A 243793-nucleotide genomic window follows, 5' to 3' on the forward strand; every position below is an offset into this window, starting at 1 on the left:
TTTACATGTATGAACAGAATTTTAAGATTGGAGCTCGCTTCCTGCTGTTTTTTCTGAGATTTTTGAGAACTGAACATTGTGAATTTGACACGCTTTTAAATGTGTTTTATACTATCCTACTCTGAGGTTTTAGCTATATTGTTGCAAAATCCTACAATGAAACTTTTCCATGTTTTCTGTAATTTACTTTACATGCTGATCTATTACCAAAAACCTGTTGAATGTGAACCTCATTATCAGACATTTTCTTTAAGAGCTGGACAGTCATGTACAAAAATGTGCCTTAAAGCAAACTATCAACATTTTGTGATATTAATAGTTAGCCTCCTGATCACAAAATATTTACTATTGATTCATGTTTTTCATTGGGATTTACTGCTTCAGTCTGCTTGATTACTCTAGAAGATACTGGTATACTTTTTACATGTATGTACAATTTAAATAATGGGTACTTGACATTTCATAGACCAAAACCATTGTTTTTTAAGGCTTAAACATTTATGAACATGTTTTATTAAACTGATCAATACTGGTAGCAGATAACTAAAATTTATCTGCAGTTTCTGTAATTCAATTCTAATTTCTGTACCAGTTTGGTATAAGAATTTGTAAACAAATCAAACATACAAACAATTGATTATTGAGTAATTCAAACAATTATCAAATAATTGGAATATAAATTGCATTGTTTAAAAGTTAAAAGATTTATTGAAATATTCATTTCTGAACCTTTAAACTCTCCACAGACTACATGGACAGGTCTCTAGTCTCGTGACTCAGTGTATTAAATGGAATAGTTTATGGATGACTTGTTTTATCTAGATAGCCTGAAATCCATTTAGTAAAATCAAAAAAAAAACAAACAATCAAATCAAATTCTCAATCAAATCTTCAATTTCTGATGCATTTGTTAACTGGAAAAGAGTGTAATTTAATGAAATAGACTCTGTTTCATATCATTTTGTTGAATACAATTTTTGTCTCAGTACAAATGAAAGCTTGGAACACGACTCAATTAAAAATGAAATTTATCTTCAAGTTGGTATTCTAAATGTAAAGTTGTCTTGGTAAGTTTTCTTTGGATTATGAAGACAAAAAATCGTCTTGTGATCATGTGGACAAACTGTAACGTGAGTTATCGTAACGTGAGTTACCGCTTCACATGACGATACCTGGAGAATGTAAGACAATTTGAATTTTTACCATAATCGGTGATGTATGTTGTTAGTCCATGACTTTGACACAATAGACTTTAAAGTCTCTCTGTTTCTTGTTTGAGGAAACTTTTGAATATAAGACATGCCAAATTTTTGCATGTCTAAATTATGTAACGTGAGTTACCAACATTTGTAGTGTTTTTTCTCATAGTTCTCATAAGAGTCTGTGGATGTAATGTTGCTGTGAGGTAGGATGGAGGTGCATGATACTCATTCACATATAGTAACTCATATCACTAATTAGGTTTTAAGGATATTGATCTCAACGACCTACTTTTGAGTTCAAAATGTAACGTGAGTTACCGTGGAAATGCCCTTATGTTTATTGTGCACATTTAAGTCTACAAAAGCTAACCCTAACCCTAAGTGACGTTATTACAGTGTAGGTTGTTATCGACACAGCTATTATGGCACTATTGTTAGTTCAACATTTGTTTTACCATAGCGCTCCATTGCTGGCATTAACATTGAACCTGCTTTTTTTGTTTTTGTCTCACCCATGGAGCAGAGGTGAGTCATACACCGTAGGCATCATTTTTTCAAAGTCGTCGGCGTTGTGATCATTGGCCAATGAAGTTTCACCATAGATATTGGTTACCATTCAGATATCATTTACAAAATAATACTGTATTAAGTGCAGGCAGAATCATAGCCTCATTGTGGTGTGATTTAACACAAATTTTGTTGGCTTGATGTGATAAGCAGTCAGAGAGATTTTACACTACCTTAACTTTTACAGCTTGATGTCTTTGTAGGTTCTGCATTTGTACCTCATGACCCCTCCTCACCAAATGTGAATTGTGCTAAGTCTTAAGTTTGGTTAATTTGTTTTTTTATTAAATGTGGATTCATTTTCATCTTTTTAGCTTTCATTTTTTACTTTTTGAATTTTCATTTCACACTTGTACACCATAGTGAAGGGGGAAAAAGTGTAATTATATGACATCGTTAGTTGGTGCCAATTCAGCTGGGGGGGGGGGGGGCGACCTGTAGAAATACTGAGTAGTGCTGGTTGTGTAGGTGGGAAGCACTGCCATAGAGATGGCCCCGAGGAGCTAGTGGTCCTCTTGATCCAAAACTACTGTCTTTTTGCCTTTAGAATCTTTTCAAACCCACGTTTACATTGAACAAGGACTTCTGAGCATTTGAATTTGTGACTGACGGTGCGCTAGCAGAGTAAGTGTTTCTGTGTATGAGATGTCCACACACTGACCTGTACAATTGTATTTGGGATTTATCTTTCTTGTGCTGTTTCCTCTATGCAAAGCTAGGTGAGGTCGCTTCCCTCGATGGCTGCAAAGCATGCATCCAGCGTGCAGTGTGAACGTGACAGCCCACCCCGTATCCTTCTCCTGGAACCTTTCTATGGAGGGTCTCACAGGCAGCTCATTGATCTCCTACAGGAGAACGTTCCCTGCACCACCTTGTTCACACTCCCAGCCTCCAAGTGGCACTGGAGAGCACGGACATCAGCCCTGTATTTCGCTTCTGAGATTCCTACCAACCACAGCTTTAAGTGAGCAGAAAATTCTGAATTCTAATTATTATTGATTCAGAGAAGAATTTCTTGGAATCAAGGGTGTGAAGTCAAAGATCACATACATGTACAATGTAGTTTTAAAAAAAATGTCCATTTATGCGTGCTTATCAACATATACATTTTTTTTCTCCCTTGTATTTTGTGTCCCCCTTTTTAGGTGATACGCTATCAGCGTATCACCTATTGTGATTGTCAAAATCTCTCTTTATTTCTTTTTATTCTTCTTTCTTTCTGGACAATTTTGTGTCATCAATATCTCAAGAGTGACATTACAGAATGACATGACATTTTCAGGGAACATGTCTCATGACAATATCTAGCCACAATAAGGTTTTCATGACAGTAACATGTCTATGACGTCATCTAGGCGCCATTTTGTGATTTTCGGACCATGTTACATGATCGATCATAACTTCATAAATAAAGGTAATTTCTGTATCATTTTCGGTGGACATTAAGTTCAGGTCACGCTCTATCTTACATTTTAATGCTAATTACCTAGGACATTATTACGCGCGCGTACGCGCGCGTCAAACTTTTAAAAGGCTCAAAACAACTTACCAATGGGAAATCTCGAAGTTTCAGACAATTCTAAGCGTTTCGCGCGTTCGCGTCCGTCCGCACATTTTCGCGCGTAGTGCGCGTAAGCAACATGAAAATGCACATTTTTTGACAGATTTGGATTCCTGATACATTAAGTAACAATATCCATTGATTTCCGATCAATTTTGACCTATAACAAAGGAATGCGTTGGCGGCAAAGTTGAAATTTCGTGTGCGCGTCTATGTGCAAATATAGTGAAAAACATGTCTTTGTTTATTTCGCCATCTAGCTCTTTAAAACGTCTGGTTACCCTATGTTTTTATTGCATATTACAAAAACATATGAATTGGAAATAACGTTTCAAGCATCAATATCTCCATGAATACATTATGACGTCATCATATCATCATCTGAAATAAAAAAAGTGGAATTAAATTTTTTAAGGTACTGTTTCTGACCTTCATTTGCTCGTATCTCTGTTGTTTAAGCTCAATATTATCCCAAATTCAGATATGTTGTACTTTGAACATTTGCCTTTCAAGTCCATGTCATAGTTTTGAAATTTGATGACGTCATCATGCTTTAAATTGTGTTTAAAGGTAAAGACGCAAAATCGGACAAGTTTACGTGTTATGTCTATGGGAGGTGATTTTTTTAGAAACCATGCATTGACTTGACAACGTTTAAGCACCTTTATCTCAGCTGATTTTGCTTCATTTCCTCTGAAACTTAAGTATGTTGTAGCTGTGACAATAATCTGCAGTAATCATGCATTTTATTCTTTGAAATATCCTCATGAGGTTGACAATTTTGCAATTTAAAACTGAAAATGAGAATGGAATGCGGACGAAACGATTCCTGATTCATCTTTCACGTACATAAGTTTACGTTCCTCTAATTTTCTCGTCGAGACGAATGGCCAAGCGGTTAGAGGCGTCGTCTCAGAAACCATGAGGTTGCACACGTACGGGTTCGATCCTCACAAGAGCACGAAAGAAAATAATTATTTTTTTTAACTTTTTTTTTTCTTCAATGGAGTACTACACCTTCGTCCATGTAGAAAACACGTTTGCATGTAAACACACCTATACGCACACACTCACACAGTATACCTTTGTTTTGCGTTGGAGACTGCATTACTTCGACTGCTGCAAAATTTTGCAGGCTGGGCTTTTTAAACTGATATAGTATATTGTAACAAAATGAAATTTGTTCATATCAATTCAGTAACACAATGTAGTCGTGGTTACTTTGTGCTGATTTACACATGTAACAAGCTATACATTGTAAAAAAGGTATTTGCATTGTTCCTTTAAGTCAGTCTTCTGTATTGATGATTATTTGTCAATTAGTGGTTTTTGTGGAGTTTCAGATGGTGATAAAAAGTATGAATGATAAGTGCAGCGATAATTCCTACAGTAAGTTCAAAGTTGTGTTACAGATGTTTGATACATACATTTAGCATTGTGTGTGTGTGTGTATACGTGTGTATACAGGTTGGCCATATGACACATTCTAGACAATTAATCCTAATTAATTAGCAAACGTGATCAGCTATGGAACTGAATATGGTACTAATGTATGATGTTAATGATTCTAATTAAACTGTGACGAGTTTAAAGGGATAGCATAACTGTGTGTAAAAATAAGGCAATTATAAGGAAATTTTAGGGGAATTTGATAACCATGCCTATAATAATTTCATACAGGTTATAATACCTGCCTCATATTCATGTGATAGATCGTCATGTCAATAGCAAACTGACAACGTACGAGGAATGTGTTATATATTGAACAACTGTCTTTCAAGTCCATAATGTTCCCCATATTTTCTTGTCGAGACGTATGGCCGAGTGGTTAAAGCCGAGTTTCAGAGACGTGAGGTTGCTGGTTCGAACCCCACAAGATCACGAAACAAAATACTTAGCTATTTACTGTTTTTTTCCTCAACTTTGTATTACATATTCGTCCATGTAGAAATCACGTTCGTATATAAACGCACCTATACACACACACAGACACACACACACGCCATATCCCTCTTCTTTGTGTGTTGGAGACCACATTGCTTCGACTGCAGCAAACTTTTGCAGGTTGACTTTGTCAAACCGATCATAGTATGTAATGACGACGACTGAGGTGTTGTACTTTGAACAATTGTCTTTCAAGACGATGTCATTGTTTATTAATTTGATGACGTCATTACACTGAAAATTATGATTAAAGGCAAGGTATCAAAACCAGCCGATTATAGGTTTTATGTCTGCGGGACGTATTTTTTCCAAGTTGCCAGAAATGGCATAGCGACCTCAGTCGTTACAAGGCCGCTTTTCCGTCTAGCAATGCAATAGATGTTCACACGGCCACGTTAGTTGAGTGGGCATTGACTTTCCCCCTGTTATATCTATACATTGGTTTTTTTTTTTTTTTTTTGTCTTACCATTTCCGTGGATGACTCGTGGCCGAGTGGTTACAAAAACGGTTTCGCAAGCACGCTCAATATAACTTTAAGGTGCCTATATCACATTCTTTTCTTTGTCGATCACAGATGACTGTCATCTGATGACCACAAGCGTATCACCTAACTCGTCCTCAATGTGACGAGTTTTCATGTCTCGTTTCATATTAAATGTGCTTTGATTATCATTATCTTAATTTCTTTTGTCAATATCATTATTGTGGATTGCTATCATTATTATCATTATTGTGTACATAACCTTTGATATTGTATGGAAGATGTTCATCATCGTGGTAGAAACTGAAGGAAATAAAGCTGATCTTTTGTCCCACGAAGCGAGGTAAACACGAAAGAATGAATATGACATTTCGGCCGCGAGATCTGCTGGCCTTCGTCTGGCAAAGTAGACCTAGCGCTGCAGTGCATGCCTATTAATATACTGTTAGTGGAAGGGAGCATTGTGCTCAAGGGCACGCCATTGTTCTGCTTCCCTGGAACGTAAGCTGCGCTATCATTTAAAGTGCAGCTTATCATCGCAGCGCAACAAACATATACTTTGATATGTTTGTTTACATGCATTTGTTGGTTGACTCTCACTTTCATTTTGTCATTTTGTTGCCTCCTCTTGGTACACCTTTTTAGGGCTCACTTTTTGCTCAGCCCCCCCTTCCCCTTGCTGTTGCTATTTCACTCTTTTCCTTTCTTTATCCCTCTGTTTCTTATCTTGTTTGATGTTTCCTCCCTATTCATCCTTTTCCTGCAATTGTTGCCCCCATGGTCCTCAGGATCATCACTGACCCTCCTCTGCCTTTTGTTTGTCCACCCTCCTGCTCTAATCCCCCTCCCTTTACCTGTTGGGCTCCTTGCCCATGACCTCCCACCCTCGCCTTTCGTTTTCTTTGTTCTGTGTCCCTATAGCCCATCCCTGACTGTTCTTGTTGTGCGTAGTCCTTATATGTCGTATATGTGATTGCTTTCCTTGCCTGTTTGTCATTTTTTCTCTGACGAATATTCTGCAAGGATTGAAAGCTCAGGCCCCTTTTGACTCCATTTTACTCCATTGGCTTGCCACTATTGGATAAGCAGTTTTCAGCAGCTTTTTTGCTTAAAAAAAAAAAAAAATATGGTAGAGTTTTGATAATCACGATCAAGGAGAAATTATAAGAGTCTTTGAGTTAAGATGATAAAAAATATGTTGAATGATATGTACATACATGTATTTGCCAAATTAAGCTTGGCGAGAATGTAAGCTATGAAAAATGAGGTTAGTGTGTAATATTTCTTGTGCTCACAAGATTAGGGGCCACAGTTTGTTTGTTTGTTTGTTTGTTTTTTTAAGAATCTATAATTTTACCTCTTTGGCAGAGACTCCAACCCCAATCACCTTCTGATCTGGAGATTCTCCCGCCCGAAACCCCTAGAAAACGGGAGACTCCAAGTTGATGTGTGCGAAGCGCAAAGTTCCTAGGGTTCTAGATGTTCTCTGGTGCTATCTAAGGCTTATTTTTTTTCATCATATACGATAGCAATAAGTAAGAAATCCTTTCCACCGGGAGACACAGAGCCAGGGCGGGATAAATCAAATCTCAAGCGGGAGAACGGGAGATTTTGAAAAAAATGGGTTTTCGGCGGGAGATCTCCCGTCGAAAATGGGAGAGTTGGAGTCTCTGCTTTGGTAATAAAATACAGTGAAGCTTTCTGTGTCAGGGACTTTGAACATTGTGTGCAATGCCATGGGTTTTCAAGTGGCACTGAAAGTGTGCAGAGTTTAGAGCAGCTCAGAACACACACGCCTGCGTTCTTCCTCTCAACAGGCTCTTGTTTGCCAGCTCCGTCCTCAATCTTGCCGAGCTCGTGGCCCTGCGACCAGATCTTGCCTGCCTGAGAAAAGTGCTCTACTTCCACGAAAATCAGCTGGTCTACCCGGTGCGAAAGCAGCAGGATCGCGACTTCCAGTATGGCTACAACCAGATCATATCTTGGTGAGTATGATGACAGACAGTGGAAGAGCTGGGAAGAGTTCTAATAGTGGGTGACACTGCTATCGTGTAAATATTTCCGATATTCGTAGAGCAGATTTTGATCTTTAGCATGATATTATAAAATGCTTTTTATGATAGTTAGCATGTCAAAGTGTAGAATTCTAATGGCTTAATTCACTTTTTTTTGTTTAAAGTTTTTATTTCAAATTAGAATTAAAGTTCAAGTTATTGAATTCTTGTGTCGAGTTGTCCTTTATTGGAACTGATTGGCCCTCATGGACATAATTGAGCACAGATTATTCAGTGTTTTAGTAGTAGGCATGATAAAAAAAAAAAAAAAAATCATGGGCATACATACTCCGGGTGAATTCAAACTAACGCCCTCCAGATCACCAGACAGGCTTAGTATCTGCTAGACCACAGAGCTTCTGCCTTACACCCAGTACTGGTTCTAATTCTTACAGCATGCAGTGGGTTACAATGAATTAAAAATGTCCATAACTTGAGCTCCCCACTCCATGGAAAATATGAAAAAATCTTGGAAGTACAGAAAATTTACTAAGATATCATGTTAAGTTCTAAAAAAAAATATGCAAATGAAACATTGAGTATAAGTATGGTTATAATGATTTTCGTTTTGTTTTTCTGTGCTTGTTTCCATAAAAATGTGATGGTGTTCATATTTCCCCAAGTACAACACTTCCCAATTTACATGACATTGCTGACAGTGATGACTTTCTGGTCGGTAGAAAGTGTAAGTGATTCAGGCCAATTGTAGTTCCAGGATGGCTAGACATAGGCTGTACACTCCTACCCTGTGACATTTCTGGTTAGATTTGTTTTTGAAAAGTGACCAAAGAATACCTTTTATCTGATGTGAATTTTGACTTGCGCAATAAAATCAAAACATGGGTATAAGATCCGTCCGGGCAAGAATTTTCCTTCAACTTGTGTGAGGTCAACTTTAGGTGAGGTTGAATGTATGGTTTTATATCAATTCATGGAACTTTAGTTCTGCTTACAGTCTTGTTGCAGATACTGTCGTCTTCAACTCGTCATACAACCAGGAGTCTTTCCTCGCCTCCATCGCCTCGTTCATGAAGCTCATGCCAGACCGCCCTCGTGGTCTCGCAGACAAGATCCGCCCAAAGTGCAAGGTCGTCTCCTTTCCCATCAACTTCCCCGACGGGGAATCCGTAGAGCGAGCAGCGCCCTCGGCCCCAACATCGACTTCGCTGCCACCGCAGGATGACAAACGTGAATATGTGTCGGTGGCGGCTAGACTTGGCAAATCAGAAATAGCTGTTGAACAGAAGAAAGGAGGTAAAGTGACCTCAGACCCAATCTCTATTTGGTTAGAAGCAAAAACAGCCAGTCCTCGTGGTGACCACGATGGTCAAACTGGCCAAAACGAGGAAAGCGAGGATAACCCTCCAGCAAACACTGATCGCTGCAGTGGTAGAGGCACTCAAAATGGGAACATGGATGTGAGCAATAAAAAAAGTGAAGTACAGGAGAAAGAAAGCAAAAGCAGTTGTGTCTGTGATGTCCATGGACATGAACAAGATAGTATGCAGAGAAGTCAGATAACTGTGCGTAGCATAGGGGACTCCGTTGGGCTGCGATGCAGTGGTGGCAATGATGAGGACACGGGAGGAGGTGCTGGAGGCAGTTGCCATAGTGATGCGCTGAAGGAAGGACAGTGTTGTGGCAGCCGCTTCTCCTATTGTACTCAGGATGAGGAAAAAGTTGTCCATTCGTCGGATGCAAGACCTCTGCACATTGTCTGGCCACACCGCTGGTAGGTTGTTGTTGTTGCAGTTGCTGTTGATGCTACCTCTGCTTCTTCTCCCCCTCCTTCTGTGTGTTTTCTCTCCCTCCACTCCTGAAGATTTATTGTAGTTGATTTGTGAGTGCTTTTGTGTGTATTTGTATGGCTTGTGTGCTAAGGTATTTGCAGTGTGACTGCAAGTGCCCATATATGACCCTGCATCACAACACCAACAAAAAGTCACCAGACATGAATTTTTAGTGAAGGGCAGATTCTGAAGAGCAGACACTAAGCTTCAAAATGATGTATAACCCTATTCAAATGGACATTCTAAATAAACATCTAAATAATGAAAAGAAAGCACACTCTGGAGAAGTGTGAACTGAGAAAAGAAGTATAGAGTCTATTCAAGCGTTTAATCTTACCAAGCCGTGCTAGCTGTACATTGAATGGGGCAAAATACAGGATGTAAGCCACCGCAGTGACAACAATGAAGGGATTATCAGATGTGCAATTGAGCATGCTCTATAAATGAGCATGTTCTGTCCATGATTAATGCCAACTTTCAAAGCATTAGCTTTATCTTTTTAAAAGTTATTACCTCCGCCAAGGGAGGATGTTATGTTTAACGTTTTAACATTGGTTTGTTTGTTTGTCCTTGTGCAAAATAACTCAAAAAGTAGTTAACCGATTTGGATGAAACTTACAGAAAAGGTTGAGAATGACACAAGTAACAAATGATTAAATTTTGGTAGTGATCTGAGAATTTTTTGGGAATTTATGAAGGATTTTTGATATTTTGACAGGTAGGTCAAGAACTTGGGAGTTCAAGCTGCACATTTTTGAGGTTTTCAATCGCGCACTGAAGTGCATGCTCTAGTTTCTGCTAGGGCGAGGCGCGCACTACCGCAGTGCAGCTGAGGGTTTATGATGTAACAAAGGCTTCTATATTGGAAAATCAGGCGATTTTTCAACATGTATACTTATGGGTGTAAATCACTGATCTCTATGGAAAAGCCCAAAGAACTTTTCCCCAGTGGTGGAGAGGAGAAAAATCTCTTTGGGAAGAGCAAGATCATAATGGAAAGTAGCTGCGTGACGGAGGTTTGCTCTCTCAGAGTGCTTTTCTAGTTCGAGTTGAAACAAAGGAAATGCATGTAAAGGATTTTTAAGAAATGGAAAGGAGACTCATAAGTATATGTGTACCTAATCATGCTACTCTGTGAAGGAAAGTGTTATAAACAATTGCTAAGAACACGCTTTCCCATTTGACATATGATCCCAAAAGTAAGAATAATGTAGAAAAGGAATAGTTATTTCTCAAATTGTGAAAAACTCAAGATAGACTAGGTTGATCCGTTTCACTTTTTTTGGACTCCTCACATAAAATAAAGTGGTGCAACTTTTTGTTGCTTTTGAGATGCATGGTCACATATATGTAGGACTGTTGCAAGATACATGCTATGTGTTACGCACAAAGGCACCTGATAAAAGCTTATATTTTGCACCTTCTCTGAACCTACTTACTACTACTGCTTTTGTTTCTGTTTACCACACCCACTTCATGCAGTGCTTTAGCTACTCTAATTTACTGTTACTACTATGATCACTACTATAAATCCTGACACTACTGTTACTCCTGCTGCTACTTGTACTACTGTCACAGCTTTAGAGCAAACCAAAACCCAAATGTAAATGTGGATTGAGTGAAAGCAATCAATATTAGTTGAACTCATCAGTGAAAGTTTGAGGAAAATTGGACATTCCCGTTCAAAAGTTATGAACTTTATGAATTTTCGGTGCCGCCATCGCTGGACAAGGAGACTACTACAGTTCATGACATCATTATGGACAATAACAGAAAATTAGATTCATTTTCACTTTCCTAGCATTATGAAAGAGCACTTTGATTGCCTCTTTCAGAAAGCAGAGGGAATGTCAGTAGCATGTTGGATGGAATGCGTACTTTCCCTGAAAATTTTAATTTTGTGGAATCTTCTCTCGTCATTGTCCACAATGACGTGACGTCATGAACTGTAGTAGTCTCCGTATCTGGCAGTGACTGCACTGAAACTTTAAAATTTCATAACTTTTGAATCGACTGTCTGATATTCCTCAAACTTCAAATGATATCCTAATAATGCTACTTTCACTCAATCCAAATTTGTATTTGGATGTGGGTTTCCTTTAAATCGTCAACCTCTAGAATACTGCAAAAACTGATCAAAACGTTTGATGTTCTGGTCCTGTTCTCATTTCAGGGAACATGACAAGAACCCAGAAGAGCTCTTTGACATTCTCTTTCAACTCCATGATGCAGGATGTGAATTTCATGTGTCGGTCCTCGGCGAGACGTATCAAGAAATTCCACGTAAGTAAATGGGCCTTTCGCTCACAATCTATCGAAGTACTGAGCTGTCCCCTTGCATTTTTACAGAGTTTTCTTAAGAAGCTATGTTATAAACAAAACCATGTACACACACAAAACAAATACAAAGCAACACACAATAGTTAGGACACAGCAGTGCTGTGCTTTTTTATCAGTATACATTACGTGAATATGCTAAATAAAGAAAAAAAATGCTTTGATATTCTTTTAGAATGTTTTCCTTTGCTGCAGCTACAATGTGTGTATTTATTGTATGCTGTAATGGCATAGGTAGGCTTCCTCCACAAATATTCTTTACAAAATTACTTGTGTGTGATTTTTTTATAGAGACTCACTGGCCTCCATTTTAGAGTCATGTTAGTACCAGGCTAATTGCCTGATTTCAATGTTTCAGTATTGTTTCATGAGCAGTTAGAATTCAAAAGGTCTGAATACACTTTGTCAACTTTTGTCTTGTCTTTCCGATTCTCAGCTGTGTTTGCAGAAGCGAGGGAAAGGATTTCCAGTCACATTCTTCACTGGGGCTACCTGCCCAGCAAGCAGGACTACTACAATGTCCTGTCCGTGGCTGATGTCGTCATTTCTACTGCCCACCATGAGTTCTTTGGAGTAGCAATGTGAGGAAAAGTGATTTCTGGAACACAGTAAGGGAAAGATGTAGTCTAGAAGACTGCTCCCCCCCCCAAAAAAAAAAAAAAAAAAAGAAGAAGAAGAAGAAGAAAAAAAAAAGAAAAGAAAACACACACACACACACACACACACACACACAAACACAACCCCCCCCCCCAAAAAAAAACACCCCTAGTTAATTTCAATTGATAGTTTGTAGTTTTGTTGTACCATTGGGTGTGCATAATGTCTAGAGTTTTCCTCAGATGGGCAAGAGGGTTTAAATGTACCACACTGTGAAAGAGGAGTATACATGTAAGTCCTGTTTGAATATAAAAGTAACGAACCAGGATTTTTCTTTTTTTTCTTTTTTCTTTTTTTTTTTTAATTTTCTTAATATGCATAGAAATGCCCTCATCTGCAAAATGCCAGACAAGTGAAGTTCACTGATGTTGGCCCAGTGCACAAACAAACACATGCAGCGAAGCAAATCACAAGCAATTAATGTTTTTGCTTTTTGTAGTATTTGATTGCATCCTTACACTGGAAATATATGAGATGCATGTAGTAATAATATTGATTCGCTTCTGAGAAATGATCATGGTTGTTCTGAAGGTGTGCTGTTAATCAGTTTGAAGTATTGGCACACCATCCCTCCCACTCTAGCTACATCTCACATATGCCCTCGCTCCAGTCCATACCTGTCTTTGTGACTTTGATGTTACAACTCTTCTTCTTTCCTGGTGATAATCCTGGCTACTAGGTACTAGCTTCACTGCATACTACTCGTGTGCCACAAAGTAAATCTTTAATAATAATAATAATAATAGCTGGTTTTTATATAGCGCATTTCACACACTTCAGGGTTTCAATGCGCTTTACAGACTACTATTACCCCGGTCACTGGATACATTATCAACCAGCACTAACAGTGCTCATTCTCCACTCCCTGGGGAGCATTCCAGCCAGTCGCAGCCATTTTTACAGGCGCGCACATGCTTATCAACCAACATAAGCTTTCTCATCCTACCGGGTACCCATTTATACTCCTGGGTGGAGAGCAGCAATGTGGATAAAGTGCCTTGCTGAAGGGCAAACGTGTCGGGCTTGGCATGGGCTCGAACCCACGAACCATACCACGCTCATGTCGTTCACTGCCGAGCGCTCTTATCCACTCAGCCACGACACCTCTTTTATGCGTCCAGGCACCTACCAAGAGCAGCTTTGACTTGCCAAGCCTTTTCATTTGCATTAGTAATCACCCAAACTGACCTACATGTACAGGTACATTGTAGTTGTACATTAGCACAGCCACTGTAGGTGTAACAATGTGCTTCAGTCCAACAGGATGACCTTGGTGAGAGAGTAGGGATTAGAGGGATTCGGTAATCTCTATTAACTGGCAATTACAATAGTTACATTCAGACGACAAGCCCTAACCTCGAGGTTAGGAAACCTCAAGGTTAAGCTCTTGCCTCCTAACTTCGACGTGCGTCCACACGACAATAATTCTTAACCTCAAGGTTACGAAACCTCGAGGTTAAATTCCTGCCCCTTTGAGTGCATTGATTTTTGTGTCCACACGGTGCTTAACTACGAGTGGGGACCCCCCCCCCCCCCCCCCCCCCCGCGGCTCGTGGTTAGAGTGCTACCCATAAGATTTCTCGTGGCTCTTAATATCGAGCAAACCTGGAGGTTAGCTAACTCCGAGTGCGTCTTCACGGTCCTTAACTGCAAGCTTAACCTCGAGGTTAAGGCTTGTCGTCTGAATCTAACTAATGTAGTTTCCTGAAATCTTTGCCTGTCAGCAAAGAAAGCACTCCAGCACGAGTACCAAGTAGCAAACAAAGCACAGTAAGGGTTTTAACTTGTGAGGACGAGTCCCAAGTATACTCGGGCAGGCGTCTATGGAAAATGCATGTTGTAGCAAAATCAGTCCGTCCTCAATGGGTTGAAATACTGAGCCACCACTCCCCATGGAAGAACAGAGGTACTTGTTAACACTGCTTTGATACTCCGCCTCTTGCATCTTTATCCATTCATTCTGTGTAATCCCTTAATTCATTATCAATAAGAGACAGAATCTTATGTCCTAAAATGTTGTTGGCTATAGACGATGTGATGTAAAGCACTGTGAAACAAGTACAAGTAAGAGTGCTACACAAATGTTATGTTGTATTTTATTATAATGTAGGAATAATCGCATGACAATTCTTCCTACAATAGCATCTCCTTGTAGCAATGTCCAATCTGAAGCAGGGACGTTTGGCATTCCCATGGCACTTGCCATTGCAGCAAGAGATAGTACCCTACCACCCTTCTACAAAGTAAGGCCTTAGGAAATATAGATCCATAGCTACTGCATGTTTTGCCAATATCAAACAGTAAAAAATGTTTTGTACATCTTATACCTGTGTTTCTGCTGTGTGACATCAACCATGGTGACTTTCTCTGCAATACACATACATGTATATGAAGGTTCGTGTAAACATACAGGTGTAACTAACGATATAGAGAGAATTTTATCACCAATTGTTTAAAAAAACTTGTTACCTTCCTTCTCATCCTGTTTTGTATAGGCTTGAAGCTGTGTATTTGGGCTGTTACCCCATGTGTCCGAATCGCCTTGTTTATCCTGAGATATTCCCATGTAAGTATCTTGGTCACAAAGCAAAGACTGCGAGCCAGTGCAGTGAAAATGAATAATTTCTCTTAAAGTTTCATCCTGCCTCTATGCATACATACTTACAGTTAAATGTATATAATTGTATGACATTCTTCATCTAATCTTTTGTAAGGGCAAAAAGAAAGTTTTTTTCCCCCCCATCCTTTTTTTTTTATTACTTTTGATAATTTCTGGTCTAAAATATCAGAAAGAAGGTACGTTTTTTTTTAGGAGTGAAAACTTATTTGCTGAAGCTTGAGTTAATAGTTAATCTTCTTTCTGAATTTAAAGGGGCCCTGAAATCCAAATGCATGTTGATTTGTGTTGATTTATGATACCCTCAGCATCACTTTTGCGGTGAAACAACGCTGTTCACTCGCCATGTCTTTTGTTAGTCACATTAATATCACAGAAACACGCAAGTTATGCTGAGTCGAGAGGAAGGTGCATTCCAATGTCTTTTGTTAAACATTTCAGTACTTTAGCAATGATTGATAGATGATGTCATCTCAAGAATATTGGTTTGGAAGGATTTTTTTTTTTGTGGGCATTCCCAAGTAATCTGAAGAAATATAGAAGAAAAAAAATCTTAAAAAATATATGGAATGTTTCTAGATATTTGTTTTACCGCAAAAGTGATGTTAAGGGTATCATACATGTAAATCAACACAAATCAACATGCATTTGGATTTCAGGGCCTCTTTAAGGTGATTTCTCAAAAAAGTTGTGTGGTAACTCACACAATACTAGGGCTCCATTTGAAAAGATGAATTCATCTGTATGTTTATGCCCTGTAGTATTTGCTGATTGCTTTCTCTACAGCTCAGTACATCTACAGGACTCCAACACAGCTCTTGAAGAAGCTGAAAAGATTTTGCTCTCGACCTGATCTTGCTCGAAATCATCTCTGTGAGGTAAAGTAGGTCTCCAAAATTACAAAGCAGACATACAGTTTGTATGTGTTGTTAATTAACCCGTTGAGGACGAGTCCCGAGTATACTCGGGCAGGTGTCTATAGGAAATGCGTGTTGTAGCAAAATCAGTCCGTCCTCAACGGGTTAAAGTTTTTTATACTATTTTCTGTATTTTCTACTTTAATACCTATAGTAACTGTAAGGAAATCCATGTACATTGTAGATCAATGCTTCTGAGAAGAAATCAGCAAGACAGAGGTATAATGGTTAATCCTTCATTAAGATAAGGCCAAAAAAAAAAAATTGTTTGTTTGCCCTTAATTGTCAAAACCCAAGAGGGTCGGTAGGTCGGTTTTTTTTTTTTTTTTTTTTTTTTTTTTAAATACAGGGTACCCTTTTTTCCATGTCAATGCACTCAAAACTCCAAGAGATTCATTCAAATTTACGTCTTGCCAGGGCCCGGTACGCGAGGCAGAAACACTCACTGACAAACACTTATAACGTTCATCTTTGTTAAATTTTGCAAACAGCTCCAAAAAAGTACCTTCCAGTGAGATGCTGGCAACTGAACTCCAAACAGTTTTGGTGCCATGACAGCTGGTAACGGATTCTGCAAAAGTAGCCATCTTGTGAAGGGCTGCACACTAACCCATTTTTTCTGCCGGTCCGACCTGTCTCTGTCGGACCGGTAAATGCCCCGTTTTACCATTTTTTACAGGTCCGAACAGTAAATTTATCGGTCAACAACGACAACATAAAAGACATTAAATGACTTGCAAACTTATTTTCTTGTTTTTTATGGATGTACCCCCCCCCCTCATGTACATTTTACAGATTGATATTTTTTTAAAACTTGCATTATTTATTGCACAAGAAATTTAAAAATAAAGACAGGAAAAAATTAGAATGTTTGTTTGTGAATTAGTGTAAAATGATAATGAACAAAATCAGATTGTATCAAATGCGTTTGTGACTTTTTCTAAACATCAGCGCACGAACTTGCTGCGTAACCTGCTCTTGGTGGTCAGTTGGATTGCGATGATTTAATGAATTATTTTAGCTGTGATATTTTCTGATGCACGCGATACAAGGGGTTCTTTATTTTTCTCCCGATAATCTCTTCGCATTTGTGCATGCGTTCTTGAAAGGTACACGACATGCAGGGCCGAATTCGCAATCCTTTTTGCGCCCATTTCCACCTCAAATATTAGCGGGATTGTGACGATTTCATAAATTACTTCGGCTGTAATATTTTACGATGCACGCGCCAAAAAGGGGTTGAAAATGCGTCCTTTATTTTTTCCCGATAAACTCTTCGAATTTCGTAAGTGCGTTCTTAAAAGATGTACCACACGGCCGAATTCATGATACTTTTTTGCGCCTATTTCTACCTCAAATGTCAGCGGGATTGTGACGATTTCATAAATTACTTCGGATGTAATCTTTTGTGATGCACGCACCAGCTAGAATGGTTGAAAATGCGTTCTTTATTTTTCTCCCCATAATCTCTTCGCATTCCGTAAATGCGTTCTTAAAAGATATACGACACGGCCAAAAATCATGATTCTTTTTGCGCCTATTGTTTCCTCAAACTTCATTGCGATGATTTTATGAATTATTATTCGGCTGTAATCTTTTGCACGGGCCAAAAGGGGTTGAAAATGTGTCCTGTATTTTTCTCCCTATAATCTCTTCACATTTCGTACATGCGTATACGACACGGCCGAATTTACGATCCTTTTAGCGCCTATTTCTACATCAAATATCAGCGGGATTGCGATATTTCGTTAATTATTTCGGCTGCAATCTTTTGTGATACATGCACCTGAAGGGTTGAAAATGCGTTCTTTATTTTTCTCCCGATAATCTCTTCGCTTTTGTGCATGCGTTTTCAAAACTATACACTGCATGCAGGGCCGAATTCGAGATTCTTTTTGCGCCTACTATTGTTTACTCAAATTTCAACGGGATTGCGAAATTTTCATGAATTACTACTCGGCTGTAATCTATATGATGCAAGCGCCAAAAGGGGATGAAAATGTGTACTTTATTTTTCTGCCGCTAATCTCTTCCCATTTCGTGCATGCGTTCCTAAAAGGTATACGACACGGCCGAATTCACGTTCCTTTTAGCGCCTATTTCTACCTCAAATATCAGCTGGTTTGTGGCGATTTCATTAATTACTTCGGATGTAATCTTTTGTAATGCACGCACCAGAAGGGTAAAAATTTGTTTTTTATTTTTCTCCCGATAATCTCGTCGCATTTGTGCATGCGTTTTGATAACCAACACGGCATGCAGGACTGAATTCAAGATCCTTTTTGTGCCTATTATTTCCTCAAATTTCAACGGGATTGCGTTGATTTCATGAATTTTTATTCGGCTGTAATCTTTTATGATGCACGTACCAAATGTGTCCTTTATTTTTTTTTCTCCTCTATAATCTCTTCGCATTTCGTACATGAGCTTTTGAAAGGTGTACGACGCGGCCGGCCGAATTCATGATCCTTTTTGGGACGATTTCTACCTCAAATATGTAAGCGGGACTGCGATGATTTCATGATTTTTTTTTTCTCCCTAGTATTATCTCTTCACATTTTGTGCATGCGTTTTTTAAAAAGTACACGGAAGGGCCGATTTCGTGATCCTTTTTGCACCTATCTTCATTGTGAGATCATTCTGAACGAATGAAAATATTCATTTGTGAAATGACTGTGTAAAATGAAACTGAACGCAATCAGATCCATTTACTGTATCGCTGAATATCGAATATGTTTTTACTTTTCTAAAAATCGACACAAGTAGATTAGTTCTAACAAGTCATGTCAACTGCCACGCTGCTGCGAAGCCGGGATCGGATCGTGAGTAAAATGACCCAGAAATGCGTGCTCTTCTAATTCTATCAATGCTTCTTGTCTGGCATGACCGCCGATCGCAAGCAAACGAAAAGCAGTTGTATTGCATGGCATGGCAGTGCGTGAGCAGCGCCAATGCGCAAGCTAGCGCGAATAACTGGTCGGCAGTGTGCAGCCCTGTACTGAGTGCATGATACATGCATTGATTGGATTTCGTGCGCATGCACGCATGTGAGCCAAGAAGGTAGCTACATTGTAGCATGCAATGCATGCTATAAAACGTAGCCTGTGGACCCGCGCGGCCCAAACACAATTACGACGGGTCGATGAGATAAAAAACAAACATTTTCAGACTTTTTTTTATTCTTTCTCTAGCTTAAAATGGACAATTTTGGGTTTAAAACCATTCACAAATTTGTAGAAGATGAAATTTGTGGAAAATAATAAACTTGAAAGAGCAAAAAAAAAAAAAAAAAAAAAAAAAAAACGCGACCCGAAATTTCCGTGATTTTCGGTCGGTCGCGAAGGGCAAACAAACCATTTTTTTTTTTTGGCCTAACTTTGGTGCATATCTTTTGAGTGTTTACTATAAAGTGTATTTACATATAATATGTGTATGTTGATTGTGCCAAACTTTGAGGATTTGTAAACTCGGGAAATATTTCTCAGAGACTTTGAAGTAGGAGCCCTACGTTGCAAATTGCTATTTTGAGGCTCAAGCCTAGATAAGCTGTGTTTAGTTTTACATAATGACTGTTGTGGACAAGCGCATTTCGTTTAAGTCATGCTACTACATTTTTCATATAGTGATATGAAACTGTTTTATCACAGGTGACCAGATAATAACTTTCAAGCACTGAAACCCCCCACCCCCAGAAATTGTCATTAACCACTTTTCACATATGCCTTTAAACCAGGAAAAGAATGCTATCATTTTGACAGATGACGACTTAAATTTCGTTTTGACATGACATCAAAGTATTTTCTGTAGTGTGACATGGTAACGAGGGACCATATCGTGATAAGTAGTAAATCAGAGATGAGGGATGTGAAATCGTTTGTACTTACAGTCCAACAATTGAGAGTATCAATCCAGTAAACTGACACCTAGGCTTCATAGGCTTCGTTGGCTTCATGTGTATCATGGAAATTATTCCAGAATTTGGTACCAGTACTTTTATAGGTGACTTTAGATTATGGACACCTATGTTTATAAACCCAGATGTACAGTTTTAATTGACTATGTTCAAATTAAGCATTCCATGAATGGCTGTGTTTGCTGAATTACCTTTGTCATGAGGATTTAGAAATCACAATAGCCCTTTATGCACCCAAGCACTTACTGGTAATTACCCCAAGCTTAAATTGGCCAAGCCTTTTCATCAGCATTCAGGTAAATCCTTCCAAACTTGACTGAGTTGTAAAGTTGGCAAGCACACTCTGGTGTAGCAATTTGCCTCAGTCCAACAGAAGGGCTATGGTGACTCAATAGACATTAAGGGGATTAGGGTAGGTAACCTTTATACATGGACAATTAGTTCTCAGACACCAGTGTGCATGTATCAATGGGTCTAGAGAAAGCTGTCAAGCATCAGAAAACAATGCACAGATCAAGCTGTTCCATGAAGATAGCATTCATGCGAGACTGTATCATTGGTACACAAGAGTTTGCTGAACCCATATTTTACAGTCATATCTTCCTTCTTTTCCATTTCTTCCTTTTCTTCAGGGGGATGGCATGTGAGGGGAGTACATGTACCATGATAGACCAAGTGCCCCCCTCCCTCAAAAAGCCTTTTAACCCATTGAGGACGAGTCCAGAGTATACTTGGGCAGGTGTCAATGGGAAATACGTGTGGTAGCAAAATTAGTCTGTCCTCAATGGGTGAAGTATACTGATATGTGCATGAGCATGTATCGGGTTTAAACGTCTATGAAAAGACTTGATTTCCAATTGCATGGAAGTTGATTTAATTTTAGTAGCATTTATCATTATTTTCGTTGTTATATTGCAATGACTTTGCATTTGTACTGCTCTCATATCATATTGTAGGTGGAACTTTCCAAGTACAGCTGGAAACACCTGAAGCGAGACTACCTACAGCTGTTTGACAACGACCAAATGCCCAGCTCTGAATGCAACGCTGCCACATCTTAGCCAAGTGTATGCTTAACTGCTGGTCTTCTCAATGGAATCAGTGGGACTAATTCTTGTGCGGAGCCAGCCAGTGCACATCTGTCATGCAGAATTCGAAAAGGTTACCACGGTAATTGTTTACACCTACTGGTAATCCATGAATTGAGCAAATTTCAGTGTGCAAAAAATGCTAGTGACACATTGTGTATGCCAACAAGCAACATCCAGTTGTGAAGGCACAATGACACATGGATGTGCAAGGTACATGAAATGCCTGTTTTGTGCTTATTTTTGTCTGTTGGCTGGTAAATTTGAAGTGTGTTTTGCCATTGAAACTCTCTTTGTGACATTGGGCTGCTGTTTTCCACTGTGATCAGATATTTATCTATAATGACCTTAGTGGTATGTGCAGGGGAATCTTGCTATAACAATGTCCTGAAAAATCATGACAATTCTCGCATATAGCTCTCCAAATCTGAACCCATGTGGCGCTCAAATTGTTTTAACCATTAATTCTTGGGAAAGAACCTTCTGGTTATGAACGCACAATGTGTATTAAAATGTACACTTTTATGCACATGGAACGCCGAATTACAGTACTAGTATTCATAGATCTTATCAAATTCTGTCTTACAATTGTCATATCAGGTTTGTCACTACATCAGAGTAGAAAAAGAAAAGAAGAAATACAAAGAGTTTGGGCCTGCAATATCGCGACATTATAACAGGGTTTTGCAGAGATGCCAACTTTTGAAAATCAAAATCAGGGAGGATTTGCAACTGACACCAAATAATGTACGCCTTGCACACATCTTGAGTTGAGCTTTGAGCGCTCAACCCTTGTGGTGGGACCCAGGGCCCGCCTTAGGGCCCTGGAAGCTTAGGGGTTCTTTATGCTCTCTGCTGCAATCTGCCACTATTTTGCAACATTTTCATATATGAAAAATCCCCACTTTTATCACAGCACAATTAAATCCCCCCCTAAAAAAAAGAAGATAACAATTGATGAAAAAAAAAAATGTAGTGTCTAGACTTTAGAGTCTGTCTAGACCCCACAAACTTTACATAAAAAAAAAAAATGGGAAGACATAGATTATTAGATTTTTATGCCCTTGGTTATAAGCTATTTTGTTAGTCTATTTTAACACTATTTTGAAATGTTTTATAGCAATCAAAATTGTGAAAAATGCCCCTCTGAAAAAAAAAAATAAATGCTGGGGGAAAATGGAAGTCTACAAATGATAAGGAACATAGAATAAGTGAGGCTGATATGACATTTCTATCAATATAAAAAACAACAACAACCCATTTCATTCAAGATGTGGGTAAATGTGTGTTAGACTTGATATTTTAATCAATCCTTGATTGAGTTGATTGCAAAATCAAATGCATTCAGTTTATTCATAAGATGCACTAACTAAGATCCACTAACTGACATCTGAGATACTGCAGTCCAAAATACTGGCAAATAATTTTTTCGTACCACTGATCTCATGAAATAGACCAATCAAAATAACGTTGCCATGGAAACAAAACAAAGAAATACAAAGGAAATATAATAAAACGTACCAAATTTCACACTTTGGTAAAACAGATTGTATCTTAAAACACCCTGCATTCCAAAATGATATCAAATCCATGTTTTCTTACCATTACTTTTATAAAATACACTGTTGCTATGGTAACAAACCATTAAAAACAAAGAAAAACATAGAAAATAAAATGAAATAAAATTAAATATGAAAATTATAACATTTTTCAAGATGGAACTGACATTTGAGATACTGCAGTCCAAAATACTGGCAAATAATTTGTTCATACCACTGATCTCATGAAATGTGGTGTTGTCATGGTAACAAAGAAAAACAAAGAAAATTCACTAAAAGCAAATTTTTCATTATAGAACTTGAAATACACTGCCCATCAAAATAGGATGGATAATGATATATATTTTCTGTATGTCAATTTAGAGATTTTCAATCTGGTTTAAAATGTGTCACAGAATAAATGTTTTTTAACATGTGCTGTATATGGTATGGTAACACAAGATTAAAGTATATAAGAAAGAGACAACATTCCCATAGAAATACAGAACATCTGTGTTAGTCCGTGTTTTTCTGAAGCAGTCTAAACTGTTCATATTAGTAAGTCATGGTAAAGGTTTAAACACCAAATCAATGTTAAAAATTCAGGTCTAAGCGGGAAAACAGGATTTATAAACACCTTTGTGAAGTTTAAACAACATGGTGCCACAGCACAAAGGTGCTGTAATTCAAGAAGAAAAAAGTTCTATTCCTGCATTGTTTCATCAAGCAGGCGTAGTTCCCCATTCAGAAAATCCTCTGCCAAATTAATTTGAGCTTCATCGCCGTCTTCATAGTGGATTTCGTAGAGAACCTTTAGTGGATTCTTCACTCTCTGGTCACTCACTCTACGGAGTACTGTCCCGACGTACCAATCTTCTGCCCCTGTGGTTTCATCTTCATAAAGGTGCTCAACCTTTTTTCCAACTAAATCGGGAATAAATGGCACAGTGCGTTTTCGTTTGGTTGGGGAGCCAGTTTGTTTTTGCGAGTCCGTCTGCCTTTTCTTTGACAAGATTTTCAGTTTGTCCTTCTGCGCTTGTTGCTGGATCTTGCTCACGCTCTTGGCAAGAAGATTCTGTCTCTCTTCTTTTGGTCTGTAGCTGTTTGGAGTTGTTGGTTCGGAATTTGGGCTAGTGAGATTATGTGTTATGATAGACTTCAAATTGTTTGTGAGCAGTCTTTGGCTCACCCCCTTTTGACAAATACCACATTGAACTGTCAGGAGAGGTCTGGTGCAACACTTTGTGTCGAAACTTGAGCTGGACAGACAATGCTTCTTTCTGTTTATTAGCTGAGAGAGTGTTGAGTTGTTGGTCCACCTCTCCTTCTTGTGCCATAGCCCTCCAAACTCTTGTAGCTGTTTGGTAAGCACCTCTTTCTCCTTCTGCTGCCTTTGTTCTTTCTCTCTCTTCATCTTTTCTTTTTCTAGGCGGTGCAATGTAAGCTTCTCTTTCAAGTTATTTCGTTGTTCATCAAATGCTGTTTTGATTGCAGGAGCTTTCTGGCGAGCAATTGTGAGGTAGTGATGTTGTTGGTCTGAGGGTAGGAAATCTATCCATGAACTTGTGTGATTTGTGACATACATCACCAAAGCCTCAATAGCTATGGTGTTGGCATTGGGCTTTTCACGCTTGAGACGATCAAGTTGCCCAAAGTCGTGTTCCGAGGCGATATTGGTGGTAGGTACGGATTGTGTCTGACGGCGGACTTCCTCAGATGGTTTGTCCCACTTTCCCTCTGCCAAATGATCCGTAAGCATGCGCTCTGAAACTCCGGCCATTGCAGCACACATGATTTTTAGAGCCTCTGTAGTCATCACTGATAGTTCATCTGAGATCTTGTCAGAGTATAGTGATAGGCTGATCTCATCATTTACTGGAGGAGCAAGACTCTGACTGAGGTCATCAGTTTCAGCTGGTGGGCTTAACAGCTGTGTAGGGTCTCTACACCAACTGTTCAGTTTGTCTACAATCAACTGGTAACGATCATTCATATCAAAGATATGAACATTGGGCATCTCAAGAACTGTCCACAAGGGAGTTGTCAATCTGTGATTGATAATGCCCAAGGCCCGGGCCCCTGCAAGATACACATCTTCTTACAGATCAGCCATCACCGATGTGATAAGGCGATTAGGTGTTGGGCAGTTCTTGAGAATAAACTCGGTCATATGGTCATGATGGTAAAAGACTGCTCCACCATCCTCAAAGAGGATATTGAATCTATTTCCCCGAAAAGGCTTCAGCCGGCATTTGACCCCTTTCCCGGCAAGGAAGTTGTCAAATGGTCCCATCACTCCACTGGCCTCACACCTATGTTCCTCAAAGGCCTTAACTGTGGTACGAATAAGTCGCTGGGTTCCTGACTCACCCTTACTTGATCGGAATCCTTTGGCCATTGCACCTAGAGGTTTTGTGGCTACAATTCCCTCCCATACCTTGAGGGCTTGCTCAGCATTGTCGGCCAGTCCAACAAGATAATGTAGGCCACAATACAAATCGTTTACTTCGCAGATCTTTTCCTGTTGCTGAGCGGTGAGAGAGTTCCACTCTTCAGTGGTTTTAGGGATATGCACTTGTCGTGCTTCTTCCAGAATCTCCCCAAACTTTGAGTTTACCACACATCTGTCAGTCATCATGTTTTTCAAACTACCAACAATTTTGGATGTATTCAAATCAACGTCCTGGACAGTGACAGCTTTCGAAATGTCTGACACTATGTCCTCAAAAGTGTCAAAATAGTCAGTGGCACTTCCACCTTTCATGTCTCTGAGGCCCAGTACAAATGTACCTGACTTTGTGGATACATCAAATGTCCCATAGTGGTCACCCCTTTTTGTTGTGCCATCCAAGTGAAGGGTGTTGTCCTTACTTCCCAAAAGTTCTTCAAGAACTTGGATTTGGGACAGAGTTCTTGCACGGATTAGTACTTGGGTAATCCATGTGTACTTTGGTAGCCGCTCTGCCTCTATCCCAGCCAGTTCTGATAACACCTCACTTACTACACCGGAAACGTTCCTCGCACCGACATTGTATTTACTAAGCAAATTGATGTATAACTTCACCACCTTGTCACTGTAGTGACCTTTGTCATATGTTTTCACCACTTTTGTTTCGTTCAATTGCTCTTCTAACTTCTCTTCTAGTTCAGCAATGATTTCTTCATATTTTTCCTTCAGTTCTCTGCATTTCCCACAAGCCTTCTCTTCTTTTGCCTTTTGTCTTTCTTGTTTATAATATTGCACCAGCTTGCTTTTGTTCCATTTCTTACTGAGAAGGTCATTGACCTGTGATTCTAGCATTTCATTTTTCTCAGTTAATTCTTCTACCTGGGTAGAAAGCTTGTTTTTCGATTGTTGGAGCCTCTTTTCTCTTTTGGTAACATTTCTTGGGGTGTACTTTGCAATTTTTTCTTGAAGGGCATTGACTTTTGAGACACAATGTTTGTATTTAGCTGAAATATCATGATAAGCTTTGCTCATCTCTCTTCTTGCTGCCTTCTCGGCTTGCCATTTTTCTCTGGTTTCATCTGCGAGCACCCTTACATTCTCTAAATCCTCGACAGCTTGAATGTACTGATCTGTTATGATTTCTATCTCTTTTTTGAAGTCCTCACAGTGATTCTCCTTTTTGTTGATGTCATCACTGGTAGAGTCCATCCGGGATTCGTCCATCATTGTCAACAATCTTGACCACCTGGTCCACAAGCGATGTCACAACTTGCTGTACCACAGCTTGGTCTCGTGTGTCTTTCAGTTTGGAGGGTTTTGTAAGATTTGTAAGATTTTATTGACTCTATCGACCCCCTCTCGTGGTATGAGAGTACAAACATATTTACAATATATGAATACAAAATAAAGTGATAATGTGCATGTACATGTGAAAATAACAGATATAAATAAATATGTTTACAAAACGAGGCGTAAAGGACGTTTAACTACTCTACCACTACGTGTACAAACATTCATATCTACTTTCTACAAAAATACTGTCTTTCTTCTTTGGTATTGGAGAGAACTGAAACACAATAATTCTGACAAATTTGGCTAGTTTTTTCAAATGGCAAGCATTAGTTGAATTGAATAATTTGGCCATATGTAATGCACTTGGTCTACTGGTTGTCAAGCTTCTTGGTGAATACAATAATCTCTCTTTGTTGAAAAAGGGACAAACAAAAATGTGATGAAATTCGTCCCCTATATCGTCGGATGAACAAATAGTACAATGCAATTCATCTGTCAGGCTTGCATCAAACCTGCCCTTATTAACGGGTAATCCATTAGATCTACATCTGAATTTACTTAATGTAATATAATCTTTCTTACTCAAGACTTGTAAATACTTCTCTAACATCAAGTTATCCTTAAACATTCTGTAATTTGTACAGATTCTATTTGACCATGTTGCTGCTCTCCACTCTTGAATAAACATATTAAAAAGTCTAACTTTTGAGGTGTGTGAAATCCATGCAGCACTAAATCCACCCCCTTGTGCTAACCACACATTCCCTAACCCTGCATAATAAAAAAATATTTGAGATAGATAATAACCATTGTGATTTTGACGGGGAGTGTATGTCTCCTTGTAAATGCAGAAGAAATTTGAAAATTGTACATGAGTGTTTGGTTTCTTTTCCCTTGACTAATCTCAACCAGAATCCAATCATTCGACATTTAATATGGTTCAAAATTACTCCACGTCCAGTTTCACCATAAACAATACAATCAGGAGTACATTTGTTCACAAGCAAAATTTTTCTTTAAAATTTCCTATGGAAAATTTCAATTTGGTCTATGCACTCATAACCCCAGACTTCACAACCATAGAGTAAAACAGGTAAAACAAGATGATCAAATAAGTGGCACTGTGTGTCCACAGAGAGCTGTAACTTTTTAGCCTTGACCAACATGCTATAAAGTGCTTTTCTAGCTTGTGTGACTTGTTTAGAAATTGCCTTTTTAAAACTACCATTATAATTGAATTTAACTCCAAGGTACACCAAGTCATCTACAACCTCAAGTGGATCACCAGCATAAACGAATTCAGGAATTCTTCTAACCTTCCCACGGGAGAAAATAAAAATTTTAGTCTTTTTTGCCATGTCAAGCGCCATGTCTGACAATAACTATCTACAGCATCAAGAGCTTTTTGCAACTCCTCCGGAGTTTCTGCTAAAATTATTGTGTCATCTGCATAAAGTAAACAAGAAAGATTTAGAGCTTTTCTGACATTATCAGAATCCAGGTGGTAAGAAACCTCACTTTCCAAATATTTAAGTCCACCGTATGAATTTCTAATGTATTCTTGAAAATCATTCAGATAAATGGCAAATAAAAGCGGGGAAAGGCTTTCACCCTGTCGTACACCAATGTTACAAGTAAAAAACTCTGACATCTCCCCCCTAACCGCCACACATGATTTAGCACTTTCATAAATATTCTTAATGACAGTAAACAGTTTACCCCTAAGTCCCATCTTCAACATTTTGTACCATAAAGATGATCTATCAATGAGATCAAATGCTTTCTTGTAATCAATAAATGCACAGTATAAGCATTTTTTATTTTGCAGATAAACATAAATTATAGTCTTCAAAACAAAAATATTATCAATTGTAGAATAAATCAGTTGCAATGAAAACATCTCGACGGAAGAAAATCATGAATTTGAATAACAAAGCAGTACCCGCTGCATACTATAAGGATTAGAACCAACACTTGCTTTCGGGCGAAAGCTCGGTGGTCTAGTGGAGATGACGCCTGTCCGGTGATCAGGAGGTCGTGGGTTCAAATCCTGCTCGAGTATGTACGCCCATGATTTTTTATCATGGCTACTACTATAACACTGATCAATTCAGTGCTTATTTACGTCGATGTAGGGCAATTTGTCAATCAGTTGCAGCGAAAGCCAGCCTGTTCTTCACCTAACATATTAGCTGCTTCGAAAAACTCTGAGATTCGATGATTCAAAATGGAAGTAAAAAGTTTTCCTAGACAACTGAGAAGAGTTATTCCTCTATAATTATCAGGATTTGTGTCTATACCCTTATTCTTAAAAATAGGAATCTATCCCTATGCACCATTCAGTTGGAACAATACCACTGTTCAGTACCACATTAAAGAACTTTACCAACACATGAAGCATTTCTATGGGACAATTCTTAAGGAATTCATTTCGTATGAAATCTTTTCCACAAGCTTTTGAATTTTTAACCAGTTTCTTAATCATTAGTGCCACTTCTTCCAAATTGACTGGGGCATCCAAGGGGCCATCTGCCTCAACAATTTCTGAAGTACCGGTACTATCTTCCAGGCCTGTGGGCTGGTCATCTTGGCTATTACCTAAATGACTAAAATGATTAACAAAATCCCCTAATGAAACATTTCCTGTTTTCTTTACTTTGCGTTCATTATTACTGTTGAGTAATTGCCAATATTCTTTCGGATTTGATGTCTGTAATGAACGGAGAGATTCATTCAAATCTCTATGAAATGTCCGTCTTTTATGTCTTAATAAATTCTTATAAAGCTTTCCTATGGACTCATAATGATTCAATAGACAAGTAGCCCCTGACCTGCCCAGAAATTTAAGCTTCCTCTTTAATCGATTTTTAACATTCAAATACTCCTGACGGGCAGCTCTGCATTCTGCATCAAACCAAGGCTGATGGTTGTTTTTATCCTTATTGACAGTCTCATTTGTGTTTATATTATGTCGAGATTGTCTACACTTACAAATGCCAACATCTTGTGCAACACTGACAAATATATTGCATAATTGTGAGTAACAAAAATCAATACCATCTTGATTTGCATTCCCATCTAAACATTCCACATTTTCACACATTAGCTCAGCCGAGTCCTTGATTTTCTGTTTAAATATTGCAGCGCTGTCACTGTTCCACTGGAATAATAAATAACGTTGACTTTCATTAGGCTGTGAATCTAAAACGGCGTTGTCTTCTGCAGCGTTTTTAGAATTGTTAAAAACAGTGTCGACATTCACTGCAGATTTAGAATTTTGTGATTGCAAGGTCACAGTGACAGGACAATGAACATCTGACAAACATTTATCAAATACATCAATACTGAAATGTGTAATGCTAGAAAATAACTGGCGAGATACAATAACATAATCAATAGTACTACAACCACCATTTTTGTTGAAACGTGTATTTTCCGACAGACTGATCTTCCCCTATTCTTCCATTTACAATCCTGAGATCAAAACTTTGGCACACATCAATAACAGACTTTCCATTATTATTTACATGGACATCATTGTGCTCATTCACGATGTGATGAAGCAGGCCATTCAGGTTACCAGCGAGTTTGGCAGCATCATTCTCACATGTCTTGGCAGAGTACCAGAAGTAATTGGGTATCTTGGGAATCCATGGCTGGAGCTCTTCGCATCCCTTTTGCTGTGATGCATGACTAACTTTTTACTTGCAGCCATGACGGATTGGCTGATATTTCTTTGATTTCTTCAACATGGCTGCGGTCTGGGGATGAGCATCTGTTACAATGCTGGTCACATTTACAAATGTACCTTGCTCATCACCAAATCCAGTCCTCGCTCGAAGCCAATATGTTCCATGTTGGGGATTTCCCACCTGCCTCCTGTACGAGCACTGTTGTGGTGTGGAGGATCTGTTTCTGTTCTTCATCACAGAAGGAGTATGCCATCATGCTAGTGCTGTATCCTGGCGAGTCGGCACGACCATCTCCTGACAGAACATCAAGCCCACGGTATCTCTCAAATATTTCATCTTGTTTCCTGCCATAGTATTCATTGATTGCAGGTGCTACATAAACCTTCTGGATATTCGTGAAATGAGTCCTTGACAAAAAGTTCAAATCTGTCAACTTCGCCATGGTTGCGATTTTCTGGAAACTATTTCCAGATGCTATTATGGATGACACTACATGGAGGTTTCCAGAAAACATACCGTGATATCTTGGCTGTGAGCTCCAAGAACTCCCATGGTGGTTTTCACATTCCCACATAATCAGAAGTGCTGTCCCTTTTTGAACACTTCGGTAATGTACTTTTGACTTGCATTTTTTGCACTTTTCTCCATGAATGCTTTCCAACAACTCCATCAGTCGATCCACATATGCGATGCACTTTGATGTGCTCTCTAGCCTCTTTCTCATAGTCTTCAGGTGTCCTCTTCGCCGGTGAAATCCTCTTCAACATCCTCTTCAGCTCCCAGATCCAGATCAAAGACATACAGTATACGTCCAGTCCATCCAGAAAGTGATCCTCAAAACTGGGAATAAAACACATAAATATCGTACGCGTAGGTACCATAAGACAGTGGACAGAAAAGCAAATTGTCCACCCTGCGTTTGGCAGAAGTCTCTACACAATGTGACTCCTGGTTCTCATCATGTGAATTTATGCTTCCTTTCCTTCTTCCTCTGTCTTCTCCAATCCTCACACCTGGGTACTCTGAAAGCATGTTTGCTTGCTCTATATCTTGTACACTCTCACTATAATACACATGTGTGTACATGAAAGTCAATAGTACCATTGCATACAATAATGAAGACATGATATTAATTGTTCCTATAGTGTTATTGCAAGGAGTTAAACTACTTTTGTATGAACATTGACTGTCTTCTTATTATTCTTATTTCCAATACCTTCCTCTCCATTTCCCTCCTTTTCTTCCCTGCAGTACCTATTGTCCCCTCCATACACCCCTCCATAGACCATGTGACCCCGGCACATAGTCGTACCTAACTCATTTACTGATGTCTCACTAATTTTTCTTTTTTTCTATCTTCCATAATGCTGTTAATACTAGGTTGAGGAAACAATGAGATCTCATGTGATTATACTCTGTAATTTGTAAACTCTTTTATTTGTAAACTTTGTACTGTACCAGTGAAAAGCTGAGAATGTGCAGATTCTTTGGGCAGGAAGCAGTTTCTATGGAATGCTGTCAGGTGGAAGATGCAACACGATTTCAGTCACCAAAGTAGCCATTTTTAAATGAGAAACCCTTTTATGGGAATCCCTCCTTTGCCTTGGATCTTAAATGATTTCTAATAAAGTCTTTAACTTGTGTCCAAGTACGCTGGTGAAGAACTGGCTGCCTGTCAAGACATTGCTGAATTGCATCTTTGCCCGGAAGTCTGCTCTGGAAAATCTCACGGTGAAAGGTTTCGTGGACAGCAGCTTTTTCATCACTAGTCCAGGGTCGCTTTATCTGTTTTCTCTTGCTCAACTTCTCAACAACTGCCCTCACTTTCTTTGGACCAACTAAACCAGAAAAAAAAAAAGTAGGTAGATTCACTTTAAAGTCAACAAATGAATTCCATCACATCTTTCAAAAGCTAACTGTTAGTCAATTCTAATTACATCAGTGCCCTGCAACCTAAAACATTGATTGAATTTCTCCCTTACAAGGCACATTTGGAGCAGATTCAAATCACATTTACAAGTGTACATGTCTTTCTATTGTCCATTCTTTACTCAATAGAATTTTATATGTAAATATCATTCAATCACTTTGATCTTATAATAAACCTCTGTCATTCATATTCTAAAATAGCACATTGCCATTTCTTTCACCCTTAATCAATATCTTTTAATTTTACCTCTCTTCTGTAATTTGCTTCTTGTCTTCTGTAGGCCCGATGTATTCTGGATGATATCCTCTACCTCACTTGAGGTAGTTGTAGGGGAACAACCTAAAATACATAAAAAAATGAATAAAAAGCAAAAAAAAAACAAAAAAAAAAAACAGTACAAAATCTTGTCAACATCTGATAATACCAAAGTTATGCCATTTTGAAGTTCTGCATTAGTTTGTGATATGTATAGTTATGTACATTGACTCACAGTGATATGTAATGTATACATTGACCCATTCATTTCCACATGGCCTGTTTAATCACTGTTACATTAAACAATCAATGGTTCCAACAAGCTGCTACTGTTTATGGCTTCATTAAAAAACAAAAATTCAAAATTTATGCTTGTAGAGATTATGATACGTTGCACAATTTTTATGCTGTGTTGTACACGTCCTCACTTTTATGGTCAAACAGGTGAAATGTTCGAATATTGTGTTGCACGCATGACCTCACTTGTATAGTCAAACAGGTGAACTGTAGGATTGTTATGTTGCGTTGCACACATGTGCTCACTTGTATGGTCAGACAAGCAAACAATTCAATTACTATGCTGTGTTGCACACATGTCCTCACGTATATGGTCAAACAGTTGAACTGTTTGTGCTGTATCACACACATGTCCTCAGTTTTACCATCTGTTGCTGTACCACACGTCCTCACTTGTATGGTCAAACTGGTGAAATGTTCAATTGTTATATTGTGTTGCACACATGTCCTCACTTATATGGTCAAACAGTTGAACTGTTTGTGCTATATCACACACATGTCCTCACTTTTACCATCTGTTGCTGTACCACACACATTTTACCATCTGCTGCTGTACCAGACACATCCTCACTTGTATGGTCAAACAGGTGAACTGTTCAAATGTTATGAAGTGTTGCACACATGTATGGTGACCATGAAATTCACAAGGATGTAAAAAAATATCAAGGATCATTGTGTGAAAAAGATTTTTGAATTCACAAACTTTAAAGCCACAAGATAGTTTTGGTAAAAATTATGAAACTTTGTCTTGATCTTCAGAAAGTGAAGCACACGTCAGAAAACACTGATAAACCTACCTGAAATTGTTACGAACGTTTTTTTTATGTTATAATGTCAAATGGCAAAATATCACTATGTACATTACCTATGGAAAAGTGTTTGGGGGATCCCAAATATTTTCATATTTTGAGTTATTTCTTGAAAATAAAATGCATTTGGAGCGAACAAAGAACAAGGCATTCACAGTTCATATAGATCAATAAAATGAAGAATTGATAAAAGAAAATTATCTCATTTAATTTTTTCTCATATACCAAAACTATTTTGTGGCTTTAGTTATTTCTAATAAATCTACCGTACATGTAACCTTTTTCGGGAACACCTGGTATGTATTTTAGCCCTTTGAGGTGTATTTGAACAATTTCACACCCTTGACCAGCTTTTAACAAAACAAATCCTGCTCTTTAAAGTTTGTACCCATGTCTGTGAATTACTGGGACTCAGTAGCGAGTCATCTCGAATGGCCTTTACAGCCTTCTAGCTACAAGCATAAATTGTGAATTTGGGGTTTTTAATGAAGCCATAAATTAGTTCACCTGTTTGACCATACAAGTGAGGACATGTGTGAAGCACAGCATAACAATCAAACATTTCACCTGTTAATGACCATACAAGTGAAGATAAGTACAACACAGCATAACAGTTGAACAGTTTATATGTTTGACCATACAAGTGAGGATGTGTGTGATACAGCATGAACAGTTCAACTGATTTGATTATACAAGTGAGGACATGTGTGTGTAACACAGCATAACAATTGAACAGTTCAACTGTTTGACTGTACAAGTGAGGACATGTGTCTAGTGCATTTATAACAACTGAAAAGGGAACCTTGTTGTAGATACAAATGACGTGTGTATACAGAATAACTGAACAGTTTACTTGTTTGAGTGTAATACAGGATAAGGATTGATTCACTTGTTTGATCATTTTAACAGGATAAGTGTGTAATACAGCTCAACAACGGAATACGCCCCACTGCAGGATGGCGTGACTTTTTATTCACCCAGATGCTTTTGACACTTTGTTTTGTTTTGTTCATTCACAGGACCAATTAACTTGAAATTCACTTGCAGCTAGACATAAGATGAGCAAACATCATGTGATGAATTAATATCGTAGCTTTCAAGGTTTGATGTATGAATCCCTTTATACATGTAACTTTTTTTTTGACACCAGGTACAACTGTGAAAAATTTGTCCAAAAACAAAACAAAAGAAGCTAGTACCAGCTCTTGGGATGGAACTTTCCTTGCCCAAATTCAGTATCCCAATATTAAATTTGATATTTGAAACACTTTTCCTTTTCCTCAAATGGCAAACATGCATGGCATCTCATTGTTTTTTTTAAAGGCAAATTTAATGCATGCACTTACCATGATCACTGTCATCATCTTTGGAGAAACATCTAATATCACTCTTCACACTGTAGAATATAAGATGCCAAATAGATAAGATTAATATGCATTGGAACATAATTAGTGTAGCTAGTGCACATTAGCAAGCACGTCATTAACTTCTTGCTTGATTTTGTCACCCGACACAAAATTGAGAAAATATGCACATTGACTGTATTTAACAGCAAAGGAAGAGAAATTTGATAAAGGTCTGACATACTTGAATGGTGCTGCTGTGTACAGCGGTCCCATAAGACAGATAAAAATGTAAATGGTAGTCATGAGAATGGTAGATATGCCTGAATAATTGCTGCGTACTGTTGTTATCAAAAGCGTCCTTTTGTGAAGCATTTTTCGTTGCACTTCACATTCATATTATATATAGCTAGGGGTTTTCTTCAATAATTCATTATGTCTCACCTGTTGATATCCTTAGATGTCCTCTGATATTTTTTCACCTACTGATAGACGAGAGTATTTGACACAAGGGAGTTATTAACATCATAAACTTGATCATAATACAAATTTCCTTAGGGGTTCTGATAACCAATTTGGTTCATTGTGCTCCTTTACAACAAACTGTGGTTTTATATTGAATGTGAAAAAGGAAGAATAATTTGATCAACAGGATATCTTTGCAAAATTACATGATTCTAAGAGCTCCTAAACACCAACTCAATATGTTCCATTATCCTGTTTGTGCTTTTGTGTTGATTACTGTAACTTGAGCATCTAACTTAAAATGTGGCATAAGCCCTAGAAACGCCTATAATATTTCTAATTACTACCGGTATATTTATCACAGAAGATGTAAACTTTTAGCAAGCAAGTTTGATGGAGCACCAGTAATTTGCTACCTTTGGTGAATCAGAAACTACAGGACCGATTTATTCTCTGTCTCCCACTTCAGTATTATCAGGTAATGACCTGTGAGTCTAATTATGCACTGACAATATCTTTTGATCATACATTTTTGCCAAAATGGAAGAACATTTGTGTGTTACCAGGGGTCGCACTTAACTTCTTTTTTTTTTTTTAACTAGCCAGGCGGACTACTTAGAATCAATTTTGACACTGAAGCAATATTATGGCTAGCCAGACGGACTAGTAACTTCAGAATTTTATGATTTTTAGCTAGTCCGACGTGATTTTGGGTGGTCAATGGCCAGCGGACCATCGCCAATTTCGAACCCTGGTTACCTGTACATAGCAAGCCACTTTCTGAATCTAAATTTGACAGCAACAGGGAAACTATAAGAATAGCTTATCCATTTAGCATGTGTTTCAAAACAATGCAAAACAGTGATTTTTTTAATGAAATTGATGTGACCAATCATGTGCGTAATTGACAGAGAGATGTTGTGATCATGTGTATACTCATGACTATGGTAAAGTTCAAATAAACATACCCTTCTATCTGATGAATTTTCACTACGGTCTCTACGTTTTCCATGACGGTGCTTGTTTCTCCCTCTGGTGCTTGTTTGGCCCTCTAGATCTGTGTTGTATGTACTCTAATACAGATACATAAAACAGGAACACATGTTACAAAACTTATGCACAAATAATTCAACAGTATAAAACACATAACATACCTACAATGACATATGCAAAAGCCAGAAAAAATAGCAGTATATATAACATTTTACCTGTTTTTACCTAAATGCTATGAGGATATTTGATGGGATGCAAAAATTAAGCTGTGACAATATGCTTCAAAGTTATCATATAGTGCTTCAAAAAAGTGAAAACCTGAAATATCACCTCCATAGACTACTGTGCTAGAATTGTTATAGTGAGGAGAATGAATAAAATTTTCATAGATATCTTGATATTGAATGTATTTCTTTAATTATTTTTGCATTCTTGGTTGTTTTTTCATCCATCTGAACATAATTAGTAAGCCTGGGTCGGAACGGACGGGATACCAGATTCCGTCCGATGCGACTGGGTTTCGTTTCTGATTTCTCCATTCCGGTATTCTGATGAAATAATATAATACATACAAATTAGTTTATTTTAACTTTTTCTTCTTCTTAAAATCTTAATAATCTTAATCTTAATAAAGTTCAAATAAACATACCCTCCTATCTGATGAATTTTCACTACGGTCTTCACGTTTTCCATGACGGTGCTTGTTTCTCTGGTGCTTGTTTGGCCCTCTAGATCTGTGTTGTATGTACTCTAATACAGATACATAAAACAGGAACACATGCTACAAAACTTGTGCACAAATAATTCAACCGTATAAAACACATGACATAGGCCCTACCTACAATAACATATGCAAAAGCCAGAAAAAACAGCAATATATATAACATTTTACCTGTTGAAAAATACAAATGAAGACATGAAATTTCTACCCGCAGAAAAGTCCAGACACTAGCCATGCACAATACAAATGGGACCAGACTTTCCAAAAATAACACATTGTATTTGCCTTGATAACCTCACTGATCATCTTATATGTCCAAACCTCACACAATAGGTCATTATCTGCCCTTTAGTGAACACCAGAAATTAGGGTTATTTTCTGTGCCTCTGTAAATACCAGAGATGAGAAACAGATGATGTTGTGGTTGTGGCCATAGTGAAAACTTTTAGTTAAGAGTGTAATTACTGTGTAAAACCTCTATGCAAATTTGTATTTGGTACAGGAAGTGTCCCAAATTTTAAATGTGAGAGAATATACAGGGTGTCCTTTGAAAAAGTGGGTATGAAAAAATGTGCCAATAACTCAAAATGTGTATTAAACACATTTTTGTCACTACCAAATGTTACTCTCACATCTTCTAGAAAGTTGCAAAAATTCCAGATCAGAAAACTGAACACTTTTAAAAATATGATCTCAAATGCAAACCTTGCTGTAGTCAATTTATTGATCTAAATGAGTGCGTCTTTCTGACAATGCAATTGTTATGCCCAACTCGTCAAGCTTGCATACGCAATAGATACATCTTGCATTTGAAGTAAAATTTCCGACACTAAACCAGCAAATGAATTCTGTTTTTTGTGAAAGGTTTATTAATAAGACCATGAAAAATTTTATGTAGGACACAAAACATTTCATCTCTGGCTCTATTCCTGTGTTACGAACATTTCTTTTCCCCCATTTTTTCTGGGACACACTGTATGGTTACACCTTCAGCTTACCTGCTCTTCATCTTCATTACTGCTAACAGCAGGATAAGCGCCCTCTTGCGGATGCCTTTCATGACTCTCGTCTCCGTCTGACTGCGAGAGTGCATCAGCGACCATACATGTAGGTATCCTACCCTCTCTGGCAGTTGACTCCTGTTGCTTGGTAACCTCCTGTTGCCCGGTTACCCTGGCCTGTGCCTCCTGCAGATCTTTGTTTGTGGTTTCCTTAGTGTTGATGGGCTGGGCTTCGGCGCTTGTACTGGCCTCCTTGCTTCCACGCCTTATGGACATCACCTTTGGATAGTAATTTTTAGGATCAGATATGAATCACACTATTGTTCCACTTGAAGATCAACCACCCCAACACCACCATACCATCCCCTTGGTACAACAAAATTAGATACATTGTATATACTGCTCCTAGCTCTTAATAAAGGGAGTAAGTTTCATACATGTAATTACCAAAACTGGATCCAATAGCAAGTGTCACTCCCTCATGTGACACTTATAGGTTGATCTTAAAAGAAAGAGAGTACTTCTACTTCTAATCAGAGTCCTGTGGGATGGTCTGTTTTACACCCCGACCCCTTAAAACCCCAGCCCGATTTTTAGCTCACCTGAGCCGAAGGCTCAAGTGAGCTATTGCGATCGCCCTTCGTCCGTCGTGCGTCGTGCGTCGTGCATCGTCCGTCGTGCGTCGTGCGTAAACTTTTTACATTTTCATCTTCTTCTCAAAAACCACAGGACCGATTTTCACCAAACTTGGCAGGTAGCATCCCTAGGGGGTTAGGAACTGAGTTTATTAAAATGGGCACCATGCCCCACCCAGGGGCCCCCAGGGGGCCCCAAACCCCCCAAAATGAAGCAATTTTTAAAAATCTTCTTCTCTAGAAGCAGAAGTGATAGAGCTAAGTTAATACTATGAGCTAGTACATGGATGACTGTAGTTTCAAGTTTGTTCATGGGGGAATCAGGGGTGCCCCCCTTGGGACCCAGTGGAGGGGGTGGGGAGGGGTCCTAATGGGGCCTAAATTGTACATTTTCATCTTCTTCTTGAGAACCCTATGACCGATTTTCACCAAACTTGGCAGGTAGCATCCCTAGGGGGTTAGGAACTCAATTTGACAAAATGGGCACCATGCCCCACCCAGGGGGCCCCAGGGGCCCAAACCCCCCAAAATGAAGGAATCTTTAAAAATCTTCTTCTTTAGAACCAGAAGTGATAGAGCTAAGTTAATACTGTGAGTTAGTACATTGATGACTGTAGTTTCAAATTTGTTCATGGCGGAATCAGGGGTGCCCCCCTTGGGACCCAGGGGAGGGGTCCTAATGGGGCCTAAATTGTACATTTTCATCTTCTTCTTGAGAACCCTATGACCGATTTTCACCAAACTTGGCAGGTAGTATCCTTATGGGCATAGGATATCAATCTGTTCAAATGGGCACCGTATCCCACCTGGAGGGCCCCAAGGGGCCCAAACCTCCCAAAATGAAGGAATCTTTAAAAATCTTCTCTAGAATCAGGAGTGATGGAGCTAAGTTAATACTATTTATGACTGTAGTATCAAGTTTGTTCATAGCAGATCCAGGGGTGCTCCTCTTGGGGGCAGGGGGGGGGGGGAGTGATGGGGAAGTCCAAATGGGGGCCTAAATTGTACATTTTTATCTTCTTCCTGAAAACCTCATGATGGATTTTTATCAAACTTGACAGGTGGTATCCCAAGGGGGTTAGGATCTCAATTTATCAACATGGTCACCATGCCCCCACCCAGAGGGCCCCGGGGGGCCCCCAATCCCCTCAAAATTAAGGAATCTTTAAGAATTTGGGCCCTTATTGTACATTTTCATCTTCTATAAGAATGCCTGGTCAAATTTTGGTAGAGCTGTGAATAATTCAGATTAGTGACTGCGTGAAAGGTGAACTTGCGATACTCAGGTGAGCGCTAGACCCATGGGTCTCTTGTCTTTTCCCTGGACTGGACCAACCCGAACGGGAATACAGGCCCCGCTCCCGAAAACGTACCTGTTTTCTTCATGGTAGATCTGTGACACCATAGTCGTATCTAATTTCTGTTCCAGCTGCAGTATCCACAAGTGCAAAAAGGCAAAGGTGGACAGTATTGTCAACAAGTACTTTCTTCATTTTGGTATTTGGATTTTTCCATTCATCATTGATCCAACGGGCCATCCTGCAATCCATGTGCGAGGCATCTATCCTGTAAATTAAACATTGTTTGTAAAAATTAATCCATATTGCCATTCCACTGAATTATTAGTGCAGAACCAGTGAAAACACTCCCTTCCCTTCTAACTTGGCACAATGTTTTGCAGAGCAACCAAAGACCCCATACAAAATCTCATTGGTTCCTGCCTAAGCATGATGCCATCCCATCATGCAAATGTAATAAATGCTTGTGAACACACATACTAAAAGCATGAAAACCATCAACTTGAATTTAGAATAAAAATGATTCACCAAAATATAGATTAGCTTCCATTACAACAACTTAATCATGGGGCCAAGCACTCACATAATTATTGATGTATAATTATTCAGTGCTTCCATGATGTGATGTGAAGCCAAGAGCTTATTCAGCAAGTAGTGTAGGCAGTGTTTTACACATCTAAATGTACATTATAAAATACACACCAATTTTCTTGCCTATACATTGAACACAAATACTTGAATTTACACACCCAAACGTCCAAATCCCACCTATGTCCTTTGTGAAGCATATTCATTATTGACATTCACATCACATGGTGGAATGTAGATTGAGGTGACAGGCTGATAATTTGCAACAATAAAAGTATGGGCTCCTACTGGGCCCAATGTTTCATTAACAACTTGAAAAGAAATTAGTGCAACTCCTGTCAAATCTATACACGAATCCGCAGAGCGTTTACTGTATTTGGCCCTCTGTTGACGGCACTACAATACACCAGCACAGGACATTTGATTCTCGAAATCAATGGGTAAATAGTACATGAAAAACGCCTATTGTGTAAGACTGTTGATCCATTATGCAACTGAATGGATGGGAACCCCCGATCTCGGAACACAATGCAGTTTTACTTCAGAGACACCTCAGTAATGGCGTTTGCAGATTTTCTGATAAGTCTTTACAGAGATGTGTATGTAGTCCACCTTATTCTCTCTAATTGCAAGAGGTACATGTACGCGGTGACATTTTTACAAATTTTTTGCAACATAATCGGAACTATTGACAGAGTCTGATGGTGGAATAAACAGTGTGTCAAACCCAAATACATACCTGTGCGTCTTATGCATATGATAATAGTAAAATACATATGGCTCGTATGTACTCTGTTCATCACTACATGTATCATCCACACAACTCCTTTCCCCCCTGTACTCCAAAAAGGAAATCCTCTCTGTTGACAGATACAGTTGTGAACAATCCGTAACCTGCATAGGGGAAGAACAGGTAAATAGTGGTAATTCAGAGTGCACTCTGCCAAATGACTTTGTAATCCACTTGGCCACATCACCAGGGTGTCTGGACATCATAGACCCCTTTCTTTGCACTTGGACACAAAAAAGTTGTCCTCGGCCATCTCTTTGGGATCCAATGAAATACTTTTATTTCTATACTGAAATTTTCAATCTCAAATTTAATGAAAGTGATTATGTACTTCAGAGGTTTCTTTTTGCAAGATTTGTAAAAAGGCATCACTGTTCTCACTGACTATTGTTCTTGACTCAGTGTTAAACATATTTTCAATCCTTTCTTCCAGCTTGGACAGTTGCTTCTTTAGTCCCTTTTGTGTGTCTCTACTTCTGGAGAGTTTTTTTGATAGTCGCTCTCTGTTCATGTATCGATAGTTCGATTTCGGGGCACGTGAGGAATCAACTTGAATCCTGTGCAGAAGCTTTGCTAGGTCTGAACGATATATCCTACACTGTCCACAACGTCCAGGTTGGCTTGTCAGCAGGGTGCATGACAGATGTCGTACTGTTTCAGATGCTGACATGGTGTGAATGATAACAGGCCTACTTGCCAACATCTCTGAAGGGATGCGGAAATCAGGATTTCCCGGACATACGTGCAGTGATTTGAAGTCCCTCAACAAATCCCTAAAGCTGTCTATTGTAAGTCTGGCTGTCATGTTTGGGAAGACAGTAGTAGCATCTACTGACTTAGAATAGACCTTCACTTCCCACTCGCCTGTGTCGTTTACAGTCAAACATTTCTGTGAGTCTCCATTGGCATCAAGCATGACGATAAACAGCTTCTCATCTTTACCACTGGATACGATGGATGTGATGAATCCTGTGTACTTCGCCTCGCTCTCATATTCTTTCAGAAAGGATTCTCTGGAGCTTCCAGCCTGTATTGTGTGAGCTTCAGATGGCACAAACTGGTGGACACTGATGGGTAGAGTGGTGGCCTTGTTCTTGTTTTTCCTTGCTTGCCGTCCCAATTTTCGCTCGCATGGTAAGCATACTGATGGTGGATGGTACCTGCAATCATCCTGCTGAATGTCTATTTGCAAGGCTCTGAGAATTACACCCTTCAGCTCCTCCTTGTTCTTGCTTCTTCCCATAAACTGCTCACCACACAGTCTGCATATTTTCTGCCCTGCTGTGGAGGCTTCAGCATGTTCCGACGTGTTGTAGACTGACATAAAGGTAAAACTAAAGGTAAAAATGAGTGAAAAAATTGTAAAACAATTATGGATACAAAAACAAACAACAAAATTTATGCAAGTAAACTTGACTCAGTACAATGGAATAAGGATCTATTTGCTATAATGCATAAAAAAAGAAGGTATTTAATCTACTTGCACTTTTATTGAAAAGAACAAAACTGTTACCATTAATACAGGAAGAGACAGAGGATCCATGATGAGGAAATGAGTCGCTGAAGAATAACAGAGCAAAGAACTGGAACAGAAAATTGGCAGGAAACAGCTCGATCCGCGATGTTCGATAGAAAACGTATGATTAGGTATAGTTCAGAAGCAAAATAAGTGTCACGGTAAGTCCAAATCAGGCTTGTACACCGAAGCGGAGAAAACAAAAGGGTGACGGATTAATTAAGCACCGCCGAGGGTTGAATAGCCAAACCGCCTCGCAGGTTGTGGTGTCATCAAAGACCGTCATGGGGCATTAAGTCCTGCAGCCTAGTCTGTGTCGCAGCCTGCTTCTTGTCACGAAACGCAAAGGCAGTTTTCACCTTACTCGACAACTTCCGAGCCCAGTCGGGAATGTGTTCACTGGTGAAAGGTTTGAGACGGTCATGGTGAAGCACTTGGGGTTTCTTTCTTTGGGTAGCCGCGATCTCGAAGATTAAGTCACTGTACTTTCTCGTTATGACGCAGGGGCCTATCCAATTAGCAGCTTTCAACTTTGGCGACAGCCCCTTTCGTTTAGTTGAGTCTAGATAATAGACTAAGTCCCCAACTTCGTAGTTGTTCACAGACAGCTTAGAATCATGGTCCCGTTTCTGCCTGGAAGTCGCTGTCGCCAAATGTTTCCGAGCTAGTTGATGAGCGTCCGTCATCGTACTGACGAGTGTAGGGGCATAGTCGGCGGGATCACGTACAGCTGAATCTGGTCGGTCCACTCCAAGAGCCATCTCGAGTGGGGTGCGAACTTCGCGTCCTAGCATGAGGAAATTCGGCGAAAACCCCATACTTTCATGCTCTGAGCTGCGATAGGCTGCTGTTAACAAAGACAAATGTTCGTCCCACTTAAGCTGCTGTTTGTCCACGAACGAAGCTATCATGTTCACTAATGTCTGGTTAAATCGCTCAATCATTCCGTTAGACGCGGGGTGATATGGGGTAGTTCTAGTTTTCGTAATTTCGAGTAGATCGCAGACACTTCGAAACAAATTCGATTCAAAATTCTTCCCCTGATCAGAGTGAATTTCAAGGGGCGCTCCAAACCGGGCAATGAATTCGTGGACGACTACGTCAGCTACCGTTTTGGCAGACTGGTCAGGGATAGCGAAAGCCTCGATCCATTTTGAGAAGAGATCACCGATGACCAACACGTAGCGATTTCCTTTGTCACTTAGCGGAAACGGTCCCATTATATCCATGGCAACGCGATCCATCGGAGCGCCAACAGTGTACTCTCCCAGCGGTGCTTTTGGTCTCGAAGATGGCTTCTTACGAGCTCCACACGTCACACAATTGGCTATGAACAAGCGAACCGAGCTCTTCATATCATACCAGTAAAAGCTTCTTTGCAATCTGCTTAGCGTCTTTTTGACCCGAGATGTCCTGAAAGCTTTGTGGCATGATTCAAATGTAGAACGTAATCACGAAGCTTGAGGGGGACTACCAATTGAAGCGTGGTCGTTAGCTTATTGTCAGTGTCATATCGTTTGTACAAAAGTCTGTCAACCATTTGCAGTTGCGACCACGATAACCACAAGTTATGCGTAGCGGGACTTTTGTTGTGCACTAGTTCGCGATTAGGTCTCTGGCCTGAATCTGACATCCACCTAATGATGGGCCCGATGTCGGGGTCGTTGCGTTGCAGTTTGATGATTTCCTCTCACCTAAAGTTGCTAAATAAGACACCCTGCTGCCCGGAAGAATTTCCAGCGGAGGTACCTTTGTCTGAGGCACAGGACAGGTTGTCGTCTTCACCAACGTGAGCCGCGCGATCACGATGTCGTAATTTATTCCGCAATATCGACTTCACATGAAAAACTTGTAAGGGAAATGGCCACTTTTCCCAACGCAATGTTCTCACAACACAATACACACAGTAGACTCCGATAACTACACTCGCGAAAACTCCAATTACATCAAACATTGTGATCAATAAATCCAACTGCAACTGTCCGCAAACGATGACCATAACGAGTAGGGCAACGATCACCATTAATGTCACAAGACCAGATACAAGTCCATAATTGTTAGTGTCCGAATTATTCACACGTCCGCTGGCTTCAGTGGAGCAGCGTGGTTGTTCCTTCGAGTCACGTGGTGGTCGTACAGTTTTCACAGTCAAAGGAACGACGTCGTCTTCGTCAAGAAACGTCGACCACTCGCGATGTCGCTTACGACATGTCGAGCATCCACCACAAGGTAATTCGTCCAAGATAGTGTTCTTGTCATAGCAGGTACACGAGTCTGGATCACACGGCAGTCTTGACATAGCGTCTGCGTTGTTATGCCGAGCTCCTTTCTGATGCTCGATTCGGAAGTCGAACTGAGAAAGAATTTCAATCCAGGGAGCCATTTGATCGGCAGGCTCACGAAAAGCCATGATCCATCGTAGTGAAGAATGGTCAGTCCGTATCAGAATTTGCCGTCCCAGTAGAAAGTGACGGAATTGGCGTACAAATGCGACGACGGCAAGCAGCTCTCGTCTCGTGGTACAGTACCGACGTTGAGCACGGGTCAGGGATCGGCTTGCGAAGGCGATGGGGCACTCCACCTCCCGCTGTGCGATATCATCCCATTGGACCTGAGACAATACTGCACCAATGCCAGTCGAAGAAGCATCAGTGTCAAGAATAAACAGTCCGTGGTCGTTGGGGTACGCCATGACTTGGTCGCTAACGAGAGCGCGTTTCAGCTCCTCAAAGGCATGCTGACGTTGGTCGTTCCATGCAAAGCTCGTTGTCTTCTCTAACAGCTTGTTGAGAGGCACCGCATGTAGGTGACGCTATTTAACCAGTACCAAAAATCACTGCTGACACCCAAAGTGCTGTTACCCTGTCCAATCGAGCAAGGTTCAACCTTGGATTTAATGACAGAAATAAAACGATAATAAGCATCTGCATTTCATCAAATAAATAAGTTTGACAATGACAGACAACAACATAATGTGTCATGTGTGAAATAAACTCACATGTACAGTGTATGCTTACTTTGCCTTGTGTGTAAATTAGCAGCCTGACCAAAGGGACAACTAACTCTACTTATGTGGTCATGAAATATAAGATATTGCACTAAACTAATAAATGAGTAATTAAATTACACATGGCTGAATTGCACATAAACTAAAGACAAAACAATGTAATGTCATCCTTGCAAATCCAAGTGATCTTTGTTTACAGTGGAAACTCTTTCTAACCAGGTCCTTTGAACCACAATTATTGTTTGTCAATTCCAATGTCTTTCTGCATCAATGATGAATAAACAATATCTAAGAAAAGAAATTAACCTGGCCCTGACCAGAGAAAATAGTTTGCCATATCAGGCATTTTGTCCTATTTGTTCTATAGAGGTTCCACTGTACCGAGCTCACTCTAATCATGAAACCCTTTGTCATGCTATAGATATCATAGGCCAGCTAACTCAGTGACCCTTTGACCTATTTAATACTTTCACACCTTTGTCATTCATATATCTTTCATTTGTTACTAAATTTCTTTCTCAGTCAAGCCCGAAGGTGCTACGACTCTCGTACGTAATCATGTCAACAACTTCCATATTACTCCTCAAACTGCCCATAATCGCCCGTCCGTTTTTAGAGCGCTCTAGTATCCCTAATACGCATCCTACAGGGCTGCCATTGTGTTTGTTTGGTCAATGGGATTTCTACAGTGAACATCCAGAATAAAAAGTGTATGCTTCCTGTGGAACATCTTCATGAAATGAACTAGGCAGACGTACTCCACACTACGGTACAGTGTACGCAGCAGCAGTACCGAAATGAGTTAACATGGTGGGCTGTCAAACTTACGTATCCAGTTAGAGCATCAGCTCTAGCACCAGCAATTACTTGATTGGTCTATAGCCTCGCCTAAATTTATCTCGTTTCTAGTCCTCTACACAAATGCGCACTATCCTCAGCTCCAAATATCGTGAGTATACCTTGTAAATGACCCATAACTTGTTAGCACTAGTTTAGACTGAGAGAGATTCAGAGAAGGCAGAAGAAGGGGGATCTAACGTTAGAATATAGACCTAACGCAAAGTCTACGGTTAGAGTGCCTACATTATTGCCGTAACCGGGGGACACCCCCGAACCCCCAATTCATCACTTTCTCTAGTCCTTCCTCTGCTCCAAAAATCGTGAATACGCCTCGTAAATGCAAGCATTGGAAGGGATCTAGAACTACATTATTGCCATTATCAGGGGACACCCCCGAACCCCCATACCAAACGCATGGACAACCACACTCTCCTCACCGCACAAGTCAAGAAAACACACGTAAACAAATGCAATCGTCGACAAGGCGAATCACTTATGCGGATTGATATCTGAGGTGGTTGCTATCGGTAAGCGCATTTACGCTCTTTTCAGAGCGATTTGCGCTATCCGTGATTGGCTGCCAGTATTCTGTAATTTACCCAAGTTGAAATTTTTGCCAAAAGATAAAAAATAAAACCAACACAAAAATTGCACTCATTTAAACCAGAGCAATCAATATTGTCTCTATTTTTCCTTTAAAAATGCTGCAATTGAGGGTTGAGATCATGGCACCTGGACAATTATGCTTATTATCTTGGTGCTAAATAATCACGTTAATTGTATTCATATTTCCTCAATAAATGCTGCAATTGATGGTTGAGATCATGGCACCTGGACAATTATTTTTACGATAATTTCATATCCAACACTCCTTAGCTTTAGTTTAACCTTTTGGCAATCAAAGTTAGATATGAAATCATTAGATTGGATATTACTAAAGTCATGCACAAGCAGGTATATTGTTCAAGATATATGCCTCTTTCCCTTAATCTTCATTCATATTATTTCCAAACTTTGTGAGGTCCACGGTGCAAAAAATAATCGTAATGTTGATGATGTAAAAAAAAATATGATGGAATCATGATTTAATTTTAAGTAACTTTTTTATTTTCTTTTTATTAATGACCCTGCGCGATCAGGATGAAATGATGCCCGTTTCATCCCAAACAATGTCAATCAATGGCTAGCAGTCTACATCATTCTTGTACCTGTCCCAGAGACTGTTACAGTAGCATACCAATAGTAATAAAAATATAACTATAGTATTTATAAGGACGACACAGTTCGAGTTGCACTCTACAAAACAAACGCGATCACTGTACTAGTAATCGTTGGTTTGGCACCATAGTTTTTTCAAATTGTATCCTCCGGAATATGTAGCATGATATGATAATTATTGCATGACAGAAAACGATACATTATTACAATATTTATGGACTGGAAGTTTTGACAAGTACAATTGTACAACAGTCGACACCATCAGAACCCAAAAAGGCCCGGGTGGGGCTAACGAGTAACGAGTAACGAGTAACGAGTAACTAGTAACGTTTGAGCTTGTTACACTGTGTTAAAACCCGGTCAGACTCATAAAACAAAACTCAGAGGAACATCATTCTTTTCCCAGGCTAGGCTAGACGCTTTACGTATCTCTTTAAACCATGATTATACAATTTATAAAAAAGATTTTGGACTTACCAGTAAATTCTGAATGATGCTCGACCATCCAGATCCGGCCGATCCCTCGCGATAGCGCAGGCCAGGCGTGGCGCACGTGCACAGATTAGGCTCGTGCATGCAATTCGAGAAGGAAAATCGAGGACAAACATTCGGGGGCGCTCTTCAACTTTTTCCCACAGGGATTAGCAGTTCTCGTACCCGACCCCACATAATGAGCGGCAATGTGCCTGTAACTGAACACTGTGGGGAGAATTTGGCAGGGCTCTTTTTTCCGACTCTTACGTCATTTGAAATGTTTTTAAACAAACCTTTCAATTCGAGGAGCTCCTCGAAATACTGGTCACACGGCAAATTCTCCTATAACGGTGGGTGTGTGTAAGCACATATGTACTCGAACTGTATTATAAACAAGTGCACACGCACAAACACACACACACACACGCACAAACACACACAAACAAACAAGAAGTAAAATTGCATCTTTCTGGAAAGAGGTTGATACAACGTAGGTCAGTTACAAAGGAATGGATGAATAAATATTTTGAAGAAAAACATTGGAATCTTGTGAAATACACTTTTATCATACACCCTGCCCCAGGCCAAATACAACCTCGTATATGCCCTTATCAGGTTGTGTGATTATGTGGGGTGTATACGAAAGTGACCAGATAATCGTTAAGACGTGTTCATTGCTTGTGATTCTTTGATATATCAAGTCACTCTCGGAGTGTAATTTGTTTCATGTTTACTTGCCTTCGATAAAGTTTCTGTATTGTCCTGACATTCCTTCATTTCATTTTTTTTTTTTATCCTGTACATCGCCGAAAATACTTCGGATAAATTTTGCGACAAATTCACATTTTCGTCTTGACTTGAATGTACATTGTACTTTCTTTGTGACATATTTCTCAACAGTTAAAAAGTGATGACGCATTAGAAGATACTGCCCATGGTATGCATATTATTTTTCATTTGTTTTGAACTCAACTGAAAACCAACCATATATTGACACCCAGCTTTTGTAATTTTTCTTGTTTGTCAGCCAGCCAGCCAATACGCGATCTTGTCCCCACGCCTCGTCCTGTACAGGAAAGAGAAACTGTTATCGTGACGGGAGTCCTAGTACGGGTACTTTCACAGCTGATTGCTTCCGGGTACTCTCGGTCTTTCCTTCGTGTAGCGAAATCTCCCTTTCTATAGCTGATCAACGCTTTTCAGATCAGCAACAGCACTTAAAATCTTGCATCAAAACCTTTTGTTTCACAACAAAGGTTTGTTTGGGGAAAGACAATGGGTAATGATCGATTCACGGTGCCCATCGTGGAAGTGTCCATCTTCTCCGGACATAACAATGGGATCGGAGATCTCACTATGGACAGGTTGGGGTGTCTGAAATCTATTGTACCTGTACTACCTACTTTGTATGTGCCGAATTCTATAGGCGTTTGGTTGGTATTACATTCTATACCCCATGGCGCTCTTCCCGCGGCCCTTTGGTGGGTTTGGCTGCGGCCTTTTCAGTCATAATCTCGCAGCCATTTTGATCATTTTGCAGCAGCCCTTTGCACCCTTGGATCAAGCTTTCCCAATCGTTTGGCTCTAGCCTTCTCGATTTACTATCTTTTGGCTGCAGTCTCTGACTGCCCAAACTTCATACATGACTTCGATGAAAACAACTGCTAATGTATTATTCTTTCTTCCTGGATATAAAGAAAATACTGATTGAAATCATTTCCGCGACAATGCACCTGTAGCTTGGAAACTTGTGAGTTTATCACATCGAAGCATGACGGTGAATAAAAAGTTAGACAGTTTGGAGGATTTCGAGAGATACTGATTATAAAAAGTCATAGCATGATCATGGAGGGGGAGTATAATCGTGGAATCTTAGATCATACAAAACTATACACAGGGCTACAATGCATACCTAATGAGAGACAAACCGCCAGTTAACACACACACACACACGGTACATACATACATATATATATATACATACACATATATATATATATATATATATATATATGTATTTAACAAAAACAGGTTGATGTCATTGAAATAGCAGTATGCATATCAATATCAATATATATGGACATTCAACTAACTACTTTTTAATATTATAAATGACAAACAAGTCAACTCTTACACAAACACACACACACACAAAAAAAAAAAACAAACCACACACACATGCAACATATCCACAGACCTGTCCCTCAAGAAGAAAGATGTTTTGGAAAGTTTGTATTCTATTCCCATCATTCTTTCCACGACCATTTTGGTGTTTGTGTTCTTCACATGCAATGCATGCATGTTTGTTCTGTTTTTTATTTCTTTTTAATACATCAGCGACGTAATATCTTCTGGCCTTTCGTAGGCCTGTGATTATCAAATATACCTGTATTTATTGAGCTTACTTCTATATAGCGGTTGTGAACTAATTTGCATGTTGCTGGAAATGCAACACAGAGCTGACCAATCATGCAGTTTCAGCCTCCGTTGCTATCACAACAAAGGTTTGTTTTGGGAAAGACAATGGGTAATGATCGATTCACGGTGCCCATCGCGGAAGTGTCCATCTTCTCCGGACAAAACAATGGGATCGGAGATCTCACTATGGACAGGTCGGGGTGTCTGAAATCTATTCCCTGTACCACCAACTTTGTATACGCCGAATTCTATTGGCGTTTGGTTGGCATTACATTCTATTCCCCTTGGCGCTCTTCCTGCGGCCCTTTGGTGGGTTTGGCTGCGGCCTTTTCAGTCATAATCTCGCAGCCCTTTTGATCATTTTGCAGTAGCCCTTTGCACTCTTGGATCGAGCTTTACCAATCGTTTGGCTGCAGCCTTCTCTATCACTATCTTTTGGCTGTAGTCTCTGACTGCCCAATATATGTTCATACAGGACTTCGATGAAAACAGCTGCTAATATATTCTTTCTTCCTAGATAAACGTTTGAATGACTAACTAAATAAATATATTAATAAATAACTTTATAAATAAATCGATAAATGAATGAATAAATGAGTAAATATATAAGTGTATTGAATAAATGAATGAATAAACAAAGAGATTAATACATTATTTAATACTTGACATGTCCATTTTAACAGTCTTTAATAGTCACACAATATACATCAGTTCGCTAGCTGACTGAGAGAGTCAGATTCAAATTTTAGGAGATACCATGCATGCAGAAAAAAAAAAAAATATATATATATATTAGACCTGGTTTCCATGTGTAAATGTTTACAAGGTGAAATTAGTGCCTGCATCCATCACGTCCCATGCATGTATGTTTGTTGTTGTTGTTCATTTTCTACACCAGTAGTATATCTTTATACTTTTGTAATGATTTCGTACATAACTGTGCACAAAGTACAGCCGCTTTGCCATATAACAGTATAAAAGAGCGATAAAAAGAAAACGACAGGTAACCACGTTCTATGGTGTGTATCAATACATGCGTGCGTGATGTGGCTGTGGATGTTTAAACTGCCGTGTTGATATTCAAAGTTGAATGATAGTTCGACAGCTGGTATGGACTTGAAATTGCTTTCTGACATTGGGTGTTTTAAAACGCGTATGATTGACTTTGGTGTTGTTCAAATGAAATACTGATTGAAATGATTTCAGCGTCATGATACTGTAGTTTTGGAGTCTTGAGAATTAATGATGTAGAAGCATGACGGTGGGAAAAAAAGTTAGACAGATTAGAATGATTTCGAGAGATACTGATTATCAAAAAGTCATAGCGCAATCATGGAGGAAAAAAATAAATCGTGGAATCTAAGATCATACAAAACTATACACAGGGTTACACTGCATACCTAATGAGAGACAAACCGCCAGTAAATACGCAGACACGCACACACACACATACACACATGTATATATATACATGCATATATAGTAGTGTACTGTACGAGCTGAAATTTTCGCGTACAGATATTTTCGCGAATTGCTACTTGGAGGACATTTTCGCGTCTTGTTAATTTCGCGGTTGTGAGGGTCTAACTGAACTTAGTTATTCACGCGTTGTTATTTTTGCGTGTTATTTTCGCGGTTCAAAGGCGATTCGCGAAATTCGCGAAAATAAAACCACCGCGAAAATTTCAGCTCGTACAGTATAATGTATACATATATATATATATATATATATATATGTATGAATTATTGTAAATTACTTTCTACCATACCCCTATTCTCCACAAGTGTTGCTTTAAAGATTAAACCTCTAAAGGTTTATAAGACGTATCAACGCTCTCCTTGACAACGCAGCTCTACTGCAACGCACTGCATTATGCGCAGAGCATTGTTATGATTCATGCTTGCAAAAAAAAAACAACTTATCATCATTGTCCTAGTATACATCACACTGACGAAGGCCCGAGGCGGTCTGAAAATTTTGTGAATATAAACCTTTTTGTTCGATGTACAGATGGCATGTTTGAGATGAACATGTAATATATATATATATTCATGCATTGACTGTGTAGATCCTGAAGAAGGGCATTTCGCCCGAAAGCTTGATGATTTTAAAAGGGGTGCTACCCAACACCAGCCACGTCTATATGTGCAAGATTTGCTGTTAATAGATTAACTGTCTTTGCACGCCCCACCACTTTGTGGTTAAGTCCTTTGATGTCAGTATAGTACAAAAACAGCTGGATGTCATCAAGATAACAGTATGCATATCAATTTCAATATGTATAGACGTTCATGTAATTACTCTCTAATACTATAAATGACAAACAAACAAGTCACCTCTTACACACACACAACATATCCACAGACCTGTCCCTCAAGAAAGAGGTTGTGAAACGTTTTGTGTTCTATTCCCAACTATCATTCTTTCCGCGACCCTTTTTGATGTTTGTGTTCTTCACATGCAATGCATGCGTGTTTATTCTGTTTTTTTTTTTAATACATCAGCGATGTAATATCTTCCAGCTTTTCGTAGGCCTGTGACTATCAAATATACCTGCAACGCAAATGATCTTCGTGACTATCTACAATTTATACCTCTCATTCGGATGTTTAATTTCTAACGTTGTTTTTTTTTTTGTACACACACACAAAACAAAACAAAAACTTGCAACTCCATAGGTCAAGATGATGGGGAAGAATGTACAAACCTGTATATGACACAACACAGTAACTAAAAGTCGCGAAAATGTTGGATAGAATGCGTATGTTTTGTGTATATTTTACTTTTATAAAGTTGTTGAGTTTCCCGGTTGTCAGAGTGGACTGAAGTCGTAGAATTCATTGTGGACACCAGAGATTAACAGGTTTTCTGTTCCGAGGTGTTATTCATATCCTAACGTAGAGGGCGCTATATTGCTAAAATTCAACGTACGCACTCTGACGCCCAGATTTTGTGAATGGTCGGCTCCTTGAAAAAAGCGCCGCACGGGCCAAATGCTAAAAGCGCCGCGCAGCGGGCTTTTGAATGGGAGGATTTAAAAGAACGTGGCGAAACAATAGAAGACCGTTGAGCGGGAGCGCCGCGGTTTTGCTGGAGCATATAATCTGCCAAGGCGCCTTAGTGTGTGTATGTATGTCACTGTGTTGAATTTCTTACACATGGTTTTGTTTTTCTCAACAAAAATATGCTTTTCAATTATCAGTTTTGAATCTAAAATTTGTGTTTAAACAGCTATTCTATGAATTTTATACTCCTATTACTGACATATAATGTGTGATTGCCAGAAGTACATTTCAAAAAAGAGAAATTTTGAGCCAAATTTGGGATGTCATCATGCAAAAATTTCTCCATTACCAGTAGATAGAAAAGAGTGTAGGAGTGCTTTTTTAGTGCCTCATAATCATTTTTCAACCTTCTTACTTCAGACATTGTTATTGATAGAAACTCGTAATCAGTTCTAAAATCAACAAGAAAATACCTAAAATTAGCCTGCCTGAAAAAGCTTCGGATGCCCTGACTCGATGACCTCACTTTTACCATCTCCTTGTGCTTATCAGAAGAAATGTATCGGAACATGTCATTTCTTCCTCCAAACTTTATAGATACATCAACCGAGCAAATTGAGCAAAATTCATGATACTGTTGTAGTAACGGTAGTACTTACCGGCACTACTGGTGAGTTGCAACTGTAACTTGTCTTGTAGCTCAGTCAGTATGTCTTTCAATCAGGTTCCAGGTCACAACTGAGGGGTGCACGTACAGGCAATCCCTTTTATACCTCCCCTGTAGACAGGAGGGTTAGGATAAAACCGCTAGGGGTGCTACTACTACATTCCCCCCCCCCCCCCGTTTTAAAAAACATAGGGCATAATAAGAAAAAAAAAAACAACCTTGGCCAAAACAAAGACCTAACTATAACCCCCAAATCCTGCACAACCGGGGAGCGCACAGAGCCCCACCCATGGGAATGTGCAATCTGACCAGTCCTCGGGGGGTCTGCCAAGGACGGTTCAGCGGGCCACCGCCTAGGTCACTCATGCACTGAATGGAGGTGTGAAGGACCGGAGCTATTGGGAGGGAGATGAACCCAGCCCCCCGCGGATGGAGAAAAAAAAATTCACTAAAAATTCCTTTAACCTGAGGAGATCACCAAAAATTACTGTAGTCTGTGGAACCCTGAACCTACACAATCACGACCATAATCACACAAAATCACAGCTGGCGGCCACAATTTCTACTGGCCAATTCACATAACATACCACAGAGTAAAAACCTTAACACTGAATACAATTGCATAACCATGACAACAAGGTATCCATGGCTGCCATTCAAACATCAAATGGCAAGCCCTGGCAACTCTAAAAATATAACACTACTTGTATTTGGTGACAAAACTTTTGGTCAACTTAACCAAACTTTAATAATACTGTTAACAAACTTTGGCAACATTTTTTTTTTCTTTTTGGCAACACTTTGGCAGTAACAACAAAGATAAGGCAAATCCCTGGCCTTAATAACTCACACACATAAAAACTCTTTGGTCCTGAGTAAAATGAGGTAAGAACACAATAAATATACCTCACAAAATGGAATCTCCTCAGAGGTAAACATTATATACAAAATACTGTTACAAATGTGGGGGAAAAATCCTCCCACTGGCCATGATTGTGGGTGGATGTGGGGCTGTGTAAGCTCCCACTGAGGATCCTATCCCCTTTACGCCCCGTAGAGTGTGAGGGCATTCACCCTCGTTGCCTCCAGCAGGGGAGCAACAGCTTCCCCTCGCGCTCGAGCGAGGCTACCTCTCCAATATAAATTGGAGTGGTGACCTTAAGGTCCTTCGAGGGGGGTAAATGTGGAGAATCTGTCTCCACTAGAAGACGGTGAATTGACACTGTCTTCAGGGCTTCCAGCTGGTTGGGGCTGAAAAATCGCACCCTGGCTGTGAACCCAAAATACACATTGGGAAACATCTTCCTCCAAGCAACTAACTCAGAGGTCCCCAATGCGCAACAGTGGATGTGAATCCTCTGATAGCGATTGACGGATGCATGCACTGCCTCCCGGCAAATCCGGGAGGGTTCATCCGCATTTGGGGCGTCCTTGCGACCCCGGATATGCAGTACTAATACTTTCCCTGTTGCCCCAATTTTGAGGCATGCCTTCAGCAGGGAAAGTTGCTTGTCCCAGTACTGGGGAGGGGAGGTATAATCTAACCCTATTTCTCCGAAGGCCCGGATGTTAGGGTTACAGATGAGCTGACTCAGCTCATTTACCTCCTTCTCTCCCACTGAGTTGGCATGTTTTGGGTGGATTCCCACTGATACCGGCCAGCAGCTCTCCCTGGGGATGTCCACTGCGGAAAACTTTGTGGGATCACAATAATTGATAACCCCCCCCCAGTGAGCCGCACAGGGACCCGCGGAGGTCTTTCACCTTCCGCTGTGATTGCAGCGTGCCCCTTTTTCTGCAACTTGCTCTCCAACCTGTCAAGATGAAAATGACTGTCGAAGGCAGCAGGGATAGGTGGCCGGCGGGTTACACCTGCAAAGGTGAGGGTCGGTGTTGCTCCCGAGGGCGGGGCAGTGGACACCCTGGCCTCCGCAGGGCGGGGGGACGTATTACTCGCACCCCTCTGGGAAGCAGGCAAAGATATGCCATCCCTTGCCTGGGCATTCGCATCCTCCCGCTTAATGGGAGCACCCTTACCATGGGCCGTGGTGTTTGTGGGGTCTGTACTCCCACTAACCAGCACCGAGGAAGGGGGCGCAGCCTGAGTATGCACTGGGCCAGGGCGATTTTCTACCCTGCCCAGGAGGAGAAACCTCTCCCACTCCCGCTGTGACAGCTTGTCTGTCAGCCAAGCCAGTGCCCGCCAATGCAGCAGGGCTGCGGGAGTATTGCTGGGCCTGATTGTTAAAGTGGGTGGTCGATTCCACCCCATCCCAGCAATGAGTGCATCCATCTCTTTCCGTAGGTGATCAGGAATCTCCCACATGAAATGAGAAGGAGCCTCTGCATCCAGAAGTTGGAGGAGACCCTCCAAGTCTGCGGATCCCGTAAGGGTCTGCACTAGGAAACGTAGGCACCCTACCTGCTGGAGTATTACTCCCTGTGAGAAGGTGGCCTCCTTCTCCCGGAATTGGAAACAAGCTGGCATGTGGCCATATATATGCCACTTCAATTTGGAGGTGACCTTTACGGTACACCCCACCACCGGGCAACGTTTCCTAGCCTTTGTGGGAAGGTGTCCTCCCCCTGAGTCTGCGGGCCGCTTGGGTGGGCTAGATCGACCTCCCACCCTAGATGACTCCACAGTAGCCAGCCCGGTTGGCCGTTGAGAGCGTGCGAATGTGACCCGCACCCTCTGCTTGAATGGTTTAGCACCATTTCCGGCCTGTATATTACCTACTGGGGGTGGCACCATGCCCTCCCCCTCTACCTCACTATCCTGAGATAATGCAGGAACGTCCTCCGCCGGTTGGTGCTGTAATAAGGGTGTGTCTTGACTCCCCTCTTTGGCACCCTGACCTTGGATTGAGGATGGTCCGGGACCTCCCATGGCGGATTGACCTTGTTGAGAGGGTAGAACCTCCCTTTCCAGTGCTGGTTGCTGTGGTGAGGGCAGTGAAACACCTCCCTCGAGCTGTTGTTGCTGAGGTGAAAATGGTGGGACCTTTCCCTCGAGCACAGATTGTTGAGGGGGTAGCTTAGCACCCTCCTCAGGTGGTGGTTCCTGGTCAGATTCAATATCCATCAACTCCTCCAAACCAGGTGTTTCTGCCACCCTGGTGTCTGCGGCATCCCCTGGAGGAGCTGGCTCAGAGTCAACACGGCCTGCGTGGGGTGTCAAAACATCCCCAGGTCCGTCAGTCTCTGCAGGAGGATTCACTTCTCCCTGCCCTTGTGGCAAGACTCTTGAAGCTCGGCTCCGAAAAGAGGGGTGGAAAGCCAACCCCACTGGAAACCGCTGAGTTTCTGCCATGGATGCACTCCACCAGGGTGTGAGGGGATCAAAATAGATCTCCCTCGGGAATGAGCTCCCTGGGGAGGGAATATCCTCCCGTCCCTCAGGCATGGGAAAACGGAGGATTATCTCTTGGTATGGCATACAGTCCAGGAGATACTCCTGGAGGCATGCCACCCACTGAAAATCCTCCATTTCCAGAGCTCGCAGGTACTCTTGGTCGAGGAGTCTAATATCCTCCTCATTGGGGTGACAGATGGTGCAAACCGCACCAATATTCCCGGGAGCAGGAGACGGTCCTTCTCCCGTGCTGCCCTCAACAAAGCCTCTGGTGGTGCCTCGTCGAGGATGGGTTCCTCTCCAGGTGGGGGTGGATCTCCCTCCATAACTCTGCAGAGGGGATACAAAAAGAAAATGGGGAAGGCGTGGTTAATGCACAATACTTTGTACCTACTTGAGAAGCCACAAAAGCCTACTTACCTTGATTTGTCTGGCAAGGGGGACATTTGTACTTCTTCATGGCCTCCCCTTCGTGTGGTGTTACTCCTACACATACCCCATGATACCATTCATCACACCAGTCGCACTGGACCATGAACGTACCTTCATCGGGTCTCCGGCACACACAATAGAGCATGTCCTTTTCAAGTAGGCGTTGCCCTCGACACCAGGCTGGTATGTCCCTGTCTCGACAGGGCTTCAGCCGGTCCTGGTGTTGGGTTGAGATCGTGTTACGTAACTCCACTCTATACAAATCTGCAGAAAGCCGCTCCACAATGCGTGCAGGTCCCTTCCAGGGGGAGCTCAATTTCTTGCAAACCCCTTTGACCTTAGCACTGTCAAGGATGTACACTAAGTCACCCTCTGTGAATTGTCTACGATGTGAATGTACATCGTAATCACGTTTCATCCGCTTCTGTGTGGATTTCAACGTCTTGCGGGCGGCCTGATGGGCTTGGCTAATAGCATTTCTCAACCCTGTTGAATACTCACCCAATTCAGGAGGATGCTTACTGGGTATTGGATAAATTACATCAGATGGGAGGTTAACCTCCCTTCCCAGCATCAGCCTATTTGCTGTGAACCCCATCCTCCGGTTCACCGTGGCTCGAAGTGCCCCAGCAATCTGGGATAGAAAATCATCCCACTTATTCTGGGTTTTGCCTATGTAGCACCTCACAGCATCCATTAAGGTGCGGTTATACCTCTCCACTTGGCCATTTCCAGAAGGGCGGTAAGGCGTGGTTTTCGCCTTGTGGATGGTAAGCACCTTACACAATTCCCTGAAGAGGTGACTCTCAAAATTCCACCCTTGATCAGTGAAAATCTCAAGGGGGTAGCCAAACCTACTGAAGAACTCAACTGCCGCGCGAGCCGTTTGCTCCGCTGTCTGGGAGGGAAGGGGGGTACACTCCACCCACTTCGTAAACTGGTCCACCATCATGAGGATGTACTCATTCCCCCTCGATGATTTAGGTAATGGACCCAAAAATCGAGGTGTACCCTCTCCATTGGAGAGCCTGCATGATACATCCTCATGGGGCTATGTCCATACCTGCTAGATTTCTTGTTCAAATTACAGGCTTTACAGGAAGACACATGATCTGCCACGTCCTGTCCCAGGCCGTATCAAAAATAGCGCTCCTTTATTAGGGCCTTGGTGCGGTCCCTCCCAGCGTGTCCCACTGATGGGAGGTCATGATTAGATTCTAATACACCCTGCACTAAGGAGCGTGGCACTACGAGGAGATCCCTCCCATCTTTATGGAAGTACAATACTCCCTCAATCTTGTGGAAAACCTCCCTGTTAATCCACAAATACTTCTCCTCGGGGCTCCACAGCATAGTGGTAGCTTCATCGGGATCAATTCCACTTTCCATCCATCGCAATAGATGGGTTAAGTGGGGGTCGGCTTCCTGCTCTTTCCGTACCCGCTCATGTGGGAGTTCCTTTGCTTCATTCTCACCCCCGCTAGGGGGGGGGGGATTCCCCTTCATCACCACCCTGGGGGGTAGTGTGACTCCCACCAGCTACATCTATTGAGGCATGTACTACACATACCTTGTCATCGAGCGCTCTCCATGCCACCTGTATCCGTGGCCTCGCAGAGAGGGGGACCGCATAGTCAACCTCCTCTTCGAAGTGTGACCAATTATCATGTGCTTTGGCACAATAGCCACACCCCTTGCATGGTAGGTCTTCAAGGTTAACCCCTGGCCTATACCCCTCACAGTAGGGAGAGTCTGCAACTATCCGCGATAGTGCGTCTGCGTTACCGTGACGCCTACCTGGACGGTGCTCAATGTTCATATCGTATTGGCTCAGCTCTTCAAGCCAACGGGCCAACTGGCCTTGTGGGTAACGGAAATTGAGCAGCCATCTAAGGCTGCTGTGGTCCGTTCGGACCGTGAATTCCCTACCAAGTAGGTAATGGTGGTACTGTCGCGTGAATTTCACAACTGCTAGCAATTCTCACCTTGTCACACAGTACCGCCGCTGTTCTGGGGAGAGTGCGCTACTTCCATACGCAATCACCTTTTCCTCCCCATCTTGTAACTGTAGGAGCTCTGCTGCTACTGCATCATTTGATGCATCCGTGTCCAAAATGAACCGGTCATGTGCATTGGGCATGGATAATACAGGTGGTTCTGTCAGTCGCTGCTTCAGGAGCTCGAAAGCTTCCTGCTGTTCAGCCTTCCACTGAAATTCCCTCTTTCCAGTGATGCGGTACAATGGCACCGCAATTGCTGCCAAGTCCTTAATGAAGGAGCGGTGATAATTCACCAGTCCCAAGAACTGTTCCACCTGTTTAGTGTTACATGGTACTGGCCAAGCCCTAACTGCCTCGATATGTTCTTCACGAAGCGCGATTTGGTTTGCACTTACATCCCTACCCAGGAATTCCACTTTCTCCTGGAAAAGGATGCATTTCTTGGGTTTCAACTTCAACCCATAGCTTGCAAACCGGTTCAGGACCTGTTTCACATTCTGTAGGTGCTCCTCCACAGAACGTCCCAGGACTACAATATCATCCAAGAAGGCTAATACTGTCTCCCAGGTCAGACCGTGCTAGACCAAGTTCATGGCCCTGGAGAAGATAGCAGGTGCATTACACAACCCGAATCCCATTCTCACGAATTCATATAGGCCATACTTAGTTGGGAAGGCAGTTTTTTTCCTGTCACTCTCACACAGCTTCACCTGGTAATAAGCGGAATTCGCATCCAGCTTAGCGAACCACCTATTCCCTTCGAGGGTGTCGAGACACTCCTCAATATTGGGCAAAGGATAGACATCCTTCCGGGTGACTGCATTTAAAGCACGATAGTCTACGCACCATCGTACTCCACCATCCCTTTTCCTGATCAACACCGGAGGGGATGCCCACTCTGATTGTGACGGTTGGATGATGCCTGCTTCCATCATGCGGTCAAGATGCGCCTTCTCCTCCCCTGCAAAATTCAAGGGAGTACGCCGCATCTTTTGCTTAACTGGGTTTGCTGTACCCGTATCAATAGAATGCTCCAGGGCCTGAAAATTCCCTAGATCAAATTCATCCTTAGCAAAGACATGGGCATACTGTATTAACAGCTGTTTTAGCTGGGCTTGCTCCTCGCTTGATAGCAAGGATGAGGAGCGCTCATACAGGCTTTCCAAATGAGCAGGGAGATCTGCCTCCCCTGTTTGGAGTTGGCACACTTGTGGATCGCCACAAGATTCCTGTATGATGGTCCCAGCATCATTCAACTCCTGGGCTTCCGCCAGGACCACCATGCTTGTCAATCCCACTGATCTATCAGTGGGGTTAATGACATGCATCTTCACCCTTTGTCCAGCTGGGTGGATAGCATGTGGTATCATCACACACACGTCTGGGGCAGGTTCAAACAAAAAATCCCCTAACCGTTGATCTAATATTCCTGTTATCCTCTTAACCATGTTGGGAGGAACGATCGTACGTTTTGAAACATACACTCGCGATACTCTCCCATATGGTGAGGGCTCACTGTGTCCCATGGGGATGAATTCATCCCCTATCTGTAATCGGGCTTATTGAAGGTGTAGAGTCACCTTTTGCTGACGGAGAAGATCTAGCCCTAGCAACATTTCATCTTCAATGGCAGCCACATACAGTTGTACTAGGCATTCACAAGTCCCTAACTTGATTGGAATAGGACCTACAATCATCCCTGGCATTCGCATATCGCGACCCGCCGCATGTAAAAACACCTCCCTGATCTTTTCAGGGCGAGGGTCTAATTTCTCGTACACTTTATCCGAAATGATTGATACTTCTGCAGCAGTGTCCACTACTGCCTTTACCGATTCGCTGCCTATCTGTACCGGTACCATGAACATAGAGGTAGATCTCAATTTACACACAATAACTTCGTCATTTTCTTTAGGGGTGTCCTCCCCTAATGGACTGATATCAACGGCTATGTTGTCACCCCTTGGAATATTATCTCCCTTGAGGGGCACGGTGTCTCCCTTGGAAGGGGGCGCGTCTCCCTCTTGGGTCCGTTCCTCAATGTACTGGGACAACAGGGAGATTACCAAGTCAAATTCAGGATGGTTACTACCCTCCTTACTTCCATGACTATCAGAGCTTCCTACCAAAAATGGGCCCGCAGTTATGTGGGTCGGGGTAGGGCCTAATCCTCCGATCCCGAGGAGTTTGACTCCTCATCCGTTTTCAGGAAGGACACCCTCTTTTCAGTTCTTAGGAGGGGACAGTCTTTCTTGAAATGTCCTTCCTGTCTGCAATGAAAGCAAATAAGTTGCCTTCCTGGGGAGCTCGGTGCTCCCCCCGGATTACGGGGAGGTCTCCTCTCCCCCTGCCCTAGAGAGGGTGACACCCCACCCGCATTGCGGGGGTTCTGTCCCTCTGCTAACTCATCCACCTTTTTCCCAAGAGATGCCAGGGTGTCTAGCTTCTTCCCCATGGATTCCAATAGGTTCTCCATGGATGCTAAGCGATCAAGTTTCTTCCCTAGTTTTTCCACCACCCTTTCTAGGTCGGCTACACGATGCTCTATACTGGGCGAGGGCGTCCCTCTTGGGGTGCCCCCTCGGCCCGAATGGAAGGGGGTATTATCCACCCTACAGACTTGAGGTTCACCCTCATTATCTGAATCAAGCGTCATGGATTTGGCTTGACGTGCCTTGCCATACACTGCCTTACGGGAGTGTTGATACCTCCGTAAAGCTTCCACAGCATCGTCTACATTCAGGGGTTGTCGGTCAAGGGCATACCACCCTGCCTCCTTATCAGTACACCCCTGACATAGACGGAGTACCAGTTGTCGCTGCACCGCTCTCTCGGGGAGTTCTGGAAACGCGCGGCTTCCCAGTTCGTTCAAACGATCTGCCCATTCGCACAGAGATTCCTCCGCGCTTTGACGAGCAGTGCTGAACTCTAATTGCGCTGCCTCCGCTGGCTCCTGACGATCAAACCGTTTTGCAAAGCGGTACATGACTTCGCAATATTTCAACTCCGGTTCACGACTCATCAGAAGCTCAAAGAAATTGCTCGCCTTCCCCAATAGGCACCAGCATAATTGATCTAAACGCTGGTCCGGGCTCCAATTTCTTGCATTCGCGAAGGCCTCAAATTTGCGGTAAAACGCCCTCCAATTTCCTGTTCCATCATAGGAAACAGTCTTTGGGAGGGGTTGGTAGCTCCAGTGGTCAGACGAGTCCGTTCCCTGCCTACCCTCGGAGAAGTCAGAAAACTCACTCCTCCTGACAGGGCTAGGATGGCGCGCCTCTTGCCTACCCCACTGGGCCTCGCTATGATCCCACCTCGCTGTACGCGAGTGTGCACATTCCCTTGGTAGGGAGTGGGCATTCTCCCTGTCCATGGAATACTCTCTATCGTTCCCACTCCTCCCCTTAGGGGTACCGCGTCGCTGAAACCCTCGTCCCCCTCCGTCACCCTCGCATTCTTGGGAGTCGGAGGCTGAGGTGTCGTAGCTAACACCACCTCCGCGTGACTTCCCATAACGGATATCTTGTGGGACTCGACGCTGCACGGAATGGTGACTATTCACTGCTGCGCGTGCGTGACCGACCTGGGAAGAAGTGGTCTTCCCTGGCTGTCCCTCCCTGAGGGGAGGATATACATCATAAGGGTATGGGGAAGTCCCCCGAGACTGGACTCCTCCCCCGGATGTCGCAGCATGGTCAGCTGTAGGGGCGCCTGAAGGTAACGTTAACTCCTCGGGCTCTAACCATGGGCAAAACACAAATTTCGGGATGAGCTCCTCAACCCCTGGAATGTCGGAGGACTCCAACAAGTCCTAAGTGACATTTCCATGCTCATCCCGGAGCTTCATAATGCCATCGACTTGGGTTGACGACAATCCAAGACGTATTAAATCACTACGGGATATATAATTAATGGGCATCGCCATGACTAGCGCCCCAGCACGTAACCTATTCACTTCACAAATGTGCCTAAATGGCTGTCCTAAACCAACACGTAATAATTTAACAAAATCGTATGCATATACCCACTGCTACACGAATAAAATACAATACACTCTGGGATTATTTTTAGAAGCAACAATATACCCAGCAACTGTTGAGCACCACTGGAACACACACACACTGTAATAATACACCACTACATGTACCCCTTAATCACCCGAATTACGAGTCAATAAATCAAACTTAATAATTAATATGCTTGGTATCTGCTGTCACAAAGGAGTAACAATTGTTCACTACCCACTCCTCCCCTTATCACAAAAAGAAAGGGAGCAGCAGGGAAACCAAGGCACAATAAGGTAAAAAAAAACGGAATCAGAACTAAAAACAAAAACTTTACTGCACTTGCAAGAAAACCGGTGAGCAGTGAGCACTAGTGAAAACACCACACACACAAAAAATGCAGGCGGGATGCGACAGCCAAAGCCACGAACCCCAAACGAGAAATGTAGATACCCTACTACACAGAGATAATTAAATAAAAAAATAATGGAGTAACCACTCACACCCGGTTACCTACACAGGGACACCGGGAGCTGGTCCAAAAAGAATCACTGTACACCCCTACACTTACACACACACAAAAAAAAGCTCAGGCCAAGTGACCAATAGCCAGCACTAGTGCAAGCGACAAACAGAATACGCACACAGGGAGACCAGACTGACACTGACACTTGACAGTACAGCCAGGCAACCCCACTCACAAATAGTAGAATCCAATCACAGAGTACAAAATGATCGGGAACGGCACTCGACAAGGAGAAATGAAAATCTTCGGTGACCAAAAAGGAAAAAAAATAAAAATAAAAACTAGAAACCACTAGCCGAAACACTAATTCGAATAAAAGAAAGTATAGTTCTACTTACCCCAATGTCCGTCAGCAACACAACGATGCCAACGGAGCGAAAATGTGGAGCAACGCAATCCCCGGATGATCACAGCAAAATTAAAAACAATGCAGTACTGCTGGACAATACCGCCCAGCAAAAATAGTGCAAACAGAGAAGCTAACGCCTCCCAAAAATGAGCCACTAGCACACCTTCCTCCCGAAGAGAATGAAAAACTCCCCCTCCGAGAAGAAAGAAAAATGAGACATCCGCTGCCACTAAATAATCGCGGGGTGAAAGACTCCCGCGACCAGAAGAAAACACGAACGTTCCACAGATAACACAGTGAGAATAGAATACAGTGCGAACAGCTCGGAAAACACGTGTAGAAATGACAGCGAGAATAGAAGACCACGCAGTCCAAGAAGTAAAAGAACGACAGCGTGACAGGGAGAGAACGCAGAAAACCGCGATGCGGAGCACTACGTGCGAAGAGAAGAGAGAGCGCGAGAGAGAGAACACGAATAAAAAACACGAAGAGTCGCGCTATACGAAAACAGACAGATCAGAAAGCACGATACCAAGGTATCCAGCACAACAGGCGTGCAACTCACCGCAGGGAAATACCCTCCCTCCTTACACACGATGGACGTGGAGAACTGTGCACACCAGAGCCTGTATATACACTGGAAGCTTTGACAGAACGGCTAGCGAGTGCAGTGAATACACACCGCACACACGAGCTATCCGGCAAAGCTATCGCGCGAGATGCCCGGCAAGTCTCAACTCGCCCAAGCCGGGATACACAAATATACACACGTGAATACAACACGCAACGAATACAGTGATATCACACAACAAATGGGGCAAGGGAGGTCTACCTACCCAAGCCACCGAACACATGTGGAACGAAACACGTGAAACAAATTAAAACGAGAAACAGATCACGCAGACGATTACCACGCAATTGCCGTACAGGGCAGACCGAAATCTGGACCTGGACCACGGTGATTAAGAAAAAGGCACAACGCAAGCAATGACAATCGTACTCACAAACCGAAATCACACCAAGGTATAATTTCAGCAAACACCACAGGCACACAAACGAACAAAACAAAGCAAACTTGCAACTAGAACAACCAGAAAAGATGATATTTCAATGAATTTAGAGCTCCCTGAAGACAGGTGGGCCTGGTCTAGTGCAAGGTGCGAACAATTCACTCACTGTCACTCAAACAATTGGCTCACACTCCTCCTCAAACAAAATTACCAATGAAAACGATCACACCAAGACAATTAGACAAAACAAGCACAAAACGAGTTACACTATAGGAACAATCGACAAACATGGACACCGCCAAGCTCCCTCGTGCTGCCAAGAGCCCTCGCCTCGGCTCCGTCGCATGTGCTCCACCCTTCGCGTATCGGTGCGGTATAGGAGTGCAACGCCTGTTGGCGAAAATAATAGCGGCAGCGGAGTCAGCTTAAATTGCGGCTCTATGTCCACGAAAACAATGGCACAGGAAGTAGGACAATTGTCCGTGACGCCACTGTTGTAGTAACGGTAGTACTTACCGGCACTACTGGTGAGTTGCAACTGTAACTTGTCTTGTAGCTCAGTCAGTATGTCTTTCAATCAGGTTCCAGGTCACAACTGAGGGATGCACGTACAGGCAATCCCTTTTATACCTCCCCTGTAGACAGGGGGGTTAGGATAAAACCGCTAGAGGGCGCTACTACTACAATACTCTCCTTTCTTTGATCTTGTCACATAGTCCCATTCCGCATGAAAAGTATGTTTATTCTTTGAAAAGTATTTTGCCTTCTTGGTCTTGGATGACTCCATTGTCATTGACGATGCGATTGTACATGTAAGGTTAGTGCCTATGAAATCGCGAAACAGAAAATGTCTGAATCCGATCAACCCAAGTCTTTGTGAAAGTAGGCTAAAAAATGGTCTCCACTTTCCTTCTGTTCTTCAGGATACTAACAGTCACTAAAATTATTCCTGAATGTCGGGGTGTAATCCACTTATAAATCCCATCGTTGATCCACAATCTCAGCTTGAAGCGCACACAAGCATAAAAAAATGTCTCACGGTGCTTGATGTGGACTTTTCTTCTCAGACATAGCCTCCCGGCACGGCGCATCCGGAGACCAGGCAGCGCAGTTCCGGGGCGCATCGGGGGGCATGTGCCTGAACTGTCGCTGATCACAACGTATGTGTTTCCATCACACACACATTGCAGAACCGGAAAAAAACTGGTTTGTTAATGTTAGACTAATTCACCATTCGTTAAGTGAGATTATCTTCACTTACATTGATAATGAATGTACGATTATACAAAGGCAGTGGGTGAAGGGAGTTTAACATGCAAGACTCGTAAAAACATTCGTTTGTATGAATTTCACAATTTAACAGCTTTATCTGGGAGATTTTATCATGGGGTCGGGATAACGGAAGATTGGATCAAAATCCAGTAGTCTCCCGCAGGATCTGGGAGACTTGGCAGCTCTGCAAATTATGTTACAACGGGCAATGCTTTACGCAAAATACATGTGATAATTACCGTAAATTTTCGTTCCTCCCAAATCTGTGTGTTCATTTTCACGCAGCTGGCACATTAACGAGAAATTTGCGGATAAATCCGTCACTTCAATGCTCGTAAATCTCTGGAGGCATGTGGAACAAACTGGCAGCTCTGTCAGTGGTGCATGATTCCCCAGCACTTCTCTCCGTGCTACTATACATGTTATACCTGTGTGCATGTAATACCAACAGCGTGTTATGGCGTTTCCCATTGATGCTGTGTTGCCGTTTTAACGTACCCTTACTGATTGCAATGGCATTATGACGTGCTGCTAGCACTAATGAGATTGCAGAACAGGTACAGTATGGGGTTGTAATGAAGTTTAAAGTGCGAGATTGTACTGATTGATGACAAATGTTCCTTAAAAACAGCAAAATTAGTCCCCTGCATACCATATTACTTATTTGCGATCAAATAAGAAATATCAAACAAATTTGTCAGTGAATAAAGATACACAAGAAATCAAAACTTATCCATGTACTGGTATTAAAATGTGAATATGTGTTATGGGTCTGCATGGATTGTGTATGTGTATGTGTATATGAAAACAGAAAAAAGAAAATACACTCATTCCACCCTGTTAAGTTCAACATGTGTGTGTGTGTGTTGTGCCACTGAGTTTTCCGAGAACAAAAACAGAAAAATATGATCTTGTTTCACTCCTGATAACAATCTAAATAAACTATACAAAAGCCATTAATGAAACTCTCGTGCCACTAGAGAGCAGGGGTGGCTGCACATTTTTTATAATTCATAAAACTCACATTTTAACAATGAAATTACTGCTACATGCATGGAAATGTGTTCATTACAATGTGCACATGCATACACCACAGTCACACACACACACACACACACACACACTGATCCATGTCAACAAAAGATACAGCTTTCACATTGAGTGCGCACACACACATACAGACACACACACACTGTTTTTTCCTGGCCCACGCGTCAATGTGAAAGCCGTATCTTTTGGTGACATGGATCACTGAGCTTACACAATACTCATCGTACATGGATCGCGTCACACTCAAATTATTATCTCATAAGTCGCAAATATCCGGCGAAATTTGAAAATGACTGCATTTACAGAAATTGGCGTAGAATAATGGTGAATTTGGTGTCATTGTCTTCTGCGGAAGATGCTCTTTCTAATGATGTCAAAAAAATATCACTTTTAGAACACAAGGTACTGAAAATCCACCGTTCCGCTTTTTTTGGGACACCCGTTATATGAAATATGTCGGTAGATGATACATGCATATGTTTATCAAATTCATAAAGCTGATCAATTGCACTATTCAGAATTGAGATTAGAGACCCATAATAATAACAATTTTCTTTTTCTTCCATGGTTATTGTCCATTTCTGGTGATTTCAGACCTTACCCCATGGAGCTTCAAAGGGGCATTGACCCTTAAATTTAGCATGCTAAACTACTTCAAATTACCATACGCCCTAGGAGCTTCAGGGGGCGCTGTCCCCTGATCCCAGGGGCCCTAGGGTGGGCCCCTGGACCCCACCCGTAAAAAGCGAGCGCCTTTGGCACTCGCAAATCGGGGTTGCGCAATCAGAGTAAGATTTTTCATTTCAAAATGTTGGTAGGTATGCCTTGTATCACCAATTTCTGAGCCAGCTGCAGCACCAGCTCCTGAACCACCCGCATCCCCATGTTCAGAGCTCAGTGCATCACTAGGTTCAGGCCCAAGTGCATCACCACGTTCAGAGTGAAGGACATCACAAGCGTCTGAAACATGTGCATTGTCGGCTACAGAGCCCCTTGTATCACCAATTTCTGAGCCAGCTGCAGCACCAGCTCCTGAACCACCCGCATCCCCATGTTCAGAGCTCAGTGCATCACTAGGTTCAGGCCCAAGTGCATCACCATGTTCAGAGTCAAGGACATCGCCAGCGTCTGAACCATGTGCATCGTCGCCTACAGAGCCCCTTGTATCCCCAATTTCTGAGCCAGCTGCAGCACCAGCTCCTGAACCACCTGCATCCCAAGTTCAGAGCTCAGTGCATCACTGGGTTCAGGCCCAAGTGCATCACCATGTTCAGAGTCAAGGACATCGCCAGCGTCTGAACCATGTGCATCGTCGGCTACAGAGCCCCTTGTATCCCCAATTTCTGAGCCAGCTGCAGCACCAGCTCCTGAACCACCTGCATCCCCAAGTTCAGAGCTCAGTGCATCACTGGGTTCAGGCCCAAGTGCATCACCATCTTCAGAGTCAAGGACATCGCCAGCGTCTCAACCATGTGCATCGTCGGCTACAGAGCCCCTTGTATCACCAATTTCTGAGCCAGCTGCAGCACCAGCTCCTGAACCACCTGCATCCCCATGTTCAGAGCTCAGTGCATCACGAGGTTCAGGCCCAAGTGCATCACCGTGTTCAGAGTCAAGGACATCGCCAGCGTCTGAACCATGTGCATCGTCAGCTTCAGAGCCCCTTGTGTCACCAATTTCTGAGCCAGCTACAGCACCAGCTCCTGAACCACTTGCATCCCCATGTTCAGAGCTCAGTGCATCACCAGGTTCAGGTCCAAGTGCATCTCTATATTGGAGTCGCGTGCATCCCTAGTTTCTGAGCCACATGCATCGTCAGCTTCTGGGCGTGGTAAAGATTTAAACAAGAAGCAATTTGGGGCCAGTAAGCTGAGTAAAGAACAACTGGTGAGTCTTTAGTTTTTTTTTTTCACCCAACTTTAGACTAATATTTAAGTTATGTGGGTAATGATCATGTATTAGATCCTATTAGATTCTAAAAATCTGTAAAATATTATACCTCATTACCATGCTCCTTGGTGCATATTGTAATGTATACAATTTTCACTCTCCAAACAGGTGACACCATCACTTTTTCTGTGCTTGTGTTGCGAATGCGCCATCATCAACCACTTTTGTGGTTAGGAGCCGTTCACCATTTTCTTATGTACTTTATGTCTCATAAAAGGTTTCATGTAGTAAATGAATCGTATATCGGAACTGTGATAGGCACATTATTAATTTTGTAAGAGGATATCAATTCATCTTTTGCCTACCTACATGTGAAATTTCAAGTAATTTGTTCAGTGATATTGAAGCAGTGGACAAAAGAAAGATGGTGGGCAAACATGACTGATCAATAAAAAGTTGCACCATGCATGGCTGGCCTATTCAGCTAACCCACTTGTTCTCCATGGGCAATGCAACAACGCTAAAATATGATTCACATGTGCAATGCACTTTGCTCGAAAATTTGAAGAATATGTTTTTAGCTCACCAGAGCCAAAGGCTTGAGTGAGCTATTGCCGTCCGTTTTCGTCCATTGTCGTGCGTTGTCCGTAAAAACTTTTTTCCATTAATCACCCCCAGAGGACAAAGAATTACCCCCATAGAACAGTTCCATACCACACACAATCACCCCCACAGTACATAGAATTATGAAACGGTTCCATACCACACACAATCACCCCTACAGTACTTACAATTACCCACACAGAACAGTTCCATACCAACAAAAAATCATACACTCACAATGTGCTTTTATACCTATTATGGAACACCCACGACACACAGGAAAACCCCCACAATGTACACTTGTTGCACCCTCCTGTGAGTGCATGTGAGCTTACACAATTCACTGTATGGAATGCGTGTCGCACCCAAATTATAATCTCATAAGTCGCAAAAATCCGGTGAAATTTGAAAATGACTGCATTTACAGAAATTGGCGTAGAAAAAAAAGTACTAAACCAAATTTTATGATTTTGGTGTCATTGTCTTCTGTGGAAGATGCTCTTTCTAATGATGTCAAAAAATATATCACTTTTAGAACGCAAGATACTGAAAATCGACCGTTCCGCTTTTTAGGGACACCCGGTATATAAGAGCACAAAAGGTAGGTACTAGGGTTGGAACAAGTTCAGAGCTGGTGCTTGTCAGAGAATCTCACATGAAAAAGTATTTGTAGGACTATGTAGAATATAGACAGCAGAGCAAGTCAAGAGAGTCCATTGGAAGAAAATACTCACATGGTAAAAGATGTACATGTATCCTGGAGTACATATTCCCTAAAAAGTGCTCTAATCCATTATGGAATGCATGACAGATATTCCAGTTCACAAAAGACAAAAGAAACAATATTTGGATCACAATCATGAAGACAATAAAGCAGGGCCCTTCAATGTCAGCATCTGTGATGATGAAAATATACCAGTACATGTATAAACTTGCACAAACATTCAATTACCACAATATAGAAGAACTTGTCTACTGCCACAGTGCCACTATCAACAGGTTATTCTGAGCCATGTAGAGTCTTGTATGTTGCACTCTTGCATTGCTTGAGGACAGTTTTGCTATAAGATGTTGAATAGCATGATTCCTCCCTGCTCGACATAGCCATTCTATGAGAGACTAATGCATTCAGTGTATCTGTATTCATAGCAGCTCTCTCTTTCCTCTTGTCTTTGGTAACTATGCTGAAGACACGCTCACAATCAGCATTACTATGGAGGATGACCAACACAGCCTTCATGACCAATGTTAGTAGTGATTATTTCTTCCTCTTCATTGTGTCTTCCAGCATACTAATCTCATGCCACTGCCTGTCAATATGCACATTCTCCTTGTACTGAATGTTTTCATCAATCTGGTAAAGATTGAACTGAGACTGTAGCTGGTCCATATCCTCTTCTTTCACTAGGCTGAAACGCTTCACAAAGTAGAGAACAGATTCAAACTTTACATTCAATCTGTCCCTGATATCCACAACTCTTGCATTGATGAGTAGTTCATCATGGAATGGGTAATGTTCTACCATATATTCGACAGCTGAGATGTAAAAATCCTTCACACTCTTGTAAAATTTATCTACATCTAGTTCATCTTTGTTCTCCGGCATTCAAGTAGTTTCTGCATTCTTGTCCAATTTGAATGTCACTGTTTTCCTTGTGATTTGATGCATCATTGACATCTACTTTTGTGACATCATGATGTAAGGATATGCACCCTGGTTTGATGAACTTTGAAAGTAGAGTAGCTAACTGATTCAGCAGGATGTGATGGATATTGTGGACTTGGGGCTCATCACTCTGAAGTACCTGTGACATAAAAATTAGGAATTATTGACAATTGATTATACGCAATTGCCGATCTAAACTGGAAGGCCCATATTGATTTGCCTCCTCGCCATATCAACTTCGTAACAATCTTCTGAAATGGGATTTAGGTCCCGAAAGAACTACTTTTGACATGTTGCTGTGCTTTTTCCTTCATCGCACACATCAACGTTTCGATGTTTCTCCTTATTAGTAATGGTTTTACCATAAGACGAGTTGCCTATTAGCTTCATGGTGTCGGCTATAATGCTCTTAGAAGGATTAACATCTCCCTTACGTTGAGCAGTTGACACGCTTTCAGCAAAGTGCTTGAAGCAAGCAAAGGGCTCGTACTCCACAGATTGGTGTATCTTTGGTACCACCAACCCGTGGTGAAGATACCACTGGAGCAATGGTGTCTAGAGTAGGATTTTCTGACCAAACATGCTTCCAATGAGACTGCGCTGAGGAGTTTTCGTGATATCATAGTCTTCCGCGTAAGCTTTCATCACATCCCCGATGTCTTCTCTGGATATGTCCACATTCTTGAAAACAGGACACATTTCAGAAAAGTATTCTTTGAGATGCTGGGGGACGTGGATGTCGCACTCAACAAATCCAAACAAAGAACCATTGTGTATGGCGGAGAGAAGTCTCTCCTGTGTCAACCCATGACAATTTAGGAGGGGGAAACCTTTCTGTGAGAGAAGCACATAGTTTGCAATGTTCTGCGCATTTCTTTATACTCGCATTCCCAGATTGATATGTACTTGTAACCTAGACTTTTTATGTACCGCTGTTTTTCCTTGGTTTTTCCAACAATTCCTCCATAGTTTTTCCCAGTTTAGTATTCTGTGTCTGACCTTTGTTGAGATGACAGGGATGCCCATGGAAGTAGCATCCATGAAATTTAAACACTTGCTTGGTTTGGGCGCAAAAGCCATCCATGGGAATCTGGAGGGGACCAATTTTCTTCTCAGAATGGTTGCCAACATGTCGAATTGGAATCTGGCGACAAAAACTTTGGTGTGCTAACCATTCTTGCACTATTGGGTGTTTATTTTACAGTTTAAAATTATTTTCCACTCTTCACCTCACGTATTGTCCAGTGGCATTTGTTACATAATAGCATGAAGGTACAAAGCATTGGCATCAAAGCAAATAACCTTTTCACAAGGTTTACCTCCACGGATTCGTGTTTAACCACGTTCGTGATAACGATGAAAAATAATGGACGGACTGCCGACCAAGTTCGAAGTTGTCTCGAAAAGTATAATAAAGACCTTTGTCTTTATCCGAGATGACGCTAAAATGTCCATCGAGGCTGCATTTCAAGTATTTCATTGTGAATCCGGGAAATACCATCTTTAAACAAATCAATTTTTAGCTTTTTATAAAACTAACGCATTTTCTCAACTGCTTCGATGAAAGGAGTAACATCGAGATTGTTGTACCAAATCAAATAGTCTCCAAGACTATTCTTGTCCTTCCAAATGCATTGAAAGTATTCGTATTGCTCATTCAAAAAGGCTGTCTTGTTGAGATTATCACGAAATGCTTTGATCGGCGGGACTTTGGTCTCATCCAATTTATCGAGAGAATCTACCCAGCCGTGAGGAAAGTAGCCTTTACCTTGTTCGCATTCATACGCTTTCAGAAATGCAGTGTAAGAAAAGCCTGGAGCAAGAAAGTTAGAGATATCGAGAAATTTGACATGGTTTGTCTTTAAAGCCATATGATTATGGTTTCTATTTATGACAAAGTCTACCGAATCGTATTTCAAAAGCGAGGGATACAGATATTGCTTAATGGCATTAATATCGTATCTACCTGATTTGAATCCAACCACAGGGAGTTCTGAGATATGGCTGACAAACCGTTGCATTCAAAGGGTGTTCTTTGTTCTCCTTCTGCCAGGTTTCAAATTCTTGTCTTTTCAAGTCTCATTTTTCTGTAACATCCTTGTAGGAAGACACGAGCAAAGAATTGGAATGACGACTGATTTCTAGCATATACATTACAGTGTCATCGATTAGTTTTTGAGAGTCTCCATCGGACACTTGACAAAATGGTTCTGTATACCTGTGAACGTTCGAGTTAACACTGATGCTCATTGGAATATGTATGGAGCAGAACTGTAATTTGTCAGTGGGGGTATCATTCAGGTCGTTGCTGTTTTCTATTTTTTCTAGGTAGGACTCCATGTCAAACATAGCAAAATAAGGGATATACCTGCAAAACCAAAATTCCTTCATTGGCTAGCTCCTCCCATATTCAGGGATGCCAACCTTTGCCAACCAAAAAAAGTATTCCATGAGGCAAAAAACAGTATTTTGCCCCCCCCCCAAAAAAAGAAGTATTTTCGTAACAAACAAAAACAAACAGTTTTTTAAACCAATGTGATGTATCCTTTCTGTTCATGTGCTCACGACATGATGACGACCCAGCAACATCATCAGGTCTATTTACAACAGCAGAACCTTGTTATAACAAGTTTGGATATAGCAAGGTTACAGTTATAACAAGGTTATTTTGCTGGTCCCATTTCTTTCTATTTCTTTGTTTTTTTACCCTGATATAACAAGCTTGTGGATATGAGGTAATTTTCAAGACCCAAAGGAACTTGTTATACTGAGGTTATGCTGTATTAGTTTTCTTTTGGTGTTTTTGACATGACCTTAAATCATTGACTAAACAAAATAAAAGACTCACTCAGACTCTTTCTGCTATTGATTTCAATTCCTCTTTATACTCATACAGCTGTCTCATTCAAGACACAATGATAGTATACACACAATCATATACTTCAAGATACATGCACAATTGATACATTATGGCAAAATGTCTGGTAGTGGTAGGAAGATCTGAGGCCTCACTGAGGCCTTTTCCTGAAGAAGCAATTAATTATGATTACAACAGTTGGTTGTTGCCTATGAAAAAATGGCCCAATCTGTGAAACAGTATTATACATGTATGTAGCAGTTCACCCAATCATAATTACTATAATACCCAGTTGGTACCATGTCAGTATATATCATTAAAAGCAGTTGATAACTGGTAGCAAGAGGTAACTAAAGGTAATCAGGAGGACTGGCAGTGTGATTTCATTTTGATAGAAACTGCCCACAAACCATTCTTTTACAGCTTATCTCTCAGAATATTAAATTCTGGTACACAACAATGTTGCTCGGAATAGGAAAACAAGCTCAAAACAGAGAAATTTCAAAATACATCGCCATGTTGGCAAAGTACCTACAGAAATAAGCATATATGGGACTGTAATAATGGAATAATATTTTCCGAGTGGCGGACACAAAAATTATGATGTTTTTAACTTCAAATTCTGCAACTATTCAGCACATTCAAGGTGAAATATTTTCATGGAACTAATTATACTTTAAATGCTTTCAGGTGGGAAACAAACAGATGGGAACTGCCTCAATAGATTTTTCATCCATTACCAGTACTCCAGATTACCTTTAAAGGCATTGGTTAACATGGTGTTCAGTTAAATCTCAGCTATATGCTCCCAAATGCTGTCAGAATATCTGATGGGATGCAAAAATGAACCTGTTAAAAAAATTGTGCTTCAAAATTATCATTTAGTGCTTCGAAAGAGTGAAAACCTAAAATATCACCCCGGCGGCCCATAGACTATTGTGCTAAAATTGTTATGGGAACCATAATGAATACAATTTTCATAGATATGTTGATAGTGAATGTGTTACTATCATTATTTTTGCCTCCTTGGTTGTTTTTTATCCATCTGAACATGATTAGACAGGTCAGGCAGCTCAGTTTTAGAATTTTTAAAATCGATCAACCACAATGTTAACCAGTGGCTTAAAGGTTTCATCCAATTATAGGTGGCTATTTTCATAAATTTATGAGTTTTTGGTGCAACTGTTACACATGAAATCGACTATTGTTCTGAGTCAAGCTCCAAACAGGGGATTAATAATATGAAGAGAATCACATTACAAAATCATCCCACTTGCATCTTCACTGAGAGCAATAAAAACATGACTTTGTAAATGGGACACTAAAATTGGACCTCTTATTTATAAAAATATCCATTTGCTTCAGTTGATTGATGCCTATTACAGTGGAAACTCAATGTAAAGCGATCTGATATAATGAAATACCCGATATAACAAACTAATTTCTCTGGTCCCAATTTCCTTTGTTTTGTGTTTTCTTGTTGTTGTTTATTTAACTACTGATATTGTCTTGGTCCCAAAGATCTTGTTATACTGAGTTTCCACTGTACACCCTACTTGATACTTGATACTTGATACTGTAATCCCTCTTGCAGCTCCAAGAAGCTATACTGGGATGAAACTACACATGTGTGCCATTGGGAGGTGCCATGGTGATGATCTCTATACAATCAGTACATGTACAATAGCATATTAACAGGTAGAAAGATCTTAATTCAAAGATTTCATCTTATGAATATAAGTGGCTCTTATCATGTAGGGGTTCAATTTGTTTTTGATGCCCCTTTTACACATGAAATCCACTCTTTATAGTTCTGATTCAAGCTCCAAACAGGGGAGTTATAATGTAAGGTGATTCAAAGCATGACACATAGTGTCAGGGTTTGGCTTCCTTTAACCCTCTCAGTACCAAGCCTTGTAAACCTCATTGATTTATTACACATCCACATGCCCAAGGTAAGGAGAGGGTTAAATGTATTGGTGACAAGTGTGGCATTTGCAAAACCAAAAGGAGGATGAACTATGCATCAGAAAAATGTAATATTACTGAATTTAGTGAAATAATCTGAAAAAATACAAAGAAATGCATTTGTTTTGGTTGAGATATAAGCGAAAATATAAACAAAGGAATTGTGTTACAAAATCTCTTCATAGTAATAGTGCTGGGATTTTTTTAAACCTTTTTTTTTGCACTGGCTGGCTCTTTTTCAGGTTTGTGCTTATTATGTTTGTCACAATTTTACAAAGTTGAACTTTTTTGTATTTTGGATCTTGAAACTTGTCATTACTACCTTTAAAACTAAAATTTAGTTTTGGTAAGGGTTTTAGTCACCATCAGTTTTGCTAATTTATATACCAGAAGTTTGATTCAAACCTATCCATAGAAGAGACTTGTTGAAAATTTAAAGTCAAACTGTAACTTTGTCAGTTTACTATCTTGGGGAGGTAATACATAAATAAACAAGTATTTTGATGGTGTCTGAATTGCTGACCAGACCTAAATATTAGCTTAAGTTAAACACCAGCCTTCACGCAAACATGAATTATTTTCAGACTTTTTGGTGTCATATGAAAGGTGAGCTTATGGGCTATAAATATAAAGATTACCCCCAGAATTATTATTATTCTTTTAATTTGGCAGCCAAAGCAAAGTTTTTTTTTAGAGACACAAAGTATTATGTACACCTGACTTTCTCCAAAGAGCCCTGGCCATCTTTCTTTCACTGCGCTCACTAACGGTCGATCAACTGTTATTTCCTTTCTTCGCAGTGGAAAAGTTTTTGCCATTTTTTCAGCGACAATGTTGCCATTGTTCACCTTGTTCACTTCGTCTAGTAGGGCTATGCGTTCCTCTTCCATGGTATTTGGCATTTCGTCAGTTGGTAAATTGGGTAGGTAGTTGATCTCACTACGGCGTGGTTTTTTTATGCAACTTGCAGGCTTTTGATTTCCTTCTCTCTTGCTGGCCAAGCTGTTTACCTAACTGTCTGGACAAAACTTTCGCAGCTTGGAGCGATAATTGCCCATTTTGAATTTCAAGTTGTTCTTCCATCCAAAGCACGTTCCATTAGGTTCCTGTAGGCATAGATGTTTCTGCACCAGTCTTCTAGCCACATCTGATAAGTGTTCATCTGAGGGATATGCTTCATACATGAAAATTTGCTCAGCCAGCTTTTCCAATATATCATGCTTGTTGATGCCTTCTTTCAAAGGGGTGCCTGTTGCTCTGTACTGCTGGTTACCGTTGCTCAACTTTATTTCAGTGTCGTATGCAAACTTCGGAATGGGAAACTGAGCAGGCCATGTATTCTTCCAGGACGTGGAACCAATGGTGTGAGGTGATGAGCTTAAATCAAAAGATGAATCATCTGACAGGATCAGTGTATCACCAGAAGGAGCTGAAGAACTACTGCTACTGTGTTCACTCTCAGTATCTGGAACAGAGAGCACCACAACCTTCAAAGTATCCTTATCCTTGATCTCATTTACACATTCAAGATTAACAAAGTCACTGAAGTCTTTGTGTAAGTACTGCAGACGAAAATCACCCTTCAATGAAAATCTCTGTCTTATGATGTCAACGAGCGATGTGACCTCATCTGGTAGGCCGCTGGGTAGTGTCAACTTTCTGAATCATCATCCCCAACAACTATCCTCAGCTTGCACCCTGAGATTCTTCCATCATGATCTTGTACAGCACAATCTGAAAGTAGAACAAATGAGAGACAAAAATAAAACACAAAAGGGCTTTTCATATTACAGTACATACGTCATTTACCATTCAAGTAGTCTGTATTATATAATTGGGTGACTCCTTATTGCAATTTGTCCATAGAGCATGCAGCATTTTCCACTCTTGTGAAAATATGCAAACACAAGAAAAATATGATTGGGTGACTCCTTATTGCAATTTGTCCATAGAGCATGCAGCATTTTCCACTCTTGTGAAAATATGCAAACACAAGAAAAAGAAAAAGGGAATGAAGATATGTTTTGTGATCTTGCTGTAATACTATGGGAAGGTTATACTAAGCAATGGTCATCTCAAGAAATCTTAGTCTTTTTCTTTGATTTGAAACAAATGAAAATTAGGAAAATGTACTGAATGAAGAGATGCCCTATACATCATGCATCTTCTTTTTCTGACTGCATATCATTCATACCAAAATGGCAATTTACCAATTCATCCCAAAAGAGTAGTTGTTATTATTGCCATCTGGTACTATCAGATGCCAATAAATTTTTCCCATAGTTGTTAGGATGACAAATTAAAACTGTGAACATAAATTACCATGTGGAATCACCCAACAGAGCTTATGTCCTGAGAATCCTACATGTGATTTCACAGGCTAAGTTGAATGTTCATAAACACAAGCTTGTCTCAGTTAGGATACGACTGTCTTGATTTTCCCAAAGAAGTACTAATTAAAACATGATGCAGCTAATTTACAAGTTTTTAAACACAACCTTCATTGCATACAACTTTTTTCGTACAATGCACATGGTGTATTCAAATTGCGCCATAAAAATAAAGTGCTTTTTGGGGCAACACAGGAATTGGGGAGAAATCTGGAAGTCCCTACTAACATCAAAACTATTTAATTGCCTACATATGCTCTTTTTGAATAGTTCTAACAAGAGGTTAATATGCATACCAAAGAGAATGGATGTATGTCTTCAAGCTCACCATCCGTCTTCTAGCAACGCTATAAGCCACCAGTGGATAAAAATCATTTAGCTCATGAGGTTCAACAGCAATGAGAGCCATGGAATGGAAATCTGTCTGGAGCTCAAAGGAACGTAGATGTTCATCGTACCATGCATTTAGCTTCTTCACTATGAAACTTGGTTTGCTTCCTTGTTTGATGATGTGAACGATATCCACGAATCACGGCAGTCCACTTAAGGAGCCAAACGTTAGGATCATTCCAAGATTATAAATTGTTCCATGGTAGCAAACCTGTTTGGCCATGTGAACATAAGCTACCTTCCCATACCTGTCTTTGACTGCTTTAGCAACTGCTTCTTTCAGTACATCAAAAGACAATGTTGAAACTCCATTGACCTCTAATTTGACACTTGATCCTCTGCTCGAAGAGTGCAAATGATATGCCATCATCAACTGATGGTTTCTTGACAGTGTTAACAAAATGTTTTTGAAACATCCAGTGTAGCGTACAGTCTGCTTGAAATAATGATGTTTTCCCTCAAATCGCATGGTCCACAGGGCTGCAAGTGGTCCAAATTCACAAATCTTCTCCGGGTAATGCTCTAAAAAGTGATGTTTGGGCAAAAGTTTTTCATCAGGAAACAATGCCTGGAAAAGGAGCCTGTGCTCTGATATCTTGCAATCAAGATAACCAATAGACTCTTCTGAATGGGTAGGAGAAACTGCCAGTTCCACAATATCTTTCAAGATCATTAGTATCTGCCATGCTGGTTCATCATGTGGTATCTGTGGTCCAATGATAAAAGGTAGGAACCTTAAAAGGTGCCAATTTTCATGAGCATTCCCACCAATACTCCGAGTTGATGAAAGTGTTTTGGGAAGCGATTGTGGAGAATCTACCTTGTCATTGTACTTGAATGGAAAAGACTTGATTGTCTCATTCAAAGTGTTCAAATCACAGTATTTCTTTGAAATCAGAACAGTCAAACAAAGGGCCAATTCTCGAGGAACAATTCCTTCAAAGAGATCATGTAAAAGATCTGGGGGATAGCCAGATATAACATGAAAATATTGTAATTTCTCAGTGAGAACACATCCTTTTTTCACTCCAAAACAGTTTGTGACCCTGGGATCTTGTTCCACAGTATTGATATGATCTGCATGACTTGCTTTTGTCCTTGCTTCAAATTCACCCCATCGCACTTCCTTCTTCTGAAAATCTGAATGTAGACCAGTACAAAATCTACAAACGTAGTCTCCATTAAAACTTTCTACAAATCCTCCTATCCCATGAGCACCTAAATTGTCTGCTACTACACAGAGAACAGTACCTTTCACTTTTGTATCCAAGGCTGAAATAAATACTCCTTCTTGTTCCAATTTCACAAGATCTTGTAGAAGAGGTTTAAGAACCTTTGCATAGCCATATGTTTTAACATCTGCTGATTTGCATAAAATGGCCACATTGATGGAATTCAGCACCGACAATAACTTTAAGGTAAATTTGACAATGTCCAGTACACACCACAGACTTTGTGTTTCTTTCTTGATGTGCCTAGGGGATTGCAAATCTCAAAATCATCCACATAGAGTGTTAAACATATGCGAAATTCATTGCTACACAAAAGGTCATTAGATTTGAAGTATTTACCATCACGGTACGTTTTGTACTTCAATTTGTCACCAGACTGCCTCTTACAATGAACATTGTAACATTTACTGCTTTGTTATTCAAATTTATGAAGTTCTTCCGTCGAGATGTTTTCATTGCAACTGATTGACAAATTGCCCTACATCGACGTAAATAAGCACTGAATTGATCAGTGTTTTTGATAAAAAAACATTTTTTTCTATGTTTGCAAGCTTTTTCTATGAATGCAATGAATTTACCAATGTGGCTAAGCTGAGCTTCCAGTTCAAATCAGTGCTAGAACTGCAACAATGTGTGCACACAAAAGTGAGAATGAGAGTAGATACAAATTACAAGTCATATCAGAAGAGTCGTATAAGTTAAACATGCATTATACAGTCCAGCATTAAGCTTACTTATTTTGAAAAGTGAGCATTGGAGCCACTGCTCTTTTGAAAAGGATGATGTTCCATTCATGCCAGACTTTTTGTGCTTAATTCAGCTAAGGGATGATTAAGTTTAAGCTTAAAGGCATTGGTTAACATTGTATTCAGTTTAAAAAATCTGAGATGCATGGTCCTAAATATGCTATCAGAATATCTGAGAAGGTGTAAAAAATGAGCTGTGAAAATATTTTGCTTCAAGCTTATCATTTAGTCAAGACATTGTACTATAGACCTATTAGGAGAACCATGCATTATGGCGGAGGCATATCAGTCGCCGTAGCGATATATCTAGTTATCAACATATTATCATTTGTGTATTACACACATTACCTCCTTATGGCTGGGCAAAGTTTTCTGTTTTCTATGCAAATAATGCACTACTCCTGTGATTAGGGTTGGCGCGACTCCTGTGATTAGGGTTGGCGTGACTCCTGTGATTAGGGTACGCGGACTCCTGTGATTTGGGTTGGTGTGACTCCTGTGATTAGGGTACGCGGACTCCTGTGATTAGGGTTGGCGCGACTCGTGTGATTAGGGTAAGGGTATAGGGTTAGGGTTAGGGTTAGGGTATAGGGTTTAGACTTGCCTATTTTACAGGATTGTAGAGTTCAGCTGCATCTTTGAAGAAAACTTGAAATAGGTCCCCTTGAATATGTGCATGTCTCCACATGTACTCACAGAGATGACTTGTGAAGTTGCTGTGGCGGGTATGTGTCTCAGGTAGTTGTCTTTTCACCTGCCACCACAAATTCTCAATATTGTTTGTGTGGGCTCCAGTGGTAGGATCTACAAAATTGTAACTGTGGTTCACTGTTAAATGTTCAAATCCAAGTGTGCCCAAGTTATCGTAAGATTTCCAGCAATCGCTAATGATTGTAAACCCTGTTTTAATATGTTGAAGAATGACGGGTTCCAAGGTATCCCGGTCGCGCTTATTATCGGGAAGGACAACTAGGAATATCTCGCGAGTCTCCTGGGAAATACCGCCGAACACCCACTGGCCTTCTACAAAATGTCCATGTCGATACTTGGTTTTCCCGAACTTTGACTCGTCGATCTCAACAGTTAAGCCGTGTCCTCCTATTTGTTGATTGCTGTGCAATTTATTCTCTAATGACCACTGGCAAGTTTCTCAACAATGACTAAAATAGTCAGCAATGGTTTCTCGACTAGTTGTCAGCACATTGTCATTGTCAGAATCACTGTCAGCCGATTGAAATCAATGTAGATCATCACCATTGCGACAGAAAAAGTGACAACTGTTGTCACACATGCATCTGTTGTCTTCCAAGCAGAGAAGAGAAATTGTACAAGTTCCTCTTTGTTTGGTCCGTGGTTCAGAAATTTCTTCCACTGCTAGGTTACCTTCACATTATTTGCAAGGATTCGATCCTGCTGGACACACATGTTGCTCTCCTTGCACGCTCTGCACTGAGGTTTATCTTCTTCAATGGTGCAAAAAAAACCCCACATTATCATGTTGGAGATGCTCTACAAAAAAATTTTTACACAACATCTTCTCTTCTTTGCCTTAATGGAGACAATTCGTCTACTACTGGCTTTGGGGCAACTACTCCTGAAGTCAAATGAACAAGTTCTTCTGTGTCTTTGGCAAATATATTCACAGTAGCTTCTACCATGGATTCAAGTCTTTGGATATCATTCTCCTCCCTTTTGTTGCATGTGGAATCCAGATCCTTTTGTTCTCTGACAACATCACCTCTCCCTGCCATTTCTTTACAAGTTCTCACAATTTCTGCCCACATGTGGTAAGAAGAGATCCATTGATGTACAGCTCCCTAGTTTGTGGATATACCCGTGAGTCTGTCCTTCTTTGCATTGGGAAGTATACATGTACCATGTCCATGCAGTGAGTATTTTGAAGCCTGGATAATAATGGATCATGCAAATTCCCTCTATTTTCCTTGCAGTAACGCAACTGCAAGGAGTGAAGATTGAACTTCACAAGTTTTTCAGTGCGTATGCCGAGCAAGTCCAGGGAATGGTTTTCCTGTTATATCATGTCAGACTTATGCTGATCAGGTTCTATGAAACTTACTTGTAAAAATATACTTAGTAATACTACCAAGTACCATCACTTTCGCTTAACTACTCTCAGTCGTTGGTTTGTCTCATCATGTGGCATTAGTTATGCCAAACCTGGGACTCCGTCATGATTCATATCTAACCAGAAATTGCAGCACATTTAGTAACTCGTTAGATCCAGTACCGTAGTTATGGGTAAACTCGGCCTAGCGGATAAACTCGGCCCCCAGCGCGCGCATTACAACTAGTTGTAATGCGCTCGCTGGGGGCCGAGTTTACCCACTAAGCCGAGGTAATGCGCACGCTAGGGGCCGACTTTAACCGCTTGGCAGAGTTTGCCCAACTTCGGTAGATAAATTGCCTTTTTTTTTAACGTACTAGGACGACCTCAGTTAAACTCTACTACCAATTACTGTAAAACGAGGAATGTTCGCATGCATTTTAATTTCGCGAAGATTCGTGAAATTAAAATGCACATGAAAGTTCTTTTCTACACCATATGCATTGCATGCCAGTGGCAGTTTGCGAAAATTTCATGGCGCAAAAAAGGCCGTAGGCTCCAATTTGCGAAAAATTCATGCCGCGAACATATCGTGTTTTACAGTATATGGTTTACCAACAGGGTTAGACAGGAAAGTAGGGTCTAGTAATTTCAGATCTACTGTAGATTATACAGACAATTCCAAATGTTGCCAAAATCCCAAACCATCATTTTGATTCAGTGAAACTTCATTGGGTAAAGTAGATAGTAGGGATCTAACATTAGATGTCTAAAAACCAAAAAAAAAAAAGAATGTTAAGTGAGTAAAATATTAGAGTATCCTACATTTGTACCTCCTTCATGCAGACTGGGTCTTTCAGTAGAGGCAGAAGCTTGCTGGAAAGTTTGAGCCGGTAGATCGGTAGACCTCTATGTGTATGTGGTCCAAGCAATGCTGCTAGCAGCTTGTTGTCTGTGATCAACACAAACTTGTGACCGTACAAGAACATGTAGACTTTCTTTAGAGCAAAAACAATTGCCAATACCTTGCGCTCTATTTTCGTTCTGTCTTTGACAGCATTTGTGATGCAAATTGGATGTGCTTTCCTCTCCATTTGGAAGGATATGTGAAAGCACTGCACCCACTCTGACTTGCGTCGGATGCAACTGGCACTGAAAGTTTCGGGTTATAATGCATTGATTTCTTGATTCCCCAATCCCATGCTTAGAATGCACAAATGCATGTATGCTGTGGCGTACCCACCCCGGCCTGTGCGAACAGCCCCTCAAGCCTGCTGATAGATAACCATCTCAAAATGCAGACACAGGATACAAAATTTGAGCCCTAGAAGTATTTATCAGCTTGACTCAAATTAGTGAGGATATATGAATGACTTCCTGTGTTAATCTGGTAGGAGATTTGTTGAATGCATTGAAATGCAGAGTAGTATTCCATTAATTCCATTTTCATGTTAGTCAATCTTCGTAAGTTATGGTTGATGTCGTAATAGCATTGCGTAGCTGGAAAGAAAGATTGGTTTTAATTTATTGCAAAGGAAAATGTCTGCATACTTTGTAGAATACAATGAATGAGCACTTACAATTATACCCGTGGACATGAATGAAGAAAAAGAGAAACATGTGACATATCAATCTTTCTGTTTTCTGCATCTTACTGTTAAAATCTCTTTTCCAAAGACTTTATGAGGTCCATCATCAAGGTGTGTATCTGTTGATGCCGCTGTTGCATTTGTTGTTGCTGCTGAAGGAATTCTTGCTGTTGCTGTACGTACGTAGCATCTGTTGTTGCATTATCTCAAACCTGCATTCTCTGTTTGCTTCTCCAGCCTGCCTTTTCTCCTCATCTGCTCTCTGTCTCTCTTCCTCCTCTCGTTCCCTCTCCATCTCATCAGCTTGCCGTCTTTCCTCATCCTGTCGTCCTCCTCTCTCTTCATCTCCTGCTCCAACTCCCATCTTTCTGTCCAGGAATGCCAAAGTATCGCGCCCACCGCTCCTCTGCCTGCGCAGTGTCATGTTGGTGCTGCATTCACCTTGTTGTCTGAAACGACATATTGAAACAAAAAAGACAGACACATGTCAACAATGTGAAACATGTCAACAATGTGAGATATTCAAAGCCTGCTTTATTTGGTGCTTGTGCTGCATTCACCTTGGTGCCTGAAAATGGAATTACGGGGAAGAGGCAATGAAATTGCAGTGTTCAGTCTAAATGTCAGTGTTCGTGCTAAATGAACATGGAGAACAGGACATAATGTTGGCTTACATGCTACAAAACAATTTGGGTGTTTCCATGGTGTTGGGTGCAAAAGTGTGACATAGAAGTGCAAAATTTAATTCTAATCTTTTCTGTGATTAAAAATTTTTAACAGATATTGACCCATAAAATGTTAATGTAAACCTTGAAACATGTCCCATCCAAAGATAGGATGGAAAAACTTTTAACTCTCCATGTACTTTCTTCTATGATGTTGAATAATATTTGTAACTACCTAACGTGGAATAACTGTAATGATGCTGTCTCTTTCTCTTTGTTCCTCATTCCGGGATGAATAACTCACTCTTGAGTAGAGGCGATCTCGTTCACGAATCTCCTTATACATGCTTTGTAGGGTCATGCTTTTTCATCTGTTTCCTCCAGTTAGCAGAGTTGCAATGATCTTTATCATTTTCCAGCCGAGTTTTTGATCGCAACTGAATTCTGAGAGGGGGGTGTACTGGAGCCGTGCTACCACTTGAATCCTTTGATTTCTTCCCATTAGCAGAGTTACATTGCTTTTTCTCAGTTACCTTAGATCTTGGTCACGATTGGATACTCAGAGTGTGAGGTACAGGAGCCATTGTAGAAGTTGAGTTGATAAATCTGGAGAAAAATGGAGGCACACAATTTTTTTTATACCATCTCATATTTTAACAATTTAATTTACTAAAACAGGAAAGGGAAATGCAATAGAATATATTTACATTTCAAGACAAGCCACATACAGTATAAAAATTGATATTTATCAAGTAAGCTATTTAAAGACAACATAATGGATAGGGTGAAGCAGCTTTCCTATTTCTGTTTCTAAATCTGGACACAATTAACTCCTGTCACATTACTTTTACTTGTTAGAGATGTGGTCTATATGTACTTCATTAAAATAATATATATATATATATGTATATATATATATATATATATATGTATATATATATATATATATATATATATATATATATATATATATATATATAATATAATATAATATATATATATATATATATATATCAAAAGGGGGCCAGCAATATAATTGTAACATCTTGCTAAGTATAAAGTCCTAAGCTCACCCACCACTGAATGAGAGGGGAATACAACTCGAGTGTGACTAGTGTACAGTATTTGGTGAATTATTACCACATATGATCACAAACAATTCAAAATTCAGCAAAAAATTATGCTTTGATAATGTTGTTCAGGTTGATTAAAATATTCATGATAAAATCATAACTGAACACTGGAAATACAAGACCTTGTGCTCAATGCAGGCTGATTTTATGTTATTTTATTATGTACCAGACATGTTCATGTTGTGTGCCGTATTGTTTGCACGAAAATCCTGGTTCGGGGGCACCACAGTCATAGTTCAAACGAAAATCCTGGTTCGGGGCACCACAGTCATAGTTCACACGAGATTCCTGGTTCAGTCCTGAATGCCAGCGCCTGACCCTCCCACTAGTTCATTCAAGACATTGTCAGCAGCCTGCAGTCGACAGTTTCTTGCGTTGACTAAATCTGCCAGGTAGTTGGACTCCTGTCGTGAAATTCAACTGTTGGTTAGATGCATAAACCAGAGCGTTGGCATCAAGGTGAGATATTACTGTTGTTATTCCTTCCGCCTTACTCTGCAGGTCAACTATATCGGTACGAAGAGCCGCAAATTCCAGGTCCATTTTCTTCTCGATTGCTGCTAGTGTGTGGAGCACTGAGTGCACCAAAGAGGGTTCGGCCATGGTCGTGTGCAATACGGGCCGTCCCTGTGTCCGTGGAGTCATATCGATGTCATATCATATCGATGTCATATGATATATGAAGAGTTTGTTTGCAAAAACCGATGAGTCCATATTTGCCAAATGGAGATATTTGCGATTAAAGGTCAAGAAAAATAAAGAGAATAATTAGAAAATTTTTGCTTCTTTTGACCATAACTTCAAAAATGTACCTTTATATGTAGTGACCAATATATCATTTAAAAGGTATTATTTTGTACTTTATGACAGAGACCATACTTCAAAATCTTCAAAAATGGACTTATCGGTTTTTGCAAACAAACTCTTCGTATGCAACAGTCATAGTTCATACGAGAATCCTAGTTCTGGGGCACCACAGTCATAGTTCACACGAGAATCCTGGTTCGTCTGACCCACCCACTAGTTCATTCAAGACATTGGCAGCAGCCCTCATGCATTTGACAGTTTCTCACGTTGACTAAATCTGCCAGGTAATTGACTCTGTTTGTGAAATTCAACTGTTGGTTTGATGCGTAAACGAGGGTGTTGGTGGCGAGGTGAGACATTGCTGTTGTCGTCTCTTCCACCTTAACTCCGCAGGGTGGCTATATCGGTACGAAAACTGCAAATTCGAGGTCCATTTTCTTTTCGACAGTTTCTCGCATTGACTAAATCTGCCAGGTAGTTGACTCCGTTTGTGAAATTCAACTGTTGGTTTGATGCGTAAACGAGGGTGTTGGTGTCGAGATGAGATATTGCTGTTGTCATCCCTTCCACCTTAACTCCGCAGGTAGGCTATATATCAGTATGAAGAGCTGGAAATTCATGGCCCATTTTCTTCTCGTGTGTAGTGTGTAGAGCACTGAGTGGACCAAAGAGGGTCGGGCCATGTTCGTGTGCGATATGGGATGTGCTGGGGACAGGATTGGACGAAACAGCGTACTGGTGGTATCAGATCCCCTCAGTCCTGTGTCGACAGGAGCATCTTTGTCGTCAGATACAGGAACTGAATCATCATTCTCGTCTACAATTGGTGTGTTTGGGGACGGAAGAGACAGAGGAGCCACGATTGATTGGGAAGAGTTGCTGAAGGTTTGTAACTGAGCAGAGGAATAATACAAGAAAATATGCAGGAAGCAATAGCTCTGCGATGCTCCAGAAAACGTATGACCAGGCAGTTCGGCAGTACAATGAAGTGTCATGGTCAAGTTCAAATTAAGCTTTTTTACCAAATCAAAGACAAAGCAAAAGGGTGATGGATTAATTAGGCACCCCCGAGGGTTGAGTAGCCATGCAAATCGCCTCGCAGGTTATAGCATCCGCAAAGACTGGTGTGGGGGCATTAAGTGCTGAGGCCTAGTCTGCGTTGCAGCCTGCGCCTTGTCACAAAACGCGAAGTTAATTTTCACCTTACTGTACAGCTTCCGAGCCCAGTCTGGAATGCGTTCACTGGTAAAGGGTTTTAGGGGATCATGATGCAGCACCTGCGGTTTCCTCCTTTGAACAGCCGTGATTTCAAAGATCAAATCACTGTACTTCCTTGTTATTACAGAAGGGCCTATCCAATTTGCAGCTTTTAACTTTGGCGACAGCCCCTTTCGTTTAGTTGAGTCTAGATAGTAGACTAGGTCTCCAACTTCGTAATTGTTCACTGATATCTTAGAGTCATGGTCCCTTTTCTGCCTAGCATTTTGTCAAGGCCCTCTCGCTGTATGGTGAAGAGAGCCCAGCCGAGTGCATCTACAAATTTTGATAATGACTTACTGGTGATGGTACCGATGATGACGTTGTGAAGTACAGTTGTTTTCTTGATCCTTGATGAGCTTCCGTTATCGTGCTGGTGAGTTTAGTGGCATAGCCATTGGGATCGCTCACAGCGAAATCTGGTCGATCGATCAACGCCAAGCGCCATTTCGAGCGGGGTGAAAACTTCTTCTCCCAGCATGAGGAAATTTGGCAAAAACCCAGTACTCTCATGTTGTGAGCTGCTATAGGCTGCAGTTAACAAGGGCAAATGTTCATCCCACTTTAGCTGCCGTTTGTTCATGAACGAAGCAATCACATTCACTAACGTCTGGTTGAATCGCTCAATCACTCTGTTCGATGAGGGATGATATGGGGTATTCCTGGTTTTTGTAATTTCGAGTAAGTTGCTCACATGTCGAAACAAATTTGACTTGGAAATTCTTCTCTTGATCCAAGTGAATTTCTAGGGGTGCTCCGAACCGGACACTGAACTCATGGACGACTATGTCAGCTACTGTCTTGGCAGATTGGTCAGGGATGGCGAAGGCCTCAATCCATTTTGTGAATAGGTCACTGATAACCAACACGTAGCAGCTCCCTTTGTCATTTAGTGGAAACGGTCCCATATATCCATGGCAATCCGATCAATCGGAGCACTAACAGTGTACTCTTCCAGTGGTGCTTTTGGTCTCGAAGTTGGCCTCTTACGCGCTCCACACGTCACACAATTGACTGTGAACAAGCGAACCGACTGAGCTTTTCATGTCATGCCAGTAGAAGCTTCGTTGCATTCTGCTGGGCGTCTTTTTGATACCAGGGTGTCCTGAAACCTTGGCGGCATGATTCAAATGAAGAATGTAATCATAAAGCTTCAGGGGGGCTACCAATTGGAGCGTGGCCTTAAGCTTACTGTTAATGCCATGCCGCTTGTACAAAAGTCAATTCACCATTTTGTAATTGCGACCATGATAAACACAAGTTACGCGTTGCGGGACTTTTATCGTGTACTAGTTCGTGATTAGGTCTCTGGTCTGAGACTGACATCCACTTCCCGACGTCGGGGTCGTTATGTTGCAGTTTGATAATTTCCTCCCGGCTGAAGTTGCTAAATAGGACTCCCTGCTGCCCAGAAGAATGTCCAGCGGAGGTACAAAAGATGATTTTAAACTATGATGGACATTTTTGTATGTTTTGTAATAACATTAATTACTGAGACACCACATGAGGAAATGCTAGATTGTGTTTGACTTTATTCTAACGTCGCTGCTTCAAGTAAATTCTGACATGCTGGCTTTGTGTATCATGCATCATACAAATCACTTACCAGTACTTTCTTATGAGTAGACATATAATTTCATATAGATTGCTGGTAGACATACATAATTATTAAATCTCCTTTCAAACAAAACCCTTCAAAAAATCTGACATCATGTAAACATTTAAAGAAAAATCTTAGAACATTCAGAGCTCATTCCAAATTATGTATCAAAATTAATGTGTAATGATATTAGAAATACATGTCATGTGTTTTTTACACTATAGACACATCCTTTCAAAAATACAAAGTTCATCATTTTCCACTAGCTTGTCTCCTCTCTCAGCATTGTCTATATGTTTCTCATCTTGTTCCATCATTGTCAGTGTGATTGCCATCTGGTTCAGCTACTTCTGTTAAGCCTTAAAGGTTTCATTTTATTTCTAGCATAGCAAACGAGAGCAATTTTTAATACCTCTTTCAGAAAGCAGGGGGCATAATATTAGCCTAGGCATATGTCAGTAACAAGCCAAAAAATGTGTACTAGTATTTATCATAAATACTGAAATGCTGTGTAATTCTCTTCGTAATTTTATTTGTATTGCTTTTTCTGCAGTGATGTCACAAACTGAAGTCTTCTCATCCGGTGATGCCAGCACCAAAACTGTTAATATTTATACCTTTTGAATGGGTTGTCCAATTTTCCTCACAATTCACTTCTGTATGTATATGCTAATGTTTGCTGCATGATAGTCTCAATCCATTATAGGTATATTTAGGGAAACTTCCTTTTCAATGAAGTGCCAGTATCGAGTTCTGCTTGAATGGAGCCGAGACTTAGAAAGAGACTAGAAAACATATACTCTTACCGTATACTGAGTACTCTCTCGTCATATATTATACCCAACATTTCCAGCATTCTTATTCTATATCCTCATCTGTTATAGAATTACATTGTACCTTGTATTGCTTCTCGTGTATCAGCAAAGCTCTCTTTCAAAAAAAGGGGATAATAAAAGCAACATAAATAGTTGTATATTTTGAATTTAGCCCATCTATTTGTCCAGTGTATTAGTCTTGTTTTCATGTTGTTAAAAATGAGTATGTGTATGTGCCTCTGTGAGTGTGTGTGTGTGTGCATGTGTGTGTGTGTCTGGGGGAGAAGAGAAATTGGATATTGATATATGTCATAGACACAATTATACACACATGCATATAGTGCCAGCATGTATACATTGTTGTATGTGCACATGATTACATAAATTACACTCGCATTGTGTGTACATGTTCATGCTTATTCTTTATGCCAGAAGGCATGTGGAATCCAGCACAAAGTGTTTTGTTATTGGAAATTGAACAAGTTACAAGGGTGAATCGCACTGATATAAGGTAGAGTACTTACATCTGGTAAATGTTCCATTGAAAAACTTATTGACAATGTTAAAGAGGAAATCGAACCCAAAAATGAATAAACTTAAAAAAAGAGGAAAATATCCCTTACAGAACGATTCAAAAGACAAAATTGGACAAGAAATAAGGAAGATACAACATTTTGAAATTTCACATTTTTTCAAGAAGCATTTCTTGACTAGTCCTTACGAATATTCAAATCAGCAAGTTGACAATGTCATGCTCTCACAATTTCTTATTCATTTTATATACAGAATGACAAAAATCTTATATTTCAGCTGTATAAATATAAAACTTGCCTTAAAACCACCCAAAATAAAAAAGAATAAATGTTAAGTCTGATATATCTTGGTACGGGAGCATGCTTTTACAAGTGTACTTGTATTAGCTAAGAATAAAATTTTTTCCAAATGTCATATAAAACATGAAATCTTATGAGGGTATGACATTGTCAACTCGCTCATTTGAATATTCATAAGGACTGGTCAAGAAATGTCAGAAAAACATTGAATTTCAAAATGTCATATTCCATATTCCTTATCTGATTTTGTGATATTGGTATAATTTTTGAGGGAATATTTTTGTCATTGTTTTGAAGTTTGTTTGTTTGTTTGTTTGTTTGTTTGTTTGTTTTTTTTTTTTGGGGGGGGGGGTAGATTTCTTCTTTAAGTTGGTTTTCTTTTCTTAAAGGGAACCCAAACCCAAAGAGCAATGTGGATTGAGTGAAAGCAGTTACATTTAACACATCAGTGAGAGTTTGAGGAAAATTGGACAATCGATGCAAAAGTTATGAATTTTTAAAGTTTTAGTGTTGGAACCACTGGATGAGGAGACTACTAGAGGTTATGACGTATGAGTGGACAACAATATAAAGAAAATATGAAGAAAATTCCACAAAAAAAAAAAATCACTTTTCTAGCATAATGAAAGAGCACTTGACTAACCGCTTTTAGAAAGCAGCGGGAATAATTGCTACCCTTAACATATGTCGGTATCAAGTTGATGGAATGTGTAATTTTCACAAAAAATTAATTTTTGTGGAATTCCCTTTATATTTTCTTTATATTGTTGTCCACTCATTGTACGTCATAACCTCTAGTAGTCTCCTCATCCAGCGGTTCCAACACCAAAAGTGTAAAAATTCATAACTTTTGCATCGATTGTCCGATTTTCCTCAAACTTTCACTGATGTGTTCTAATGTTACTGCTGTCACTCAGTCCACATTGCTCTTTAGGTTTGGGTTTCCTTTAAGGAAGTGGTCTAGTGCATGGGTGGCACACGACTTGAGCATAAACATCTGTGTCTGAGGATATTGACATTCAGCTGTTAACATTAGAATCAGTCAAAGGTCTGCTTTAAATATGGTATAAGTCGCCAGATAATGAGACATCACAAATCTCCAACTTTCTTGGAAACGTGGAAACAGACACATACACACACACACACACATACACACACACACACACACACACACACACACACACACACACACACACACACACACACACACACACACACACACACACACACACACACAGAGACACAGACACAGACACATGCCTTCCCATTGAGAATGATACTGTCTATAAATAGATGACTCCATAAACACATAATTTCATATAATACTGCAACTTCCATCCTGAAAAAGCCTGGAATTATGGAATGTGTTGAGAAATAGACCGCTGGCACGAAATAATGAAGAACTCATAATCATAATGTTGTAATGTTAAAAAAAGTGTTGCTCAGGATTTGCAGTTTTCTGTTAATTGTGAAAATCACTGTTTAGGCAACAGGAAACACTCTTAGTGGACCGCTGCCCTTAAATAAAAAAATGATCAGTAACTGAACTAATTGATTTTATTGTACATTTGACACAATATGGATATAGGCCTGCTGTTGGTGTACATTTCAACTTACATTTTTTTTTTTAAAAAATTTATGTGCATTTGAGATGTATTTGATGCATACATACACTGTAGATGTAGTTGAGGATTTAATGGAAGTACTTTCACATTATGAGACGACTAATTTGTTTTAGGTGTAAAGGATGTGAGGAATACATGTCGAGGGATTTAAAATCACTCAAATTCTATTTGACGTTTATTATAGTGTGTGGCATTACAGGGATGGTATAATTTTTGTTGAGATGGGGGCTTCAGGTTTCCAACTTTTTGTGAGATAATTTGAAACATCTTGTGAAATATGAAAGTGCACACAATTTGAAGAGGAATTCAAAGTTTCTTTGATGAAAATTGGTTTAGAAATGGCAGAGATATCCACAAACAAAGGTCCTATTAAAAGGTGTTAAACACCTTTTTATTAGCACCTGATTGTTTTTTTTTTTTTGTGGTTGTTGTTGATATCTCAGCCATTTCAAAACTGATTTTCAATAAATTAACTCTGAATTCCTCTTAGAATTGTATACTCTTTCATACATACAGTTGAACCTCTATTATCCGGCCTCCCTTTATCCGGATCTCTCTATTATCCGGACGCAATCTCGCCGTGATTTTTTTAATCTTTTTTTAAGAATTACGGGAGGAAAGGGGGATTCCCAACTCCTTGAGAACTCCTACACAAACACACATGAATTACATATACTTGATACATTTCTTAATAATGATTTAGGTAAATCATCCCAAGAATTTATAAAAGAAAATGATTTCATTCTTGCAAACACGAACCTCTATTTTGGGGTCTGTTACTGAGTGTAACAATGAAAAGGTTGCGGTATACACATTACTACATGTGGTACTACAATGGTCTACATCAGTACATGTGTATGTATATGTACATGTATAAAGCATTGAGTCTCCCATATCCGGCCAAATCCCTTATCCGGATGAGCCCCGGTCCCGACTTGTCCGGATACGAGAGGTTCAACTGTATATTTCATTAGTGGTTTCTTATTACACCGTATCTTGCAAAAAGTGAAAATCTGAACCCCATATCTCAACCAAAACTATTTAAACTTTCTCTCTCCCTCTCACCTTTTCTCTCATGCAAACAAAGACTACAGATCTTTAATACAGTGCACTCCCGTTATAACGAACACGGTTATAACGAAATTCCGGTTACAACGAAATAAAATTTAGGGCCGCAACATTATCAACTCTATGTATTTTTATTGTTTATTCATTCGGTTATAACGAAATTTCGTTATAACGCAAGAAAACTGCCGGTCCTGAGGACTTCGTTATAACGGGAGTCCACTGTAGTGAACTTTTAGTGATAGAGAAGAAAATGATGAGTCCTAAAACTGCTTTTATTCAATTTCATAATGCAATTTATTCAGCTGCCAGCTAAGTATGTTGAGTTAACATAGTGGGAAATAAGTTTACAGTGAACATCAAACACAATATTCAAGTAAAATGTACAGTATATCATGATATTACACAGCAATTTAAAGTAAAAGAACCCGTTAAAGGTCAGTGGCAGCAGAATTAATATTAATTTAAACTTTTCTCAAGGTTACGTGCGATTCACGTGCATGAAGTTAGGCCTACAGCTGGTGATGCTGAATTGCACCGAGGCAGTGCCCTTGAATGTCCAACTCCAGTCTTGTGGCGGCGATGTTTTGTACACCCACCATTAAGATTCAGTACTGGCGCAAGCGAGTGTCATTATTGAAACGACCATCATTAACAATGGCAAAGTTAAGAATGTTTTTTTTCCTTCTTCTTCTTCTTCTTCTTTTTTTTTCTTTCCAGAATCTGAATATGGTAAGCATGTAGACATGCACAATGCTGCCAATTTGAAAGTTGTTAAGTATATGCCTGTCATATAGTACCTTTTCTAGAACCTTCCCTATGTGCAAATACATGTGAAATTTGCCCATTCTGTATCTTAACGTATATTTGCTTCAGAGGCGTGTCGGGTTGCAAAGTGTCTAACTTCCATTTAGCTGGCCACACATGTGCCCACAATTGTGTTTCTATTGTTACGCAGTGTATTTCACGAAAAGTTAAGCTTTGAAATGTGTACGTGTAAATTGAATGAAACAGTGCATCATATTTATCATGTAGCAGTTAATAAGATGGGTCAGTCTACACATACATGTACATCAGAATAAATGAATCATAATGTATATATTCTAGTTTTGTTCTTTTCTGTGCAATTGGAATGAACATTCATTAGAATGCCAATCTGAAGCCAATCTTATTGCTACTGTGCACTGATATGCTTTACTACACGTCATTCCCAGTTTCAGGTGTATACATGTCTTCATTGCTAACCTGTACATTAAGGGAGCTGCATGTACCATATTTAGAATTCATTATACCTCATATGATTATCACCAAGTTATTAGTGTTGAATTCACTTAATGTTCCCGCAAGACTGGTGCATGTCAAAAGTCTTATCACACTCATGGTGTAGATGATTAGATCTGTCAACAGGTGGACTTGTGTTGAGTGGATATAATATAGGACTTGTTCAATGTGCACCAAAATGGAATATAAGCTTTCAAAATTTGAATTTATTTGATGGTAATTTCTATTGATCATGCAAAACATTAATCTGGCGTGAGTCTTGTGAAGAAAATGGCCTTACAAAAGTCGCATCAGTGTTGGGACATTTTTGCAGTTGACTTGAACATTGTAAACATCTACCTTTCCAGTGCAGCAAAGTTTACAGGAGTGGAAATTGTTTACAGCTGTTACCATGGATACTAATAAGACTCCACACATCGTTGATATATGTCAACAATGACAATCATGCACATGATGTGGATCCATATAGTTGTAAAAATGAAGTGTTGTGATTGATTACAAGATTGATTGGTATGCAAGACATCTACCTTAACCACTCTCTATCTAAACCAGCAGCTGAATCTATCTATGGAGGAACAAAAAATATAGCAAGTATTCTTGTTGTCATTAAAATCTTTGTTGATCTCATCCCCTACGGCCTATCTGTGGCTGTCGCCGCGGCGACTGGCACCTACTGGCTGACTCTCGGGGGTCGAAGCCGCAAGATTCGCAGTCGCACTCCTCGATGATGAAGTACTCCGCTGGAAGTTTTGCGTCGCGTCTTCGCACTCGAACGTCAAGGTCGTGTTGTACCAGGCCGTGGGCTTGCAGCAGTGGCAGTTCATCTCGATGAAAGGCGGGCCCATGAGAGCGGTGGAGTTGGACTCGCACAGACCGGAGCAGTAGGAGAGGATGACGGGACCCTGGGATATGCAGCCATCAATCACCATCTGCTCCTGCCTCTCACGCTTGGCTTCGCAAGTCGGAAGTGGTTTCTCTGTGGAGTTGGAGGGAGAGAAGACATTAGCAGTGCACGGGTGACGGGAGTGTACATGTATATGACTTTATGAACCAGTTTGCTGGGAGTTTCCGTGAATGCTTTCTGCACTTCAAGCAAGATCATATACTTTCTAGAAGTTTCTACTTTCTACTTTCTCCAAGCCTGTGATTAACAAGAGCTTAGACAGTGTGCATTGCTTCTCCCTGATGTTTTCATGTTCCCATTAACGCTTATTGTGCCAGAGACTTTGGACAGTGTGTGCAATGCTCTGGGTTTCTGTGTGCCAATCAGCACTTAAAGCGCACAGAGAGTCAAATACCCACATACATGTAGCTTAACTCCTCCCTTGCAAGAACTGGGTGAAGCATGTCTCAAATCTGAAAGAATCACGATGTATCGGAAGGGGGTGGAATAAATTCACTGAAATTGTGTTATATCACAGCCTCATTGTACACACAATATGCATAATGTGTGTACATCTTAAAGCCAAAATCAACAGTTCTGTTTTACCTTTAGACAAAGGGAATTGTAACATAGTTGGAGTTGGAGTAAAGGTTCTTACCACATATGGACAGCATTCTCCCTCAACGTAGACAAGTTGCCCTGAAATACAAAATAGGAGCAGAGAACCGTGATACAATGAAGCTTGTCATTTTCGATATGGCAAACACAAAAATAATGATAAGACATTAAACATCAAACATCTATGTACCACAACTACAAAACATTCTAAATATTTTGCTGGCTTGTTGATTCATTTTTCAATGATTTAAAAAACAAACAAACAAACAAACAAACAAAACCCAAACAGGCAAAATAAGCAAACAAATACCACAGGGTCATAAAAAAAGAGAACAGGAATATAAGAAAAAAACAACAACAACAACAACTGCAAGCACAAAACATGTAAAGGTTGTGGGTTCAAGGTAACCCTAGTTTGCTGCATCAGATCTTGTTGCACTGCATGTCCACATTACTTGAACGAAGTATATGAAGGGAGGTTATATCACATAAAGTTACTTTGTGGTTATATTATGTTGTGTGACTTCAAGTTGATAGAGGTGGTCAGGAATTAACGTGAATCTTTAAGGAGACTCCTGTTGCTTCAAGAAGGTGAAGAATAGAACTCCAAATAGAGCTCTAAACATTTTTCATAATTGGACCAACAAAAAAAGAAAGATGTAATGGAAATATTTTCTGTCGTCCAAGTGCAATGCAGACTGCCTTGCCATGCTAGCTGACTTTATTACCTCCGCCAAGGAGGAGGTTATGTTTTCTTTGGCGTTGGTTTGTTTGTTTGTCCGTGTGTAAAATAACTCAAAAAGTTGTGAACGGATTTAGATGAAACTTACAGGAAAGTTTGAAAATGACACAAGTAACAGATGGTTAAATTTTGGTAGTGATCCAGGAATTTTTATGGATTTATGAAGGATTTTTGATATTTTGGCAGGTAGGTCAATGAACTTGGAAGTTCAACCTGCGCATTTTTGAGGTTTCATACACGCACTAAAGTGCGTGCTCTAGTTTTGCTAAGGCGAGGCGCGCCGTGCAGCTGGAATTTGATGAGGTAACAAAAGGCTTCTATATTGGGAAATCGGGCGACTTTCAGCATGGCATTGCATACGTATGAGTGGAAATCACTGATCTCTATGGAAGAACAAGATCAGTGGAGGAAATGAGCTGTTTGGCAGAGGTCTGCGTTCTCAGAGTGCTTCTCTAGTTTCGTGTCATGTCAATCGTCTTCAGCATGGGTTGGATTTTTCACACCAAGGTGCCCCCTTACCTCACACTCCAAGTCCTGACAGGATTCCTCGATGCTCATGATACCAACGCCTTCTTTGCAGATCATCTTGGTGCACGGGTGGTGGAGAACACCACTTCTTCCCACTGCATTTACAGAAGACGTGGTGAATTGAAGTGTTACTACAACTATCCTGTCCTCTTTATCATCACTGTCATCATCATCATCATCATCATCATCATCATCATCATCATCCTTATCATTACTATCATCTTCCTCTTCATTATTATCATCACCATCATCACCGTCATTATCTTCATCATCATCATCTTGATCATTGTTCAAATATCATTATACCACAGAGATGGGCACACTGTATCGTGCAGGAAAAAAGATTTTTGGAAGTAAGACTCTTCAAATTTCGCCCTCTGTGTACACTGTACATCCTTGCAAAAGACATTCTACTGACTTGTGTCCTGTCTTGATGTAGGATTGGTGTATTAATGAAAACTGGCAACATTGGGGGGGGGTGGGGGGGCGCCCAATAATAATGACCGAATCCTTTCAGAAGTGTAGTGCCTGAGTTTAGACGGCAACCCTGGGTAATTAAATCAGACCCTATTATCACTAGTGCATCGTTGGTCGAAAGATGGTACGAGGATATGTTTGAAAGTTAATTGGAGCAAAGAAGGAGCCCATAGAAAGGGAGAAAAAGATAGAGATAGAGAGAGAGAGAGAGAGAGAGAGAGAGAGAGGGAGGGAGAGAGGGAGAAGGGGGGGGGGGTTGGGGAGAGCAAGAGAATAAGGAGAGAGAGAGAGAAAGGCCACATTGGCCAAGCCTTTGATTTTCATTTCGTTTACCTAGTACATTCCATTCACACTTAACAGCTGCATCAAGTGTAATCACTAGAAAATAATACATGGATAGGTCTGGCCACTATCATAAACCCCCTCAATTCTCTCCCCCCCCCCCCCCCCCCCCCCCCCCCCCCCCCCCCCGGAAAATGTGAGAATAGGCAAATAAATGAACCAAAAAAAAAAAAGAAAGACACAAACAAACCAAAATTTCAACAAGATTAGAAGGGTTTTCTTTTTGTCATAATCATATATTTCTTTCTCACCTCATAGAGAATGCCATCTTTCCAGCACCCTGAAGGTGAAACAAGAAAAGTAAAATACAGAACATACCATTATTTTGAATTACATGCCAAAATTTGAGAGAGATTCCTCATAGAGAAGTCAATGGATTTAAGACAAGTCAAGTACATTTCAAGAAACCACTTTCATCCAGTTTTGGTACTCGGTATTGTACTGCTTTCTTGCTGGCCTGCTATCTGAAATAGCTGCAGCTGATGTAATGCTCGTGGTATCAATGTCATCAATCACTGCAGAGTGATTTTCACGTGTCACTTAACTTCATTTTCCCTTTCCACTTGTGACAATCGTTTCACCCATTCCATCACATCGCTTGTGTTGTGAATACTTGCTAACAGCATCTCATAGACTCTTCTCGTTCTCACAGCAACATGGCAGTGAACTTGGTTTGAATGACATTGTTGATCAGAAGTTGACTACGTAAAGGCCAAGGACCTATACAATGCAGATGCGTGTTCACCCAATACTAATGAGATTATACAAGACATTGGAATGCACCTTCCCTCGAACTGAGCGTAACTTGCATACTTCCAACAGTTAAGTGTCTTTTCTTAAAGTCATATTCAGTAGCATAGAAACATGCAAGTTATATGCTCAGTTTAGGGAAGGTGCATTCCAATGTACTCTTTCAATCAATTAGTGATGTAACGTGATTGACAGATGATGTCATTGACAGAATCTTGATTCCATTTTTTTTTTTTTTTTTGCAGATCCAAGTAATTTGAACAAAGAGGCAGAAAATTGTAATGGAATATATTAGGGCACGTATTCAGATATTCTTTTGGCCTAACTGATGATCTGGGTATCATAAATCAGTACAAGTCATCATGAATGTGGATTACATACGCGTGTAGGTCCTTTACTACACTTACCTGTTTTGGTTAGTCAGTTTGTAATTAGTTATTCACACAATGAGAGACCCATTTTCAGTGGATACCCAATGTTTATCTTTTCAATTCCTGAATACACCTCTTATTCTCTATCCCTGTTCCCCATTAAAACTAGAAATATCACTGAAGGTGATTAATACCCCCGCCCCGTGACGACAGTCTTACCCAAGGAATGATCTTTCCTTGATCTTCTGCCATTTAAATGCTGTTACCATGGCAACGCAGCTTCCGACACGTCCGAAAAATATGTCTTGCACATCTTCCCACCAAGACTATTGTGTGTGCCACATTTCATAAGCTTTTGTCAAAAACTGAGGAAGTAGTTCAATCCACAAGATCTTTCCTTGATCTTCCGCCATTAATATGCCGTTACCATGGCAACGCAGCTTCTGACACGTCCAAAAAATATGTCTTGCACATCTTCCCACCAAGACTATTGTGTGTGCCACATTTCATAAGCTTTTGTCAAAAACTGAGGAAGTAGTTCAATCCACAAGATCTTTCCTTGATCTTCCGCCATTAATATGCCGTTACCATTGCAACGCAGCTTCCGACACGTCCAAAAAATATGTCTTGCACATCTTCCCACCAAGACCAATGTGTGTGCCACATTTCATGAGCTTCAGTCGAACACAGAGGAAGTAGTTCAATCCGCAAGATCTTTCCGTGATCTTCTGCCATTTATATGCCGTTACCATGGCAACGCAGCTTCCGAAACGTCCGAAAGATATGTCTTCCACATCTTCCCACCAAGATCAAGGTGTGTGCCACATTTCATAAGCTTTGGTCAAAAAACTGAGGAAGTAGTTAAATCCGCAAGATCTTTCCTTGATCTTCTGCCATTAATATGCCATTACCATGGCAACGTACTTTCGGGTACTGTCAAAAAATGTGTCTTGCACATCTACAACCAAAGGCACACATCTGTACCAAGTTTCATGGAAATTGGGCAAAAACTGAGGAAGTAGTTTGCAACACAAAATTTTCCATCATTTTGGCTCATGATATGTGAGCTGTTACCATGGCAACATACTTTTTGTCACTGTTAAGAAATGTGTCATGCTGACCTATATCCTAAGACAAACATTCAATATGAATTCCATGAGAATTGGAAGAACACTGATGAAGCAGTTTTGCCATGAAGCATTTTGCCCTATATTTTACCAATAACATGCTGTTACCATGGCAACGCACTTTTTGCCACTGCGGAAATATGTGTCTTGCACATTAACATATTCAGACGAACATCTGTACCTAATTTCATAAAAATTGATCAAAAACTGTGGGAGGAGTTCGCGACGCAAGATTTGTACCCATTTTTGCCCATAATATGCCGTTACCATGGCAAAGTACTTTTGGGTACTGTCAAAAAATACGTCTTGCACATCTACAACCCAAGGCACACATCTGTGCCAAGTTTTATGGGAATCGGTTGAAAACTGAGGAAGTAGTTCGCGACGCAAGATTTGCAACGGACCGACCGCCCGCCCGACCGACCGTCCGCTGATTCCTATATACCCCCTTCAAACTTCGTTTGGAGGGGGTATAAAAAGGAGCAACTCTATACACTTATTTGCAATTTTCTATTGTACAGGGGAGGTGAAGGAAAGATAAAAAAAGGGGAGGGGGGACACTGCATGACACGAATCCGTACCAGTGGCATTGAAAGAGGGCGTTGTGGTGTATGCGATCGTTGTAGGAGTTGTAGGAGCAGTGGGGCGAGGTTTGGTGGTAGCTTTTGTTGTAGAAGTTGATCCCTCCATGGTCGTCACCTCTCTGGTGATCGATGTCGGAGTCGTTGTGATTCTCTCCGTGGTCGTGACGCCCTCCACAGTGGTGGAACTAATCTCGGATGTTTCTTCAGTACTACCCTGCGGTGTGGTTGTCACAGTAACGATGAGAGTGGTAGATACCTCACCTGAAAACCAAAATCACATGAAATATACAGAATGCTTAATGATTTTTGTAAGGGAAAAAGGTTGGAATAACAACACTGCCCCTTTCTCTATAAATCTCTTTTGCTTCAAAACCCCTCCTTCTCCCTCTTTTTCTATAATCGCTAGCTTGCCATCTTTCCAGCTTGAACCCCTCCTCCCTCTTTTTCTATGATCGCTATCTTGTCATCTTTCAGCTTGATCCATATTGCCCAAAAATGCTGCACGACCACATTTTCTAACCCTTGCTTTTGGCATCGAGTTCTTGTTTACACCAGCTCCTTCTGACAGAAATCAGGCTTTACACTTTTGCTGATTTCTCATTATATACACACATTTGCAACTTAATCTGCCAAAGAGTTACATATTCACACCAGCCAAGGAGGTTGTTTCACAAAGAATTGAAGTCAATCCTAAATTTTAAGATCAATTTATAATTATGGTATGCCATTGGTTTATACTCTTATCTAAAGTTTTCAAAAAAATCCACACTAATTGTGACCAAAATTTACAGAAAAGTTCCTTTGTTCCTAATTTTATTTTGTGTGTTCATGTCCACATGAAAAAGTCTCCAAAATTTTTATTTTCATTTGGAAGTTGAAATATCACTGAAAACACATACAGCATACCATAATTTTAAGTTTATCTAGAATTTATGATCGACTTAAATTCCTTCTGAAACACCCCCAGGAATCACGCAAAGACTGCAGATACACTTTGTTCGTCAATCAAGCAGTGCAAAGGGAATTATTATAAAATGGGTTCAAGAATGTAGCCAATAGGGAGCGCTGAAATGAGACACACCCCCTTCCTTTACTTCAGTACAACTGCACTGCCTGTAATCCTATGGTAGATTGCCGATCGTCTGTGCGCGCGGCGGCTCCTTTGATGAATTGCATGCATACGCGTACGCGCTGTCAATCCTCCGACCTGTAAACAATTTCTAGTTCGGGCTGCCGGCCGGCCGGCCTGTCTTCCCTTGTGCATAACATATGTGGCGTACGTACGTATACTGTACGTACACTTTGTACAGTACAGTAGACCAAGCGTTATGGGACCGGACGCGTACATGGAGTCACTTTGAAGAGCAAATCCAACGATTTAGCAGGTTAGTTCTCACGCCGTTTTCAGAGTATGTTGTCTAGTAGGCCTATATGAGGAGTCTATATCAAGTCTTTAAGGTAAAGGGTGCATATTCTATGTAAAATAAGTAAGTTTTCATGCGGGTGTCCGGAAACCCAACCCCCCCATTATACTTATACTGTATGTGCGGGACTTCCGCGAGTGCGACGTGCGTAAAAGTTTGGGACGAACATCTTCGGACGTCTTGACCCACAAAGGTACGTGAAAAACGCTGAAAAATGATGTTAGTTTTCGAATTTTCGACCCATTTTATAAAACAAATGATGCACAGGATTATTTCGTGGCGTTAGTGTAGGCGTAGCTCACTCTCGGGTATTTACAATGTAGTGCAACATGCACTCGGCTTCGCCTCGTGCATGTTTCACAATTGTAAATACCCTCGAGTGCACTACGCCTACACTAACGCACTCTATCCTGTGCATCATTAGTATACTAGTATTAAGGGGAGGATTCATGAGAGAGACAACGATTGCGATAACCATAGCAATAACCACTGTCTCACCCTTGGTCGTAGCGGGCGCCGGAGTTGTGACGGTCGTCGTTCGCCTCTTCGAAGTCGTTTCCCCTCGAGTGGTCGTCTCTACAGCGGACTCTGTCGTCGTCGAAGGTGTCGTGGTTGTCGTTCTGCTGCGAGTGAATGTAGTTCTCTCTTCTAGAAACATCAAGTTACAATTAGAAAAGCATCATAAGTAAAGGTAGTCTGTCGTGCACGGATGGAGATTCAAACTTAGGGTGGCAATACAATCATGTGACAGTCATTTCAGTTACTCGAAATACCGTGTAGACCAATTCTGTTTTATATATAACACTAGTAGCTTATGCCGGTCATAACTGGGGAGCGTCCAACATATTAAAGAAGAAAAGGCGATTCAATGGGTCATGCAATGAGTCGGGTGCATTGCTTGTCAGTGGATTGATGATTAACTATTGTTAGACATATTGAAGCCCCCCTCCAGTTATGGCTGCACAGATACATAAACACATACACACAAAAACAACAACAACAACAACAACAACAAAAACACCCCCAAATCGATGTCACAGCGGTCTTTACGGTAAGATAATATAAGCACAACAATAGTTTGTCATGCCATGATGGCAAATTTTTGGTCACCGGGTGGTGACAGAAAATTAGTTTTTGCTTCATCTTCCTAAATACTCAGAATACCTTGAAAGGTTGAATTACATTCTAATTCCTTTTTACTTTTGCTTGATTGACGAAGAAGATGAGGAAGAGTAGATTCTTTATTTTTTCATTTCCATTTTCTTTTTTCCCCCGTTTTTTGGAGGAGAGGGGGTGTTCAAGCCGAGTCAAAAAGATTTTCTCTGAGAGGCTTACCTGTTGCAGGTGTTGAGACGGTCGTAGTTTTCTCCTCAGTCGTCGAACCTTCGGGCGTTTTTGTGGTGATCACTTCGGATATCGTTTCAGTGGTTGTGGGCTCCTGTTGTCCCGTTGTCGTTGGTGTTGTTGTAGTGGTGGAGACTGTTGTCACGGTCGTGGTTTCAATTGCTGAGGGGATGTCATGGAAAGTGTGAAACAATACTTTTTTTGTTGATCGTTGGTATGAATGAAATCAATACCATTAACATCCTTTTTTTTTTGTGACGACGAGCGACGTAAATTTCTTACATAAATGAATTCAACATTTATTCAAAAATTAAGTCAATCATGGACACTTTCTCGGCCGTTTAACCATCTCACTTATTTATCTATTACTTTTTTCTGTCACTAGGTGCTCTTGGATTTCTGCCTACTGTGAAAAGTTCGTGAACTTATGAAATTCTGCCGTTGATGTAGGAAAATTTGTCAATCAGTGGCAAAAAGTGCGTGAACGTGTTCCACTTCTATTAAATCTCTCCCCCACAAGAAATCTAAATAGGGATTGCCGAGTTGTTCCTGAGGGAATAATAGATGAGAAATCTGTACGCTCTTCCGTCTTATATACTCTATAAACTGGGCAGACCTAGCAAGTTCTGGCAACATTTTCCTTTCACATTCAGTGGCGGATCCAGAGGGGGGCGCAACTGGCGCACGCCCCCTCTTTATTTTTCGTTTAAAACAAAAGAAATAAAAAGAAAAAAAAATATGCAATGAAACCCGGAAGTGGCATCAGAAATATTAGTCACGCCCCCCCTTTACAGAATTCCTGGATCCGCCCCTGACATTTACCATCACATTATTGCATTGATTTTTAAACGTTTTGTCTCATATTCTAATTTCATTGTCATCTTCTGTTACACCTTTGCTACCAAACTTTATCCATGATTGCCGTGCGCAAATGTAGACGAGGATATTGCTTCCATAAACTTGAGGTATCCGTTCATGTCAAGTATTCTGAGCTCATGCCACTGCATCTGAACTCTTTGCCCCTCACAACAGCAAGATCTGTTTGTGATCGGATCGTGCTGTTTATTTGTTGCAAACCAGTGCAGTCTGTGTGCTCATCAAAACAGCAAAACTCCATTATACCGAGGTCGCAAGGACCGCACTTTTTTGGGGGCAACTTCCTTATTGGTACGCCGTTTAACATACTAAAAACAGAGCACCCCAAATAAACAAAAACAAAAACAAACAAACAGAACAACAACAACTAAAACAACAATCAAACAAACAATCGGTAACTGCAATTGGATTTTTTTTTTTTACAGACTTGTTTACAGACTGAACACGTCACTTTCTAATTACAGATGTGAACAGATTGAAAATTAACATGTGCTCATAAAAGCAAGAAAAAAAAAAAAAGAGACCCGGGTGTCACGCGCTCACCTGAGTATCGCAAGTTCACCTTCCATGCATTCTTGCAGACTCTTACCTGAGAACATTGGAAACTTATGGTGGGGGTAGCTTTGAGAATGGGGGGCATGGTGTCCATTTACATATTCCATCACGCTGGTAAAAATACCTGCCAAGTACACTGTACTTTATAGAACGTTGGATTATGCAGCTTGGGAAAAAAGACTTATAGCCCTATCACTTTTGATTAGAACTAGAGAAAAACATTATTCAATATTCATAGATTTAGGAGGTTTGGACCCCCTGGGGCCCCCAAGGAAAGCATGGTGCCCATTCAAACATTTTGAGATCTTATCCCTATGGGAATGCTACTTGACAAGTTTGGTGAAAATCCATTTTGTTGTTTTCAGCAAGAAGATGAAAATTTAGGCCCGCATTTGGACCCCCCATCCCATCCTGCTTCCTTGGGTCCCAAGGGGGTGGGGGGGGGGGGAAGGCACCCCTTATTCTCCCATGAACAAACTTGAAACAACAGTCATCAATATACTGACTCATTGTATTAACTTAGCTCAATCACTTCCAGTTCTAGAGAAAATCTGTAAAGATTCCTTAGAGGAGGGGGGGGGGGGACGCCTGGGGCCCCCCAGGTGGGGCATGGTGCCCATTTGATGGAATTGAGATTCTATCCCCCAAGGGATGCTACCTGCCAAGTTTGGTGAAAATCGGTCAAGGGGTTCTCAAGAAGAAGATGAAAATGTAAGAGTTTACGCACGACGGACGACGCACGACTGACGAGGGACGCCGGACGAAGAGCGATCGCAATAGCTCACTTCAGCCTTCGGCTCAGGTGAGCTAAAAACCCAGAGAAGCCGATAACAGCAGAACGTCTAAACAATGCCTCTTAGACTTGTGGCATGTTAAACAGAAGGTTCTCTTACCACTGTACACGCATCCGCGTAATCTGAATTCGGTAGTCACGGGATACGCGGTGAAGCCATCTAGGAGTATAGTCAGACTCGAGATCGGAGTCGCACCGAGCTCGTTGCCGGGGACGGAGAAGATGCCTCCGGTCGGCGAGGAGAGCTGTGCCTCGACTTCACCGAGAGCGTCGCCGCCGTCGTACCTGACGGAGAGTTGCGAGATGGCCGGACCGCTGTCCTGCACGACTTCAATGGCCGTCAGCTTGATTCGTCGCGTCAATTGGAGAGTGAGGCTGTCGCTGGCTGCGGTCGCAGTCCATGCACTGTTCTGGACGGCCCCGCCACTGGATAGCAGCTGACTTACGAACTCGTCCATTGGATCTTTGCATATCCCTGCAAGAGTAATTTCAAGGATGTAGATATACAGGTCTTAGAAGAGCATTTTTTTACCTTTTTTTTTCTTTGTACAGTACGTAAACCAGTACGCCCATTCATATCAGTAATCAACTAGCTCCCATCTAGTCTAGTAATATTTCTTGATGGTTATCTAATCGACACTTACTGAAATACGGCAAAAATATAAACGCAATGTACAAGCTAAAGAGGGAGAGAGTTCTCCACGACTAACTCGATTCAGTTAGAAGATTACAACCAAAAGAACAGAAATTGTGGTTAAATTTGGATGAAGGTAATTAAACTGTCTGCAAACACCAAGTAGTACTCTCAAATGAAACAAATGTCGGTTGTCATGGAGACTGTAGTTTGCGGCGTGAATTGTCTACAGGACATGGTTGATATCAACATTTACTCAATTTGTCAAGTTGCAACGTTTTACTACTAAACTCTTCCAGCTAGTGGATGAAAAATAGCTAACTGAAATGCATCTGTTGGATTGTAAAAGATGTGGACGAGTATGATAAACTTTTCTGCCTGTTATCCAGTCCCTTACATGTATAACCAGCAAAGATTTAGTCTGTGGACACCTATGACATGAACATGCGAGCAGATGTTACCTGGCGTAGTAGATTCCGGCCTTCCTGAAGTGATCGATGTAACAGTTGTCCAAGTTGTAGTTGTTGCTTCAGGAGTGGCAGTAGTTTCCTCCACGACTGATGTTGTTTGCTCGGTTCCTGGAGCAGTAGTCGTTGTCGCTCGCGTTCGCGACCTTGTTGTGACTTCTGTTAAAAAAAGAAAACGACACGCATGTATCTGTCACTCAATGTTTATGACAGTTGAGAGAAACTTTTCCGAGACAATACCTATGGCGAAGAATAGCCGAAACCAGCTTGATCCCAAAATAATTATTGTTGAGTGATAACCGATTTTTTCTTTCTCACAACTGTTAATTCAAAAAGGTTAGAAATACAATGCAGACTTAGACCTACCTGACTGACCCAGAGTTGTCGTTTCTGTAAATGTTGAGAGAGAGAGAGAGAAAAAAAAAGAGAACATTCTAGTTATGGATCGATTACAGTCGCATCAGACAGAGCTGAAATACTATATTGAAATACAAATTAAGTACTTTCCATGACTTAGGTGATGATTTGTTGTTTTGTATATCTTAATGTTCAGAAATTCAAGACGTAATTTCAAAAACAGTGTCCTCGCTAATGAATGTAAGGTTTGGCATCAATACACTGCTAAAAAAAAAAACAATAACCAAAAAACAAAATTTAGCGTCTTGTCACTTGATCTAGTCAAGAGAGAGATTCCTGCTTCGAGTCATGTTTTACTTTACTGGACTGTGTTATTGAAATAAAATTTGGGCATTAATGCTTGGTAGCTTGTAAATCGTTGGAAATTCTTGAAGAGCCTGTACAGTGAAGTTGTGTCATATTAAGTCTGTTTTTGTTTGTTTGTTCTCTTCTTTTTGGTATTGAATCTAGAACGTATTCTACAAGATTAAATGTTGAAGATATCCCGTTTAAACAAAGAGTTATGGTTAGGTCATCTGGACTATATTGAAAGATATGAAGATTTTATTTGTTCGTCGGTTTGCGATTCATTTGATTTGTAGAAAATCTATCACTGTGAAGAAGGTGTGATATCCATTTTCTTTAATTGGCATTGAAGCTAAAATGATTTCACGAGATTATTATTATTTTTTTTTGTAGAAAGGCCATTAATCCAAATATAAAAGAACAACAACAAGGCTGTACCCATTGCTGTAGTCTGAGCAGGGGTAGTAGTAAAAAGAGTTGTGGTCTCCTCCGTCTTAGTAGTACCCATCGGAGTTGTTGTGGTAACAGCTGTGGTGGTAGCTTCAGTGACTGTAGTGGGTTTCGACGTGCTGCTAGGTACACTTGTAGTGACAACGGTTGTGACTTCTGTTGTTTCCATGCTCGTAGCTGATTAATGAAAAAAAAAACATCGGGAATCCAAGATATGAAAGGAACGTTACAGAATGTAAATTGTGAATTGGTTGTTAAAAAGTTGAGTGCACAGTTAAGTACCAGAAGTAACCAGCGGGCAGTATGTATAGACTATATTATGAACTTATCAATTCAATAACATACAACTAATCTTTTTTTTTTCTATCTCTGAATTGAGAGCACAGGAAATTTCAAATGTAATAGACCGTGGAATATCAGCAACAACGGGGACATTCAACTCGATATATTATAGATCGAATAAGAGAACAAGAGAGATGAGAAAGTAGGAATATGGGAACCCAGAATAAAAGGAAACGAAATTACCTGTCTCAATACATCCTCTGAATGTCACCGTCAACTGCGAATCTGCCACGTTGTAGTCATCAGGAAGGGTGATGTCAAAATAAACTTCATTCAAACCAGTCAAAGGTTCAAACTCGTACATTCCTGAAGGCTGATCTTCTCCGGGTTCAGCTGTAAATTGGCGTTCAACATCTCCATCGCTCGACGGCAGGACACCAATTGTGACAGTATTGGGAGGCGAGCCATTCGTTGTGGTTATGCTGACGGCTGATACCTTAATCGTCACTTCGGAGGTGTCATCTGTTGATTTGACAATGACTCTTACTTTCCTATTGGAAGTAGGTTCCGTCCAAAGGTTTGTTTCGACGTTGTCCAGTAAAACTCTTAATTTAGTATCAGGGTCCTCGCCATCCAGTGGTTTTCTGCAATAACCTGGAAAGTAAAAGAAAATAACTTGTAGCGTAAAACTGTTTGGGAAACAGAAAACCGTTGGCTGGTACACAGAGTTACCAACATTTGTATTTATTCTCTTGTCTAGTTTAGCAAACTGGCTCGTTTGATGTGGTGTAGCAGAAAGTACATGATGGAACAGGTTATGTTAACGCGGAAAACTTGTCTGACTGCCTTCTAATCAAATGAAATCCTTCAGGTTTAGAGTCTTGGGACACAAGTCCGACAAAAATGGAAGTGAAAAAGTACCTGGCGTAGTAGATTCCGGCCTTTCTGTAGTGATCGATGTAACAGTTGTCTGAGTTGTAGTTGTTGCTTCAGGAGTGGCAGTAGTTTCCTCAACGACTGCTGTTGTTTGCTCGGTTCCTGGAGCAGTAGTCGTTGTCGCTCGCGTTCGCGACCTTGTTGTGACTTCTGTTAAAAAAGAAAACGACACGCATGTAACTGTCACTTAATGTTTATGACAGTTGAGAAAAACATTTTGAAGACAATACCTATAGCGAAGAATAGCCGAAACCAGTTTGATCTTAAAGTAATTATTATTTAGTGATAACCGATTTTCTTTCTTACTACACGTTAATTCAAAAAGGTTACAAATACAATGCAGACTTAGACCTACCTGACTGACCCAGAGTTGTCGTTTCTGTAAATGTTGAGAGAGAAAAAAGAGAACATTCTAGTTATGGATCGATTACAGTCGCATCAGACAGAGCTGAAATATTATATTGAAATACAAATTAAGTACTTTCCATGACTTAGGTGATGATTTATTGTTTTGCATATCTTAATGTTCAGAAATTCAAGATGTAATTTCAAAAACTGTGTCCTCGCTAATGAATGTAAGGTTTGGCATCAATACACTGCTAAAAAAACAATAACCAAAAAACAAAGTTTAGCGTCTTGTCACTTGATCTGGTCAAGAGAGAGGTTCCTGCTTCGAGTCATGTTTTACTTTACTGGACTGCGTTATTGAAATAAAATTTGGGCATTAACCCTATTCTAACTGGGCTATTTGAGACCAAGTTTTTACTGGGGGGGGGGGGGGTCAATTTGACCCCCCCCTTCAGATCTCGGCCGCCGATCGCGCGATCGCCGCAAAATTTTGCCTGTACATAGAGCCGGATGTCAACTACAAGATTATATGGTCATACAATAGAAAAAAATTTGATTTTATATTTTTTAATAAATTAATTATGCAAATTAATGCATGAAATCATATTTTCACCTATAACTCCATTAAAAAGATTGAAGGATTGCTAAATTTTTGTGTCAGAGTTCCTCAAGACATATCAAACAATTTTCTTATAAAAAAATAGCGCAATCAAAGTCAGTTTCTTTTGTTTTGTATTGTTTTGTTAATTTCTTATGTATTTTATTGTTTTTTCGACCTTTTGTTTTCTATTGTTTTTTTGCCAAAATTTGTTGCAGGCACTTTTCCAAGCTGATCTACATTAGAATTGATTAATTTCAATGGTTAAAAGATGAAATAATCCAATTCATATCAATTAAACAAAAAAACACAATTTGCATTGGATTTGCACACAAAATCATGAATTTGAGCTGTTTTTGGGGTTGACATGCATATGCAAAACATTGCGTAACTTCAGAATGGTGTACCCGGACGTCGCAAATTTGGTCTCAAAATATGCGGGAGACTTCAATGAAAAAAGTCACAAAACGCCGCGGCAAAATCTTTGCGCGTTGCAGAATCGTGGCGCGAAATGTCGAGGGGGGGGGGGGTCAATTTGACCCCCCCCCCAGTTAGAATAGGGTTAATGCTTGGTAGCTTGTAAATCGTTGGAAATTCTTGAAGAGCCTGTACAGTGAAGTTGTGTCATATTAAGTCTGTTTTTGTTTGTTTGTTTGTTCTCTTCTTTTTGGTATTGAATCTAGAACGTATTCTACAAGATTAAATGTTGAAGGTATCCCGTTTAAACAAAGAGTTATGGTTAGGTCATCTGGACTATATTGAAAGATATGAAGATTTTATTTGTACGTCGGTTTGCGATTCATTTGATTTGTAGAAAATCTATCACTGTGAAGAAGGTGTAATATCCATTTTCTTTAATTGGCATTGAAGCTAAAATGATTTCACGAGATTATTATTATTATTATTTTTTTTTTGTAGAAAGGCCATTAATCCAAATATAAAAGAACAACAACAAGGCTGTACCCATTGCTGTAGTCTGAGCAGGGGTAGTAGTAGAAAGAGTTGTGGTCTCCTCCGTCTTAGTAGTACCCATCGGAGTTGTTGTGGTAACAGCTGTGGTGGTAGCTTCAGTGACTGTAGTGGGTTTCGACGTGCTGCTAGGTACACTTGTAGTGACAACGGTTGTGACTACTGTTGTTTCCATGCTCGTAGCTGATTAATGAAAGAAAAAGAACACCGGGAATCCAAGATATGAAAGGAACGTTACAGAATGTAACTTGTGAATTTGTTGCTAAAAAGTTGAGTGCACGGTTAAGTACCAGAAGTAACCAGCGGGCAGTATGTATAGACTATGAACTTATCAATTCAATAACATACAACTAATCTTTTTTTTTTTTCTGTCTCTGAATTGAGAGCACAGGAAATTTCAAATGTAATAGACCGTGGAATATAAGCAACAACGGGGACATTCAACTCGATATATTATAGATCGAATAAGAGAACAAGAGAGATGAGAAAGTAGGAATATGGGAACCCAGAATAAAAGGAAACGAAATTACCTGTCTCAATACATCCTCTGAATGTCACCGTCAACTGCGAATCTGCCGCGTTGTAGTCATCAGGAAGGGTGATGTCAAAATAAACTTCATTCAAACCAGTCAAAGGTTCAAACTCGTACATTCCTGAAGGCTGATCTTCTCCGGGTTCAACTGTAAATTGGCGTTCAACATCTCCATCGCTCGACGGCGGGACACCAATTGTGACAGTATTGGGAGGCGAGCCATTCGTTGTGGTTATGCTGACGGCTGATACCTTAATCGTCACTTCGGAGGTGTCATCCGTTGATTTGACAATGACTCTTACTTTCCTATTGGAAGTAGGTTCCGTCCAAAGGTTTGTTTCGACGTTGTCCAGTAAAACTCTTAATTTAGTATCAGGGTCCTCGCCATCCAGTGGTTTTCTGCAATAACCTGGAAAGTAAAAGAAAATAATTTGTAGCGTAAAACTGTTTGGGACACAGAAAACCGTTGGCTGGTACACAGAGTTACCAACATTTGTATTTATTCTCTTGTCTAGTTTAGCAAACTGGCTCGTTTGATGTGGTGTAGCAGAAAGTACATGATGGAACAGGTTATGTTAACGCGGAAAACTTGTCTGACTGCCTTCTAATCAAATGAAATCCTTCAGGTTTAGAGTCTTGGGACACAAGTCCGACAAAAATGGAAGTGAAAAAGTACCTGGCGTAGTAGATTCCGGCCTTTCTGTAGTGATCGATGTAACAGTTGTCTGAGTTGTAGTTGTTGCTTCAGGAGTGGCAGTAGTTTCCTCAACGACTGCTGTTGTTTGCTCGGTTCCTGGAGCAGTAGTCGTTGTCGCTCGCGTTCGCGACCTTGTTGTGACTTCTGTTAAAAAAGAAAACGACACGCATGTATCTGTCACTTAATGTTTATGACAGTTGAGAAAAACATTTTGAAGACAATACCTATAGCGAAGAATAGCCGAAACCAGTTTGATCTTAAAGTAATTATTATTTAGTGATAACCGATTTTCTTTCTTACTACACGTTAATTCAAAAAGGTTACAAATACAATGCAGACTTAGACCTACCTGACTGACCCAGAGTTGTCGTTTCTGTAAATGTTGAGAGAGAAAAAAGAGAACATTCTAGTTATGGATCGATTACAGTCGCATCAGACAGAGCTGAAATATTATATTGAAATACAAATTAAGTACTTTCCATGACTTAGGTGATGATTTATTGTTTTGCATATCTTAATGTTCAGAAATTCAAGATGTAATTTCAAAAACTGTGTCCTCGCTAATGAATGTAAGGTTTGGCATCAATACACTGCTAAAAAAGCAATAACCAAAAAACAAAGTTTAGCGTCTTGTCACTTGATCTGGTCAAGAGAGAGATTCCTGCTTCGAGTCATATTTTACTTTACTGGACTGTGTTATTGAAATAAAATTTGGGCATTAATGCTTGGTAGCTTGTAAATCGTTGGAAATTCTTGAAGAGCCTGTACAGTGAAGTTGTGTCATATTAAGTCTGTTTTTGTTTGTTTGTTTGTTCTCTTGTTTTTGGTATTGAATCTAGAACGTATTCTACAAGATTAAATGTTGAAGATATCCCGTTTAAACAAAGAGTTATGGTTAGGTCATCTGGACTATATTGAAAGATATGAAGATTTTATTTGTACGTCGGTTTGCGATTCATTTGATTTGTAGAAAATCTATCACTGTGAAGAAGGTGTAATATCCATTTTCTTTAATTGGCATTGAAGCTAAAATGATTTCACGAGATTATTATTATTATTTTTTTTTTTGTAGAAAGGCCATTAATCCAAATATAAAAGAACAACAAGGCTGTACCCATTGCTGTAGTCTGAGCAGGGGTAGTAGTAGAAAGAGTTGTGGTCTCCTCCGTCTTAGTAGTACCCATCGGAGTTGTTGTGGTAACAGCTGTGGTGGTAGCTTCAGTGACTGTAGTGGGTTTCGACGTGCTGCTAGGTACACTTGTAGTGACAACGGTTGTGACTACTGTTGTTTCCATGCTCGTAGCTGATTAATGAAAGAAAAAGAACACCGGGAATCCAAGATATGAAAGGAACGTTACAGAATGTAACTTGTGAATTTGTTGCTAAAAAGTTGAGTGCACGGTTAAGTACCAGAAGTAACCAGCGGGCAGTATGTATAGACTATGAACTTATCAATTCAATAACATACAACTAATCTTTTTTTTTTCTGTCTCTGAATTGAGAGCACAGGAAATTTCAAATGTAATAGACCGTGGTATATAAGCAACAACGGGGACATTCACCTCGATATATTATAGATCGAATAAGAGAACAAGAGAGATGAGAAAGTAGGAATATGGGAACCCAGAATAAAAGGAAACGAAATTACCTGTCTCAATACATCCTCTGAATGTCACCGTCAACTGCGAATCTGCCGCGTTGTAGTCATCAGGAAGGGTGATGTCAAAATAAACTTCATTCAAACCAGTCAAAGGTTCAAACTCGTACATTCCTGAAGGCTGATCTTCTCCGGGTTCAACTGTAAATTGGCGTTCAACATCTCCATCGCTCGACGGCGGGACACCAATTGTGACAGTATTGGGAGGCGAGCCATTCGTTGTGGTTATGCTGACGGCTGATACCTTAATCGTCACTTCGGAGGTGTCATCCGTTGATTTGACAATGACTCTTACTTTCCTATTGGAAGTAGGTTCCGTCCAAAGGTTTGTTTCGACGTTGTCCAGTAAAACTCTTAATTTAGTATCAGGGTCCTCGCCATCCAGTGGTTTTCTGCAATAACCTGGAAAGTAAAAGAAAATAACTTGTAGCGTAAAACTGTTTGGGAAACAGAAAACCGTTGGCTGGTACACAGAGTTACCAACATTTGTATTTATTCTCTTGTCTAGTTTAGCAAACTGGCTCGTTTGATGTGGTGTAGCAGAAAGTACATGATGGAACAGGTTATGTTAACGCGGAAAACTTGTCTGACTGCCTTCTAATCAAATGAAATCCTTCAGGTTTAGAGTCTTGGGACACAAGTCCGACAAAAATGGAATTGAAAAAGTACCTGGCGTAGTAGATTCCGGCCTTTCTGTAGTGATCGATGTAACAGTTGTCTGAGTTGTAGTTGTTGCTTCAGGAGTGGCAGTAGTTTCCTCAACGACTGCTGTTGTTTGCTCGGTTCCTGGAGCAGTAGTCGTTGTCGCTCGCGTTCGCGACCTTGTTGTGACTTCTGTTAAAAAAGAAAACGACACGCATGTAACTGTCACTTAATGTTTATGACAGTTGAGAAAAACATTTTGAAGACAATACCTATAGCGAAGAATAGCCGAAACCAGTTTGATCTTAAAGTAATTATTATTTAGTGATAACCGATTTTCTTTCTTACTACACGTTAATTCAAAAAGGTTACAAATACAATGCAGACTTAGACCTACCTGACTGACCCAGAGTTGTCGTTTCTGTAAATGTTGAGAGAGAAAAAAGAGAACATTCTAGTTATGGATCGATTACAGTCGCATCAGACAGAGCTGAAATATTATATTGAAATACAAATTAAGTACTTTCCATGACTTAGGTGATGATTTATTGTTTTGCATATCTTAATGTTCAGAAATTCAAGATGTAATTTCAAAAACTGTGTCCTCGCTAATGAATGTAAGGTTTGGCATCAATACACTGCTAAAAAAACAATAACCAAAAAACAAAGTTTAGCGTCTTGTCACTTGATCTGGTCAAGAGAGAGATTCCTGCTTCGAGTCATGTTTTACTTTACTGGACTGTGTTATTGAAATAAAATTTGGGCATTAATGCTTGGTAGCTTGTAAATCGTTGGAAATTCTTGAAGAGCCTGTACAGTGAAGTTGTGTCATATTAAGTCTGTTTTTGTTTGTTTGTTTGTTCTCTTGTTTTTGGTATTGAATCTAGAACGTATTCTACAAGATTAAATGTTGAAGATATCCCGTTTAAACAAAGAGTTATGGTTAGGTCATCTGGACTATATTGAAAGATATGAAGATTTCATTTGTACGTCGGTTATTATTATTTTTTTTTTGTAGAAAGGCCATTAATCCTAATATAAAAGAACAACAAGAAGGCTGTACCCATTGCTGTAGTCTGAGCAGGGGTAGTAGTAGAAAGAGTTGTGGTCTCCTCCGTCTTAGTAGTACCCATCGGAGTTGTTGTGGTAACAGCTGTGGTGGTAGCTTCAGTGAATGTAGTGGGTTTCGACGTGCTGGTAGGTACACTTGTAGTGACAACGGTTGTGACTACTGTTGTTTCCATGCTCGTAGCTGATTAATGAAAGAAAAAGAACACCGGGAATCCAAGATATGAAAGGAACGTTACAGAATGTAACTTGTGAATTTGTTGCTAAAAAGTTGAGTGCACGGTTAAGTACAAGAAGTAACCAGTGGGCAGTATGTATAGACTATGAACTTATCAATTCAATAACATACAACTAATCTTTTTTTTTTCTGTCTCTGAATTGAGAGCACAGGAAATTTCAAATGTAATAGACCGTGGAATATCAGCAACAACGGGGACATTCAACTCGATATATTATAGATCGAATAAGAGAACAAGAGAGATGAGAAAGTAGGAATATGGGAACCCAGAATAAAAGGAAACGAAATTACCTGTCTCAATACATCCTCTGAATGTCACCGTCAACTGCGAATCTGCCACGTTGTAGTCATCAGGAAGGGTGATGTCAAAATAAACTTCATTCAAACCAGTCAAAGGTTCAAACTCGTACATTCCTGAAGGCTGATCTTCTCCGGGTTCAGCTGTAAATTGGCGTTCAACATCTCCATCGCTCGACGGCGGGACACCAATTGTGACAGTATTGGGAGGCGAGCCATTCGTTGTGGTTATGCTGACGGCTGATACCTTAATCGTCACTTCGGAGGTGTCATCCGTTGATTTGACAATGACTCTTACTTTCCTATTGGAAGTAGGTTCCGTCCAAAGGTTTGTTTCGACGTTGTCCAGTAAAACTCTTAATTTAGTATCAGGGTCCTCGCCATCCAGCGGTTTTCTGCAATAACCTGGAAAGTAAAAGAAAATAATTTGTAGTGTAAAACTGTTTGGGAAACAGAAAAGCGTGGACTGGTACACAGAGTTACCAACATTTGTATTTATACGCTTGTCTAGTTTAGCAAACTGGCTCGTTTGATGTGGTGTAGCAGGAAAGTACATGATGGAACAGGTTATGTTAACGCGGAAAACTTGTCTGACTGCCTTCTAATCAAATGAAATCCTTCAGGTTTAGAGTCTTGGGACACAAGTCCGACAAAAATGGAAGTGAAAAAGTACCTGGCGTAGTAGATTCCGGCCTTTCTGTAGTGATCGATGTAACAGTTGTCTGAGTTGTAGTTGTTGCTTCAGGAGTGGCAGTAGTTTCCTCAACGACTGCTGTTGTTTGCTCTGTTCCTGGAGCAGTAGTCGTTGTCGCTCGCGTTCGCGACCTTGTTGTGACTTCTGTTAAAAAAAGAAAACGACACGCATGTATCTGTCACTCAATGTTTATGACAGCTGAGAAAAACATTTTGAAGACAATACCTATAGCGAAGAATAGCCGAAACCAGTTTGATCTTAAAGTAATTATTATTCAGTGATAACCGATTTTCTTTCTTACTACACGTTAATTCAAAAAGGTTACAAATAGAATGCAGACTTAGACCTACCTGACTGACCCAGAGTTGTCGTTTCTGTAAATGTTGAGAGAGAAAAAAAGAGAACATTCTAGTTATGGATCGATTACAGTCGCATCAGACAGAGCTGAAATATTATATTGAAATACAAATTAAGTACTTTCCATGACTTAGGTGATGATTTATTGTTTTGCATATCTTAATGTTCAGAAATTCAAGTTGTAATTTCAAAAACAGTGTCCTCGCTAATGAATGTAAGGTTTGGCATCCATACACTGCTAAAAAAACAATAACCAAAAAACAAAGTTTAGCGTCTTGTCCCTTGATCTGGTCAAGAGAGAGATTCCTGCTTCGAGTCATGTTTTACTTTACTGGACTGTGTTATTGAAATAAAATTTGGGCATTAATGTTTGGTAGCTTGTAAATCGTTGGAAAATCTTGAAGAGCCTGTACAGTGAAGTTGTGTCATATTAAGTCTGTTTTTGTTTGTGTGTTTGTTTGTTCTCTTCTTTTTGGTATTGAATCTAGAACGTATTCTACAAGATCAAATGTTGAAGATATCCCGTTTAAACAAAGAGTTATGGTTAGGTCATCTGGACTATATTGAAAGATATGAAGATTTTATTTGTTCGTCGGTTTGCGATTCATTTGATTTGTGAAGAAGATGTGATATCCATTTTCTTTTATTGGCATTGAAGCTAAATCACGAGATTATTATTATTATTATTATTTTTTCTTTTTTTTGTAGAAAGGCCATTAATCCTAATATAAAAGAACAACAACAAGGCTGTACCCATTGCTGTAGTCTGAGCAGGGGTAGTAGTAGAAAGAGTTGTGGTCTCCTCCGTCTTAGTAGTACCCATCGGAGTTGTTGTGGTAACAGCTGTGGTGGTAGCTTCAGTTACTGTAGTGGGTTTCGACGTGCTGGTAGGTACACTTGTAGTGACAACGGTTGTGACTACTGTTGTTTCCATGCTCGTAGCTGATTAATGAAAGAAAAAGAACACCGGGAATCCAAGATATGAAAGGAACGTTACAGAATGTAACTTGTGAATTTGTTGCTAAAAAGTTGAGTGCACGGTTAAGGACAAGAAGTAACCAGTGGGCAGTATGTATAGACTATGAACTTATCAATTCAATAACATACAACTAATCTTTTTTTTTTCTGTCTCTGAATTGAGAGCACGGGAAATTTCAAATGTAATAGACCGTGGAATATCAGCAACAACGGGGACATTCAACTCGATATATTATAGATCGAATAAGAGAACAAGAGAGATGATAAAGTAGGAATATGGGAACCCAGAATAAAAGGAAACGAAATTACCTGTCTCAATACATCCTCTGAATGTCACGGTCAACTGCGAATCTGCCACGTTGTAGTCATCAGGAAGGGTGATGTCAAAATAAACTTCATTCAAACCAGTCAAAGGTTCAAACTCGTACATTCCTGAAGGCTGATCTTCTCCGGGTTCAGCTGTAAATTGGCGTTCAACATCTCCATCGCTCGACGGCGGGACACCAATTGTGACAGTATTGGGAGGCGAGCCATTCGTTGTGGTTATGCTGACGGCTGATACCTTAATCGTCACTTCGGAGGTGTCATCCGTTGATTTGACAATGACTCTTACTTTCCTATTGGAAGTAGGTTCCGTCCAAAGGTTTGTTTCGACGTTGTCCAGTAAAACTCTTAATTTAGTATCAGGGTCCTCGGCATCCAGTGGTTTTCTGCAATAACCTGGAAAGTAAAAGAAAATAATTTGTAGCGTAAAACTGTTTGGGAAACAGAAAACCGTTGGCTGGTACACAGAGTTACCAACATTTGTATTTATTCTCTTGTCTAGTTTAGCAAACTGGCTCGTTTGATGTGGTGTAGCAGAAAGTACATGATGGAACAGGTTATGTTAACGCGGAAAACTTGTCTGACTGCCTTCTAATCAAATGAAATCCTTCATGTTTAGAGTCTTGGGACACAAGTCCGACAAAAATGGAAGTGAAAAAGTACCTGGCGTAGTAGATTCCGGCCTTTCTGTAGTGATCGATGTAACAGTTGTCTGAGTTGTAGTTGTTGCTTCAGGAGTGGCAGTAGTTTCCTCAACGACTGCTGTTGTTTGCTCTGTTCCTGGAGCAGTAGTCGTTGTCGCTCGCGTTCGCGACCTTGTTGTGACTTCTGTTAAAAAAAGAAAACGACACGCATGTATCTGTCACTCAATGTTTATGACAGCTGAGAAAAACATTTTGAAGACAATACCTATAGCGAAGAATAGCCGAAACCAGTTTGATCTTAAAGTAATTATTATTCAGTGATAACCGATTTTCTTTCTTACTACACGTTAATTCAAAAAGGTTACAAATAGAATGCAGACTTAGACCTACCTGACTGACCCAGAGTTGTCGTTTCTGTAAATGTTGAGAGAGAAAAAAAGAGAACATTCTAGTTATGGATCGATTACAGTCGCATCAGACAGAGCTGAAATATTATATTGAAATACAAATTAAGTACTTTCCATGACTTAGGTGATGATTTATTGTTTTGCATATCTTAATGTTCAGAAATTCAAGTTGTAATTTCAAAAACAGTGTCCTCGCTAATGAATGTAAGGTTTGGCATCCATACACTGCTAAAAAACAATAACCAAAAAACAAAGTTTAGCGTCTTGTCCCTTGATCTGGTCAAGAGAGAGATTCCTGCTTCGAGTCATGTTTTACTTTACTGGACTGTGTTATTGAAATAAAATTTGGGCATTAATGTTTGGTAGCTTGTAAATCGTTGGAAAATCTTGAAGAGCCTGTACAGTGAAGTTGTGTCATATTAAGTCTGTTTTTGTTTGTGTGTTTGTTTGTTCTCTTCTTTTTGGTATTGAATCTAGAACGTATTCTACAAGATCAAATGTTGAAGATATCCCGTTTAAACAAAGAGTTATGGTTAGGTCATCTGGACTATATTGAAAGATATGAAGATTTTATTTGTTCGTCGGTTTGCGATTCATTTGATTTGTGAAGAAGATGTGATATCCATTTTCTTTTATTGGCATTGAAGCTAAATCACGAGATTATTATTATTATTATTTTTTTTTTTTTGTAGAAAGGCCATTAATCCTAATATAAAAGAACAACAACAAGGCTGTACCCATTGCTGTAGTCTGAGCAGGGGTAGTAGTAGAAAGAGTTGTGGTCTCCTCCGTCTTAGTAGTACCCATCGGAGTTGTTGTGGTAACAGCTGTGGTGGTAGCTTCAGTTACTGTAGTGGGTTTCGACGTGCTGGTAGGTACACTTGTAGTGACAACGGTTGTGACTACTGTTGTTTGCATGCTCGTAGCTGATTAATGAAAGAAAAAGAACACCGGGAATCCAAGATATGAAAGGAACGTTACAGAATGTAACTTGTGAATTTGTTGCTAAAAAGTTGAGTGCACGGTTAAGTACAAGAAGTAACCAGTGGGCAGTATGTATAGACTATGAACTTATCAATTCAATAACATACAACTAATCTTTTTTTTTTCTGTCTCTGAATTGAGAGCACGGGAAATTTCAAATGTAATAGACCGTGGAATATCAGCAACAACGGGGACATTCAACTCGATATATTATAGATCGAATAAGAGAACAAGAGAGATGATAAAGTAGGAATATGGGAACCCAGAATAAAAGGAAACGAAATTACCTGTCTCAATACATCCTCTGAATGTCACGGTCAACTGCGAATCTGCCACGTTGTAGTCATCAGGAAGGGTGATGTCAAAATAAACTTCATTCAAACCAGTCAAAGGTTCAAACTCGTACATTCCTGAAGGCTGATCTTCTCCGGGTTCAGCTGTAAATTGGCGTTCAACATCTCCATCGCTCGACGGCGGGACACCAATTGTGACAGTATTGGGAGGCGAGCCATTCGTTGTGGTTATGCTGACGGCTGATACCTTAATCGTCACTTCGGAGGTGTCATCCGTTGATTTGACAATGACTCTTACTTTCCTATTGGAAGTAGGTTCCGTCCAAAGGTTTGTTTCGACGTTGTCCAGTAAAACTCTTAATTTAGTATCAGGGTCCTCGGCATCCAGTGGTTTTCTGCAATAACCTGGAAAGTAAAAGAAAATAATTTGTAGCGTAAAACTGTTTGGGAAACAGAAAACCGTTGGCTGGTACACAGAGTTACCAACATTTGTATTTATTCTCTTGTCTAGTTTAGCAAACTGGCTCGTTTGATGTGGTGTAGCAGAAAGTACATGATGGAACAGGTTATGTTAACGCGGAAAACTTGTCTGACTGCCTTCTAATCAAATGAAATCCTTCATGTTTAGAGTCTTGGGACACAAGTCCGACAAAAATGGAAGTGAAAAAGTACCTGGCGTAGTAGATTCCGGCCTTTCTGTAGTGATCGATGTAACAGTTGTCTGAGTTGTAGTTGTTGCTTCAGGAGTGGCAGTAGTTTCCTCAACGACTGCTGTTGTTTGCTCTGTTCCTGGAGCAGTAGTCGTTGTCGCTCGCGTTCGCGACCTTGTTGTGACTTCTGTTAAAAAAAGAAAACGACACGCATGTATCTGTCACTCAATGTTTATGACAGCTGAGAAAAACATTTTGAAGACAATACCTATAGCGAAGAATAGCCGAAACCAGTTTGATCTTAAAGTAATTATTATTCAGTGATAACCGATTTTCTTTCTTACTACACGTTAATTCAAAAAGGTTACAAATAGAATGCAGACTTAGACCTACCTGACTGACCCAGAGTTGTCGTTTCTGTAAATGTTGAGAGAGAAAAAAAGAGAACATTCTAGTTATGGATCGATTACAGTCGCATCAGACAGAGCTGAAATATTATATTGAAATACAAATTAAGTACTTTCCATGACTTAGGTGATGATTTATTGTTTTGCATATCTTAATGTTCAGAAATTCAAGTTGTAATTTCAAAAACAGTGTCCTCGCTAATGAATGTAAGGTTTGGCATCCATACACTGCTAAAAAAACAATAACCAAAAAACAAAGTTTAGCGTCTTGTCCCTTGATCTGGTCAAGAGAGAGATTCCTGCTTCGAGTCATGTTTTACTTTACTGGACTGTGTTATTGAAATAAAATTTGGGCATTAATGTTTGGTAGCTTGTAAATCGTTGGAAAATCTTGAAGAGCCTGTACAGTGAAGTTGTGTCATATTAAGTCTGTTTTTGTTTGTGTGTTTGTTTGTTCTCTTCTTTTTGGTATTGAATCTAGAACGTATTCTACAAGATCAAATGTTGAAGATATCCCGTTTAAACAAAGAGTTATGGTTAGGTCATCTGGACTATATTGAAAGATATGAAGATTTTATTTGTTCGTCGGTTTGCGATTCATTTGATTTGTGAAGAAGATGTGATATCCATTTTCTTTTATTGGCATTGAAGCTAAATCACGAGATTATTATTATTATTATTATTTTTTTTTTTTTGTAGAAAGGCCATTAATCCTAATATAAAAGAACAACAACAAGGCTGTACCCATTGCTGTAGTCTGAGCAGGGGTAGTAGTAGAAAGAGTTGTGGTCTCCTCCGTCTTAGTAGTACCCATCGGAGTTGTTGTGGTAACAGCTGTGGTGGTAGCTTCAGTTACTGTAGTGGGTTTCGACGTGCTGGTAGGTACACTTGTAGTGACAACGGTTGTGACTACTGTTGTTTCCATGCTCGTAGCTGATTAATGAAAGAAAAAGAACACCGGGAATCCAAGATATGAAAGGAACGTTACAGAATGTAACTTGTGAATTTGTTGCTAAAAAGTTGAGTGCACGGTTAAGTACAAGAAGTAACCAGTGGGCAGTATGTATAGACTATGAACTTATCAATTCAATAACATACAACTAATCTTTTTTTTTTTCTGTCTCTGAATTGAGAGCACAGGAAATTTCAAATGTAATAGACCGTGGAATATCAGCAACAACGGGGACATTCAACTCGATATATTATAGATCGAATAAGAGAACAAGAGAGATGAGAAAGTAGGAATATGGGAACCCAGAAAAAAAGGAAACGAAATTACCTGTCTCAATACATCCTCTGAATGTCACGGTCAACTGCGAATCTGCCACGTTGTAGTCATCAGGAAGGGTGATGTCAAAATAAACTTCATTCAAACCAGTCAAAGGTTCAAACTCGTACATTCCTGAAGGCTGATCTTCTCCGGGTTCAGCTGTAAATTGGCGTTCAACATCTCCATCGCTCGACGGCGGGACACCAATTGTGACAGTATTGGGAGGCGAGCCATTCGTTGTGGTTATGCTGACGGCTGATACCTTAATCGTCACTTCGGAGGTGTCATCCGTTGATTTGACAATGACTCTTACTTTCCTATTGGAAGTAGGTTCCGTCCAAAGGTTTGTTTCGACGTTGTCCAGTAAAACTCTTAATTTAGTATCAGGGTCCTCGGCATCCAGTGGTTTTCTGCAATAACCTGGAAAGTAAAAGAAAATAATTTGTAGCGTAAAACTGTTTGGGAAACAGAAAACCGTTGGCTGGTAGAGTTACCAACATTTGTATTTATTCTCTTGTCTAGTTTAGCAAACTGGCTCGTTTGATGTGGTGTAGCAGAAAGTACGTGATGGAACAGGTTATGTTAACGCGGAAAACTTGTCTGACTGCCTTCTAATCAAATGAAATCCTTCATGTTTAGAGTCTTGGGACACAAGTCCGACAAAAATGGAAGTGAAAAAGTACCTGGCGTAGTAGATTCCGGCCTTTCTGTAGTGATCGATGTAACAGTTGTCTGAGTTGTAGTTGTTGCTTCAGGAGTGGCAGTAGTTTCCTCAACGACTGCTGTTGTTTGCTCTGTTCCTGGAGCAGTAGTCGTTGTCGCTCGCGTTCGCGACCTTGTTGTGACTTCTGTTAAAAATAAGAAAACGACACGCACGTATCTGTCACTCAATGTTTATGACAGTTGAGAAAAACATTTTGAAGACAATACCTATAGCGAAGAATAGCCGAAACCAGTTTGATCTTAAAGTAATTATTATTCAGTGATAACCGATTTTCTTTCTTACTACACGTTAATTCAAAAAGGTTACAAATACAACGGAGACTTAGACCTACCTGACTGACCCAGAGTTGTCGTTTCTGTAAATGTTGAGAGAGAAAAAAAGAGAACATTCTAGTTATGGATCGATTACAGTCGCATCAGACAGAGCTGAAATATTATATTGAAATACAAATTAAGTACTTTCCATGACTTAGGTGATGATTTATTGTTTTGCATATCTTAATGTTCAGAAATTCAAGTTGTAATTTCAAAAACAGTGTCCTCGCTAATGAATGTAAGGTTTGGCATCCATACACTGCTAAAAAAACAATAACCAAAAAACAAAGTTTAGCGTCTTGTCCCTTGATCTGGTCAAGAGAGAGATTCCTGCTTCGAGTCATGTTTTATTTTACTGGACTGTGTTATTGAAATAAAATTTGGGCATTAATGCTTGGTAGCTTGGAAATCGTTGGAAATTCTTGAAGAGCCTGTACAGTAAAGTTGTGTCATATTAAGTCTGTTTTTGTTTGTGTGTTTGTTTGTTCTCTTCTTTTTGGTATTGAATCTAGAACGTATTCTACAAGATTAAATGTTGAAGATATCCCGTTTAAACAAGGAGTTATGTTTTGGTCATCTGGACTATATTGAAAGATGTGAAGGTTATATTTGTTTGTCGGTTTGCAATTCGTTTGATTTGTCGAAAATCCATCACTGTGAAGAAGGTGTTACATCCATTTTGTTCAATTGGCATTGAAGCTAAAATGATTTCACGATTTTTTTTTTCGTAGAAAGCCCATTAATTCAAATATAAAAGAACAACTACAAGGCTGTACCCATTGCTGTAGTCTGAGCAGGGGTAGTAGTAGAAAGAGTTGTGGTCTCCTCCTTCCTAGTAGTACCCATCGGAGTTGTTGTGGTAACAGCTGTGGTGGTAGCTTCAGTTACTGTAGTGGGTTTCGACGTGCTGGTAGGTACACTTGTAGTGACAACGGTTGTGACTACTGTTGTTTCCATGCTCGTAGCTGATTAATGAAAGAAAAAGAACACCGGGAATCCAAGATATGAAAGGAACGTTACAGAATGTAACTTGTGAATTTGTTGCTAAAAAGTTGAGTGCACGGTTAAGTACAAGAAGTAACCAGTGGGCAGTATGTATAGACTATGAACTTATCAATTCAATAACATACAACTAATCTTTTTTTTTCTGTCTCTGAATTGAGAGCACAGGAAATTTCAAATGTAATAGACCGTGGAATATCAGCAACAACGGGGACATTCAACTCGATATATTATAGATCGAATAAGAGAACAAGAGAGATGAGAAAGTAGGAATATGGGAACCCAGAATAAAAGGAAACGAAATTACCTGTCTCAATACATCCTCTGAATGTCACGGTCAACTGCGAATCTGCCACGTTGTAGTCATCAGGAAGGGTGATGTCAAAATAAACTTCATTCAAACCAGTCAAAGGTTCAAACTCGTACATTCCTGAAGGCTGATCTTCTCCGGGTTCAGCTGTAAATTGGCGTTCAACATCTCCATCGCTCGACGGCGGGACACCAATTGTGACAGTATTGGGAGGCGAGCCATTCGTTGTGGTTATGCTGACGGCTGATACCTTAATCGTCACTTCGGAGGTGTCATCCGTTGATTTGACAATGACTCTTACTTTCCTATTGGAAGTAGGTTCCGTCCAAAGGTTTGTTTCGACGTTGTCCAGTAAAACTCTTAATTTAGTATCAGGGTCCTCGCCATCCAGCGGTTTTCTGCAATAACCTGGAAAGTAAAAGAAAATAATTTGTAGCGTAAAACTGTTTGGGAAACAGAAAAGCGTGGACTGGTACACAGAGTTACCAACATTTGTATTTATACGCTTGTCTAGTTTAGCAAACTGGCTCGTTTGATGTGGTGTAGCAGGAAAGTACATGATGGAACAGGTTATGTTAACGCGGAAAACTTGTCTGACTGCCTTCTAATCAAATGAAATCCTTCATGTTTAGAGTCTTGGGACACAAGTCCGACAAAAATGGAAGTGAAAAAGTACCTGGGGTAGTAGATTCCGGCCTTTCTGTAGTGATCGATGTAACAGTTGTCTGAGTTGTAGTTGTTGCTTCAGGAGTGGCAGTAGTTTCCTCAACTACTGCTGTTGTTTGCTCTGTTCCTGGAGCAGTAGTCGTTGTCGCTCGCGTTCGCGACCTTGTTGTGACTTCTGTTAAAAAAAGAAAACGACACGCATGTATCTGTCACTCAATGTTTATGACAGTTGAGAAAAACATTTTGAAGACAATACCTATAGCGAAGAATAGCCGAAACCAGTTTGATCTTAAAGTAATTATTATTTAGTGATAACCGATTTTCTTTCTTACTACACGTTAATTCAAAAAGGTTACAAATACAACGCAGACTTAGACCTACCTGACTGACCCAGAGTTGTCGTTTCTGTAAATGTTGAGAGAGAAAAAAAGAGAACATTCTAGTTATGGATCGATTACAGTCGCATCAGACAGAGCTGAAATATTATATTAAAATACAAATTAAGTACTTTCCATGACTTAGGTGATGATTTATTGTTTTGCATATCTTAATGTTCAGAAATTCAAGTTGTAATTTCAAAAACAGTGTCCTCGCTAATGAATGTAAGGTTTGGCATCCATACACTGCTAAAAAACAATAACCAAAAAACAAAGTTTAGCGTCTTGTCACTTGATCTGGTCAAGAGAGAGATTCCTGCTTCGAGTCATGTTTTACTTTACTGGACTGTGTTATTGAAATAAAATTTGGGCATTAATGCTTGGTAGCTTGGAAATCGTTGGAAATTCTTGAAGAGCCTGTACAGTGAAGTTGTGTCATATTAAGTCTGTTTTTGTTTGTGTGTTTGTTTGTTCTCTTCTTTTTGGTATTGAATCTAGAACGTATTCTACAAGATTAAATGTTGAAGATATCCCGTTTAAACAAGGAGTTATGTTTTGGTCATCTGGACTATATTGAAAGACGTGAAGGTTATATTTGTTTGTCGGTTTGCAATTCGTTTGATTTGTCGAAAATCCATCACTGTGAAGAAGGTGTTACATCCATTTTGTTCAATTGGCATTGAAGCTAAAATGATTTCACGATTTTTTTTTTTCGTAGAAAGCCCATTAATTCAAATATAAAAGAACAACTACAAGGCTGTACCCATTGCTGTAGTCTGAGCAGGGGTAGTAGTAGAAAGAGTTGTGGTCTCCTCCTTCCTAGTAGTACCCATCGGAGTTGTTGTGGTAACAGCTGTGGTGGTAGCTTCAGTTACTGTAGTGGGTTTCGACGTGCTGGTAGGTACACTTGTAGTGACAACGGTTGTGACTACTGTTGTTTCCATGCTCGTAGCTGATTAATGAAAGAAAAAGAACACCCGGGAATCCAAGATATGAAAGGAACGTTACAGAATGTAACTTGTGAATTTGTTGCTAAAAAGTTGAGTGCACGGTTAAGTACAAGAAGTAACCAGTGGGCAGTATGTATAGACTATGAACTTATCAATTCAATAACATACAACTAATCTTTTTTTTTCTGTCTCTGAATTGAGAGCACAGGAAATTTCAAATGTAATAGACCGTGGAATATCAGCAACAACGGGGACATATTATAGACGAATAAGAGAACAAGAGAGATGAGAAAGTAGGAATATGGGAACCCAGAATAAAAGGAAACGAAATTACCTGTCTCAATACATCCTCTGAATGTCACGGTCAACTGCGAATCTGCCACGTTGTAGTCATCAGGAAGGGTGATGTCAAAATAAACTTCATTCAAACCAGTCAAAGGTTCAAACTCGTACATTCCTGAAGGCTGATCTTCTCCGGGTTCAGCTGTAAATTGGCGTTCAACATCTCCATCGCTCGACGGCGGGACACCAATTGTGACAGTATTGGGAGGCGAGCCATTCGTTGTGGTTATGCTGACGGCTGATACCTTAATCGTCACTTCGGAGGTGTCATCCGTTGATTTGACAATGACTCTTACTTTCCTATTGGAAGTAGGTTCCGTCCAAAGGTTTGTTTCGACGTTGTCCAGTAAAACTCTTAATTTAGTATCAGGGTCCTCGCCATCCAGCGGTTTTCTGCAATAACCTGGAAAGTAAAAGAAAATAATTTGTAGCGTAAAACTGTTTGGGAAACAGAAAAGCGTGGACTGGTACACAGAGTTACCAACATTTGTATTTATACGCTTGTCTAGTTTAGCAAACTGGCTCGTTTGATGTGGTGTAGCAGGAAAGTACATGATGGAACAGGTTATGTTAACGCGGAAAACTTGTCTGACTGCCTTCTAATCAAATGAAATCCTTCATGTTTAGAGTCTTGGGACACAAGTCCGACAAAAATGGAAGTGAAAAAGTACCTGGGGTAGTAGATTCCGGCCTTTCTGTAGTGATCGATGTAACAGTTGTCTGAGTTGTAGTTGTTGCTTCAGGAGTGGCAGTAGTTTCCTCAACTACTGCTGTTGTTTGCTCTGTTCCTGGAGCAGTAGTCGTTGTCGCTCGCGTTCGCGACCTTGTTGTGACTTCTGTTAAAAAAAGAAAACGACACGCATGTATCTGTCACTCAATGTTTATGACAGTTGAGAAAAACATTTTGAAGACAATACCTATAGCGAAGAATAGCCGAAACCAGTTTGATCTTAAAGTAATTATTATTTAGTGATAACCGATTTTCTTTCTTACTACACGTTAATTCAAAAAGGTTACAAATACAACGCAGACTTAGACCTACCTGACTGACCCAGAGTTGTCGTTTCTGTAAATGTTGAGAGAGAAAAAAAGAGAACATTCTAGTTATGGATCGATTACAGTCGCATCAGACAGAGCTGAAATATTATATTAAAATACAAATTAAGTACTTTCCATGACTTAGGTGATGATTTATTGTTTTGCATATCTTAATGTTCAGAAATTCAAGTTGTAATTTCAAAAACAGTGTCCTCGCTAATGAATGTAAGGTTTGGCATCCATACACTGCTAAAAAACAATAACCAAAAAACAAAGTTTAGCGTCTTGTCACTTGATCTGGTCAAGAGAGAGATTCCTGCTTCGAGTCATGTTTTACTTTACTGGACTGTGTTATTGAAATAAAATTTGGGCATTAATGCTTGGTAGCTTGGAAATCGTTGGAAATTCTTGAAGAGCCTGTACAGTGAAGTTGTGTCATATTAAGTCTGTTTTTGTTTGTGTGTTTGTTTGTTCTCTTCTTTTTGGTATTGAATCTAGAACGTATTCAACAAGATTAAATGTTGAAGATATCCCGTTTAAACAAGGAGTTATGTTTTGGTCATCTGGACTATATTGAAAGACGTGAAGGTTATATTTGTTTGTCGGTTTGCAATTCGTTTGATTTGTCGAAAATCCATCACTGTGAAGAAGGTGTTACATCCATTTTGTTCAATTGGCATTGAAGCTAAAATGATTTCACGATTTTTTTTTTCGTAGAAAGCCCATTAATTCAAATATAAAAGAACAACTACAAGGCTGTACCCATTGCTGTAGTCTGAGCAGGGGTAGTAGTAGAAAGAGTTGTGGTCTCCTCCTTCCTAGTAGTACCCATCGGAGTTGTTGTGGTAACAGCTGTGGTGGTAGCTTCAGTTACTGTAGTGGGTTTCGACGTGCTGGTAGGTACACTTGTAGTGACAACGGTTGTGACTACTGTTGTTTCCATGCTCGTAGCTGATTAATGAAAGAAAAAGAACACCCGGGAATCCAAGATATGAAAGGAACGTTACAGAATGTAACTTGTGAATTTGTTGCTAAAAAGTTGAGTGCACGGTTAAGTACAAGAAGTAACCAGTGGGCAGTATGTATAGACTATGAACTTATCAATTCAATAACATACAACTAATCTTTTTTTTTCTGTCTCTGAATTGAGAGCACAGGAAATTTCAAATGTAATAGACCGTGGAATATCAGCAACAACGGGGACATTGAACTCGATATATTATAGACGAATAAGAGAACAAGAGAGATGAGAAAGTAGGAATATGGGAACCCAGAATAAAAGGAAACGAAATTACCTGTCTCAATACATCCTCTGAATGTCACGGTCAACTGCGAATCTGCCACGTTGTAGTCATCAGGAAGGGTGATGTCAAAATAAACTTCATTCAAACCAGTCAAAGGTTCAAACTCGTACATTCCTGAAGGCTGATCTTCTCCGGGTTCAGCTGTAAATTGGCGTTCAACATCTCCATCGCTCGACGGCGGGACACCAATTGTGACAGTATTGGGAGGCGAGCCATTCGTTGTGGTTATGCTGACGGCTGATACCTTAATCGTCACTTCGGAGGTGTCATCCGTTGATTTGACAATGACTCTTACTTTCCTATTGGAAGTAGGTTCCGTCCAAAGGTTTGTTTCGACGTTGTCCAGTAAAACTCTTAATTTAGTATCAGGGTCCTCGCCATCCAGCGGTTTTCTGCAATAACCTGGAAAGTAAAAGAAAATAATTTGTAGCGTAAAACTGTTTGGGAAACAGAAAAGCGTGGACTGGTACACAGAGTTACCAACATTTGTATTTATACGCTTGTCTAGTTTAGCAAACTGGCTCGTTTGATGTGGTGTAGCAGGAAAGTACATGATGGAACAGGTTATGTTAACGCGGAAAACTGCCTTCTAATCAAATGAAATCCTTCATGTTTAGAGTCTTGGGACACAAGTCCGACAAAAATGGAAGTGAAAAAGTACCTGGCGTAGTAGATTCCGGCCTTTCTGTAGTGATCGATGTAACAGTTGTCTGAGTTGTAGTTGTTGCTTCAGGAGTGGCAGTAGTTTCCTCAACTACTGCTGTTGTTTGCTCTGTTCCTGGAGCAGTAGTCGTTGTCGCTCGCGTTCGCGACCTTGTTGTGACTTCTGTTAAAAAAAGAAAACGACACGCATGTATCTGTCACTCAATGTTTATGACAGTTGAGAAAAACATTTTGAAGACAATACCTATAGCGAAGAATAGCCGAAACCAGTTTGATCTTAAAGTAATTATTATTTAGTGATAACCGATTTTCTTTCTTACTACACGTTAATTCAAAAAGGTTACAAATACAACGCAGACTTAGACCTACCTGACTGACCCAGAGTTGTCGTTTCTGTAAATGTTGAGAGAGAAAAAAGAGAACATTCTAGTTATGGATCGATTACAGTCGCATCAGACAGAGCTGAAATATTATATTAAAATACAAATTAAGTACTTTCCATGACTTAGGTGATGATTTATTGTTTTGCATATCTTAATGTTCAGAAATTCAAGATGTAATTTCAAAAACAGTGTCCTCGCTAATGAATGTAAGGTTTGGCATCCATACACTGCTAAAAAACAATAACCAAAAAACAAAGTTTAGCGTCTTGTCACTTGATCTGGTCAAGAGAGAGATTCCTGCTTCGAGTCATGTTTTACTTTACTGGACTGTGTTATTGAAATAAAATTTGGGCATTAATGCTTGGTAGCTTGGAAATCGTTGGAAATTCTTGAAGAGCCTGTACAGTGAAGTTGTGTCATATTAAGTCTGTTTTTGTTTGTGTGTTTGTTTGTTCTCTTCTTTTTGGTATTGAATCTAGAACGTATTCTACAAGATTAAATGTTGAAGATATCCCGTTTAAACAAGGAGTTATGTTTTGGTCATCTGGACTATATTGAAAGATGTGAAGGTTATATTTGTTTGTCGGTTTGCAATTCGTTTGATTTGTCGAAAATCCATCACTGTGAAGAAGGTGTTACATCCATTTTGTTCAATTGGCATTGAAGCTAAAATGATTTCACGATTTTTTTTTTTTCGTAGAAAGCCCATTAATTCAAATATAAAAGAACAACTACAAGGCTGTACCCATTGCTGTAGTCTGAGCAGGGGTAGTAGTAGAAAGAGTTGTGGTCTCCTCCTTCCTAGTAGTACCCATCGGAGTTGTTGTGGTAACAGCTGTGGTGGTAGCTTCAGTTACTGTAGTGGGTTTCGACGTGCTGGTAGGTACACTTGTAGTGACAACGGTTGTGACTACTGTTGTTTCCATGCTCGTAGCTGATTAATGAAAGAAAAAGAACACCGGGAATCCAAGATATGAAAGGAACGTTACAGAATGTAACTTGTGAATTTGTTGCTAAAAAGCTGAGTGCACGGTTAAGTACCAGAAGTAACCAGCGGGCAGTATGTATAGACTATGAACTTATCAATTCAATAACATACAACTAATCTCTTTTTTTTCTGTCTCTGAATTGAGAGCACAGGAAATTTCAAATGTAATAGACCGTGGAATATCAGCAACAACGGGGACATTCAACTCGATATATTATAGATCGCATAAGAGAACAAGAGAGATGAGAAAGTAGGAATATAGGAACCCAGAATAAAAGGAAACGAAATTACCTGTCTCAATACATCCTCTGAATGTCACCGTCAACTGCGAATCTGCCACGTTGTAGTCATCAGGAAGGGTGATGTCAAAATAAACTTCATTCAAACCAGTCAAAGGTTCAAACTCGTACATTCCTGAAGGCTGATCTTCTCCGGGTTCAGCTGTAAATTGGCGTTCAACATCTCCATCGCTCGACGGCGGGACACCAATTGTGACAGTATTGGGAGGCGAGCCATTCGTTGTGGTTATGCTGACGGCTGATACCTTAATCGTCACTTCGGAGGTGTCATCCGTTGATTTGACAATGACTCTTACTTTCCTATTGGAAGTAGGTTCCGTCCAAAGGTTTGTTTCGACGTTGTCCAGTAAAACTCTTAATTTAGTATCAGGGTCCTCGCCATCCAGCGGTTTTCTGCAATAACCTGGAAAGTAAAAGAAAATAATTTGTAGCGTAAAACTGTTTGGGAAACAGAAAACCGTGGACTGGTACACAGAGTTACCAACATTTGTATTTATACGTTTGTCTAGTTTAGCAAACTGGCTCGTTTGATGTGGTGTAGCAGGAAAGTACATGATGGAACAGGTTATGTTAACGCGGAAAACTTGTCTGACTGCCTTCTAATCAAATGAAATCCTTCAGGTTTAGAGTCTTGGGACACAAGTCCGACAAAAATGGAAGTGAAAAAGTACCTGGCGTAGTAGATTCCGGCCTTTCTGTAGTGATCGATGTAACAGTTGTCTGAGTTGTAGTTGTTGCTTCAGGAGTGGCAGTAGTTTCCTCAACTACTGCTGTTGTTTGCTCTGTTCCTGGAGCAGTAGTCGTTGTCGCTCGCGTTCGCGACCTTGTTGTGACTTCTGTTAAAAAAAGAAAACGACACGCATGTATCTGTCACTCAATGTTTATGACAGTTGAGAAAAACATTTTGAAGACAATACCTATAGCGAAGAATAGCCGAAACCAGTTTGATCTTAAAGTAATTATTATTTAGTGATAACCGATTTTCTTTCTTACTACACGTTAATTCAAAAAGGTTACAAATACAACGCAGACTTAGACCTACCTGACTGACCCAGAGTTGTCGTTTCTGTAAATGTTGAGAGAGAAAAAAAGAGAACATTCTAGTTATGGATCGATTACAGTCGCATCAGACAGAGCTGAAATATTATATTGAAATACAAATTAAGTACTTTCCATGACTTAGGTGATGATTTATTGTTTTGCATATCTTAATGTTCAGAAATTCAAGATGTAATTTCAAAAACAGTGTCCTCGCTAATGAATGTAAGGTTTGGCATCCATACACTGCTAAAAAACAATAACCAAAAAACAAAGTTTAGCGTCTTGTCACTTGATCTGGTCAAGAGAGAGATTCCTGCTTCGAGTCATGTTTTACTTTACTGGACTGTGTTATTGAAATAAAATTTGGGCATTAATGCTTGGTAGCTTGGAAATCGTTGGAAATTCTTGAAGAGCCTGTACAGTGAAGTTGTGTCATATTAAGTCTGTTTTTGTTTGTGTGTTTGTTTGTTCTCTTCTTTTTGGTATTGAATCTAGAACGTATTCTACAAGATTAAATGTTGAAGATATCCCGTTTAAACAAGGAGTTATGTTTTGGTCATCTGGACTATATTGAAAGATGTGAAGGTTATATTTGTTTGTCGGTTTGCAATTCGTTTGATTTGTCGAAAATCCATCACTGTGAAGAAGGTGTTACATCCATTTTGTTCAATTGGCATTGAAGCTAAAATGATTTCACGATTTTTTTTTTTTCGTAGAAAGCCCATTAATTCAAATATAAAAGAACAACTACAAGGCTGTACCCATTGCTGTAGTCTGAGCAGGGGTAGTAGTAGAAAGAGTTGTGGTCTCCTCCTTCCTAGTAGTACCCATCGGAGTTGTTGTGGTAACAGCTGTGGTGGTAGCTTCAGTTACTGTAGTGGGTTTCGACGTGCTGGTAGGTACACTTGTAGTGACAACGGTTGTGACTACTGTTGTTTCCATGCTCGTAGCTAATTAATGAAAGAAAAAGAACACCGGGAATCCAAGATATGAAAGGAACGTTACAGAATGTGACTTGTGAATTTGTTGCTAAAAAGTTGAGTGCACGGTTAAGTACCAGAAGTAACCAGCGGGCAGTATGTATAGACTATGAACTTATCAATTCAATAACATACAACTAATCTCTTTTTTTCTGTCTCTGAATTGAGAGCACAGGAAATTTCAAATGTAATAGACCGTGGAATATCAGCAACAACGGGGACATTCAACTCGATATATTATAGATCGCATAAGAGAACAAGAGAGATGAGAAAGTAGGAATATAGGAACCCAGAATAAAAGGAAACGAAATTACCTGTCTCAATACATCCTCTTAATGTCACCGTCAACTGCGAATCTGCCACGTTGTAGTCATCAGGAAGGGTGATGTCAAAATAAACTTCATTCAAACCAGTCAAAGGTTCAAACTCGTACATTCCTGAAGGCTGATCTTCTCCGGGTTCAGCTGTAAATTGGCGTTCAACATCTCCATCGCTCGACGGCGGGACACCAATTGTGACAGTATTGGGAGGCGAGCCATTCGTTGTGGTTATGCTGACGGCTGATACCTTAATCGTCACTTCGGAGGTGTCATCCGTTGATTTGACAATGACTCTTACTTTCCTATTGGAAGTAGGTTCCGTCCAAAGGTTTGTTTCGACGTTGTCCAGTAAAACTCTTAATTTAGTATCAGGGTCCTCACCATCCAGCGGTTTTCTGCAATAACCTGGAAAGTAAAAGAAAATAATTTGTAGCGTAAAACTGTTTGGGAAACAGAAAACCGTGGACTGGTACACAGAGTTACCAACATTTGTATTTATACGTTTGTCTAGTTTAGCAAACTGGCTCGTTTGATGTGGTGTAGCAGGAAAGTACATGATGGAACAGGTTATGTTAACGCGGAAAACTTGTCTGACTGCCTTCTAATCAAATGAAATCCTTCAGGTTTAGAGTCTTGGGACACAAGTCCGACAAAAATGGAAGTGAAAAAGTACCTGGCGTAGTAGATTCCGGCCTTTCTGTAGTGATCGATGTAACAGTTGTCTGAGTTGTAGTTGTTGCTTCAGGAGTGGCAGTAGTTTCCTCAACTACTGCTGTTGTTTGCTCTGTTCCTGGAGCAGTAGTCGTTGTCGCTCGCGTTCGCGACCTTGTTGTGACTTCTGTTAAAAAAAGAAAACGACACGCATGTATCTGTCACTCAATGTTTATGACAGTTGAGAAAAACATTTTGAAGACAATACCTATAGCGAAGAATAGCCGAAACCAGTTTGATCTTAAAGTAATTATTATTTAGTGATAACCGATTTTCTTTCTTACTACACGTTAATTCAAAAAGGTTACAAATACAACGCAGACTTAGACCTACCTGACTGACCCAGAGTTGTCGTTTCTGTAAATGTTGAGAGAGAAAAAAAGAGAACATTCTAGTTATGGATTGATTACAGTCGCATCAGACAGAGCTGAAATATTATATTGAAATACAAATTAAGTACTTTCCATGACTTAGGTGATGATTTATTGTTTTGCATATCTTAATGTTCAGAAATTCAAGATGTAATTTCAAAAACAGTGTCCTCGCTAATGAATGTAAGGTTTGGCATCAATACACTGCTAAAAAAACAATAACCAAAAAACAAAGTTTAGCGTCTTGTCACTTGATCTGGTCAAGAGAGAGATTCCTGCTTCGAGTCATGTTTTACTTTACTGGACTGTGTTATTGAAATAAAATTTGGGCATTAATGCTTGGTAGCTTGGAAATCGTTGGAAATTCTTGAAGAGCCTGTACAGTGAAGTTGTGTCATATTAAGTCTGTTTTTGTTTGTGTGTTTGTTTGTTCTCTTCTTTTTGGTATTGAATCTAGAACGTATTCTACAAGATTAAATGTTGAAGATATCCCGTTTAAACAAGGAGTTATGTTTTGGTTATCTGGACTATATTGAAAGATGTGAAGGTTATATTTGTTTGTCGGTTTGCAATTCGTTTGATTTGTCGAAAATCCATCACTGTGAAGGTGTTACATCCATTTTGTTCAATTGGCATTGAAGCTAAAATGATTTCACGATTTTTTTTTTCGTAGAAAGCCCATTAATTCAAATATAAAAGAACAACTACAAGGCTGTACCCATTGCTGTAGTCTGAGCAGGGGTAGTAGTAGAAAGAGTTGTGGTCTCCTCCTTCCTAGTAGTACCCATCGGAGTTGTTGTGGTAACAGCTGTGGTGGTAGCTTCAGTTACTGTAGTGGGTTTCGACGTGCTGGTAGGTACACTTGTAGTGACAACGGTTGTGACTACTGTTGTTTCCATGCTTGTAGCTGATTAATGAAAGAAAAAGAACACCGGGAATCCAAGATATGAAAGGAACGTTACAGAATGTAACTTGTGAATTTGTTGCTAAAAAGTTGAGTGCACGGTTAAGTACCAGAAGTAACCAGCGGGCAGTATGTATAGACTATGAACTTATCAATTCAATAACATACAACTAATCTCTTTTTTTCTGTCTCTGAACTGAGAGCACAGGAAATTTCAAATGTAATAGACCGTGGAATATCAGCAACAACGGGGACATTCAACTCGATATATTATAGATCGCATAAGAGAACAAGAGAGATGAGAAAGTAGGAATATAGGAACCCAGAATAAAAGGAAACGAAATTACCTGTCTCAATACATCCTCTGAATGTCACCGTCAACTGCGAATCTGCCACGTTGTAGTCATCTGGAAGGGTGATGTCAAAATAAACTTCATTCAAACCAGTCAAAGGTTCAAACTCGTACATTCCTGAAGGCTGATCTTCTCCGGGTTCAGCTGTAAATTGGCGTTCAACATCTCCATCGCTCGACGGCGGGACACCAATTGTGACAGTATTGGGAGGCGAGCCATTCGTTGTGGTTATGCTGACGGCTGATACCTTAATCGTCACTTCGGAGGTGTCATCCGTTGATTTGACAATGACTCTTACTTTCCTATTGGAAGTAGGTTCCGTCCAAAGGTTTGTTTCGACGTTGTCCAGTAAAACTCTTAATTTAGTATCAGGGTCCTCGCCATCCAGCGGTTTTCTGCAATAACCTGGAAAGTAAAAGAAAATAATTTGTAGCGTAAAACTGTTTGGGAAACAGAAAACCGTGGACTGGTACACAGAGTTACCAACATTTGTATTTATACGTTTGTCTAGTTTAGCAAACTGGCTCGTTTGATGTGGTGTAGCAGGAAAGTACATGATGGAACAGGTTATGTTAACGCGGAAAACTTGTCTGACTGCCTTCTAATCAAATGAAATCCTTCAGGTTTAGAGTCTTGGGACACAAGTCCGACAAAAATGGAAGTGAAAAAGTACCTGGCGTAGTAGATTCCGGCCTTTCTGTAGTGATCGAAGTAACAGTTGTCTGAGTTGTAGTTGTTGCTTCAGGAGTGGCAGTAGTTTCCTCAACTACTGCTGTTGTTTGCTCTGTTCCTGGAGCAGTAGTCGTTGTCGCTCGCGTTCGCGACCTTGTTGTGACTTCTGTTAAAAAAAGAAAACGACACGCATGTATCTGTCACTCAAAGTTTATGACAGTTGAGAAAAACATTTTGAAGACAATACCTATAGCGAAGAATAGCCGAAACCAGTTTGATCTTAAAGTAATTATTATTTAGTGATAACCGATTTTCTTTCTTACTACACGTTAATTCAAAAAGGTTACAAATACAACGCAGACTTAGACCTACCTGACTGACCCAGAGTTGTCGTTTCTGTAAATGTTGAGAGAGAAAAAAAGAGAACATTCTAGTTATGGATCGATTACAGTCGCATCAGACAGAGCTGAAATATTATATTGAAATACAAATTAAGTACTTTCCATGACTTAGGTGATGATTTATTGTTTTGCATATCTTAATGTTCAGAAATTCAAGATGTAATTTCAAAAACAGTGTCCTCGCTAATGAATGTAAGGTTTGGCATCAATACACTGCTAAAAAAACAATAACCAAAAAACAAAGTTTAGCGTCTTGTCACTTGATCTGGTCAAGAGAGAGATTCCTGCTTCGAGTCATGTTTTACTTTACTGGACTGTGTTATTGAAATAAAATTTGGGCATTAATGCTTGGTAGCTTGGAAATCGTTGGAAATTCTTGAAGAGCCTGTACAGTGAAGTTGTGTCATATTAAGTCTGTTTTTGTTTGTGTGTTTGTTTGTTCTCTTCTTTTTGGTATTGAATCTAGAACGTATTCTACAAGATTAAATGTTGAAGATATCCCGTTTAAACAAGGAGTTATGTTTTGGTCATCTGGACTATATTGAAAGATGTGAAGGTTATATTTGTTTGTCGGTTTGCAATTCGTTTGATTTGTCGAAAATCCATCACTGTGAAGAAGGTGTTACATCCATTTTGTTCAATTGGCATTGAAGCTAAAATGATTTCACGATTTTTTTTTTTCGTAGAAAGCCCATTAATTCAAATATAAAAGAACAACTACAAGGCTGTACCCATTGCTGTAGTCTGAGCAGGGGTAGTAGTAGAAAGAGTTGTGGTCTCCTCCTTCCTAGTAGTACCCATCGGAGTTGTTGTGGTAACAGCTGTGGTGGTAGCTTCAGTTACTGTAGTGGGTTTCGACGTGCTGGTAGGTACACTTGTAGTGACAACGGTTGTGACTACTGTTGTTTCCATGCTCGTAGCTGATTAATGAAAGAAAAAGAACACCGAGAATCCAAGATATGAAAGGAACGTTACAGAATGTAACTTGTGAATTTGTTGCTAAAAAGTTGAGTGCACGGTTAAGTACCAGAAGTAACCAGCGGGCAGTATGTATAGACTATGAACTTATCAATTCAATAACATATAACTAATCTCTTTTTTTCTGTCTCTGAATTGAGAGCAGAGGAAATTTCAAATGTAATAGACCGTGGAATATCAGCAACAACGGGGACATTCAACTCGATATATTATAGATCGCATAAGAGAACAAGAGAGATGAGAAAGTAGGAATATAGGAACCCAGAATAAAAGGAAACGAAATTACCTGTCTCAATACATCCTCTGAATGTCACCGTTAACTGCGAATCTGCCACGTTGTAGTCATCTGGAAGGGTGATGTCAAAATAAACTTCATTCAAACCAGTCAAAGGTTCAAACTCGTACATTCCTGAAGGCTGATCTTCTCCGGGTTCAGCTGTAAATTGGCGTTCAACATCTCCATCGCTCGACGGCGGGACACCAATTGTGACAGTATTGGGAGGCGAGCCATTCGTTGTGGTTATGCTGACGGCTGATACCTTAATCGTCACTTCGGAGGTGTCATCCGTTGATTTGACAATGACTCTTACTTTCCTATTGGAAGTAGGTTCCGTCCAAAGGTTTGTTTCGACGTTGTCCAGTAAAACTCTTAATTTAGTATCAGGGTCCTCGCCATCCAGCGGTTTTCTGCAATAACCTGGAAAGTAAAAGAAAATAATTTGTAGCGTAAAACTGTTTGGGAAACAGAAAACCGTGGACTGGTACACAGAGTTACCAACATTTGTATTTATACGTTTGTCTAGTTTAGCAAACTGGCTCGTTTGATGTGGTGTAGCAGGAAAGTACATGATGGAACAGGTTATGTTAACGCGGAAAACTTGTCTGACTGCCTTCTAATCAAATGAAATCCTTCAGGTTTAGAGTCTTGGGACACAAGTCCGACAAAAATGGAAGTGAAAAAGTACCTGGCGTAGTAGATTCCGGCCTTTCTGTAGTGATCGAAGTAACAGTTGTCTGAGTTGTAGTTGTTGCTTCAGGAGTGGCAGTAGTTTCCTCAACTACTGCTGTTGTTTGCTCTGTTCCTGGAGCAGTAGTCGTTGTCGCTCGCGTTCGCGACCTTGTTGTGACTTCTGTTAAAAAAAGAAAACGACACGCATGTATCTGTCACTCAAAGTTTATGACAGTTGAGAAAAACATTTTGAAGACAATACCTATAGCGAAGAATAGCCGAAACCAGTTTGATCTTAAAGTAATTATTATTTAGTGATAACCGATTTTCTTTCTTACTACACGTTAATTCAAAAAGGTTACAAATACAACGCAGACTTAGACCTACCTGACTGACCCAGAGTTGTCGTTTCTGTAAATGTTGAGAGAGAAAAAAAGAGAACATTCTAGTTATGGATCGATTACAGTCGCATCAGACAGAGCTGAAATATTATATTGAAATACAAATTAAGTACTTTCCATGACTTAGGTGATGATTTATTGTTTTGCATATCTTAATGTTCAGAAATTCAAGATGTAATTTCAAAAACAGTGTCCTCGCTAATGAATGTAAGGTTTGGCATCAATACACTGCTAAAAAAACAATAACCAAAAAACAAAGTTTAGCGTCTTGTCACTTGATCTGGTCAAGAGAGAGATTCCTGCTTCGAGTCATGTTTTACTTTACTGGACTGTGTTATTGAAATAAAATTTGGGCATTAATGCTTGGTAGCTTGGAAATCGTTGGAAATTCTTGAAGAGCCTGTACAGTGAAGTTGTGTCATATTAAGTCTGTTTTTGTTTGTGTGTTTGTTTGTTCTCTTCTTTTTGGTATTGAATCTAGAACGTATTCTACAAGATTAAATGTTGAAGATATCCCGTTTAAACAAGGAGTTATGTTTTGGTCATCTGGACTATATTGAAAGATGTGAAGGTTATATTTGTTTGTCGGTTTGCAATTCGTTTGATTTGTCGAAAATCCATCACTGTGAAGAAGGTGTTACATCCATTTTGTTCAATTGGCATTGAAGCTAAAATGATTTCACGATTTTTTTTTTTCGTAGAAAGCCCATTAATTCAAATATAAAAGAACAACTACAAGGCTGTACCCATTGCTGTAGTCTGAGCAGGGGTAGTAGTAGAAAGAGTTGTGGTCTCCTCCTTCCTAGTAGTACCCATCGGAGTTGTTGTGGTAACAGCTGTGGTGGTAGCTTCAGTTACTGTAGTGGGTTTCGACGTGCTGGTAGGTACACTTGTAGTGACAACGGTTGTGACTACTGTTGTTTCCATGCTCGTAGCTGATTAATGAAAGAAAAAGAACACCGAGAATCCAAGATATGAAAGGAACGTTACAGAATGTAACTTGTGAATTTGTTGCTAAAAAGTTGAGTGCACGGTTAAGTACCAGAAGTAACCAGCGGGCAGTATGTATAGACTATGAACTTATCAATTCAATAACATATAACTAATCTCTTTTTTTCTGTCTCTGAATTGAGAGCAGAGGAAATTTCAAATGTAATAGACCGTGGAATATCAGCAACAACGGGGACATTCAACTCGATATATTATAGATCGCATAAGAGAACAAGAGAGATGAGAAAGTAGGAATATAGGAACCCAGAATAAAAGGAAACGAAATTACCTGTCTCAATACATCCTCTGAATGTCACCGTTAACTGCGAATCTGCCACGTTGTAGTCATCTGGAAGGGTGATGTCAAAATAAACTTCATTCAAACCAGTCAAAGGTTCAAACTCGTACATTCCTGAAGGCTGATCTTCTCCGGGTTCAGCTGTAAATTGGCGTTCAACATCTCCATCGCTCGACGGCGGGACACCAATTGTGACAGTATTGGGAGGCGAGCCATTCGTTGTGGTTATGCTGACGGCTGATACCTTAATCGTCACTTCGGAGGTGTCATCCGTTGATTTGACAATGACTCTTACTTTCCTATTGGAAGTAGGTTCCGTCCAAAGGTTTGTTTCGACGTTGTCCAGTAAAACTCTTAATTTAGTATCAGGGTCCTCGCCATCCAGCGGTTTTCTGCAATAACCTGGAAAGTAAAAGAAAATAATTTGTAGCGTAAAACTGTTTGGGAAACAGAAAACCGTGGACTGGTACACAGAGTTACCAACATTTGTATTTATACGTTTGTCTAGTTTAGCAAACTGGCTCGTTTGATGTGGTGTAGCAGGAAAGTACATGATGGAACAGGTTATGTTAACGCGGAAAACTTGTCTGACTGCCTTCTAATCAAATGAAATCCTTCAGGTTTAGAGTCTTGGGACACAAGTCCGACAAAAATGGAAGTGAAAAAGTACCTGGCGTAGTAGATTCCGGCCTTTCTGTAGTGATCGAAGTAACAGTTGTCTGAGTTGTAGTTGTTGCTTCAGGAGTGGCAGTAGTTTCCTCAACTACTGCTGTTGTTTGCTCTGTTCCTGGAGCAGTAGTCGTTGTCGCTCGCGTTCGCGACCTTGTTGTGACTTCTGTTAAAAAAAGAAAACGACACGCATGTATCTGTCACTCAAAGTTTATGACAGTTGAGAAAAACATTTTGAAGACAATACCTATAGCGAAGAATAGCCGAAACCAGTTTGATCTTAAAGTAATTATTATTTAGTGATAACCGATTTTCTTTCTTACTACACGTTAATTCAAAAAGGTTACAAATACAACGCAGACTTAGACCTACCTGACTGACCCAGAGTTGTCGTTTCTGTAAATGTTGAGAGAGAAAAAAAGAGAACATTCTAGTTATGGATCGATTACAGTCGCATCAGACAGAGCTGAAATATTATATTGAAATACAAATTAAGTACTTTCCATGACTTAGGTGATGATTTATTGTTTTGCATATCTTAATGTTCAGAAATTCAAGATGTAATTTCAAAAACAGTGTCCTCGCTAATGAATGTAAGGTTTGGCATCAATACACTGCTAAAAAAACAATAACCAAAAAACAAAGTTTAGCGTCTTGTCACTTGATCTGGTCAAGAGAGAGATTCCTGCTTCGAGTCATGTTTTACTTTACTGGACTGTGTTATTGAAATAAAATTTGGGCATTAATGCTTGGTAGCTTGGAAATCGTTGGAAATTCTTGAAGAGCCTGTACAGTGAAGTTGTGTCATATTAAGTCTGTTTTTGTTTGTGTGTTTGTTTGTTCTCTTCTTTTTGGTATTGAATCTAGAACGTATTCTACAAGATTAAATGTTGAAGATATCCCGTTTAAACAAGGAGTCATGTTTTGGTTATCTGGACTATATTGAAAGATGTGAAGGTTATATTTGTTTGTCGGTTTGCAATTCGTTTGATTTGTCGAAAATCCATCACTGTGAAGGTGTTACATCCATTTTGTTCAATTGGCATTGAAGCTAAAATGATTTCACGATTTTTTTTTTCGTAGAAAGCCCATTAATTCAAATATAAAAGAACAACTACAAGGCTGTACCCATTGCTGTAGTCTGAGCAGGGGTAGTAGTAGAAAGAGTTGTGGTCTCCTCCTTCCTAGTAGTACCCATCGGAGTTGTTGTGGTAACAGCTGTGGTGGTAGCTTCAGTTACTGTAGTGGGTTTCGACGTGCTGGTAGGTACACTTGTAGTGACAACGGTTGTGACTACTGTTGTTTCCATGCTTGTAGCTGATTAATGAAAGAAAAAGAACACCGGGAATCCAAGATATGAAAGGAACGTTACAGAATGTAACTTGTGAATTTGTTGCTAAAAAGTTGAGTGCACGGTTAAGTACCAGAAGTAACCAGCGGGCAGTATGTATAGACTATGAACTTATCAATTCAATAACATACAACTAATCTCTTTTTTTCTGTCTCTGAACTGAGAGCACAGGAAATTTCAAATGTAATAGACCGTGGAATATCAGCATCAACGGGGACATTCAACTCGATATATTATAGATCGCATAAGAGAACAAGAGAGATGAGAAAGTAGGAATATAGGAACCCAGAATAAAAGGAAACGAAATTACCTGTCTCAATACATCCTCTGAATGTCACCGTCAACTGCGAATCTGCCACGTTGTAGTCATCTGGAAGGGTGATGTCAAAATAAACTTCATTCAAACCAGTCAAAGGTTCAAACTCGTACATTCCTGAAGGCTGATCTTCTCCGGGTTCAGCTGTAAATTGGCGTTCAACATCTCCATCGCTCGACGGCGGGACACCAATTGTGACAGTATTGGGAGGCGAGCCATTCGTTGTGGTTATGCTGACGGCTGATACCTTAATCGTCACTTCGGAGGTGTCATCCGTTGATTTGACAATGACTCTTACTTTCCTATTGGAAGTAGGTTCCGTCCAAAGGTTTGTTTCGACGTTGTCCAGTAAAACTCTTAATTTAGTATCAGGGTCCTCGCCATCCAGCGGTTTTCTGCAATAACCTGGAAAGTAAAAGAAAATAATTTGTAGCGTAAAACTGTTTGGGAAACAGAAAACCGTGGACTGGTACACAGAGTTACCAACATTTGTATTTATACGTTTGTCTAGTTTAGCAAACTGGCTCGTTTGATGTGGTGTAGCAGGAAAGTACATGATGGAACAGGTTATGTTAACGCGGAAAACTTGTCTGACTGCCTTCTAATCAAATGAAATCCTTCAGGTTTAGAGTCTTGGGACACAAGTCCGACAAAAATGGAAGTGAAAAAGTACCTGGCGTAGTAGATTCCGGCCTTTCTGTAGTGATCGAAGTAACAGTTGTCTGAGTTGTAGTTGTTGCTTCAGGAGTGGCAGTAGTTTCCTCAACTACTGCTGTTGTTTGCTCTGTTCCTGGAGCAGTAGTCGTTGTCGCTCGCGTTCGCGACCTTGTTGTGACTTCTGTTAAAAAAAGAAAACGACACGCATGTATCTGTCACTCAAAGTTTATGACAGTTGAGAAAAACATTTTGAAGACAATACCTATAGCGAAGAATAGCCGAAACCAGTTTGATCTTAAAGTAATTATTATTTAGTGATAACCGATTTTCTTTCTTACTACACGTTAATTCAAAAAGGTTACAAATACAACGCAGACTTAGACCTACCTGACTGACCCAGAGTTGTCGTTTCTGTAAATGTTGAGAGAGAAAAAAAGAGAACATTCTAGTTATGGATCGATTACAGTCGCATCAGACAGAGCTGAAATATTATATTGAAATACAAATTAAGTACTTTCCATGACTTAGGTGATGATTTATTGTTTTGCATATCTTAATGTTCAGAAATTCAAGATGTAATTTCAAAAACAGTGTCCTCGCTAATGAATGTAAGGTTTGGCATCAATACACTGCTAAAAAAACAATAACCAAAAAACAAAGTTTAGCGTCTTGTCACTTGATCTGGTCAAGAGAGAGATTCCTGCTTCGAGTCATGTTTTACTTTACTGGACTGTGTTATTGAAATAAAATTTGGGCATTAATGCTTGGTAGCTTGGAAATCGTTGGAAATTCTTGAAGAGCCTGTACAGTGAAGTTGTGTCATATTAAGTCTGTTTTTGTTTGTGTGTTTGTTTGTTCTCTTCTTTTTGGTATTGAATCTAGAACGTATTCTACAAGATTAAATGTTGAAGATATCCCGTTTAAACAAGGAGTTATGTTTTGGTTATCTGGACTATATTGAAAGATGTGAAGGTTATATTTGTTTGTCGGTTTGCAATTCGTTTGATTTGTCGAAAATCCATCACTGTGAAGGTGTTACATCCATTTTGTTCAATTGGCATTGAAGCTAAAATGATTTCACGATTTTTTTTTTCGTAGAAAGCCCATTAATTCAAATATAAAAGAACAACTACAAGGCTGTACCCATTGCTGTAGTCTGAGCAGGGGTAGTAGTAGAAAGAGTTGTGGTCTCCTCCTTCCTAGTAGTACCCATCGGAGTTGTTGTGGTAACAGCTGTGGTGGTAGCTTCAGTTACTGTAGTGGGTTTCGACGTGCTGGTAGGTACACTTGTAGTGACAACGGTTGTGACTACTGTTGTTTCCATGCTTGTAGCTGATTAATGAAAGAAAAAGAACACCGGGAATCCAAGATATGAAAGGAACGTTACAGAATGTAACTTGTGAATTTGTTGCTAAAAAGTTGAGTGCACGGTTAAGTACCAGAAGTAACCAGCGGGCAGTATGTATAGACTATGAACTTATCAATTCAATAACATACAACTAATCTCTTTTTTTCTGTCTCTGAACTGAGAGCACAGGAAATTTCAAATGTAATAGACCGTGGAATATCAGCATCAACGGGGACATTCAACTCGATATATTATAGATCGCATAAGAGAACAAGAGAGATGAGAAAGTAGGAATATAGGAACCCAGAATAAAAGGAAACGAAATTACCTGTCTCAATACATCCTCTGAATGTCACCGTCAACTGCGAATCTGCCACGTTGTAGTCATCTGGAAGGGTGATGTCAAAATAAACTTCATTCAAACCAGTCAAAGGTTCAAACTCGTACATTCCTGAAGGCTGATCTTCTCCGGGTTCAGCTGTAAATTGGCGTTCAACATCTCCATCGCTCGACGGCGGGACACCAATTGTGACAGTATTGGGAGGCGAGCCATTCGTTGTGGTTATGCTGACGGCTGATACCTTAATCGTCACTTCGGAGGTGTCATCCGTTGATTTGACAATGACTCTTACTTTCCTATTGGAAGTAGGTTCCGTCCAAAGGTTTGTTTCGACGTTGTCCAGTAAAACTCTTAATTTAGTATCAGGGTCCTCGCCATCCAGCGGTTTTCTGCAATAACCTGGAAAGTAAAAGAAAATAATTTGTAGCGTAAAACTGTTTGGGAAACAGAAAACCGTGGACTGGTACACAGAGTTACCAACATTTGTATTTATACGTTTGTCTAGTTTAGCAAACTGGCTCGTTTGATGTGGTGTAGCAGGAAAGTACATGATGGAACAGGTTATGTTAACGCGGAAAACTTGTCTGACTGCCTTCTAATCAAATGAAATCCTTCAGGTTTAGAGTCTTGGGACACAAGTCCGACAAAAATGGAAGTGAAAAAGTACCTGGCGTAGTAGATTCCGGCCTTTCTGTAGTGATCGAAGTAACAGTTGTCTGAGTTGTAGTTGTTGCTTCAGGAGTGGCAGTAGTTTCCTCAACTACTGCTGTTGTTTGCTCTGTTCCTGGAGCAGTAGTCGTTGTCGCTCGCGTTCGCGACCTTGTTGTGACTTCTGTTAAAAAAAGAAAACGACACGCATGTATCTGTCACTCAAAGTTTATGACAGTTGAGAAAAACATTTTGAAGACAATACCTATAGCGAAGAATAGCCGAAACCAGTTTGATCTTAAAGTAATTATTATTTAGTGATAACCGATTTTCTTTCTTACTACACGTTAATTCAAAAAGGTTACAAATACAACGCAGACTTAGACCTACCTGACTGACCCAGAGTTGTCGTTTCTGTAAATGTTGAGAGAGAAAAAAAGAGAACATTCTAGTTATGGATCGATTACAGTCGCATCAGACAGAGCTGAAATATTATATTGAAATACAAATTAAGTACTTTCCATGACTTAGGTGATGATTTATTGTTTTGCATATCTTAATGTTCAGAAATTCAAGATGTAATTTCAAAAACAGTGTCCTCGCTAATGAATGTAAGGTTTGGCATCAATACACTGCTAAAAAAACAATAACCAAAAAACAAAGTTTAGCGTCTTGTCACTTGATCTGGTCAAGAGAGAGATTCCTGCTTCGAGTCATGTTTTACTTTACTGGACTGTGTTATTGAAATAAAATTTGGGCATTAATGCTTGGTAGCTTGGAAATCGTTGGAAATTCTTGAAGAGCCTGTACAGTGAAGTTGTGTCATATTAAGTCTGTTTTTGTTTGTGTGTTTGTTTGTTCTCTTCTTTTTGGTATTGAATCTAGAACGTATTCTACAAGATTAAATGTTGAAGATATCCCGTTTAAACAAGGAGTTATGTATTGGTCATCTGGACTATATTGAAAGATGTGAAGGTTATATTTGTTTGTCGGTTTGCAATTCGTTTGATTTGTCGAAAATCCATCACTGTGAAGAAGGTGTTACATCCATTTTGTTCAATTGGCATTGAAGCTAAAATGATTTCACGATTTTTTTTTTTTCGTAGAAAGCCCATTAATTCAAATATAAAAGAACAACTACAAGGCTGTACCCATTGCTGTAGTCTGAGCAGGGGTAGTAGTAGAAAGAGTTGTGGTCTCCTCCTTCCTAGTAGTACCCATCGGAGTTGTTGTGGTAACAGCTGTGGTGGTAGCTTCAGTTACTGTAGTGGGTTTCGACGTGCTGGTAGGTACACTTGTAGTGACAACGGTTGTGACTACTGTTGTTTCCATGCTCGTAGCTGATTAATGAAAGAAAAAGAACACCGAGAATCCAAGATATGAAAGGAACGTTACAGAATGTAACTTGTGAATTTGTTGCTAAAAAGTTGAGTGCACGGTTAAGTACCAGAAGTAACCAGCGGGCAGTATGTATAGACTATGAACTTATCAATTCAATAACATATAACTAATCTCTTTTTTTCTGTCTCTGAATTGAGAGCAGAGGAAATTTCAAATGTAATAGACCGTGGAATATCAGCAACAACGGGGACATTCAACTCGATATATTATAGATCGCATAAGAGAACAAGAGAGATGAGAAAGTAGGAATATAGGAACCCAGAATAAAAGGAAACGAAATTACCTGTCTCAATACATCCTCTGAATGTCACCGTCAACTGCGAATCTGCCACGTTGTAGTCATCTGGAAGGGTGATGTCAAAATAAACTTCATTCAAACCAGTCAAAGGTTCAAACTCGTACATTCCTGAAGGCTGATCTTCTCCGGGTTCAGCTGTAAATTGGCGTTCAACATCTCCATCGCTCGACGGCGGGACACCAATTGTGACAGTATTGGGAGGCGAGCCATTCGTTGTGGTTATGCTGACGGCTGATACCTTAATCGTCACTTCGGAGGTGTCATCCGTTGATTTGACAATGACTCTTACTTTCCTATTGGAAGTAGGTTCCGTCCAAAGGTTTGTTTCGACGTTGTCCAGTAAAACTCTTAATTTAGTATCAGGGTCCTCGCCATCCAGCGGTTTTCTGCAATAACCTGGAAAGTAAAAGAAAATAATTTGTAGCGTAAAACTGTTTGGGAAACAGAAAACCGTGGACTGGTACACAGAGTTACCAACATTTGTATTTATACGCTTGTCTAGTTTAGCAAACTGGCTCGTTTGATGTGGTGTAGCAGGAAAGTACATGATGGAACAGGTTATGTTAACGCGGAAAACTGCCTTCTAATCAAATGAAATCCTTCAGGTTTAGAGTCTTGGGACACAAGTCCGACAAAAATGGAAGTGAAAAAGTACCTGGCGTAGTAGATTCCTGCCTTTCCGTAGTGATCGATGTAACAGTTGTCTGAGTTGTAGTTGTTGCTTCAGGAGTGGCAGTAGTTTCCTCAACTACTGCTGTTGTTTGCTCTGTTCCTGGAGCAGTAGTCGTTGTCGCTCGCGTTCGCGACCTTGTTGTGACTTCTGTTAAAAAAAGAAAACGACACGCATGTATCTGTCACTCAATGTTTATGACAGTTGAGAAAAACATTTTGAAGACAATACCTATAGCGAAGAATAGCCGAAACCAGTTTGATCTTAAAGTAATTATTATTTAGTGATAACCGATTTTCTTTCTTACTACACGTTAATTCAAAAAGGTTACAAATACAACGCAGACTTAGACCTACCTGACTGACCCAGAGTTGTCGTTTCTGTAAATGTTGAGAGAGAAAAAAAGAGAACATTCTAGTTATGGATCGATTACAGTCGCATCAGACAGAGCTGAAATATTATATTGAAATACAAATTAAGTACTTTCCATGACTTAGGTGATGAGTTATTGTTTTGCATATCTTAATGTTCAGAAATTCAAGATGTAATTTCAAAAACAGTGTCCTCGCTAATGAATGTAAGGTTTGGCATCAATACACTGCTAAAAAAACAATAACCAAAAAACAAAGTTTAGCGTCTTGTCACTTGATCTGGTCAAGAGAGAGATTCCTGCTTCGAGTCATGTTTTACTTTACTGGACTGTGTTATTGAAATAAAATTTGGGCATTAATGCTTGGTAGCTTGGAAATCGTTGGAAATTCTTGAAGAGCCTGTACAGTGAAGTTGTGTCATATTAAGTCTGTTTTTGTTTGTGTGTTTGTTTGTTCTCTTCTTTTTGGTATTGAATCTAGAACGTATTCTACAAGATTAAATGTTGAAGATATCCCGTTTAAACAAGGAGTTATGTTTTGGTCATCTGGACTATATTGAAAGATGTGAAGGTTATATTTGTTTGTCGGTTTGCAATTCGTTTGATTTGTCGAAAATCCATCACTGTGAAGAAGGTGTTACATCCATTTTGTTCAATTGGCATTGAAGCTAAAATGATTTCACGATTTTTTTTTTTTCGTAGAAAGCCCATTAATTCAAATATAAAAGAACAACTACAAGGCTGTACCCATTGCTGTAGTCTGAGCAGGGGTAGTAGTAGAAAGAGTTGTGGTCTCCTCCTTCCTAGTAGTACCCATCGGAGTTGTTGTGGTAACAGCTGTGGTGGTAGCTTCAGTTACTGTAGTGGGTTTCGACGTGCTGGTAGGTACACTTGTAGTGACAACGGTTGTGACTACTGTTGTTTCCATGCTCGTAGCTGATTAATGAAAGAAAAAGAACACCGGGAATCCAAGATATGAAAGGAACGTTACAGAATGTAACTTGTGAATTTGTTGCTAAAAAGTTGAGTGCACGGTTAAGTACCAGAAGTAACCAGCGGGCAGTATGTATAGACTATGAACTTGTCAATTTAATAACATACAACTAATCTCTTTTTTTCTGTCTCTGAATTGAGAGCACAGGAAATTTCAAATGTAATAGACCGTGGAATATCAGCAACAACGGGGACATTCAACTCGATATATTATAGATCGCATAAGAGAACAAGAGAGATGAGAAAGTAGGAATATAGGAACCCAGAATAAAAGGAAACGAAATTACCTGTCTCAATACATCCTCTGAATGTCACCGTCAACTGCGAATCTGCCACGTTGTAGTCATCTGGAAGGGTGATGTCAAAATAAACTTCATTCAAACCAGTCAAAGGTTCAAACTCGTACATTCCTGAAGGCTGATCTTCTCCGGGTTCAGCTGTAAATTGGCGTTCAACATCTCCATCGCTCGACGGCGGGACACCAATTGTGACAGTATTGGGAGGCGAGCCATTCGTTGTGGTTATGCTGACGGCTGATACCTTAATCGTCACTTCGGAGGTGTCATCCGTTGATTTGACAATGACTCTTACTTTCCTATTGGAAGTAGGTTCCGTCCAAAGGTTTGTTTCGACGTTGTCCAGTAAAACTCTTAATTTAGTATCAGGGTCCTCGCCATCCAGCGGTTTTCTGCAATAACCTGGAAAGTAAAAGAAAATAATTTGTAGCGTAAAACTGTTTGGGAAACAGAAAACCGTGGACTGGTACACAGAGTTACCAACATTTGTATTTATACGCTTGTCTAGTTTAGCAAACTGGCTCGTTTGATGTGGTGTAGCAGGAAAGTACATGATGGAACAGGTTATGTTAACGCGGAAAACTGCCTTCTAATCAAATGAAATCCTTCAGGTTTAGAGTCTTGGGACACAAGTCCGACAAAAATGGAAGTGAAAAAGTACCTGGCGTAGTAGATTCCTGCCTTTCCGTAGTGATCGATGTAACAGTTGTCTGAGTTGTAGTTGTTGCTTCAGGAGTGGCAGTAGTTTCCTCAACTACTGCTGTTGTTTGCTCTGTTCCTGGAGCAGTAGTCGTTGTCGCTCGCGTTCGCGACCTTGTTGTGACTTCTGTTAAAAAAAGAAAACGACACGCATGTATCTGTCACTCAATGTTTATGACAGTTGAGAAAAACATTTTGAAGACAATACCTATAGCGAAGAATAGCCGAAACCAGTTTGATCTTAAAGTAATTATTATTTAGTGATAACCGATTTTCTTTCTTACTACACGTTAATTCAAAAAGGTTACAAATACAACGCAGACTTAGACCTACCTGACTGACCCAGAGTTGTCGTTTCTGTAAATGTTGAGAGAGAAAAAAAGAGAACATTCTAGTTATGGATCGATTACAGTCGCATCAGACAGAGCTGAAATATTATATTGAAATACAAATTAAGTACTTTCCATGACTTAGGTGATGAGTTATTGTTTTGCATATCTTAATGTTCAGAAATTCAAGATGTAATTTCAAAAACAGTGTCCTCGCTAATGAATGTAAGGTTTGGCATCAATACACTGCTAAAAAAACAATAACCAAAAAACAAAGTTTAGCGTCTTGTCACTTGATCTGGTCAAGAGAGAGATTCCTGCTTCGAGTCATGTTTTACTTTACTGGACTGTGTTATTGAAATAAAATTTGGGCATTAATGCTTGGTAGCTTGGAAATCGTTGGAAATTCTTGAAGAGCCTGTACAGTGAAGTTGTGTCATATTAAGTCTGTTTTTGTTTGTGTGTTTGTTTGTTCTCTTCTTTTTGGTATTGAATCTAGAACGTATTCTACAAGATTAAATGTTGAAGATATCCCGTTTAAACAAGGAGTTATGTTTTGGTCATCTGGACTATATTGAAAGATGTGAAGGTTATATTTGTTTGTCGGTTTGCAATTCGTTTGATTTGTCGAAAATCCATCACTGTGAAGAAGGTGTTACATCCATTTTGTTCAATTGGCATTGAAGCTAAAATGATTTCACGATTTTTTTTTTTCGTAGAAAGCCCATTAATTCAAATATAAAAGAACAACTACAAGGCTGTACCCATTGCTGTAGTCTGAGCAGGGGTAATAGTAGAAAGAGTTGTGGTCTCCTCCTTCCTAGTAGTACCCATCGGAGTTGTTGTGGTAACAGCTGTGGTGGTAGCTTCAGTTACTGTAGTGGGTTTCGACGTGCTGGTAGGTACACTTGTAGTGACAACGGTTGTGACTACTGTTGTTTCCATGCTCGTAGCTGATTAATGAAAGAAAAAGAACACCGGGAATCCAAGATATGAAAGGAACGTTACAGAATGTAACTTGTGAATTTGTTGCTAAAAAGTTGAGTGCACGGTTAAGTACCAGAAGTAACCAGCGGGCAGTATGTATAGACTATGAACTTATCAATTCAATAACATACAACTAATCTCTTTTTTTCTGTCTCTGAATTGAGAGCACAGGAAATTTCAAATGTAATAGACCGTGGAATATCAGCAACAACGGGGACATTCAACTCGATATATTATAGATCGCATAAGAGAACAAGAGAGATGAGAAAGTAGGAATATAGGAACCCAGAATAAAAGGAAACGAAATTACCTGTCTCAATACATCCTCTGAATGTCACCGTCAACTGCGAATCTGCCACGTTGTAGTCATCTGGAAGGGTGATGTCAAAATAAACTTCATTCAAACCAGTCAAAGGTTCAAACTCGTACATTCCTGAAGGCTGATCTTCTCCGGGTTCAGCTGTAAATTGGCGTTCAACATCTCCATCGCTCGACGGCGGGACACCAATTGTGACAGTATTGGGAGGCGAGCCATTCGTTGTGGTTATGCTGACGGCTGATACCTTAATCGTCACTTCGGAGGTGTCATCCGTTGATTTGACAATGACTCTTACTTTCCTATTGGAAGTAGGTTCCGTCCAAAGGTTTGTTTCGACGTTGTCCAGTAAAACTCTTAATTTAGTATCAGGGTCCTCGCCATCCAGCGGTTTTCTGCAATAACCTGGAAAGTAAAAGAAAATAATTTGTAGCGTAAAACTGTTTGGGAAACAGAAAACCGTGGACTGGTACACAGAGTTACCAACATTTGTATTTATACGCTTGTCTAGTTTAGCAAACTGGCTCGTTTGATGTGGTGTAGCAGGAAAGTACATGATGGAACAGGTTATGTTAACGCGGAAAACTGCCTTCTAATCAAATGAAATCCTTCAGGTTTAGAGTCTTGGGACACAAGTCCGACAAAAATGGAAGTGAAAAAGTACCTGGCGTAGTAGATTCCTGCCTTTCCGTAGTGATCGATGTAACAGTTGTCTGAGTTGTAGTTGTTGCTTCAGGAGTGGCAGTAGTTTCCTCAACTACTGCTGTTGTTTGCTCTGTTCCTGGAGCAGCAGTCGTTGTCGCTCGCGTTCGCGACCTTGTTGTGACTTCTGTTAAAAAAAGAAAACGACACGCATGTATCTGTCACTCAATGTTTATGACAGTTGAGAAAAACATTTTGACAATACCTATAGCGAAGAATAGCCGAAACCAGTTTGATCTTAAAGTAATTATTATTTAGTGATAACCGATTTTCTTTCTTACTACACGTTAATTCAAAAAGGTTACAAATACAACGCAGACTTAGACCTACCTGACTGACCCAGAGTTGTCGTTTCTGTAAATGTTGAGAGAGAAAAAAAGAGAACATTCTAGTTATGGATCGATTACAGTCGCATCAGACAGAGCTGAAATATTATATTGAAATACAAATTAAGTACTTTCCATGACTTAGGTGATGATTTATTGTTTTGCATATCTTAATGTTCAGAAATTCAAGATGTAATTTCAAAAACAGTGTCCTCGCTAATGAATGTAAGGTTTGGCATCAATACACTGCTAAAAAAACATAACCAAAAAAACAAAGTTTAGCGTCTTGTCACTTGATCTGGTCAAGAGAGAGATTCTTGCTTCGAGTCATGTTTTACTTTACTGGACTGTGTTATTGAAATAAAATTTGGGCATTAATGCTTGGTAGCTTGGAAATCGTTGGAAATTCTTGAAGAGCCTGTACAGTGAAGTTGTGTCATATTAAGTCTGTTTTTGTTTGTGTGTTTGTTTGTTCTCTTCTTTTTGGTATTGAATCTAGAACGTATTCTACAAGATTAAATGTAGAAGATATCCCGTTTAAACAAGGAGTTATGTTTTGGTCATCTGGACTATATTGAAAGATGTGAAGGTTATATTTGTTTGTCGGTTTGCAATTCGTTTGATTTGTCGAAAATCCATCACTGTGAAGAAGGTGTTACATCCATTTTGTTCAATTGGCATTGAAGCTAAAATGATTTCACGATTTTTTTTTTCGTAGAAAGCCCATTAATTCAAATATAAAAGAACAACTACAAGGCTGTACCCATTGCTGTAGTCTGAGCAGGGGTAGTAGTAGAAAGAGTTGTGGTCTCCTCCTTCCTAGTAGTACCCATCGGAGTTGTTGTGGTAACAGCTGTGGTGGTAGCTTCAGTTACTGTAGTGGGTTTCGACGTGCTGGTAGGTACACTTGTAGTGACAACGGTTGTGACTACTGTTGTTTCCATGCTCGTAGCTGATTAATGAAAGAAAAAGAACACCGGGAATCCAAGATATGAAAGGAACGTTACAGAATGTAACTTGTGAATTTGTTGCTAAAAAGTTGAGTGCACGGTTAAGTACAAGAAGTAACCAGTGGGCAGTATGTATAGACTATGAACTTATCAATTCAATAACATACAACTAATCTTTTTTTTTGTCTGTCTCTGAATTGAGAGCACAGGAAATTTCAAATGTAATAGACCGTGGAATATCAGCAACAACGGGGACATTCAACTCGATATATTATAGATCGCATAAGAGAACAAGAGAAATGAGAAAGTAATGATAATGATAATGAATAACATTTATATAGCGCTTAATACTGATGTTTCTAAGCGCATCAAATCGGGGAAAAATAATATATATAACGTAAAAACAAAATACAGCATTATGTACATATTATGATAACGACAGCAACAACAACAACAGCAAGATTAAGGTTGTGTAAACAGATGAGTTTTCAACAATGACTTAAACCTATCAACATTTTCAGCGTTACGAATATAAAAAGGGAGTTCATTCCAAAGAAGTGGGGAAATAACTGAAAAGGCCCTATCACCATAACGTGTACAGGTGCGGGGACCACGTGATAATTGGAGAGCGGAGGAAGAACGAAGAGAACGGGTTGAAGTGGAGGAGCGGAAGGAAATTAGATCTTTAAGATAAGATGGGGCAAGATTATTACATATCTTGTAAACAATAAGGAGGATTTTAAAAGTGATACGTTGATGGATGGGGAGCCAGTGGAGGGATTGGAGAACTGGAGTAATGTGGTCAGATCTTTTTGTAAGGGTCACAAGCCTAGCAGCTGTATTTTGAATTCTTTGAAGTGGTGCAGTACTTGAAGCAGGGAGACCAACAAGAAGGGAATTGCAGTAGTCAAGATGAGAGGAAACAAATGCGTGAATGAGACGTTCTGTGGAAGACTGATCCAATAATTTACGTATTTTACCAATTTTACAAATACCCCAAGCAGCAGAACGACATGAATTCTTAATATGTTGTTGAAAGTTCAGATGCTTATCTACAATAACTCCGAGATCTCTGACGGACTGAGAGATGGGGATAGTACTATCTTCAAAGGAAAATTCTGTTAGAGAGCTACCCCGCCTGAACTGAGAATGAACATACAAAAATTCCGATTTAACACAATTCAATTTCAAATAATTATCGTGAGACCATTGCTTGATATCATCAACGCATCTACTAAGTTTGCAGAGTGCTTCGACTTGGGTATTTGGTTGTATGATTATGTAGATTTGAGTATCGTCGGCATACATAACATGTAAAATATCGTTATGAGAGTTGATTACTGAAGACAGAGGGGCTGTGTATAGAAGAAATAGTAAAGGACCAACCACAGACCCCTGGGGGACACCATGTCTAAGAGGGAACGACTGAGAAAATGCACCGTTCACAGTAACCATCTGGTGGCGGTCGTGTAAGTAAGATGCAATCCATCTCAAGACTGTTCCCGTTAGACCAAAATTAGTCTCCAATCTGTTAAGGAGAATTTCATGACTGATAGTATCAAACGCAGCAGAATAATCTAAAAGCAGAAGAGCAACTTCATGGCCTTTGTCTACTGCTAAGAGGAGGTCATTGAGTACCTTCAATAAGGCGGTTTCGGTGGAGTGGAAGTGTCTGTAGGCAGACTGATTACTAGGAAACAAGTAGGAATATAGGAACCCAGAATAAAAGGAAACGAAATTACCTGTCTCAATACATCCTCTGAATGTCACCGTCAACTGCGAATCTGCCACGTTGTAGTCATCAGGAAGGGTGATGTCAAAATAAACTTCATTCAAACCAGTCAAAGGTTCAAACTCGTACATTCCTGAAGGCTGATCTTCTCCGGGTTCAGCTGTAAATTGGCGTTCAACATCTCCATCGCTCGACGGCGGGACACCAATTGTGACAGTATTGGGAGGCGAGCCATTCGTTGTGGTTATGCTGACGGCTGATACCTTAATCGTCACTTCGGAGGTGTCATCCGTTGATTTGACAATGACTCTTACTTTCCTATTGGAAGTAGGTTCCGTCCAAAGGTTTGTTTCGACGTTGTCCAGTAAAACTCTTAATTTAGTTTCAGGGTCCTCGCCATCCAGTGGTTTTCTACAATAACCTGGAAAGTAAAAGAAAAGAATTTGTAGCTTAAAACTGTTTGGGAAACAGAATACCATCGACTCGCACACAGAGGTATCAATATTTGTATTTCCATCGGAAGTACGTTCCGTCCAAAGATTTGTTTCATTGTCGTCAAATAAAACGTGTAATTTAGTATCAAGATTCTCACAATCCAGTGGTTCTCTGCAAGCGCCTGGTGATTAAAAGATATGTCATGGATGTTGACATTTATGGCCACTAATATTGAAGGAAAAGTGTTTGGTAGTTCTGCTATCTTGTCCGCCAATCCAGTGGTTCTCTGCAAGCGCCTGGTGATTAAAAGATATGTCATGGATGTTGACATTTATGGCCACTAATATTGAAGGAAAAGTATTTGGTAGTTCTGCTATCTAAGAGTTGTCCGCCAATTTAGTGGTTCTCTGCAAGCGCCTGGTGATTAAAAGATATGTCATGTCATGAGTTGTCCGCCAAAAAGATCCCCCTAGTAATACACGAGGTGTTGCTGTTTGAAAGAAAACTGTCCAAATAATTCACCCAAAGATTGCTGAATTTCAATTCTGAAAATACAAAATCTTTCTCGCGCGAGAGAGGGATACCCCCTCCCATACCCTCTCCCTTTCGGTCATTTCTACCTAGTACACTTTTCGATTGACAGATTTCCGAATATCTCATCAAAACTTTGCGCCAGATCTGTCACTTCCGTCCAAAAAATGCAAAAGTTCCGTCGGGTGGGTGGGAAGGGATATGTAGATACTTTCAGTTAACCCTATTTTCCACCGCTTGGTTTCCCTCCATAGATTTAGTGCACTTCTGGGACCGACAGTTTTCCGAATTCCATCAAAAAATGTGTTTACGAGATGTTTTCATTTGATTCTAAAAATGCAAAACTTTCCTCGTATGCAGAGGCGTCGATTCTGGAGGTCTAGGGGGCAAACATGTCATTTTGCTCCCCCAGTAATTTCACGTATATAGTTATTTAGATCCGTTTGACAGGACATTCCTGTGAAAACAACGGAGAGTTCTAGTTTCGTGACATGTACGAGTCACTTTGTTCAGCTCTATGCGAACTGTCCGGCTGGCATCCATCACGGATAGATGCTCGTCGGTGTCGGTCAGAGCTGAAGAAACAATCCAGACGAGACATGAAACAGTTACACTCAGTGGTGTTCACATAGGTACTCCTGTCAAGCAGATTTGATTACGGGTCGTTACCGCACTATATATGAATAAATATCTGCATCGATATATCTTGAGATAAACAAGTTGAGACATTGGATAAACGTATGGCAAACGTGTGTGAATCGTAGAGTTCAGTGCTGTTTTTGTTTCCCCTCGAATCAGTGATATCATTGGCATCCACATAAATGCGATAAGAGATGATAGCAAAAACTGAGAAGCCTGGACTGACCTATGTTAATATACAATGTGTATTATATATATTATATATACTTGTTCTTTTTTTCTTTTGATGTGAAATCAAAATGGTAGAGCTGCAATTTCGCGAGGAGTATTTGTTGTAGCATATTTACTGAAATGTGGCGAGTTCTTTCTTTCTTTCTTTCGTCCTTTGTTGGGGGAGGTTGGATGAGCTGGATGTTATTGGTGGAGAAGACAAATTCTGATATTCAAATAATCAGTTTTTAATATCTAAATCAGAGTCTACCAAAACACGATATGGAGTTTGACGGATACGCCTTTCAAACATAAGTATTCAGGTCTGAGTGTATGAAATTAGTATGGGCATTTTGTCTCGTTTTGACTTTAGATTGAAAGATATTACCTGGTGTTGTAGGGACCACGACCTCCCCTGTTGTAGGTGTAAACGTGGAATATTTTGTCGTTTCCTCCTCCTGTACTCGTGTGGTCTCCGTCATTGTTGGTGTGACGATAGTTGTGATCCTTTCCGTCGGCGTGGTAGTATGCCCTGTAGAATGTTTGAAGTACCGAATTTCATCAGAATATCATCACCCGTCGAGCAGTACACACTTATACATTGTACATATATTATACATATACATATACATATACATATACATATACATATACATATACTTACATAGACAAATACATGCACATACATACATGTGCACATACTACTATGTGTAAATAAGGTGACTTTCAACATTCCGGCATAGAAGACAGCGTAGGTAATAGAAAATATTGCCATTTACGTAAGTATGTCTTTGTTTATGGTGATCATAATACTTGCACGCTTTAGTCCGCCATGCGACACAGCGTGTTTTTACTCTCCGGGTCTTCACTGACCTATACAAGTACCTATACGTATAAAAGCATCCTTTTAGTCTTCCTTCGTCAATTTCTTCCAATATTTTTGAATTTCTGTGACCAATATTTGTTAGCATGTGACATTCGCCTTTTCCCCACGACTAGACCTACGCACAAATCGAGGATTTATGTCTCAGAGCGTTTGCGTGACCATAGTACTGCAATATTTAAAAATACAGAAACACTGTTGATCGTTCGAGAGTTTGTCAAAGATTGCAGTCATTCCTTGCTTTAGAGTTTTTTTCCCCGTGATTACACTGAATGCTATCGACTTCATTACCCAATATCATTACAGCCGATATGAATGACATGCTTTCAAGAAATTTCAAGTGCATGGTCTGACTTGTGTATATTTATACTATCATAATCACTATCATCATACTTTTCTATCAAAATTTATTACTTTATCATGAACCGAGATACATCCGTGACATCCAAATGTGACAACTTGGCAGTCAGAAGCTATTCTGCTTACCGACAATGCAGCCCTTGAAATCAAAGGTAAAGTAGACAGCGCTTGCTGTATTGTCCAGCGCGGTGACAGTAATCCAGAATTCCTCAATGTCTGTCACTTGCATCATGGTTTCAGGAAGCTCCACGTTCCAGGGACTACTGCTATCGCCACTCTTCTGTAGCTGGAAGTCCAGTGAACCCTGTCAATGACAAGAGCAACAACACCACCACCCACAATTCGTTAAGTCCATAACTGTAAAGAGTTTGGTCGGAAAACAGGCTAAAGGCCACCGCTACTATACGACTTTCGATCGCACGACTGACCGACTTCGGATCTGAAATTAACAAGCGTGTATATTCTAAGAATATTCTGATTTATTTCAGATCTTCACTGCAAAAAGTCCGGTGTTAAATATGAAACACCGAGCTGGTGTTAAATTTCCGGTGCTCATTCATGGTGTTAGATTAACACCTCCGGGTGTCATTTCAAAATTTAAAATTGTTTTTTGAATAGTTTCTTAGTTGCTGCACTTCTTTTTAATTTTGAACTTCAACAAGACGATAGAGAATTTTCCGATAAAGTACTTGATTTTTGAAAAAATCTGTAAATACATTTACACCACAGTAACACCAGTTGGTGTGGTCCCCTATTGAAGCTGGACGGGTGTTATACCATTGAAATTAACACCAGCCACATTGTCAAATTAACACCACGAATTGCCAGGCGAACACTTTTTAACACCGTCACAATATATTTTCTACACCTGTGGGTGTGGTCCTCTATTGAAGTTTGATCGGTGTTAGATTTAACACCCATGGTGTTAAATCTAACACCGATGTTTTTACAGTGTAATGTCGGTCAGTCATGCTACCGAAGGTCGTGTACTGTGCGGTTGAAGTGTCATTGTCAAACAAATTAAAGTAGGTCCACCATCATTTCAAGCAGAATAAACCTTTCCAGCGACACCTCACTTGTTGCATACCCAATTATTTTCTTGAAGTTGTGATTGGAAATACCCTATGTTTTCTTATATTTTTCTTTTATTGTTTTAGCAGCTTTGATCTCAGATTTTTCATATTAACATGAATCAACCTCTTCTTATGAGGGGTTGATTGTCGTCACGAGTTGCAGGGCTGATGAAATGCGTCAAAGCGCTCCGCAGTACTGGAATCTTTGTTTGCACCCGCCTGATCTGCGGAGTGATATGTGTTACACAATGATGGTATGTATTCATTGTTACCATGGAGAATACTGCTATCAGACAGAAGTCACACTGCACTTTATGGGATGTGCATATGTGACCGCGCGTCACAAAACCAGCAAAACGTCGCACGCCCTGATTGTACGTGAGGAGTGGAAAAGGTGAAACGGGTCAACCTAGTAAATCTTGACTTTTTCATATTATCTGAAAGAGCAATTATTCTATCATAAAACAAATGGGAAATTGTGTTTTAGCAGTTTTTGTAGAACACATTTTTTTTTTTTTTTTTTGTAGGATAGTGTGATCAGGTATGTCTTCGAGGCACCTTTTAATTTCTCAGAAACCCTTTACACACTCTTTACTCTCAAATCTTATAATTTTTGAAGGGATGGTGCTACTGCTTTGAAATTCATGGAATGAATCCATGGATAGAATGTGTTAATAGAGCATTCTCAATTTTCATGATAATCGGATAATTCCTTCACTGTTGTTTATATGGACTTTTACACCCTGTTTTTGCCCCATTCATTGCAAAGAGCACGGCTTGGTAAAATTAAGTGATTGGATAGACCCTATACTTAAGAGCCTCTTTTTTCATTACTCAGTTTTCCAGAGAGTGTGCTTTCTTCTCAAGATTTAGATAGATCAGGAAAGTCCATTTCAATCGAGTTATACATCAGTCAAAGCTTAAAGTGTGCTCTTTTAGAATCTGCCCCTAGCTAAATATCCATGACTGGCTACTCATTGTCTGTTTTGTGGTGCTGAGTCACATATACAAATGGTGTAGCAAAAAAAGAATGTACTAAAAGAAAAAGGTGGTACGTACTGGAGGAATTAATCAATTAAGTTAAGATGTACCGAGAGAATTTGAATGCCCCTACACGTGTGTATTCGTACAAAGTAGGCACTTTCCCAAATAAATAAGTCCAATTCTTTCTACAGGTTAACCCTAAAAGGGCCGGGCGGGGGGAGAGTTGAATCAACCCCCCTCGACATTTTTCGCGACTTCTCCGCCGTGCGAAATTTTTTGACTGCGCCGTTTGCTGACTTTTTACTTTCAAGTCACGCGCATCTGTTGACACCATTTTCGCGAAAATCGTGCATATCGTTACGACGCTGCATAACGTTTTATACATGCCTGTGAGACCAAAAATGGCTCAAAAAACGTGATTTTGTGTATAAAGTCTGTGCATATGGAGTTTTTTCTTCTTATTTATAAAGATATGATTATTTTCACTTCCATAGGCTGAAACTAATCAATTTTAGGATAATTATGCTGGAAATAGGTTCAGTCATCAATTTTACCGAAAAAAAAAATGATAAAACAAAAGGTCAAAAAAACCAAAAAAAAAAATACATAAGAAATTCATAAAACAATAGAATACATAAGAAATTGATTTCGATACCAATCTTTTTTTAAAGTACATTGTTAGGAATGCTAAGAATAATGTTTTCACCAAAAATTAGGATTCTAGGAGCTTGCTTTAATTTCTGATTTAGAGCAAAATGTATGATTTTATGCATATATTAGCATAATTAATCACTATGGTGAAAATTTCTATTTCTTTTTGTATAGTTTGGTAGATTACGCCACAGGTAATGCACGTGCCAAATTTCATGACGATTGCGCGATCAACGACAGAGATCTCGGGAGGGGGGGGGGGTTTGAATCAACTCCTCCCCGGCCACAGGACCCAAAAAAGCCCGGCCTGGTTAGGGTTAATCATTTCTATTGTTTATTGTTTCATAGGGTCTGTTTTGTAACTACATTTAAGCATACTGTTCCAGCAAAAGCCTGGGCCCTGCATTTGTTTCAAGTGGAGGGAAGTACATGTGGTAGAGTCAAAGGGAAGACAAGTTTTGAGAGCAGATGCAAAAAAGAATGATGCAGGGAAGAATATCTTACTGATGTGCTCATTAAGAAAAACTTAAATATTTGTATAACAACAAACGGTTCTAGGACAAGTACCCCTGGGCTATTACCCCAGACCCTTCTACCGACCCAAACTCTAATCCTAATCCTGAACCTAATCCTAAGCCTTACCAAATTTCTAAGGCAACAAGAACCATTTTTCTTTTGCATCCTTTTCTTGCACCAAGCGGCAGAGCGTATTGACATAAAGTCACATGTATCCTTGTACATTTAGGAAAGCATTATCACGTTCGTGGTTGTGAACATCGAGACAAATATATAGACACTCAAGAACACCGGCCAAACTCACGTCGGCACGCTGTACGGGGTTCAGTGATTGCTGTCCAGATCGTCGATACTGCAGTCGTATCGTGACGCCCGTGATCGAGTTTCTTTGATCGCCGACGACCACTGACGACACTGTGACAGGTGTGCTAAAGGTGACCATTAGACTCATCGGAAGCTGGCCAGTGGGGTTCAGTATGTTCCATACGTTGCCCGACATGACTAAACCAACTTCGTTAACGGGCGTCATGACGATGCTGACGTCACTGATGTCACTGAGAGGTTCGTCGCAGATGCCTGGCAGTCGCAAGAGAATAGAAAGAGAAAAAAAAAAGAAATGCTGATTGTGTAATCTTAACCCAAGCGACGCAACGTCATCCAAAACAATTCCAGCGTGAAAATCGTACTATCTCATTTACATTAATTGTTCTCTGAGTACTCTTATTCACTGATCAGGAACCCATTACCTATATAGACAAGTGACAAATTTGATTCACAGATTGCATTCTCATAATTTTTACGTCTTATGTTTATCTCTACTGTTGTATTTCAAAATATCGACGAGATAGAGATGACGAAGATGTGGTGTTTGTGAAGTAATACGAACAACGGTTGTAATCATCACAATAGACATAGTGAATACGATTATTACGACAATATGGATGATAAGAGTAAAAGCAATGAAAACAAAATTCAGACTCTCGTAATGTTCAGTCTAGCGACAGCAGCGGTAAACTTACCTGGTGTTGTCAGTCGTGTAGTGGTGGCGATGGTTGTGGCCGCAGTAGTCGGCATTGTTGTTGCAGATGTTGTAGTGGGCATAGGCGTGATAGTTACACGTCTGGTCATTGTTGTTGGAATGACCGTTGTTGTACCAACTGAAGGTAGTGTTGTCGGTACCACTGATGTTTTCACTGCAGGTGTTGTTGTTTCAAATACCCTTGTAGTTGCAGCGGTTGTTGGTATTCCTCTTGTTGTAATGATTTCTGGTGTCGTTTCAACTCTTGGGAACGTTGTTTCAATTGTCTTTGTAGTTTTAACCGTTGGCGATGTGGTTAGTACTGCCGTTGTAGTTTTCATTTCGGGCGTTGGCGTTGTAAAAGCCGTTGTAGTTACACCCACCGTTCCTTCCGTTGTTCCTAGTGTTGTGGTTGGAATATGCTTTGTCGCCTTTTTGGACTCGGTGGGGTTGGCCGGTCTTGGTCGGGTTGTGCTGGCTGGAGATGCAGTTGTAGATAAAACAGTAGATGGAACTAACGTGGAAGACTGGAACAGCTTAGTAGTCGGCGAGATAGTTGTTGTCTTGCCAACCGTTTCAGTGGATGGAACTGTCGTGATCTTTGTTAGTATGGGTGACGTCACCGAAGGGATTCTGGAAGTTTCTCGGGCGCGTGTGGTTGGTAGCGGTGATGTAACAGGTGCCAGGGTAGTCGTCATTTTTTCTTCAGTGACTTTCTCCGTTACTGTTGTCAAAACATTCGACGTTGGGGTTGCGGCCGTAGACACCGAGACCCGAGTTGTAACACTTGTCACCTTCGGGCCCTCAGTTGTCGTGACAGAGTGAGTAGAAGTGGTTGGTGCCAAAGTTGTAGCCAGTTTTGTCGTAACGGGTAATTTTGTTGTCTCGACTGTAGTGACAGTGGTAGTCATCGTGGTAGTTGGTCCCTCCGTTGAATGCTCTGTCGTAGCCTTGGTTGTAATGGTCTCTGTGGTGGTGGTAACCTCTTCTCTGCATTCGCAGCACTTGCCTTCCGTGTTGTCCAAAACTAGTCCATCCTAATTCAAAGACATAATCAAGTACATTGTAATATATATTCAAGAATGGATGGAACTGTACTTCTATTTGGAACGTCGACCGTCATTTGAATATTCTAAAATACGGAATTTTTCAAGCATACCATAAGTATTTCATTACGTCTACGAAGGTAACTTCAAATTCATTTTGTATCCAGTTCGGTATAACAGGAACAGACTTGGCAGAAGTTGAGCCAGACTATCGAATCAAATGTACTACGCATACATGTACATATGTATGCATCTCACATGCTCACGAAGTTGGGTGCAAAAAAAAAAAAAGGAACAGAAATCGCTTTTGCCAATTTCACAGACAATCGAAAAAATACGAACGGGGAAACTATGGTCTATGAGAGCTGTGTAGCATCCTTACCTGGCTACAGTCTTCTTCAGTCAGTAAACAAGTGGTGGTACAGAATACAGCACCGCCTAGTGACCCCATTTGATCGCACACGCAGTCCTTGCACGTTCCCATCGTGAAATTCTCCCCCGGCTGAGGGGTTCAGAAAACATGGAAAGGAGTTACTTCTGAGTAACATCAATCTCTTTTCGTTTATAATTATTGTGTGACATAGATAGCATGTAGCTATCCCCCTCTTTCTCTATCAAACAAGAAAGTAGACAAGGAAATACGGCACAGACGAATTAACTATTCTTGGTAAACATACCGATTCGCTAACGTACATGATTACAGTCTAATACTACAGTTTTCGATCAAAATAATCATAAGAAGGCAAGTGATGCAAGGCGTAAGCTGATCGTCTGCAGTCCCGATACAGACGCAGCTTTCCAAGCAGTGCCCGCTGCATGCCGTCTGCGCTGAGCATAGATGGCCGGGCTGTAGGAACCGTGTTTTGGTTCTTGTGTGTGAGCTGGTAGCCAACTCACCATGAGTATTTCACCATCACTGTCACTGTCCAAAATGACAAAACTCTCTGTGTCTATGTTCACAGTAAAATGTATATGACATAAACCATTTATTGAATAATTCCCTGCAGTGTTTTCGAAACCTTGTGCAGACTGAAATGGCAGTTTGTGGTGGCTATATTCGCTGGGCATCATCCAGGCCCCAAGCATGTCTGATCCGCAGTAATACCTGTCTTTTAATAGTGCCGATCTTTCCTTTGTTGTTGTTGTTGTTGTTGTTGTTTTAGGTCTGATAGGGTCTTGGATATAATTATATTTCATTCTTTTATTTACAAAATATTTCTTACATGGATTATGAAGGTTATCCGAGGACTATGTGCATCAAAGAATTTACTATTATACATATGCATTAAAAATACACATATTTTTCTTTTTCCCCAAAACGTGATTGTAGTACTTTTTTTTTGCATCACCAATGGTAGCGATTCGCTGATGACGTCACTTGTTGAATGTATATCCAGATACGGACCTGTATGACTTGGTTGTTGAAGAAACATTCAGGACATATTGGCATCCTCAGACAGAGAGATGTGCCCCAGATGTAGTCTCTGATGAGTGTGTCCGTGCACATGCAGTTTCGACAATCTTCGTTATCCGAACAGCTGAGCGACACAGATGCCCCTTGTCCTCTTTGATCACAGGTAACATTGCAGGAGCACTCCTCATCGCAAACTGTAAAGTTGGCCGAAAAAAAAAAATACTTAATGACTTTAAGCTTCGTCCGAGGTGACAAAACTACAATGTCGACTACACGATGTCACTGTACTGTGGACTATACTGTTCAATCCCGTCAATGATCTAGAGTATGCTCTGTCACCCACGAGACCAAACGCACCCCCGCGCGCAAACAGACAAACGTACACATGCACGCACTGAGGGACAGAAAGACAGACACACACACCATCACACTTATCATACTATCATACAGTCATACCAGCAAATTATACTCTTATTTACACATATACACTCCCATAACAGTGCCACTCAGTGGAAATTTCCTTAAATTCCTTTTTTACGACCTTTGTTATGTTACACAGAAAGAGACCCCGATTTTTTTTTTCTGCAAAAATGTAAATCACAACCAACAATAATTGAGAGGCAAGTTTCACTTTGGATTGGAAGACCATGTGCAATTCCTCAAAAAGATAGAAAGTGACATGATGAATTTCGAATTCTATTACCCTAGCGTTGTCAGGTAGGCCCTACCCATTTATAAACCTGGGCCATGGTGGGTTAGAAACACCTTGCCCAAGGACGTAAGGACTAGGCGGGAATCGAACTCTGATTGGGAGTTCGAAATCTTATCCACTATGCCACAGCGCCCCCACACTGCCATACCGCCCCCACAATAACCAGCAGCGGAGCCAGTTGAAATTACCGTTTGACACTGTCGTCGTCGTGCTGAGCTGACAGTTCTCGGGTTCGAACGGTTCACAATCAAGCACGTATGGACTCGTTTCTCTTGCGTCCGTCTCGGGATTCCGAATGCACTGACACTTTGTGCAGTCTCCCGGTATCGTGATATATGATCCATACTGTGTTACATCAGATCAATGCAAAAACAAATATGGAGAATCGTCAGAGAGAGGTAGATAGATAGAGAGAGAGAGTATATTCCCTTCTATTTGTTGTTTTCGACCATCATTTCTATGACAGATATCATAAAATAGATAACGATCCACCAAATATGACAGTGATAAAAAAGTAAAGAGTAATAATTTCCAATAATTACAAAATATGGTTTAGAGAAGACATTTTCGCCGAGTCAGGATATAAAACGTTTCTGTTTGTATGTACTTATGTATTTTTTCCCATTTTCCCCATTCATTTACTGAAAACAAGTTAGAATGTAAGTCATCAGTTTTACTTTTCTGGGTGGGAAGCATTCATTGCTCTTCAACAGAAGAATGAATTCATTTCACTCAGTCGATTTAAGGGCAAAAAGGTCAAATCATATAGTAAGGGTTACATATAACCGTAATGCAATCCTGAATTGAAGAGAGGATATAGTATGGCACCTACAAATCTCAGATTTGCGAGCCAGAACTCACCCGGACTTCCTCACCGTTGTACTGGCAGTACGTGCACTCCGTCTCACCCAATGGCTTCACGCACATTTTAGTATTGGACACGAGTCCAACATTTGCCAGGAATTCCTCCTGGTTTTCGATAGTGTCCTTGTAGTAGCCCGCCTTGCAGGCGCAATCCGGGTTGGCTGCGAGGTCGGTTATTTTCTTGCAGTCGCTATCGGTCGGAAACGGTATTGTCTCTATGGAGGAGTCGCACGTGACCTCGACGTGACAACGTTCTTGGCAAACTGGAACAGGAAGGCAACCACGAAATGTAAGAAATGTATTTAATGGGATTTTCTTCATCATAGATTCTTATGGTACGTTTGTTGGGAATGATTGCATAGAAATGTGCGCTTAGAAATGCCAGTATGAAGCGCCATATAAATGCAATTATTATTATCATTATTATTATTATTATTATTATTATTACTATTATTGCTGACTGTTCAGGACACGTATTATCATTATAAAAAATGATGAAGACGATGAATAACAGTACGTTCTGCAATAATAATAATAATAATGATGTTGATAAAGATAATGATGACAATAATGATATTGATGATAATAATAATAATTATTAGTATTATCGTATTGCCGAAAAAAGAGAGTTAGTAATCATGGCTAACCCGAGGAAAAAAAAAACAACGTAAAAATATGTATAACATATAAGATTATAGAATACATAAAAAAAAAAAATATGTTTGTTGTTTTCATATGGAGAAGAGATTGTACTGGCATAAGATCTTTGTACTACCGCACCTGTATCCTAAAAAGATAAAATTGAAGTAAAGTAATCACCTTCTTCGGTTGGCAGTGTAGAAGCAGTGGTGGTTCGGCCTTCCGCTGTAGTTGATTCTGTAACTGAAATATTATCATTGGAAATACAATTTCCATAATGTTATAATATATATGCAATTTGCATGTGGCATAATGATGAATGGATTGCAGTTACACTATTCTTGTTCCTTCCTAGAATACTCACGAAATAACAACAGAAAACACATTCCACATAATAAATCTCACTTAACTTTCTCCTTTTATTAAGAAACGTTTAAAAAATACATTAGCAAGTTATTACAATGTACGTAGAATCTTCAATTAAAGTTGCACTGCAGAACTCGAAACATTTTAATCGTTTAAATGTTGCATAAATTATTCTCTCTACCATCGTCTTTTCCATTTGGTCATCATGACGGATACTACTGCTGTCATGATTCATTTTAGGCAAGGACTTTACAATGATATTAAAAAGAATACATACAGAAACCACAAAAGCCGCGGTCACATTGGCAAAAGATCGCGAAGTCTAAGATCGCGATCTTTATGATCTCGATCTTTTGCCAGTGTGAGCGCGGCTTGTGTCGACATTTTGATACCATACGTATCAGCACATTATTTTTGTCTAGGTAGTGATATTTGCTGTCGGTTATGAAGTCTGGAAAATGTTGAAATAAAACTAGCGATTTGGAATGGACTCGATTGTCCGGTCTGGACTTTTTGACCACAATCAGACAATGTGGATTAGGGAGGATATAGTGCTCGAGCAGATGCGACTGACGTCATAGATATGATATGTTGGATACATTTGGTGCTTACAGCCACATCGATAATACCATGGACATACGACGTTGTTTAAGGTCCATGGTAGTAGTACACCCACCTGACAGTGTCGTAGTAGGCACCGCGGATGACGTAACCTGAGGCGTTGTCGTTTCTGGTACTGTACAATCACACACACATATACGTGAGATAGCATTGACGGAAATTCTATACAATAATCATGTTTTCTCGGGTTGTGGTCACCTTTTTCTTTTGGAAGAAGCGGTCCTCTTTTCGACTGACATTAGAAGAGGACCGAATAACTCTTTGTGAGCAAAACATTACGTGAGCGGATATCGGCAAAACTCATTGGAAATTGCGAAAGTACAGTAACCATAATTGTGTAATACCAAATTTGACGTCAGTGAAATTGCTGAAAAATGATGTAATTCTAAATGACACATAGATAGTACTTGAAATCAAATGAAAGAAAAAATCAAATCAACAGTAGGAATGGATGCTACAGATATACAGGACGCATCCATCTTATGCTTTGTCAAAGGTTTGCAGACGCATTCAAAATGATAAAGGAATAGGTCATGTTATAGAGATATCACGGAACTAGCTCCATTTGTATATCAACTGCTAAACTTTACTTTGGTTCTCCACTTACCTGGCGTGGTAGGCACTGTTGGCGACGTAAATTGAGGCGTTGTTGTTCCTGGCACTGCGCGTTCAAACACATACGTATATGGTAGAATTAGTGGTAACGTAAATTGATATAATAACACTTGCTTTCGCAGTTTATGTGCACCCTTTCGAGAAAAGGACTCTTTTTGATCATTTCTGACAAGCAGACCAAAGAACCACAGCAGACATGCATGGGGCGGGGGGCGGGGAGGGGAGGGTTTGACCAAACTTATTTCAAATCGCTAGAGAATGGAGTAGGAGGAACACGAATAAAAGGTGCAGTTTTACGAAAACTGAGGAATGAGAATAGGTGCTTCCAGTGCTTTTCTCTCAGTGTACATCAGTATCAAATGCTAACTACCTTCTAAGCTATCTGCCATGAATAGAAGAACATTAAGCACTTATGATGGTACGTATAGAATTTGTATCGAAAAGTCTGACATAACTTTAGCATAGAGGTAGGCATGTTACAATGTGGTATTTTGTTGTTTTCTGTATGCAAAATATCTTAGCTTTTCTGCCAGAAACAAAAAGAAATCATTAGACCAAAGCCAACATGGACATGGACCTGCACTTCACTTTGAAAAGAGTCGGGTAACAGAATGATTACGCTGACGCGATTATCATTAAATTGAAACGACCAACTGACAAAATGATCATATGCGACGGTGTACGGAACAAACATTTGAATATGCAAGATATTAGTCTTTAAAAAAAAAAAAAAAACAATGCCATGCTCACAAAAGCTTACCACACTCGGAGGATATTGTCTCTCGAATGATATACTGTGTTCCTATCTTGATGCACTCGGCAATCTTGCATTCCGATATCGCCCAGGCCTCGTTGAGCTGGACAGGGCGAGAAATTGGATGGTGGTTGTAAATTTATTTATACAACCAGTACGTCACTTCTCAAATCTCAGAGCAGAAAAAAAAAACAAGGTCATGTTCCTTGCTCAAGTTTAAACCTCCTTGGGCCATGAAAAAAAAGAAGAAGAAATGGCTGCCCCAGGGTATTACAATACACTTGAACTTGACTGTACATTGCGAAAAGCTACCAATCTGTCATAAATGCACACCGAAAGTAAAGATAAAGTTATCTTCCAAAATCAACCGGTGTAAGTGGTACGTTACAATCAGAGAAACAAAATGTTTAATTTTTTGTTTTTTATCCATGGTGATTAACCCTTTCTGTGCCGATGTCAAGTCGAATATGCACAAATTTCACATACAAAACTATGGACAGGTAATTAGAGTGGCACATAGAGGGTCAATTCATCTTTACATCATGTATATAGCCATTAAAATGTTTGAAGAGCCGTCAAAATGAATCTTAAGCTATCATATTATGATTGCTTTACAACTTACCTCTATGTAGCCATTGGGGACATCCGGATCAATGCAACGTTCTGAAGAAAAAAAAATACAATGCAATAGAATTTGCAGGATAACCTATTATAGCCAGACGCATGTATTGGTGAACCAACGTTTGTTGTAGTGTTCTCGTCTGAAAGCTGTCATAGTTATGTTGAATTTCAAGTTATGAATAGGCCTTGAATACTGTTGATGTATATTTCTGTACACCACATCTCGAGTGAAATGCGTAATTTCCTTTCTTATTTTGTCTTTTACGTTCTATTTCTCGTCGATGAGTTTTGAGAACAAACAAAAACGAAGTCAAGTTATCAACACCATGTACGACCCTTTATAGTATGTTTGTTAGTTAGGAGTTATTTGAATATTTGAAGAAAAAAAACATGAAAAATACAGATAAGTGTTTAAATTGTTTGTACCAAAGAAATGGCTTTGTGTTGAAGTAATAATTTTGTATTTCATCCATTCTCTGTATAATTATGTTGCTTCGAGAAATCAATAAATTCTATCATTGGAAAAAAAAACACCATCAAACTTACTTCAACAAGCTAATCATAGACCTATCAGCAATACTTTTCTTGCTTTGCACTTAGTCCACTTGTGGTTTCATAAAAAAAATACACTTTCACGCAATGTTTCTGTTTTTAACATACCTCAACATCACTGTCAGTCCATCCTTCTATTTCTTTTTTTCTGTTGTTTATAGAAATATGATCCGAATTTTACTCTTTCTGCATTCGTTTAAAGGGCTGCAAAACACTTTTGTTTCTAGATAGTACTGCTTTGCATGGAAGTTGCGGTATGAAAACTGTGTACTGGACGCACTGTGATCAGAATCTTAACGTCCCCGCTTTCTTTTATATGGCTGTATAGACCCTTTGCTTTGTAAATAATACTGTTTTGGGGTGATGAAAACACTTTTACACTAGTGTATTACAATTATCATACATTTTCACTACCTTATTTCCAATTACAAAGAGACAGGAACAAACAGAAAGCCTTATTAATAATACCTCTTGGCACACATCTGCAGCACTCGTTGGGAACGTCTTCAATCTCCTCCTAAAAACACCGGCATTAAAAAACAGAACAAAAATCAAATGACGATAGAAATCAACCATCATCTCAATTATTCTCTTGATACGAGTTCGAAAAAGTGCAACTATACTAAAAATTACTTGACTTTAATGAGGTGCTCTCTCCTTCACTGTTATAATAGTATAGGTCAGCAGGACTGATTCATTTAAGTATCAATTTTTAACTTATGACATGGCATAAGTGTTTCTCGTGTTATTTCCTATCATCATTAAACCTCCTAAAATTATACTAATATCTGAGATCATATCAATGACACGACATTCAAACAAAGGAGCTTAACAATACCAAAATGCATCACTACTTACATTCGTGTACGCAGCCCCAAATTCATACTTTATAAGCTGTAAAAACGGGGACATACTATTCACATATAAATGATAACGGAAAACAAACTCACGTCCGCCGCACATTCCAGTGTGCAATTCTTGTGACAAGATTTGATGCACGAGATCGGGTCTGAATATTCGCAATATGTGCAGTTTCCTTCCATCCAGGTTCCCTGGAAAGCAAAACCCACGCACAGTTTGAGAGACAGATATGAAAAACGAAGCGAAGTTGGACGGTAACCTTGACCAGGACATACTGCTAGGCTATAGCATCACTGAGGCAATGTTATGGGAATATCATCTTTTGACGTCTTCCCTTATGAAGGATGATTACGGGCGTGCCATTAATTTACCTAATTTATGTGTATTTATACACAAATACATTAGGTATACGCATTACTCATGACTGGCCATTTATTTTCGGAGAGGTAAAAGAAAATCGCCTCCAGAGACGCATAGTATACGTACGGCACAAATAAGGAAAGAACACTGATGATATTCAAAGTGTCAATTTACGAGATGAACGCAAATGATTAACGATTGTTGTTGTTGTTGTTGTTTATCTTATAGTTGGCGGGTTAGGGATAAGGCCCCTCTCCGACTCTGCATCTATTTCACGAGTGTAATGCTAGAAGCCTTACATCATGCTCGCATTGGCAGCTGTCAGCGCACGCCGTGCCGTTCCAGACCATGTTGTCCGAGCAGTAGCAGGGACTCTCCCGGCCTTCCACGTTGCACACCTCGGTGTCGGAGTCGCAGGTCCGCTCGCAACGTTCTTGAGGATCCTCGCGCCACTCCCTTCCGTCGGTGCACTCTGGATATGCACGTTCATGAAGAAACAAAGTATTTCCGGTAAGTGGGATACCACATTACAACATTAAATTGATGTCTTCATTAGCCTACCTGTTGCCTTTCTTTTTCTTTACACACTGGTTGGTGAAAGAACAAAATACTGCGTCTAGTTATTGAACTAGTCTATTATTATTATTATATTCTTTATTCGCTTCTTACAAAGCACATATAGTATATACAATGAAATATTCCTAAAAACATGCAGATACAATGTATATACGTGGATACAGAAATGAAGTATTAAAAAAAAATAAACAGACACACACATGAATCTAAAAATGCCCTCAGGGAGATGCAAGAGACATCCACATATTTTCTGTTATTAATACATTCGCCCATCAACCCTCCCTCACCCGTGCCCACTCTCGACTGTTCGGGGAAGAGAGTGGAGCACAGCACCCATCCATATCCCGGCTAAAAAACTACGCACCCAATCCAGCACAATGTACCTCACTCTCTGACTAACTCTCTATAATGAGGCAAATGTCTTTTGCTGTGGCATTGAAGTCATATCATGATGTCTTGACTCAAATATCACTTAATAAAAAGCCCTTGGTCAAAAACATTGTCTTGCGATTAGTACATGCTAAATATATAGAAGGAACATAAACGTTTGGAGATTTTAGTTCGCAATAAACGATGATTTTCGTCAGTATAAGGTCACACGACACGTGAATATACGCCCTGTATAAACGCGGGTCTCTCACACACAATATATTCTGACACTTAATGTCGAGCATGCAGCGTGTCAACATTTACCGGGCACACAGCGACAGCATGATCCGTCTTGCAGATCGTACAGCCTCATGCCTTCCGCGCAGGTATCAATGTTACACGACTTGACCTTGCTGTTCTCAAGACGGATCACCGTCGGGCCGCACGTTGCCGAGTAGCAGTCGTCCAGAATGACTTCTTCGCCGTACTGGTTCGGAAAGAGTGTGAAAGATGAAAGAGCGTGAATGCTGGGTATAGGCGTAATATGCAATCGTCGTCAGAAACCTATGACATTAATAGCAACGGCTCACGGCCCTACGGCCCTCTACTCAGGCGGGCAACCACACACATATGCTTCATCCAGATTCTTAGAAATGCAGTGTACCTCCGTTAGGGATGGAAATTGGTCAGGATTGTGACCCCCTATTACGGACTTATGGAAGGGAATCCACAAAATTACCTCTATCACAATTTTTTAGACATGTTGGAAGGGAAGATTGTAAAAATCTCCATAAATGAAGAAAGAATTCAGAGGTGAAGAGTGTCCACACTTTTAGCCCTTGCATTGACAGGGATTTGCATTTACAGGAGTTAAGTGTGGCGTTCCACAGGGAAGTCTTTTAGGGTCGCTGTTATTCATAATATATATCAATGATTTTTCCTCTGTTTCAGAGTTACTTTCTTTTATACACTTTGCTGATGATACCAGTGTTTTTCTTGCCCATAACGATATCGATGTTCTTGTTCAAAAAGTTAATACGGAATTGAAAAAAGTGATCAACTGGGTCAGAGCTAACAAGTTATCATTGAATGTTCAAAAAACAAAATATATGCTTTTCAGCAATACTGTTGATTCTTTGAATTCAGAAATACTTCTGAATGATTGTAATTTAGAAAGTGTGTCATATTTTAAATTTCTTGGTATTTTTGTAGATAATAAACTTTCTTGGAAAATATATATTGATCATATCTGCAAAATTATTTCTCGCAATATAGGTGTTATGAACAGACTGAAATTTTATATTCCTGAAAAGTCCTTACTAGTGTTATACTCCTCTTTGATACTCCCTTACCTTAATTATGGAATTTTAGCTTGGGGCAATACTCATCAGACGCTGCCGAATAGAGTGTTATTACTGCAAAAGAAAGCCCTCCGTATCATTTCCAATTCTCCCACACGTTCACATACAAATGCATTGTTTGACTGTTATAAGCTATCAAAAATCAACGAATTATTTTTTATTTAACTTAGGTCAATTTATGTATATGTATGATAACAGTTTACTATCTTTGGTTCTATGTTCCAAAACAAAAAACAAACAACAATCATACCATAATTACCCCACCCGACGCTCTAACGGGTTTCATTTACCGCTCCTTCGAACGATTCTAGCAAAGAATACACTTATTTACGCTGGACCAAATTATTGGAATTCCCTGAATCATGATTTAAAATCTGCTCCTTCTATAAACTCATTTAAAAGGAGATTAAAGTTTTTTCTTTTACAATCCTATAATGACGACTCCCAGAATCAGATTAGTTTATAGGCTTACTTTGTTACCCGTCCGCAATATCTGCATTGCCGTTCTTTTTATTATTGTTACTATTGCCTAAGCCTTGACTATAAGATCTTGTTTAACCTATACTTCGCAGTTGAAGGGTTTGTTCTACATTCCTTTTTTTTTCTTCTTCTTTTTCTTCTTCTCTTTCTTCCTCAAACCTCCGAGGATCGTTGTCTTTATCTTTGTTGCATATTCCTGTCTATTCTGTTACCTCTTTATCACGCTATAATCTTGTTTCCTCTTGTGGCGTCTAGTCAGTTTTTTTTTTTCCTACAAGTAGTCCTGTTGCTGTCTCAGTCCTGTTTTATGCTCATTACTCTGTTTGTTGTTGTTTTTTGTATAACTATTTGTCCGTCTGTCTCTTAGTGGGCTGCCAAACTTTTTTTGTGACAAACTTTTTGTGCCGATTTGTTGTTGTCTTCAATTCAACTTTTGCATCGGGCTTTTAATACAAGAAGGGCCCACACTCTACAAGCTTTGTCTTTTTAGTGGGTCCCTCCGTTTTTCACACAGTGCATATATTGACAACCATTTCACTTTCGTTACCTCAGCAACTATTGCAATGTATCGCTACTGTTAGTTTTTTTTCTATTATTGTTGTTTTCTCTTTACAATTGTATGCATTGTTTCTTTCACTCAAGAAAGTGAGATTTATGTTTGTATATTGTGGAAAAAACGAATAAATTTGAACTTGGATTGATTTGATTTGAATGTCTTCAGAGACTTTCTCATGCTGAATATACCAGAGAAGCTGTACTTCCCTGCGAAAAGAAGGCCAGCCCAATGTGCTTTGCGGCAAAACATTCCGAGTAAGCACATTCGGGAGAATCGGAGGAAACACCAAGAAGCCGTAATACCCCTATTTTGGGATTTTTCGGGGGTTTGAAACTAACTCTGTTCGGGACCTGTTTCAGGGTTGTTGATAAAGATTTGAAAACTACCCCTGATTAAAATTATTTCGGACAAAAATCCTATAAGATCTCGTATGTTAACTATTTTCGGGATTTTCCCCCGAATTGAGCCCATTAAAATATACTCCTTTTCCCCAAAATCGGAAACGCGCATGCGGTACAGAATGACCCCCTGAGTGTGTGTGTATGCGAGGGCGGGCAACGGCTTTGCAAATTGTCGATTTTTTTCTTGCCCATTTTGTTGCAGCAACATTGGTCGGGCAAATTCTTAACTTTTTTTTTTTACATGACGATATACTCAATACTGCAAACGAAAGTCGTGCCATCGTTAATGTTATAACCTTCATCGCCATCCAAAATATTACGATCATTAAATTACACCTGAGCTCTTGTTTCTCTTTCGCTATAGGTCTACGCCCATACATACAGACAAAAGACGCAGACACAAACACACACTGTACACTGGAAATAGAAGTATATACCATTTTGATATGGATGAAACATAAACGCGCATCTGAACATCTATGTATGCATTATTATGGCAGACGTGTGATACGAACCTGATAGAATTGTCCATTGTAGTAACATGGGCAACTCTCCTCATGTACGCATTCTCCATCGTCCAAGACGTATCCTTCTGCACAGTGGCAGGCGTACACACAGTTGTTGCATGATGGGTTGTTGGCCATATCCTCGCAGGTAGTACTGCAGCCGCATTTCCACTCTCGATTTTCTTTGCAGGCTTCAAATTTTAGCGAAAAAAAAATTGATGTGATATAATCAAAACTGCCATAATCACATCGATATTTGGCATGATAGGAAGTATTCATTGCAATACACAGATAAACGGCATCAATCATGTCTACTCAACATCACGAATTGACTAAAAAGGGATATCACAATCACTATGCACCTCCATGCTCAAAGGAACTGTATAGTTTTGGTCAAGATTTGTCTTCATTTTTTCTTTTGGTCTACTACTACTTGTGAAATATGAGAAAGCATACAATTCTAAAAGGAAATCAAAGATTATTTTTGATGAACAACGGTTTTGAAATGACTGAGATATAAAAAAAAAATAAGAATAAAAAAGGTAGGACCCATGCACCTCTTATCATTATCCCTTTGTTGTTGGATATCTCAATTATTTCAAAGCCAAATTTCATCATACATAATTTGAATCCTTCTTATATAGATTGGCATGGTTTTTTATTTTATATATATATATATATCATTATATCTCACAAGAAAGTTAAAAACCTGAAGCCCCATCTCAACCAAAAACTATACCATCCCTTTAAATTATGTTGGTAACTTGGACACAACCACTTCTGCCAGGGGTCTTGAACCCGGGACTTCCTGACTGAGAGTCCGTTTGATCATCTACTGAGTCACACTGGCTTCTAGAACGAGTACTCTAAAAAAAGTTCGTGTGTTCAATTCGGTATCTTTTCTGAAAATGGATTGTCCACTCATATACTCAATTAGTTACCGGGGGTTGTTGTCACTTTTGGCGTTGCTGTGGTTGCCTCCTGGGTTAATGTAGTTGGTAGCTCTGAAAAGAGAAGTTACAGCGGTCATAAAAGTAAATATCTATATATATCTGCAACATGTATATCTATATCTATATCTATATCTATATCTATATCCATATATATTTCTATCGTTCTCTCTCCCCTATATATGTGTGTGTGTGTGGGGATCAACCAACAACCTCGTTGCACAGGGGCTGTCTTCTTGTGACAATATTTGCATGTAACTCCCTACTATGAACAGAAACGTGAGTACACACGCACACATACACATACACACGCACACACACACACACACACATACACACAATACTACTCATGCGATTGGAAGCTCCTGAGCAATTCTCGTAATCACGCTTTGGATGCTATCGTAGCAAACTGTGTTCTCTGCTTATTGCAAACAACAACAACAAACAAACAGTGGCAACAAACATAACAAAACAACCCCTCCCCCCCCAAAAAAAAAACAAACAAACCAAAAACAAAAAACAAAAACCGAAACCCGAATAAAGCCTGCTTAATTATCCTGAACACAACCCCTTTCAGTTACATGGTGGTGTATGTACAACTCGCGTATGAATGATTTGAAAGTTTGTTTCATTGCTGGCGAAAACCGATGTTCCATACTTTGGAGTTTCAAGTACATTCAATGCATAGCCCACCATGATCAAGTTGACGAATATCAGAATAAAGATCGAGCTAAAAAGTGTCCTCCAAATGGGACAAGAATAGCGAAATGATAATGTATTCATCACACGAAATGTTTCTTATGTTGATGGTGTTGTAACCGCTCTTACCAGAAACAGAAGTCGTCCCGCCCGGAGTGGCTGTAGTCTTGACGGTGGTCGACTCTTCGGGTGCCGACGTTGAATGCTCTATGACGGTCGTCGTTTCTTCCATATTCGGGGTGGTTACCGTTGTCGTTCGAGCTGACGTCCAGAAGGTAGTTGATTTACCTATCAATATGATATCATCATTTAAGTTATAGTTATGATGATAATAATTCCTAGTCTTTATACAGCGCATTTCACATTTATTAAGTATCTCAATGCGCTTTTTGGACTATTATTACCCTGGCCACTGGAAACAAAGTTTCCAACCAGCACTGACAACAGTGCTCACCCTCCACTCCCTGGGGAGCATTCCAGCCTGTCGCAGTCATGGCACACACATGATGCTGATCAACCAACAAAAGCTTTCTCATCCTACCAGGTACCCATTCATACTCCTGGGTGGAAAGCAGCAATGTGGACATAGCGTCTTGATGAAGGACAAACGTGACGGGCTTCCCATGGGCTCGAGCATGATTCTTACATACCAGGCTCATGTTATTCAGAGACGAGCTCTCTTACCCACACAGCTCTCTTACCCACACATGAAAAAGGTCCAGTTTGCGCTGACTGAGTGCTGTTGCGTAACATTATACTTTTGGAGACGTAGACAGGAATGGCGAAAGATGACGTGGTGTATTTGTCAAATGGTATACCTTTGAGTTTTGCCTTCGTGGACATACTATAATATCAGTGCTAACTTCACCAGGTCAAGTATTTCTCTCCAGGCAATTTCATGGTCGAAAAACGTGATTCTTTTAAAACACAATAAAAAACAACAACAAAAGGAACAAGCACACAAACACATACGCGCGCACGCACATGCACACACACGCACACACAAAACGCGTGGTAAGTGGTATGAAAACTTCTTGGCTTCCTATAATTTGGTTGACGTTCTCATAGATACTCTTGACGCGATAGACGGGGCCAGAAGAACGGAAAAGTTTCTGCATCCGTGTCGGTATTTCGGCGAAAGACCAGACATCAGCGAGACACGGTTTTAAAAATAAGAAGCAAGTGTTCAAAGTCATAACTTATTCTAATCAGAGTCATCTCAACACGTTTGTACGCAAATGGGGTGCATTGTTGGTTACATGGCGGATAAAATAAAAACTTATCCGACTGTCCAGGAGTTGTCGCTTCTGAAAATGTGACAAGCGAGAGAGAGACAAAAAAAACAACAACAAATGCTTTTGTAATCAACTTCTAACCGTCGTTGTAGAGAGCTGAGATTACAAATGTATTGTAAAAGACAAATAAAGCACTTTCCGGGACTTAGATGACAATTTATTGTATATATTGATGATGGTAAAGTCAGATATGATTGGGAAACAGTATCCTTGTTGTATAACATGATGAAAAACGAGCAGTGGCGCGGCACAATTCGCGCAATAACAAATTTTCAGAACAGTTGTACTTTGAGCAATAGTCAGTTTCTTGATTTAGTTGGCATGTTTTGCTCTACGTGTACCAAAATGTTATTTCGTGGTTATCTTGTCACTTAATGGTTGTGCATTGGTTATTCCTGTTGCCAGTCACGTTTTGGCAAACAGGGCTTGGCTATATGATATATATATATATATATATATATATATATATATATATACAGCAGGAATGCTTTCTGGTGTACAGTCCGTTTGATTTTGATAGAGATCCAGTATGGTGAAGTAGTGTCATATCCATTGTGTCTAATTTGGTGTGAATCTAGAAATAATTTCCGAGATGTTAAGAGATACATTGTGAAGGAAGCCCGTTAAACACGAAAAGTATGCCTTGATCATCTCCCTTGCACTATTAGAAGAGATCAAGGACAATCCTGCTCGTTGGTTTGCGAGTCGTTCAATTTTTCAAAAAAAATCCAGCAAAGTGCAGTCGGTGCCATTTCCATCTTGTGCGCATGGTATTGAAGCACAGAATTACTATATGAGAATGATTTTTGAAGGAAACCCATGGAACACCCCCCCCCAAAAAAAAAACAAAAACACAAAAAACAAAAACTTTGTTTGTCTTTTACAATACATTTGTAATCTCAGCACTCTACAACGTGATTGCAGCGTATGGCGCTTCGCTGTGGACTTGAGCATTAAAAGAAATATTTTTTTTTTTTTTACTTATTTAATGTTTCATGGTATTTGACCAAACCGAGAAAACCTAATATTTTTATGAAAATACATTGTATTACCTGGAGGAGAGGTACCTCTCGTGGTTGGAGCCAGAGTGGGTCCTGCGGTAATATACAAACAAAGGGGAAAATAAATCCATAGCAACCTTTTTAATGAAATTGATCCGGCCATAGCTAACAACTTAAAATGCTCTAAGTTCACTTATTATACCGTTCATAGCGCACGGAGTGAATGCAATGTGTCTTATAATCTATACATGGATAAAGAATCAAATGATTAGAAATAAATCATAGTATATTCCTTTTCTGCGTAACTAGAACTTTTAAGGATCACGACAGACACGTTAGATAGAACTGCTTGAATTTTAATCCTGAACGAGAATTTTCCGTTTGAACTCACAAGAACTTGTCCAGATAAGAGTGTTGTTTTTGAATAAGTCACTTAAAGTGCACCTACCCTGACAGCCGTAGACCTCGATTTCATTTCCCAGATTAAGTACATCTCCAAAGGTTGCTCCGATAGCTCGCACAGGCCCCAATTCGGATGGAAGCCAGAGGTTCGTTGGAGCAGAGTCACTCAACGAAAACGTCACTTCGCCCTATGAAGAATACAAAGAAATTAATCAGTGCATTAGTACAACTTTCCAATTGATTCTGGACCAAAGAATGTTCAGAAAATGCGAATGCAAATCTAGAAAATCAAATATGTTTGAAATACGACTGCAATAAAGGGGTGACATAATAATGTTTTTCCAAGAAAGATAACAAGTTTTAGTACGATGAATCAGAGAAGACGATCAGTAGAGATTTGACAGCTAGGACTGGTACACTGAAAATAGAGGATATTGTTAAGCCTTTCTCTATCATTCATGGTCGTTGGATATCGTATACAGTGCTTTAGGGTTGTACGTGCAAATCAACACTCAAAGCACATAATGGGTTAATAGAAGATACAGGCGAAATACCGCCCATTTCCTTTTATAACGTATTAATACAAGAAGTGGTAAAGTATGTTCTGTGTAGAACAAGGGAATACTTGTTTATTTAGGATTTACCTGACTCTCTGACTCTCCCGATTCTGAACCGGAGAAGTCACCAGATCCTGATTCTGTGCTCTGTGCAGGAACAATAATCCATTCATCTCCTTCGGCGCGCTTGATCCTGAATACTACTGTAGTCATTGTAGGGAAGCTGCTGGCAGGTAGTTTGATTCCTCTGATAGTAATAGGATGACTGAAACTGGCTTCGTATGTCAAGGTAGTGACTTCTTGCAATGGCTCTTGTGGCTCGTAGCATTCTGAAAAGAATGGTCAATCGTTCGTCTCAGTTATTGGGTAACATATTTTGGCCATACCATAGCGTTCCACTACCGTTGATGTTTGTACTAATGGGACATGAATCATATTAGAATGGAATGGAAATAACCTAATGCTGTTGTTGGTTGTTCAGTTGCTCAAGTGGTATATGTGATGGTCGACTGAGTAGCAGTTGTCTGCACTACTACCACTTTTGTTGTTGGTGCAGATGTTGTTTTGGGGATATATAACAATGTATTGTATTGTAGCGATGACAATCTCCTGAGTCTTAAAATGCCACCAGTAGTCAAGTTAGAACATTATTCTCAACTAAATTCCATGCTTTAAATTGAGATAGAAGGGAAGTGTTAACTTACGAGATTAATTTATAAAGAAAGCTCATTTGCCAGAGAGAGGAAAAAAACAAACAGAACAAGGCTTTACCCATCGCTGTAGTCTGAGCAGGGATAGTAGTTGTAAGACTTGTGGTCTCCTCCGTCTTAGTAGTACCAACTGGAGTTGTTGTGGTAACAGCTGTGGTGGTAGCTTCAGTGACTGTTGTGGGTTTCGACGTGGTGGTAGGTATAGTTGTAGTTACAACGGTTGTAACTACTGTTGTTTCCATGCCCGTTGCTGATGTATAAAACAAAAGTACATCGGAAATCCAAGATGAAACGCTCACAGTTCTATTACAATTTAAATTCAATTCATTGATTTCATAAAAGCAATACAGCCAATATTGACAATAATTAACAATGCAGAATGTGTAGCGTGATTCTTTTTATTTATTTATTTTTATTTTTTTGCTGGAAGTTGAGAGCACTGTAAAGCGCAAGAGAAATGAGTGAAAAATGTATAGACATAACTTTACCAAATCAATAACCTGCCAAGTATCTTTTTGTGATCACACAAAATTCCAAAGTTGATATCCTGTTGCAATATATCAGCAGATAGTGGTTAAATTTAGTTGGAGAAATGAATAGATAACATACAAGAACAAAAGAGATGAATGAGGACTTCTTCAGCGAAGAAAGAAATGAAATTACCCGTTTCAATACACCCTCTGAATGTCACCGTCAATTCCGAATCTGCCACGTTGTAGTCGTCAGGAAGGGTGATATCGAAATAAACTTCATTCAAACCAGTCAAGGGTTCAAGCTCGTACATTCCTGAAGTCTGATCGTCTCTGGGTTCAGCTATAAAGTTGCGTTCAACCTCCCCATCGCTGGACGAGAGGACACCAATTGTAACGCTATCGGGAGGTGAACCATTGGTTGTGCTTATGCTGACAGCTGATATCTTAATCGTCAGGTCTGAGGTGTCATCGACTGATTTGACAGTGACCTTCACTGTCCTCTCTGAAGTAGGTTCGCTCCAAAGGTTGGTTTTATTGTTGTCAAGTAAAACTTCCAATTTAGTATCAAGATCCACGCCATCCAGTGGTTTTCTGCAAGCAGCTGGTAAATAAAAGAAATGTCTTGGGTGTAGACGGGCGTGACGACGAATTTGTAGGGTACAGTATTGTTAAGTGAACAGTAACACGTTAAAGTCATTGAGAGAGATATCAACATATGCATTTTAGTCATTCGTTCAGTTAAGCAAACTGGGTTGCTGGATACCATAAAGCAGAATGTAGATGAAGGAAGAGGTTATATATGCTAACATGAAAGAGTTGAGTGACCGCCTTCTAGTTTTACATGACATAATTCAGGTTTTACGTCTTCGGACACGAGTCTTGGCAAAATGGAAGTGAGAACTTACCTGGCGTTGTAGATTCCTGTCGTGTTGTTGTGGTCGATGTAACAGTTGTCTGAGTTGTAGTTGTTGCTTCAGGAGTGGCAGTAGTTTCCTCTACTACTGCTGTTGTTTGCTCGGTTCCTGGAGCAGTAGTCGTTGTCGCTCGCGTTCGCGTCCTTGTTGTAACTTCTGTGAAAAAGGAGAAAACGACACACATGTATCTTTCACTCAGTGTTTTTGACGTTGAGAGACTTTTGTTTTTAAAGAGAAGACTTATAGCGAAGAATAGTCGAAACCAGTTTGATCTTAAAGCAATTATCATTTAGTGATATCTGATTTTCTTTTTTTTACTACATGTTAATTCAAAAAAGTTAGAAATACAATGGAGACTTAGACCTACCTGACTGACCCAGAGTTGTCGTTTCTGTAAATGTTAAGAGAAAGAAAGAAATGAGAACATTCTACTTTTGGATTGAATACAGTCGTATTAGACAGAGTTGAAATATCAAATATGGTCATAAAAGACAAATTACGTATATAGTGCTTTCCATGACTTAGATAATGCTCCATTGTTTATAGTTTCTTGATGTTCGGAAATTCCAGATGTAAACTGAAAAACAGTGTCTTCGTTTTTGATGATGATAAAAAATAAGGTTTTCTCATTAATACAATGGGACTGGGATAGGGAGGATAGGATGACTTTACATGATGAATTTCTTAAGAAAACTCATTGAATCGTAGAGGAAAAATAAAAAAGAAGAAGGCTTTACCCATTGCTGTAGTCTGAGCAGGAGTAGTAGTAGTAAGACTTGTGGTCTCCTCCGTCTTAGTAGTACCCATTGGAGTTGTTGTGGTAACAGCTGTGGTGGTAGCTTTAGTAAATGTCGTGGGTTTCGACGTGGTGGTAGGTACAGTTGTAGTAGTAACGGTTGTAACTACTGTTGTTTCCATGCCCGTTGCTGATGTATAAAACAAAAGTACATCGGAAATCCAAGATGAAAACCTCACAGTTCTATTTCAATTTAAATTCAATTCATTGATTTCATAAAAGCAATACAGCCAATATTGACAATAATTAACAATGCAGAATGTGTAGCGTGATTTTTTTTATTTATTTATTTTTTTTTTGCTGGAAGTTGAGAGCACTGTAAAGTGCAAGAGAAATGAGTGAAAAATGTATAGACATAACTTTACCAAATCAATAACCTGCCAATTATCTTTTTGTGATCACACAAAATTCCAAAGTTGATATCCTGTTGCAATATATCAGCAGCTAGTGGTTAAATTTAGTTGGAGAAATGAATAGATAACATACAAGAACAAAAGAGATGAATGAGGACTTCTTCAGCGAAGAAAGAAATGAAATTACCCGTTTCAATACATCCTCTGAATGTCACCGTCAATTCCGAATCTGCCACGTTGTAGTCGTCAGGAAGGGTGATTTCGAAATAAACTTCATTCAAACCAGTCAAGGGTTCAAGCTCGTACATTCCTGAAGTCTGATCGTCTCTGGGTTCAGCTGTAAAGTTGCGTTCAACCTCCCCATCGCTGGACGAGAGGACACCAATTGTAACGCTATCGGGAGGTGAACCATTGGTTGTGCTTATGCTGACAGCTGATATCTTAATCGTCAGGTCTGAGGTGTCATCGACTGATTTGACAGTGACCTTCACTGTCCTCTCTGAAGTAGGTTCGCTCCAAAGGTTGGTTTTATTGTTGTCAAGTAAAACTTCCAATTTAGTATCAAGATCCACGCCATCCAGTGGTTTTCTGCAAGCAGCTGGTAAATAAAAGAAATGTCTTGGGTGTAGACGGGCGTGACGACGAATTTGTAGGGTACAGTATTGTTAAGTGAACAGTAACACGTTAAAGTCATTGAGAGAGATATTAACATATGCATTTTAGTCATTCTTTTAGTTAAGCAAACTGGGTTGCTGGATACCATAAAGCAGAATGTAGATGAAGGAAGAGGTTATGCTAACATGAAAGAGTTGAGTGACCGCCTTCTAGTTTTACATGACATAATTCAGGTTTTACGTCTTCGGACACGAGTCTTGGCAAAATGGAAGTGAGAATTTACCTGGCGTTGTAGATTCCTGTCGTGCTGTTGTGGTCGATGTAACAGTTGTCTGAGTTGTAGTTGTTGCTTCAGGAGTGGCAGTAGTTTCCTCTACTACTGCTGTTGTTTGCTCGGTTCCTGGAGCAGTAGTCGTTGTCGCTCGCGTTCGCGTCCTTGTTGTAACTTCTGTGAAAAAGGAGAAAACGACACACATGTATCTTTCACTCAGTGTTTTTGACAGTTGAGAGACTTTTGTTTTTAAAGAGAAGACTTATAGCGAAGAATAGTCGAAACCAGTTTGATCTTAAAGCAATTATCATTTAGTGATATCTGATTTTCTTTTTTTACTACATGTTAATTAAAAAAAGTTAGAAATGCAATGGAGACTTAGACCTACCTGACTGACCCAGAGTTGTCGTTTCTGTAAATGTTGAGAGAAAGAAAGAAATGAGAACATTCTACTTTTGGATCGAATACAGTCGTATTAGACAGAGTTAAAATATCAAATATGGTCATAAAAGACAAATTACGTATATAGTGCTTTCCATGACTTAGATAATGCTCCATTGTTTATAGTTTCTTGATGTTCATATTCCAGATGTAAACTGAAAAACAGTGTCTTCGTTTTTGATGATGATAAAAAATAAGGTTTTCTCATTAATACAATGGGATTGGGATAGGGAGGATAGGATGACTTTACATGATGAATTTCTTAAGAAAACTCATTGAATCGTAGAGGAAAAATAAAAAAGAAGAAGGCTTTACCCATTGCTGTAGTCTGAGCAGGAGTAGTAGTAGTAAGACTTGTGGTCTCCTCCATCTTAGTAGTACCCATTGGAGTTGTTGTGGTAACAGCTGTGGTGGTAGCTTCAGTAAATGTCGTGGGTTTCGACGTGGTGGTAGGTACAGTTGTAGTTGTAACGGTTGTAACTACTGTTGTTTCCATGCCCGTTGCTGATGTATAAAACAAAAGTACATCGGAAATCCAAGATGAAAAGCTCACAGTTCTATTACAATTTAAATTCAATTCATTGATTTCATAAAAGCAATACAGCCAATATTGACAATAATTAACAATGCAGAATGTGTAGCGTGATTCTTTTTATTTATTTATTTTTTTTTTTTTTTGCTGGAAGTTGAGAGCACTGTAAATCGCAAGAGAAATGAGTGAAAAATGTATAGACATAACTTTACCAAATCAATAACCTGCAAAGTATCTTTTTGTGATCACACAAAATTCCAAAGTTGATATCCTGTTGCAATATATCAGCAGCTAGTGGTTAAATTTAGTTGGAGAAATGAATAGATAACATACAAGAACAAAAGAGATGAATGAGGACTTCTTCAGCGAAGAAAGAAATGAAATTACCCGTTTCAATACACCCTCTGAATGTCACCGTCAATTCCGAATCTGCCACGTTGTAGTCGTCAGGAAGGGTGATTTCGAAATAAACTTCATTCAAACCAGTCAAGGGTTCAAGCTCGTACATTCCTGAAGTCTGATCGTCTCTGGGTTCAGCTGTAAAGTTGCGTTCAACCTCCCCATCGCTGGACGAGAGGACACCAATTGTAACGCTATCGGGAGGTGAACCATTGGTTGTGCTTATGCTGACAGCTGATATCTTAATCGTCAGGTCTGAGGTGTCATCGACTGATTTGACAGTGACCTTCACTGTCCTCTCTGAAGTAGGTTCACTCCAAAGGTTGGTTTTATTGTTGTCAATCAAAACTTCCAATTTAGTATCAAGATCCACGCCATCCAGTGGTTTTCTGCAAGCAGCTGGTAAATAAAAGAAATGTCTTGGGTGTAGACGGGCGTGACGACGAATTTGTAGGGTACAGTATTGTTAAGTGAACAGTAACATGTTAAAGTCATTGAGAGAGATATTAACATATGCATTTTAGTCATTCTTTTAGTTAAGCAAACTGGGTTGCTGGATACCATAAAGCAGAATGTAGATGAAGGAAGAGGTTATGCTAACATGAAAGAGTTGAGTGACCGCCTTCTAGTTTTACATGACATAATTCAGGTTTTACGTCTTCGGACACGAGTCTTGGCAAAATGGAAGTGAGAATTTACCTGGCGTTGTAGATTCCTGTCGTGCTGTTGTGGTCGATGTAACAGTTGTCTGAGTTGTAGTTGTTGCTTCAGGAGTGGCAGTAGTTTCCTCTACTACTGCTGTTGTTTGCTCGGTTCCTGGAGCAGTAGTCGTTGTCGCTCGCGTTCGCGTCCTTGTTGTTGTAACTTCTGTAAAAAAGGAGAAAACAGACACACATGTATCTTTCACTCAGTGTTTTTGACAGTTGAGAGACTTTTGTTTTTAAAGAGAAGACTTATAGCGAAGAATAGTCGAAACCAGTTTGATCTTAAAGCAATTATCATTTAGTGATATCTGATTTTCTTTTTTTACTACATGTTAATTAAAAAAAGTTAGAAATACAATGGAGACTTAGACCTACCTGACTGACCCAGAGTTGTCGTTTCTGTAAATGTTGAGAGAAAGAAAGAAATGAGAACATTCTACTTTTGGATCGAATACAGTCGTATTAGACAGAGTTAAAATATCAAATATGGTCATAAAAGACAAATTACATATATAGTGCTTTCCATGACTTAGATAATGCTCCATTGTTTATAGTTTCTTGATGTTCGGAAATTCCAGATGTAAACTGGAAAACAGTGTCTTCGTTTTTGATGATGATAAAAAATAAGGTTTTCTCATTAATACAATGGGATTGGGATAGGGAGGATAGGATGACTTTACATGATGAATTTCTTAAGAAAACTCATTGAATCGTAGAGGAAAAATAAAAAAGAAGAAGGCTTTACCCATTGCTGTAGTCTGAGCTGGAGTAGTAGTAGTAAGACTTGTGGTCTCCTCCATCTTAGTAGTACCCATTGGAGTTGTTGTGGTAACAGCTGTGGTGGTAGCTTCAGTAAATGTCGTGGGTTTCGACGTGGTGGTAGGTACAGTTGTAGTAGTAACGGTTGTAACTACTGTTGTTTCCATGCCCGTTGCTGATGTATAAAACAAAAGTACATCGGAAATCCAAGATGAAACGCTCACAGTTCTATTACAATTTAAATTCAATTCATTGATTTCATAAAAGCAATACAGCCAATATTGACAATAATTAACAATGCAGAATGTGTAGCGTGATTCTTTTTATTTATTTATTTTTTTTTTTTTGCTGGAAGTTGAGAGCACTGTAAAGCGCAAGAGAAATGAGTGAAAAATGTATAGACATAACTTTACCAAATCAATAACCTGCCAAGTATCTTTTTGTGATCACACAAAATTCCAAAGTTGATATCCTGTTGCAATATATCAGCAGATAGTGGTTAAATTTAGTTGGAGAAATGAATAGATAACATACAAGAACAAAAGAGATGAATGAGGACTTCTTCAGCGAAGAAAGAAATGAAATTACCCGTTTCAATACACCCTCTGAATGTCACCGTCAATTCCGAATCTGCCACGTTGTAGTCGTCAGGAAGGGTGATTTCGAAATAAACTTCATTCAAAGCAGTCAAGGGTTCAAGCTCGTACATTCCTGAAGTCTGATCGTCTCTGGGTTCAGCTATAAAGTTGCGTTCAACCTCCCCATCGCTGGACGAGAGGACACCAATTGTAACGCTATCGGGAGGTGAACCATTGGTTGTGCTTATGCTGACAGCTGATATCTTAATCGTCAGGTCTGAGGTGTCATCGACTGATTTGACAGTGACCTTCACTGTCCTCTCTGAAGTAGGTTCACTCCAAAGGTTGGTTTTATTGTTGTCAATCAAAACTTCCAATTTAGTATCAAGATCCACGCCATCCAGTGGTTTTCTGCAAGCAGCTGGTAAATAAAAGAAATGTCTTGGGTGTAGACGGGCGTGACGACGAATTTGTAGGGTACAGTATTGTTAAGTGAACAGTAACATGTTAAAGTCATTGAGAGAGATATTAACATATGCATTTTAGTCATTCGTTTAGTTAAGCAAACTGGGTTGCTGGATACCATAAAGCAGAATGTAGATGAAGGAAGAGGTTATGCTAACATGAAAGAGTTGAGTGACCGCCTTCTAGTTTTACACGACATAATTCAGGTTTTACGTCTTCGGACACGAGTCTTGGCAAAATGGAAGTGAGAATTTACCTGGCGTTGTAGATTCCTGTCGTGCTGTTGTGGTCGATGTAACAGTTGTCTGAGTTGTAGTTGTTGCTTCAGGAGTGGCAGTAGTTTCCTCTACTATTGCTGTTGTTTGCTCGGTTCCTGGAGCAGTAGTCGTTGTCGCTCGCGTTCGCGTCCTTGTTGTAACTTCTGTGAAAAAGGAGAAAACGACACACATGTATCTTTCACTCAGTGTTTTTGACGTTGAGAGACTTTTGTTTTTAAAGAGAAGACTTATAGCGAAGAATAGTCGAAACCAGTTTGATCTTAAAGCAATTATCATTTAGTGATATCTGATTTTCTTTTTTTACTACATATTAATTCAAAAAAGTTAGAAATACAATGGAGACTTAGACCTACCTGACTGACCCAGAGTTGTCGTTTCTGTAAATGTTGAGAGAAAGAAAGAAATGAGAACATTCTACTTTTGGATCGAATACAGTCGTATTAGACAGAGTTAAAATATCAAATATGGTCATAAAAGACAAATTACGTATATAGTGCTTTCCATGACTTAGATAATGCTCCATTGTTTATAGTTTCTTGATGTTCGGAAATTCCAGATGTAAACTGAAAAACAGTGTCTTCGTTTTTGATGATGATAAAAAATAAGGTTTTCTCATTAATACAATGGGATTGGGATAGGGAGGATAGGATGACTTTACATGATGAATTTCTTAAGAAAACTCATTGAATCGTAGAGGAAAAATAAAAAAGAAGAAGGCTTTACCCATTGCTGTAGTCTGAGCTGGAGTAGTAGTAGTAAGACTTGTGGTCTCCTCCATCTTAGTAGTACCCATTGGAGTTGTTGTGGTAACAGCTGTGGTGGTAGCTTCAGTAAATGTCGTGGGTTTCGACGTGGTGGTAGGTACAGTTGTAGTTGTAACGGTTGTAACTACTGTTGTTTCCATGCCCGTTGCTGATGTATAAAACAAAAGTACATCGGAAATCCAAGATGAAAAGCTCACAGTTCTATTACAATTTAAATTCAATTCATTGATTTCATAAAAGCAGTACAGCCAATATTGACAATAATTAACAATGCAGAATGTGTAGCGTGATTCTTTTTATTTATTTATTTATTTTTTTTTTTTGCTGGAAGTTGAGAGCACTGTAAATCGCAAGAGAAATGAGTGAAAAATGTATAGACATAACTTTACCAAATCAATAACCTGCAAAGTATCTTTTTGTGATCACACAAAATTCCAAAGTTGATATCCTGTTGCAATATATCAGCAGCTAGTGGTTAAATTTAGTTGGAGAAATGAATAGATAACATACAAGAACAAAAGAGATGAATGAGGACTTCTTCAGCGAAGAAAGAAATGAAATTACCCGTTTCAATACACCCTCTGAATGTCACCGTCAATTCCGAATCTGCCACGTTGTAGTCGTCAGGAAGGGTGATTTCGAAATAAACTTCATTCAAACCAGTCAAGGGTTCAAGCTCGTACATTCCTGAAGTCTGATCGTCTCTGGGTTCAGCTGTAAAGTTGCGTTCAACCTCCCCATCGCTGGACGAGAGGACACCAATTGTAACGCTATCGGGAGGTGAACCATTGGTTGTGCTTATGCTGACAGCTGATATCTTAATCGTCAGGTCTGAGGTGTCATCGACTGATTTGACAGTGACCTTCACTGTCCTCTCTGAAGTAGGTTCACTCCAAAGGTTGGTTTTATTGTTGTCAATCAAAACTTCCAATTTAGTATCAAGATCCACGCCATCCAGTGGTTTTCTGCAAGCAGCTGGTAAATAAAAGAAATGTCTTGGGTGTAGACGGGCGTGACGACGAATTTGTAGGGTACAGTATTGTTAAGTGAACAGTAACATGTTAAAGTCATTGAGAGAGATATTAACATATGCATTTTAGTCATTCGTTTAGTTAAGCAAACTGGGTTGCTGGATACCATAAAGCAGAATGTAGATGAAGGAAGAGGTTATGCTAACATGAAAGAGTTGAGTGACCGCCTTCTAGTTTTACATGACATAATTCAGGTTTTACGTCTTCGGACACGAGTCTTGGCAAAATGGAAGTGAGAATTTACCTGGCGTTGTAGATTCCTGTCGTGCTGTTGTGGTCGATGTAACAGTTGTCTGAGTTGTAGTTGTTGCTTCAGGAGTGGCAGTAGTTTCCTCTACTACTGCTGTTGTTTGCTCGGTTCCTGGAGCAGTAGTCGTTGTCGCTCGCGTTCGCGTCCTTGTTGTAACTTCTGTGAAAAAGGAGAAAACGTCACACATGTATATTTCACTCAGTGTTTTTGACGTTGAGAGACTTTTGTTTTTAAAGAGAAGACTTATAGCGAAGAATAGTCGAAACCAGTTTGATCTTAAAGCAATTATCATTTAGTGATATCTGATTTTCTTTTTTTACTACATATTAATTCAAAAAAGTTAGAAATACAATGGAGACTTAGACCTACCTGACTGACCCAGAGTTGTCGTTTCTGTAAATGTTGAGAGAAAGAAAGAAATGAGAACATTCTACTTTTGGATCGAATACAGTCGTATTAGACAGAGTTAAAATATCAAATATGGTCATAAAAGACAAATTACGTATATAGTGCTTTCCATGACTTAGATAATGCTCCATTGTTTATAGTTTCTTGATGTTCGGAAATTCCAGATGTAAACTGAAAAACAGTGTCTTCGTTTTTGATGATGATAAAAAATAAGGTTTTCTCATTAATACAATGGGATTGGGATAGGGAGGATAGGATGACTTTACATGATGAATTTCTTAAGAAAACTCATTGAATCGTAGAGGAAAAATAAAAAAGAAGAAGGCTTTACCCATTGCTGTAGTCTGAGCTGGAGTAGTAGTAGTAAGACTTGTGGTCTCCTCCATCTTAGTAGTACCCATTGGAGTTGTTGTGGTAACAGCTGTGGTGGTAGCTTCAGTAAATGTCGTGGGTTTCGACGTGGTGGTAGGTACAGTTGTAGTTGTAACGGTTGTAACTACTGTTGTTTCCATGCCCGTTGCTGATGTATAAAACAAAAGTACATCGGAAATCCAAGATGAAACGCTCACAGTTCTATTACAATTTAAATTCAATTCATTGATTTCATAAAAGCAATACAGCCAATATTGACAATAATTAACAATGCAGAATGTGTAGCGTGATTCTTTTTATTTATTTATTTATTTTTTTTTTGCTGGAAGTTGAGAGCTCTGTAAATCGCAAGAGAAATGAGTGAAAAATGTATAGACATAACTTTACCAAATCAATACCCTGCAAAGTATCTTTTTGTGATCACACAAAATTCCAAAGTTGATATCCTGTTGCAATATATCAGCAGCTAGTGGTTAAATTTAGTTGGAGAAATGAATAGATAACATACAAGAACAAAAGAGATGAATGAGGACTTCTTCAGCGAAGAAAGAAATGAAATTACCCGTTTCAATACACCCTCTGAATGTCACCGTCAATTCCGAATCTGCCACGTTGTAGTCGTCAGGAAGGGTGATTTCGAAATAAACTTCATTCAAAGCAGTCAAGGGTTCAAGCTCGTACATTCCTGAAGTCTGATCGTCTCTGGGTTCAGCTGTAAAGTTGCGTTCAACCTCCCCATCGCTGGACGAGAGGACACCAATTGTAACGCTATCGGGAGGTGAACCATTGGTTGTGCTTATGCTGACAGCTGATATCTTAATCGTCAGGTCTGAGGTGTCATCGACTGATTTGACAGTGACCTTCACTGTCCTCTCTGAAGTAGGTTCACTCCAAAGGTTGGTTTTATTGTTGTCAATCAAAACTTCCAATTTAGTATCAAGATCCACGCCATCCAGTGGTTTTCTGCAAGCAGCTGGTAAATAAAAGAAATGTCTTGGGTGTAGACGGGCGTGACGACGAATTTGTAGGGTACAGTATTGTTAAGTGAACAGTAACATGTTAAAGTCATTGAGAGAGATATTAACATATGCATTTTAGTCATTCGTTTAGTTAAGCAAACTGGGTTGCTGGATACCATAAAGCAGAATGTAGATGAAGGAAGAGGTTATGCTAACATGAAAGAGTTGAGTGACCGCCTTCTAGTTTTACATGACATAATTCAGGTTTTACGTCTTCGGACACGAGTCTTGGCAAAATGGAAGTGAGAATTTACCTGGCGTTGTAGATTCCTGTCGTGCTGTTGTGGTCGATGTAACAGTTGTCTGAGTTGTAGTTGTTGCTTCAGGAGTGGCAGTAGTTTCCTCTACTACTGCTGTTGTTTGCTCGGTTCCTGGAGCAGTAGTCGTTGTCGCTCGCGTTCGCGTCCTTGTTGTAACTTCTGTGAAAAAGGAGAAAACGTCACACATGTATCTTTCACTCAGTGTTTTTGACGTTGAGAGACTTTTGTTTTTAAAGAGAAGACTTATAGCGAAGAATAGTCGAAACCAGTTTGATCTTAAAGCAATTATCATTTAGTGATATCTGATTTTCTTTTTTTACTACATATTAATTCAAAAAAGTTAGAAATACAATGGAGACTTAGACCTACCTGACTGACCCAGAGTTGTCGTTTCTGTAAATGTTGAGAGAAAGAAAGAAATGAGAACATTCTACTTTTGGATCGAATACAGTCATATTAGACAGAGTTAAAATATCAAATATGGTCATAAAAGACAAATTACGTATATAGTGCTTTCCATGACTTAGATAATGCTCCATTGTTTATAGTTTCTTGATGTTCGGAAATTCCAGATGTAAACTGGAAAACAGTGTCTTCGTTTTTGATGATGATAAAAAATAAGGTTTTCTCATTAATACAATGGGATTGGGATAGGGAGGATAGGATGACTTTACATGATGAATTTCTTAAGAAAACTCATTGAATCGTAGAGGAAAAATAAAAAAGAAGAAGGCTTTACCCATTGCTGTAGTCTGAGCTGGAGTAGTAGTAGTAAGACTTGTGGTCTCCTCCATCTTAGTAGTACCCATTGGAGTTGTTGTGGTAACAGCTGTGGTGGTAGCTTCAGTAAATGTCGTGGGTTTCGACGTGGTGGTAGGTACAGTTGTAGTAGTAACGGTTGTAACTACTGTTGTTTCCATGCCCGTTGCTGATGTATAAAACAAAAGTACATCGGAAATCCAAGATGAAACGCTCACAGTTCTATTACAATTTAAATTCAATTCATTGATTTCATAAAAGCAATACAGCCAATATTGACAATAATTAACAATGCAGAATGTGTAGCGTGATTCTTTTTATTTATTTATTTTTTTTTTTGCTGGAAGTTGAGAGCACTGTAAAGCGCAAGAGAAATGAGTGAAAAATGTATAGACATAACTTTACCAAATCAATAACCTGCCAAGTATCTTTTTGTGATCACACAAAATTCCAAAGTTGATATCCTGTTGCAATATATCAGCAGATAGTGGTTAAATTTAGTTGGAGAAATGAATAGATAACATACAAGAACAAAAGAGATGAATGAGGACTTCTCCAGCGAAGAAAGAAATGAAATTACCCGTTTCAATACACCCTCTGAATGTCACCGTCAATTCCGAATCTGCCACGTTGTAGTCGTCAGGAAGGGTGATTTCGAAATAAACTTCATTCAAAGCAGTCAAGGGTTCAAGCTCGTACATTCCTGAAGTCTGATCGTCTCTGGGTTCAGCTATAAAGTTGCGTTCAACCTCCCCATCGCTGGACGAGAGGACACCAATTGTAACGCTATCGGGAGGTGAACCATTGGTTGTGCTTATGCTGACAGCTGATATCTTAATCGTCAGGTCTGAGGTGTCATCGACTGATTTGACAGTGACCTTCACTGTCCTCTCTGAAGTAGGTTCACTCCAAAGGTTGGTTTTATTGTTGTCAATCAAAACTTCCAATTTAGTATCAAGATCCACGCCATCCAGTGGGTTTCTGCAAGCAGCTGGTAAATAAAAGAAATGTCTTGGGTGTAGACGGGCGTGACGACGAATTTGTAGGGTACAGTATTGTTAAGTGAACAGTAACATGTTAAAGTCATTGAGAGAGATATTAACATATGCATTTTAGTCATTCGTTTAGTTAAGCAAACTGGGTTGCTGGATACCATAAAGCAGAATGTAGATGAAGGAAGAGGTTATGCTAACATGAAAGAGTTGAGTGACCGCCTTCTAGTTTTACACGACATAATTCAGGTTTTACGTCTTCGGACACGAGTCTTGGTAAAATGGAAATGAGAATTTACCTGGCGTTGTAGATTCCTGTCGTGCTGTTGTGGTCGATGTAACAGTTGTCTCAGTTGTAGTTGTTGCTTCAGGAGTGGCAGTAGTTTCCTCTACTATTGCTGTTGTTTGCTCGGTTCCTGGAGCAGTAGTCGTTGTCGCTCGCGTTCGCGTCCTTGTTGTAACTTCTGTGAAAAAGGAGAAAACGACACACATGTATCTTTCACTCAGTGTTTTTGACGTTGAGAGACTTTTGTTTTTAAAGAGAAGACTTATAGCGAAGAATAGTCGAAACCAGTTTGATCTTAAAGCAATTATCATTTAGTGATATCTGATTTTCTTTTTTTACTACATATTAATTCAAAAAAGTTAGAAATACAATGGAGACTTAGACCTACCTGACTGACCCAGAGTTGTCGTTTCTGTAAATGTTGAGAGAAAGAAAGAAATGAGAACATTCTACTTTTGGATCGAATACAGTCGTATTAGACAGAGTTAAAATATCAAATATGGTCATAAAAGACAAATTACGTATATAGTGCTTTCCATGACTTAGATAATGCTCCATTGTTTATAGTTTCTTGATGTTCGGAAATTCCAGATGTAAACTGAAAAACAGTGTCTTCGTTTTTGATGATGATAAAAAATAAGGTTTTCTCATTAATACAATGGGATTGGGATAGGGAGGATAGGATGACTTTACATGATGAATTTCTTAAGAAAACTCATTGAATCGTAGAGGAAAAATAAAAAAGAAGAAGGCTTTACCCATTGCTGTAGTCTGAGCTGGAGTAGTAGTAGTAAGACTTGTGGTCTCCTCCATCTTAGTAGTACCCATTGGAGTTGTTGTGGTAACAGCTGTGGTGGTAGCTTCAGTAAATGTCGTGGGTTTCGACGTGGTGGTAGGTACAGTTGTAGTTGTAACGGTTGTAACTACTGTTGTTTCCATGCCCGTTGCTGATGTATAAAACAAAAGTACATCGGAAATCCAAGATGAAAAGCTCACAGTTCTATTACAATTTAAATTCAATTCATTGATTTCATAAAAGCAATACAGCCAATATTGACAATAATTAACAATGCAGAATGTGTAGCGTGATTCTTTTTATTTATTTATTTTTTTTTTTGCTGGAAGTTGAGAGCACTGTAAAGCGCAAGAGAAATGAGTGAAAAATGTATAGACATAACTTTACCAAATCAATAACCTGCCAAGTATCTTTTTGTGATCACACAAAATTCCAAAGTTGATATCCTGTTGCAATATATCAGCAGATAGTGGTTAAATTTAGTTGGAGAAATGAATAGATAACATACAAGAACAAAAGAGATGAATGAGGACTTCTCCAGCGAAGAAAGAAATGAAATTACCCGTTTCAATACACCCTCTGAATGTCACCGTCAATTCCGAATCTGCCACGTTGTAGTCGTCAGGAAGGGTGATTTCGAAATAAACTTCATTCAAAGCAGTCAAGGGTTCAAGCTCGTACATTCCTGAAGTCTGATCGTCTCTGGGTTCAGCTATAAAGTTGCGTTCAACCTCCCCATCGCTGGACGAGAGGACACCAATTGTAACGCTATCGGGAGGTGAACCATTGGTTGTGCTTATGCTGACAGCTGATATCTTAATCGTCAGGTCTGAGGTGTCATCGACTGATTTGACAGTGACCTTCACTGTCCTCTCTGAAGTAGGTTCACTCCAAAGGTTGGTTTTATTGTTGTCAATCAAAACTTCCAATTTAGTATCAAGATCCACGCCATCCAGTGGGTTTCTGCAAGCAGCTGGTAAATAAAAGAAATGTCTTGGGTGTAGACGGGCGTGACGACGAATTTGTAGGGTACAGTATTGTTAAGTGAACAGTAACATGTTAAAGTCATTGAGAGAGATATTAACATATGCATTTTAGTCATTCGTTTAGTTAAGCAAACTGGGTTGCTGGATACCATAAAGCAGAATGTAGATGAAGGAAGAGGTTATGCTAACATGAAAGAGTTGAGTGACCGCCTTCTAGTTTTACACGACATAATTCAGGTTTTACGTCTTCGGACACGAGTCTTGGTAAAATGGAAATGAGAATTTACCTGGCGTTGTAGATTCCTGTCGTGCTGTTGTGGTCGATGTAACAGTTGTCTCAGTTGTAGTTGTTGCTTCAGGAGTGGCAGTAGTTTCCTCTACTATTGCTGTTGTTTGCTCGGTTCCTGGAGCAGTAGTCGTTGTCGCTCGCGTTCGCGTCCTTGTTGTAACTTCTGTGAAAAAGGAGAAAACGACACACATGTATCTTTCACTCAGTGTTTTTGACGTTGAGAGACTTTTGTTTTTAAAGAGAAGACTTATAGCGAAGAATAGTCGAAACCAGTTTGATCTTAAAGCAATTATCATTTAGTGATATCTGATTTTCTTTTTTTACTACATATTAATTCAAAAAAGTTAGAAATACAATGGAGACTTAGACCTACCTGACTGACCCAGAGTTGTCGTTTCTGTAAATGTTGAGAGAAAGAAAGAAATGAGAACATTCTACTTTTGGATCGAATACAGTCGTATTAGACAGAGTTAAAATATCAAATATGGTCATAAAAGACAAATTACGTATATAGTGCTTTCCATGACTTAGATAATGCTCCATTGTTTATAGTTTCTTGATGTTCGGAAATTCCAGATGTAAACTGAAAAACAGTGTCTTCGTTTTTGATGATGATAAAAAATAAGGTTTTCTCATTAATACAATGGGATTGGGATAGGGAGGATAGGATGACTTTACATGATGAATTTCTTAAGAAAACTCATTGAATCGTAGAGGAAAAATAAAAAAGAAGAAGGCTTTACCCATTGCTGTAGTCTGAGCTGGAGTAGTAGTAGTAAGACTTGTGGTCTCCTCCATCTTAGTAGTACCCATTGGAGTTGTTGTGGTAACAGCTGTGGTGGTAGCTTCAGTAAATGTCGTGGGTTTCGACGTGGTGGTAGGTACAGTTGTAGTTGTAACGGTTGTAACTACTGTTGTTTCCATGCCCGTTGCTGATGTATAAAACAAAAGTACATCGGAAATCCAAGATGAAAAGCTCACAGTTCTATTACAATTTAAATTCAATTCATTGATTTCATAAAAGCAATACAGCCAATATTGACAATAATTAACAATGCAGAATGTGTAGCGTGATTCTTTTTATTTATTTATTTTTTTTTTTTTTTTGCTGGAAGTTGAGAGCACTGTAAATCGCAAGAGAAATGAGTGAAAAATGTATAGACATAACTTTACCAAATCAATAACCTGCAAAGTATCTTTTTGTGATCACACAAAATTCCAAAGTTGATATCCTGTTGCAATATATCAGCAGCTAGTGGTTAAATTTAGTTGGAGAAATGAATAGATAACATACAAGAACAAAAGAGATGAATGAGGACTTCTTCAGCGAAGAAAGAAATGAAATTACCCGTTTCAATACACCCTCTGAATGTCACCGTCAATTCCGAATCTGCCACGTTGTAGTCGTCAGGAAGGGTGATTTCGAAATAAACTTCATTCAAACCAGTCAAGGGTTCAAGCTCGTACATTCCTGAAGTCTGATCGTCTCTGGGTTCAGCTGTAAAGTTGCGTTCAACCTCCCCATCGCTGGACGAGAGGACACCAATTGTAACGCTATCGGGAGGTGAACCATTGGTTGTGCTTATGCTGACAGCTGATATCTTAATCGTCAGGTCTGAGGTGTCATCGACTGATTTGACAGTGACCTTCACTGTCCTCTCTGAAGTAGGTTCACTCCAAAGGTTGGTTTTATTGTTGTCAATCAAAACTTCCAATTTAGTATCAAGATCCACGCCATCCAGTGGTTTTCTGCAAGCAGCTGGTAAATAAAAGAAATGTCTTGGGTGTAGACGGGCGTGACGACGAATTTGTAGGGTACAGTATTGTTAAGTGAACAGTAACATGTTAAAGTCATTGAGAGAGATATTAACATATGCATTTTAGTCATTCGTTTAGTTAAGCAAACTGGGTTGCTGGATACCATAAAGCAGAATGTAGATGAAGGAAGAGGTTATGCTAACATGAAAGAGTTGAGTGACCGCCTTCTAGTTTTACATGACATAATTCAGGTTTTACGTCTTCGGACACGAGTCTTGGCAAAATGGAAGTGAGAATTTACCTGGCGTTGTAGATTCCTGTCGTGCTGTTGTGGTCGATGTAACAGTTGTCTGAGTTGTAGTTGTTGCTTCAGGAGTGGCAGTAGTTTCCTCTACTACTGCTGTTGTTTGCTCGGTTCCTGGAGCAGTAGTCGTTGTCGCTCGCGTTCGCGTCCTTGTTGTAACTTCTGTGAAAAAGGAGAAAACGTCACACATGTATATTTCACTCAGTGTTTTTGACGTTGAGAGACTTTTGTTTTTAAAGAGAAGACTTATAGCGAAGAATAGTCGAAACCAGTTTGATCTTAAAGCAATTATCATTTAGTGATATCTGATTTTCTTTTTTTACTACATATTAATTCAAAAAAGTTAGAAATACAATGGAGACTTAGACCTACCTGACTGACCCAGAGTTGTCGTTTCTGTAAATGTTGAGAGAAAGAAAGAAATGAGAACATTCTACTTTTGGATCGAATACAGTCGTATTAGACAGAGTTAAAATATCAAATATGGTCATAAAAGACAAATTACGTATATAGTGCTTTCCATGACTTAGATAATGCTCCATTGTTTATAGTTTCTTGATGTTCGGAAATTCCAGATGTAAACTGAAAAACAGTGTCTTCGTTTTTGATGATGATAAAAAATAAGGTTTTCTCATTAATACAATGGGATTGGGATAGGGAGGATAGGATGACTTTACATGATGAATTTCTTAAGAAAACTCATTGAATCGTAGAGGAAAAATAAAAAAGAAGAAGGCTTTACCCATTGCTGTAGTCTGAGCTGGAGTAGTAGTAGTAAGACTTGTGGTCTCCTCCATCTTAGTAGTACCCATTGGAGTTGTTGTGGTAACAGCTGTGGTGGTAGCTTCAGTAAATGTCGTGGGTTTCGACGTGGTGGTAGGTACAGTTGTAGTTGTAACGGTTGTAACTACTGTTGTTTCCATGCCCGTTGCTGATGTATAAAACAAAAGTACATCGGAAATCCAAGATGAAACGCTCACAGTTCTATTACAATTTAAATTCAATTCATTGATTTCATAAAAGCAATACAGCCAATATTGACAATAATTAACAATGCAGAATGTGTAGCGTGATTCTTTTCATTTATTTATTTATTTTTTTTTTTTTTGCTGGAAGTTGAGAGCACTGTAAATCGCAAGAGAAATGAGTGAAAAATGTATAGACATAACTTTACCAAATCAATAACCTGCAAAGTATCTTTTTGTGATCACACAAAATTCCAAAGTTGATATCCTGTTGCAATATATCAGCAGCTAGTGGTTAAATTTAGTTGGAGAAATGAATAGATAACATACAAGAACAAAAGAGATGAATGAGGACTTCTTCAGCGAAGAAAGAAATGAAATTACCCGTTTCAATACACCCTCTGAATGTCACCGTCAATTCCGAATCTGCCACGTTGTAGTCGTCAGGAAGGGTGATTTCGAAATAAACTTCATTCAAACCAGTCAAGGGTTCAAGCTCGTACATTCCTGAAGTCTGATCGTCTCTGGGTTCAGCTGTAAAGTTGCGTTCAACCTCCCCATCGCTGGACGAGAGGACACCAATTGTAACGCTATCGGGAGGTGAACCATTGGTTGTGCTTATGCTGACAGCTGATATCTTAATCGTCAGGTCTGAGGTGTCATCGACTGATTTGACAGTGACCTTCACTGTCCTCTCTGAAGTAGGTTCACTCCAAAGGTTGGTTTTATTGTTGTCAATCAAAACTTCCAATTTAGTATCAAGATCCACGCCATCCAGTGGTTTTCTGCAAGCAGCTGGTAAATAAAAGAAATGTCTTGGGTGTAGACGGGCGTGACGACGAATTTGTAGGGTACAGTATTGTTAAGTGAACAGTAACATGTTAAAGTCATTGAGAGAGATATTAACATATGCATTTTAGTCATTCGTTTAGTTAAGCAAACTGGGTTGCTGGATACCATAAAGCAGAATGTAGATGAAGGAAGAGGTTATGCTAACATGAAAGAGTTGAGTGACCGCCTTCTAGTTTTACATGACATAATTCAGGTTTTACGTCTTCGGACACGAGTCTTGGCAAAATGGAAGTGAGAATTTACCTGGCGTTGTAGATTCCTGTCGTGCTGTTGTGGTCGATGTAACAGTTGTCTGAGTTGTAGTTGTTGCTTCAGGAGTGGCAGTAGTTTCCTCTACTACTGCTGTTGTTTGCTCGGTTCCTGGAGCAGTAGTCGTTGTCGCTCGCGTTCGCGTCCTTGTTGTAACTTCTGTGAAAAAGGAGAAAACGTCACACATGTATATTTCACTCAGTGTTTTTGACGTTGAGAGACTTTTGTTTTTAAAGAGAAGACTTATAGCGAAGAATAGTCGAAACCAGTTTGATCTTAAAGCAATTATCATTTAGTGATATCTGATTTTCTTTTTTTACTACATATTAATTCAAAAAAGTTAGAAATACAATGGAGACTTAGACCTACCTGACTGACCCAGAGTTGTCGTTTCTGTAAATGTTGAGAGAAAGAAAGAAATGAGAACATTCTACTTTTGGATCGAATACAGTCGTATTAGACAGAGTTAAAATATCAAATATGGTCATAAAAGACAAATTACGTATATAGTGCTTTCCATGACTTAGATAATGCTCCATTGTTTATAGTTTCTTGATGTTCGGAAATTCCAGATGTAAACTGAAAAACAGTGTCTTCGTTTTTGATGATGATAAAAAATAAGGTTTTCTCATTAATACAATGGGATTGGGATAGGGAGGATAGGATGACTTTACATGATGAATTTCTTAAGAAAACTCATTGAATCGTAGAGGAAAAATAAAAAAGAAGAAGGCTTTACCCATTGCTGTAGTCTGAGCTGGAGTAGTAGTAGTAAGACTTGTGGTCTCCTCCATCTTAGTAGTACCCATTGGAGTTGTTGTGGTAACAGCTGTGGTGGTAGCTTCAGTAAATGTCGTGGGTTTCGACGTGGTGGTAGGTACAGTTGTAGTTGTAACGGTTGTAACTACTGTTGTTTCCATGCCCGTTGCTGATGTATAAAACAAAAGTACATCGGAAATCCAAGATGAAACGCTCACAGTTCTATTACAATTTAAATTCAATTCATTGATTTCATAAAAGCAATACAGCCAATATTGACAATAATTAACAATGCAGAATGTGTAGCGTGATTCTTTTCATTTATTTATTTATTTTTTTTTTTTTGCTGGAAGTTGAGAGCACTGTAAATCGCAAGAGAAATGAGTGAAAAATGTATAGACATAACTTTACCAAATCAATAACCTGCAAAGTATCTTTTTGTGATCACACAAAATTCCAAAGTTGATATCCTGTTGCAATATATCAGCAGCTAGTGGTTAAATTTAGTTGGAGAAATGAATAGATAACATACAAGAACAAAAGAGATGAATGAGGACTTCTTCAGCGAAGAAAGAAATGAAATTACCCGTTTCAATACACCCTCTGAATGTCACCGTCAATTCCGAATCTGCCACGTTGTAGTCGTCAGGAAGGGTGATTTCGAAATAAACTTCATTCAAACCAGTCAAGGGTTCAAGCTCGTACATTCCTGAAGTCTGATCGTCTCTGGGTTCAGCTGTAAAGTTGCGTTCAACCTCCCCATCGCTGGACGAGAGGACACCAATTGTAACGCTATCGGGAGGTGAACCATTGGTTGTGCTTATGCTGACAGCTGATATCTTAATCGTCAGGTCTGAGGTGTCATCGACTGATTTGACAGTGACCTTCACTGTCCTCTCTGAAGTAGGTTCACTCCAAAGGTTGGTTTTATTGTTGTCAATCAAAACTTCCAATTTAGTATCAAGATCCACGCCATCCAGTGGTTTTCTGCAAGCAGCTGGTAAATAAAAGAAATGTCTTGGGTGTAGACGGGCGTGACGACGAATTTGTAGGGTACAGTATTGTTAAGTGAACAGTAACATGTTAAAGTCATTGAGAGAGATATTAACATATGCATTTTAGTCATTCGTTTAGTTAAGCAAACTGGGTTGCTGGATACCATAAAGCAGAATGTAGATGAAGGAAGAGGTTATGCTAACATGAAAGAGTTGAGTGACCGCCTTCTAGTTTTACATGACATAATTCAGGTTTGACGTCTTCGGACACGAGTCTTGGCAAAATGGAAGTGAGAATTTACCTGGCGTTGTAGATTCCTGTCGTGCTGTTGTGGTCGATGTAACAGTTGTCTGAGTTGTAGTTGTTGCTTCAGGAGTGGCAGTAGTTTCCTCTACTACTGCTGTTGTTTGCTCGGTTCCTGGAGCAGTAGTCGTTGTCGCTCGCGTTCGCGTCCTTGTTGTAACTTCTGTGAAAAAGGAGAAAACGTCACACATGTATATTTCACTCAGTGTTTTTGACGTTGAGAGACTTTTGTTTTTAAAGAGAAGACTTATAGCGAAGAATAGTCGAAACCAGTTTGATCTTAAAGCAATTATCATTTAGTGATATCTGATTTTCTTTTTTTACTACATATTAATTCAAAAAAGTTAGAAATACAATGGAGACTTAGACCTACCTGACTGACCCAGAGTTGTCGTTTCTGTAAATGTTGAGAGAAAGAAAGAAATGAGAACATTCTACTTTTGGATCGAATACAGTCGTATTAGACAGAGTTAAAATATCAAATATGGTCATAAAAGACAAATTACGTATATAGTGCTTTCCATGACTTAGATAATGCTCCATTGTTTATAGTTTCTTGATGTTCGGAAATTCCAGATGTAAACTGAAAAACAGTGTCTTCGTTTTTGATGATGATAAAAAATAAGGTTTTCTCATTAATACAATGGGATTGGGATAGGGAGGATAGGATGACTTTACATGATGAATTTCTTAAGAAAACTCATTGAATCGTAGAGGAAAAATAAAAAAGAAGAAGGCTTTACCCATTGCTGTAGTCTGAGCTGGAGTAGTAGTAGTAAGACTTGTGGTCTCCTCCATCTTAGTAGTACCCATTGGAGTTGTTGTGGTAACAGCTGTGGTGGTAGCTTCAGTAAATGTCGTGGGTTTCGACGTGGTGGTAGGTACAGTTGTAGTTGTAACGGTTGTAACTACTGTTGTTTCCATGCCCGTTGCTGATGTATAAAACAAAAGTACATCGGAAATCCAAGATGAAACGCTCACAGTTCTATTACAATTTAAATTCAATTCATTGATTTCATAAAAGCAATACAGCCAATATTGACAATAATTAACAATGCAGAATGTGTAGCGTGATTCTTTTTATTTATTTATTATTTTTTTTTTTGCTGGAAGTTGAGAGCACTGTAAAGCGCAAGAGAAATGAGTGAAAAATGTATAGACATAACTTTACCAAATCAATAACCTGCCAAGTATCTTTTTGTGATCACACAAAATTCCAAAGTTGATATCCTGTTGCAATATATCAGCAGCTAGTGGTTAAATTTAGTTGGAGAAATGAATAGATAACATACAAGAACAAAAGAGATGAATGAGGACTTCTTCAGCGAAGAAAGAAATGAAATTACCCGTTTCAATACACCCTCTGAATGTCACCGTCAATTCCGAATCTGCCACGTTGTAGTCGTCAGGAAGGGTGATTTCGAAATAAACTTCATTCAAACCAGTCAAGGGTTCAAGCTCGTACATTCCTGAAGTCTGATCGTCTCTGGGTTCAGCTGTAAAGTTGCGTTCAACCTCCCCATCGCTGGACGAGAGGACACCAATTGTAACGCTATCGGGAGGTGAACCATTGGTTGTGCTTATGCTGACAGCTGATATCTTAATCGTCAGGTCTGAGGTGTCATCGACTGATTTGACAGTGACCTTCACTGTCCTCTCTGAAGTAGGTTCACTCCAAAGGTTGGTTTTATTGTTGTCAATCAAAACTTCCAATTTAGTATCAAGATCCACGCCATCCAGTGGTTTTCTGCAAGCAGCTGGTAAATAAAAGAAATGTCTTGGGTGTAGACGGGCGTGACGACGAATTTGTAGGGTACAGTATTGTTAAGTGAACAGTAACATGTTAAAGTCATTGAGAGAGATATTAACATATGCATTTTAGTCATTCGTTTAGTTAAGCAAACTGGGTTGCTGGATACCATAAAGCAGAATGTAGATGAAGGAAGAGGTTATGCTAACATGAAAGAGTTGAGTGACCGCCTTCTAGTTTTACATGACATAATTCAGGTTTTACGTCTTCGGACACGAGTCTTGGCAAAATGGAAGTGAGAATTTACCTGGCGTTGTAGATTCCTGTCGTGCTGTTGTGGTCGATGTAACAGTTGTCTGAGTTGTAGTTGTTGCTTCAGGAGTGGCAGTAGTTTCCTCTACTACTGCTGTTGTTTGCTCGGTTCCTGGAGCAGTAGTCGTTGTCGCTCGCGTTCGCGTCCTTGTTGTAACTTCTGTGAAAAAGGAGAAAACGTCACACATGTATATTTCACTCAGTGTTTTTGACGTTGAGAGACTTTTGTTTTTAAAGAGAAGACTTATAGCGAAGAATAGTCGAAACCAGTTTGATCTTAAAGCAATTATCATTTAGTGATATCTGATTTTCTTTTTTTACTACATATTAATTCAAAAAAGTTAGAAATACAATGGAGACTTAGACCTACCTGACTGACCCAGAGTTGTCGTTTCTGTAAATGTTGAGAGAAAGAAAGAAATGAGAACATTCTACTTTTGGATCGAATACAGTCGTATTAGACAGAGTTAAAATATCAAATATGGTCATAAAAGACAAATTACGTATATAGTGCTTTCCATGACTTAGATAATGCTCCATTGTTTATAGTTTCTTGATGTTCGGAAATTCCAGATGTAAACTGAAAAACAGTGTCTTCGTTTTTGATGATGATAAAAAATAAGGTTTTCTCATTAATACAATGGGATTGGGATAGGGAGGATAGGATGACTTTACATGATGAATTTCTTAAGAAAACTCATTGAATCGTAGAGGAAAAATAAAAAAGAAGAAGGCTTTACCCATTGCTGTAGTCTGAGCTGGAGTAGTAGTAGTAAGACTTGTGGTCTCCTCCATCTTAGTAGTACCCATTGGAGTTGTTGTGGTAACAGCTGTGGTGGTAGCTTCAGTAAATGTCGTGGGTTTCGACGTGGTGGTAGGTACAGTTGTAGTTGTAACGGTTGTAACTACTGTTGTTTCCATGCCCGTTGCTGATGTATAAAACAAAAGTACATCGGAAATCCAAGATGAAACGCTCACAGTTCTATTACAATTTAAATTCAATTCATTGATTTCATAAAAGCAATACAGCCAATATTGACAATAATTAACAATGCAGAATGTGTAGCGTGATTCTTTTTATTTATTTATTTTTTTTTTTTTTGCTGGAAGTTGAGAGCACTGTAAAGCGCAAGAGAAATGAGTGAAAAATGTATAGACATAACTTTACCAAATCAATAACCTGCCAAGTATCTTTTTGTGATCACACAAAATTCCAAAGTTGATATCCTGTTGCAATATATCAGCAGCTAGTGGTTAAATTTAGTTGGAGAAATGAATAGATAACATACAAGAACAAAAGAGATGAATGAGGACTTCTTCAGCGAAGAAAGAAATGAAATTACCCGTTTCAATACACCCTCTGAATGTCACCGTCAATTCCGAATCTGCCACGTTGTAGTCGTCAGGAAGGGTGATTTCGAAATAAACTTCATTCAAACCAGTCAAGGGTTCAAGCTCGTACATTCCTGAAGTCTGATCGTCTCTGGGTTCAGCTGTAAAGTTGCGTTCAACCTCCCCATCGCTGGACGAGAGGACACCAATTGTAACGCTATCGGGAGGTGAACCATTGGTTGTGCTTATGCTGACAGCTGATATCTTAATCGTCAGGTCTGAGGTGTCATCGACTGATTTGACAGTGACCTTCACTGTCCTCTCTGAAGTAGGTTCACTCCAAAGGTTGGTTTTATTGTTGTCAATCAAAACTTCCAATTTAGTATCAAGATCCACGCCATCCAGTGGTTTTCTGCAAGCAGCTGGTAAATAAAAGAAATGTCTTGGGTGTAGACGGGCGTGACGACGAATTTGTAGGGTACAGTATTGTTAAGTGAACAGTAACATGTTAAAGTCATTGAGAGAGATATTAACATATGCATTTTAGTCATTCGTTTAGTTAAGCAAACTGGGTTGCTGGATACCATAAAGCAGAATGTAGATGAAGGAAGAGGTTATGCTAACATGAAAGAGTTGAGTGACCGCCTTCTAGTTTTACATGACATAATTCAGGTTTTACGTCTTCGGACACGAGTCTTGGCAAAATGGAAGTGAGAATTTACCTGGCGTTGTAGATTCCTGTCGTGCTGTTGTGGTCGATGTAACAGTTGTCTGAGTTGTAGTTGTTGCTTCAGGAGTGGCAGTAGTTTCCTCTACTACTGCTGTTGTTTGCTCGGTTCCTGGAGCAGTAGTCGTTGTCGCTCGCGTTCGCGTCCTTGTTGTAACTTCTGTGAAAAAGGAGAAAACGTCACACATGTATCTTTCACTCAGTGTTTTTGACGTTGAGAGACTTTTGTTTTTAAAGAGAAGACTTATAGCGAAGAATAGTCGAAACCAGTTTGATCTTAAAGCAATTATCATTTAGTGATATCTGATTTTCTTTTTTTACTACATATTAATTCAAAAAAGTTAGAAATACAATGGAGACTTAGACCTACCTGACTGACCCAGAGTTGTCGTTTCTGTAAATGTTGAGAGAAAGAAAGAAATGAGAACATTCTACTTTTGGATCGAATACAGTCGTATTAGACAGAGTTAAAATATCAAATATGGTCATAAAAGACAAATTACGTATATAGTGCTTTCCATGACTTAGATAATGCTCCATTGTTTATAGTTTCTTGATGTTCGGAAATTCCAGATGTAAACTGAAAAACAGTGTCTTCGTTTTTGATGATGATAAAAAATAAGGTTTTCTCATTAATACAATGGGATTGGGATAGGGAGGATAGGATGACTTTACATGATGAATTTCTTAAGAAAACTCATTGAATCGTAGAGGAAAAATAAAAAAGAAGAAGGCTTTACCCATTGCTGTAGTCTGAGCTGGAGTAGTAGTAGTAAGACTTGTGGTCTCCTCCATCTTAGTAGTACCCATTGGAGTTGTTGTGGTAACAGCTGTGGTGGTAGCTTCAGTAAATGTCGTGGGTTTCGACGTGGTGGTAGGTACAGTTGTAGTTGTAACGGTTGTAACTACTGTTGTTTCCATGCCCGTTGCTGATGTATAAAACAAAAGTACATCGGAAATCCAAGATGAAACGCTCACAGTTCTATTACAATTTAAATTCAATTCATTGATTTCATAAAAGCAATACAGCCAATATTGACAATAATTAACAATGCAGAATGTGTAGCGTGATTCTTTTTATTTATTTATTATTATTTTTTTTTTGCTGGAAGTTGAGAGCACTGTAAAGCGCAAGAGAAATGAGTGAAAAATGTATAGACATAACTTTACCAAATCAATAACCTGCCAAGTATCTTTTTGTGATCACACAAAATTCCAAAGTTGATATCCTGTTGCAATATATCAGCAGCTAGTGGTTAAATTTAGTTGGAGAAATGAATAGATAACATACAAGAACAAAAGAGATGAATGAGGACTTCTTCAGCGAAGAAAGAAATGAAATTACCCGTTTCAATACACCCTCTGAATGTCACCGTCAATTCCGAATCTGCCACGTTGTAGTCGTCAGGAAGGGTGATTTCGAAATAAACTTCATTCAAACCAGTCAAGGGTTCAAGCTCGTACATTCCTGAAGTCTGATCGTCTCTGGGTTCAGCTGTAAAGTTGCGTTCAACCTCCCCATCGCTGGACGAGAGGACACCAATTGTAACGCTATCGGGAGGTGAACCATTGGTTGTGCTTATGCTGACAGCTGATATCTTAATCGTCAGGTCTGAGGTGTCATCGACTGATTTGACAGTGACCTTCACTGTCCTCTCTGAAGTAGGTTCACTCCAAAGGTTGGTTTTATTGTTGTCAATCAAAACTTCCAATTTAGTATCAAGATCCACGCCATCCAGTGGTTTTCTGCAAGCAGCTGGTAAATAAAAGAAATGTCTTGGGTGTAGACGGGCGTGACGACGAATTTGTAGGGTACAGTATTGTTAAGTGAACAGTAACATGTTAAAGTCATTGAGAGAGATATTAACATATGCATTTTAGTCATTCGTTTAGTTAAGCAAACTGGGTTGCTGGATACCATAAAGCAGAATGTAGATGAAGGAAGAGGTTATGCTAACATGAAAGAGTTGAGTGACCGCCTTCTAGTTTTACATGACATAATTCAGGTTTTACGTCTTCGGACACGAGTCTTGGCAAAATGGAAGTGAGAATTTACCTGGCGTTGTAGATTCCTGTCGTGCTGTTGTGGTCGATGTAACAGTTGTCTGAGTTGTAGTTGTTGCTTCAGGAGTGGCAGTAGTTTCCTCTACTACTGCTGTTGTTTGCTCGGTTCCTGGAGCAGTAGTCGTTGTCGCTCGCGTTCGCGTCCTTGTTGTAACTTCTGTGAAAAAGGAGAAAACGTCACACATGTATCTTTCACTCAGTGTTTTTGACGTTGAGAGACTTTTGTTTTTAAAGAGAAGACTTATAGCGAAGAATAGTCGAAACCAGTTTGATCTTAAAGCAATTATCATTTAGTGATATCTGATTTTCTTTTTTTACTACATATTAATTCAAAAAAGTTAGAAATACAATGGAGACTTAGACCTACCTGACTGACCCAGAGTTGTCGTTTCTGTAAATGTTGAGAGAAAGAAAGAAATGAGAACATTCTACTTTTGGATCGAATACAGTCGTATTAGACAGAGTTAAAATATCAAATATGGTCATAAAAGACAAATTACGTATATAGTGCTTTCCATGACTTAGATAATGCTCCATTGTTTATTGTTTCTTGATGTTCGGAAATTCCAGATGTAAACTGAAAAACAGTGTCTTCGTTTTTGATGATGATAAAAAATAAGGTTTTCTCATTAATACAATGGGATTGGGATAGGGAGGATAGGACGACTTTACATGATGAATTTCTTAAGAAAACTCATTGAATCGTAGAGGAAAAATAAAAAAGAAGAAGGCTTTACCCATTGCTGTAGTCTGAGCTGGAGTAGTAGTAGTAAGACTTGTGGTCTCCTCCATCTTAGTAGTACCCATTGGAGTTGTTGTGGTAACAGCTGTGGTGGTAGCTTCAGTAAATGTCGTGGGTTTCGACGTGGTGGTAGGTACAGTTGTAGTTGTAACGGTTGTAACTACTGTTGTTTCCATGCCCGTTGCTGATGTATAAAACAAAAGTACATCGGAAATCCAAGATGAAACGCTCACAGTTCTATTACAATTTAAATTCAATTCATTGATTTCATAAAAGCAATACAGCCAATATTGACAATAATTAACAATGCAGAATGTGTAGCGTGATTCTTTTTATTTATTTATTATTATTTTTTTTTTTGCTGGAAGTTGAGAGCACTGTAAAGCGCAAGAGAAATGAGTGAAAAATGTATAGACATAACTTTACCAAATCAATAACCTGCAAAGTATCTTTTTGTGATCACACAAAATTCCAAAGTTGATATCCTGTTGCAATATATCAGCAGCTAGTGGTTAAATTTAGTTGGAGAAATGAATAGATAACATACAAGAACAAAAGAGATGAATGAGGACTTCTTCAGCGAAGAAAGAAATGAAATTACCCGTTTCAATACACCCTCTGAATGTCACCGTCAATTCCGAATCTGCCACGTTGTAGTCGTCAGGAAGGGTGATTTCGAAATAAACTTCATTCAAACCAGTCAAGGGTTCAAGCTCGTACATTCCTGAAGTCTGATCGTCTCTGGGTTCAGCTGTAAAGTTGCGTTCAACCTCCCCATCGCTGGACGAGAGGACACCAATTGTAACGCTATCGGGAGGTGAACCATTGGTTGTGCTTATGCTGACAGCTGATATCTTAATCGTCAGGTCTGAGGTGTCATCGACTGATTTGACAGTGACCTTCACTGTCCTCTCTGAAGTAGGTTCACTCCAAAGGTTGGTTTTATTGTTGTCAATCAAAACTTCCAATTTAGTATCAAGATCCACGCCATCCAGTGGTTTTCTGCAAGCAGCTGGTAAATAAAAGAAATGTCTTGGGTGTAGACGGGCGTGACGACGAATTTGTAGGGTACAGTATTGTTAAGTGAACAGTAACATGTTAAAGTCATTGAGAGAGATATTAACATATGCATTTTAGTCATTCGTTTAGTTAAGCAAACTGGGTTGCTGGATACCATAAAGCAGAATGTAGATGAAGGAAGAGGTTATGCTAACATGAAAGAGTTGAGTGACCGCCTTCTAGTTTTACATGACATAATTCAGGTTTTACGTCTTCGGACACGAGTCTTGGCAAAATGGAAGTGAGAATTTACCTGGCGTTGTAGATTCCTGTCGTGCTGTTGTGGTCGATGTAACAGTTGTCTGAGTTGTAGTTGTTGCTTCAGGAGTGGCAGTAGTTTCCTCTACTACTGCTGTTGTTTGCTCGGTTCCTGGAGCAGTAGTCGTTGTCGCTCGCGTTCGCGTCCTTGTTGTAACTTCTGTGAAAAAGGAGAAAACGTCACACATGTATCTTTCACTCAGTGTTTTTGACGTTGAGAGACTTTTGTTTTTAAAGAGAAGACTTATAGCGAAGAATAGTCGAAACCAGTTTGATCTTAAAGCAATTATCATTTAGTGATATCTGATTTTCTTTTTTTACTACATATTAATTCAAAAAAGTTAGAAATACAATGGAGACTTAGACCTACCTGACTGACCCAGAGTTGTCGTTTCTGTAAATGTTGAGAGAAAGAAAGAAATGAGAACATTCTACTTTTGGATCGAATACAGTCGTATTAGACAGAGTTAAAATATCAAATATGGTCATAAAAGACAAATTACGTATATAGTGCTTTCCATGACTTAGATAATGCTCCATTGTTTATAGTTTCTTGATGTTCGGAAATTCCAGATGTAAACTGAAAAACAGTGTCTTCGTTTTTGATGATGATAAAAAATAAGGTTTTCTCATTAATACAATGGGATTGGGATAGGGAGGATAGGACGACTTTACATGATGAATTTCTTAAGAAAACTCATTGAATCGTAGAGGAAAAATAAAAAAGAAGAAGGCTTTACCCATTGCTGTAGTCTGAGCTGGAGTAGTAGTAGTAAGACTTGTGGTCTCCTCCATCTTAGTAGTACCCATTGGAGTTGTTGTGGTAACAGCTGTGGTGGTAGCTTCAGTAAATGTCGTGGGTTTCGACGTGGTGGTAGGTACAGTTGTAGTTGTAACGGTTGTAACTACTGTTGTTTCCATGCCCGTTGCTGATGTATAAAACAAAAGTACATCGGAAATCCAAGATGAAACGCTCACAGTTCTATTACAATTTAAATTCAATTCATTGATTTCATAAAAGCAATACAGCCAATATTGACAATAATTAACAATGCAGAATGTGTAGCGTGATTCTTTTTATTTATTTATTATTTTTTTTTTTGCTGGAAGTTGAGAGCACTGTAAAGCGCAAGAGAAATGAGTGAAAAATGTATAGACATAACTTTACCAAATCAATAACCTGCCAAGTATCTTTTTGTGATCACACAAAATTCCAAAGTTGATATCCTGTTGCAATATATCAGCAGCTAGTGGTTAAATTTAGTTGGAGAAATGAATAGATAACATACAAGAACAAAAGAGATGAATGAGGACTTCTTCAGCGAAGAAAGAAATGAAATTACCCGTTTCAATACACCCTCTGAATGTCACCGTCAATTCCGAATCTGCCACGTTGTAGTCGTCAGGAAGGGTGATTTCGAAATAAACTTCATTCAAACCAGTCAAGGGTTCAAGCTCGTACATTCCTGAAGTCTGATCGTCTCTGGGTTCAGCTGTAAAGTTGCGTTCAACCTCCCCATCGCTGGACGAGAGGACACCAATTGTAACGCTATCGGGAGGTGAACCATTGGTTGTGCTTATGCTGACAGCTGATATCTTAATCGTCAGGTCTGAGGTGTCATCGACTGATTTGACAGTGACCTTCACTGTCCTCTCTGAAGTAGGTTCACTCCAAAGGTTGGTTTTATTGTTGTCAATCAAAACTTCCAATTTAGTATCAAGATCCACGCCATCCAGTGGTTTTCTGCAAGCAGCTGGTAAATAAAAGAAATGTCTTGGGTGTAGACGGGCGTGACGACGAATTTGTAGGGTACAGTATTGTTAAGTGAACAGTAACACGTTAAAGTCATTGAGAGAGATATTAACATATGCATTTTAGTCATTCGTTTAGTTAAGCAAACTGGGTTGCTTGATACCATAAAGCAGAATGTAGATGAAGGAAGAGGTTATGCTAACATGAAAGAGTTGAGTGACCGCCTTCTAGTTTTACATGACATAATTCAGGTTTTACGTCTTCGGACACGAGTCTTGGCAAAATGGAAGTGAGAATTTACCTGGCGTTGTAGATTCCTGTCGTGCTGTTGTGGTTGATGTAACAGTTGTCTGAGTTGTAGTTGTTGCTTCAGGAGTGGCAGTAGTTTCCTCTACTACTGCTGTTGTTTGCTCGGTTCCTGGAGCAGTAGTCGTTGTCGCTCGCGTTCGCGTCCTTGTTGTAACTTCTGTGAAAAAGGAGAAAACGACACACATGTATCTTTCACTCAGTGTTTTTGACGTTGAGAGACTTTTGTTGTTAAAGAGAAGACTTATAGCGAAGAATAGTCGAAACCAGTTTGATCTTAAAGCAATTATCATTTAGTGATATCTGATTTTCTTTTTTTACTACATATTAATTCAAAAAAGTTAGAAATACAATGGAGACTTAGACCTACCTGACTGACCCAGAGTTGTCGTTTCTGTAAATGTTGAGAGAAAGAAAGAAATGAGAACATTCTACTTTTGGATCGAATACAGTCGTATTAGACAGAGTTGAAATATCAAATATGGTCATAAAAGACAAATTACGTATATAGTGCTTTCCATGACTTAGATAATGCTCCATTGTTTATAGTTTCTTGATGTTCGGAAATTCCAGATGTAAACTGAAAAACAGTGTCTTCGTTTTTGATGATGATAAAAATAAGGTTTTCTCATTAATACAATGGGATTGGTATATCGAGGATAGGATGACTTTACATGATGAATTTCTTAAGAAAACTCATTGAATCGTAGAGGAAAAATAAAAAAGAAGAAGGCTTTACCCATTGCTGTAGTCTGAGCAGGAGTAGTAGTAGTAAGACTTGTGGTCTCCTCCGTCTTAGTAGTACCCATTGGAGTTGTTGTGGTAACAGCTGTGGTGGTAGCTTCAGTAAATGTCGTGGGTTTCAACGTGGTGGTAGGTACAGTTGTAGTTGTAACGGTTGTAACTACTGTTGTTTCCATGCCCGTTGCTGATGTATAAAACAAAAGTACATCGGAAATCCAAGATGAAAAGCTCACAGTTCTATTACAATTTAAATTCAATTCATTGATTTCATAAAAGCAATACAGCCAATATTGACAATAATTAACAATGCATAATTTGTAGCGTGATTCTTTTTATTTATTTATTTTTTTTTTGCTGGAAGTTGAGAGCACTGTAAAGCGCAAGAGAAATGAGTGAAAAATGTATAGACATAACTTTACCAAATCAATAACCTGCCAAGTATCTTTTTGTGATCACACAAAATTCCAAAGTTGATATCCTGTTGCAATATATCAGCAGCTAGTGGTTAAATTTAGTTGGAGAAATGAATAGATAACATACAAGAACAAAAGAGATGAATGAGGACTTCTTCAGCGAAGAAAGAAATGAAATTACCCGTTTCAATACACCCTCTGAATGTCACCGTCAATTCCGAATCTGCCACGTTGTAGTCGTCAGGAAGGGTGATTTCGAAATAAACTTCATTCAAACCAGTCAAGGGTTCAAGCTCGTACATTCCTGAAGTCTGATCGTCTCTGGGTTCAGCTGTAAAGTTGCGTTCAACCTCCCCATCGCTGGACGAGAGGACACCAATTGTAACGCTATCGGGAGGTGAACCATTGGTTGTGCTTATGCTGACAGCTGATATCTTAATCGTCAGGTCTGAGGTGTCATCGACTGATTTGACAGTGACCTTCACTGTCCTCTCTGAAGTAGGTTCACTCCAAAGGTTGGTTTTATTGTTGTCAAGTAAAACTTCCAATTTAGTATCAAGATCCACGCCATCCAGTGGTTTTCTGCAAGCAGCTGGTAAATAAAAGAAATGTCTTGGGTGTAGACGGGCGTGACGACGAATTTGTAGGGTACAAAATTGTTAAGTGAACAGTAACACGTTAAAGTCATTGAGAGAGATATTAACATATGCATTTTAGTCATTCTTTTAGTTAAGCAAACTGGGTTGCTGGATACCATAAAGCAGAATGTAGATGAAGGAAGAGGTTATGCTAACATGAAAGAGTTGAGTGACCGCCTTCTAGTTTTACATGACATAATTCAGGTTTTACGTCTTCGGACACGAGTCTTGGCAAAATGGAAGTGAGAATTTACCTGGCGTTGTAGATTCCTGTCGTGCTGTTGTGGTCGATGTAACAGTTGTCTGAGTTGTAGTTGTTGCTTCAGGAGTGGAAGTAGTTTCCTCTACTACTGCTGTTGTTTGCTCGGTTCCTGGAGCAGTAGTCGTTGTCGCTCGCGTTCGCGTCCTTGTTGTTGTAACTTCTGTAAAAAAGGAGAAAACGACACACATGTATCTTTCACTCAGTGTTTTTGACAGTTGAGAGACTTTTGTTTTTAAAGAGAAGACTTACAGCGAAGAATAGTCGAAACCAGTTTGATCTTAAAGCAATTATCATTTAGTGATATCTGATTTTCTTTTTTTACTACATGTTAATTTAAAAAAGTTAGAAATACAATGGAGACTTAGACCTACCTGACTGACCCAGAGTTGTCGTTTCTGTAAATGTTGAGAGAAAGAAAGAAATGAGAACATTCTACTTTTGGATCGAATACAGTCGTATGAGACAGAGTTGAAATATCAAATATGGTCATAAAAGACAAATTACGTATATAGTGCTTTCCATGACTTAGATAATGCTCCATTGTTTATAGTTTCTTGATGTTCGGAAATTCCAGATGTAAACTGAAAAACAATGTCTTCGTTTTTGATGATAATAAAAAATAAGGTTTTCTCATTAATACAATGGGATTGGGATAGGGAGGATAGGATGACTTTACATGATGAATTTCTTAAGAAAACTCATTGAATCGTAGAGGAAAAATAAAAAAGAAGAAGGCTTTACCCATTGCTGTAGTCTGAGCAGGAGTAGTAGTAGTAAGACTTGTGGTCTCCTCCGTCTTAGTAGTACCCACTGGAGTTGTTGTGGTAACAGCTGTGGTGGTAGCTTCAGTAAATGTCGTGGGTTTCGACGTGGTGGTAGGTACAGTTGTAGTTGTAACGGTTGTAACTACTGTTGTTTCCATGCCCGTTGCTGATGTATAAAACAAAAGTACATCGGAAATCCAAGATGAAAAGCTCACAGTTCTATTACAATTTAAATTCAATTCATTGATTTCATAAAAGCAATACAGCCAATATTGACAATAATTAACAATGCAGAATGTGTAGCGTGATTCTTTTTATTTATTTTTTTTTTGGTGGAAGTTGAGAGCACTGTAAAGTGCAAGAGAAATGAGTGAAAAATGTATAGACATAACTTTACCAAATCAATAACCTGCCAAGTATCTTTTTGTGATCACACAAAATTCCAAAGTTGATATCCTGTTGCAATATATCAGCAGCTAGTGGTAAATTTAGTTGGAGAAATGAATAGATAACATACAAGAACAAAAGAGATGAATGAGGACTTCTTCAGCGAAGAAAGAAATGAAATTACCCGTTTCAATACACCCTCTGAATGTCACCGTCAATTCCGAATCTGCCACGTTGTAGTCGTCAGGAAGGGTGATTTCGAAATAAACTTCATTTAAACCAGTCAAGGGTTCAAGCTCGTACATTCCTGAAGTCTGATCGTCTCCGGGTTCAGCTGTAAAGTTGCGTTCAACCTCCCCATCGCTGGACGAGAGGACACCAATTGTAACGCTATCGGGAGGTGAACCATTGGTTGTGCTTATGCTGACAGCTGATATCATAATCGTCAGGTCTGAGGTGTCATCGACTGATTTGACAGTGACCTTCACTGTCCTCTCTGAAGTAGGTTCGCTCCAAAGGTTGGTTTTATTGTTGTCAAGTAAAACTTCCAATTTAGTATCAAGATCCACGCCATCCAGTGGTTTTCTGCAAGCAGCTGGTAGATAAAAGAAATGTCTTGGGTGTAGACGGGCGTGACGACGAATTTGTAGGGTACAATATTGTTAAGTGAATAGTAACACGTTAAAGTCATTGAGAGAGATATTAACATATGCATTTTAGTCATTCGTTTAGTTAAGCAAAATGGGTTGCTGGATACCATAAAGCAGAATGTAGATGAAGGAAGAGGTTATGCTAACATGAAAGAGTTGAGTGACCGCCTTCTAGTTTTACATGACATAATTCAGGTTTGACGTCTTCGGACACGAGTCTTGGCAAAATGGAAGTGAGAATTTACCTGGCGTTGTAGATTCCTGTCGTGCTGTTGTGGTCGATGTAACAGTTGTCTGAGTTGTAGTTGTTGCTTCAGGAGTGGCAGTAGTTTCCTCTACTACTGCTGTTGTTTGCTCGGTTCCTGGAGCAGTTGTCGTTGTCGCTCGCGTTCGCGTCCTTGTTGTAACTTCTGTAAAAAAGGAGAAAACGACACACATGTATCTTTCACTCAGTGTTTTTGACAGTTGAGAGACTTTTGTTTTTAAAGAGAAGACTTATAACGAAGAATAGTCGAAACCAGTTTAATCTTAAAGCAATTATCATTCAGTGATATCTGATTTTCTTTTTTTACTACATGTTAATTCAAAAAAGTTAGAAATACAATGGAGACTTAGACCTATCTGACTGACCCAGAGTTGTCGTTTCTGTAAATGTTGAGAGAAAGAAAGAAATGAGAACATTCTACTTCTGGATCGAATACAGTTGTATTAGAAAGAGTTGAAGTATGAAATACATCTTAAAAGACAATTTTCCTTGTTTTCTAGACTTCGATGATGATTTCAAGTTTATTTTGAAAAAAGAAAACAGTGTCATCGCTTTAGATGTTGAGCGAGGAAAAAAATGAGATTGCAGCGTCTGGCGCTTTGCTGTGGTCGTGAGCTATAAAAGAAATACTATTTTTTTTTTTTTTTTTTTTACTTATTTGATGTTTCATGGTATTTGACCAAACCGAGAAAACCTAATATTTTTTAAGAAAATGGAATGTATTACCTGGGGGAGAGGTACCTCTCGTGGTTGGAGCCAGAGTGGGTCCTGCGATGATATACAAACAAAGTGGAAAATAAATTCATAGGAACCTTTTTAATGAAATTGATCTGGCCATAGCTAACAACTGAAAATGCTCTAAGTTCACTTATTATACCGTTCATAGCGCACGGAGTGAATGCAGTGTGTCTTATAATCTATACATGGATAAAGAATCAAATTATTAGAAATAAATCATAGTATATTCCTTTTCTGCGTAACTAGAACTTTTAAGGATTACGACAGACACGTTAGATAGAACTGCTTGAATTTTAATCGTGAACGAGAATTTTTCCTTGAACTCACAAGACCTTGTCCAGATAAGAGTGTTGTTTTTGAATAAGTCGCTTAAAGTGCACCTACCCTGACAGCCGTAGACCTCGATTTCATTTCCCAGATTAAGTGCATCTCCAAAGGTTGCTTCGATAGCTCGCACAGGCCCCAATTCGGATGGAAGCCAGATATTCGTTGGAGCAGAGTCACTCAAAGAAAACGTCACTTCGCCCTATGAAGAATACAAAGAAATTAATCAATGCATTAGTACAACTTTCCAATTTGATGTCTGGACCAAACAATGTTCAGAAAATGCAAATGCAAATCTGGAAAATCAAATATGTTTGAAATACGACTGCAATAAAGGGGTGACATAATAATGTTTTTCCAAGCAAGATAACAAGTTTTAGTACGATGAATCAGAGAAGATGATCAGTAGAGATTTGACAGCTAGGACTGGTACACTGAAAATAGATGATATTGTTAAGCTTTTCTCTATCATTCATGGTCGTTGGATATCGTATACAGTGCTTTAGGGTTGTACGTGCAAATCAACACTCAAAGGACATAAAGGGTTAATAGAAGATACAGGCGAAATACCGTATATTTTCCTTTTATAACGTATTATTACAAGAAGAGGTAAAGTATGTTCTGTGTAGAACAAGGGAATACTTGTCTATTTAGGATTTACCTGACTATCTGACTCTCCCGATCCTGAACCGGAGAAGTCACCAGATCCTGATTCTGTGCTCTGTGCAGGAACAATAATCCATTTATCTCCTTCGGCGCGCTTGATCCTGAATACTACTGTAGTCATTGTAGGGAAGCTGCTGGCAGGTAGTTTGATTCCTCTGATAGTAGTAGGCTGACTGAAACTGGCTTCGTATGTCAAGGTAGTGACTTCTTGCAATGGCTGTTGTGGCTCGTAGCATTCTGAAAAGAATGGTCAATCGTTCGTCTCAGTTATTGGGTGAAATATTTTGGCCATACCATAGCATTCCACTACCGTTGATGTTTATACTAATGGGACATGAATCATATTAGAATGGAATGGAAATTATCTGGTGCTGTTGTTGGTTGTTCAGTTGCTGAAGTGGTATATGTGATGGTCGACTGAGTAGCAGTTGTATCCACTACTACCAATTTAGATGTTGGTGCAGATGTTTTTTTTTTTTTGGGGGGGGGGGATATATAACAATGTATTGTATTGTGGCGATGACAATCTCCTAAGTCTTAAAATGCCACCAGTAGTCAATTTAGAACATTTATTCTCGACTAAATTCCACTTTTTAAATTGGGATAGCAGGGAAGTGTTAACTTACGAGATTAATTTATAAAGAAAGCTCATTTGAAAGAGATAGAGAGAAAAAAAAAAACAGAACAAGGCGTTACCCATCGCTGTAGTCTGAGCAGGGATAGTAGTTGTAAGACTTGTGGTCTCCTCCGTCTTAGTAGTACCCATTGGAGTTGTTGTGGTAACAGCTGTGGTGGTAGCTTCAGTGACTGTTGTGGGTTTCGACGTGGTGGTAGGTACAGTTGTAGTTACAACGGTTGTAACTACTGTTGTTTCCATGCCGGTTGCTGATTTATCAAACAAAAGTACATCGGAAATCCAAGGTAAAAAACTCACAATGACGAATATGTAGGGTGATATTTTTATTATTATTATTATTATTATTATTATTTTTTTTTTTGCTGGAAGCTGAGTGCACTATAAAGTGCGAACGAAATGAGTGAAAATGTATAGACATAATTTTACCAAATCAATAACCTACCAATTCTGTTTTTGTGATCACACATAATTCCAAAGTTGATATGTTGTTGCAATATCAGCAGCTAGTGGTTAAATTTAGTTGGAGAAATGTATAGATCAAATAACAAGAACAAGAGTCTTGGGACACGAGTCCGACAAAAACGGAAGTGAAAAAGAACCTGGCGTAGAAGATTCCGGTCTTGCTCTAGTGGTCGATGTAACAGTTGTCTGAGTTGTAGTTGTTGCTTCAGGAGTGGAAGTAGTTTCCTCTACTACTGCTGTTGTTTGCTCGGTTCCTGGAGCAGTAGTCGTTGTCGCTCGCGTTCGCGTCCTTGTTGTAACTTCTGTAAAAAAGGAGAAAACGACACACATGTATCTTTCACTCAGTTTTTTTTTGACAGTTGAGAGACTTTTGTTTTTAAAGAGAAGACTTATAGCGAAGAATAGTCGAAACCAGTTTGATCTTAAAGCAATTATCATTTAGTGATATCTGATTTTCTATTTTTTACTACATGTTAATTTAAAAAAGTTAGAAATACAATGGAGACTTAGACCTACCTGACTGACCCAGAGTTGTCGTTTCTGTAAATGGTGAGATAAAAAAAAACAAAAAAACATGAGAACATTGTAGGTAAGGACCGATTACAGTCGCAGTAGACAGAGCTGAAATATCAAATATGGTCATAAAAGACAAATTACGTATATAGTGCTTTCCATGACTTAGATAATGCTCCATTGTTTATAGTTTCTTGATGTTCGGAAATTCCAGATGTAAACTAAAAAACAGTGTCTTCGTTTTTGATGATGATAAAAAATAAGGTTTTCTCATTAATACAATGGGATTGGGATAGGGAGGATAGGATGACTTTACATGATGAATTTCTTAAGAAAACTCATTGAATCGTAGAGGAAAAATAAAAGAGAAGAAGGCTTTACCCATTGCTGTAGTCTGAGCAGGAGTAGTAGTAGTAAGACTTGTGGTCTCCTCCGTCTTAGTAGTACCCATTGGAGTTGTTGTGGCAACAGCTGTGGTGGTAGCTTCAGTAAATGTCGTGGGTTTCGACGTGGTGGTAGGTACAGTTGTAGTTGTAACGGTTGTAACTACTGTTGTTTCCATGCCCGTTGCTGATGTATAAAACAAAAGAACATCGGAAATCCAAGATGAAAAGCTCACAGTTCTATTTCAATTTAAATTCAATTCATTGATTTCATAAAAGCAATACAGCCAATATTGACAATAATTAACAATGCAGAATGTGTAGCGTGATTTTTGTTATTTTTTTTTTTTTGCTGGAAGTTGAGAGCACTGTAAAGTGCAAGAGAAATGAGTGAAAAATGTATAGACATAACTTTACCAAATCAATAACCTGCCAATTATCTTTTTGTGATCACACAAAATTCCAAAGTTGATATCCTGTTGCAATATATCAGCAGCTAGTGGTTAAATTTAGTTGGAGAAATGAATAGATAACATACAAGAACAAAAGAGATGAATGAGGACTTCTTCAGCGAAGAAAGAAATGAAATTACCCGTTTCAATACACCCTCTGAATGTCACCGTCAATTCCGAATCTGCCACGTTGTAGTCGTCAGGAAGGGTGATTTCGAAATAAACTTCATTCAAACCAGTCAAGGGTTCAAGCTCGTACATTCCTGAAGTCTGATCGTCTCTGGGTTCAGCTGTAAAGTTGCGTTCAACCTCCCCATCGCTGGACGAGAGGACACCAATTGTAACGCTATCGGGAGGTGAACCATTGGTTGTGCTTATGCTGACAGCTGATATCTTAATCGTCAGGTCTGAGGTGTCATCGACTGATTTGACAGTGACCTTCACTGTCCTCTCTGAAGTAGGTTCACTCCAAAGGTTGGTTTTATTGTTGTCAAGTAAAACTTCCAAATTAGTATCAAGATCCACGCCATCCAGTGGTTTTCTGCAAGCAGCTGGTAAATAAAAGAAATGTCTTGGGTGTAGACGGGCGTGACGACGAATTTGTAGTGTACAATATTGTTAAGTGAACAGTAACACGTTAAAGTCATTGAGAGAGATATGAACATATGCATTTTAGTCATTCATTTAGTTAAGCAAACTGGGTTGCTGGATACCATAAAGCAGAATGTAGATGAAGGAAGAGGTTATGCTAACATGACAGAGTTGAGTGACCGTCTTCTAGTTTTACATGACATAATTCAGGTCTTACGTCTTCGGACACGAGTCTTGGCAAAATGGAAGTGAGAATTTACCTGGCGTTGTAGATTCCTGTCGTGCTGTTGTGGTCGATGTAACAGTTGTCTGAGTTGTAGTTGTTGCTTCAGGAGTGGCAGTAGTTTCCTCTACTACTGCTGTTGTTTGCTCGGTTCCTGGAGCAGTAGTCGTTGTCGCTCGCGTTCGAGTCCTTGTTGTTGTAACTTCTGTAAAAAAGGAGAAAACGACACACATGTATCTTTCACTCAGTGTTTTTGACAGTTGAGAGACTTTTGTTTTTAAAGAGAAGACTTATAGCGAAGAATAGTCGAAACCAGTTTGATCTTAAAGCAATTATCATTTAGTGATATCTGATTTTCTTTTTTTACTACATGTTAATTCAAAAAAGTTAGAAATACAATGGAGACTTAGACCTACCTGACTGACCCAGAGTTGTCGTTTCTGTAAATGTTGAGAGAAAGAAACAAATGAGAACATTCTACTTTTGGATCGAATACAGTTGTATTAGACAGAGTTGAAGTATGAAATATATCTGTAAGACAATTTTCCTTCTTTTCTTGACTAAAATGATGATTTCAAGTGTATTTTGAGAAAAAAAAAACCCCAATGTAATCGCTTTAGATGTTGAGGGAGGAAAAAATGAGATTGCAGCGTTTGGCGCTTCGCTGTGGTCTTGAGCTTTAAAAGAAATATTTGTTTTTTACTTATTTAATGTTTCATGGTATTTGACCAAACCGAGGAAACCTAATATTTTTATAAAAATGGAATGTATTACCTGGGGGAGAGGTACCTCTCGTGGTTGGAGCCGGAGTGGGTCCTGCGGTAATATACAAACAAAGGGGAAAATAAATCCATAGGAACCTTTTTAATGAAATTGATCTGGCCATAGCTAACAACTGAAAATGCTCTCAGTTACTTATTATACCGTTTATAGCGAACGGAGTGAATGCAATGTGTCTATAATCTATACATGGATAGAGAATCAAATGATTAGAAATAAGTCATAGTATATTCCTTTTCTGCGTAACTAGAACTTTTAAGGATCACGACCGACACAGGCCCGTAGCCAGGATTTTTCAAGGGGGGGGGGGGTGCGGTCACTAAAAAAACGGACCTTCGGTACCAATACCAATGATGACACACACACACACACACACACACACACAATTATATATATATATATATATATATATATATATATATATATATTCTTTGGACGACCGAACTACAAAAGTTGTATAAGAATTTGCGCGCGAAGCGCGCCGCAAATTTTGAATTTTGACTGTTTTAATGACGTTTTAAAGTCTCGAGGAAATTTTTATTTTTGTTTGTTGCATGCAATCGCGTTACGGTATTTCATCTAGGAAATAGTAAAAACTCATTTTGCCAGGAAGTTGCAAAGTTTAATTGTGTTCGAGACTCTGCGCGCGTAGCGCGCCGCAAAATTGAGAAGAGTGATTTTCCTGGTGTTGTTTTAACTTTTATTTTTTCTATTGTATACCCGCGTTAGCAGGCCTGAAGCCAGGATTTTTAAAGGAAGGGGGGATTGCGTTAATTACAAAACGATCCTTTGATACTGTCCCGGGAGGGGTAACAGCGACAATTAAAAGGTGGACACCATGCTCATACATGGACTTTCAAAATGGCCCCTAAACGAGTAATGATCATATGATTTTTTCGGGCCTTAAAAACAAGTATTCCTTAAATGTTTCCTGCACCCTAAAGAAGTACTTCATCATGATTGAACAATATACCATTTTCTCAAATTTCGGCCTTTTTGATACCCTTTGATTATAATTATACGCTCGTACATCACACTTTCCATCTAATCCGTGAGAAAAAACGACCCCTATTACGCGTTTTCTTTAGCGAGTATAAACGGTGTCCACCTTTCAGTTGGAGTTTTCCATCCCATTGGATGCTGTTTGGAAGATGAAACATTCACTTTACTATACAGTATATCAGCCGTTGGTATGCGAGTTTGTCAAAAACGAAAATAAATAAGAAAATTTTTAAAATAAAATGAATTGTAAATGTCAACCATTTATATTTTGCCTCCTTGGGGTAGGATATTTCCAGCATTTCCGAACTTTCAAATAATCATTTTAGATTTAATAATATTAAAGGTAGTAGATCCGATTCGCAAACATCTCCAATATCAGTCAAATGTCATATTAACCATCATGCTAAGAAGGTTTTCTTTGTGAAATTTGGAGGTCAGTGAAATTCAAAAATTAAACATCCGTTAGCCATTGGAAGAAGTTGAGTGCAAATTCAGACCTAAGGTTTAGTGCTCAGATGTTTTCCTATTTGATTTGATCTGTCTTACTGTGCACACTAAGATACATACTGGAATGGTTATTTCTTATTCATTAACATATTTGGTTACTAGCTGTCTCTACGCATTTTCGAATTTGGGCTGCAAAGAGATCCACTACCTTTAGAAGTTAGAAGAGAGATAAGTAAATAATGATAAAATAAACAAACAAAAAAGAATGAGTTTCTTTTGTATATCTGACAAACTTTTTACTTTACCATTTTACTTCATAGCTCAGCACTTTCCATTCTCTCTCATACCCTCTTACCCATTACATTTAAATGAAATACAACTAAAATGAGTTTGCGTGCCTGCATAATACTCTTTGGAAATTATAAGTGAAAATGTTCTTAGGTTTTGGCTCACTTTAAAATGAGAACCAATAGAACTGTCACAACATGAGAAAATGTATAAGTAATAATAAACACTACATTTCCGAATTTGGCCTGCAAAGAAATCCGCTACCTGTAAGTTAGAAAAGAGATTAGTAAATAATGATAAAATAAACAACAAAAAAGAATGAGTTTCTACCGCCGTATCCAGAACAAAGAGCCTGAAACGGTGCAGGCTCAAGAAATCGTTTGTACTGTAATACGTCTTGAAGTACTGTGTGATACTGTTGACTCAGACTTCTACAAAGCTGTAAGTGAGAATTGTAATCCAATCCGACTCATTACCTGAGATATTTATGAAAATATATCAATAAAGAATGTAAATCAAATAACGATGCGTCACAATGCAGTCTAACGCTCTCACAATGCTATCAGACATAGGGTTTTTCACTGACTGTTTTTACTCCGGAGCTCTTGCAATATTCAGGCTTTTGTAATACTATCTGACAAACTTTTTACTTTACCATTTTACTTCATAGCTCAGCACCTTCCATTCTCTCTCATACCCTCTTACCCATTACATTTAAATGAAATACAACTAAAATGAGTTTGCGTGCCTGCATAATACTCTTTGGAAATTATAAGTGAGAATGTTCTTAGGTTTTGGCTCACTTTAAAATGAGAACCAATAGAACTGTCACAACATGAGAAAATGTATAAGTAATAATCAACAGTACATTTCCAAATTCGGCCTGCAAAGAAATCCGCTACCTGTAAGTTAGAAAAGAGATTATTAAATAATGATAAAATAAACAACAAAAAAAGAATGAGTTTCTACCGCCGTATCCAGAACAGAGCCTGAAACGGTGCAGGCTCAAGAAATCGTTTGTACTAATTACATATGCTCAAATTCGTCAAATTTGGACTGTTCGCCATAGACAATTCTACTCATAAGGTACTTTTCTGATCTAATTTACGTCACTGCTACAAATGTTACAATAAAGATATATACACATAAATAATCCCTAAAGTGTCCACTTTCAGAATCCGGGCGCCCCAAGTTTGCTTCTTAAACAGTTTAAAAGTTATGGCAGATTTTGTGGAAAAAATGCGTCGATTTTTGACCCGTTTTACGTGTTGTAGCGTTCGCGCGGAAGCGCGGCTTCGCAGATGACCGAAAGTTTTCAATATGTAATAGCTCGCACAAATCATTTGTGTTTGTGTGCATGGGGACGATCCGATGGTTCATACAACAAAAGGGTTTCGTACAATTATTGTTAACATTGTTAAACGTACTCTTCCACATTTACGTAGCATATAATGTGTCTTTATATTTATTTGGATTGTTATCTTGAGAATTGCTAAAAACCGTTATTATGAAAAAGTGGACCTTTCAGAATTTGGGGGGGGGTGCGTACGCACCCGACGCACCCCCCCTGGCTACGGGCCTGCGACACGTTAGATAGAACTGCTTGAATTTTAATCGTGAACGAGAATTTTCCTTTTGAACTCACAAGAACTTGTCCACACAAGAGTGTTGTTTTTGAAAAGGTCGCTTAAAGTGCACCTACCCTGACAGCCGTAGACCTCGATTTCATTTCCCAGATTAAGTGCATCTCCAAAGGTTGCTTCGATAGCTCGCACAGGCCCCAATTCGGTAGGAAGCCAGAGGTTCGTTGGAACAGAGTCATTCAAAGAAAATGTCACTTCGCCCTATGAAGAATACAAAGAAATTAATCAATGCATTAGTACAACTTTCCAATTTGATGTCTGGACCAAACAATGTTCAGAAAATGCAAATGCAAATCTGGAAAATCAAATATGTTTGAAATACGACTGCAATAAAGGGGTGACATAATAATGTCTTTCCAAGAAAGATAACAAGTTTTAGTACGATGAATCAGAGAAGATGATCAGTAGAGATTTGACAGCTAGGACTGGAACACTGAAGATAGAGGATATTGTTAAGCCTTTCTCTATCATTCATGGTCGTTGGATATCGTATACAGTGCTTTAGGGTTGTACGTGCAAATCAACGCTCAAAGCACATAATGGGTTAATAGAAGATACAGGCGAAATCCCGCTCATTTTCCTTTTATAACGTATTAATACAAGAAGTGGTAAAGTATGTTCTGTGTAGAACAAGGGAATACTAGTCTATTTAGGATTTACCTGACTCTCTGACTCTCCCGATCCTGAACCGGAGAAGTCACCAGATCCTGATTCTGTGCTCTGTGCAGGAACAATAATCCATTCATCTCCTTCGGCGCGCTTGATCCTGAATACTACTGTAGTCATTGTAGGGAAGCTGCTGGCAGGTAGTTTGATTCCCCTGATAGTAGTAGGCTGACTGAAACTGGCTTCGTATATCAAGGTAGTGACTTCTTGCAATGGCTCTTGTGGCTCGTAGCATTCTGAAAAGAATGGTCAATCGTTCGTCTCAGTTATTGGGTAAAACATTTTGGCCATACCATAGCGTTCCACTACCATTGATGTTTATACTAATGGGACATGAATCATATTAGAATGGAATGGAAATTATCTGGTGCTGTTGTTGGTTGTTCAGTTGCTCAAGTGGTATATGTGATGGTCGACTGAGTAGCAGTTGTCTCCACTACTACCACTTTAGGTGTTGGTGCAGATTTTGTTTGGGGGATACATAACAATGTATTGTATTGTAGCGTTGACAATCTCCTAAGTCTTAAAATGCCACCAGTAGTCAATCTAGAACATTATTCTCAACTAAATTCCATGCTTTAAATTGGGATAGCAGGGAAGTGTTAACTTACGAGATTAATTTATACAGAAAGCTCATTTGCCAGAGAGAGAGAGAAAAAAAAAATTAGAACAAGGCTTTACCCATTGCCGTAGTCTGAGCAGGAGTAGTAGTAGAAAGAGTTGTGGTCTCCTCCGTCCTAGTAGTACCCATCGGAGTTGTTGTGGTAACAGCTGTGGTGGTAGCTTCAGTGACTGTTGTGGGTTTCGACGTGGTGGTAGGTACAGTTGTAGTTACAACGGTTGTAACTACTGTTGTTTCCATGCCCGTTGCTGATAAATGAAACAAAAATGAATCGGAAATCCAAGGTGAGAAACGCACGTTGCAGAATGTGTAGTGTGAAATTGTTGATTATAAGTTGAGTGCACCGTTATAAAGTACCAGAATAATCAGCAAGAAATATATGGACATAAACCTACCAAAGCAATAACATGTCAATTATCCTTTTTTTTTTCTTTGTGATTACTTAAAATTCTGAAGTTGATGTGTCGTTGGAATATCAGCAGTTACCGGATATATATGAATGGATCATTACACGATCAAAAGGGATGCTTGATTAGGAAAAAAAAAAATAATTGAACTTACCAGTCTCGATACATCCTCTGAATGTCACCGTCAATTCCGAATCTGCCACGGTGTAGTCGTCAGGAAGGGTGATTTCGAAATAAACTTCATTCAAACCAGTCAAGGGTTCAAGCTCGTACATTCCTGAAGTCTGATCGTCTCTGGGTTCAGCTGTAAAGTTGCGTTCAACCTCCCCATCGCTGGACGAGAGGACACCAATTGTAACGCTATCGGGAGGTGAACCATTGGTTGTGCTTATGCTGACAGCTGATATCTTAATCGTCAGGTCTGAGGTGTCATCGACTGATTTGACAGTGACCTTCATTGTCCTCTCTGAAGTAGGTTCACTCCAAAGGTTGGTTTTATTGTTGTCAAGTAAAACTTCCAATTTAGTATCAAGATCCACGCCATCCAGTGGTTTTCTGCAAGCAGCTGGTAAATAAAAGAAATGTCTTGGGTGTAGACGGGCGTGACGACGAATTTGTAGGGTACAAAATTGTTAAGTGAACAGTAACACGTTAAAGTCATTGAGAGAGATATTAACATATGCATTTTAGTCATTCTTTTAGTTAAGCAAACTGGGTTGCTGGATACCATAAAGCAGAATGTAGATGAAGGAAGAGGTTATGCTAACATGAAAGAGTTGAGTGACCGCCTTCTAGTTTTACATGACATAATTCAGGTTTTACGTCTTCGGACACGAGTCTTGGCAAAATGGAAGTGAGAATTTACCTGGCGTTGTAGATTCCTGTCGTGCTGTTGTGGTCGATGTAACAGTTGTCTGAGTTGTAGTTGTTGCTTCAGGAGTGGAAGTAGTTTCCTCTACTACTGCTGTTGTTTGCTCGGTTCCTGGAGCAGTAGTCGTTGTCGCTCGCGTTCGCGTCCTTGTTGTTGTAACTTCTGTAAAAAAGGAGAAAACGACACACATGTATCTTTCACTCAGTGTTTTTGACAGTTGAGAGACTTTTGTTTTTAAAGAGAAGACTTACAGCGAAGAATAGTCGAAACCAGTTTGATCTTAAAGCAATTATCATTTAGTGATATCTGATTTTCTTTTTTTACTACATGTTAATTTAAAAAAGTTAGAAATACAATGGAGACTTAGACCTACCTGACTGACCCAGAGTTGTCGTTTCTGTAAATGTTGAGAGAAAGAAAGAAATGAGAACATTCTACTTTTGGATCGAATACAGTCGTATGAGACAGAGTTGAAATATCAAATATGGTCATAAAAGACAAATTACGTATATAGTGCTTTCCATGACTTAGATAATGCTCCATTGTTTATAGTTTCTTGATGTTCGGAAATTCCAGATGTAAACTGAAAAACAATGTCTTCGTTTTTGATGATAATAAAAAATAAGGTTTTCTCATTAATACAATGGGATTGGGATAGGGAGGATAGGATGACTTTACATGATGAATTTCTTAAGAAAACTCATTGAATCGTAGAGGAAAAATAAAAAAGAAGAAGGCTTTACCCATTGCTGTAGTCTGAGCTGGAGTAGTAGTAGTAAGACTTGTGGTCTCCTCCATCTTAGTAGTACCCATTGGAGTTGTTGTGGTAACAGCTGTGGTGGTAGCTTCAGTAAATGTCGTGGGTTTCGACGTGGTGGTAGGTACAGTTGTAGTTGTAACGGTTGTAACTACTGTTGTTTTCATGCCCGTTGCTGATGTATAAAACAAAAGTACATCGGAAATCCAAGATGAAACGCTCACAGTTCTATTACAATTTAAATTCAATTCATTGATTTCATAAAAGCAATACAGCCAATATTGACAATAATTAACAATGCAGAATGTGTAGCGTGATTCTTTTTATTTATTTATTTTTTTTTTTTTTGCTGGAAGTTGAGAGCACTGTAAAGCGCAAGAGAAATGAGTGAAAAATGTATAGACATAACTTTACCAAATCAATAACCTGCCAAGTATCTTTTTGTGATCACACAAAATTCCAAAGTTGATATCCTGTTGCAATATATCAGCAGCTAGTGGTTAAATTTAGTTGGAGAAATGAATAGATAACATACAAGAACAAAAGAGATGAATGAGGACTTCTTCAGCGAAGAAAGAAATGAAATTACCCGTTTCAATACACCCTCTGAATGTCACCGTCAATTCCGAATCTGCCACGTTGTAGTCGTCAGGAAGGGTGATTTCGAAATAAACTTCATTCAAACCAGTCAAGGGTTCAAGCTCGTACATTCCTGAAGTCTGATCGTCTCTGGGTTCAGCTGTAAAGTTGCGTTCAACCTCCCCATCGCTGGACGAGAGGACACCAATTGTAACGCTATCGGGAGGTGAACCATTGGTTGTGCTTATGCTGACAGCTGATATCTTAATCGTCAGGTCTGAGGTGTCATCGACTGATTTGACAGTGACCTTCACTGTCCTCTCTGAAGTAGGTTCACTCCAAAGGTTGGTTTTATTGTTGTCAAGTAAAACTTCCAATTTAGTATCAAGATCCACGCCATCCAGTGGTTTTCTGCAAGCAGCTGGTAGATAAAAGAAATGTCTTGGGTGTAGACGGGCGTGACGACGAATTTGTAGGGTACAATATTGTTAAGTGAATAGTAACACGTTAAAGTCATTGAGAGAGATATTAACATATGCATTTTAGTCATTCGTTTAGTTAAGCAAACTGGGTTGCTGGATACCATAAAGCAGAATGTAGATGAAGGAAGAGGTTATGCTAACATGAAAGAGTTGAGTGACCGCCTTCTAGTTTTACATGACATAATTCAGGTTTTACGTCTTCGGACACGAGTCTTGGCAAAATGGAAGTGAGAATTTACCTGGCGTTGTAGATTCCTGTCGTGCTGTTGTGGTCCATGTAACAGTTGTCTGAGTTGTAGTTGTTGCTTCAGGAGTGGCAGTAGTTTCCTCTACTACTGCTGTTGTTTGCTCGGTTCCTGGAGCAGTTGTCGTTGTCGCTCGCGTTCGCGTTCTTGTTGTAACTTCTGTGAAAAAGGAGAAAACGACAAACATGTATCTTTCACTCAGTGTTTTTGACAGTTGAGAGACTTTTGTTTTTAAAGAGAAGACTTATAGCGAAGAATAGTCGAAACCAGTTAATTATCATTTAGTGATATCTGATCTTCTTTTTTTTGTTGCTACATTTTAATTCAAAAAGGTTAGAAATACAATGGAGACGTAGACCTACCTGACTGACCCAGAGTTGTCGTTTCTGTAAATGTTGAGAGAAAGAAACAAATGAGAACATTCTACTTCTGGATCGAATGCAGTCGTATTAGACAGAGTTGAAATATGAAATATACCTTAAAAGACAATTTTCCTTCTTTTCTTGACTTAGATGATGATTTCAAGTGTATTTTGAAAAAAAATCGTGTCATCACTTTAGATATTGAGGGAGGAAGAAAATGAGATTGCAGCGTTTGGCGCTTCGCTGTGGTCTTGAGCTTTAAAAGAATTTTTTTTTTTTTTTTTACTTATTCAATGTTTCATGGTATTTGACCAAACCGAGAAAACCTAATATTTAAAAAAAAAAAATATAATGTACTATACAATGTATTACCTGGAGGAGAGGTACCTCTCGTGGTTGGAGCCGGAGTGGGTCCTGCGGTAATATACAAACAAAGGGGAAAATAAATCCATAGCAACCTTTTTAATGAAATTGATCTGGCCATAGCTAACAACTGAAAATGCTCTCAGTTACTTATTATACCGTTTATAGCGAACGGAGTGAATGCAATGTGTCTATAATCTATACATGGATAGAGAATCAAATGATTAGAAATAAGTCATAGTATATTCCTTTTCTGCGTAACTAGAACTTTTAAGGATCACGACCGACACGTTAGATAGAACTGCTTGAATTTTAATCGTGAACGAGAATTTTCCGTTTGAACTCACAAGAACTTGTCCACACAAGAGTGTTGTTTTTGAAAAGGTCGCTTAAAGTGCACCTACCCTGACAGCCGTAGACCTCGATTTCATTTCCCAGATTAAGTGCATCTCCAAAGGTTGCTTCGATAGCTCGCACAGGCCCCAATTCGGATGGAAGCCAGAGGTTCGTTGGAGCAGAGTCACTCAAAGAAAACGTCACTTCGCCCTATGAAGAATACAAAGAAATTAATCAATGAATTAGTACAACTTTCCAATTTGATGTCTGGACCAAACAATGTTCAGAAAATGCAAATGCAAATCTGGAAAATCAAATACGTTTGAAATACGACTGCAATAAAGGGGTGACATAATAATGTTTTTCCAAGAAAGATAACAAGTTTTAGTACGATGAATCAGAGAAGATGATCAGTAGAGATTTGACAGCTAGGACTGGTACACTGAAAATAGAGGATATTGTTAAGCTTTTCTCTATCATTCATGGTCGTTGGATATCGTATACAGTGCTTTAGGGTTGTACGTGCAAATCCACACTCAAAGGACATAAAAGATTAATAGAAGATACAGGCGAAATACCGTCCATTTTCCTTTTATAACGTATTAATACAAGAAGTGGTAAAGTATGTTCTGTGTAGAACAAGGGAATACTAGTCTATTTAGGATTTACCTGACTCTCTGACTCTCCCGATCCTGAACCGGAGAAGTCACCAGATCCTGATTCTGTGCTCTGTGCAGGAACAATAATCCATTCATCTCCTTCTGCGCGCTTGATCCTGAATACTACTGTAGTCATTGTAGGGAAGCTGCTGGCAGGTAGTTTGATTCCTCTGATAGTAGTAGGCTGACTGAAACTGGCTTCGTATGTCAAGGTAGTGACTTCTTGCAATGGCTCTTGTGGCTCGTAGCATTCTGAAAAGAATGGTCAATCGTTCGTCTCAGTTATTGGGTAAAATATTTTGGCCATACCATAGCGTTCCACTACCGTTGATGTTTATACTAATGGGACATGAATCATATTAGAATGGAATGGAAATTACCTGGTGCTGTTGTTGGTTGTTCAGTTGCTGAAGTGGTATATGTGATGGTCGACTGAGTAGCAGTTGTCTCCACTACTACCACTTTAGTTGTTGGTGCAGATTTTGTTGGGGGATACATAACAATGTATTGTATTGTAGCGTTGACAATCTCCTAAGTCTTAAAATGCCACCAGTAGTCAATCTAGAACATTATTCTCAACTAAATTCCATGCTTTAAATTGGGATAGCAGGGAAGTGTTAACTTACGAGATTAATTTATACAGAAAGCTCATTTGGCAGAGAGAGAGAGAGAAAAAAACCCAGAACAAGGCTTTACCCATTGCTGTAGTCTGAGCAGGAGTAGTAGTAGTAGAAAGAGTTGTGGTCTCCTCCGTCCTAGTAGTACCCATCGGAGTTGTTGTGGTAACAGCTGTGGTGGTAGCTTCAGTGACTGTTGTGGGTTTCGACGTGGTGGTAGGTACAGATGTAGTTACAACGGTTGTAACTACTGTTGTTTCCATGCCCGTTGCTGATTAATGAAACAAAAATGAATCGGAAATCCAAGGTGAGAAACGCACGTTGCAGAATGTGTAGTGTGAAATTGTTGCTATAAGTTGAGTGCACTGTTATAAAGTACCAGAATAATCAGCAAGAAATATATGGACATAAACCTACCGAAGCAATAACATGCCAATTATCCTTTTTTTCTTTGTGATTACTTAAAATTCTGAAGTTGATGTGTCGTTGGAATATCAGCAGTTACCGGTTATATATGAATGGATCATTACACGATCAAAAGAGATGCTTGATTAGGACAAAAAATAAAATAATTGAAATTACCAGTCTCGATACATCCTCTGAATGTCACCGTCAATTCCGAATCTGCCACGGTGTAGTCGTCAGGAAGTGTGATTTCGAAATAAACTTCATTCAAACCAGTCAAGGGTTCAAGCTCGTACATTCCTGAAGTCTGATCGTCTCCGGGTTGAGCTGTAAATTCGCGTTCAACATCCCCATCGCTGGACGAGAGGACACGAATTGTAACGCTATCGGGAGGTGAAGCATTGGTTGTGCTTATGCTGACAGCTGATATCTTAATCGTCAGGTCTGAGGTGTTGTCGACTGATTTGACAGTGACCTTCACTGTCCTATCAGAAGTAGGTTCGCTCCAAATGTTGGTTTTCTTGTTGTCAAGTAAAACTTCCAATTCAGTATCAAGATCCACGCCATCCAGTGGTTTTCTGCAAGCACCTGGTAAATAAAAGAAATGTCTTTGACGTAGACGGGCATGACGACGAATTTGTAGGGTACAATATTGTTAAGTGAACAGTAACACGTTAAAGTCATTGAGAGAGATATTAACATATGCATTTTAGTCATTCGTTTAGTTAAGCAAACTGGGTTGCTGGATACCATAAAGCAGAATGAAGATGAAGGAAGAGGTTATGCTAACATGAAAGAGTTGAGTGACCGCCTTCTAGTTTTACATGACATAATTCAGGTTTTACGTCTTCGGACACGAATCTTGGCAAAATGGAAGTGAGAAGTTACCTGGCGTTGTAGATTCCTGTCGTGCTGTTGTGGTCGATGTAACAGTTGTCTGAGTTGTAGTTGTTGCTTCAGGAGTGGCAGTAGTTTCCTCTACTACTGCTGTTGTTTGCTCGGTTCCTGGAGCAGCAGTCGTTGTCGCTCGCGTTCGCGTCCTTGTTGTAACTTCTGTGTAAAAAGGAGAAAACGACGCACATAAATTTTTCACTCAGTGTTTTTGACAGTTGAGAGACGTTTGTTTTTAAAGAGAAGACTTATAGCGAAGAATAGCCGAAACCAGTTAATTATCATTTAGTGATATCTGATCTTCTTTTTTTTTTGCTACATTTTAATTCAAAAAGGTTAGAAATACAATGGAGACGTAGACCTACCTGACTGACCCAGAGTTGTCGTTTCTGTAAATGTTGAGAGAAAGAAACAAATGAGAACATTCTACTTCTGGATCGAATGCAGTCGTATTAGACAGAGTTGAAACATGAAATATACCTTAAAAGACAATTTTCCTTCTTTTCTTGACTTAGATGATGATTTCAAGTGTATTTTGAAAAAAAAATCGTGTCATCGCTTTAGATGTTGAGGGAGGAAGAAAATGAGATTGCAGCGTTTGGCGCTTCGCTGTGGTCTTGAGCTTTAAAAGATTTTTTTTTTTTTTTTTTACTTATTCAATGTTTCATGGTATTTGACCAAACCGAGAAAACCTAATATTTCAAAAAAAAAAAAAATATATATATATAATATATTATACAATGTATTACCTGGAGGAGAGGTACCTCTCGTGGTTGGAGCCGGAGTGGGTCCTGCGGTAATATACAAACAAAGGGGAAAATAAATCCATAGCAACCTTTTTAATGAAATTGATCTGGCCATAGCTAACAACTAAAAATGCTCTTAGTTCACTTATTATACCGTTTATAGCGCACGGAGTGAATGCAATGTGTCTATAATCTATACATGGATAGAGATAAGTCATAGTATATTCCTTTTCTGCGTATCTAGAACTTTTAAGGATCACGACCGACACGTTAGATAGAACTGCTTGAATTTTAATCGTGAACGAGAATTTTCCGTTTGAACTCACAAGAACTTGTCCACACAAGAGTGTTGTTTTTGAATAAGTCGCTTAAAGTGCACCTACCCTGACAGCCGTAGACCTCGATTTCATTTCCCAGATTAAGTGCATCTCCAAAGGTTGCTTCGATAGCTCGCACAGGCCCCAATTCGGATGGAAGCCAGAGGTTCGTTGGAGCAGAGTCACTCAAAGAAAACGTCACTTCGCCCTATGAAGAATACAAAGAAATTAATCAATGCATTAGTACAACTTTCCAATTTGATGTCTGGACCAAACAAGGTTCAGAAAATGCAAATGCAAATCTGGAAAATCAAATATGTTTGAAATACGACTGCAATAAAGGGGTAACATAATAGTGTCTTTCCAAGAAAGATAACAAGTTTTAGTACGATAAATCAGAGAAGATGATCAGTAGAGATTTGACAGCTAGGACTGGTACACTGAAGAAAGAGGATATTGTTAAGCATTTCTCTATCATTCATGGTCATTGGATATCGTATAAAGTGCTTTAGGGTTGTACGTGTAAATCAACACTCAAAACACATAATGGGTTAATAGAAGATACAGGCGAAATCCCGCTCATTTTCCTTTTATAACGTATTAATACAAGAAGTGGTAAAGTATGTTCTGTGTAGAACAAGGGAATACTAGTCTATTTAGGATTTACCCGACTCTCTGACTCTCCCGATCCTGAACCGGAGAAGTCACCAGATCCTGATTCTGTGCTCTGTGCAGGAACAATAATCCATTCATCTCCTTCTGCGCGCTTGATCCTGAATACTACTGTAGTCATTGTAGGGAAGCTGCTGGCAGGTAGTTTGATTCCTCTGATAGTAGTAGGCTGACTGAAACTGGCTTCGTATGTCAAGGTAGTGACTTCTTGCAATGGCTCTTGTGGCTCGTAGCATTCTGAAAAGAATGGTCAATCGTTTGTCTCAGTTATTGGGTAAAATATTTTGGCCATACCATAGCGTTCCACTATACCGTTGATGTTTATACTAATGGGACATGAATCATATTAGAATGGAATGGAAATTACCTGGTGCTGTTGTTGGTTGTTCAGTTGCTCAAGTGGTATATGTGATGGTCGACTGAGTAGCAGATGTCTCCACTACTACCACTTTAGTTGTTGGTGCAGATTTTGTTGGGGGATACATAACAATGTATTGTATTGTAGCGTTGACAATCTCCTAAGTCTTAAAATGCCACCAGTAGTCAATCTAGAACATTATTCTCAACTAAATTCCATGCTTTAAATTGGGATAGCAGGGAAGTGTTAACTTACGAGATTAATTTATACAGAAAGCTCATTTGCCAGAGAGAGAGAAAAAAAACCCAGAACAAGGCTTTACCCATTGCTGTAGTCTGAGCAGGAGTAGTAGTAGTAGTAGAAAGAGTTGTGGTCTCCTCCGTCCTAGTAGTACCCATCGGAGTTGTTGTGGTAACAGCTGTGGTGGTAGCTTCAGTGACTGTTGTGGGTTTCGACGTGGTGGTAGGTACAGATGTAGTTACAACGGTTGTAACTACTGTTGTTTCCATGCCCGTTGCTGATTAATAAAACAAAAATGAATCGGAAATCCAAGGTGAGAAACGCACGTTGCAGAATGTGTAGTGTGAAATTGTTGCTATAAGTTGAGTGCACTGTTATAAAGTACCAGAATAATCAGCAAGAAATATATGGACATAAACCTACCAAAGCAATAACATGCCAATTATCCTTTTTTTCTTTGTGATTACTTAAAATTCTGAAGTTGATGTGTCGTTGGAATATCAGCAGTTACCGGTTATATATGAATGGATCATTACACGATCAAAAGAGATGCTTGATTAGGACAAAAAATAAAATAATTGAAATTACCAGTCTCGATACATCCTCTGAATGTCACCGTCAATTCCGAATCTGCCACGGTGTAGTCGTCAGGAAGTGTGATTTCGAAATAAACTTCATTCAAACCAGTCAAGGGTTCAAGCTCGTACATTCCTGAAGTCTGATCGTCTCCGGGTTGAGCTGTAAATTCGCGTTCAACATCCCCATCGCTGGACGAGAGGACACGAATTGTAACGCTATCGGGAGGTGAACCATTGGTTGTGCTTATGCTGACAGCTGATATCTTAATCGTCAGGTCTGAGGTGTCATCGACTGATTTGACAGTGACCTTCACTGTCCTATCAGAAGTAGGTTCGCTCCAAATGTTGGTTTTCTTGTTGTCAAGTAAAACTTCCAATTTAGTATCAAGATCCACGCCATCCAGTGGTTTTCTGCAGGCACCTAGTAAATAAAAGAAATGTCTTGGGTGTAGACGGGCGTAACGACGAATTTGTAGGGTACAATATTGTTAAGTGAACAGTAACACGTTCGTTATCCAGTAAAACTTGCAAATTAGTGTCAAGATCCACTCAATCCAGTGGTTCTTTA

The 243793-nt window shown here is 39.4% G+C and overlaps 13 protein-coding genes and 5 pseudogenes across 13 annotated transcripts; 1 reads left to right on the top strand and 17 right to left on the bottom strand.

Moving 5' to 3' along the window:
* Positions 1 to 2506: 2506 nt before the first annotated feature.
* On the top strand, positions 2507 to 21110 carry LOC140243404 (tRNA-queuosine alpha-mannosyltransferase-like). Its single transcript, XM_072323084.1, has 8 exons — positions 2507 to 2733; positions 7574 to 7741; positions 8766 to 9542; positions 11774 to 11883; positions 12374 to 12518; positions 15090 to 15160; positions 15998 to 16089; positions 20998 to 21110. Exons 1-8 carry the CDS (start codon positions 2507 to 2509, stop codon positions 21100 to 21102), a joined length of 1695 nt encoding a protein of 564 aa, XP_072179185.1. The 3' UTR covers positions 21103 to 21110.
* Positions 21111 to 55416: 34306 nt separating this feature from the next.
* Positions 55417 to 58053, bottom strand: LOC140243643 (uncharacterized; annotated as a pseudogene).
* A 37823-nt stretch (positions 58054 to 95876) lies between these two features.
* On the bottom strand, positions 95877 to 99675 carry LOC140243815 (uncharacterized; annotated as a pseudogene).
* A 226-nt stretch (positions 99676 to 99901) lies between these two features.
* LOC140243405 (uncharacterized) lies at positions 99902 to 109474 on the bottom strand. Its single transcript, XM_072323086.1, has 7 exons — positions 109357 to 109474; positions 108362 to 108736; positions 106029 to 106199; positions 105192 to 105341; positions 103267 to 103530; positions 100689 to 100717; positions 99902 to 99940 (listed from the first exon to the last, which is right to left on the bottom strand). Exons 2-7 carry the CDS (start codon positions 108717 to 108719, stop codon positions 99902 to 99904), a joined length of 1011 nt encoding a protein of 336 aa, XP_072179187.1. The 5' UTR covers positions 108720 to 108736; positions 109357 to 109474.
* Positions 109475 to 110416: 942 nt separating this feature from the next.
* LOC140243406 (uncharacterized) lies at positions 110417 to 115358 on the bottom strand. Its single transcript, XM_072323087.1, has 8 exons — positions 115352 to 115358; positions 114856 to 115050; positions 114178 to 114588; positions 113642 to 113830; positions 112088 to 112111; positions 111718 to 111882; positions 111040 to 111450; positions 110417 to 110691 (listed from the first exon to the last, which is right to left on the bottom strand). The coding sequence occupies exons 1-8, from the start codon at positions 115356 to 115358 to the stop codon at positions 110417 to 110419; spliced, it is 1677 nt and encodes a 558-aa protein (XP_072179188.1).
* Positions 115359 to 115913: 555 nt separating this feature from the next.
* On the bottom strand, positions 115914 to 124829 carry LOC140243407 (uncharacterized). Its single transcript, XM_072323088.1, has 15 exons — positions 124764 to 124829; positions 124132 to 124327; positions 123454 to 123864; positions 122920 to 123108; positions 122166 to 122189; positions 121795 to 121959; positions 121117 to 121527; positions 120497 to 120771; positions 119452 to 119647; positions 118773 to 119183; positions 118239 to 118427; positions 117573 to 117596; positions 117203 to 117367; positions 116525 to 116935; positions 115914 to 116179 (listed from the first exon to the last, which is right to left on the bottom strand). Exons 1-15 carry the CDS (start codon positions 124827 to 124829, stop codon positions 115914 to 115916), a joined length of 3399 nt encoding a protein of 1132 aa, XP_072179189.1.
* Positions 124830 to 125195: 366 nt separating this feature from the next.
* Positions 125196 to 134504, bottom strand: LOC140243408 (uncharacterized). The gene is given in 16 exon segments (XM_072323089.1): positions 125196 to 125449; positions 125796 to 126206; positions 126470 to 126634; positions 126842 to 126865; positions 127601 to 127789; positions 128134 to 128544; positions 128813 to 129008; positions 129821 to 130131; positions 130464 to 130874; positions 131143 to 131307; positions 131514 to 131537; positions 132272 to 132460; positions 132805 to 133215; positions 133475 to 133670; positions 133846 to 133869; positions 134499 to 134504. Coding segments are annotated over 16 exon segments (3387 nt in total).
* Positions 134505 to 134536: 32 nt separating this feature from the next.
* Positions 134537 to 139189, bottom strand: LOC140243409 (uncharacterized). The gene is given in 8 exon segments (XM_072323090.1): positions 134537 to 134793; positions 135139 to 135549; positions 135818 to 135982; positions 136189 to 136212; positions 136949 to 137137; positions 137482 to 137892; positions 138161 to 138356; positions 139184 to 139189. Coding segments are annotated over 8 exon segments (1659 nt in total).
* Positions 139190 to 139210: 21 nt separating this feature from the next.
* LOC140243411 (uncharacterized) lies at positions 139211 to 148553 on the bottom strand (annotated as a pseudogene).
* A 21-nt stretch (positions 148554 to 148574) lies between these two features.
* LOC140243412 (uncharacterized) lies at positions 148575 to 153230 on the bottom strand. The gene is given in 8 exon segments (XM_072323092.1): positions 148575 to 148840; positions 149185 to 149595; positions 149864 to 150028; positions 150235 to 150258; positions 150996 to 151184; positions 151529 to 151939; positions 152199 to 152394; positions 153225 to 153230. Coding segments are annotated over 8 exon segments (1668 nt in total).
* Positions 153231 to 153262: 32 nt separating this feature from the next.
* On the bottom strand, positions 153263 to 157036 carry LOC140243413 (uncharacterized; the record flags this gene model as incomplete). Its single annotated transcript, XM_072323093.1, is given in 7 exon segments — positions 153263 to 153519; positions 153864 to 154274; positions 154534 to 154698; positions 154905 to 154928; positions 155665 to 155853; positions 156198 to 156608; positions 156868 to 157036. Coding segments are annotated over 7 exon segments (1626 nt in total), but the record flags the coding sequence as incomplete, so codon positions are not given.
* A 170-nt stretch (positions 157037 to 157206) lies between these two features.
* Positions 157207 to 239281, bottom strand: LOC140243692 (uncharacterized). The gene is made up of 25 exons (XM_072323355.1): positions 239098 to 239281; positions 238412 to 238653; positions 237811 to 237952; positions 182666 to 182824; positions 181829 to 181891; positions 180897 to 181078; positions 177908 to 178070; positions 176938 to 177110; positions 176368 to 176469; positions 175886 to 175934; positions 174867 to 174907; positions 174251 to 174347; positions 173483 to 173536; positions 172931 to 172990; positions 172069 to 172131; positions 171247 to 171512; positions 170574 to 170730; positions 169665 to 169867; positions 168642 to 168761; positions 167215 to 168250; positions 166500 to 166771; positions 163098 to 163275; positions 162117 to 162260; positions 157995 to 158183; positions 157207 to 157259 (listed from the first exon to the last, which is right to left on the bottom strand). The coding sequence occupies exons 1-25, from the start codon at positions 239279 to 239281 to the stop codon at positions 157207 to 157209; spliced, it is 4392 nt and encodes a 1463-aa protein (XP_072179456.1).
* LOC140243947 (uncharacterized) lies at positions 183908 to 188072 on the bottom strand. The gene is made up of 7 exons (XM_072323616.1): positions 187880 to 188072; positions 187165 to 187575; positions 186563 to 186751; positions 185879 to 186120; positions 185281 to 185422; positions 184884 to 184925; positions 183908 to 183927 (listed from the first exon to the last, which is right to left on the bottom strand). Exons 1-7 carry the CDS (start codon positions 188070 to 188072, stop codon positions 183908 to 183910), a joined length of 1239 nt encoding a protein of 412 aa, XP_072179717.1.
* LOC140243948 (uncharacterized) lies at positions 188227 to 200426 on the bottom strand. The gene is made up of 24 exons (XM_072323617.1): positions 200234 to 200426; positions 199523 to 199933; positions 198923 to 199111; positions 198553 to 198576; positions 198178 to 198342; positions 197467 to 197877; positions 196864 to 197052; positions 196494 to 196517; positions 196119 to 196283; positions 195408 to 195818; positions 194803 to 194991; positions 194433 to 194456; positions 194058 to 194222; positions 193347 to 193757; positions 192745 to 192933; positions 192375 to 192398; positions 191995 to 192162; positions 191284 to 191694; positions 190680 to 190868; positions 190312 to 190335; positions 189936 to 190100; positions 189225 to 189635; positions 188626 to 188814; positions 188227 to 188279 (listed from the first exon to the last, which is right to left on the bottom strand). Exons 1-24 carry the CDS (start codon positions 200424 to 200426, stop codon positions 188227 to 188229), a joined length of 4794 nt encoding a protein of 1597 aa, XP_072179718.1.
* Positions 200580 to 221025, bottom strand: LOC140243949 (uncharacterized). The gene is made up of 40 exons (XM_072323619.1): positions 220830 to 221025; positions 220119 to 220529; positions 219520 to 219708; positions 219151 to 219174; positions 218776 to 218940; positions 218065 to 218475; positions 217462 to 217650; positions 217092 to 217115; positions 216717 to 216881; positions 216006 to 216416; positions 215400 to 215588; positions 215030 to 215053; positions 214655 to 214819; positions 213944 to 214354; positions 213339 to 213527; positions 212969 to 212992; positions 212594 to 212758; positions 211883 to 212293; positions 211280 to 211468; positions 210910 to 210933; positions 210535 to 210699; positions 209824 to 210234; positions 209221 to 209409; positions 208851 to 208874; positions 208476 to 208640; positions 207765 to 208175; positions 207159 to 207347; positions 206789 to 206812; positions 206414 to 206578; positions 205703 to 206113; positions 205096 to 205284; positions 204726 to 204749; positions 204351 to 204515; positions 203640 to 204050; positions 203035 to 203223; positions 202665 to 202688; positions 202290 to 202454; positions 201579 to 201989; positions 200979 to 201167; positions 200580 to 200632 (listed from the first exon to the last, which is right to left on the bottom strand). Exons 1-40 carry the CDS (start codon positions 221023 to 221025, stop codon positions 200580 to 200582), a joined length of 7950 nt encoding a protein of 2649 aa, XP_072179720.1.
* Positions 223598 to 225508, bottom strand: LOC140244096 (uncharacterized). Its single transcript, XM_072323743.1, has 4 exons — positions 225328 to 225508; positions 224627 to 224868; positions 224026 to 224167; positions 223598 to 223671 (listed from the first exon to the last, which is right to left on the bottom strand). The coding sequence occupies exons 1-4, from the start codon at positions 225506 to 225508 to the stop codon at positions 223598 to 223600; spliced, it is 639 nt and encodes a 212-aa protein (XP_072179844.1).
* On the bottom strand, positions 225936 to 236868 carry LOC140243950 (uncharacterized; annotated as a pseudogene).
* Positions 239282 to 240978: 1697 nt separating the features above from the next.
* LOC140243693 (uncharacterized) lies at positions 240979 to 242916 on the bottom strand (annotated as a pseudogene).
* Positions 242917 to 243793: the final 877 nt, after the last annotated feature.

Source organism: Diadema setosum, chromosome 20 (assembly GCF_964275005.1).
Source record: "Diadema setosum chromosome 20, eeDiaSeto1, whole genome shotgun sequence".
In the NCBI taxonomy this organism is placed as follows: domain Eukaryota; kingdom Metazoa; phylum Echinodermata; class Echinoidea; order Diadematoida; family Diadematidae; genus Diadema; species Diadema setosum.

What these genes read in the sequence shown, in the direction of transcription:
- LOC140243405 (XM_072323086.1), bottom strand. Translation starts at nt 108,719, where the DNA reads ATGGACGAGTTCGTAAGTCAGCTGCTATCCAGTGGCGGGGCCGTCCAG. An exon ending in GGCGCCCGCTACGACCAAGG is followed by an intron (nt 103,531 to 105,191) that starts GTGAGACAGTGG and finishes TTTGGTTTTCAG; the next exon opens with GTGAGGTATCTACCACTCTC. An exon ending in GCCCTCTTTCAATGCCACTG is followed by an intron (nt 100,718 to 103,266) that starts GTACGGATTCGT and finishes TTTCACCTTCAG; the next exon opens with GGTGCTGGAAAGATGGCATT.
- LOC140243407 (XM_072323088.1), bottom strand. Translation starts at nt 124,829, where the DNA reads ATGACTCGAAGCAGGAATCTCTCTCTTGACCAGATCAAGGGACAAGAC. An exon ending in TGCTCAGACTACAGCAATGG is followed by an intron (nt 122,190 to 122,919) that starts GTACAGCCTTGT and finishes CAACATTTACAG; the next exon opens with AAACGACAACTCTGGGTCAG. An exon ending in CAGAGGATGTATTGAGACAG is followed by an intron (nt 116,180 to 116,524) that starts GTAATTTCGTTT and finishes TTCATTAATCAG; the next exon opens with CTACGAGCATGGAAACAACA.
- LOC140243406 (XM_072323087.1), bottom strand. An exon ending in GCCGGAATCTACTACGCCAG is followed by an intron (nt 114,589 to 114,855) that starts GTACTTTTTCAC and finishes TTTACTTTCCAG; the next exon opens with GTTATTGCAGAAAACCACTG. An exon ending in TGCTCAGACTACAGCAATGG is followed by an intron (nt 112,112 to 113,641) that starts GTACAGCCTTGT and finishes CAACATTTACAG; the next exon opens with AAACGACAACTCTGGGTCAG.
- LOC140243692 (XM_072323355.1), bottom strand. Translation starts at nt 239,281, where the DNA reads ATGGAAACAACAGTAGTTACAACCGTTGTAACTACATCTGTACCTACC. An exon ending in ATGCTGTCGCTGTGTGCCCG is followed by an intron (nt 177,111 to 177,907) that starts GTAAATGTTGAC and finishes GTGCATATCCAG; the next exon opens with AGTGCACCGACGGAAGGGAG. An exon ending in GACGACGACAGTGTCAAACG is followed by an intron (nt 169,868 to 170,573) that starts GTAATTTCAACT and finishes CCAACTTTACAG; the next exon opens with TTTGCGATGAGGAGTGCTCC.
- LOC140243948 (XM_072323617.1), bottom strand. Translation starts at nt 200,426, where the DNA reads ATGTGTGTCGTTTTCTCCTTTTTCACAGAAGTTACAACAAGGACGCGA. An exon ending in CAGAGGGTGTATTGAAACGG is followed by an intron (nt 192,934 to 193,346) that starts GTAATTTCATTT and finishes TTTATACATCAG; the next exon opens with CAACGGGCATGGAAACAACA. An exon ending in TGCTCAGACTACAGCAATGG is followed by an intron (nt 190,336 to 190,679) that starts GTAAAGCCTTCT and finishes CAACATTTACAG; the next exon opens with AAACGACAACTCTGGGTCAG.
- LOC140243947 (XM_072323616.1), bottom strand. Translation starts at nt 188,072, where the DNA reads ATGTGTGTCGTTTTCTCCTTTTTCACAGAAGTTACAACAAGGACGCGA. An exon ending in TGCTCAGACTACAGCGATGG is followed by an intron (nt 186,121 to 186,562) that starts GTAAAGCCTTGT and finishes CATTCTTTTCAG; the next exon opens with AATGCTACGAGCCACAAGAG. An exon ending in GAGAGGTACCTCTCCTCCAG is followed by an intron (nt 183,928 to 184,883) that starts GTAATACAATGT and finishes TTGTAATCTCAG; the next exon opens with CTCTCTACAACGACGGTTAG.
- LOC140243949 (XM_072323619.1), bottom strand. Translation starts at nt 221,025, where the DNA reads ATGTGTGTCGTTTTCTCCTTTTTTACAGAAGTTACAACAACAAGGACG. An exon ending in ACAGGAATCTACAACGCCAG is followed by an intron (nt 218,476 to 218,775) that starts GTAAATTCTCAC and finishes TTTATTTACCAG; the next exon opens with CTGCTTGCAGAAAACCACTG. An exon ending in CAGAGGGTGTATTGAAACGG is followed by an intron (nt 203,224 to 203,639) that starts GTAATTTCATTT and finishes TTTATACATCAG; the next exon opens with CAACGGGCATGGAAACAACA.
- LOC140244096 (XM_072323743.1), bottom strand. Translation starts at nt 225,508, where the DNA reads ATGGAAACAACAGTAGTTACAACCGTTGTAACTACAACTGTACCTACC. An exon ending in TGCTCAGACTACAGCGATGG is followed by an intron (nt 224,869 to 225,327) that starts GTAACGCCTTGT and finishes CATTCTTTTCAG; the next exon opens with AATGCTACGAGCCACAACAG. An exon ending in CGGGAGAGTCAGATAGTCAG is followed by an intron (nt 224,168 to 224,626) that starts GTAAATCCTAAA and finishes TATTCTTCATAG; the next exon opens with GGCGAAGTGACGTTTTCTTT.
- LOC140243404 (XM_072323084.1), top strand. Translation starts at nt 2,507, where the DNA reads ATGGCTGCAAAGCATGCATCCAGCGTGCAGTGTGAACGTGACAGCCCA. An exon ending in TACAACCAGATCATATCTTG is followed by an intron (nt 7,742 to 8,765) that starts GTGAGTATGATG and finishes TTCTGCTTACAG; the next exon opens with TCTTGTTGCAGATACTGTCG. An exon ending in GAGTTCTTTGGAGTAGCAAT is followed by an intron (nt 12,519 to 15,089) that starts GTGAGGAAAAGT and finishes TGTTTTGTATAG; the next exon opens with GCTTGAAGCTGTGTATTTGG.